General features: G+C 50.0%; 2 protein-coding genes across 18 annotated transcripts in view; both read right to left on the bottom strand.

The window, feature by feature from the left end:
- The window catches only part of DNMT3A (DNA methyltransferase 3 alpha), a 107481-nt gene extending 661 nt beyond the window's left edge, over positions 1–106820 (bottom strand). Inside the window, 23 exon segments of the mRNA XM_084901426.1 lie at positions 258–376; positions 1107–1176; positions 2898–2983; positions 3961–4109; positions 4278–4368; positions 5081–5226; positions 7164–7248; positions 7503–7686; positions 7827–7939; positions 8387–8466; positions 9448–9492; positions 9603–9752; positions 10060–10216; positions 10468–10575; positions 10970–11128; positions 11405–11620; positions 34953–35099; positions 35532–35575; positions 42534–42569; positions 42572–42803; positions 57990–58094; positions 66474–66736; positions 106671–106820. Coding sequence (XP_084757552.1) covers positions 258–376; positions 1107–1176; positions 2898–2983; positions 3961–4109; positions 4278–4368; positions 5081–5226; positions 7164–7248; positions 7503–7686; positions 7827–7939; positions 8387–8466; positions 9448–9492; positions 9603–9752; positions 10060–10216; positions 10468–10575; positions 10970–11128; positions 11405–11620; positions 34953–35099; positions 35532–35575; positions 42534–42569; positions 42572–42803; positions 57990–58094; positions 66474–66536 — 2585 coding nt within the window. The 5' untranslated portion in view covers positions 66537–66736; positions 106671–106820.
- A 10773-nt stretch (positions 106821–117593) lies between these two features.
- DTNB (dystrobrevin beta) lies at positions 117594–261664 on the bottom strand. 17 transcript variants are annotated; one of them, XM_084901429.1, is made up of 21 exons: positions 261502–261664; positions 245661–245728; positions 243903–243983; positions 239166–239379; positions 234811–234896; positions 228857–229011; positions 216837–216942; positions 210814–210980; positions 195875–195999; positions 172377–172454; positions 164915–165004; positions 161423–161510; positions 152590–152675; positions 151697–151810; positions 149719–149815; positions 144161–144181; positions 127373–127532; positions 126280–126369; positions 122877–122930; positions 119677–119709; positions 117595–117905 (listed from the first exon to the last, which is right to left on the bottom strand). In XM_084901429.1, the coding sequence occupies exons 2-20, from the start codon at positions 245725–245727 to the stop codon at positions 119705–119707; spliced, it is 1884 nt and encodes a 627-aa protein (XP_084757555.1). In that variant the 5' UTR covers position 245728; positions 261502–261664; the 3' UTR covers positions 117595–117905; positions 119677–119704. The 17 variants fall into 17 exon arrangements, with proteins under 17 accessions (XP_084757561.1, XP_084757555.1, XP_084757557.1 ...); XM_084901438.1 differs by having other exon boundaries at positions 117766–118023; positions 119678–119709; positions 261502–261646; XM_084901443.1 differs by lacking the exon at positions 122877–122930 and having other exon boundaries at positions 117599–117905; positions 261502–261646.
- Between the last annotated feature and the right edge of the window lie 26694 nt (positions 261665–288358).

Genomic DNA, 288358 nt, shown 5'->3' with positions numbered 1-288358 from the left:
GAGCAGCAGGAGATAAGATGCTCCTGAGCTGCCGTGTTTCCTGGAGCTCGGCAGGACCCCCAGGACCCAAGGATCCGCGGACTGACCCCCCTAGATGCCTCGCTGTGGGACCATCCCCAGAAATTGGCCACGTCAGGAGATGCCTGCGTACCCACTGCTCACGTGGCATCTGTGCAAGATGCCAGCCTGGCCAGGAGACAGGGACCCCTCCCGCAAGGACGGCCCCGAGGCCCGGCCCCGCGACCCCAGCCCGGTACCTTTCCATTTCAGTGCACCATAAGATGTCCTCTTTCTCATTCATGAAGACGGGGAAATGCTGATCTTTGCCCTGCTTTATGGAGTTCGACCTCGTGGTGATGGTCCTCACTTTGCTGAACTGGAAGAGGAGGAAAAGAGGGGCGAGCGCTCACTCGCGGGTCACGCGTCTGCCACGTGCTTGCCAGGGACCGGCCATGCGGGCCTCTGCAGACCCCACCGCCTTGCTCTTCCTCCTGCTCTGCGGTCGCCCACCATCCTCGGTCCAATCCTGATGGCTAAGGGACTGAGATACGGCAGCTGGAGCCGCTGTCCTTCCTAAGTCCTCCAAGAATGGCTCCTATCGTTAAGTGTAGTGGCTTGCAGGCAAAAAGATGCCAAATTACTCCGGCTCAAGATAGAACATTGCGGGCCTCTGCTCTCGGGAACCACTCGGGGCGATTATTACAGAGAGAAATGGAGCTTCCACATCACAGGAGAATCTCTGCTGTGGAAACCCCCGCGATAGGTCCTGGCCCCAAAAATGGAAGCACCGTTGCAGAACTAGGGACCATGGCAAAGGCTCCTTCGCGTCTGCCTCCCCTGGGGCACCAAGCAATGCTTAACGAGGGAGGGCAGAAGGCCAGCAATGACTTCAGATCTCTCTCTCTCTGCCTTCTAGACCTTCCTCTAGATCCTCCCCTCAGGCCAACTACATGAATGACCCCGTATTACCCCTAAATCACACCCCCCCATGCTAGCCGCACCCAAAGCCCCAGAGGGCAGGCTCACAGCCCTGATGGCTGCTCTACTGCCTTCCGCCCTCTGCCCTTCTCCCCAGCGGCCAGCAGAGGGCTCTGATGCGGGCTAACCTTGGCTATTCTGCCATGCTCCAGACACTCCTGCAGCTCCAGCTTATCATTCACAGTGGATGCCAACGGCCTAGGAAGCAGAAAGGAGAAGGTGACAACGCGATCCGGGAGGTGGGCAGGGACACGCCCGGCAGTGCTGACCCAGCGGCCATCTGGCTCCCACAGGTGAGCAAAAGGGGGGTCCTGTCTCCCACCGTGCTGTAAGCCCTTCAACCGCCTCTCCCCCAGAAAACACACATACACGGCAGCCACCCACGGACACAGGTCCACCAGGTATTAACCCCGAAAAGGTCAATTCAAAAGTGGTCTCCAGCTACAAATAAGCAGGTCACACCTGCCCAGAAAGGCAGAAACCCAAATGTTTTTATTTTTATGTCAGTCATTTTAACTGAGTTTTAAAGGTACCCAACCAAGCAAGTCTGGGGGTGACGGAATGCTGGGCATCTCGGCTATAGTGACAGTTATGACATCTTAATTATGGTGCAAACTGGATGGAATTCATTAAACTGTGCACCTTAAATGTAAATTAAAAAGCCAAGTTCTGCACAGTCCCCTGAAGACTTCCTGACTTCAACCTTTCAACTACCTTCAACCATCACCAGACCATGGAACACCGCTGCCAGCACAGGCCTTTCCTGACGTTTAGAAATCCTCAATGAGGGCTTCACTGGGGTCACCATCTCCGCGTAGGAACCACGGGACCCGCATCCAACCGCGTCTCCAGGCTCCTCTCAGTTAACGCGTGCACACGTACATGCACACACACGCTCACACGTATGCGCGTCTCTACCTGGTCCCACCTGGTCTCCCTGCTCCTCCTGGAAGCTCCGAGTTCTAGAATTTTGGAGTTGGAAGAAGCAGATGGGAATAATCCCCTAGGATCGAGGTGTGTGGCTTCATGGAAATGCTAGACTGTACAGTCTGTCCATTTTCCCAATGCACACATCCATCTTGGGAAGTTTAGGGGGACACTCAAGAGTTTTCAGATCAGCGGCCTCCCTGGCCCATATCCTCCCCATCCACAAACCCTTGCAAAAGACAGCAGCCTTGCTGAACAGGGATGGGACCGAGGAAGTTCCTACAACTTCATGCCAATGACAGAGAGGGAGGTTACACAGCTGAGGCCAGATCAAATGATGTTTCCAATTTTCAAGCAAGTACTCTCCGGGAGGCTTAAAATCCACACTCAGAACATTCTGGAAAACACTTCCCTCCGTCATAGATGTCCGGAGTGGGTGGGCCTCATGCCGCTTTTCAACTGCCTTCAACCAGAATTCCTCTCCTCACAGGCCATTTTTGTAGTGCAATTATCACACAGAAGAAATGAAATTTTCTTCATTCCTGGTTATTAAAACCTATCTGGGTGACCTGATGCAGAGCCTCCTTCCAGCAAAAGACCTGAAGCCAACCGAGTGCGGACAAGTGAGGTGGGGCTTCAACCCTGCACGGAGCTGCTTCCAGATCCCCTCCCTGGACATGGCTGGGTGTGGGCACCTCCTTCCCATCCCCAACCCCTTTCTCCACAACCTGACCTCAGACCAAGGGCCAGCTGACTCTAAAGACATCACCACAGGAGAACCAGCACTCCACTCGACAGCCCGCTGGTTCTCCCTGTGCAAAAGGGGGTGTACTTTCAAAGGCCCCATTTCCCACCGCTCGGTGTTGGTTTCTCAGGCAAGTACGTTCCCTCCCCTGACTCCCCTCCCTCCAGAGCAGGCCCCCTCTCCGGGCTGTCCTGCCTGCAGACACCAACCCGCAGCCGCCCTGGGCCCGGGCGCTGCTCTCACCAACCTGTTCATCCCAGGAAGGTTCCCCCAGAAGTAGCGGGCCCTGTGTGCAGCGGACACTTCTTTGGCATCGATCATCACAGGGTTGGACTGTGAAACAGGAGAGAGAGCACGGTGAGTGAGAGAGGACTAGGACAGTGCCGGGGCTGTGTGCGAGCCCGGAAGCTCGAAGGCTCGGCCTTCTCTCCGAGGAGGCCGCACACGGGGCAGCCTGAAGCCAGCAGGAAAGCCAGAACGAGACATAGCCACGTCCCACCGGCTCTTACCGGGACCTCCGAGACCAGCACGCCCAGCAGGACACTCTGTGACGGTGACAGGGTCCTCCGTGTGCACTGCTCACCAGCAGTCCCTCCCTCCCCTCCCGCCGCGGTGGCTAAGGAGCAGCCCCTGACGTGAGGGGAGTGTGACTGAGGGGCTTTAAAGTGTAGGCGTCACAGGTGGCCAATGGGGCTCTGAGAGAAAGCTCCAGCAGTGGTGCCGGGGTTTGCTGGACACCCTGACTGCGAGCCAACAGACAACTTGCAGGGACAGGCCAGCGTCCCGAGGCCAGGAGCGTGGGCTTGAGCTCCTGGGCCGCCCGCCCCCGAGGCTGCCTCCGGGCCGAAGCCCTGGGTGCATGGCTCACACCGGGCTCAGTGCCGGCCGGACCCACGCTATGAAACAGGTCCCGTGTCCTTCCCAGGCGCATAGAGCGTCCATCACGCTGCTGAGGAGCGAGGCTGAACCATTGATTGATTTTGGCATCTCCTAGGTTCCCCCCCGTGAAACACCACACAGAACCCAACCCCTGAGTGGACCCTCCCACCCTCTTTACACTCCGGTCCTTCAAGTCCTAAGCCGTATACCTCCCAGGAGAGAGAGAGAGAGACCCGGAGTTCTTTCGGGGTGGGCCTCTCACGATGCTTCCTCCCCATCTCCCGGGGAACCCCCAAGCTTCCCAAACGGAAGTCCCTCCGCAAAGCACAAGTCCCCAGCCCCCGGCTGCATGATGCAGAGGAGACGGACAAAGCGGCCGTCCGAGGCGGAAGCCACGAGTGAGCGGGCCAGACCAAGGGTGCCGGCTATACCTCGAGAAATCGTGAGATGTCCCTCTTGTCACTAACGCCCATGGCCACCACATTCTCAAAGAGCCAGAAGAAGGGGCGGTCATCTCCCTCCTTGGGCCGCGCGTCATGCAGGAGGCGGTAGAACTCAAAGAAGAGCCGGCCAGTGCCCTCTGGGAGGCGGGAGAGAAAGCCGTCAGCGGGGCTGGCTGCAGAGACAGCGGCGTGGCTGGGCGCGGGGCGGGGGAGGCAGGGCAGGGCCGTGGGGAGTGGCCGTCCCAGGGCAGAGATGACCGGGTGGGAAGCCCACGTGCAGAAGCACCGGCCGGGGAGGCACCCACCGTAGAGGCCCTTGCGGGCAGGGTTGACAATGGAGAGGTCGTTGCACGGGCTGCCCCCGATCACCAGGTCGAACGGGCCCCACTCCTGGATCTGAGCGGACAAAGGGAACGGAATGGGCTTACTGCCCAGAGACGGAGGCAGAGAGGAAGAGGGAGACTGTCTGTGGACTTGACATGGGGAGAAGAGACCCTGCTTTGTACACTCACAGCCTACACACATTCACACATGTGTACCACGCACACGCACACATACTCCGTGCAGCCCTGGGCCAGTCGCCGAGGCCCTCCGGCCCCGTTTCCTCCACAAGGAAGTGAAGGGGCGGAACCGGACCACCCGAGGCCGGCAGGGTGGCCAGTGCTCCCGGCAGGAGAGGCAGCTGCTGGCGAGAAGGCCGAGCGTGGAGGCACCCTGCGCTCTGCATGCCCTTCGGGATTCCAGCGGGCCCACAGCCTCAGGGGCAGACACAGACACCAGAGGGGCAGAGGGGAACTCAGGCAGGACCCCGCGGACACCCTGAGAGCCGGAGGCTGGCAAAGCTGCCGCCCGAAGTGTGAGGACCGGCACCTCCCCCCATCCTAAGGGCTCAACTGAAAAGGGAGCCAGAGAGCAGCCTGAGCCCCAAGTCCCCATCTCGCTCTGCCCACCAGCCTCACGACAGGGAGGAACACGGGAGAGGGACGGGGAGAGAGGCTGGGGGAGACATGAAAAGGAAAATAAACGAACAGAACGAAAGGGGGCTGGTGCCGAGTGTGAGATGCAGAGAAGGTGGGACGGGATGGGAGCCCAGCACGGACTGACATACATGCTTCTGCGTGACGCTGCGGACGTCGCCGACGTACATGATCTTCCCCTGGTGCCGCACCATGCCCACCGTGATGGAGTCCTCGCACACCTCCGAGGCGATGTAGCGGTCCACCTGGATGCCCAGGTCCTTCAGCACCAGGAGCCCTGCGCCGGCCGGGGAGAGCTCGGTCACCAGCCGCCTCTGGCAGCAGGTCTGTGCCGGGAGCCCTCCGGCCAGCCCTCGGGGCACACGGTCAGCGATGGCCTGAGCCCTGCCCTGCCCTCCCCAGGAAGCTGCCTGAAATCCCCCGAACCAACTGGACATCCACGGCAAAGACACCGAGGCTGCTTCACGTCTAAGCTCGATCTCCTTCAAAGGCAGTCAAGGCCAAGGCCAGGACAGACCACCCGGACGGGAGCCGGCTTCAGGATCTGGGGGGAACAGCAGCAGAGTTGCGGTGGCCTCCTCCTCGCTGCCTCTCCATCTTCCACACACTGGTCCCTCCTTATCGCTCCCTTCCCCAAAACAGCACATCCTGCTGCAACTCCCCCCCCCCCCCCCCCCCCCGTCCTTCAAAACCCAACGTGAGTGCTACCTGCTCTGAAAACGGTTTACCAACACCCTCCCCTCCTCCGTAAGCCCCCAGCACGCTGCGTCCCTCTCCACCTCCTTGGAGCAGTGAGGATTCCTAACTCAGCTTTTCTCTTGGGCTACAAGTGTCTCTAAAAAGACAGAGTAAGAGTATGAGGTCTGCCGAAACCGGTGTGGCTCAGTGGATAGAGCGTCAGCCTGCGGACTGAAAGGTCCCGGGTTTGATTCTGGCATGTACCTGGTTGCGGGCACATCCCCAGTAGGAGGTGTGCAGGAGGCAGCTGATCGATGTTTCTAACTCTCTATCCCTCCCTCTCCCTTCCTCTCTGTAAAAAAAAAAATCAATAAAATATATTAAAAAAAAAAAAAAAAAGAGTATGAGGTCTCATCCAAGCGTTTCCTCCTGAACTCACTGCAGGTACATCCTTACCACCCCCGTTCCCCCCGGTGTTGCTGAATTAAGCCAAGGAAACAATGAGAACAGACCCCGCCGCTCCAGGAGAAAGGGGCTACTGTGTGGCCCTTCCTTCCCTGAGGGGCTCTGACAGCCCCGTGAGGTGCCACAGGGTCTGAGGCGGCCTCGGGGGTCCAGCCTGCAAAGCCACAGCTGCACATGAGCCTGTGTAGGTTCACAGAACATCAGCACGGAGATGAGAACGTCAGACAGACGTCTGGCCCTGTGCTATCCCTACACCGGCCCTCTGGCCAAGGCCCCGGGGCGGGGACCGTCCGTCTCCCTCGGGGCACGTGAAGGCAGGTTCCGAGGAGAGGGATGGAGCCCAGCCCGGGAGCAGCCCCGAGGGGGAGGGCGTCAGCGCCCCCTTCTGGCAAGGTCCAGAACCGCGTGAAGAAGACAGTACCTGCACAGGGGCCCAGCGCCCCCTAACAGAAGCCTCACTAAACCACCACCTGAACAGGGTGCACAGGGAGGCCCCTGTCACAGCACAGGATTAAAGGATCATGTGCTTTCACGCAACAGCATCCTACGCGGCTCTAACAAATAAAGAAAGTGGTCCTACGCTGATTGACATGAGAAAGTCATCCTAACGTCATGAGTGAAAAGGCACGTTACCTTTCACCGTCCCTTTGTTTTATCTACGTGTGATTATATAAACACACTCACAGAAACCTGAAACCACGTTCACCAAAACACTCATCATAGGCTTATGGGCCTTCTAAACGGTCTCTGCTCTCACTCACCGAGTTTGTGTCTTTACTGCGACTTAAAGTGAAAACACACAAGTGCCGTGTTTTTGTTTTGGTCGCCGTCTCATGAAAACCATCTCAATCATCTCTCAGTCACTCCGTCCTCGGCTGGGAAGCTCCCTGGTTCAGACAAGCCCCCCGGGGCATGCTGCTCTGCCCCCTTATTTTACTTCCCACGGAACGTGTCCCTCCGGGGCGATGCTCACTGACTGCAGTTTGGTCCGAGCTCAATACCCGCATTCCCAAACAGCCTGCCCGCCCCCAGAGGGGGGTGCAGCCCCGCTCGGACCCGTGCCGCTCTCACCTGTAGCGATTCCGTCAAACAGAGACAGCACCCGGATGGGCTTCCTCTTCTCGGCCGGGACAGGTGGGTAAACCTTCGGAGGGTCCTAGGCAGGGAGCACAACAGGCCAGGTGAGCAGCCGGGCGTGCCCTCCAGCCCCGCACGCCCTCCCGGCCCACGGTGGGCGCCATCGGTCGGCTTTCTGACCCCGCACAGCCAGCGCCCCGTGGCTCGGGCACCCCCTGCTCATCATCGCCCGGCCCCACGACCCACGGAGGCAGCATGGCGGGCCCGCCCTCCAGCCCCGGCGGTGGGGGGGGCGCGCGGGGTCCCGGAGCAGGCCCAGCCGGCGGCACTCACAAACTCCTGGTCGTGGTTGTTGGCGAAGAACATCTGCAGCCGCGAGGGCCAGTCGTCCCGCCTCCGCAGCAGCCCGTAGGTGCCCTTGTGCCCGCACATGTAGCAGTTCCAGGGGTCTTCTTTAATGGCGGCCTGGGCGGCGCCGGGCCCCACCAGGAGGTCCACGCACTCCACGCAGAAGCACCTGAGGAGGCCAGGGTGGCGGTGGGACGCCCAGCCCCGGCCGGTCCCGGTGGAGCAGGGCCGGGCAAGTGGGCGGGCGGGCGGCGGCGGGAGCCCCGTGCCCACCCCGGAGGGCGGGCGGGCCCGGGCGGGGCCCCTCACCTGCAGCAGTTGTTGTTCCCGCACATGAGCACCTCGCGCCCCCCGCAGCAGATGGTGCAGTAGGACTGGTAGCCGTCGTCGTCGTACTGGTACGCGCACTCCAGGAAGCAGTTCTGGAGAGCAGGGGGCAGTCAGGCCCTCCCTCCGCAAACCCGGGACCCCCGGCTCGGCCCTGGAGACACGCCCCTGCCACCCATCCCTGCCACCCATCCGGCCAGGGTCCGGCCTAAACCACTGAGCAGGGAGTGAGGGGCCGGCAGGTCCCCTGACCCCAGCCGCGGACAGCAGCCAGGAGGCCTGGGCGAGGGCTGGGGAGGGAGCGGGGCAACCCTTTGCCCCTAGCTCCTCCCCTGGGCCCTGAGGTGCAGCAACCCACCCGCAGGTCCGCTGTGTCCTCCCCTGGGGACTGAAAGGGGTTGTACGGAGGGGGAGGGGGGGGGAGGAACTTCCAGGAGGAAGACGAATGGCAAGTCAAACACTTGAAGCCAAAGGTCTGCTTTATCCGAACATGCTGCATGGGGGGGTCAGAGGTCAGGAGGTGGCACCCTCGACAGCCCCACCTTGCAGTTTTGGCACATTCCTCCGATGAAGAGAGGGTGTTCCAGCGTGACGTTGAGGCTCCCACAAGAGATGCAGATGTCTGGAAAGCAGAGAAAGCCGAGTGAGTGGCACTGCGGGGGCCCCCTCTTGCCTTGGACCAAAGTCCGTTCCAGAAAAGCTACAAAGAGCCGAAGCAGGTTTGGCTCAGTGGTAGAGAGTTGGTCTGCGGACTGAAAGGTCCCAGGTTTGATTCCAGTCAAGGGCATGTACATTGGTTGCGGGCACATCCCCAAGTGGGGGATGTGCAAGAGGCAGCTGGTTGATGTTTCTCTCTCATCGGCGTTTCTAGCTCTCTATCTCTCTCCCTTCCTCTTCTCCGTGAAATATCAATAAAAAATATTTTAAAAATATATTAAAAAAAAAAAAAAAAAAGCTACAAAGAGGGGATGTGCTGGAGCCGCCTCAGGCTACAGGGAAGGCCCTGTGGCCCCAATCTCAGAAGCCCTGTCCTCTCTCGGAGCATCGATGCCACCATCCAGGAGTGGCAATCTGACAGAGACAGGAACCCACCCAGGAGAACAGGGCCCTGCCGTCCCTGGGTCTGGAGGTGGTCCTTGGCAAGAGCCTTAAGCCCTGGGCCCCTGTCCCCATCCTCTCCCCCAGGCCTGAGGGCCCTGAGCTTGACACACCATTACTGGGCCAAGGGAGACAGGCTGGGGATGCTAATGACCACTGGCTGAGAGAAGGTGACGAGAGATGTGAGGCCCAAGGGTGAGGTTTGGGCAAATTTAATCAAATGCAAGAGGGGCTCCCCTCGGGGACCCACTGGGGTGTCACCGATCCCAATGCCGGCCGACACCACGGACAGGTCAGCCGGATTATGGCAGCCGAAGGCAGATGTGTATGCGCTGCCGGCCGGCCGGAGGTGCTGACACAGTCAGGCTGACCCCGTGACTGCGTGCTGATGTTCCACGCCGTTCACACCTTTCTCAGGAGCCACGCTCTGCCCCAGGCAGCCCCCTGCGAGCCGGCCCACCTGCCCGTCCCAGGGAGCCGGCGCCCGGTGCCCCGTTGGACTCACCCTCGATGTTCCGGCACTTCTGCCGCACCTCGTACACCAGCCGCTCTGCGGAGGGAGGGAGGGAGGCCCAGCATCAGAGGCGGCGAGGGGGCCTCCCCCACCTCCTCTGAGTGCCAGCCTCGCCACGCCACTCTCTCCAGAGCCGGGCTAACTACCTCTTGTGCGTTCGTCGATAATCTCCTTGACCTTGGGCTTCTCGGTGGTGCTCTTCCGGGGCTTTTTGGCTGGTGGGGGCGGAGCGTAGGCAGCTGCCTCGGGTTCCACCCACATGTCTGTGTAAACTTCTTTGTAGGGGTTCTTCTCCTCTGGATGGCAGAAGCAGGGAAGAAGGTCACCGTGTCCAACCGACAAGGGAGTCCCAGCTCCCTCTCCTCCCCCGTTCATCATGGGGTGCAGCCTGGTCCCCGACATGGTCCGTGCTCCCCACTCTCTGGAGCCAGCAGGCCAATGGGGAGCGAGGTATTCCGAGTCCCAGAGCAGGACAGCCCTACCCGGCCCCAGGGGAGGGAGACCGTGGCCCATGGATGGAGGCCTAAGCAGCCCGCCCTCAGCATGGCTTTCCCAGGCCTGGCTGGCAGGGGTCCAGGAGGCCAGGCTGGGCCCCCGCGTTACCTTCTGGTGGTTCCAGGCCCTTGGGGCCAGAGGGCTGGAACCCTCCCAGGGCCCATTCGATCATCTGCTTGTTCTGCACCTCCACGGCCTTGGCGGTGTCGCTCTCATCGCTGTCATGGCACGCTGGGAACAGCTTCCCGGCTCGGCTGCTGGCCACCTGGGGGGTATCAGGCAGGGGGGGTTAGAGGGGCAGGCCGGGGGGCAGACTCCCAGTAGCGAAGGTGGGAGAAGGTGCAAGGAAGGGGAGGACTGGAGGAGAACACGCCTGAAGAGTGTAGGAAGGAAGCGAGTGAGACGGGGGGGGGGGAAGGAGTCCATAGGCCTGGCAGGCGGACCCTCTGCCCAGGCCCAGCATCGACGTTTCGGCTTCTATGCCGCTGGCGGTCCGGACCCATGACAGGCGCTCACCTGCAGCACTTCGTAGATGGCTTTGCGGTACATGGGCTGCTTGTTGTAGGTGGCCTGGTGGAAGGCGCTGCAGAAGGAGCTCAGCGGCATCAGCTTTTCCACGCACACCTGGGGGGACGACCACGGCCCTCGTTGTCCCTCCCACACTCACCACGCCCCACCCGGTGCCTAGCAACAGGCCAGGAGGCACCAGGACTGGCCCCTGTCCCTGAGAGGACCAGACGCCTCACTAAACAAACGCCTGATGCAAAGGACCTGACGGCCAGTGGGAGGGCTGCTGGAGAAAGGGTTCCCGGAAGGCAAACACTCGGCAGGCATCCCAGCTGTGAGGCACCAGTGCAGCCGCCTGGCCTCCTGGGCTTCTATGGCCACACACACAGCGCGGGGGCCAGCAGAGCCCGCTTCTACCACCCAACCCCACTCGAGGCCCCGGCCAAAACTGAAGGCCTGGGGACCGAGACCCCATCCCCCCGCAGACTAACCGCCAAACCCCGAAACTCACCACCGAGAACTTGCCGTCTCCGAACCACATGACCCAGCGGGTGCCTTCCGCCGCTCGACTCCGGCCGGTCATCCACCAGGACACGATGCGGCCGGGCCACCAGGAGAAGCCCCGCAGTTTCCCCCACACCAGCTCCCCAATGCCAAAGCCCCGGCCGTCCTGGATCCCCGAGGAGCACAAGTCATTACAGGGCAGTCACGAGGCCCTGCCTCCCTCATTGCCCCCGCTCCCCACGGCCACCCCAGCCCTGGGCATCTGAGGGTCAGGACAGCCGGGAGGGAGCTCCATCCGAATGGACCGAAACGGAGCAAACAGTGGGGGTGCGGAGAGGCCCCCAGGGATCAGGTGGAGAGCGGAGAGCAGGATGGGAGGAGCCGGCAGTGGAAGGACCCGGGCCAAAGCTGGACGAGGCAGCGGACGAAGCAAGCCGCTCACCTCGTACTCCGGCTCGTCATCGGCCGCTTTGGTGGCGTTCTTGTCCCCCGTGTCGGCCCCCACGGGCTCGGGGGTGGTGGCCACGGTGGGGGACGCGGGGTCGGTGGGCTGCTGCACGGCGGGAGGGCTGGCCTCCTCCACCTTCTGAGACTCGCCGGAGCCCTGGTTTTCTTCCACGGCGTTCATCACGGCGATCACCTTGGCTTTCTTCTCAGCCTGGGGACACAGGGAGCAAGCGGTTACCGGGCCTCTCCAGGCATCGGCAAGGCCTCCTCACACCTAGGGAGCTCCTCTCAGCCTCTTTCTGGCCTGGAGACCGTGGTGGGAGGCCAAGGGCTGGAGAGAATTCTCCCCTCATCCACTCAACTGGCCTGCCGTGGGAAACAGAGAGATGCGAAGTTTGAGAGGCAAACGCCAACCATCTGGCTCAACTCCAGCCTTCTCCCCTGCCTCTTCGGAAATCCCCCTTCCTGGGCTGATCTCTCCCGGTCTATCACCATTATCATTCGCCCACCCTCTGACGTGAAAAGGTTCATTCTATTCAGATACGAGACGTGCACCTTCATTCAGGCTCCCTCCTCTCCTATCGTATTTCTAAGTCAGAACTAGACTTCTCATCCTTTTCCCCACAAGTTCCCTGGGCAGCCAGGGTGGCTCCTAGACCACGATGCTGGTTCTGGGGTCAGGTTTGCTATGAGAAAAATCACTGCTGTGTTTCCTTCCCCACCTGCTTGAGAACCATGAGAAGCCCCATACGAGCTTGCCTGCTTCCGTGCTGGAGTTCTTAGGATTAAATCCACTGCACATTCTGTTACCAGATTCACCCCTCCCTTCGCTGTGTCCCTTTCAGACCCATATAGAAATACACTTATTCTTCCAACACTTACTTCCTGAGCACAGGCCTCCTCCTCTCTGCCATCCCACCGGCAAACTCAACCAAACCCAATCCCTGTCCCCGTTGGACAGCCTCCATCCTCTCATTTCAAACTTCACTGTTCAGACTCTGCCCCGTTCCTTCTCACAACCTGCTCCAGGCTTCCCTCTGCCCTACAGAGGACCATGGAATCCTTGAGACACGCTCTGAGGGCTGGCCAACCTCACCTCACCCCAGCGACCGAATCTACAACACGTGGCCCTCACACGCAAGGCTCCGCACCCATTTCCGCCACGCCAGATCCAGAGAAAGGAAATCCCATCCATATGCCTTTCCATAGGAAGCTCCTCCCCAGAGCTTATGAAAAAGGGAAAAACCTCAGGAAGCAACACGGAGTCCCAGAGCTCTAAGCTGGAAGGCAGAGCATCGACCTCTCTTTCTTAGCCTCCAACTCATTCACAGCAGACTCTGAAGCAGCCCCTTCTCTTCTGGGCCGCTCCAACCTAAAAAGGCGCTAGATGGAAGGGTTTCGGTTACCCTTTTCTGGCTATCAAGAATTCCAGGGGTGCGCCAAAGCCCGTTAATGAGCCCCCCAGATCCCGGGGTTCCAGGTTAAGAACCTTGGGTCTTAAAGGCAATGGTCTACGCTCGGCGATTCGTTTCATTCAATCTTCAAGTCTCCGGGCCGATCGGCTTCCTGTAACGACTCCTAAAACACCAGCGGTGGAAGTCCTAGTTCTTTCTCCGACTCAACAAACTCTGAAACGGGACCATTTATCCTTTGCCCCCAGCCCACAAACAGCTGGGAGAACGAGGCGGGAGAATGCCAGTCATTGCTCACACCATCCTAGCCCCGCTCCCACCTGGCACCTGGTGGAACTCGGCCCCTCCTTCCTGCTACCAATTACCCACACCGCCTCCCCACAAGGTGTGACTAGGGAGGCACTCAGCCCCAGGCGGCAGGACTCTCTCCTCTAGAAGCGTCAGCTGGGGCCGCCTACCCCGGAACCAGGCCCCTTTCGGATGAGCAACAGGGCGGTAGCTGTTTCTGCTCCCTCCCCTCTTCCTCCCCCAGCTTCAGTCACGTTGGCTGACCTAGACCAGGGTGCCACCCGGGATGACCCAGAGACCCCGTGCACGGGGGTGACAAGGCCCCTCGGCCAGAACAAGGCGTGTAGGTCGCAGAGGGCGGGAGGGAGGGCGGGAGGAAGGGAGGGAGGGAGGGGCCTTCTGAGGGAAGGAGCTGAAGTCACTTCCACAGCGAGCAGCTGGGCTCCCCAGTCTAGACTCGAGGTGAGCAGAGAAAGGGTGAGTAGAGTCGTGCCTGATGCCACCCTTCGTCCTCCCCCACAGCGCCTTTGTCTCTCTTCTCCATCCCTCCACAGCCGGTTCCTGAACACGCTTCTTCCCCCACAACTTCCCCCGGCGTGTCAGCTGCTGCTGGTGACGCCTAGGAAGCGCCCCCAGCCCACTAGGTGCAAGAGAACATGCACCCCTCAGTTTCTCGGCAGGCGGAGGAGGAGGAGGAGGAAGGGGCCTCCATCGAGGCACCGCCGGCGGGGGCAGGGGAAGGAAGAGGGGGTGGGTCGCAGCAGGAGGCGAGAGAAAAGGGGAAGAAGGGCCGGTCGGTGGCTGGGTGGGGGAGGGGCCTCATTAGCGGAGTCTGCCCAAGGTAGTGAGGGAACGAATGCCTGTTTCCCCACGTTCACTCAAACCCATCTCCCCCGGGGCAAACAATAGGAGAAAGAAGGGTTAACTCAACCTTGGCATTGGGGCCAAAGGCTCCTGCCCTCAGCTCAGAAGACCCCACTCCAGGTGGCCTAGAGATTGGGCATGATCAGAGAGACACTACACACTCCCACCACCACCACCACCACCACCACCACCACCACCACCACCCACCACCACCAATGTGGCTCAAGGAAGCCACTTTGCCTGGAGTTTTGTCCAGCCTGGAAAGCCACTGCTAACTGCACTCTGGGGGAGCCGGGCCTCCTCCGGATCCAGATCTCTCTCCTCCGGCAGCTGTCCCACTTCCACCCTCCTCCGGGCGGCTGCTTCCTGTTCCAAAGGTCAGAGGTCTGGGCGCCCATGCGGACACCCTGCTGCTGCTGCTGCTGGTGCAGCAGACCCTGGGCTGTCCCAGGAGCCTCGCAGGCCCGAGCCAGGCTGATCCCCGGGTCCAGGCTGCACCGCTCCCTCCATCCCAGCACCACTTCTCCCTGGCAGCCTGCCCGGCGGCTCCCAGGGACACGCAGGAGAGGAAACTATCCCTTCTCAAGAGGCTGCGAGGTTGGCAAGGCCGGAGGACAGCACGGCCCGCCGGCCAGGAGCACACAGGTCAGCAAGGCAATGCCAGCAACCCATCTGCCAGCCGATTCAGCAGATGCGTGGCTCCCAGCCCGACCCCTAGGCTCCCTGCGCCTCGGGCGGCCAGGGCCTGCTCCCCCGCAATCACAGCCGCTGCCCCCGGCTCTTCCCGGCCCCTGAGCCCCAGCCAGGTCCCCCGTGTGCAGCGAGGAGCGGGGCTGGGGCTCCGGAGGAGGGAGTGGGTGGGACGCAGGAACTTAGCATCTCAGCACTCGGGCCAGGCAGGGGAGCCAGCCAGCTCGCGCGGGCCAGGGACGCAGCACACTTGACTCTTCCCAGCCCAGCCTGCAGCGGGGCCCGGGATCCTCCCCCCGGCCGCCCGCCCCCGGCCTCCGTCCAGGAACCTACCCATAGGGCCAGGTGCAGCCCCTCCGCGGTCCGGCTCAGGTGTGAGCCCCGGCCCGCAGCTCCGTAAGTAGCCGCCCGCCCGGGGGGAGGGGAGGGGGCGCCGGGGCCGGGGCGGAGGGGGCCGGAGGGAGGGGGAGGGGGCAGGTGGGGGGGAGGGAGGGCTCGAACATTTTCTTTGTCTACAACTCCGGGTCACGTGGGCCCCGCTGGAGTGCTTGGTTGGCTGCGAGCGGGCCGGGGGAGGGGGCCGGCCCTGCGACGCTGGCGGCGGGCCAGCCCCTCTGCTCCCGGCCGGGGGGCGCGGGGGCCCGGGGCGCGGCGGGGCCTCGGCGGGTTCCCAGGGCCGGCCCAGCCGGTGGAGGCGGGCCCGCCCCTTCCTCCCGCGGCCCGCCCCGCCCCGCCCCCCAACCCAACTCCGCGGGAGCTCCGATCGCGGCTGGGGGGGGTAAAGGGGGGGGTCGGAGGCGGGGAGCCCCCGGGCAGCGCTGCAAGGGGAGGAGGGCAGCCGGGGGGTCAGGTGGGAGCGCAGGGGAGAGGAGGGAGGGGGTTCCGGACCGTCTGAGAACCAGGAGAAAGTTGTTAAAAGTGAGTCTCAGAAGCACAGCAACAAAAAAAAAAAAAAAAAAAGAAAAAAAAGAAAGGAAGGGAAAGGAAAGGAAAAAAAAAGCTTACAGATGAGCGAAGCAGCCCAGGAAGTTGTAGGGAAACTCCAGGCGCACAGAGGTGGACGGAAGGCGCCCGCACGGGGTGGGGTGGGCTGGGGGCTCCCTCACACTGCAGGTGGATGGAGGGGGGCGCCCTAAACAGCTGACAGCAATGCAGGCTTTGAAAGCCTCTTCCTGACCAAGGCACTGGGTCCCCTCGGTCACTCTGGGTTTGCCTTGAATTCCTCCCTTTCTTGTTTGCAAGGTGGGGGGGGGGGGGTGCTGGTTCTAAAGTAGAATAGGCCCCCCCCCCTTTATGGGAGTTGCGGAACTTTGTCCAAGAGGAAACCTCCACCCCCCACCCCCATTGGTGCCTGAAACCTTGGATGGTACCCAACTATATATACTGCTTTTTTCCTATACGCACATACCCACGATGAAGTTATAAATTAGGCACAGTAAGGCATTAACAACTAATAAAATAGAGTAATTATAGCAACAGACTTGTGAATGGTCACTGCAAAGATCACTGGCCCAGCCGGCGTGGCTCAGTGGTTGAGCCTTGACCTATGAAGGAGGTCACGGTTCCATTCCCCATCAAGACACGTGCCGGGTTGAGGGCTTGATCCCCAATAGGGGGCATGCAGGAGGCAGCCAATCAGTGATTTACTCTCCTTATTGATGTTTCTCTCTCTCTCTCTCTCTCTCTCTCTGAAATCAATAAAAACCTAATTTTTAAAAGCAATATCACTGTATGCACCCTTTTCCTTGTGATGTAGATGATAACATGCCTCCATAATGAAATGAGGTGAGGCGTGGTGACTTAGTGGTAGGCCACTACTGACCTTCTGACCGTAACTATGTCAGAACGGGCATCATCTGCTTTGGGTAATCCCGGATCATGGAGCCATGGCAATGTGGACAGTTGGGGAAATGTATTATTTTTGGACTGTGGCTGACCTTGGGTAACTGAAACATAGAAAACCAAACCCCAGATAAAGGGGAGAACTACTGTACAGCAATTCCTCCCTTCTCACACATCTGCAGCCCAAGACCACATTCCTCTTCTCCGGGAGCCTCTAGCTGGAGCCTCACGGCACAGCCTGAGCCATTTCCAGCTCCCCCCTCCTCAGCAGAGGCCCCAGGAGGGCAGACACGCAGGAGGTATGGACAGATTCGGCTAGACTTGGAGAGACAGGAGGAAGCCATTGAAAAGCAAGCACCCGTGAAGATGGCTATCATCGGTACCAAGCTCCACAGGCCAGGACAGCTTGGAAGCCAGCGGACACTGGGTAGTAGGGATGGTCAGTGAGATGAGAGAGGTCGGTGCAGAGCACAAATGGGATCTGAAGGAGGAGCCAGATTTGGAATGAGCTAGGATAGGCGGAGAATAAGAGATGTTAGTGGAAGGGGGAGAGAGGGACTTGTTTACCTTCCCCTCCAACCCAACTAAAGCTGAAAGGTGCAGAGAAAGGCCAATGGTTAGATCCCACAGCCGTGAGGAATCACGGCAGCTTTTCTGACAAGAGGAGATGAATGGGAAGTCTGGGAAGGAGGTCAGCAGGGGGTGAGGTGGGTCCGTTGGCAAGACAAATCCGAAAGAGCAGAGGAGCCGAAGGTGCATGCTCCCAGGGGGAAAGCTGTCTGGCCAGTGGCCCCTGTCAGAAGGTCTGGTCTTGGGATATGGTTCCATCATCAGGACCTCAAACAAGCCAGGTAACCCCAAGAAGTCTGCTTTCCTATTTGCAAATTAGGAGTGATGACACCTGCCCTCCCAGGGCCTGGGATAACAGCAGCTCTTAAAGAACACCAGCATCTCTTAAGGATCACCGAATTCCCCGGGATGCCTGGCTTCCAGCCACAGTCAGCTGGCACGTTCCAGCTGGAACCGGTGCTAGTAGGATGAAGTCAAGAGACCTGCTGTGAAGGAGAGCCCTCCATCTCCTGGGGCTCAGCACCGTTCTGAGCAAGCATGCAGCTCTGAACAGGGAGGAGGACTCCGAGTGCGAGTGCCTTCTCCAAGTAATTCTTGGGGAGCACAGACTTCCCTCTCCCAGCCCCGCTGAGACCCATACGGCAGGGAGGAGCCATTACAAAACACAGATCTTTCTCTGCTCCAACGCATCCTTCAACCGAGTCAGAGTATCTACATCATACACTGTCCCAGGAGGGTCCCCAAGCAGAGATGAGCAGCCCCGAATTTAAGCCTCTTGCCTGCTCCCATCCTTTCTGGGATGGAATATGACTTGGTTATTAGCTGCTTCTCTCACAGCTGCCTCCTCAGCACTCAGGCCACTTCAGACCTCACCCTAGGCCTCCGCTCAGCATGAAGTCTGTATTCCGGCGTGGCCGGCTCTCGTGAATAACACTGCCTCCTCTATGGCAGCTCCTTTTCCATTAGCACAAGGCGAAACACCGGAGCTTCTACACTCTGTGGGTCCTGGGACCGCTTCACCCCGGGCGCAAAGTGCCAGCCCAGACCACAGCCATCAGTTTCGCTTTCTCTTGGCGGACTTAAAAAGTAGCCTCCCTCCCGCGGCCAAACTTCCTCCTCCTCCTCCTTTAAAACGAAGCTCGCCTCTCACGTCTACGGCACAGCTCCCATCTTCAGCAAAGGGAAGCCCAAACTCAAAGGTGTCCCCTCTCCTGTAGCTATCGGGCAGGAAAGGTTACCCTTTTCTATTTTTGTTAAATATATTCTATTAATTTTTTTTACAGAGAGAAAGGGAAAGGGATAGAGAGTTAAAAACATCTATCAGCTGCCTCCTGCACACTCCCCACTGGGTATATGCACGAAAGCAAAGTACGTGCCCTTAACCGGAATCGAACCTGGGACCCTTGAGTCCGCAGGCCGACGCTCTATCCACCGAGCCAAACCGGTTAGGGCTACCCTTTTCTATTCTATCAGAGACGTGTGCCTCTGTGCTCAGCGGGCAGAGACAGACCCTGAAGCAGGAAAGATGCCAAGATCTAGGGCAAGGGGAACGTTAGTAAAAGGTCAGGAAAAACCCAGGGCAGCCTGCAAGGACCTTTAGGTCACATTTGTCCTCAACCTCCCAGTGTCACCCTCCCAGGCTGACTGAGATAAAGATAGTCAACCTAAAAAAAAGCAGGGCCGTGTAAAACAGCCAAGTTCTTGAAAATGCCATAAAAAGTATACCGAAAGGAGGAACTCGTGGAGGAAAAGAGGATCTGGTGGATGTCAAGAGCCTAAAAGAGGTGCTGGAGAGGAAGCACCAGCGTGGTCCCAGAGAGGGTGACCGAGGGAGAGGGCACGTTTCCTGTTTGGCAGGCAGGGAGCAGTGACTCAACAGGCCGGCTAAAAATGCCTCTGAAGGACACCTGACTCTTCGCCCTGAGCCTGTATTCATCAAGCAAACTTCTCATTTTAATTACATTTTCCAGTGACTCTGATACCAGTGAGTTGCCAGAAACGGCAGGACAAAAACAAACAAACAAAAAACAATACAGCAGGACGAGTACGGGGATCTGTGTGGCAAGGACACGTCCTGCCCATTTAACATTCTGGTGTATCTGGTATACCTCCCGCCTCTCTGAAGAGCGTGATGGTGATAAGTGCCGTTGATCTGACTTCCCAGCTCTCAGAACTGAGGTGCTACACGGCCATGGTCCCCCACCAAAGGGCAGTCATTTCCCCCGGCTCCCCATTCCCCAGGTGGGAATGCCACGACTGCCTGACTGGTTTTAACTCCAAGTTCAGCGTTCAGCGTTCAGCGTTCAGCTCACGCTCTGTCGTGAAATCCCGGGGTTCACAGGATGTGGGCAGGTTACCGTATCTGACTTCCATCAAACCGGGCATTCACCAGCTGGCTCCCTTTACTCAAAACCAGAGAAGCCACAATCCCTACGAAGCCATCTGCAAAGCCACACACGTTGGGAAGACGCTGTGTGTCTTCTGCCCCACAGACATTCATACTGACCTCAAGGCCAGGGGCCCTTATCCAGACAGAAGACCATGAGATAACTAGGGATGTCTATTCTGATCCTGTCCTCCCACCGACAGCTGGACAGCCTCAAAGCTACACACTAGGCCTCTGACTACCTCCTGGTTACGTCAACAGTCTGCACGGCATCCCTGGCCCCCACAGCCCACAGCACTTACGTCATGCATCACACTCCCCACACTCTGTCTGCCTACTTGCTCTCCCCCAAATATGTGGGGGTTCTGTGCCTTTGCTTCCCCCACCCCCTCAACTCCCATCAGCCCAAATCCTACCTATCCTTCTGGCCCACTTTACCATTACCTCCACCATGAATAGTTCTCTAGACCTGAACTGTCCAATAAGGTAAAAATAATTCAGTTCCTCCTCTGTGCCAGCCACATCCCCAAGTATCCAGAGCCCCTTGGGGACGGGGGCTCCTGTAGGGATGGCATAGGTTTCAGAACATTTCTATCACTGCAACCAATTCCTCCAGACAGTGCTGCTCTGGTCCTCCCCGTCATCCTCCCCTGCTGGAAATGATCCAGGCCCTCCTCCTCCTCCGTGCACCCACAGCACTTTGTAATGCCCTCTTTGCACCTGCCAATCTTTGCCCGTGCTAAGGTGACTGTGTACTCATCTTTCTCCTCCACTCGATTAAAAACCCCTGGAGGGCAGGGACTGGGTCTTGTTCAACTGCGTGAGGAAGCGGTGTGAACCAGCACTCCTTGCACACTTAGGGCAGCGGTCGCCAACTGGTGGTCCATGGACGAGGTCCAAAAGGTTGGCAAGCCCTAGCAGGTTTGGCTCAGTGGATACTGAAGGGTCCCGGGTTCGATTCCAGTTAAGGGCTCATCCCAAGTTGTGGTCTCAATCCCAAGTAGGGGAGTATGCAGGGGCCAGCCGATCAATGATTCTCTCTTATCATTGATGTTTCTATCTCTCTCCCTCTTCTCTGAAATCAATAAAAAATATTTTTTTAAAAAAGGTTGGTGCCTGCTGCTGCAGAGGCTAAATCAGTGTGTGCCGATGAAACCAACCTTGTCTCATCCAGAACCCATCGTGCAAGTTCCTGCCGGGGGACAGACACTTTCCACAGTGAAATGCTAAAGGGGCTAAGAGGTCCGGCCTAGGGCTCCCCAAGGGGAGGGAACCTTTGTTTTCCTATTCCCCTGCAGTCCACATGGAGGTTGCAAGCAAATGACCAGGACTGAGCTGCTCCTGGTGAAGCTAAAAATAGCCACGGAGCCAACAAGGAGTTAGCAGGACTTGTTGCTAAGGAGACCGGTGGCAGAGAGAGCCACCAGGGAGGAAGTATCAGACCTGCACCCAGAGAACAGCGGCCATGGGAGGGGGGTTAGGAGGGGGCACTCCAAGTTGACAGGGGCCCAAGGCTCCCACCTAGAGATGGCCTGACTCCTGGCAGCTCCTGACGAATGCTCTAAGTGGGGCAAATGTTTCCTCTGTCCCTCAGTAACCCATCTCCATGGAAACCACCATGACTGGGGTGAAGTACCAGCCCCTGGAAGGAAGGCCTCTGCCTAGAGCTGGTTGTTATGGCAACACCCCCCCTTTCCGTCACTCTTTCTCCGCTGGCTTCCCCTGTGGGGGAAAGGTGGGGCCTGGCCTGGGCTCAGCCAGCATGACCGGGGACACCTGCTTTCTGGCAAGAGCAAACTGCGAGGGGCCCTTCAGAAGCTCCCAGGAACGCAGAGAGGCGGGTCAGTCCTCAGCTCAGGGCAGAGCTCCCTTCTCTTCCCACGGGGCTTCACGGAGCCTCTTGCCAGGAGAATACCAAACTCACTCAGGTTTAAAGGTATCAGGATCACCCCAGGAGGTTTGCAAAAACACGGATTTCCTGGTGGGCAGGCTTGGGTAGGGCCTCGGGATCTCTTAGAACCGCCCTTAGGGAATCCTGATACTGGCCAGGTGTGGAAACCACTAAAGGCCTGGCTGTCTCTGTCACAATGAGGAAACTGAGGCCCAGGGGGGTTGAGCCCACCCCAAGGGGCAGAGCCATTTATTGAAGAGGGCGTGGTCTGGGGAGAGGGGGTGTGGGCAGGGGGGATGCAGAGGGAAGCTCCTTCTGTGCCTGAGCCCAAGGTGAGGCCCCATCTCCTGGGCCTTTTCCTCCTGCTTCCCCTTCAAGCCAGGACATGCTGCTGCCCTGATACCGGGTTGTGATTTAAAACCGGGCCTTTTGACAAGCTGTCCCCTATGGCAGCGGGTGGAAGGTAGAGAGAGGGGCTGGGCGGGCAGTCTGGTTCCCAGAGTGTATAGAATGGTGGCAGCCCAGGCAGATGATTTGGGCTGAAAGAGAAATCCATCCTCTTTTTGAAGGGAAAGCAAAAGGGTCACCATGGCAACCTGCAGTGGGCTAGCCTGGCTGGGCTCCTTGCCATCACCCAGGAGAGGTGCAGCCTTTAGGCAAACACCACGGGGCAGGGGGGCCCCACCCACCTTGCCAGTGGCGTTTTAGAACCCAAAGGGGCCATGCTCTACCTTGGAGGGCACCTCTGAGCCCGCCTGAGACACCTCAGCTCCAGGATCCCGGAGCACGAGGCAGCAGGAGCACCTGGAACAGCCAGGCTGGGGGCGGGCACTGAGGAGGTGGGGGACAGGGTGGGGGAGACGGGCCTCCACCTTTCTGTTACTCAGCCTCGCTGTGTGCCCAAGACCCATCCCACATGGAACCAGCCCTCATTCGAGACAGCGTGCAATTAGGCAGTAAATTATGCGTTCTCCCAGTGCGGAAGGAGAGCTGGGGAGGCCAGGATCAGCAAAGGCAGGGAGACCCAAGGGAGGGAGCCGGTAAACGAGGGATGGTGCAACCTCCCCGGGCTCTCGGACAGGAATGGCGTATCTGCAATTGCATCTGCTTCCCGGAGGATAAGAACACAGGCCTGCTCCACCCAGGGGAGGCCTCTCTGCAAACCCCACTCTGCCCGCAGTCACTCCCCCTGCCCCCAGCCTGGAGCTGCTGGGCGTGCACTGTCCCCCTGTGAGTGAGGAGGTGCAGGCTGGGCAGGGAGTGGGGTAGGGGAGAGGGTGAGGTGCTGCAGGTCCCCAGGCCTCACTTGCTTCTAACCAGGAAAATCAACAGAAGCGGTGGCTGTGAGGTCCCAGGCTGCTCAGGGTATGGCAGCTGGTGACAAAACCTTCACTAAGGGCCTAGCCTCTTTGGATCGGCTAATGGGACCACAAATATCTGCTGAGTATCACAGATAAGACCAAAGGAAGTCAGCGAGAGGTGGAAAGAACCTTATGACGAGTTTGCCTGAGGACACGTCTCCAGGGGAGAAGTGATCATTTCACACCTTCAGGGGAGGGGAGATGCCAGTCCAAAAGAACCCTGTAAAACCCCAATGGCCCCAGGCTGCTCTCCCCTCCCCCCCTCCACCCCGTCGCCTGGCTCCGAGGGTCAAAGGGAGGGGCTCAGGGACCACCATTCAGATGCAGGCCTGCCGACACTCTCAGGTTTCAGGGTCCAAAGAGAAGACTCCGGAGGCGCTCGGCCCACGAGCATTGTGGCAAAGGAGGCTGAGAACAGCGGGAACGCCCGCAGATCATCTCCATCCCAAAGGAAACATTTGAATTCCTGCACCTGGTCTTTTCCGGCCTTCTGCCCCACCCAGGTTGGGACCGGTCCCCCAGGTCTGCCTGCCTCCCTCCACTCAGCACCCAACCTCAGATTCCATCTGGAGGAACACCTGGGCCAGGGCCCTTCACTAAGCTCCAGACCTGAGGACTGGAGAGCAGGGCCCAGGCCGCGGCAATGACAAACCCCCCGGAGGATGCCGGTGTGCAGGGAGAGCTTCACTGTGGGTGACCGTCATGGCATCTTTGGGGGACTCTCTTCTGTGCCAGATCTGGCGCACTTCAAATCACCCAAAGCTTAAGTGTTCTCAAACTTTCACAAGAATCGTCTGCATGGGGCAGAGCTACCTTTCCTGGCTACAAAATCAGCTTTCTCAGGACCCACCCCCAGATTCTGGCCCCACTGGTGCGGCCTGGGGCTGGGAGGGCGCCTTTCAGTGCACTGCCCAGAGCGATGGAGCAAGACACAAACACCCCTCCCCTAAGAAGCACGGGATTCTGGGGGACCTTCGGTATGTGTGAGACATGTCAACTCCATTTCAGATTTGTTGATCTTTTTTTTCTTCGCCCCACAAAGTTGCCTTGTAAACAAGCGTCTAGATTCAAACATAGAAGCGACTGAACGGCTTTATTCCTATTTTTACTTAATCCATCTGAGTTGGAAGTGAAAATATGTATACTGCCCACCATTCATGGACTAAAGGTGAATGGGGCCAAGAGTCATATATGCATGTGTGGAGGATATGAAAGAATGGCAAGTGGGAAAAGGGGTAAAACTCACGTGCGCACACACTGTTGGCCGGGGGGGGGGGGGAGAGGGGGGTAATAAATTGAGCGGGGAGGGGGTAGAAAGGGCTCCACCGATAGGTGAAAAGGGGGAGCTTTCGTTCAGGAACTCCTGTTGGAGTCTCTCCTGATCACCAGCTGCTCCCAGACACCCAAGCCTCTGTCCTCCTGTCCTGCCCCTCCCCATGCGGGCCGCTCTCCTGGCTTCAGCAGGCCCCTCCCTGCACGCAAGCCTGCACTTGCCCTCCGCGTCCATGACTCCTTTTGAGCTGCCTGGGCACCCTCTCCCCGAGGACAGCCGACCCGCTGGCTTCTCGAAAGCAGCTTGTCCAAAACCCAGCTCCAAGCCCTCCTCCTTCTAAGAGGACATCTTCATGATGTTGAGGTAGGCAGGGAATTCTTAGAGATACACACACACACACACACACACACACACACACACTAACCAACAAAAGGGGGGGGAAGGGTAAATTGGATTTTACTAAAATTAAAACCTTTGGCTCATCAAAATACATCCTTAAGAGAATGAAACGTCCATGTCACCTTCCTGTCCCAAGCCTGCTTTTCCCCCACGATTCTCTAGTTCAGGTCATGATACCCTCTCCCACTCCACAAATACCAGGCAGGTTTCCCCCTTTCCTTCAACCGGAGACAAGATCTACCCTTTCTAGCAAGCCTGATTCCCATGACCTGGGCCCTGCGAGCCAGAGCAATGCCCTCCTCACTGGTCCTCCTTCCACACGTTGCCTCTCTGGGCCCCCACCGCGCTGCCAGGCTGTCCTCCTGCTACACACACTCAGTGCTCGCACACTCCAGCTGCCTGCTGCACAGCGAGGCCTAACTTTCTCACTAGGACAATCTGACCGAACATCTTCCTTTGTAGTGTTAGCTCTTCTTATACTTCCTCCCCAACGCCCACACCCTTGTTACCAGATCTCTTGCTGTTCCTAAACAACCCAGAAGTCTCATGCCTCCTCCTATGAGTCCTCAGTGGTTCCTTTCCCTGAAATGCCTTCCTTATTTATCCCTATTGGAATTCCCAAAGGACACCTCCTCCAGGAAGCTTTCCAGGAGTTCCCCGTAAGTTCTCTGGCCCTCTGACAGTGCGGCTCATGGTGAACACTCCCACCTCCTCCACTAGGCAATGTGTGCCTCTCGCACAGCGTCCAGCGCCAGCACCGTGCTGTGTGTATTTAGTGAGTACTGAATTCAGGTCTGTTAAATCCTTCATCTCGTGTCCTGGCTCCTCACAGAGTCAGAGGCCAGCCTCCCACCCAATGCATGAACACCCCAGGGACCTCCTTGACAAATGCTCAGGTTTTGAAAGCAGAGAAAGCATTACCATTGAATCTTTTCCGTTGTCTGCCTCCTAGAAAGCGCCATGAGAATGCTTCTAAAAGCTGAACTAGCCCAGTAGTTAGAGTGTAGGCCTGTAGACTGAAGGGTCCCGGGTTCGATTCTGGCCAAGGGCACCTGCCTGGGTTTCGGGCTAGGTCCCCAGTGGGATGAGTACCATTCGATAATTCTCTCTCTCAAACATCTCATTGATGTTTCTATCTCTCTCTCCTTCTCCCTTTCTCTCTGAAATCAATTAAATACACACACACACACACACACACACATATATATATATATATATATATATATTATATAAAAGCTGAACTACATATGCAAGAAATCTGAAGGTGCTCTAGGCTCCAAACTCCTAGACAATTTCTTGAACCACCTAACCTTAGGGTCCCCTCAATGCCCCTCCCCACAGTCCCTCTCAGGCATGATGTCCCTTCTCTGGCAAGCTTCCCCAAGGTCCTAGGCAGGGCTGGTCAGTAGCTCCCAGGGCCCCATTCCTCCCAGTCCTATAACAGCTCTTTCTGGGTTTCAGCAGCATCATTTACTCCCCCACCTGGCACCCCAGGGTGGGGTTCTGAGTTCCCTTTACATTTGTTTCACTGCACAGGAGAGACCCAGACACTGGGTTATCTTGAAGCCCGAGCACACAGGTTTGCTCAGTTAGGGTTCAAGAACTCTTTGAAAGAAGGAACGAATGATGGTGATTAATGAGAAGAAACCTGGCAGGAAGGAGCAGATCCAGGCAGATCTTTCCTGACCAGAGCCGGAGGCAGGGCTGCGGATTCCGGAGCCAGGGGAACGCCACGGGAAGCTGTGTGTGCAGGAGGATGGGCGTACGTTGCATCGCCTTTTCAGTGATAAATTCGAGCCTTTCCCTCAGGCCTAGGCCTAGTGACTAAAGGTGAGCACCATGTTCACCTTTCTGGCCCAGGCACAAAATGACAGGAAATGGGAACAGTAGTGAAGAGGAAAGGAACGCTAGGTTCTAGCAGCGAACGTGAATTTTATGAACTCCCCCTCCCCAAAGAATCCTTATAAGGATGCTTTATGCATGTGCCTCTAGAAGAGGCATTTAGGAGAGGTCTGAGATTGCACTTAAATATTTAACTAAGAATTTATGGACAAGATAGTGAAGGAGACAAGGGGAGCCACGGGCCAGGATTCCAGTCCTCTCCCCTCAAATTAGGAAATTCTAGCATCTCTGGGGTCTTCTAGCCTATTTCTGTCACATTACTAGTGAGAAAACTAAAGTGCAGAGGGACTCCCTCCGATCGATCAGGGGCAGAAGCTGAGACCAGCACCCAGGCCTCCTGAACGTCATTCTGATACTCGTAACCCAATCTCACAACGTCAAACATACACTCGCATGAGAAATCAGCAGTTCCACCCCCAGGGCTCGGGACCAAACAAGTGGGGCAGGGGGACTGTGCCGAGAGCTTTTCAGGACCCAAAGCTGGCCCCGAGGGAGCCGCAGGAATACCTGCAGCCGAAGAGGAGGCGCCTGGTGGGAGGGAAGGCCAGCTCCACCCTCTTCCAACCTCCTACCTCAGCTTCTGCAGAAGCGGAGGCTGCACGCCAGAAAGATTTGGTTCTCGTCGAGGATTTGGGTGCAAAACAGAAGCAGCACGAGACCTGGAGCCCAGTTCTGCCCTCGAGACCTCTCCACAAGGACCTCCCTGTGGCTCTTACCTACTTGCCTCGGGGGAATCGTAGTTTCCTGAGAGTAAGGTTAGGGAGAAATGAAGTTCTTAGGGTCATTCTGGATCATCTGTCAAATGACAAAATTATGCAACCTAAAGATGCGTTTGACGGCAAGGGAGAACAATCACGAATGTGGGGGGAGGACAGGGCCTCCCCAGCAGTGGAACCTTCTTCCTGAGAGGTTTTGGGGGCGCTAGCTGAGGCAGTGGGGAACCGGCTCAGGGCTGGCTGGGAAGTCGGGATTTCCTTATACGGCCAGCAGGCCTTACAGTAAGGTGAGCTGGCTCACGCTGAGCTGGAGGGTTGTGATTGGTGTATGTTCGGTCTCCTTGTCAGGTGTTCCCCGTAAGTGACTGTGAGGTGGGCCGGCCTCCGTTTCGTGGGTCCCCCAAATATGAATTAGCTTGCTCACAGTTTGGGATGCTGGTGAAGGCGGTGCTCCCGGCACAGTGCCCGCCACGCGCGAGGCCTCCCCCTGCGGCCCCGTGCAGGCTCCGCTGGGGCCAGCGGCCGCATCCTCCTCCGTGAGTTACTGCCACCCTCCCCGCCCGCCGCTTGTTTACTCACCACCCAAACGTGGGGGTTGTTCTAAGAGCTTTTCTCTGAGATGAAGTGATCACTCTGGTGTGCAAACAGCCCGTCCACTTAAGAGACAATGGGGCGCCTCTCTTCCCCGGCGATCCCGATCCGAAGGGCCGGCAGCCCTGCAGGCACCGCTGATTACAGGCCATCACCGGGGCGCCCTGACACGCATGCGGCCTTCTGGGGAAGGGCACCGTGCTGTCCTGCCTGCCCCAAACGGCGCCGTCTCTATGGAGGCTGGTGCTGTTTTCTGAGGCCGCCTGATACTAACTAGTTCAGGTTTTCACTAGTTTACATGTGGCGAGTGGGGGGAAAAAGGCCTGCCCGTCAGAAAACCCTAACGCTGCTACTTTACATATTTTGCCGATAATCTGGTTTTAGTCCTTCATGGTCTGCTTTGTGCTGCCATGTCTCGCGCCTCCGTATACGAAAGCCCAGGATATCACACTTAATTCATCTATTCCTGAAGGCCCCCTCCTCCCCCCACACACAATGCCCCCTCCGCAGCCGGGGGTGGCGAGGGCTTATTAAATGGGATATGGCGCAGCAGGGGACGACCCGCTGGACCTTCCCAGGCTGGCTCTTCCCAGGGCCGACAGGAAGCACGGTCTGTGGAGACTCCAGGGCCATAAAGCGAGAGGAAGCAACATCTGCTCAGCTCGCAGAAGCAACAGCGCAAATGGCCAATAAACATATGAAAAGATGTCTAGCCTCCCTTATTATCTGGGAAATGCCAATTAAAATCATAACAAGATGCCATTTCCCACCCATTAGATTAGCAAAATATTGATGCTGGCCAAGGTGGGAGTCTTCTCGCACCCGGTTTATGGGAGCGTGAATTGGCGCTGCCCCTCTGGGAGGGCAATTTGGCGGGTTTCATAAAGAGCAGGACGCACGCTCCCTGGGACCCCGCACCTCCCTTCCCGGAGAAACGCAGGTGCACGGAGGCTCGGTTGCAACGGTTACGTAGTAAAATACTGTCAACAGCACAAACGCCCAGGCAGAGAATGGTTAAATAAAATCATGGTAGTCCATATGGTGGGAGAGAACGGTAATTACGTGGCTAGATTGCCCAGACGCATTGTAAGTGAAAAAAAACGACGAAGCTGTAAAATGAAACTACGGTGTGGTACCACAAAAAAAAAAAAAAAAAAAAAAAAAAAGGGAAAACAACAACTGTGAGCAAAATTATATATTTACACACACAAACATACACACACACACGGATGGATTAAAAAAAAACATGTCATATGTACACCACACTGATGGCATCAGGTACCAGTGATGGAGGAATTAAAACGGGAGGGATTTTTACACTTAGGAATGTATCTGTGTAAAACTTACAAAATTTAAAATTATTTTTAGAAAAAAGTATCAAGCGGCTATGACATGCTAGTCCTGTGCTAGGAGCTTTAAATGCTAGGTATTACATCTTATGAACCCACATCACTCTGAGATTACCTCTTCAGTCAGCACCTCTTTACCCAGTCCCTCCCAGCGCCAGCCCAGCGCCAGCCCCGGGGCGGAGGGGTGCAGGTGCAGCACAGAACAAGCTCGGGCTGGGGAGGGGCAGGGGACAAACAGTGAGCGCGCTCCCCGCAGGGGGAGACGTGCCTGGGAGAGCAGAGGACAGCCAAGCCTAGCCACGGCGGCTCAGTGAGGCCTCTGGCCCCACAGCTGGGAGGAGACCAGTCCGCATTGGAACTCGCTTCCAAACGCCCTCTTCCCTTCCGGACTGTGAAAGCTCACTCCCCGCTGGGCGGGAGGAAAGGGGAGGTTGGGTCTGAGTGTTGGGGGAGGGGAGGGGAGAAGAGACGACATTTGGGTCACGTAGTATTTGTTATCATCACTGCTGAATTTGTGTTAAGCATCTAATATGTGTAAGGATGCATGAGTTCCTCCCTCCAGGGTGGGAGCTAGGAAAGAGACCGGTTCCTAGATCTGCAGGACATGGGATCTTGCCTTGAAATAATTCAGAATCAATCGTGTTGGGGTGCAGACATCGCTGAGAGAGCCGTACCGTCACCGGGCTTCAGCTGAGTCCTAAATCCCTGAGTGGACAAATGGAGTCCACAGCCCCTCCCGCTGGCTGGATGGCTGGTCCGGCTGCTCGGCTAGGCCTCTGCTCGCAGTCTGAGGACCAATGAAGGAATACGGGCGAGAAGCCCTTCCGAAGCCCTGAGCACTCCCGTGGGTCCTTTTGTGCTGATAATTAGCAGGAAGGGGATCCTAGGACTTGCCTTCCTTCGGGAGGAGGTACTGCCTCACCTCTGCCCTCCCTGCTGCTGGGGTCTGGCCAGTTGTCCCAGTCCAGGGAAGGCTCTCCCGGCTCAGGCCCAGCAAAGGCCCCGTGGGGACAGCAGGAGCGTAGGGTGAAGAGTGGAGGCACCGCCTCACCTGTGGGACCTGCCCACACAGTTCCCCGGCCCCATGCTATTCTCTGGTCCAGCACCTCTGGAAACCAAGGGCTGAGCTCCCTGCCTGAGAAGGTGTCCCACATTCACCAACCTCCCAGCTGCTTAGCAACCAGTAAGTATTCGTTGAGCCTATTCTCTGCCCAGTACCAGGCTGGGTACAATGGGATAATAAGACATGATGAACACATTTTAAAAAATGGTGCAAAGCTACTCTATGAAACTGTATTATCAGTGAGGGCTACAGGGCTGCAGAGAGGGGAAGAGGTCACTGTAGACTAGAGAAATCCCGGAGAGCTTCCTGGAGAAGGCAGCAGCTTTTCAACTCAACCCCGAAGGATGGATAGGAAAGCACAGTATGAAGAAAGGCAAGGAGGAGGGAAGGAGCATGGCCAATATAAAGGGGAGGCTGGTCTCTCAGAGAATGGTGGTGAAGTGGGGTGGGTTGTGGGGATCACAGTAAGGAAGCCTAGAGGAATACCCAGAGGATTTCTGACGTGAAAGGGGAGACAATAGGAAGCCACTGTGTCTTCTATAGCAGGGCCTGATCATGATTAAAACAGTTTGATCCTTAGAAGAATGAGCAAAGAGGTGCAAAGAATAAGAGCTGGGACAGACAGAAGACAGACAATAGCTTCCCTGCCCCAACAAGAACTCCCTCTGCAGCCTCAGGGAAGGAAGAAGTGCCCCGTTTTCCTCGCCCACTTATTTTAAACTTCATTCATTTTATGATACTCCATGCTTTCTTATTAAAATATATATATATTTTTTTTTTTGAGGGGGGGAGCAGGAGAGTCTGGGGAGGTAGGTAACCTTAAGTGGGCAGAAAAGTAAAGAGTAGCCCTCACCTAATAATTGTGGACTAACTGACAAGGGTGCTCACTGGAAAAGGAAACTGAGCAGAGGAAGACCCCAAGGGGAAGGGGCGGGTGCAGGCCAGAGTCTGGTGGGAGCCCCAGAGCAGGGCACACAAGCCCCGGCCCCAGCCCCCATTCCCTGTGTCCCACCATCGCCACCTTCCTTTCTTGTGTCTCAGATCCTGCAAGCTGTACACCTCTTGCTGCAATGCCCGCCCTCCCCTCCCCACCCCTCCCCTAAATCCCAGCACATCCCTCAAAAGCCAAAAGCCACCTCTTGCTGATGTACGATGACCCCAGGCAGAGTAAGTCTAAGTCTCTTGGGGCGTTGCTCTTCTGCCTACCCCGAACCCTCATCCTATCCTGGGACAACTAAGAGTCCTCTAGGCATCGAGCAGCCCTGGTATCTGGCACAGCACTCGGATGTGGGGGCCTCTGGGAGGCCGCTCAAAACTGTGCTCTGAAGGCTTTAAAGAGCAGGTGTCTCGTTCCGAGGAGGAAATGCTGGCTGGACCTGCCAGGGACACTGCCTGGGGAACAGCAGGAGGAGAGGTCTTCTGGGGGGAAGAGGGAAGTCAAAGCCTCTATGAGAGCACAGGAGCAGTAAGGGGCTCAAGACAGGCAGCAGCTGGGGCAGAGATGGGGGGGGGGGCAGAGGTCTGGGGGTGCCACGGCGGAGGGACAGAGGAGGACCCTGAGGAGAGGCCGCTGAGGAACTGGGGAAGAACCTCAGGGTCAAGGGCAGGAAGGCCCTTGGAGGCAGTTTCGGAAGAAAGGGTCAGATGTCAAAGAGCCACCAGAGACGGGGGAGGGAGGAAGGATTCACCCTCGGTAAGTAAGCCACTTCGGAAACGGGACCGATGGGGACAGTGACTACCCTTTAGTCTGAGGGGAACCTGGGAATCTTGAAAGCTACCTGTGTCCCCCCAGCATCCTTGTTACCTGCAGCTAGTCCTCCCCCAGCCCCTGGCAGAGCCCCAGAGGGTAAGTGTGGTCTTCCACCCCGCCCCCCCCCCCCCAATTTGGCAGTAGGAAGCCTGAATTCTAATCCCATCCCGTCCCATCCTATCCCCCGTGTGCTGCATGAGCTTGTGGCCAGCGTGCAGCTCCCCACCCCGGACTCCTGGCCTGAAAATGAGGGGATATCAGTTCCGACGCTTGTGTGAGAACTCATGCAATTGTTTACAGACACCTCTGGGTATAGCCTATGAATAGAACAATTTTACTAGCAGAAATGTAGTTTGTAGATCTCTATATCGCAAGTCGAACATACCTAAAACATTTTAAATTAAATCAACTTTTGGAGGTTTTTTTCCTTTTTTTTTTTTTTTTTTTTTTTTTTTTTTTTTTTTTTCCTGTTAATACTCATTGGTTACCTATACTGGCTGGGTTTAAGATTTTCTAGAAAAGCTTCTGATGACCGTTGAAGCTGGGTGATATAGGCTCATGGGGGATCATTATACAATACTACTCTCTCCACTTCTGCGGGGGGTCAGAACAGGTTCGTGATAAACAAGTCTTTAAATTTTAGTAGAAAAAAATTTTTTAGTAGAAAACTTAAAATTGAGAAAAATGTATCTATTATTTTTCCAGCAAATTGAGAAAAGACCTTTTTCTTTTTTTTTTTTTTATTGCAATGGAGGGCCTTCCAGATAGCACAGTTTGAGGACTGGAGAATTTCTAGAAGCTTTCTTAGGTCTAAAAATGATTAGGTCCTGGCTTCCAGCCCCAAGGCTAAGGAAGGCAGAAAAATCACCAAGCATACATAACAAGGGGTTGGAACGCAAAGCCCCACCCCTGGGCCCAGGGGGCCGGGAGGGGGCCATTGACCAGACAGGTAGAATAGCCGGTCCCCAATTTCCATCCCAAAGATCGCACTTAAGGCTCGGGGGCAAGCCCCTCTCTCCCCCAGACTGGGACTGGCTGCCCTTTCTAGGCTCTTCCGGGGAAAGTAATCTCTTCCTTCCTGGATCCTGAAAGAACTGGGAACAATCGAGTGTCGCCAAACCCCCCACCCTGTTGTGACTTTCTCTAGAGCAAACCCTGGAACAATGCGCTGAGGACAGTGCCTTCCGCGGTAGGCCCCGGGGTCAAGGCAGTGAGAGTGAAGGTGAGATGCCCCAGGAGGTGAGGCCCCAGGGTCAAGGCAGTGAGAGTAAAGGTGAGATGCCCCAGGAGGTGAGGCCCCGGGGTCAAGGCAGTGAGAGTGAAGGTGAGATGCCCCAGGAGGTGAGGCCCCGGGGTCAAGGCAGTGAGAGTGAAGGTGAGATGCCCCAGGAGGTGAGGCCCCGGGGCCTAGGCAGTGAGAGTGAAGGTGAGATGCCCCAGGAGGTGAGGCCCCAGGGTCAAGGCAGTGAGAATAAAGGTGAGATGCCCCGGGAGGTGAGGCCCCGGGGCCTAGGCAGTGAGAGTGAAGGTGAGCTGCCCCGGGAGGTGAGGCCCCGGGGTCAAGGCAGTGAGAGTGAAGGTGAGATGCCCCGGGAGGTGAGGCCCCGGGGTCAAGGCAGTGAGAGTGAAGGTGAGATGCCCCGGGAGGTGAGGCCCCGGGGTCAAGGCAGTGAGAGTGAAGGTGAGATGCCCCGGGAGGTGGCGATTCACCGCCTCTCAAGTTTCCACGCCTTCCTCTGCCAATCAAACCCGCGGAGAACAGCCTGGCCAACTGCGCTTCCCTGGGTCTCTCCCTCTCCACCGCCTCCCCGCTGCTCGCTGCTGCAGCCCTCCGCGGCTGGCTCCCACCGCCACCTGACCCCCACCGAAGCTTCTCTCAGCCACCTCAGTCCCCAGCCACCTCCAGTTCGTCAGGTGCAAGGGGCACGAATCAACAAATTCAGCTTCTGAAGGGCAGGTGGCCACTCTCCCCGGAAAACCTTCTCTCTGAGACCCACACTCTCCCCTTGGCTTCCTCCCAGGCCCCTGCTCTGGCCCCACCCGCCACCCTCTCCAGAGGACCAGAAATGCAGGGGTTCCTGCGGCCAGACCTTCCTCTGCCCAGGCCCCAGGCCCCTCAGAATCGCAGCAGGAACTCTTGATTCCCAAACCTGTTCCTCCCTAGTCTTCCCCGTGCAACCATCACGGCATTCATTGAGGCCGGACCCCTGGGGGCTGTCCTCGAGTCCTTCCATCCCCTCCTGCTCCCACCCACCCATCGGCACACGCTGGTCCCATCTCCAGCATCCAGCCCGGATCTGTCCTCGGTATCCACTGCTGCCCTGAACCCACTTCACCTCTCTCCTCTGCACAGAGACCGTCAGTGGCATCCCAGTGTGCTCAGGACTCAGCAGCTTTCGGAGGTGCTGATGATTGGACCCCCGGTCATCTCTCAGCCTCAGCTGGCCCCACTTTCTCCTCTGCTCATTTCACTCTGGTCTTTCATTTGGCCAAACAAGTCAGGGCCTTCCTTGCCTGTGCTGTTTATCTGCCTAGAACTGTGGTTGGCAAACTGCGGCTCTTGAGCCACATGTGGCTCTTTGGCCCCTAGAGTGTGGCTCTTCCACAAAATATCTGCCTGGGCGGGTCTATTTCGAAGAAGTGGCGTTAGAAGAAGCTTTAAAAATTTTGGCTCTCAAAAGAAATGTCAATCGTTGTACTGTTGATATTTGGCTCTGTTTGGCCAACGAGTTTGCCGACCACTGGGCTAGAACATCCTCTCCCACCCAGATCCTCACAGAGCCAGCGCTTCCGTTCCTTTCGGTCTCCACTTAAAGGTCACTTCCTCCAAGAAGCCTCTCCTGGTTACCCCACCCACCCAGAGCAGCCCCCCGTGATCCTCTACGTCAGCCTGTTGACTTCTTTTCTGTCCGTCTCCCCCGTCAGAATGTCAACTCCATGAGGACAGGAAGTGCATATGCACAGAGCCTAGTACACTGCTTGACACCGGGTAAGCGATCCACACACATTGTGGAGAGAACAGAGGAACCAGTGACCACCTAAGGAGCACGCAGTTCCCTGCAAGCACCAGAGATGGACCCGAAGGGGACACGGAGGCTCAGCCAGGGCCTGACCACAGCCTCAGCGGGCGGCTGACTGACGTCCCGTTTCCCGATGACGTGGGGCCAGTCGGGGCACAGACCAGAGGGCTCCTCACCTCCCTTTTCCAGCGTGCCAGCCACTCGTCCCGCTTGCGCTTGCTGATGTAGTAGGGGTCCCCCGCCTGGAAGGTGAGCCGCGGCATGGGCCGCTGGCGGAGGCTGGACTCCCAGCCCAGGCCCCCCCGGAGCCGGCCCCGGGAGCCCTAGGACAGAGAGAGAGAGACAGACTGGCATTAAGATGGGCACTGACAGCCCCTCTGCAGCGTTGGTTCCGGGGAGGGGATGCTGAGGAGGCACTCGCCTCCAACAGAACACAGGAGCTCTGGCTTCTGGACGGAGATGCCACCCTGCCAGTGCTGGGCAAGCCCTGGGTGGGCTGGAGACGGAGGGACTGGGGGGTCGGGGGGAGACTCATGGGCATAAGCCAGGAGGGCAGGGGGACTAGATGGCTGCCTTGAGGGACTTCCAACCTCCACGCCCACTTCCTCTCCTGCTCACAGAGGGATGGGTAAAGGAGGGGCCGCGGCCGCCTCAGGCTCCCCTCACGCACACACGCACGCTCGCTCGCCCCGATTGGCTTTCTCCTCCTGGGATCGGGCTCCGCAGAGCCCCCGGGGGCTGAGGAAAACACTTGCCTCCATTTTCATAGACTCGATGTTGGTCTCCTTCTGCTCTTTGCCTGTGGAGAGGGAAGAACAAAGGGGCTGTCGGCAGAGTTACGGGAGAGGCTCCCAGGCCCCGCCTTGCGCCTGGGCACCTGCTCTGGGGACAGGAGCCCTCCGGCCGCTGAGCTGTTCCAGGGTCCAGCCTGAGGCCCTTGAGGTGCCTGGCACCGTGCCGGGCCTGAGGACGCGGAGCATGGCCAGAGCGGGAAGGGCCTGGGCCAGACAACAAGGGCCGGCCGGGGCTGTGGCTTCCAGCCCAGGGGCCGTCCGTCCCAGGCACACCAAAGGGGCCACCTAGAAACCGCCCCACAGTTCCTCCCGGGAGGAGGGGGCAGACGGCACGGCCCCCCTTGGCCCTGGAATGGAGCTGCTTCTGTGCGTGTGTTTGGGGGCGGGGGGGGGGGGAGAGGAGAGGAGGAGGGAGACGGCAGGGGAGCAGTGGGGTGGTGCAAGGCGGTGGTGGAGCAAGTTCGTTTCTGTGAGACCCGGTTTCCTCGTCTGGAATGGAAAGCTGCCGGAGGTGATTTCTAAGGTCTGCCCGCAGTTCCAGGGACGATGGTTCTGTTATTCATAGATGCCCCCGTACCCCATTCCCCTCCCCATTCCAGGTTCCTGAGCTCAGCCTTTATCCGGGGGGATCTCTGCCACCTCTCCCAGCCTGCTTCCTCACTGAAGGGAGGTAGATGACTAAGGTGACCAGACATCCCGATTTGGGGACAAATTGTTAAAAAATTGTCAAAAGTGGGACGTCTTGCCGAGACCGGTTTGGCTTAATGGATAGAGCATCGGCTTGGGGACTGAAGGGTCCCGGGTTCGATTCCGGTCAAGGGCATGTACCTTGGTTGCGGGCATATCCCCAGTGGGGGGTGTGCAAGAGGCAGCTGATAGATGACTCTCTCTCATCGATGTTTCTAGCTCTATCTCTCTCCCTTCCTCTCTGTACAAAATCAATAAAATATATATTTTTTTAAAAAGTGGGACGTCTGGTCACCTTATAGATAACCTTTCTAAAATCTTTAGGTTCCTGGGAATGTTAAATGTCTAGAGCAGGGCTCGGCATACAGTAGGTGCTCAATAAAAGCTAGCTTTGCTCCCCTTCCCTAAGGCAGAAGTTCCCCGTCATTCCTCAGCTGGATCCTGAGGCCACTGGCTGGAGGAAGGCTCCCTGGGGGTAGGAGCCCAGCAGGGCTGTCTGTGGGAGAGCCCTATCCTCTCCCTGCCCTGCTCCCGGCCCCAAGCAGAATAGCCCTGCCCAGCTCCCCTGGTCCTCCCGGGGTCCTCCCCGCCCAGGTGCCACGTCCCAGCCCAGCCCCACCGGCAGCGGCCCTGGCTGTGGCGTTGGGTTAGCTATGCCTTCCTGAGCTTCCGGCAGGAGGAGGGCAGGGGGAGTAGCTGGGCCCAGAACGCCTGTCTCTGAAGCCAAGAGCGCTGAGTGCGGCCCGGAGGCAGGAAGGTCACTCGGGCTGGTTCCTGGTGGCTGGGGGGCGGGGATGGGGGCGGGCAGCGGCGGAGGGGGACACAGCCCAAAGCGGAAAAAACAGCCCCGACTGCAGCTCCGGGCTCCGCTCCGAGGCGGAAACCAGCCACAGCTCTGCAGGCCCGAGTCCTCAGCCCCCGGAGGAGGCTCTGTCCCCCGCCTCTCCCCTGAGAAGACCTGGGATATGTGTCTGCGTCTGCCCCAGGCAGGGGCCGGCCGGGCAGCTCTGGGTTCCAGGGACCCAGGGCCCTGGGGGAGGGGGAGGGGAGGCGGGGCCCGCACCTGCAGGAATGGGAGTGGGGGAGGACAGCCCGCAAGCACGGACACCCGGGAGCACCGCGGGCCGCTGCACCCGCAGGGCTGGCTGCGGGGGGCGGGGGGCGGGGGGCCGGGGGGAGGAGGCGCGCAGCCTGCGGCGGGGGGCGCGCGGCGGGGCGCGCACATCCTCGCTTTGCACGCGGCGGGCCTCGGGAGGCTTTTCTCACCCGGACTGTCTCTCTCCTCCAACGTGGTTCCTTCTGGCCCTCCGGTCTCACCACTGCCCGCTCCCCAACATTCCCGAGGGGCCCCCCATCCCGCCAGCCGCTGGCCCTCCTCCCCTCAAGTCCCTCCTCCCTGAAGTCCTCCCTCCGCCCTCTCCGACCTGCACAGTGTTTGCCCGGCGAGGCTTGGCGCTGCCGGAAGGGGGCGCCCGCCCTCGGAGCGGATGCACCCTTAGGACCTCAAACAAACGTTTCCTACCCGGGACCCTCCGGGACACTGGATCTACGGAAAATCGTTTGTGCATGCAAATGAAAGGAAACCGGCCGCTGAAAGACAAGTAATGTGAGGATAATGGAGTCAAGCTCCCGGCCCCTAGGTTTGGTTTGGCCGCTGGGGAAACAGGCCTGGGGAGTGGGCTACGAAGACAGCCAGCCCACACACTGCACCATCTTTCCAGATGTTCCCTCTCCCGTAACCCCCGGCCCCATGGGCCCCATGCTCCCCAAACACAATGATTCTTCCGTACATAAGTTGCTAACTTCCTTCTTTCTGGAATTTTTCTCCCTGGCGGCCTCTGCGCATGCCCAGCTGAGTGATATCACACACACACACTTGAGCCCGCAGAACAACACCCTGGGCCGCCTCAGAATGCTGCACTTGTCCCGAGTCAAGAAGGGGGAGCGGCTCCCTCAGCACTCCGCCTCGGCGTCCGTCTGCTCCTGGCCCAGACCCAGGCCCCAGGCCGCGCCAGGTGGCCCTGTGCCTTCCCGGGTGGCCCTGGCAGGCCTGGAGGCCAGGGTGCTCCTAACACTCCTCTGTTGGCCTGGGACTGTACTCGGCAGGGGGCCACCCCAAATTCCCTTTCCAATGAACCTAGGTCTCAATCATAGAGGGCAGTCGCTAGCCTGGCACGGAGGAGGGAGGAGCTCTGTGCCCACCCTAAGCTGGTCCTTCACGAGTTGTATCCTCTTGGGTAGGTAACTGAACTCTCCGAACCCTCAGTCTCCCCATCTGAAAAGTGGGGATAGCCTGGCTGGGTGGCCCAGCTGGTGGGGGCATCATCCAGTGCACCAAAAGGCGGTGGGTTCGATTCCGGTCAGGGCACACCCCCAGATTGTGGTTAAATGTCCAGTCGGAGTGCATAAGATCAATGCTTCTCTCTCACATTGATGCTTGTTGTTATTTTTTTTTTCTCTCTCTCTCTCTCCCTCTCCCTTCCTCTCTTTTCAAACAAACAAACATATCCTCGGGTGAGGATTTAAAAAAACAATGGTGGGCCGAAACCGGTTTGGCTCAGTGGATAGACCACTGCCCTGCGGACTTAAAGGTCCCAGGTTAGATTCCGGTTAAGGGCATGTACATTGGTTGTGGGCACATCCCCAGTAGGGGGTGTGCAGGAGGCAGCTGATCGATGATTCTCTCTCATCGATGTTTCTAACTCTCTATCCGTCTCTCTTCCTCTCAGTGGGTCTAGGGTGGGGCCTGCGAGTCTTCATCCCTCACGTCTCAAGTGATGCCAGGGGATGGATGGACCAGTGGGGAGGAGTGAGGTTACAGCACACTCGACACAGTGAATCACAGAAAGCCAAGCTGGCACGGTTCCTGTTAGCACCATGGCGTTCGCGCCGGGCGGGCAGGCGCCTTCTGAAGGCCACCACCTGTGTGTCCAGGTGGCTCTTGTCCTGATGACGCATCCTCTCCCCGGTCCCTCCTCCTCTCTCCTGGCTGTGCTCTCAGGAGCTGGGCTCCTGCGGTGCATCCTGGAGGGGGCCCAGGCCGGAGGAACTCTGCGTGAGAGCCTTCCGTTTCTCCTGTATGGGGCCTCAGGAGAGGGGTTCCAGGACAGACAGATGGGGTCCCCTGAAGGGAGACCTAGCATGAGGGGAACTGAAAGAAGACCACAGCCCAGTTCCTTCCTTGCTGGGGCCTTAGTCTCCTTTCTCCTCAGAACCAAGCAACTAAGTACGTATTCTGTGTGGCTGAGGCAGGAGCAGTGGCCAAGCCCCAAGGAGGCCACTGCCCACCCCTCTAGGTAACTCCCCACCAGGCTCAGCATCAGGCAATGCCCAGTGCCCTTCAAGGATCCTACCAGCTGTAGCCCCTGCTGCCAGCACCTCCCTTGCCCGGGCTGCTGCAGCCTCACAGGAGTGCTCTGAGGCCAGACTCTGGAGATCAAGGAAACCAGCGTCTTGCTCACCATGCTCAACACAAAGCTTCCGAAAAGATCTGACTGCCGAAGTCACCCCTGAGCATCTGCCCCCTTTTTTCTCACGTTCCTGGCACGTGTCTGCCTCTATTCAGTTCTGCTACCTCCTCCTCACTCATCAGAGCCCCGCGCCTCCCCTCTCTGTCTGTAGCATCTGCAGTGACTCCTAGGCCTCATCCTGCCTCTGGCCCCTCTGTTCATTCCGTTCCAGGATCCAGATGGCAAACTGATCTTTCCACAGTGTGCAGCACAGTATGTCAGGGTGGCCCTGCCTGCTCTCTCCTCACCCCACGCCAGCCTGTGGGTTCCTGTCAGGTCCCCAGGGGCCCTGTTCCCTCCCACCTGAGGGCCCTATTCCTGTTCTCCCTCCCTCCCTGCACACCCCTCACCTGGTGACCTTCCCCTTTAGGTGGGACAGCCAAGGCTCCTCTGTTACAGTTCCTCATGGAACCATGTTCGTTTTCCCCTAGAGAACTTAACTGTGTTTAATCACACCCTCTTCAGTGCGGATTTCTCATGAATGTCTGTCTCTTCAGAGGACTGGGAGGTCCTTAAGGGCAAGAGCCAGGTTTTTGTTCATGAGGATTTTCCCAGATCCTGGCACAGACCAGAGGGGTGTTTAATAAATACCTGTTGACTGACTGAGGAAGGAGCTCCTGGAAACAGATAGAAAGGGAGGCAGGGAGATCCCAAACCAAAGCAAACCTCAAGGTGAAAAGCAGCCCGAAAGGACGGCCGGGGCCCGGGGCAGCAGCTGGGTGCCATGATGGCGGGGTCCCAGGAACCGGGGAACCAGCCAAGACCCGCCCTGGGGACCAGCTCACGTGGTGGGAACGGCTGACGGGTTCCGTTCTGCACACCTGGCCTTTCTGACAGGAGGATGGGAGCTACGCCCTCCCCTCCTTTGTTTTACTCCACGTGGGCCCCTTGAACACTCCCACCGAGTGTCAGGACCCAGCCCAGGAGGCACTGGGGTGAGGCTAGGGGCCCTGGGCAGGTCAGGGTGCAAGCCTCCCAGCCGCCCTGCAGAAGACAGGGGAGAGTGGACGGGCACCCCGACTCTGAAGCCAGAGACTAGGACAGGCTAGATCCTGGACCTGCCACGTACAGGTTTGGTGCTTCTGAGCAAGTCACCTCTTCTTGGCAAGCCTCAATCTTTTCCACCTTAAATTGGGGACAGTGATTCCTCGTGAAGGAGACTGTTTGGAGTAGGACACTGGACACGGAGACCCCCAGAAAACGCTTTGCGCATAGTGGGAGCACCGTAGACATCAGCTGAGTCCTAAACGCCCTAAGGATTCTTCAGTGAATCTGGAGATCTCTTCTGGAGATGCTCTCCGCCCGGCATGAATATGAGGTTTGGATCCGCGCAGAATGAGTGATGCCAGTTAATCAATTTACTCATTCCATCACACACACACTTGGAGGGGAGGCTTTTTAAAATTGAAATGCACATATGCAAAGCAACCTGGCAGGGCCCTGGGAGGATCAAATGTGATAATGTATGAGAAAGCGCCTTGTAAACTGTGAGGCCCTGTACAAATGCTAGTTGTGCTCATTACTAACGTGTTTACAGCTCGGTTGGCCCCGAAATCGCTGGCTTAACCTGAAAGAGAAAAGTGGGCGGCTCTCCAGGACTCCCGGGCCAGGCCAAGAAGTCCTCGGAGGAAGAAGAGGCCTGGACCCGGCAGTGCTCCAGCCACCTGCCCCTCCCCCGCCTGTCACAACCACAGCGCCGTCCAGTCATCTAAACTCTGGCGGGCTCAGGACATCTGTGCTGGGAAGGCTCCCTGGCTTTTCATGCCCACAGGGCATCTGCTGCCCTTGGGCACCCATGCCAGGGGGGCTACAAACACAGCCATCCCCAGGAACTGAGGCCTCACGGGCGAGCAAGTAGGCCAGGTGGGGCTGAGGGAAACAGGTGCACAACCAGCCTGATTGGGGGTGAGGGGGTGTGCACAAAAAAGGGGGACAGCCATCAAATGTTGGCATTCTGTAACCCACTTGGTCTAGCTGTTTTATTTTCTCACAAGAAGCCAAAACTCCAGATTTTGATGTGAAATGTCTCGAGTTTAAATATTGGCAACTAATTTCTTTAAAAAAAAATGTTTAAGCTTCACAGTTGGCAAATCTGGATTACAAAAGAAAGAGTGAGACACACTCATTAATGTAATCTAGAGAAATTTTCCTCCGTGGCAAAGTCAAATGCTAGTACTAAAAAGAAAGCATTATTTAGGACTTACTTATTAGTCCCTCGACCAGAATAGTTGAAGTAATAATGGTTCATTTTAATGTTTACCAGATGAAATGTGCATTTCTAAAATCAAATGTCATTACTTACTGACTTCTTAAGGAGTGATATTTAAACGAATGTCATAAATCCAATAGAATATGCATTAGAACTATACAAACACTAATTGCATTAGTACATTATTTATGTGTCTTTAGAGGTATGGTCACTTTAATAGTTCTCACTGTTATTTTCAAAAACCACATAGTAATAAAATGTCTCATAAATAAGAAGTGAGGCTACATATGTGATGGTACAAGGTGTTATCTTGAAATTAGCTTGTGAAAGTTAATGGTCAATAAAACTTTTTTCATTCTAAAAAAAAAAAAAAAAAAAAAAATGTTTAAAATACGACACGGGCCAAATAAAACCTGCGGGTAGGCTGCATCCGGCCAGTAGCCTGCAGGGCACACCTGGGCAAGGAGACCTTCAGCTACCACGTCCAGCCCCCGCCTCCAGAGACCCGTGGGGCCCCGAGTCTCCAGCATTCAGGGGGGCCCCAAAGAGGGGACTCACCTTCTTCTGCGGGGGCTCCTCGGCCGTCCTTGGGGTGCAGCAGCCGTTCTCCACTGCGCGGGAGGCCTCAGGCGGGGTCTCGGCGGCACCCTCTCCCTCTGCCGGGGCCCCGCCCTTCTGCCCTCCGGCAGGGCTCCCCTCCTCTGGCTGGGGCTCACTCCGCTTCTCCAGGTCCCCATTGGGTAACAGCTCGGAGGGGCCCGAGTCCTGGGCCATGGATGGGGACTTGGAGGTCACCGCAGGGTCCTTCGGCGTGTCACTGCTCTCCACCTGGTCATGGACAGACACGGAGAGGGTTAGACCAGGGGAACTCTGGTGGAAACGCTCTGTCCGGATTAATTTTGTTCACATAAATGCTCATGAGGTTTTGCATGACCTTCATGCATTCGCAATTTTGCTCCGTTTCAAGGGGTTTACGGACTTTATCTCCTGAAGTCAAGGGATCTATGGACTCCAGCTGAAGAAACTCCACAGCCCAAGCTGCACCCCCCACACACACACTCACTCACTGGGGTGACATAGGGCCCCTCCCCCAGCCTTGTGCAGCCTCACCACATCCCTCCTTCGGAGCAGGACCAGCCTGGGCTGATCCGATTTCCGTGCCACAGCCTGCCCAGCTTTCCCCTGGGTCTGTAAGCCCAGTGATGAGCTGCCGGAGGGTCAAACACCCGCCCTCTCCAAAGAAGCATTCCTCTGAGCCCCAGGGTCCAGCACATTCTTTCCCTCAGCTTTGGCCCCCACGGGTCTCCCAGGCGCTCAGACGCCAGGACAGCCAAGGCCCCACCAAGCAATTCTCAGTTCATACAGCACACCCTCCCAAATGCAATGCTTTGTTCCCAAGCATCCGAGAACTCCCTACAGGTAAACTATTAACCGTTCGGCAGGTACCTGTCCTAGACTTTTCCCCTATGTCTCTACCATCACGTGTAAGTTACACGTTTATACATATGGACGCACACACGGGTCCAGAATTGTTTTTTCTAAAGGAGATCATGCTCTCATCCTGTTCTGCACCTTGCATCTTCACTTAACAAAGCAGGGTGGGCGTCTCTCCCTCCCTGGGCACATGGTGGGCCTTTGGGCCGATTTGATTTTTATTTTTTTAATATATTTTATTGATTTTTTTTACAGAGAGGAAGAGAGAGGGACAGAGAGTTAGAAACATGGATGAGAGAGAAACACCGATCAGCTGCCCCTTGCACACCTCCCACTGGGGATGTGCCTTGCAACCAAGGTACATGCCCTTAACCGGAATCGAACCTGGGACCCTTGAGTCTGCAGGCCGACGTTCTATCCACTGAGCCTGACAGGTTTCGGCCGATTTGATTTTTTTTTTTTTAACATATATTTTTATTGGTTTCAGAGAGGAAGGGGGAGGGAGAGAGAGAAACATCAATGAGGAGAGAGAATTATCGATCAGCTGCCTCCTGCACACCTCACACTGGAGACTGAGCCGGAAACCCAGGCATGTGACCTGACCGGAAATCGAGCTGTGACCTCCTGGTTCAGAGGTCAAAGCTTCACCACGGAGCCACGTCGGTCGGGCCCGATTTGCTTTCTGCTGAGGTGAACGCTTGCCCTGAGAGCTCGGTGCATCTGCGGATTCCTGCAGGCCGGAGTCCCAGAAGTGGGCTGGCTGGGGCGAGGGCGGGCCGGTCTTGGCGTGAGTGGAAACGCCCAGCCCTCCCATGTGCTGCTCCACTCCAGCGCACCCAGAAAGCCTCGGAGAGCCCCGGTTCCCCAGGCCCGCCCCCCCTTCCCCTTTCCCAGTCCTGCAACCTCCAACGTGGCTTCTGCTCTTAGGGTCTCTGATCTGAGCCTGCTATTCTTTGGTGACAAACCCCCTCGGGTGGCAGATAGAGCCTGGGGCCTTGGGAAAAACAATAAAAATAAAGACAAAAAGCAGGACTACACCAGAGTCCTCCCTGGACGAGCCTGGGGCCTTGGGAAAAACAATAAAAATAAAGACAAAAAGCAGGACTACACCAGAGTCCTCCCTGGACGAGCCTGCAGACACAGGGAGCAGCGTGAGCGAGCGAGCGAGAGAGAGAGAGAGAGAGAGAGAGAGAGAGAGAGAGAGAGAGAGAGAGAGAATGCGAGCAAGCGGAGGGAACTCCAGGCCCCCTGCCAAGCCGTTCTCCTGGCCGTGTGGCAGCCGGCGGGCGGGCCTCCAGGAGGAGCACCTCCCATGGAAAGCTGCAAATGCGCGGGGGCGGGGAGGCTGCAGCCAGGGGGAGAGGAGGCCTTCGGCGGAAGCGGAAGCTAGAAGTCCACCGCGAGGTTTGGGCACTGAGGGCCAAAGCCAGCAGAGCCCCGAGGTCAAATGCGGGAATCCGAGTGGAGCAAGAGGCCCTGTCTCTCTCCTCAGCTGCCGTCCCACGTGTAGAGACCCACACGCTCTCTGCAGGGCTCAGACAGATTGTCCCACCTCCCAGCTCAAACCTACGGGGCCCCCTGAGGAGGCCCCTCCCTGCTGGGAGTCCTCTTCCCCCAGGGCTTTCTAGTGGGCAAGGAAGTCAGGGGGCCCAGCAGCTGGAGAGGGGGGCACGCCTGGGCCCCCACAGCCACCCGGGTCTGGCTGTGCCAGGCACCACCGCGCTCCAAGCGGGGCACTCCAGGGAGGTGGGCGTGGGATCCCGCAGGCCCACTGTGTAGGTCACAGCCCATTCCTCAGCATGGCGGTGTTCTTCTTTCCTAAGCCTCTTGCTGCCCCACAGCCCTGGCCCCCAAAACTGCTCAGGACAACCCCCGCTGCTGTTTACTTCCTGCCTGGGAACCACGCGGCTCCTTCCCACCCTGGGACTCACTTCCTGTTGACAGTCAGGAGCACCTGCTCCCAGACCTCACCCACCCAGGCTCCTGCCCGCCCCCTGAGCAAGCTCCCCTCCCAGGCAGCCCTGCAGGACCCCGTCCGAGGCAGTGCAGACATACCATCCCCTCAGAGGCAGGCGGAGGAGGCGGAGGAGGCGGAGGAGGCGGAAGGGGGAGGGGGTGCTCTGCACAGCTCCAGCCCCAGGGTTAACGCTTCCCTTCCCACTCGTCCCCACTGGGCCATTCCCCATGCCTGCGCACCCTGGTCCTCGGTGAGCCTGCATCACCCAAAGCTCTGGGATTGAGGGGAGCTCCTGAGTCCGGCTGTGGACCCCTCGATCCACCGTATGCATTGAGAACCCACCCTGAGCCCCTCACCGCCCTCTCTGTGGGGCCCAAGGTCACTGGGCAGATCACCAAGAGGGAGGAAGGAGGTCCACAGGCAACTGGACTGAAGCAGTTCTTCCAGTCTCCGGGGGAGGAGCTGGGTGCTCCCTACAAGGGGCATCTCAGGCGAGAAGAAAGCATAACCCACACCTGGAAGCTCCTGAGACAGGCCATCCCAGCCAGGCCCGCACAGTCCTGCCCCCACCTCCACGCCTTCCTCGCCGCTGCCTCCTCTGCTCTCCTCCCCTCTCCCCTGTCGCCATTAGCTCGTGCCTCTCGGAGGCAGGACCTTTGTCTGGTTAGACTCAGCGTGGAGCGGGCACCTGGCAGGTGCTCAGGATTCACAGTGGCTTCCTTGCCGCCGGAGGCCGGGTGCGGAGTGAGAGCAGCCTGCTCCCACCCAGAGGGAGCCTCGGCTTTGCTGCACGCCCTGCCTGACTGTTGGAGGCTCAGCATTTGTTTGCTTTCATTTGCCTTGAAAGGGGACACAGCACACCCCGAGGCACTCGTTGTTCCCACGGGGAGAGGGGGAGAGGAGGAAGGAGCGGCTGCAGCCCCTGGCCCCTTTGGAAGGCGCCGCCCACCGGCAGCTGGAGGTGACAAGTTCATCTTCCTTTGCTTCTCACCTTGGGGCTGGGGCCGGGGAGGGGCATGGCAGCCGTGAGCACACTCACTCCTCTCTTGGGTGAGTGGGGGCCACAGGTTTGAGACAAGCTTGAACTTGTCACCCATTGTGCACCTGCCCATGCCCATTAGGCCTCACTCTGGATCTTGTTTTGTTTTTGTTTTTTAATATTTTATTGATTTATTATTATTATTATTATTATTATTATTATTATTATTTTACAGAGAGGAAGGGAGAGGGATAGTAAGAAACATCAATGAGAGCAAAACACCCATCAGCTGCTTCCTGCATACCTCTGACCGGGGATGTACCCACAACCAAGGTACATGCCCTTGACTGGAATTGAACCCGGGACCTTTCAGTCCGCAGGCCGACGCTCTATCCACTGAGCCAAACCGGCTAGGGTGTCACTCTGGATCTTCAAACCCTGCCCACCACCTCCTGGGGGTCCTCAGGATTTGTTGACTTTTGCCTTCCCGGCAAGACCCCTTCACCCTGGGACCACTGCCTCCTGCTTCTCTACCCGCTCCTCGAGCTTCCTCTGCGAGCAGCTTATTCCAAGCTGGTGAAGGCAGTGGTTCTTAACGGGGGTTCTTTTGCCCCAGAGAGCATGTGGCAAGGTGTCTGAGACATTGTTGATGGCCACACGGGGCTGAGGCAGATGGCTGGCTTCCTGTGTGTAGGGGCCAGGGGAGCTGCTAAACACTCTGTACGATACAGGATAGCAACAAAGAATCATTTATTCAGGTCAAAATGGCAACGTCAAAACGTGCTGTTGTTGAAAAGCCCTGGTCTGAAGGGAGGGGCACTGACCAGGGGCGGCCTCTTCTCTAAGGACCATTTGAAAAACAACTTTAGCCCCGTCTGAGTGGCTCAGTTGGTTAAGCTTCCTGCACCGAAAGGTTGCCGGTTCGATTCCTGGGCAGGGCTCATACCTGGGTTGTGGGTGTGATCCTCAGTCGAGGAGCATACAGATAGCAACCCTTCCATGTATTTCTCTCACATCGATGTTGATGTTTTTCTCTCTCCCTCTTCCTCCCTCCCTCTCAACATGTCCTTGGGTGAGGACTTGTTTAAAAAAAAAAAGTTAAAAAAAATTTTTAAAGAAAATACCGTGGTAGCCAAAACCAGTTTGGCTCAGTGGATAGAGCGTCAGCCTGTGGACTGAAAGGTCCCAGGTTCGATTCCGGTCAAGGGCATGTACATTGGTTGCTTGGTTGCGGGCACATCCCCAGTCGGGGGTGTGCAGGAGGCAGCTAGTCGATGTTTCTCTCTCATTGATGTTTCTAGCTCTCTATCCCTCTTCCTTCCTCTCTGTAAAAAAAAATCAATAAAATATATATTTTTTAAAAATACCGTGGTAAAATATATATAACCTAAACTTTACCATTTTAACCACGTTCAAACGTACAATTAATCCAGTGGCACCAAGTCCATCCACACTGTTGAACAACCATCACCACCACCATTCACCCATCTTCAGAACTTTTCATCATCCCAAACAGAAACTATGTACTACCCATTGAACAATTCCCCACACCCCTGCCCCTAGTCCCTGGCAACCACTGTTGTACCCTGTTTCCCCGAAAATAAGACAGTGTCTTATATTAATTTTTTCCCCCAAAGTTGTGCTAGGTCTTACTTTCAGGGGATGTCTTATTTTCGGGGAAACACAGGTACTTTCTGTCTCCCAAGGAACATTTTAAAGCCACCTGCCTGTCTGCCTCCCTCTCACACGCACAGGGGAGGGCTCTGTGCTAGGCCCTGGGCTTCCGGGGCCTCAGCCTCCAACTCGCACAGCCCCAGGGGGCTGGCAGGCAGGCTGCTGGTCCCAGCCCGGCCCCAAGGAGAGGGGTTAAAGTCCAGTGTTCCCTGCTCCCAGCCCCCTGCAGCCTCGTGTTTACAGAGCACATCCTATCTCACTAGAGCACTCCCCACACCGCTCCTGATTGTTTGTTTACCGTGTGTCTCTCCCCTAGACAGCGAGCTTTGCCTCATCTATCTTCTCATTTCTCTCCTTTCCAGCCATGCTACCTACGGCTCACAGTACGGAGCGCAGGACCCAGCATAAATACGCTTACACGATTAGTAGATTTAATGACCACAGTTCTCCTGGTGGGGAGTGTCCGGCTCCCTTCCCCCAGGACACGGGCTCCGGGCTTACCTCCGGTCACACACCTGCTCGGCGGGGCACGTCCAGACGGACCCTGGGCCGGGAGAGGCCTCGGGAAGCCGGCCCTTGCTCTGGGCCGGGTCTCCGGAAAAGCCGGACCTCAAATCCCCAGGGCTCCCGGAGGAAAGGAGGCTCTGACGGGCCTGAGGGGGCCGGGGAAGGCCGCCGGCTGTTTTCCTGGCAGCGGCCACGGGGAGGCGAAGCCAGCGGCCAGGCGAGCGGGAGCCTTCCGCGCTGAACCTGCCCGGCCGAACCGAGCCCCCAGCCACCCCTGTGCTGCCAGTCTGGTCTGAACCCCCAGGCCCCCACCCGCCCCTCGCAGGTGAGGCGTTGTCTCCCCACAAGGTGGGCAGAACGCGAAGGTTCCAGACAGGGAAGTGACTTTTGAGAGGCCCTTCACTATGGTTATCTTTACACATAAACCATGACAGCCTGGCAAACAAGAGGTGAGGGGGACGATACACGGGGAACGGAGGCCAGGCATTTGGGGGTCACCTGGGTCCCATTGTAGACGGGGAGGCCCGGAGCCCCTGCAGGCAGAAGCCAGGGTCCTGGGTTGGTTCTGGGCCCCTGGTGCCCCTTTGACCTCGGTGATGGGGGGCTATGGCCGAAAGGGGTCTTCTTCCTTTGACCCCCAGGGGCCAGCAGACGCAGGGATGGCCCTTCGCCTGCCCATCCTCGGCCTCCCCTCCCCCACCCCCACGATGCTGCCACTGTGCCTTTAAAGCCCTCGGCGGTGCTCAGCTCTGTGCCAGCCGGGAACCCTGGCGCCAGGCCAGCATCGGCCCTCTTGATTAAAGCCACACACACACACACACACACACACACACACACACACGTGGTGCACCATCGCCCAGAGGTACCCGCCCACCCCACAGGACCAAGAAGCCACAGAGGGATGTCAACACAATCACAGTCCGCTTCCACTGATCCCAGTTCCTTGCCTCCTGCAGGCCCACCGGCTCCCCTCTCCCCCCCGCCCACCACCAAACCCTGGGTTTCCCCAGGTTGAGTCCAGTTTCAGGAAACAGCCATGCAGCCCCGGAAGCAGAGCGGCCCTGCCCCACAAGTGCTGGTGCTGGGCCCCAGCTACCCACTCTGCCCCGGGCCTTCCCGCGGCCCGGCCCCGGCAGCCCTCTGATCTGACCGGCCAGAGGGACAGGGAGAGCCAGAGAGGTCCACCCACGGCTCCTTCCAAGAGAGGCCCCAGAGGCCTCCCCGCTCAGCCTCCGGGAGCAGATGGAGCCAGGCCCCAGCACTCTGGGACGAGGTGTCTGACCCCTCCAACGTCCTTCTCCCTGTGGAGCAGCTCAAAGGGCCACCAGGGGGTCAAGGCACCAGGGACCACAGAGCAGAGACTGAAGGGAGCCAGCCCTGGAGAAGGTGGCCACAGCAGGGCACCTCCAGGTTCCACTTCCTTCACCATTGAGCCTGGGGGCTGCCTTCCCACCTGCCCCGGAGCTCTCTCCACCGTGCTCCATCATGCACGCGTATGCCTGTGTGTGTGTGTGTGTGTGTGTGTGCCTGTGTGTGTGTGTGCCTGTGTGCGCGTATGCCTGTGTGTGTGCCTGTGTGCGCGTATGCCTGTGTGCGTGTGTGCGTGTGTGCGTGCACGTGTGCCTGTGTGTGTGTGTGTGTGTGTGTGTGTGACTCACGTTCAGAACCTCAGGGCCCAGCAAAGCTTTCGAAGCCGCCACCCAGCCCGTGCCCCTGCGGGCCGCAGCGAGAAGGCACATGCCTAGCGAGTGGCCGGCCCGCTGGGGGTTCCGCTTCCGGCGGGGACACCTGTCCGCCTGGAACGGGGCCTGGCTGTGCTCTTTGAAATCAGCCTCCAAGGGTTTCGGGGTGCACTGAAGGCTCCCTTGCAAAAGCCATTGTGTAGGGAAGATGCACGCATTTAAGTGAATCTCGTTTGAAATTCCCATTTCCGGCCTCTACTATCCATGCCCAGGCGGCCGGGGTGGTCAGCAGGGCACGCACAGGGGAGGCGGCACTTCCCTCTCTGTGCTTCGTGGGCCTTTCTGAAGGTTCTCCTGGCGCATGCCTCCCCCGACCCCCCACCCCACCCCCACCCCCACCCCAGCTCATCCCGCCCGCCCCGGGGACATGACTTCATGGCTGCAATCACCCTCCTCGGCCTTTGTCTCTGCAGACTCCAGAGTCCTAATCTCTCTCGTCTGTCCTCGCTTGGCAGCCTTGCTCCCCCTTGATCAATTTAGCTGCCCTCCTCTGGAGCTCTTCCAGCCTGGTTACATCTTCCTTAAGGTGGCAGAACGAAACACACAATTCCCTGGGTGAGGATGATGAAAGGACCCGTGTCAACAGCCCTGCCAGAGGCGTGTGCTGGCGAGTACCTGCCGCAGCAGGAGGTGCAGGTGCAGCTGCTCCAGAGCAGCCCGGAGGCTGGGACCTGGGGGGAGGCCGGGGCCTGGGGGGAGGCCGGGACCTGAGGGGGAGACTGGGGCCTGAGGGGGAGGCTGGGGCCTGGGTGGGAGGCTGGGACCTGAGGGGAGGCTAGGACCTGAGGGGAGGCTAGGACCTGAGGGGGAGGCTAGGACCTGGGGGGAGACTGGGGCCTGAGGGGGAGGCTAGGACCTGAGGGGAGGCTAGGACCTGAGGGGGAGGCTGGGACCTGAGGGGAGGCTGGGACCAGGGGGGAGGCTGGGACCTGGGGGGAGGCTGGGACCTGAGGGGGAGGCCGGGACCTGAGGGGAGGCTGGGACCTGAGGGGGAGGCTGGGACCTGAGGGGAGGCTGGGACCTGAGGGGGAGGCTGGGACCAGGGGGGAGGCTGGGACCTGAGGGGAGGCTGGGACCTGAGGGGAGGCTGGGACCTGAGGGGGAGGCTGGGACCTGAGGGGAGGCTGGGACCTGAGGGGGAGGCCAGGACCTGAGGGGGAGGCTGGGGCCTGGGTGGGAGGCTGGGGCCTGAGGGAATGACTGCCTTTAGCTGGAAGTGGCCCTGGAATGTGTGACTGGGGAAGGGGCCAGGGAGGGATGAAGAGATACAGGGATTTTTTGGAAACAATAAAACAGGGACTTGGGGATTTCACTGAGATGCCCCTCCCTCTGGCAGTCTGGAGTGGCCTTCGAAAGGGCCCCTGACGAATCTGCTCCCTTCCGACGTCTCGCTCCCTGACAATAGCCCTGGCGCCATGTCTGAGGTCTGCAAACATTTGTTCTCGCCCCTTCCTCTCCCTCCTCTGGAGCAGCCAATGCTGGCCCAGCGCCGCCGCCCCCAGCGGGCTCTGGGGGTGTTTCCTGGCATCAGCCCACCTCCCTGCATTCTTCTGCGTCAGCCGTCCTGCTCAGGGATGCCAGAGCCAGCTTCCCAGACATGCCGCCCCTCACTCAGCCCCCCCCCCCCCCAGGAACCTTCCAGCACGCTTTGCGGGGGATACAGCGTCAACCACCCGCTGCCTGCGGACTGCGTCTCTGGCCAAGATGGACACCACCATTCTGACAGGAAACCCTCCTCCACTCAGCCTTCGGGCCTCCCCATGGGCTCACCCCCCTGCACACGTCCCTCGGGAAGGCCCTGAGGTAGGAAAGCCTCCCCCTTTCCCACGGACGCCTAAGGTTTCCCCCTGCGAAGGCCAAGTCCGCATGTCTCCGCACTTGACACCCAGCCCACGGGCCAGGAGCTGCGGTGCTGGAAGCCATCAGTGGCTGCGGATCTGCCTGATCGGGTGGGGAACGGGCGGGTGAATCTGCAGGGAACAAGTCTCTTTTCCGGTGGGAAAGACAGCCCCGTTTTCTCCACACCTCCAGAAACATGGCAACGGCAGCGGGCAGCTGGAGCTGACGCAGGCTCACGGGGTGTGTGTGTGTGTGTGTGTGTGTGTGTGTGTGCGCTTAAGGTTTATGAAGGAAATGCAAGTTAACATATCAGCACCAGCCGAAACTGGTTTGGCTCAGTGGATAGAGCGTCGGCCTGCAGACTGAAAGGTCCCAGGTTCGATTCCGGTCAAGGGCATGTACCTTGGTTGCGGGGCACATCCCCGGTGGGGGGGTGTGCAAGGGGCAGCTGATCGGGTGATTCTCTCTCATCGATGCTTCTAACTCTATCCCTCTCTCTTCCTCTCTGTAGAAAATCAATAAAAATATATTTTAAAAAATAAAATAAAAAAAAACAAAAACAAACAAACAAAAACATATCAGCACCAATACCTGCAGGCAGAACTCACTGGGCTCCGTTTTCACTTCACAGACTGCCTCACACAGGTATTTGTCGGGTGGAAAGTCACCATCTTGTGCCTGACACTGTGCTCTGACTCACATTTCTTCAGATGCCCCCCCGGGCGCTGCCCAAGGCGCGGAGCGAATGTGCGGTCACCCCTGCACGGGGGCCGCGGTAACCCCTCCCGCATCCCCCTCGGGTCAGTGTGCGCGCGCGCGGGGCCGGACGAGCACGCTTCCGGGAAGTTTTACAGATAAAAACGCGGGGGCACCACGTCCCCGGGCCAGGGCTCCGGGGAGAGCGAGGAGCTGCTCTCACCCGGACACAGAGGGGACCGAGCTCCGTCCTAACTGGGAGACGGATCGAAAGGTCATGTCAGGCCATGCAGACTCCCCGCCGCTGAGCTGCCCGGTCCCCGGCCGCTTCTCCCCTTCCAGAGGAGGGTCCCTGCCTTCCCACCGTCCGCACCCCGGTCCCTGGCTCTGCGGCGGGGCAGCTTTGGCCCCTGGAACTCACTCCAACTCACTCCCTCGAGCGTCACGCTGGAGGCTCGGAGGGGAGTGAGTAACCGCTGGCTCTGGGCCGGCCTGGCTGAGCTCGGCGCCTGCTCCCAGCCCCTCCCGCCCCTCCTCCCCGCCCCCGCCCTCCCTTTCTGGGTTATTCTTAGCAAGAGGTGACCTCAGGGTGCTCCCACTGAGCAAAATTAACCCTGGAGGGAGTTGGTGGGTATAAATCTTCAGTGAATAAATACACACAGAGCTGGTAAAGAGGCCCCGGAGCCCGGAGGGCCGGCCATCCCCCTGGGCCTGGCGGCCAGGGCGGGCACCCTCCCTCCCGGTGCCCCGGCCCTGAGCAGCGCCGGGGACAAAGGCGGCGCGGGGCTTGTCTGGGCTTGTGACCAGGCAGGAACCTGCTTCGGACATCTTCCCTGCTGACTCCGGGACGTCCCTGGGAGCTGGCGGACAGGAAAATGCCTCTTCCGGCCGCCCCCGCCGCTCACACCCACACGCGGGCTCCCGCTCCCGGCCAGCAGAGACCAGCCCGGCATGCCACCGTCCCCTCCTCCCCATCACAGGCACCGCCAGCCCGCAGGCCCCGCGTCCAGGTGCCAGCTCCCTCCCGAAGCCCCGCCCCGCCCGGCAGCGGCTTCCTGTTTCCTGTTGCCGGCTCTGATCAAGAGCATCTTGGCTCTGAGGCCAGTGGTGCAGCCGCCGCCAGGCCCGGTCTTAGCAGGCCCGCCTCTCACGCCTCAGACCACCACCGCCTTACCCGCGGCCTCACGGGCTCCCTGGTGTGTGGGTCAATCACCCCCCCTCCGTTACATTTCCTCTGTATGCTTCTTGGACCAGATCTACATACGTTTTCAAACAGCCCTGCCTTCACACATTAACGAAAATGCTGGAGGCCCCGTTTTCGGGATCGTGTGAGCAGAGGGGGTGAGGAGGGACAGGCACGGTGGGCTCTGCAGTTGGGAGGTGTGAGCCTCAGCCTCCTCCTCTGAGCGAGGAAGGCAGTAACAGCGGTCCCCACCTGCCCCTCCCGGGTCTGCTGTCAGGGTCACACGCGTCACTGTTGGGAAGGCCTTTGTAGGCATCGCGTGTGGCACAGCGCTGGGCATTTATTCACGCTCCCTGTCCTCAGGGAGGTGGGCACACAGTGCCAGAGGCTCAGCTCAGGGACCACCATGCCATGCAGGTGGCACATCTCGTGGGAAGCCAGGCTCTTCCCACCTGCTTTTCCAGCTGTCGGGGACGGGGGGGGGGGGGGGGGGGGGGCGCCCTGAGAGGTTAGGTGGTTGCCTTTGCTTTTGTTGTTTTCATTCCCCATACATCAAGAAGTGTAACTTTTGCCTAAACCAGTTTGGCTCAGCGGATAGAGCGTCGGCCTGTGGACTGAAAGGTCCCGGGTTCGATTCCGGCCAAGGGCATGTATCTTGGTTGCGGGCACATCCCTGGTGGGGGGCGTGCAGGCTGATCGATGACTCTCTCTCATCGATGTTTCTAACTGTCTACTCTGTATCTCTCTCCCTTCCTCTCTGTAAAAAAATCAGTAAAATATATTTAAAAAAAAAAAAAAAGAAATGTAACTTTTGTGAAATACAAAATTATGCGCTTGGAGGTGGCCGTAGGATCAAACGGATATAAACGTTTCTAAACACTTATTCTGCGCATAAATTGGATCCAGACAGGGGACAGTTTTGCAGACCGGGGTGAGCACATGCCTTTAGCTTCTTGGTGTTCATTTTGGTAAATTTTACCAACAGTCCGACAGGGAGAGTCAGTGTGGTGCGTGATGGCGGAGCTGGGCTGCCTTTGCAAGCGAGGCTTCGATGGGCTGGGCTCTGGGGCAGGCAGAGGAAAGAGGAGGCTGTGACACGTGCTTGATGTGTTCAAGGAGCAGCAGGAAGAGAGGGTTCCTATGTGTCTGTGGCAAGAGGTGGCTACTGAGCACCAGGACAGGGGCCGGAGAGACCCCGTGGCAGGGGGCCAGGTGGAGCATTCCAGATCTTGTCCCCTAAGAATCCTGGGGATTCTTGAGCGGAGATGTGCCACGGGCTGTAGTAGGTGGAATTACGTGTGGTCTCCTTCCCAGCTTCCTAGGTTGAAAGCTAAGTCTTGTTGATCTGTGTGGCCTCCCCCACCCTGGGAGCTGCTTGGCAGGAATGAAGTATTTGTCCTGGGGGAGGAAGGGCTGGGGGTTGGGAAACCGTCCTGGGGTCAGGCCTGGGTGAGGGTGCAGCCAGGAGGCAGGTGCAGGCGCAGGAATGAGTGGAAGGCACCCAGCACAGATAGGCCTCGGGGGCAGAGATTTCCTAACCTCGGGGCCCGGAGGGATATCGAGGACACTAACAGATGTAGCTCAGGCGACCTTTGCACAGACAAAGAGCCCAGCCTGAAGCCAGGTTTTCCTCTCCTGCTTTCCAGCACGTCTCCTTCTGTTCCACCTGTTGGGACCGGAGCCCAGCTCCCTCCCCCTTCCAGTTTAGCTGGCTGACACACACTCAGCTGCTTAAAGCTCCCGGCCAGTGGTTCTCAGGGCCACAGCTGCACCAGGCCCCCAAGAAACCTTCCCTGCTGTGCTCCCCAGCTGGGGAGAGAGGAGGCCAGGTCAAGCACTTGCTCAAGCACGAGTGACCCGTATGGCCTCTAGGCCGGGCGACCATGGGTGGACTGGCCTCTCGCTGTAGCATGAATTTCCTCCTCTGCTACCCAGTCCCCTACCCCCGCCCCGGGGCCTGATGTCCAGGAAGGGCTGTGCTGGCTGCTCTCTTTGGGGTCTGTCTTTCTCCGCTTCCCCAATGTGCAAGGGGTCCTTTCACAGCAGCTGCCTCGGCCCCAGGCCTTCCAACCAGCCTTGCCTCCCCCATGTTCTCTCTCCTCTCTCCTGGGGCCTATCGTGAGGTGTCACCTGGAACCCGGCCTGCACGTTTGGACTCACTTTGCTGAGTGGCCAGGGCAGGTGTGACTGCTGGTCACATGGTACCAGTACGCAGAAGCTCAGGGTTGTGTCCGTAACGTGCTCAGGACCCCACAGCTGGGATACGATCAACCCAGGGCTGTTTCTTCTGCCAAACGGAGGTTGCTGTGGCCTCCTGAAGAGGAGAGGTTTGGCCAGCAAGGACAGGACTGACCTCTGCTGAGCACTAGCTCTTTGGTGGCGGAACCCATTGAGTTCTCACTGGGTCTGGGAGGGATGCATGCGTATCGTCTCTCTTTTTTTGGAAGGGGGGCCCAAGGTTCCTGGTTACACAGGTGGTGAGCGGTGGAGCCGGATTTAAACCAGGTCTGCCGGACTCCAAACACAGAGCTGTTCCTCCCACACTGGGCCCTGCTCCAGGCTGGGAGCCTATGACACGCACTGCCCCTTCCCCCACTCAGCCGTGCCCCTCTCGCCTCACACGCACATCTCCGGACACGTTTCCACACGCCTCCCTCTTGCCCCCGGGGCTGCACCCCACCTCTCAGCGATGGACCCTCCCGCTGGTTCCAGGGGCTCACAGGAGGGTTGCAAGGTCTTTATTTGCTATTGGTGGGGGCTCTTATCCCCAGCACCCAGTTCGGGGACGGTGGGTCATGGGCACACGTGCAGGTGTGCAATCACCAGTGGTCTCTGACTCAGCCTGCCTCCCCACCCACTCCAGCTGGCACTGTGCCCCTGCCCCCTTCTCCCACAAGGTGCCCTAGGGGTGGAGGTGGACGGAGGGGCACGCTGAGAAGGCACCCCAGGATGCAGCCTGCAGTCTGCTGCAAGGTGGGCATTCCTTTAAAGTCCCCTGCTTTGTCTTTCAACTTCATGTGAATTTTTCATTCCAGGCCATAAAAGACTCATGTTTGCGTTAATATTAAAATGCCTAACATTAACAAATAAATGCCCGCTCCCATCCCCTTCCCCTCCAAATCTTCAAGCAGAATTGGGGGTGGTGCCCTCCAGTACCCGGCAGGTTCCCAAACCCCGGGCTCAGGGAACCACCCAGGCCCAGCTGTTGCGGCCCTCCCTCCCTCCCTCCCTCAGCTGTCTCCTTTCACTCCAGCCCTGCACCCTGGCGCTGCCCAAGGGGTAGGGGGGATCTGCCCTGCTGAGAGCATTTCCTTGAAGGGCAGTTACAAATCCGAGCTCTGGCTCCTCTCCTTACCTTCCTGCCTCAAGTTTCCCATTCTCAGCTGGAAGGGGCTAAAAGAAAGGAACCAGCTGTCTTCGGTGCTGGCGGAAAATCACTGCTCTGTCTCAGTTTAAGGCACAGGGAGGCAGGCTATGCCCACAGGCCTTGCCCTCCAGAGCACTCCTCCTCTGGGCAACCCGAGCCCTCCTAGACTCAGGGGCAGCAGCACCTAGCTGCCCGGAGGGGCTTGCGGGCAGCCTGTAGCCTACACTTCCATGGGACTCAACCAGAACCCAGTTCTCCCCCTCCCTTACAAAGGGCCTTCTTAGCCGGCATGCCTTCCCTACTCATTCTGATCAGACCCCTTTATCTCAGTTCCCTTCCTCAGGTCCTCCGGGTGGGTGTGTGGATGGGCAGGGCGGGGCCGGTGCAGGCAGGTTAGGCAGAAGCAAATGCTGCGCTGTCAGGGTTCTTGCTGCCCTTTCAGAAGGAAGGCAGGAGTCAGGGGCCCTGTTCGAGTCCCTGCTCTGCCCAAACCCACAGTTCCGTGTAGAAAAGGGACATCCTGGGAGTGGCTGAGGGGCTCAAAGAACGGGGAAGCGAACACATTCACAGGGCCCGCAGAGACCCCCATCACGGCCTGTGTGTGCGTGTGTGCTGTGGGGTTGCCACGACACTCACCAGCGGGTGCTTGCGCTTCCTCCCGGGCCGCCCCACCTTCCGGGCCGTGGTGCTGGGCTCCTGCCGCTCCTCCTTGCCGCGCGCCTCCTCCTGCTCCTCTCCCTCCTGCGGGCACAGACACAGCCAGTGAGGCCACGGCTGGATCCCACCGGCCTCCTCCCCGCCCCACCCCCGCCCCAGCCACCCTCCCGGCCAGCGCCATGTGGTCCCCCCATGGCAGGGATGCACTTCATTTACCCCCTTCGGCCTGGAAAAGCTTGAGCCACCCTGGGCGGGCGCCTCGGGGGACTCAGGGGCAGACCCAGATACACCCCACGCAAACACACAGCCCTCCCTCCTGGCGGCCACATTTCTGAACTGCAGAATCACCACCCGCACCGACCAAGATGGTGTTTTTTTGGACGTGAGTTTATTTATATGGAAGAAAGTCTTATACAGCACAAAATGAAGTTAGACGTCTATTTAACGAATCATCTTTATTGAAAAGAATAACATCACAAGGAAAGAAGTAGTAAATTTAGTAATGAATATTGGCAGTGCGTGCGACACTTGGAATGAGGGCTGGTGGGCAGGGGATGTACATGTAAAATATATCCTGAAGGGTCTGCCATGCGGTGCTAGCATCGCATATGCCTGTCACCTCCCAGGAGCATCTCAGGGTCGATGCCTTGGTTCACCTTGACCCCCCTCAGCTATTATGATGAGGTCCACTAGGTGGCCAAGGGAAGAATGACTGAGATCAGAAAGAGCCGGGGCCCTGGGGGGCCGTGTGGAAGGAAGCATGAGCATTTGCCGTGATTCCAGTGCCACCGGGTGCAATGTGGCTGTTCACACCATCAGCCTTTGCCCTCCCTACCCCTCGTCTAGCAGCACACCTGCTGCTCACCTCTCTGCAGGCCCCGCCTGGGCAGGCCGTGCATGTGAGCATGTGTGCGTGAGAGTGTGTATGCATGTATGTGAGTGGGTGTTTGTGAGAGTGTGTGTGCGTGTGCTGTGCGGGGCCCTGTGGCTGTGGCTCTGCAGACCTGGTCCTCGGGCGGTCCTGGCCGGTGAAGCCAATCGGTTTCACTGAGTTTCACAATCACAGGCAGGCCCTGGGAGGCCGGCCAGCCAGCTGGCCAAGGCTGTGCATGCTTCTTGTCCCAGGGGGCCCGGGCAAGTGTCTGGCTAGATCCGTCAAGTTCATCCCCTCTACTCAATCCCCAACTTGAGACATCTGCTCAGCGGATGTTGGGTCGGTAGCATCCGGTGTACGTTCTGAAGGAGCACGTACGTCTGGCTGGCTGGCTCTGGGGGAGGGCTCGGTGGGATGCATCTCTCTTGGCGAGATGGGCACCGTGTCTAGGGGTGAGGCTCCTGGGACAGCTGTGTGTGGACGTGTGCACGTGGGGTGTACCTTTACCGTGGTTTGCCTGCATGCTTATAATTTCACTGTGTGTGTGTGTGTGCACACTCGCTCACACATGTGTCAGCAGCACACTGCACAGTAGGGTATGTAGTGGAGAGACCCATAGGCTGGAAATCAAAATATTTAAATTTTTATTCTAAAGTCCTCACTTCCTGGCTCTCCGCCGGTTAGGTAACCTCTCTGAGCTTCAGATTTCCCGCCTGCCTAATGGAAAAAGAACAATACCATCCCTGCTCTCTGTAAAGTGTAAAAGAATAAAAATGAAATAACGTATGTGAAAATGCTTCGCTAATTACCATGGACCACACATTTGAGAGATCATTATCGCCGCAGGCCAGCTTATCAGAACGAGAAGTTGTATGTGACTTAAAATAATCCACCTAGTGAGCAGTGAGTTAAAATGTAGGTCAAGGCGTAGCCTCAGACGTTGAGAGGGGCTAGTGGTAGCTACCTAATCTAACAAGCCACCGAACGTGGAGGTGCTTTGAAAGCCGTAAAAGAGTTACAGGTGTAAATGTAAAGTGACATGCTTATATGTAAGCCTGGAGAGTGCATTGGAGTCCTAATGATCAGAGTGGCACAGGGGCCTCAAGCATGGCTGTACTTGTGCAGGTTGGTGGACTGGCCTGTGTGCCTCTGTGTGAATGGACTCACTTACTGAGCACCTACCATGTGACAGTCACACCCCAAGTACTGCTGAGTGCCTTCCCTATGTCAGGTGCATCGACCTAGGCACAAGGTGAACAAGACACAGTCCCTTACCTCAAGGAGCTGGTGGCCTGGCTAGGACAGTAGCTGCCAGTTGCAGTGCTGGATGGTGGGCGCTAAAAGAGAAGGGCCTATGAGTCCATTCTACATGGGGGGATGGGAGGAGGAGGCCCAGGAGAAGGGAATCCAGGAAGCAAGCTGGAAAATTAAAGGTCTGCTGGCCAGCCCGAGGGAAAGGTGGCTGGGACAGAAGGAAGGGTCCATGGCAAGGCGCGGGGGAGGGAAGTAGCCCGCTTTCACACCTGGTGCGGTCTGTTTGCACTCGGGTGGGAGGAAGGCAGTGGAGAGAGGGGGCCCAGGCTGCCGGGCAGATCCTGAGGGGCCTTCCCTCACACGGGCTAAGGAGCTTGGCTTGATCCTGGGGGCTCCTGGGAGCCCTTCGGCAGGGGCTTAAGCTCTGCGAGGGACGTAATCAGCTTTGCACTTTGGAAAGATGGAGGAGCTCCAGGATCCCTGAGAATCTCCCTGCAGCAGTCCCAGCCAGAGGCTGGGTGTGTCTGTCGCCGTGAGTGATGGCTGTGTGTGCGGGCCCTGAGCTGGGATCTGCACGGGGCAGGAGGGAGGGAGGACGGGGAAAGGAAGGGGGCGAGGCCCTTTTTGAGAATAATTCTGGTGAGGATGTGCTGTGGGAGCGGAGGAGGTTAGCGATTCGTGATTGAGTATCACATGTCAACTTCCCATGTCTATTACCTCATTCGATTGTAACGTGGCTGCGAGACAGCTATTCTTAGCCCCATTTTGTAGGTGAGAAAAGCGAGGCCCGGAGCGGTTACAAACATTCTTGAAGTTGTTTGTGGTCAAGAGCAGAGCCAGGAGTCCAGCCCGCGTCTGCCCTCCCCAAGCCCACCTAAGTAGGCGCTCAGCCCCTCCTGCCACTTCCCAGTGGGAGGATTGACTAATTAGTTCCCTTACTTGACAGATGAGGAAACCAGCCTGGGCTCTCAGATCTGTTCCTTACTGGTTTCCAGCTGCTCCGAGGCCCTTGTGGATCAGATTCTCCCCTCTCAGAGTATTAGCGACGCTTCCTAATTCGGCGCTACTTGCAGATTTGATAAGCATATTTTAAATTCCTTTGCTCAGCAAAGATATTGAGGGAAACGGGTCCCGTGACAGATTCGAGAATGAACCCCTTGCTACGCCTCGCCTCCTTGAGGGACGCGGCCCCGAGCCACCTGCTCACCCTCCTCAGGGGGTCAGCCCCGAACCGGCCGGCCGTGTGAACTCAGCCAGGCCCGGAGCACCAGGGGCCGCTTTCTTCCCTCCTGGCCCTGTGACTCATGACTGCATCGGGGAAGAATGGTATGTTGACCGAGAACAACATGCTTTTCACAAAGCTGTGCCTCGGGGCCTGATGGGAAGGGCCTGGCGTCACTCAGACCCGGGTGCGAGTCCTAACCCAGGCTCTCTGGGACCTTTGGTTCCTTAAGCACAGCCCTGGGGAGCCCGAGGCCTGAATGCTGGACCAGGCATGAAGCACCCTGCCCTGCAGGGGCCCGAGGCTCAGGCTCAGCACACGGCAGCCTCCCTGGCGAGCCCCACATTCTCTCAACCAGGGCAGGCCCTGCACAGGCGGGTGGCATCAGGGCACTCCACTCCTTTCTCCTGGGCTGAATGTGGCCGAGAGCACATGTGGCCCCAGGTGAGGAATAACAGGGAGGCACATGGCACAGGGCCCCCCCAAAGGCTTTCTCCACATGCCAACATGGAAGCTGGGGCTTTGCCAGTCCTGAAATGTCAAGGGTCTTCGTTGGGGGTCATTTCTGTATGGTAATCGTAGTTCCTTCTTGCTGATCAGATTTTTAAAAAATATATATTTTAATGATTTTTTACAGAGAGGAAGAGAGAGGAATAGAGAGTTAGAAACATCCGTGAGAGAGAATCATCGATCAGCTGCCTCCTGCACACCCCCTACTGGGGATGTGCCCGCAACCGAGGTACATGCCCTTGACCGGAATCGAACCTGGGACCTTTCAGTCCGCAGACCGAAGCTCTACCCACTGAGCCAAACCGGTTTCGGCTCGCTGATCAGATTAAGTGGTAAAAATAATAGTGCCTAATTTATAGAGCAATTATAAGAATGAAACAAGAGAATGCAAGCACAGAGCTTAAAAGAGCACCTGGCAGATCATCAGCACCGAATGCGTCTTGGCCAAAAGGGATTGGGAAGCAGCAAGACCGGGACCCGGCCCAGGGCCTTGGATTCCTGGCCAGGCACTGATTCATAATATGGGTATCTGAGGAGGTCCTTCCAGCCCTAAGGCTTGGAATGCTCTTGGTCCTCTTTCCTGTTGCCTCTGCCCCTCTCTCTCCCCTCCACACAGGTGCCCTCCCTCCCTAATCCTCTCTAAGCCAGGACAAAGACTCCTGGCCTCCCTGACGCTCACCTCCACCATCTCCCCTACGGCTAGCTCCCCTCCCTCTGCTGTGGCCCACATGTACTCAACTGACCCACCTTGGCCAGAGCCTAGGAGCTCAGACCCCCAAAGCTTGCATACTCCCAGCTTCCCCAAGAAGCCCCCCATATGGCTTGGAGGCTGCAGGGAGAAGGGGTGCTGGGCAGGTGCCAGGAGGGTACCACATACACAGACCTCTCTGTGCATGCCCAGCCACGGGGTGGCCACCTCAGCCCATCACCCACCGCTCTGCAGCCCACCTCCTGATCCTGGGCTCTGGGATTATTCTCCTGGGAAGGGCCCTTACCCACTCTCATTTTCTTTTCTATCTTACCCACAAAGTATTTCCCGAGCGCCTATTCTGTGCCAGTGAGGCCCGGGGGCCCTGCCCTCCACGGGCAGCAGTGGGGATGGCTATTATCCACACCAGTATGTCTCAAACCCCCTACAGAGCCGGTTACAACATAGAGATGGCTGGGCCTCTCTCTCCCCGGAGTTTCTGAGTCAGCAGGTCCGGGGTGGGGCCCAAGCTTCTGCATTTCTAACCTTTCCAGGTGCTGGTTCGGCTGGCTTAGGAATCACATTTTTTAAATCTATAATAATAAAAGTGTAATATGCTAAATTAGACTGGATGTCCTTCCAGAAGATCTTCCAGACAAAGCAGGGGCTGTGAGGAAAGCCCGGTCCCGGGTGCCAGAGGGAAGGAAAGCTGGTGCCGGCAGCCAGGGGAGGAAGGCCTACTCTGGCATGAATTCCGTGCATTGGGCCTCTAGATATTATATACGTTTCAGTGCACATTATAATACAGCATCTGTGTACATTACAAAACGATCACCCCCAAACGTCTAGTTGCTACGCATCACCATATAATTGACCTCCCCCTCCCCCCTCTTTCCCTGTTGCCTAACCCTCAACCTTTTTATCCTCTGGGAACCACCAATCTGTTCTCTGAGTTTGTTTTTGTTTCATTTCGTTTGTTCACTTTCTTTTAAGATTCCACACGTGAGTGAAGTCCTATAGTTTTGTCTTCCCCTTTCTGACTTATTTCACTTAACATTATGCCCCTAGTTCATTGCGGCATTATGTACAACAGCCAAAAGACAACCTAAGCGTCCATCGATGGGCGCATGGGTAAGAACCACGTTCTGAGAACCACTGGTTTACAACAAGCTATAATTCAAGGCCGATGAAAGCGAGGGTTTTGATCAGAGGAAATTAGGAGAAGGGCACTGCAGGCAGAGGAAACGGCATAAACAAAGGCCTGGCAGCTCCAGGAAGTACAGGAGTGAAAGGTGCCTGGGGGTGTGGCCAGGAGAGCAGCTGGAAGGGCACGTGGGGCCAGGCGGCGAAGGGGCCAGCGGGTGGCCACACCCCTTCCCTCTGGCTCCCAAGCAGTTGCTTTGTGCCAGGTACCCCTGGCAACTCTGCCAGGCTCCTCGGGCTCCATGCCCATCCTCCCCCTCTGCAGCAACCGGGCAGCCCTGCCTACGGCCTGGCTTTCACAGGCTGCTGGGGCGGCTGTCAGCGTCTCTACCCGCCCTCCCCGGGCAACTTCCTGGAGCTTCGGGAGCCAGCCCGGAGGTGCCAGGGAGGTGTGCCAGGCGGGCCGGCATGCGTGTTGTGGGCGTGCTCCAACCCCAGTCTACCAGCTCGCTCTATCTGCACCGGGATCTGGGGCTGGGTATGTGTTTGATGCCGCTGGAGCCAGAGCAGTCACTCTGGGTAGATAATAATAGCAATCCTAATCCCTCATAATTGGACCAGACTTTGCTGTCTGCAGGGCACTTCCATGCCCGTGACCTCATCTGACTTCCACAACACCCTGCAGAACAGGCACAGCTAGAGTTACCATCCCCGTTCCACAGCTGAGCAAGCGCAAGCCCAGATGGCCTCAAGTCACATCTCCAGGAAGGCAGACTCGGGGCCGGGACCTGGGCCTGCTGACGCCTCCCCCGGTGAAACCTCTCTCTGTTCTGAACTCTCTTCACCGAGCGCCCACCTGCTGCTCTCCCCAGAAGGACCAGCGGCTCTGCTGCCCAGGGCAGCCTGGTCCAGTACCGGGAGGAGTTGGGCCCAGCTGTCCCCACCATCCCCACCTGGGGGGGCAGCTGACCATCAGCTGCAAGTACATGGACACAAGCTGTGCCAGCACCAGTCAGGACATCAGACCCGGGGAGGAGGGCCAGGGCCCCCTCATCCACCAGAGAGGCAGAGCCAGGCTCAGGGAGGACAGGGAATTACGGCCACAGTTGCCACTCAAGAGCACAGGTGGCCACAGGTGGCCGACCCTACAGTGGCCGGTCTGGGCCTGCTGCTGCCTGAGTGCCGTGGGTAACCTGGACCACCTGTCCTTCTTCCGTGGGGACAGCAGGATGGGAATGACCTGCAGCCCCGAGGAGCCTTGCCCGGTGGGCCGCATGGGCACTTTCTCTCCAGCTTGTTGGGGATGCGCTCCTCCATGGCACGCAGCAGGCTTCCAGGCTGGGAGGACAGGTGTCTGGGCTTCATGTTCCCTGCATGTGTGTGCACGTGTGTGCGTGTTTGTGTGTGTGTGTGTGTGCATGCGCGCGCGTGCGTGCCTGTGTGTGTGACCACACCAGGACCCACGCAGGCAGGGCTCTGTGGGAAAGGCTCTGATCCAGGAGGAGGGAGGGCAGGCTCCCATCTGGACCCACCACTGAGCTGGGCTCAGCTTCCTCATCTGTAAACTAGGGCCATCTGTCCTTGCCCCACTTGTTCAAGGTTGTCCCTAAAGGACCAAATAGATGGAAACCACCCAGAAAACAGAAACACCCTATAAAACGAGCGAGCCCAGGAAGGAGGGGGGCAGGGAGCAGGGGGCAGGGAGCAGAGCTGCCCCGACAGGGCTGGCAGAGCGGGGCCACCCCTGAGTGCTCAGGGCCCACACCAGCGCCAGGTGTCCACACTAATTCCAGAAAGATGCCTGTGCTCCATGAATGTCCCGGAGACCGCCAAGAACCACCATCCCTCACCCCTGCGCAGGGAAAGAGGGGCAGGCAGAGGGAACTGTGGGGACCACGGCATTTCAGATAGGGCACCCCAGGAGGGCCCGTGGCTGAGACCACTTTCCCAGAAGGGTGGTGGCGGGGTTTACTATTCCACTGATGCCGCCGGGGGGGGGGGGGGAGGGGGGAGGAGAGAAGGGAAGGGGGGGTTGCCTGTGGGTGACACAGCTTGGCGAGGTCCCAGGCAGCCTGTCGGGACCCAGCAGGGCCTCCCACCAGTTTGCTGGGAGCCCCTTGATCTGACTGAGGCCCATCCTCGAGTTTGGCAGGAGGGTGAAGAGGTCACCCCTCGTGGAGCTCTGAAAACAAGGAAGCCACCAGCTCCATGGGCAGAGGTGCCACTTGCTCAGAGCCTGGGGCCAGGGAGGGGGACAGGAAATCACCATCTCCATGACAACCAGTGTCACTCCAGCATGTGCACACCGCCGCCCTGTGCCTGACTGCCTGTGCCGGAGAGAGCCCTCCCACGGTGTCACATCTCCCAAGGCCCTGACCTTGGCTTTGGCCTTCGGGAAGCTAGGGGTCACCCTGGGGAAACAGGTAAAGTGACCCACCTGAGGACATAGCTAGTAAAAAGCCAACCCCAAAAGGAATCCGGATCTGAGGCCTCTGCCAGGCAAACCCAACAAAGACACAGACCTGGGATTTGAACCTCCGCTCACATGCCACGGGCCGGGGGCAGAGGGGGCGGGCTGGTCCTGGATCCTGACTACCCAGCTCCAAGCCCCACTCTGCCCCCAGGACCCGGCCTCTGCGGGCTACCAGTCCTCAGCCAGGCCCCGGGCTGCGTGGCGCGGTCCAGCGCCCAGCACGCCTGAGCCCTTGTGACTCGGAGGCGGGCCCTCCCCGACCTGGGCTGGAAGGTTCCCGGGCGGAGCCCGCTGCTCACCTTGCGGTCCTCCTCCCGCTCCAGGGCGGAGCTGCTGGTGTCCCCGGGGCCGCTGGCGGGCATGGCGGGCAGCTGGGCGGCGGGAGGCAGGCTGGGGCTGCGCGGGGCTGGGCGGCGGCTCGGCTGCGGGGAAGAGGTGATCGTGTAGTCTTTGAGAGCGAGGGTTAAAACTCAGACATAGATCCGGGCGGGCTCCGAGGGGAACAGTCGGTGGAGTCTCTGCCTCAGGCTGCCGGTGGGTTTGGGAGTTGCGATGGCTCCACCTGTTGGGGAAGAGAAGAGGGGTCAGTGGGGCAGGGCACCCCAAGCCGAGCCCCTCTGGTCCCACCCCCTCCCTCCTCGAGGCTGGGCCCCGGGCCCAGATGCTGGCCTGCGAGGACTGGTCCTCCCAACCTCACTCCCCTCCCCGGCTCACCAGCGGCTCCGGCACCGAGCCCCACAGAGAAGGGGAAACGGAGGCACAGGCCGGGCGCTGCCTGGCTCCCGTCGGTCGGGCCCCTCCTGCCTCGGAGGCGGCACCAGCCCCCGGGTGTCCACGCCGCCGCGGCAGCACAGGGGGAGTCGCTTCTGGGACTTCCAGCTGCCTCCCGCCTCCTCCCTACGCTTCATTCACGACTGTTCTTTCCTTTGAACGCTTCCCACACCCCTCCCGCCCCAGCCAGCCGCCCCCTGGGAAATCCCAGAGGTCCCCAGCCCAGCTACATTTTCCTTCTCTTCATCGGTCCTCCCAGCAGCCACCCCCACACCGCTCCCACTCCACGTGGAGGAAGTGAGCGGCCGTCACAGGATGTAGCGAGATGAATGTCACCTTTCGGGAGGGCCGGGCGCGGGCCTGCAGAGAAAGCCGAGGCTGATGCGGGCTGCGGGCCGGAGGCCTAGGCCTGCGGTGCTCGGGGCCGGGACACGGGGCGGGGAGAGGAGCTGCCCGCAGCCCATGGCCACGCGGAGGGGGGCTGGGAGACCCCTTTCTCTGGGCCCCCCATCTGCCTTTCAGACGCCGGCGGCCTGGAGGGGGGCCCTCCGAACCCACACTGCTGAATTTTAGGGGATTTTCATCCTCCCTGTCTCAGGTGTGGGCCTCAAGCCAGTGAAGTAACAAAGCCGCAGGCCTCGGCCGGGGGTGGAGGTGCCACAGGCTTCAAGCCTCCTCGCTCGCTCGCTCGCTCAGACGGGGTTTGCCTGCTCCCCACCCACCAGAAGGCGACGTGGGCCAAGCCCCTGCTCCAGAGCCAGCCGGGCTGGGGAGGGGATTGGCAGGAGGACAGGGGAGGCAGGCGGGATCTGGGCCCACCCACACCCTTCCCCTTCCAGTTCCTGCTCTGCCGTGCTGGGCTCCCCCTCCCTCTAGGGCTTCTCCTCCCTCCCCCTCCAGCCAGGCTCCCTGCCTGGAAAAAAACCAGGAAGCAGAGAAAGCACAGGCTTGGGTCTCTCTCCAGGGCACAGCCCCTTCCCCAGGGACAAACACCTGGCTGGGAGGTGGGGGCCCAGTCTTGGCTCGGCCCAGGGTGTGGAGGGGAAGCTGGAGCTGGAGGGGGGGCCTCTTAGGACCAGGACAGGAGGGTCCCTGTACGTTACAGGTGAGCCCAGGAGCCCGAGGTGTAATGCGCATGTCCAAGCTCAGCCCAGAGCTGGCGCAGTGAATGTCTGCTGCCCTGGCCCAGAGGGTGCCGATGGCGACAGTGAGAACAACTCCATGCCGAGCACTGACAGCCATTCCTCCCTTGGGCAGCTGCTGGTATTATTACTGTCCCTCCATTACAGTTGAATTGAGGCTCGAAAAGGTTAGGACCTGTTCGTATGCAGGGTCAGAGCAGAAGCTGGAGCCCAGCCCTCTCTTTAGAGCAGCTCCGTCCCCCAACTTACAGCACCCACGAAACGGCTCGAGTCCAACCCAGAACTCGATGAGACTTCCCTCCATGATCAGCCAGCCAGTCCCCTCACACCCACTCGGCTTATTAGCGTAAACATCCCCCGTCGCCCCCCATCAAACCCTTCCAGAGCGTGAGGACGCTGAGAGAGGCAGCGTCTGGTGAGAAAGAGCACAGAACCTGGAGTCGGCAGGTGTGCGTTCCGGTCCTGACTCAGTTTCTCCGGCCTGTCACCGACCTCACCCCTAAGCTTGGGCAGCTGGACTGGATCTACAGGCCTCTACTGCAGCCCTGCCCAGGGGAGCCCCGAGAGCCCCAGAGTGGGGTCCACGGGGTACGAGGCACATCGTGCCCCCGAGGCCTAGAAGCATCCGAGGGGCTTCTGCGAGAGCAGCACCTGCAGTGGACCTCTGGCCGCCTGTGAGAAGAGGAGGGACGGCGGGAAAAGCAGGGCATGGCCAGGTGTGGACCCCGACCATGGGGGGCGCTGGGAAGGAAAGGGATGCTCTTCCCTCCTCCCCCCCCCCCCCCCCGGCCTCCCATCTGAGCTGCATGCACTGTCCTCGGGCCAATCTTTAGGTTCCTCTGGGCTACTCACTGGGGCAGACCTGTCAGTCCGGGTCCGGCATAATCACCCAGCACCATCTAAAAGCGTCCAGCATGTGGCCAGGCAGCAGGCACTGCCCCCCTCTTCAGGGCCGCCCGCTGGGGTGGCCTGGGTCCCGGCCTGGACACGGTCCTTCCCGCGTGGCCTGAGGAGCTCCCCTTTTTCTCTCACCCCTGCCAAGGGGAGGGACCCGCTCCTGGACCCACGGTCCCTACACGGCGGCCTGTGTCCGCCATGACAGCTCTTCGCCAGGCACGGCCCTGCGGCTCCTGGCGCCGAGGCCCCCTCCACACCCACGCCCAAGGCTGCACCACAAAAACGCCACCAAGGAAACAACCTTGCCAAGACCCTACTACCAGGAGAGGCCACTTTTGTTTTCTCGCTCATGCCTCTCACGTGCAGAGTGGCCATGAATGATGCTTATGACAACAACAAATTTTTTAAGGAATCCTATCATGAATATATCTTGGTATCACTCTCATCGCTGGTTCAACCCTAAAACTCCTGTGGAAAAAGAAGTGGGATTTTGACTCTACACACCCAACGTAGTGGAAAGGGTTTTTTTAAGAATATATTTTATTGAGTTTTTACAGAGAGGAAGGGAGAGGGATAGAGAGTTAGAAACATCGATGAGAGAGAAACATTGACCAGCTGCCTCTTGCACACCCCCTACTGGGGATGTGCCCGCAACCAAGGTACATGCCCTTGACCGGAATCGAACCTGGGACCTTGCAGCCCGCAGGCCAATGCTCTATCCACTGAGCCAAATCGGTTTTGGCTGGAAAGGGTTTTTAATAAGAGGTAAAGTCACAGCGTGGGCTGAGCAGAGGGGAGACACCACCAACGGAACTCCGGAGTCTGGAAAGCAGACGCGCGGCGGCCAAATCTCAGGCAGCCCATGCAAACTGACTTATACCCGAGTCCGTGAAAGACACCTGGTGTGACAGCACCGGTACCTCGGGGACCGGGGTGAAGAGGATGTGTGTGTGTGTGTGTGTGTGTGAGAGAGAGAAAATAAAGAAGATGGAATAAAAGAAGTGGAACCCACCTCCCCCAGACCTCTGAAGGGTCATTCCCTGTAGAACACAAAACAGAGGGTCTTGGCACAAAATGCCAACCAGCCAGGTGAGAGTAAAGGCAATGGACCCAAACCAAGGAGAGGAAGGTTAGAAATGGGATGCTGTGTCCTGCCCGCTGCTCCCCCACGGGGCTCCTAGAACCCGGCAGCAAAACCCGTACCTTCTTTTCAGCCCCAGCGGGAAGGCACCCTGGACCCTCCCGACGAACCTCTTTTCAACCCGACAGGTGTCGCTCGCTGTCCGTGCGTGGCTACCTGGACACAGGGCCTGGGTGGGTTTGGACACGACAGATGTCTGTCCTGGGTGATGTGCCCCAAATGAGGAAGCAAACCAAACAAGAGGAAGACACGGGATCCAGAAAACGGGAACTCCAGCCAGAAGGAGGGCAAAGGGAATGGTCAGGATGACCACAAAAGGAAGTCACCAAACAGCAGTGACAACGTGCAGAGAGCAAGAGAGTGGGTAACCAACGAATGGAACTGAAATATTGATATATAGTACTTGACACGTGTGTGTGTATTATACAAACTTGACACGTGTGTGTGTATTATCCAGTACGTGTGTGTATTATACAAATACAAATATAGCACATGTGTGTGTATGTATGTAGGTGATACTACATAGTATATTAATTTTCTATTTGCTTCTGTTACCAATTAGCACAAAATTAATGGCTTAAAACAACACAAATTTGTTATCCTTGCACTTCTGGAAGCCACAAGTCCAAAATATTTCTCATCACTGGAGACTCGGGGAAATCCACTTTCTTGATTCTTTCAGCTTCCATTGGCTACTCACACTCCTTGGCTCATGGCCCCTTCCCACCCTCACAGCCACGATGGCCCTCTTCCTTCTCTGCACTGCTCTGACCCTGCTTCCCTTCCATTCCTTTCACTGCCTCTCCTGCCCCTGTCTTCCACGTCTAAGGGTCCCTGTGACTGCACTGGGTCCACCCAGATAATCCAGGATAATCTCCCATCTCAAGATCTTTAATTTAATCACACCTGCAAATATAAGGGAACACATTCACAGGTTCAGGGGATTAGGCTGTGGCTGTCTTTGGCGGGGAGGGGCTATCTCCTGCATGCTTACCTATATATTAATACACGCATAAAACATATTCAAAAGAACACTGCCAGGTGCCTGTGAATAGTATGCCTAGGAGAACTACGTAGGAGGATGGCTGGAGAGCGGAAAGGGTGGCCATGTAAGAGAACTAAATTCTTATTTACTAAATAGGAAATGGGTGAAAAGTATCTAAAATGGAAGCGTCAAAAGATAGACACATTACTCTGCAATGTAAGCGCAAAACTGCTAGAAGAAATAGTTAAAAGGAGTTGCCTCAGAAGCGGACGAGTGTGGGAGTAGGCAACGAACAACTGCATTTGGTGAAGAGGTGTCGGTACTACCTGACTTCTCAAATTATGCGCATGGACTACTGTGAGGAAATAAAAATGGTTTTCAAAAAGAGAGGATGGGGCCGAAACCGGTTTGGCTCAGCGGTAGAGCGTCGGTCTGGGGACTGAAAGGTCCCAGGTTCGATTCCGGTCAAGGACATGAACCTTGGTTGCGGGCACATCCCCGGTAGAGGGTGTTCAAGAGGCAGCTGGTTGATGTTTCTCTCTCATCGACGTTTCTAGCTCTCTATCTCTCTCCCTTCCTCTCTGTAAAAAATCAATAAAATATATTTAAAAAAAAAAAAAAAAAAAAGAGAGAGGATGGGGATGGGAACGAGGGCTCACACCCAACTGCAGTCATTGGGCGCGGCCTCCAGCCTCCATGAGAGTGCAGCTCAGGCCCTGCCATCTATGAAACCATCACATCCCACAGAATAACCATCATCAGCGCCTCACACCCACACAGAGTTCCGTCACCAGCTATAAAAGTGGTACCTCCTTCCCCACCCGCCCCGCCTCCCCCTTCACGAAATATTTAATTCTTGCAATACGTCATTTCCCCTCAGTCCAGCCCCTGCACAGCGTGATGTGCCTCCCTCACATCCCTCCCAAACTGCACCTGTGCCTGGCATGGCTGCCTACATCCCTCACCATGACCGACCGTGACTCACTCCTTAGCCCACCTCAGACCAAAGGCCCACACAATTCAGCCATCTCCTGGGGCCTCCAGACAACCCCTGCCATACCAGCTTCCCCGACACTGTCCTTTCATAGTCCCACCTTCCTCACCAACACCGACCCCATCAGCACCCCCCAAGCGGATCACCCTAAGTCTCAACTGCAAGCATACTCCATCCAGCAACAACTCGATTGGCACCCCACCGTCTTACCTCAACAAGGGCTTGCAGAGAATTATCTTCTTCCAGAAACAAGAACCGTCATTGCCCACAAACTTGAGTCCTTGCTCCATCAAAAGCAGTCCTAATGTTATTACCATAAGAGCCTCTTCCACGCCATCTCAAGTCCTCTATCTCAACTGCTGAAAAACGCTGACCATCGCTTAGCAGGCCCCTCTTCTTTCCTTTATCCGAAGTCCACTTTTCTCACAGCGGACTTGGCTTGTTTAAGTCTATCTGGTCACCTTCCCCGCCTTCCCATGGGGGTGTTGGTTTGTTTGTGCTGACCCCAACCCCACTTCAGTCAGAGGGAGCATGCGACCAGGCAGGGCCAATCAGAGGCCTCCCAGGGAGACTTTGGCACAATGGAAAGATGCTAATATGGCAGGATGTGAGTCAGGAGCTGCTGGCTTACCTGAGAACAAAGGGATGAAGACAGAGGGGTGGAAAACTCAAGTCACTGTCAGGTCCCTACAGCTAGCTGTACCTGGGAGGCAGGGCATCTGCCAACCTCTCGCGAAGTGAGTGAATCTGTGTCTTGCGGCTGACAGTCCTGACTCATATGCTAATCTCAACCTCCAAAAATCCTTCCTGGGAGGCCCACTCTGTGGCTTCAAGTCCTGGCTGTTGTGTGATTAGTTATTATCGGCGTGACCGGAGACAAAACTGTGCCTCCGTTTTCTCAGCTGTAAAATGGGGGAAATAAGAGGAGCCACTTCATAGGACTGCTGCGAGAATGAAAATGAAACGCATGGAAACTGCTTACAAGAGAACCTGACCAATAACATACTGCATACATTTGAGCAATCAGTAGTTCCTGACTGACCAGCCCGCAGCGTTCCCTTCTTTCTTGAAACCACCGGAGCACCACGCGTGCACACTGCTCCACCAGGAGTGTCTATCGCGCTCCGCGGACATGCCGGGTCCTGTGAGGAGCGTCACAATCTCAACATCTCGCTCACGCTCATGCCAATCCTCTGAAGTGGGTGCTATTTTTATCCCTGTTTTCCAGATGAGAAACTAATGAGGTACAGAGAGGTTAACGAAGCTGCCTAAGGTCACCCAGTGAGTAAGTGATAGAGCCAGGTACAACACCAGGTCCGTCCCTCCCCAGAGCCCAGTTTCCCCTCCACCATGATCTCCTACAACTAGCATGGGATGGTTGCAGCCATATTAACTTGCATGGATTGGTCAGAAAACAAAATTTTCAGTTAGTCTCTCCCTTTCCTGGTTAGGTCTGCCATGGGGGCAAGAGCAGGGCGGTGATAGGCACACAACCTTACCATCAGTGCCCAGCCCAAGGTCGGAATCATCCATTTTTTTACTCATCTGCCCACTTACGGAGCGCCTACCAGGTGCCAGGCCCTGTGCTAAAGGGCATGCTTTGTCCTATTTCATCCTCACAATCCTAGGATGAGGCAGGTTCTATTGTTATTTCATGGGAGACAATGAGGCTTGAAGAGATGTATTACCTCTCCAAGGTAGTCCCGGTAGGGAAGTCCCATGCAGGAGAAGGAATCCAGGTCTGCCTGACGCTGGAGCCTTTACACACGTGTCAACACTCATCCATGGGTAAGCATGCTAAGCACAGACCCCAGCCCGCAGATAACAGCCTCCGGGCTGAATTTCCCATTGAGCTTGGCAGGAGTTACCAATGAGACCTGTGGGTGACAGAGGCAGGAGAGTATCTGGTGCCCATGTCACCCAATCATCTGCCAAAGCCTGGTGAGTGGGAGCCAGCAGAAAGCTGAGGGGAGACCTCAGGGCCTCTTAGACAGAGATGCCTATCTGCCACAGCCTCTCGGTCACAAGACGGGGGCTGGATAAGGAGGAGGAAGAAGTCTCAGAGACACTTTCCGACAGCTCATTCTCTCTCAACACGAGTGAGAGGCTCATCATCATACCATCACTCTGACTCCCAGAAACATCCCTTCTACCCAAACCACCAGCTGCCCATACACCAAAGCCAGCCCAACCATCCTGCCATCCTCTGCCCACTTCAAAGCCCATCTGTCTGGCTCCGGAGTCACAGTAGGATGACGTGTGGTTCTCCCACCCCCCTCGAGGGCAGGGCACTGCCAGAGTGAGTATTTTTGGTCACACCAAACCTGCTGCCGCGATGCTGGCCGCACTGGCAGAGACGAGTTGAATCAGACTCTTCCGCTCACACTAAAGGTTACCGTGACGCAGCCCCAAAACAGGAGAGGGGGGAAAGATGTTTAAATCCAAAATAGATGCCGGTGAGGAGCTGACGCTGTTCCTTTGCGCAGAGGAGCATGTGCTGTTTCTGAGGGTGGCGGGTCAGGAGAAGTCCTGCCATGTGTTCTGTGGCAGTCAGATGGGCTTCCCACGCCCTGGGGATCAGGGGCACAGGGTGGCCAAGTGGGCAGCCATGTGAGAATCAGCCTTGTGGACCCTGGTGGGGCCTGCTGTCCGAGGCAGCCCATGGTCTACCCCTGTGCGTTTCTCTGCTTTTCCAGCATTCTTTAAAGAATGGTCCACCCCCGCCAGCTGCAGAGCCTCTTACCCTCCCCTTGATCCCTACCCGACCCTATATCTCTGAACCCTCTAGGGGCACTGAATGTTGTAATCCCCAAAGGAGATACCACATTCACTTGGCTTTCTGGCCCTCTAATGCCACTGAACCAACAGACAAAAACAGGAGTTATGCCACCGGCTGGAGTGATTGATCCTGGTTCTCGAGGAGAATTGGGTTGCTGTACACACGAGAAGCAGAGAAGATGGTCTGGAACCAGGGGACTCTCTCAGCTCCCTCTTAGAACGTCCATGCCCAAAAGTAACACTGGAAAATGGAAAACTACAGAAGCAAATAAAATAAAATAAAATAAAATAAAAATAAGGAGGGGGGGGGGGACAACTAAAGATTCAGATCCTTTGAGAATCAAGGTTTGGTCACTCCACCAGGTAAAAAAAGCTAACCTGCTGAGGTCCTGGCTGAGCACAGAGGAAAACAGAATGGGTAATAGGACAGGGAAGCCCGATACTGAATGTGGCCTTATGAACAAAAACAGAAATGAGAACTGTAGTAGTTTTGCATGTTTTCTATTTACTTGATATACACTGAGTGGCCAGATTATTATGATCTCTGAACGCACAATAATCTGGCCACTCAGTGTATATCTTACATAATAAAAGGCCAATATGCAAATTGTCCCCTCGGCCAGGAGTTCTACCAGCAGGCAGGCCGGCCAACCGCCCATGTTCCCTTCCCTCTGGCCAGGCCCCATCCATGCAGGAATTCATGCACTGGGCCTCTAACACACACACACACACACACACACACACACACACACACTTAGTGGCCAGATTATTATGCATTCAGCAATCATAATAATCTGGCCACTCAGTGTATATGTGTGTGTTTATTTATACATGGTAACTGTTTTCATTTTCCTCCTTCTTCCCATTATTTTATAAATGTTGTTGGAAGTTAAGTCTATAATTGGGTCTAGGTAGAATATTCAGTGGGGCTGTGGCTGAATCTGAGAAGTTATTCATGTAGACAGAGATTGACATAATGATTGGTGAGACTCCTCATTTAGGGAAAAGGAAGTCAGAGTGTCCTTAAATAAGAATAGCTGTGTCTTGACAGGTAGAAATATAGCTGTTTTGCAGTTACAGGGGTGCTCACATGTGTGCAAAATGGTGCTGCGGAAGCTGTGTGCCAAAGCAGGCTGTACCAGTTATTCATTCACCCTTCGTTGCCTGCTCCGTGAACACAGACAGGCCCTGTGCAGATTTCTCCTCTGCCAGCTGGCACATGAAATGGGCAGCACAGGGAACTTTATCCAGATCCAGTGTGCTCTCTTGGAGGGCTCCTTCACTGTATACAGCCTCTCCTGGAGCCAGATTCTGCTGCCTCGGTGGCTTCCCCAGTGCCCTGGCCTGTCCTGTCGCAGTTTCTCCAGCACCGGGTTCCTGCACCATGCAACTCCCAGTGCCCAGCTTCTGCAGTGAGGGTGCTTCTCCAGCACCAGGCTCCCGTGTCACACACGGCTTCTCCAGGGCCAGGCTCCTGTGTCACACGGCTTCTCCAGCGCCAGGCTCCCGTGTCACACGGCTTCTCCAGCGCCAGGCTCTTACATGTGACAGCAGAGGCTGGCATGTCACCCAACCACCTGCCTTGGAAGCGACATACTTCCTCATGAACAACTTTCCTTGGGACCCAAAAGGGTGGATTTCCAGTGTGTTCCAGAGGACAGGTTTCCAGTAAGTTCTGCCAACATGGCACCACAGTGCCTTCCCTGTCATGCAGGCAGCCATGGCCATGTCCTCCCCATTAAGGTCAGGATCTCGGGCCGGGGGAAGGGCCTCTTCCTAGGGCACTCCATGGCAACGCTGGGGGTAGGGGCTGTTCTCATATGTGCCGCTTCCATATTCTTTGCCACTCTTTTTACTTACCAGCCGATCGCTCATACACCAACTGCCTGTTACAATTAAGACCCTGTTTCCCTGAAAACAAGACAGTGTCTTATATTAATTTTTGCTCCCAAAGATGTGCTAGGTCTTATTTTCAGGGGATGTCTTATTTTTCCATGAAGAAGAATATGGTACACATTTATTGTTAAATGAAAATAAAGGAAATTTATTACCTGTATACGGTACGGTAGTATGGTAGTTGTCAACACAAACCAGACAAACTGGGAATCCTACAGAATCAAGAATTTACTCATTTACTCAATGACAATCATGTCATCATCTTCTGGAACATCATCATAACAATCCAATTTCTGAATTTCCTGGTGAATTTCTTGTGACTCCATTTCTTTCAGAATCAGTGGACCAAATCTCTCATGTTTAGCCTAAGGGGGGGGGCTTATTTTGGGGGGGATGCCTTATATTTCACTCAGAAGGAAACCTGTAAGTAGGTCTTATTTTCGGAGGATGTCTTATTTTCGGGGAAACACAGTAAGTCTTTATATTAAACTTTTCCTGTTCAGATCGCCATGTGGTTTCCGTCTCCTGAATGCACCCGGGCGGATACAGTCACCCACGGCTTCAAATGGCCTTTTTCCGTCCGCAAGGTCCTTGAGCTCAATTCAGCATCCTTGCCAGATAATCACAGCCCGCTTCAAGCACGCCCTCAGCCATCACGCATGGCGTGCCGCTGCGGAGCCGGGCGCGGGGCGGAGAGACCCCGCTCCCGGAGCTCACAGCACGCCGAGTCCCTGGGAGTCCCTGGCTCTCTCCCGCTGGGACTCCGTTTGGCCCCATGCTGTTGGTTCTCTCCTCCTGTCGGGCTCCTCTGCTCCGTCTTCTGGGCTGGCTTCGCTCTTGCTCCCGCGACTGCACAGTGGGTGCCCCTCACAGGTCACACTCTGCCTCCAGCTGTACCCTAAATTCTCCTCTGCTGAGTCATGTGGGCTGACATTCATGCAGTCCTCCTTCTGCAACACCTCCGTCTGTATTTCTGGACATCTCCAGCTGGGCGACCTGCAGTCACCGAAAATCCTCTCTCCTAGAACCGGATGCCTCAAGTTTCTGCTGGCTTCTCTCTACGTGGAAGTGGTATCACCCTCCCCTCAGCTGCCAAAGCCCCGAACTCTAGAGAGAACCAAGGTCCCACCTACCCTCATCCCCTCCTCCATCGGACACCTGGTCCTCCGGCCTCTGTCCTGCCCCTCCCGCAGGCCCTGAGCGCTGCAGGTCTAGAGCTGGCAGTTATTCTGCCTCTGGAGCCTCCACCTGCACCCAAGCCTCTCAGCAAGCTCTCCTGCACACAGCTTCCTCAGTCCGAACCCAGGATGCCCGGTGAAGTGTTCTCATCGATTGTGGTGGTGGTTACACAACTCCGTGAAGGTGCTACAAACAATCGAATTGCACACTTTACACGAGTGGATTGTATGGCATGTAAATTATATTTCAATAAAACCTTCGTTTTTAAAAGAAGAGGGGGGAACTACGGTGCAAAAGATGTTCAAACACGGTAAAATCTAAACTCTGGCCTGGCCCCGCACCCCTGTCCCAATGGCCTCAGCAGACCGCTCAGACCTTGTCCCACACCTCTCCCAGATGACCCCGTCATTCCGGGCCAGTCACAGTCCCCAGCTTCCATCCCTTCTTTCTACGCTTGTGTCTACATTCACACCATCCTCTCCTCCAGAGGGCTCACCAGTCCCCTCCGGCCCCTTCCTTTAGCCACCCCAACCCCCTCCATCATTTCTCCTCATTGCCCACTGTCCTCCCCCCGCCCCCTAGGGCTCTTTAATCCACTCAGTCCTGTGGTCATTTAGCTTCTCATTTGTATGTAGATGTGTCTGTTTCCCCACACAGATGAGATCAGAGTTCACGTCTCACACCTTGCTGCCTCTGAAAGCTCAGTGCTTCTCCCCCGCCTGCCCTGTCCTGGGTGACCCTGGAGGCAGAGGGGACTGTGTGAAATCACTCCCAGGCAGCTGCAACAACCCAGCACAGTGCTGCGGTGCCCAGAGTGACTGCCCACAGCCCCCGTTCTAGGGGTCGCCTGGTAGAGTTCCCCAGGCGGCACTGTGCCAACGGAAAGGCCCTGGGCCAGGCTGTCCACCTGCTGTGGGGTGTGCAGGGAGTCCGAGCAGGAAGGGGGTCATGAGGGTCCTAGGTCAGGTGCCAGTGGATCAGAGGAAGCAAGGGGGCTGGCCTCCCCCTCAGGCCTTTCGGGGCTGAGTCCCTGACCAGCCTGTGGCCACTCTCTCCCCACACCATCCCCGCATCTGCTCCCCCGACCTGCACCTTCTCACCCTCTTCCCTGACCCAGTGACCACCCGCTGACCCACTCCCAGGCCAGGACGAGGAGCTTCCCCAAAGGGTGTCCAGGACCCGGGAGTCGCTGTGGGAGCACAGCCCTGCCCTGCCCTGCCCACGGAGGCAGGAAAGAGTCTGCTGCCCTCAGAATTACCCCTGGCTGCCTTCCTCCTCACCCTCTGCCCCAACACAACCAACCAAACCAAACCCAACCAAACCAAACCAAACCCAACCCAACCCAACCAAACCAAACCAAACCCAACCCAACCCAACCCAACCAAACCCAACCCAACCCAACCCAACCCAACCCAACCAAACCCAACCCAACAAAACCAAACCAACCAAACCAAACCAAACCCAACCCAACCAAACCAAACCAAACCAAACCAAACCAACCAAACCAAACCCAACCCAACCAAACCCAACCAAACCAAACCCAACCCAACCACACCAAACCCAACCAAACCAAACCAAACCAAACCAAACCGCTGTGGAGGGGTCAGGGGAGGAAGAGCCCCCGGGGACTGGGCAGCACTTCCCAGAGTCAGAGCCCCTGGCCCGGCAGCCCTGGTGCCGTTCTCCTACCCCTTCTGCCCTAAGGAGGCTCAGCTGGACCCCACCTCAAGCCCTGGCTCCTCCGCTCAGAGATGCGGGCCTTGCTTTCCCAATCTGTACAATGGGGTGAGTGGGTCCCAGTCTGTACAATGGGGTAAGCACCCAACTCAGACAGAAGTCTGTCAGAAGTCTGTCTGAGTTGGGTGCTTAGCACAGTGCCTGGCACATCTAAACATCAGGTTTTCGTTTTTTGTTTTTTGGTTTTTTTTTAATATTATGTGATTAATCAGGGCAGAAGGCCAGTCAAGTGTCCTCAGGGAACCTAGACTCCAGCTCAGACCGCATCCAGGAGTGGCTCTCGCTCGCTCCTGGGAACAGCTGCTGTGGCCTGACCCGGAGTCCCCTCTCTTAGCGAATGCCCAGAGCCTCCTCCTCTGACGCCCCAGCCCGAGGCCCCTCGCCACCAGAATGGGCAACCTCTTCAGCAGAGCCCTTAACCTGCCATCATGGCCGCTAGGGGCTCTCAGAGCCACAGACACACACACACACACACACACACACACACACACTCCTCCCCTCCGCTCCTGCTCAGGCTCAGGCTCCAGGGAAGGATCCCAGGCAGGGCCTCCCGCACATGCACCGCACATCCCACCTCCGGCATGGGCCAGAGAGGCAGTTGGAAGCCAGCTTGGGAACCTCATAACCATTCATAACATTGTTCTGAGGGAAAACACAAAACATCCCCTTCTAAACAAAACATTTGCAATAGAATTCCTCCAAGACGAGGCATCGCCTGGGCTAGGAAACTACCGGAGCAGGAAGAGGAGAACCACATAAACTCCGTTTGCCTTTGCAAAATTTAATACTCATTACAAAAAACATTTATGTGAACTGCTTACCATTTACACTTAATTACCATGCAACACAATTATGTATACCATCAGGGTACGCCAGATTAATTAAGCTGTGCATTTTGTTTGATGATACCCCCACGCCCTTGGTCCATATACGCCCAACTTCCAGAGGGCTGGCCCTGTCACGGGTATGTGGGCGGGTCTGTGCAAACCGGAGAAATGGTTTCCACACTCAAATCGACAGTGGTCCCCACCACCCCGCACCCACCCACCCAGAGGCGGCCTGACGCGGGCCCAGGCCTTCTTGCCAGCATCACCACCACAAGCGCCCTGGTGGGAAGCCAGCTTCCCCCCAGCCTCCTCTGGAAGGCAGAGACACTTCAAAGGTCTCCCCAGGGGTGTGGCTCCATGTGGCAGGGGCCACCCTACAACCCAATAGCCACCACATGTGCCCACTCACAGAGGAAGCTGGCTTCACTGTTCAGACCAAGGTAGACCCCAAGCTCATTTCTGAGACCCCTCAAGGGCCCTGTACCCCGTTCTCCAGTCCCTGGCCCCATCTTTACCTGCCCCATTCCTCTTCCTTGATGCCCTTGATGCCAGCTATGGGGCAAGGTACCAGCTGTGGTCCACCCAGGCTTACGGGTTCAGGGCCTCCTCACCTCTCCCTCAGCTCTCCACACTGCCATAGATGGGCAGCTCTGCAAACACCACCCCCTTTGTTAAAAAAAGGAAATGATCCCCCCATAATTCCCATTTAGCTTAGCAGATGCTATTCAAATACACAGAGGTTATCCAGGTTCGGGGAACAAGAGTCAATGCCAACACGACAAATGGACCTTCCCAGGAAGGAGTCGCTCACTGACTGAGGGCCAGGCAGGCCAGGCCTCCCGGGAGGCAAAGCAGGCAGCAGCTCAGGGAGAGAAAGAAGGGGTGTGTGGGTGTGCGCCTCCTCCGTGCCAGACGGGGAGCATGCATGGCTGAACTGTAATCCGCAAACACCTGTGAGGCCAACTGCACCAGGATTCTTTTAAACGAGTGACATAAAGCATCCAGGGTTAGCGCAAGAGGCAGTGTTTGAAACAAGCACACGAGCAAAAACACCAGCCTGGGAGGTTGCCTCCACTTTGCAGATGGCAAAACTGAGGCTGAGAGAGGCTAAGCGGTCTGCCCAAGGATACGGCTGGGAGGGGCCAGGGCTGAGAGGCCATGCTGTCTCTGGTTCCAGTGATGCTGACCTGGCTCAAGCCATTTTTCTAGAAATTCTTTCAAAACTGCCTTTCCTGCGACGCTCAAGAGACTCATTTCTATTTTAGGGAAACGGTCTTGTTTATTCCTTTTCCGTTTGCTTACCCAACCTGCTGCCCTCAGCGCCATGCCCACCTATCTCAGTGGGCCTGCCTATCCATGGGAGGTGGACGTCCGTGGTCATTCCCATACCATTCTCGGAGGGTGACAGGACGTGCCCCAGGCCATGCAGGTGGGGGTCCAGGCCTTGCTCCTCATTGCGGGGAGCCAGCTCAGGGCCCCAAATGCTCAGCCCCTCTCCTGCCCGTGGGACAAACACCTGCTTAAGTCACTTCCCTGCTCAGAAACCTCCACAGGCGGCTTCCAGTCAGAGAACAAAATGTGCCTGTCTTTCTCAGCCATCACGCTGGCTCCTGCCCCTCCCTGGCCTCCACCTCCAGGCCTGGGGACAGGCTCTCTCCTCCTGCCAGCCTGGCCAAACCCAGGCTCCACGGGCCAGCCTGACTGCCCGCAAGTCTTCACCCCACGCCTTCCTCCCAGTGTGAAGCACGCCCAGGTTCTCGAGACTTACCCCATCTTGTACCCTCACCGTGGATGGCATCTCCACCCAAAAGCTGGTGAGCCGCAAACCAGGCCCCATGGGCAAACCCTCACTGCCTTCAAGTCCACACTCCACTCCCCCCGACTCACTGTACCCCCACTCCACCCCCCCAGCTGTTCCTACAGCTCTGCTTCCTATACGCCTCACAGCACACCCCTCCTCCATCCCACACTGTCGCTCCCTGGACTTCCTGCTCCAGCCTTCTGCCTGGGTTCCAGGCCCCACCTTTACCTGCCCCATTCCTCTTCCTTGATGCCCCAGGATGACCTCTCTAAGTTATAAACATGAGCATGTTTCTCCAAGCCCGACACCTCTCAATGGGTAACATCCCAGCCTTCCATAGTCCAGCTCTGGCCCAGCCCCCCAGCCTCACATCCCATCATTCCTCAAATGCCATCACTCCAGCCACATGAGGCCAGAAAATGCCCTTGGCCACCTGGCTGACTGCTCCCCACCCTTCAAGACTCCACTGAAGCGCCCCCTCCTTTAGAAAGCCTTTCCGGATCTCCCTTCGCCCTGAATGAGATGGCCCTTCTCAGAGTCCCCACCCCCCCATCCCTCCCCTCCCACGTGCTACCGGATCTCTCCACCCACCAATGATGTAATGGCTGCCCTCTCCAGGCTCTCGCCTCTGCTGTGGGCTCCTTGAGGATCAGCTAGTCCCTTTCACCTTTGTAGCCAGTGCCTGGCCTAAAGATGAACTTTAGCCGAAACCGGTTCGGCTCAGTGGATGGAGCGTCGGTCTGCAGACTGAAGGGTCCCAGGTTCAATTCCGGTCAAGGGCATGTACATTGGCTGCAGGCACATCCCTATTGGGGGTGTGCAGGAGGCAGCTGTTCGATGTCTCTCACTCATCGATGTTTCTAGCTCTCTATCCCTCTCCCTTCCTCTCCGTAAAAAAAAAAAATCAATAAAATATATTTTTTTTAAAAAGATGAACTTTATTTGTGGGTTTGAAGCAAGGGATGCGAAGGGAAAACCCGAGGGCTGCCAGGCCTGCCACCTCACTAGCGGAGTCCAGGCTGCGTGGAGGGTGTTGACAGGAGAAAATGCAGAGGAACTGCCCAGTCCCACTGGGCTTCCCAGTGGAGCTTCCAGTCCCAGGCAGGCCCTCAGGCCACCCGGCGAGGCTGGGACCCCCGGCCTGAGAGGACGGCAGCAAGCACCACACTGCTCTGGAAACAAAGCTATCGGGAACCCGTGCCGTGTGGCCAGCTGCCCGCTGTGGTCTGGACCCTCCCATGCCTCTAGGCCAGGGGGCAGGGCCGGCCCTGCCAGCAGGCCCAGAACCAGAGGAGAAGCCACTGTTGGCTCCAGGCCCAAAGAGATCAGAGGGCAGGGAGGGAGAGGGCTTGGGGCTTGGGAGACCTGCTGGGTCCCCAGTGAGAGGCTGAGGAAGCACATCAGGATCAAAGGCCCGAGATCAGATGGCCAGGGCTGGGGACTGTGATCAGCCAGCCAAACCCTGGCTTCACGGAGGCGGGAATGGCGGCTCCGGGGCTCCTAACGAGGGAGGAAAAGGACAGGCGACATTTGTAGGCTCTTACAGTGCACAGGGGCCTTCACACGTGGTCCCTAAAGTCACATGAGACTGAACAAAAACTGTGCGCCTATGCATGAGGACAATGCGGGGTGGGGAAAGGGCAGAGGGTGGGGTGGGAACCTGGTGGAGGGGAGCAATGGAGGGGGGGGGGGAAGAGGAACATTTGTAATAATCTGAATAAAGATTTATTTTTTAAAAGTAAGTCCTGTCATGTCCCCATTGAAAGAAAAGGAACCCAAACTGCCCGAACACCTACTATGTGCCAGGCAGAGCGCTGGCTGTTTTACTAACATATTTCATGTGACCCAGGTAAGATGTGGATGCTCTTCTTATCCTCGATGGAAAACCTGCAGCTCAACGATGTTTGTCTCCACGTGATTAGTAGTGGGGAGGTCCACAGAGAGGCCAGCTCTGTGCTTGCTTCCATGCTCCTGTCCTTTTATTGACTTTCCTACCTTATGCCAGGGCAGGACCAAATAATGATACACACCCTTCCTCATGTCATATTTGACAGGGGCAGCCTCAGAGGGGAAAGCAAGCTCCCAGAGAGTACTCTCGGGTGGGGACTGGGCTGGGGGAGAGGATTGTGGATGGGGAGGTGGATCAACAGGCAGAGGAATTACCCTCTGTCCCTCCTCACCTCTCCACCCTGTCACCTGGGTCTCTACCACCTGCTCGTGGCTCCAGATCACCGAGCCGGGTACAGCTTGAGCCCACACGCCCGAGAGTTCCCCGGCCTCCCTTCCACTCCCGGGCGGAGCCTCCTGAGACCCCATTTGGTCCCCCATCCGTCAGCCTATGCTCCGCACCTGGCCCGGGCCCTGGTCACACCTTCAGTCCCCAGGGAGCCACAGATTGAAGCCTTTTGGGAAGATCCTCCATGATGTGTTTCCTACCCTGGATCAGAACTGGGAGTTTCAAGTCACCGTCCTATAAAACTAACTTGGTCCGCCGCCCTGGTATGTACCCAGGTGGAGCCAGCTGCCTGCTGGCCACTCTCGCCCGGTCCCTCCCAGCTCAGGCCTCCGCCTGGAGGCCTCAGTGTCTGCAGTGCTTCTCCCTGCAGCCTTCCCAGAGAAGACAAGCGCCTGAGGAACCCTGCCCTTGGCTGTCAGTCTCCAAGCCAGGTTTTTATCCGTCATAGACAGAATCCGTCCTTCCAGCCCTAGGGTGCCTCACATTCCTTTCACGTTCTTATCCAGAAGCTTTTATTTTTTATTTTATTTTATTTTATTTAAAAAATATATTTTATTGATTTTTTACAGAGAGGAAGGGAGAGAGACAGAGAGCTAGAAACGTCGATGAGAGAGAAACACCGACCAGCTGCCTCTTGCACACCCCCCACCGGGGATGTGCCCGCAACCAAGGTACATGCCCCTGACTGGAATCGAACCTGGGACCTTTCAGTCCGCAGACCGACGCTCTACCACTGAGCCAAACCCGTTTCGGCCTTATCCAGAAGCTTTTAAAAAAAAATGTGACTTTATTTTTGTTATTGTCATTAACAGAGTGACACGTGTGCATGTACAGTTTTTCAAAGGTTACAAAGCATATGAAGTACACAACGTGAAAAGGCAAAGCCTTTGCTGACAGGTTCGCTGTGTCCCCCTCGCCATGACTGTTTCTGTGTATGTACAGCCTACAAAGGTATGGGTTTGTATATACTTAAAGATCTACGGAAACAAGATCATACGCTGCATATAGTTTTTTGGGGCAATCCAACCCCATATCGTGGTCATCTTCACGTCAGAACAGACATGCTCACTCCCCCATTTCAAAGGCTTTGGGGAATCTAAACAGATCCCCTTTGTCCATAAACGTATTTCCCCTTTCGGAGTCTGTCATTCTAATCACACAGGCCAGTCCTTCAAGGGCCCCTTCCCAACAGGCTCTGATTGCCGGGCCGCTGGAGGACCCCGCCCCTGGCACCGGCCGAGCATCCTCACCTGCTCCTCCCTGGGGCCTCGGGGAGCCTCTGCGGGGAAGCCTGTCGCCAGGTCCCCCAGCAGGGGGCGTTCCCCGACGGTCACTATGCCTGGGCCCACAGGCAACCCACGGTTCAATAACCCCCAGAGCTGACCTACCACCCCATAATATCCCTCCTAAGCATCTGTTAACCTTTTCAAGTGAGGACACGGGAACCCTGGGATCTAGCTGATCCATTAGGTCTAGAATAGGGGTGTCGAACTCAATCAGAGAAGGGGCCAAAATCTAAAATCCAGCCTAAATCGCGGGCCGAATGGTTTACTGAACAGTCATAAACTGACAATGTCATAAACTGACAGCGGAGTGCAGTGATGACAGCGCGGTGCGGGCCACATTGCAAGGCCTGGCGGGCTGGATTTGGCCCGCGGGCCTTGTGTTTGACACACGTGGTCTAGAATATCTTCGGCACCGACCTCCCCCGACCCGCGTACCCAGTAACACTACGGTAAGAGCACAGGAGTCAGGACGCCCGAGTTCCAGCTCTCCCGTTACTGGTTGTTTGAGATGGTCCTCTATCCCCTCTGAGCACCCAGACAGGACAGCTAACAGCCGGCTCAGAATTAAAAATGACCTTGACATTTGAAGCAGAGAGGGAAGATCGATAGGGATGACAATGAGCAGGGCCATGACCGCAAGGAGAAAATAGGAAGCTGGTAATAGATGCAAATAGGCTGGGAGGCAGGAGGGGTCAGAGGGGACCGCAGCAGGATGGGGATGGGCGATGCTCGTTTACGGTTTTGAAAAAATTCCACTCCCCGCTGGGATTTGGCTAGGAAAGCCCCAGGCCGCCGCACCTCCTCCCCCGGCCGCTCGCTGTCCTCCAGACAGGCCTGCGATGTGACCAGCAAGGGAGATGTGGCCTGTCGGGCCCTGACCACTGGCTGTCCTTGCTCTGGGCTGCCAGGCACCTGAGCCACACCTGGGGGCTCAGTTCTGCTGTGCATGAAGGAAGGAGTGGGGGGGGGCAGGGCGGAGTCAGACTCTGCACCCCCACTCACAACCCCTTGCAGGAATATTCTGGAAGCTGGGGCACCTCAACCTGGGGGAGGGGGTGTAAGTGGGCCATGGACACCATGATGCAATCCCTGGCTCGCAGACCTTACCCTGGCTGGTGTTCCCCTTAATCACAACCCCCGGGGGTTGGTGTAATTTAAACCCGGCTCTGTTTCTCTCCAACTCTGAGCTCTTACGCTCCAGTCTACAGACTATAAAGAAAGCACCAAGATTCTAGACCAAGAGCTCTTGGCCCCTTCCCCTCTCTCCCTTTCCTCCCTCTATCTTGTCCCCCTCCTTTCCCCCCCCTCCCCCCCCCAAGCCACCACAAGCAGATCCGTTCAGGGTGATTCTTCACAGGCTACAAAGGAGTAACAGAGCACAGGGCCCACTCGCCCCAAATCAATACAGGGCCTCAGACTGGCTCCCAGCACACCCGAGGCTCTGCCTCCCCAGTGGCTCCCCCATACTCCAGCCACCCCAGCCACCCCAGCCACCTAGCTTCACCCTCTCAGCCTGGAAGCCCTACCTCGTGCGTTGAAGCCTATCTCACATGCCACCTCCTCCAAGGAGTCCTCTCAGATCCCCTCGGTTGGCTGTGACCTGTCCTTTATTTCTCTCTGTCCCGTGACCTTGCTCGGTGGTCATTAGCTGGGCACATCTGAGACTCACTCTGTGTCCCCTCAAAGCCTCGCCCACAGCCTAGCCCACGGGAAATGCGTAGTTAAGTCTCTGGAAACAAATGTACTGCTGCTCAGAACAGAACCAGAGTCAAGAGCTGAACCGGCGGGGTGAGGGATTGAAGGTGAACACAAAGACAACCTGTTGACAATGCGACTTGTTAAAATCGGGAGCAGATTGCTAAGTGGCTCTGAGGAGCCGCCCGCCTCCGAGGATTTTTCAATCAGAAGCAGCGTCTTTTTGTCACCCGTCCAAGGTTTTGCAAAAGAGGCAGGAAGGCGGACAAGACTTCTCGGGGCACTTCCTGCCGTGCCAGTTCGCCTACGCTGCCCACACGACGAAAGTCATCACGGCCAGCTCACACCGCGCACGCCCACTCCGCACAGTGTCCGCTCAGTCCTCCCCATCTCCGCGGACAGCCGGGCCTTCTTTCCCGGGGACAGGTGAGGGAGCGGAGCTGAGGTGCGTGGCCCCCGACCCCGCAGCCGGGAAGTGTCAGAACGCAGCTTCCTCTGACTCCCTGGCCCTCCCTTCGGGGGCCTTGAAACAGGCTTATGTCTACCCAAGTCGGATCTGTGCGCACCCGGCTGCACACAGCGCACACGGAAAGGTGTGTGCACAGAAACATGCTCGGGGGCCACGTGCACCGCGCCCTGTCCGGCCCACACACACATCCCCCACCCCGCAAGGGCCTCAGGTTTTGCAGTTTTAGGGAATACGTCAGTCAAAGGCAGAAATGACGGAAAAGGAGCCCCCAGGTTCTGAGGGGAGAGGAATCTGGCACCTTCCTGGTGGTTTGCTACTGGCGCCCTGCACAACAGCAACGCGCCTCACACAGGCCCAGAGACGCCCGCCCGGTCTCAAAGGGCAAGCAGGCTCCAGACAGGCCCCGCTGCCTGTCACACACCGGAAGGGAAGTGGGGAGAATGGATTCTGCAGCCAGGCCTTGGCCCTAACTATTGCCCGTTCCCCAGCCAGAGGCCGGCGATGCCCTCCCCATCACTGGGGCACGGGGTGGGAGAGGGCACATGGGCACCAGGTCGGGGACCCCACGCCCACACAGGGAGAAGGGAGCAGGAAGTGCGGAGGGAAAGGAGCATGTGACAGGCTCACAATGGCCTTCCGGCCTCAGGCTCAGGGTTGCACTTGGAAGAAAGGCGGCCTAATCTCACGTGCAAACAGCCCCCCACCCAGCTCCAAGGACTCTCAGGGCTCAAAGTTCTCTTTCAACCCTAAATGCCAAGGCTTCGATTCTGATGGTAAGATTTCAGGCCCAACGATGGGGAGAGGGTGGTCTATTTTTCACCCCATTAGAGAACCAACAAAACTGCTCTCAGGGTCGCCTTTTTTTTGCCCCCCCCCCAACCCCCCAAAAAAGGAGCCTTGCATATACTTGAGCCTAAGGAACTAGCCTAAAGTAGGCGATGGCCATTTGGGGAAGGCGGAGCCACAGCAAGCAGAAGAGAGCACGGCCCCAAACCCTCTGCCACTAAGGACAGGACAGGGACTAACAACAGGTGTGCAGCAGGCTTCCCGCCACTCAGCAGACACCCACGGAGGCTCCAGTGGGGCAATGGAGAGGCAGCCGAGGCAAGGGCCCTGTCCCACGGACACCACAAACTGGTAAGAGAGAAGACAGGCATAGCGGCAGCCCAGGAGAGCGGGTGCAAGGCACCGGCCCAGCTCCCCCTTCTTCCTGGCCAGGTCACCCTGGGCCAGTGTTTTCCCGCTTGTCCTGTCTTCCTGCCAGGCATTTACAGAAAACCAGTGGCACCCATGTGTGTGTGACTGTGATAGCAAAACATTCCTAAGAGACACAAGTGCTTGCTCTAAATTGGACCTGGGAAGACAGCTCAGAAATTATGCACACACACAGAATTACACATCACCCACGGAAGGACACACACGTCTGCAATCTTAACTGGAAGCTGAACGTCTGCGCCGCGAGTCTGCCATGCTTGTGGAGTCAGATGTGACAAGCCTGTATCCTGCTGGGTGCCCGACCCTCGTACCACCTCTGCTTTCAGAGGTCCATCCCCAAGGGGGGGGGGGGGCTGTCCTCTCACAGACCTCTTCCTGGGGAGCCTTCCATTTTTTTTATTAATATATTTTATTGATTTTTTTACAGAGAGGAAGAGAGAGGGATAGAGAGTTAGAAACATCGATGAGAGAGAATCATCCATCAGCTGCCTCTTGCACACCCCCTACTGGGGATGTGCCCACCACCAAGGTACGTGCCCTTGACCGGAATTGAACCTGGGACCTTTCAGTCCACAGGCCGACGCTCTATCCACTGAGCCAAACCGGTTTCGGCTGGGGAGCCTTTCTTGATTACCATTGTGTAGTGGGGGGAAAAAAGGGGGTGGGGGTGGGGGAGACCACCCTTCCCCCTTCCCTGGGTCTGAAATTCCACCATGAGAACCAGAGCTATAGAATTTAAAAGTTGGAATGGACCTGTACGCTCCAGCCCAACCTCTACCCCGCAGAGGAATCCCGTCCATAGACACCCTGACAGATGGCCAGCCGTCCTCTCCTATGCTTCTCCGGTGCCGGGGGAGTGGTCCTGGCCCCGGGGACTTACTGCTGGAGTCTAGAAGAAATTCACCTTTCCTAAGGCTGGCCTCCTCTGGCAGGCCCAGGTGCCGGGGAAGGAGAGCGAGGAGAGCGAGGAGAGCGAGGAGAGCCTCCGTGGGCCTGAGCCTGGAGCTCTGCCTCTGATACCGTAGCTGAAGGCAAGCACCCAGGAGCCGGACAAGAGGCCAGAGAGGGAGCCAGGGCCCAAAGAATGGGGCCCCTGAAGGGAGGCAGGCAGGCAGGTTTGCCTGGGGCCCCTGCTGGGTGCAGCACATACACACACACACAGGCTCACACTGCCACAGAGCGGCCTGTCAAACAGCCCAACCAGGCTCTCAGCGTGACCTGGGGGCCGAGGGGGACCACCTTGCCGCAGAGACCAAAGCTTCCAAGCTCAGGCAGCTGCTGCAAACCTCCAGGAGATGGCCGCGCCGCCAACGGAGGGGGGCAGCCCAACGAGGGCCCGCCTGACAGCTGGGCTCCCCCAGATCCCACAGGCCAGCCCTCACACTTCAGCTGAGCTTAAGGAGAAAGAGCTTCCCTGGCTGCAGGGAAGGCTGCAGCTGTCACATCTGCCAGGGCGGGAGGGAGGGAGGAGGCACCACTGCGGCGCTCCGCTCGCAGCACCTGATCCCAGGATCCCTTCGCAGCCGCCAGCCCAGGAGGCCGGTTCAGCCGCTGGCAGCCCGGGGTGAAACCTGAAGACCGACCAGTCCCCCAGGGATGCTGATGGCAGCCTCTGGGCGAGGCGGCCGGGGGCAAGCTGGGTCACAGGGCAGAGGGCGCTTCTCCGCGGGCGGCTCCGGTGCCCGCCGTTTGCGGGGAGGAGGGCCGGGCCCAGTGGTGCAGTTCTGGGCCAGGGCCTCCCTCCGGCCTGCGCAGCCCGAGCTGCCCAGCGGGTTCCAGGGCGCCATCTTAGGTCAAGGTGCAGTCACGGGGGGCTCCCCTGGGGAGGGGGGGGCTGGGAAGGGAGCCCCTGAGAACCGATGGGCCCCACTCCCCACCTAAGGCGCCACCACCTTCTCCGCAGGCTTTGCAGAGGAGGCGCGGCGGGAGGACGGACGGAGGGGCTGAAGCGAGGAGCGGGGGGAACGGAGGTGGGGTGGGAAGGGAGTGGGTTCCCCAAGAAGGGAGGGAGGGAGGCTCCAGGAAAGCCGAACGAAGTTTGGCAGCCGGAGGACGGCGGGCCCCAGCGAAGAGGGGCTGGGGGAGACGGGGAGGGCCCTGGACCCACGCCAGCTCGGTCCGCGCCGAGGAGGAGGAGGAGGAGGAGGAGGAGGAGGAGGAGGAGGAGGAGGAGGAGGAGGAGGGTGGGCAGGGCGGCCTGGGGGAGGGGAGGGGAGCGGGGTGAGGGCGGGACACGGACTAGGGCCGCCTGGGCTCCGGAGCTCCGGACTCCCCGGGGCGTGGGGGGGGGGTGACTCGGGCCGGAGACCCCGATCTGCAGCGGCGGCGGCGGCGAGGCCTCGTCCTTCACGGTGCAGATGCGAAGCTTTCAAGGACACGTCTGCACGGCCCGGCGGCGGGGGTGCGTGTGCATGAGTGTGTCCGCGTTCGTGTGTCCGTGCGTGCGGAGCGGGTGCTCCTGCTGCCGGGGGCGACCCCGGGCGCCTCCCCACGCGCGGCTCCGGTCCACCCCGGAGCCTCCACCGCCCGCTTTCCGGCCCCCCCCATCCCGGCCCCCCCCCCCAGGCCCGGGATCTGCGCCCGCCCCCGCCCCGCCCCCACACTGCGGCGCCGCCGCCGCCACCGCCGCTGCCACCGCCGCCGCCCCGGCTCCCACGGCCCGGCGGGGGCAGGGAGGAGCCAGGCACGGCGTGCGCCCCTCCCGCGCCCTGGCCAGCCTTCCACAGGGAGGTGTGCCCCCCCCAAGTGGCACACGCTCCCCACCCCCGATGCCCCTCCCAGCTCCGCTGGCAACCCGCACCCCCAGCCACAGGTGGCCGGAGGAGGATCGCTGCGCAGCGTTCCGCGGCTCGGCCCCCCTGATTACCCCTCCAACCGCCCCCATCCTCCCGGGGGGCCTCCCGGGTCCCCACCCCGCGGGGCCGAGGAGGGCCGCGAACCGGGGGGAGGGGCGGGGGGCCGGGTCGTGCCAGGCTGCCATTTTCTGCCGCCGCGGCGGAGCCTGCGCGGGGCCGGCCCCCGCCCCCTTCCTCCGCTCCCTGCGGGCGGGCCGAGGCGGGAGCCGATCGTCATTCCGGGTCCCGGGGTCCGCGCCCTCCGGCGCCCCGGCCGCAGGCCCCAGGCGGGGCTCCGGGGCTGGGGCCGGGCCGGAAGGCGGGGGTGGCCGGTGCCGAGACCCTGCGGCAGCGCAGAGCGGGGCGCCGCGGCGGAGGCCGGCGGTGGGGGAGCCCCCCCCCCCCCCGCGGGCGGCATTGTATGGACTTGAACTTGAGCCCGGAGCGCAGCGGGGGCGGGGAGGGGGCTCCGCGCCGGGAGCAGGCGGGACGGGAGGGGGCGCCTGCCGAGTCCGCGGTGACATAAACAAACCCTCCGACGCCCCGCACCGCCCCGAGCCCGCCCGGCCCGCCGCCTCCGCCCGCAGCCCGAGCCCCGCGGAGCGCCCGGCGCCCGCCGAGTTGCCGGGGTCCGTCCGGGAGCGCGCCCCGAGCGGGCAGTGCCCGCCGCCGCCGTGCCCGCAGCCCGGCCTGCCCTCCTCCCCGCCCGCCTCCGGCCGGCCGGCCGCCGGGACCGCCGGCAGCGGCGCCCATTACCGTGTGGCCGGAGGGGTCAGGCCGGCCCGGCTGCGCGCCCTGGAGCCGCGGCGCCGCGTCCCGGTTCGTCCTCTGGTCCTGACGCCGCCGCCGCCGCCGCCCGCGCGCCCTTCCTCCCTCCCGGCCCGCCCGCCCGCCCGCCTGCCTCCTCGCCCCCTCCCTCCGCTCGCTGTCGCGTTCCTTCTCTCCGCCTCCTCCGCCGGGTCCCCCCCCACCCCGCCTCCCACCACTTCTCTCCGCCTTCCTCCTTCCCTGCCTCCGGCCGCCCGCGGGCCCAGGCCTCCGCCCGCCGCTCGCCCCCCGCGGCCGCGCTGGCCCGGGCCCCGGCGCTGCGGAGCCGGCCCGGGAGGCAGCGCCGGCTGGGGGGCCCGGGGCGCCGCGGCGGGAGCCGCCCGGGCGCGCGGCCGGTCCTAGCGCCCTCGGTCCGACTTCCTGGCCTCTGCGGCGCCCCGCGGGGGGTCCCCCGCACGCTGCTAGGCAAGAGGGCTGGACCCTCAGCGCCCCGACCCTGCTTGGCCTGAGCACCGCGCCTCCGTCGGGCTCCGCGGGGCCACTCCTCCACCGGGCCCCGCACTGCAGCCGCCACCCACCCACCCACCACCCACCGACCCACCCCCGCGGGGCGCTCTGCTACCTGGCGCAGCCTCAGCGCTGGGTCCCCGCATCCAGCACTGGCCGCAGGGACAGCGGCCCCTCCTCTCCCTGGCCGTGTCAAGTGCCTGCCTCCCTCCCCGCAGTCCGCGGAGCCCCCGGCAGCCTTCGCCCTGCAGTTCTCCCGGCCTCCGCCAGAGCCCACTGCTCTCCGCCCGCCTCAGCACTGGGGCCGGGGACAGCAGCGCCAGCCCCGCGGCGCCGCCGCAACTCCCACCCCGCCCGCCCGCCACCCCGCCCGCCAGGTGCCGCGGGCCAGGGGAGGCCACGCACTCCACGGGGCCAAGGTCGGGGCGCCAGGCCTCTCTAGAGGATGAGCCCTCCTGAGCGCAGTGAGCTCCCTGTACCTTGAGGTGTCCAAGGAGTGCCCTCGGTTGGGCAGAGGAAGGCTGGAAGATTTCACGGGAGTTGGGAGGTTGAACGAAATGACATTGACGATCCCTTCCGGGTCTCATCAGATTCTGTGCGCACCTACACTCAATCTCAACCTTTCCCCGTGGCCGCGGAGGTTGTTTCTATTTCCCACAGAGTTTCTCAGGACGCCGTGTTTCTGATTTGGGGCATCTCTGTCTACTACTACAGCACAGTCCCCTTCTGTTCAACCCTCTCTCAACTGCCACTTTGGGGGCTTGGGCCCTGGCCCCCCACCCCTACCCCCGACCCGGCACCCCTGGTCTGGCTTCTGCTTTCATCGCCACCAGCCATCTCCCACTGGGCACCCCCATTCCACCCAGCACTTCAGCTACATGGAAGTGCCCTGAGCTTCCTGACCCAGGACATGGTGTGCTCCCTCCTCCAGGCACCCACCACCCCACTTGTGGGCAGGGGCGACTGCAGAGAGCACCTAGGACATTGCTGCTGAGAACAGTGCTATTTTCCCTCCCTGCCCCTACCCCCACCAGCTCCACCCCTGCGAGGGCCACAGGAACAGAGTTACCAAACTCTTTGGGACATGGAGCTGACCTTTCATCCAAGAGGCTGTCCTTCCGGAAGCCCATGCATGCTTCCAGGTCCTTTATTCTGTCCCACTTCCTGAACCTCAAGATCACAGGCCACTCAGCACACAGGCTCCTGGCTTTTTTCAGTGTCACCTGCACTCACGTGGTCGCCCTATGCCACTGACGTTTAGCCCTGCTACCCATGATCTCCGTCTATCCAGTTCCGGAGATTCACCTTGTTCTTTCCATGAGGACCTCCCCTGCCAGCCCTACAGCCTAGCCCTCAGCACATATTGGGCTCTCAAGAAATCTTGGTTAAAATGAATATGAGCTCTGCAGGCCCTTGCCACCTTGTTGTTGATGTCAAGATGGGCATCCACAAACACTGTAAAGCCTGGCTACGGGGACGATCATGTTTAGAAAGATGGCTGCTGTTCCTCTCCCTTCCCCCAGGGCTTATGTAACACTGCCTCCAAACAGCAGCGGCTGTGCAGCGAGTCTCTCCTCTGTGACAGGCACCTGAGGCGGCATTTCCCCAGTAGGCCTTCCCATCCCTCCCAGGTAGTTTGTATTATCCTCGCTCTACAAGATAAAGAAACGAAGGCTTAGTCAGAGCCACACCACTTGGAAGTGGTAGAGCCAGGATTCGAAATGGGTGATGCAAGTTTCTGTTCGGCAGAACTATTAGTGATGAAATCACGGGGGCCCAGGATGCGAGTGACCACGGATATCTGTGTTGCTGGAGTCAAGCAGTCCAAACTGGCCATGTTAAGGCATCTGTGTAAGAAGTAACCATGTGGCTACAGGGCTGGCTCCAGAGCCTGGCCCTGATGAGGCTGGCATGAGAAGGACCCTCCAGGCGGTCCTGAGAAAAGGCATATCAGTGCTGGCTACCCCTCGTGGGCCTTCCTCACCACACATCACACTGGGTCCAGCCTAGGCTGGTTTAGTCTTTGGGCTCCTCTATACCTCCCTTATTTGTGTCTGCCCCACTGCAGCCTGACCAGAATCAACCAGGATTCTAGACCATCTGGGATAGGGGCAGGACAGGCTAAGGTTATCCAATGGTGACACACAACCCTAGGTCTTGGTGACAAAAACCTACAAAGGTTCTGTGGAAAACAGTATGGGAGTCCCTCATAGAAAAGTAACCATGTAATTACCATGTGACCCAGCAATTCCACTTCCAGGTGGGAGAACTGAAATCAGAGACTTGGATAGACACTTGTGCACCGGTATTCATAACAACACTATTCACAACAGCCAAAGGGTAAAGACAACCCAAATGCTCCTCGACTGCTAAGAAGGATCCATACAGTGTGCCGTATACACAACCCTGGAATGTCATTCAGCCTTAAAAAGGAAGAAAACTCCGACACATCCTACAAAATGGATGAGGTTTGAAAACATGCTAAGTGAAGTCAGACACAAAAGGACAAATATTGAATGTGGTATCTAAAGAAGTCAAGTTCATAGAGACAAAGGAGAAAACAGTGGCTACCAAGGACGGGGGAGGGAGTAGTAGGGAGTTAGTGTTCAGTGGGTACAGAGTTTTAGTTTGGGAAGATGAAAAAGTTCTGGAGATGACGAGTGGTGATGGCTCACCACATGTGAATGTATTTAATGCCTCTAAACACTTAAGAATGGTTAAAACGGTATATTTTATATTATATATGTTTTACCATAATATTGTAAAATAAAGCATAGTACAATTGTAAAATAAATGTATTAAATATATTGTTAAAAACATGAAGTTTATTTTCTTGCTCCTGTTACCTATCTGTGGCAGTCTGCAGAGGGGTTGAGCTCATCGAATTTTCTGGGACTCTAGCTGACAGAAGAGCCACCACCTCAAGTAGGGTATCACATTGACAACAGCAATTTGCCACTCACTGGCTGGAACCAGTCAGACAGCTCCATTCAACTACAAGGATTCAGGAAGTAAATGCTACAACGGCCCTCAAAGTGGGGAAAACCAGACATACGTAGTAACCAGCACTCATGACTAGCACAGGGGTCCTTCCAACTCCTCCCCCAACAACATGTTCCTACTAGAGGCCTGATGCATGAAAATTCATGCACCGGAGGGGACTGTCCCTCAGCCCAGCCTGCCCCCTCTCACAGTCCAGGAGCCTTCAAGGGCAGGAGGCAACTTGGCAATCAGGGGAAGGCAACTCCCCATCACACCTCTGCTGCTGCCACTGCTGGCAGCTCAAGCCTTGGCCGGCCCTGGTTACCTGAGCCGCAGGCCGGCCCAGGGCAGCTAGGGGGGCTGAGAGGACTGGGGGACTCTGGAGGTGGACCTGGGGGCGGGCCCGGCCATTCCATGCACCTGTAGTGTCGGTGGGCTGAGGGGACTGGGTGCCACCATCTTGTGGCTGTGGGTGCCGCCATCTTTGAGGGTGTGATGGTCAATTAGCATATTCCCTTTTTATTACGTAGATAGGATGACAGCCTCCACCCAGAGACTCTAGCAGAAGACTCAGTCCCCACACTTCTGACTGATATGCCCTTTGGCCTCAACACCCTGCTAGACCTCATGTCCTCTCCATCAGTCAGCTTCTGAACCACTCCACTTGCCTCTGCCACCCCTCCTCTCTGACTTCCAGGCCTGGCTCACCTACCACCCTGCTCAGGGACTTCAACCCTGCGGTGACTCACCACCCACCATCTTAGGCACTGCATGTCTCACCCACTGGGAGAGCTACATCTGGACCACTGTCCATGTAGGTTCTCCATCTCTACCAAATGGGGATACTTTCTTATGTTTCAGGTGCAGTGGTTCTTTTAGTGAAGACTCAGTTGCAAGTGACAGAATCCCAGTCTAAACTAGCTTAAACAAACAGAGGGATCCAGTAGTTTAGAGTTTAGACAATAGGGCTGGGGGTTCAGGAATGAATCGATCCGGAACTTGCTCTCCGTCGCCCTCCTCTGTTTTCCCTCCTACTTCAAAAAAACTACAGGATGGCAGCCCGCAATTTAAGGCTTACAGTCTCCTAGTTTAGAATGCCAGTGGAAAAACACCATTTCCCTTTTCTCAGGAAACCCTCTAATGCTTCCAGGACATGGAGCTCTGTGTCCTTAACAACACCACTGCCCCCACCCCCCACCCCCAACCCTGAGCCTCAAGGCCCGAGACACATAACTGTCCTGTTTTGTCTTTCAATGTCATCCTCACTCAAGGGGCCATGCCCAGCAGAAAGGCCCTGAGGATGACTTCAACTGTTCTGGCTTTGATCACAGACCCACCCTGAGCCAGGTTTGACAGCCAATGGGATAGCGTGGATCACAGGCCCAACCCCATACCTGGGTGCAGGAGGTGGCCCTGGGACTGACGTGAGTAGGGGCAGGTTTGATCCCCAAAACAAAGGGTGCCGGACCCATACATGACATTCCCCCTGACGGCACCCAGCATCCATGTGTACACTCTTTCCCTGTGTGTGCACTTTCAAAATGCAGACCCTTTGGGATTAGGATGAGTGCCCGTATGAAAAAGAGCAGAGAGCATGTGGGGACACAGAGGAAAGAGGACTACCTCTGAACCAAGACGCCCTTACCAAACATGATTTTGAACTTTCCAGCCCCAAACTGTGAGAAATGAATATATGTTGCTTATAAACCACCCGGTCTGGTACTTTGTTATAGAGGCCCACATGGACAGGATTTGTCTGATGTCTCCTCAAGATCAACTTCAGGTGACGCATCTTTGGCTGGAACATCTCGGAAAGGATGCTGTGCTGTTCTCGCTGCATCCTGTGAGGCGGTGCACCGTGTCCATTTGACCCAATACTCATGATGTTAACCTCGATCCTTTGAGCAAAGGGATGTATGCCAGGCATTTCCATGGTCAAGTCCTTCTCTTTTCCTTTTTAGTTAGCAACTATTTTATGGGGAGCTACTTTGAGATTAAGTAAATAACCCAATTCCTCAATAAAGTTGCAAATAAATAAGGATTCACCGTATTTATTTAATTAATCTATGTGGACTCATAGATTCCTGTTTTATTCAGTGGGTTATATCCTGCTGGTATCATTATTTATTTTAGTGATCAAATGTTCCCATATTTTGCTAGTAGGAGTCCCTTCTGAATCCCACCATTCTTTGAGCACTTCCTTTGAAATGTGACATATTCTGGACTCTAGTTCCTTGCTTGACCCAACACTGGAATCTGCTGTTTTCCCAAAGAAGCTCCAGTTCCTTTTAGTAAATAATGGCATTTAGAAACCAAGATTTGGGAACAGGGTGTATTCATTGCTACTGAGGTTTCATTCCTGGTCGGTGGTCTCAGTAGACAGAAAAGGGGAATATATAGGATGTCTCCCCAAAATGTATAATAGTACACACACTTTGCATAATTATAAAGGCATTGTTTATTTAAATAATTTAATCTTCAAAATTGAGCTATCAGCTGTTATAGTGTGTAAACATTTTTAGAACACTTTGTATGTTCATACATATAGACGTGTGTGTATATGTATATATATACACACACACACACGTGTATATATATATATATGTACATACTTTTTACATCAATATTTATTTCCACATCTGTTAATATACAGGGTGAGGCTCAGGCTGGAGTGAGAGGCAGAGGCTGGGGTATCTCCTGGGGATAGGGGTTGAACCAGCATCTAGAAATGGGGTTAGTTTATGGCAGTTGCTGTGGGAAATCCAACAAGAGGGTAAAAAAAGAAAAAAAAGAAGAAAAAAAAAGGAATTGAATAAAAGAACTATGTTCTGGCCCACAGAAAACTATACAGAATAAGTTTTGTGTCTTTCTGATTTTCTCTGTGAATGAGGATCGTTACATTTCATGGGTTACAAAGCACTTTCATATCCACTTGGCCTTAATGCTCACAACTTCTGTGGTGGGCACACAGAGCATACACCCAGCAGCTTTGGGTCTTGGTGAAGCGAGGTAGTTACTGGCCCACGGAGTTCTCAGGAAGTGAGCTGACGGGCGGCTGGCTGAGGTTTTAAGAACTCCTGGGTCCGGGAGTCGCCATCCCCAGAGCCAGGGATTACTCAGCCTCTGAAGGAATTCCCAGGAAGCCATGACCATATCAACATGGGGCTGGCCTTCCCCAAAGAGAACTTCTTCCCTGCAGGCCGTCAGGCACAGCCACAGAGGACAGCGAATTATTAGAGATTCTCCCGAAGCCAGCCCAGGACCTGGCTCCCAGGCCAGCGGCACGTGGGGTGGGCCGTGGACTGGTGACCCCTGAGTGCTCTTTCTCCTCTCCCCTCTTCCAAACTCAGTCTTCAATGTGGATAATCTAATTTTTCTCCGCTATCATAGATCTGGTATTTTGGGGACTGATTAGATTTACAATCCAGCCACCATTACTATCCATTAGTGTGGATAGTAAGAAGCCACTCTGAGAGACATGCACATCACTCAGACATCCCGAGTTTAGAACTTGTCATGACTTGGATCATCTTCCTTTGGGAAGAAGAGTGACTGCATTTTTAGTTGTAGATGACGTGGGTTCTTTATTTTAGCAGGAACATTTAAAAATATCTTCTTCATTGAGGTGAAATGCACTGAGGTGAAAAGACCGTTTCAAAATGTACAATTCAGTGGCCTTTAGCACATCTGCAATGTGTGCAACCAGCACCTCTATCAGGTAGCAAGGCATTTTGAAAATGCCTACCTGGGAAAGAAGGCACGCATGGATGCACACCGCATTCCTTGGGGTGCTGGCTGGATAGACCCAATGCCACCTCCTACACCCAGCTGGACATGTGATCCATGCTGTCCCACTGGCTGTAGAACCTGGTGCAGGGTGGGCTTGTGGTCAAAGTCAGAACAATTTAAGTGATCCTCACCTGTTGAAGGACATCTGGAGTGTTTCCAGTTGTTGTTGTTGTTTTTTAATATATATTTTATTGATTTCTTTTTAATATATAGAGAGAGAAAGGGAGAGGGATAGAGAGCTAGAAACATCAATGAGAGAGAAACATCAATCAGCTGCCTCCTGCACACCTCCTACTGGGGATGTGCCCGCAACCAAGGTACATGCCCTTGACCAGAATCGAACCTGGGACCCTTGAGTCTGCAGGCTGACGCTCTATCCACGGAGCCAAGCTGGTTAGGTCTGTTTCCAGTTTTTAACCTCAGTTAGGAACCTGAGGTCAGGGACCGGGTGTGAACCAACTGGCGCCAGGGTACACAGGCAGCAAAGAATAAAACTGGCATTCAAACCCTGGTCTGTTTGCTATAGTCATGTGGGGCTACTGGTGGGAAACACCCCCAGGTCCAATGGCAAATATGGAGACTTGAGAGTCGCCGATGGTCTGACATTTTGAGAGTCGCGTTTAAAGAAGGTGAGTCTGAAGCAGAGCGAGGCAGCTCAGCGGTGAGCAGGTTTGTGCTGAGCTCCAGCAGAGTGTTTAGGGAAGCGATGAGCTGCCTTCCAAAGGGAACATCTATTGCTGACTGAAAACAGGAATGACGAGGAGAAACATTCGCTGATTTAGGTTGTTATAGTAACACCCAGATAAAATATATATTCAGGGGCTGGAGGAGAAGAGGAACTGCACACAAATGAGCTGGTGGAATGGGGGAAATGACTGGAAAGATGTCACCACAGACAGGGTTCTGACTGCTTCTCTAAACCATGAATGATGCGCTCTCTCTCTCTCTCTCTCTCTCTCTCTCTCTCTCAGAGACCAGAGATGCGGGGGTGGACCACAGTTTGGGGTGGGCAGAGGTGATGGCAGAGCAGAGAGAAGGAGGTTGAGGAATCCGTGTCAGGAACCTGTGGGTGGCCTAGGAAGGTTCTCTGGCTCAGGGCCTTGCACAGGCTGCAGGCCAGGTGTCTGGCTGCAGTCGTGTCAAGGTCTGAGGGGGGAGGGCCATTTCCAAGCTCACTCACACGGTGGCTGTGGACAGGGCTCAGTTCCTCACGGGATGTTGGACCAGGGCTTCCGTTCAATGCTGGCTGTTGGCCGGACGCTGCCCTCAGTCCCTCGGCATGGGGGCCTCTCCATACGGCAGCTCACAGCTTCCTCCGAGGGAGGAGCAAGCAGGAGGTGGCAAAAGAGTGTCAGGGAAAGGTGGGAGACGCAGACTTATAACCAAACCTGAAAAGCCTTCGCCTTAGTCTCTTTGTGAAAAGTCACTAGGGCCAGCCTGCATGCGAGGGGAGAGGATGATTACCTAAGGTTCTGAAGCCCTCTCAGAAGCTGCCTACCGCACGGTGCAAAGACAGGGCGGTCTGGGAGTGAAAACTTGTCAAGAGGGTGCAAGAGGCAGAAGACGGAGCAGAGGGAAACAGTGGTGGTGCCCAAATCTTAGCTGCCCAGCACTTCAGGGAGACATGGGCAAACTCAGGGCCTGCACCCCACAGTTCACGGAGATCCCAGCTCAGGCATCTGCCTGGGCCTGCTCCCTCCACTCACCGCTCACCCCCAGCAGAGCAAAGCCACCTGAGCAAGCAGTGCCTGGCTCACCACCTCCATGTCACCCACTAACACTTGTCGTCAAGGCACAGGAGGCTTTTCAGGACTTGGGAGGACAGGAATCCATTCCCTGGCCCTCCCCACACGCCAGGACCAGCAGCAACCAGCTCCCGGTCCCCTCTGGAGAGCAATCCCCCTTCCCCTGGTGAGCTTGGCCAGCAACCTGAGCCGTTTCCCTGTCCCCACTCCAGCGTGGGGCTGCCTGGCTCAGAGGTGATGGGTCCACTTGGGAAAGGGACACAGAGAGGTGCTGAGAAGGTGGGCACCAGGGAGGCGGGAAACGGAGTGAAAGGGAAACCCTCCAAGGATAAGGCTGAGGCTGAACTCAGACTTTTGGGACAGAGTGGCAGATGTATATATATAGCTCAACCCACATGTCGGATGCGCAGGAGATGTCACTGTTTTTAAAAGACCCATTTGGGACAAGGGGCATGTGGCAGGCAGAATAATGGCCCCCAACGATGTCCACATCCTAATCCTTGAACGTGTGAATGTGTTAGGTCACACGGCAAGGGGAATAAAGGTTGCAGATGGAATTAAGGTCATTCATCAGCCGACCTAAAGATGGACAGGCTCCCTGGGGTGAGTCCAATGTAATCACAAGGGTCTTTAGAACTGGAGGAGGGAGACAGAACAGTCAGTGCAAGAGTCATGCAATGTGAGAAGGACTCGACCCACTGTCATTGGCTTTGAATAGGGAGGAAGGGGCCACGAGCCAAGGAATGTGGGCAGCAGCCTCTGCGTGTTGGCAAAGGCAAGAAAACGGACTCTCCCGTAGGACTTTCCGAAAGAGCCACAGTCCTATGGATGCGCCCCTTTGCCCGTTCTTTCCCCAACTGTTCTACCGTGAGGCCTGAGCCCAGGGATCTGAGAGCAGCCTGGTCTAAGGGTCGTGAGATCCGGATTCCAACCCCAGCTCTGCCTCTAACTTGCTCTTTGACCCAGAGGAGTCATTTGACCGCATTTGACCTCAGCTTTATGCAACATGGGCTTGGTAACAGGCTCCCTGCCACCCTCAGACCACATGCAGGGATGCTTAAAGGCCGAGAAAATCCTGAGGCCCACTCCAGGCCTGACTCCCTTTTGTACTTAAAAAAAAAAAAAAAAAAAATCTATTTTTCATTGATTTTAGAGAGGAAGGGAGAGGGAGAGAGAGATAGAAAGATCAATTATGAGAGAGAATCATTGAGCAGCTTCTTCCTGCATGCCCCCTACTGGGAATGAACCCTGTAACCCAGTCATGTGCCCCGGGACCCTTCAGTCCGCAGCCAGAGTCAAACCAGCGAGGGCCCTTTTGCACTCCCGCGCCCCCCCCCCCCCCAAACCAACATAAGACCAGGGCCAGGCAGATAGAAATGACCAAGGATCTGGCAGGGGGCTGGGAAAGCAAAACCTCTTGAAAAAGAAGAGACAGAGGACCAGAGAAGTTAAGTAAAAGTTGCTCAAACAGTGAGCTGGATGAAGACTTCCAACTGAGGCATTTCCCTTGGAAACGTTAGTCCCTGGATGGTGTGGGGTGCAGGGCAGCATGTTTGTTCCAGGCAGATACGGATCTGAGTGCCGGCCTGGCCCCTCACCAGGGGCTGTAAGCTCGGGAGTACCGGCATGGAGAGTGGTGATCCTGCCTGCTCCATGCAGCTGTTGGGAGAACTGAGTGAAACAATGCTGAGTGCCTGGGGAGCAGAGCCTGACATGTAGTACGGATTGCTCACACGTCAGCTCACAGTACCTTTAGTAACTGCCTCTCACTTCTCTCTATCCCAGGTCTCATAAGAGGAGAGGAGAGGGAGAAAAATTCCCTTAGTACAGTGGTTCTCAACCTTTCTAATGCTGCAACCCTTTCATACAGCTCCTCATGTGGTGGTGACCCCCAGCCATAACATTATCTTCGTTGCTACTCCATAACTGTAATTTTGCTACTGTTAATGAATCATAATGTAAATATCTGTGTTTTCCAATGGTCTTACGCGACCCTGCTAGCAGTCTCAACCTGAGGGTCGCCAAAGACCATCGGAAAACACAGATATTTACATCACAATTCATTAACAGTAGCAAGATTACAGTTATGGAGTAGCAATGAAAGTAATGTTATGGCTGGGGGTCACCACCACAGGAGGAGCTGTATGGAAGGGTCGAGGCATCAGGAAGGTTGGGAACCACGGCCTTAGTAGGACATAATGCTCCAAAGGGCTTCCAGGTTGAGCTCTCAGGAGGGCCTAATCACAAACCTCGAAGGCACAAAGGCCAGCAACTATTGTGCCCATTTTAAGGTCTCTTGGCAGGTCAGGGGCCGAGTCAGACCAGGTCAGACCAGACCTGGACTCCCAGCTCCACTCGGTGCCCACACGGAGCTTCCCAGAGGCACCAGGGTTGAGATGGCTGAGCAGCGGGCCCAGGCGTGCTCTCGATGTGTGAGACTCTGGGCTCACAGCCCTGCCCCTGGGCAGACCTCACCCGAGCCCTGTCTTTGCAGTCTCCTCCCTCCATAGTACCCCAGGTTCCCAGCATCCAAGAGCATTTAGAAACCCACCTACCCCCTTTATGTAGAGACCAAGCCTTTTATTCCACAACTAGAGGCCCGGTGCACGAAATTCTTGCACAGGTAGGGTCCCTAGGCCTGGTTGGCCATCAGGGCCGATCGGGGCCTTCCAGCTGCCTGCCAGGGCCTTCCTTCCCCCAGCTGTTGGCCGCCATCTGGGGCCTTCCTTCGTGCCTTGCCACCCCTGGTGGTCAGCACACATCATAGTGAGCGGTCGAACTCCCCGTTGGTCGAACTCCCGAAGGGACAATTTGCATAGTAGCCTTTTATTATATAGGACTAATGAGTTCCCGGGAGCTGAATGTGACCTGTAGCCCTGGGGATATTGGGGCCATGAACAGGGCAGGAGAGCAGTGGAGAGAGAAAGACAGACAGGCTAGGAACAGGTCGGGTGGGGCGGGAGGAGTGGGCAGTGGGAGAATTTTTTCTTACCAATACTGGGCTGGGGACAAGGGAGCTAGGGGTAAATTGGAGCTAGGAGGGGAAATAGAGGCCAGGTGCTCAGCTATACAGAGAGGGAAAGGATATGCCTCAGTTTACCTCCAGCCCAGGCTACTTTATTTCGACACTCAGGGGGTCCCAGGGTTTGGGGCCTCTCGCTCGGGGAGTGGCAGGACGAGCGTGTCCTCAGTGTCTGGGCGGCTGCTGGCTCTGCCAGGGCCAATGAGGGCGCCTGAGAAGCAGGTCCTCTCTCTCTCACCACCATGGCGGTCTGGGACCACGTGGCTCCCCCGGCCGCTGGAGCCATGACTCAGCAGATGGTCTGAACTGGTGGCTGCCCCAGACCTTCCCGTCCCGGTAACCAGCCGGGCCCAGGGCCCAGGGCCCATGGAGTGGCCCCGTCCATTCCCCGCCTCCACGGGGCACATGATCTCGGAGCTTCCAGGGCTAGTTTTTCAGAAATCTCCAGCTTTTTTCCTCACCCACCAGCGAGAGGCCTGGACCCGTATTTCCAGTTCTCACAGTTCCTCTGGGGCTAATCAGACCAGCACCTCTTGTCCCTTCTCAGTGATTTTGGTGTCCAACCTCGGCCTTTCTGTTCTGTACCTATGACTTCCGGTTTTGTTTTGTTTGTTTTTTTGGACACAGACAAGAGAAACAGGGCCAAGGGGTAGAAAACGAACCTAAAGGGATAGTCTCCTCTGTCTAAAGTTAACGTGACATCCACGTGAGATATACATATATTTTTATTAATTTATTTTAAAATATTTTTTTAAAATTTTGTACAGAGAGGAAGGGAGAGATAGTTAGAAACATCGATGAGAGAGAGTCATCGATCAGCTGCCTCTTGCACATCCCCTACTGGGGATATGCCCACAACCAAGGTACATGCCCTTGACCGGAATCAAACCCGGGACCTTTCAACCCCAAGCCAACGCTCTATCCATTGAGCCAAACCGGCCTCAGCTATACACATATTTTTAAAGCCCTATTCCTGGGCCTTTGTGAGGGCGGTGCTTCCTGGTCAGGAATTTAACATGAGCACATAGTAGGTGCTCAATCACATAAAAAATGTCTCTCCCCCACAATCCCCACTTGGGAGTGCTGAGAGCACCTCCCCTGCCACCAAGCCTGACTGAAACCCCATTCTTCCTCCCGAAACCCCAATGCTGAGGGGGGAGGGCAGGCGTGTGCTGGGCCTGGGCCGGGGCCACCAAGTGGCACAGAATAACCCTCCCTCCTGGAGCCCAGTAGGTCTGCAGCGTCTCCAGAGGGGATGCTCCCCAGACCTGCTTTCCGAGTAGGAATGGGGACCATGAAATGCATGCTTATCTCAGGTCCGTGCCCTGGCCAGCGAGGAAGGGCAGGGCTGCTGGCCACCAGGCAGACCTTGGCGGTCTCCTCCAGGCACCTCCGGGCCAGTAGGTGGAGGCGGGGCAGCCCCTGCACCCCAGTCCCAATGCCTGGGGACCAGGGAAGGGAGCCACCCCTCTCTCCATCCACCTGCTCCGTGGGCCCCAAAGACATGGTTTGAGCCACTGGTTTCCTCATCAAACCCATCCTTCTGGCCCAGGGGTCGGCAAACTCATTCGTCCACAGAGCCAAATTATCAGCTGTACAGCGATGGACATTTCTTTGGAGAGCCACATTTTTAAAACTTAAACTTACTTCTAAGGCCACTTCTTCAACATAGACGCGCCCAGGCCGTGGTATTCTGTGGAAGAGCCACCCTCCAGGGGCCAAAGAGCCGCAGTTTGCCGACCACCGCGAACAGGGATCACCGAGGACAGAAAAGGGGGGAAAGTTGTAGGGGAAACTCACTTGAGTCAACAGGTTGAAATCGCCTTCGGCAGCTCCTCGGCGGCTCCGCCCTGCGCGACCCCGCGGCGGCCCCTGCGCGGTCTGAGCTGCGGGCGGCGGCCGCATCCCCGGCCCCAGCGCCTCCGGGGTGAGCCGCTCCGCCCGCGGGGACGCTCCCGGCGGCGGCGCCCGCGCTCCGCACCTCCGGGTGGCGCCGGGCTGGGGGCGGGGCGTGCCGTCTGTCACCCGCGGGGGCGTGGCTTGAGGAATGCTGTCTCCTGATTGGTTGGGCTCTGTCTGGCTCCACCCCCCGCATGCAGAGCAGGTCTTGGGGAAGGCTCCCAGTGGGGTGGTTGAGTTCCTGGAGAGTGAGCTTGTGTAGCGGGTGAAGGCGTGGGGGCAGGGGGTGGTGGTGCTGTTATTTTTTAAAATTTACAATTAAAATTGAGTTTCCATTTAAAAATATATATACTTTATTGATTTTTTACAGAGAGGAAGGGAGAGGGGTAGAGAGTTAGAAACATCCATGAGAGAGAAACATCGATTAGCTGCCTCCTGCGCGCGCGCGCGCGCGCGCGCGCGCACACACACACACACACACACACACACACACACCCTTACTGGGGATGTGCCCGCAACCATGGTTCATGCCTTTGACAGGAATCGAACTCTGGGACCTTTCAGTCCGCAGGCCAACGCTCTATCCACTCAGCCAAACCGGTTTCGGCTGAGTTTCCATTTTAAAAAATATATATTTTATTGATTTTTTTACAGAGAGGAAGAGAGAGGGATAGAGAGTTAGAAACATTGATCAGCTGCCTCTTGCACACACACACACACACACACACACACCCACTGGGGATGTGCCTGCAACCGTTTTTGAACCCAGGACCTTTCAGTCTACAGGCCAATGGCTCTATCCACTGAGCAAAACCGGTTTCGGCTGAGTTTCCATTCTTTAAAAATAATTTTGTAAGACGCCTCACAAGTGAACACACCAGGAAAATAAAGAATCCTTGGTCAGATAGATTGTTTAGAGCTGGTGTGGATGTGGTGGAGGGTTGATAAACTTCGTCCCTAAAGGAAATGGCCAGAGAAGGGCGGGCAAAACCAAAAACAAGCAAACAAAAGCGCACCAGTCTGGGAACCAAGGCCTGGAGTCCGGGACACCGGTGGACTGCAGAGGGAAGAAGGAGAAGGAAAGAAAGGTGCTAGTTGGAGGCTGGATTAGCTGCTGGGGGAGTCTGGCCTGGGTGGCCCCCAGCCCAGTGACATGACCTAGAGGGTCACAAACTGCTAAGACAAAAAAAAAAAAAAAAAAAAAAAAAGCCACCAGAGAGACTTCCTGCTGCAGATAATTGTGTGTTTTTCCTTTGTTCGCCTAAAAAGTTTCCAGTGAAGAGCTCACCCAGGCCCTCATCCCCATGATTCACTCTCTAAACCTTCCCCAGACTCCCTCCTCCCCCCGGCTGTTACACAATCATTTTATCGTGTGTCTCCTGCACTGAGATGTCACATCCCTGAAGGCAGGCACCTGGTTCTTCTTTGCAGTATCCTCAGGGTCTAGCACAGTGGTCGGCAAACTGCGGCTCGAGAGCCACAGGCGGCTCTTTGGCCCCTTGAGTGCGGCTCTTCCACAAAATACCACACACCCTAATCAAGTTAATAACAACGTACCTACCTATATAGTTTAAGTTTAAAAAAATGTGGCTCTCAAAAGAGATTTCAATTGTTGTAACTGTTGATAATTGGCTCTGTAGACCACTGGTCTAGCATCTGTCTGACACATGGGCGGTGCTCTCCAAAGACTTGTTCAGCGAATGAATGGAGCAGATTCTTGGTCTGGAGAGAAACCTCCCTCAGCCTAAAGGTAGACGGTGCACAACCCTCTCCAGTCTGGGGCCAACAGCCTCTTTGTCCCGAGAAACGGTGGGGGGGGACCCTGGAATTTCAGAGGTTTTCGTCCATAAGCACTCATTTGTGTCACCAGGAATGTTGGGAAACATTATACTACATGTTGTAAGGAGGCCTAAAGACATATGTGGCCAGCCCTGCCCTCAGGCAGCTGGTAGAACGTGTTAAAAAGTCCCAAAGCTCAGGGTCCTCTGGGTTAAGTGAAAGGTGACACGGAACATAAACATGCTAAGGCAGGGGCGTGTCCGGGCTCCGTGGATGTTCACTTCATGACTGTGACAGCGCCGAAGGGTCCCTCGAACCCTCCCTCCCCTGTGTGGTCTCCTCACACCACCTCTGCCCTCCTGCCCCAGCCCAGGGTGTTTCCTGGACGGTCATGACCACGGCCGTCACCATGACGTGGCCCGAGATCACACCCTAGGAACGGCGCCGTTTGCATTTGCCTAGGCAAATTGTGCATTGACCGCTGCTGAGCAAAAATAGGCCCCTCTGCTTACAGACGGGGCTACGGGCTTTTGCCGCTGGAGTTCCCCTGCGCTGAGTGATGGAGGCAGAAAGCAGGTGCTGGGAGCAGCTGACTAGGCCAAGGGGACTGTCTTGGACTCGGCACTGAGGCCCCTCTGGCTCTGCACAGAAGCAGCACGGTAAAGGGGGTGGACAAGGTGGGTGTGGATGCTTCTCCCCAAGTCTGTGCTCCCAAATCCAGTCGTGTCAGTTCTCAGTAAAAGGGTTTGTCCTGGCCGGGTTGGCTCAGTGGATAGCGTGTCGGCCTGCAGACTGAAGGGTCCTGGGTTTAATTCCAGCAAAGGCACCTGTCCAGGTTGCAGGCTTGTTCCCCAGTAAGGGGCGTGCGGGAGGCAGCTGATCAAAGATTCTCTCTCATCATTGATGTTTCTATCACTCTGACCCTCTCCCTTCCTCTCTGAAAACAATAAAAAAAAATTTTTTTTAAGGGTTTGTTTTCCTTAGAGTCAGAGGGAGGCCCTCCGCGGGCGGTTTGAGAACAGCCAGCTGCGGGGTTCTCTGGCTGGGGCTCCCCAGGATGCAAGGACACCCCCGGGAGCAGGAAAGAGCCCAATAGTTCCCCGCCCCAGCGGACGGCCCCCAGCGGATGCTCCAGAATGCTCGGGCCTGGGCCGTGAGAGACGAGGCGAGAGCTTCAGAGGGCCTTTAGCCGATGTGTTGCCATGGGAAACTGTGGGGCCAGGTTAGCCAGATATCCTAACGTCTCCAGAGAAGCCATACATGCGGATCTTTATGAGATCTTCTGAAATCTCACAACCCCTGAAATTATTTTTGAAACGCTTCCCGGATCAAAGGCAATACATACCAATTTAGACCCAAACAGCAAGCAGAGTGTCTGCCTCCTCAGTTCCAGGGGGCAATGTTGGCAAAGGAAACTGGGCCAGGGGAAAGACCAGTGTCTGCGCAGGGTGCCCGCTAGCCGCTACCCCGTGAGGTCTCAGCCTGTGGGAGGCTGAGCACCGCCCTTCTCTGCCTCTGGGCACACAGGGTCCGGGCCAGACACCCTTCCTGGCCTGGCACCTGCAGTGGCGAGAGGAGGCAGCAGGTGAGGGAGAGGCTTTCTCATTAGCTCCCCCCCTTCCTGGGCCCCATCTTATCACCCTGTGGCCAGGACACTGGCTAATGCTGCCATTTCTCTGACCCCTGTTGCAGGGAGAGGGGGGGGGGGGCAGGATAGATCCCCTCCCTCCCAGCAGCTCTGCGGGCCCTCTGCATCTTGCCTTGCCCTTCTCATTTTAAAGGTAAATCTACAAACACACGGACTCATTTCCTTTGTATGCGTTTTAGGGGACTTGGTGTTGTTAGGACAGGTTGCTTCAAAATGAGATTGACCCTTTAGGAAATCAACGTGTGAGAGCTGTTTGCTCAGCTTCTGCTGGAGGGGTTTAATGAAAAACACCCCAGCCTCCAGACAGAGAGAGACCTGGGGTTGGGGGTGGGAGGCGCTGGCTCCGAGGGCCTGTGCAGCTCCAAAAGCAAGAGCCAGCCAAAACTGGTTTGGCTCAGTGGATAGAGCGTCGGCCTGAGGACTGAAAGGTTCCAGGTTCGATTCTGGTCAAGGGCATATACCTCGGTTGCGGGCACATCTCCAGTAGGGGGTGTGCAAGAGGCAGCTGATCGATGTTTCTCTCAACGATGTTTCTAACTCTCTATCCCTCTCTCTTCCTCTCTGTAAAAAATCAATAAAATATATTTAAAAACAAAACAAAACAAAAAAAAAACAAAAGCAAGAGCCAATGAGGGGAGAGTTTATCTCAGGAGGAAGGCTTTGCTTCAAAAATAGTGTTTAGCTGAAACCGGTTTGGCTCAGTGGATAGAGCGTCGGCCTGCGGACTGAAGGGTCCCAGGTTCGATTCTGGTCAAGGGCACATCCCCGGTAGGGGTTGACATCGATGTTTCTAGCTCTCTATCCCTCTCCCTTTCTCTCTGTAAAAAAAAACAACAACAAAAAAAATATATCTTTAAAAAAAAAAAATAGTGTTTAGTGTGTGATTCTAAAAAACGAAGACGCCAAAGCTGCTGACCAGCATATCTGAAAGCCTTCGGCGCGTGGGAAACAGGAACAGACCCTCTGGATCGCTGTCTGGAGGCGGCCCTGGGCAGGCTGTGTGAGCACTGAGGGAGGCCGGGAGTAAGAGGCCCTATGTTTGCTGTTACCTCCTATCGGTGTCACTTCACTCACCTGTGAATCTTCTTCCTCCCGGCTCCCCAGCCCTTTTCCGCCCGCTGTTCGCTGACGCACACGCACGGCTTTGTGAATAAAATCGCTCCTGCCTTGGGCTGCAGGCTCTGGAGGGCATGGCAGCCTTTCCCCGCGGGACCGCGTGAGGGTGGCCGACGGGACACTCTGCGTCCTCTAAGTCTGCAGGGGCCTCGCAGCCAGGAGGGGGCCTCCTGCCAGGTTCGTTCAGGCCCGTCCCCGATGACAGGGCTCCCGGCGGACCTCCCTCTGGCGGGTGAACGCGGGGTGTGGCGGGGACTGTCCACCCCGGGGCTGGTGATGAGACAGAAGCATCGTGACGGCGAGGATGCTCTGCCGGGTGGCTTAGGCAGGGAGAGTGGGCTGGATGCCCCTAAGCCTAGCGCCGAAGTCTGAAGTGAAGCATAGTGACCTCATAGTGTCTCACGGGGGAGTGTCCCTGCCACCCTGTCTCAGGGTCAGGACGATCCTCAGCAGCGGGACAGGTCCCCCGGATGCACATTAACAGAAGGAAGCCTGAGGACCCGGCACATCCCTCCGGGGGCCCCTCCACCCCCTCCCGTATGCCCTTGCCCAGAACCATTGGATGCCCTTGGCCTCAGCTTCACACTCCGGAGCTCTCTGCATCGCCCTAACCCTGGAAGAGCAGCGGGGCTCCTTACGTTCCTGTTGGTGCCCCTCTCCCCCCAGATCTCTTGGGGGGGGGTAGGATTCTGCCACCCAGGGCTGTTGGTGGAGCACCTATACATGTCTTTATGCCGGGGGTCGGCAAACTGTGGCTCTTTGGCCCCTTGAGTGTGGCTCTTCCACAGAATACCACGGCCTGGGCGAGTCTATTTTGAAGAAGTTTAAGTTTAAAAAAATGTGGCTCTCAAAAGAAATTTCAATCATTGGGTCCTGTGGATATTTGGCTCTGTGGACCAATGAGTTTGCGGCCCCCTGCGTTAGTGTGAGGCCTGGTCAGGACTGAATGCAACAGGTGGCACAGGGGGTCTCCCCAAACCTGCCCTGCGATGCCAGGGTGGAGGCCGCGGAGCCCCAGACGCTAACCCTGTCCGCCGGAATGCAGCGGCCTCGTGAGGGACCACACGCCCCAGGCAGAGGCTGGCCTCGCTGCCTCTCCTCTCCCACGAGAGGGAGATGATCGGGGCGGGCACAGCAGCGCCAGGCCCGGCCGTCTTTATCAATGTCTGCTGGCCGCGGAGGCAGACAGGTCAGTGGTCAGGAGATGCCTTGGAGACGGTGTGTCCGAGAGCAGGTCCCTGCAACGGGCCTTCTGTGTCCCCGGGCAAAATACTTCTGCTGTTCCCGCTGCCTCCTCCGTCCACAGGCATGACGGGGCTAGTAGATCCTTTTAGGGAACGTTGTGGGATGAAGTCCTTGTGTTTAGAACGGTGCCTGCACGTGTGAGTGTGAGTGTGTGTGTGTGTGTGTGTGAACACACGCGCGCGCCATTCATGTGCGGGCTCACACTAGTGATCCTACCTTCTCTCCTTGCTGGGTTTGCTGTCATGGAGCCTATATTTTGGGGGAAATTGACTTAAGTGTCTATGACAGGAATAGGAGCCATTAGGAATTAGACACTCTCTCGGTTGTTTTAAGATTTAAAAAAAAAAAAAAAAAGTCCGTAGATCTGGGCGGTCACTTCTCCAGGGTGGTCATTTCTGAAGCAGGCAAACCAATCACTCAACACTCCGCTTCCCTCCATGAGCCTTGTCTCCAAACTTGGAATGTTCTCCTTTTCCCTTGAAAGTTTGCCCAAGTCCTGCCGGGTCAGGGGTCTCCCAGGGGGAAGGAGTTGCATCCCATTGAAACAGAGAGGTGCCTTCTCACTCCCTGCGTGTGTGACCTCTCAGAGCCTGTTTTACTTTTTTCTTTTCTTTTAAAAAATATTTATTTATGGATTTCAGAGAGGAAGGGATAAGGAGAGAGAGGGAAATATCAATGCTGTGAGAGAATCATTGGTCGGCCGCCTCCTGCACGCCCCCTACTGGGGATCGAGCCCGCAACCCAGGCATGTGCCCTTAGATGGAATCAAACCTGGGACCCTTCAGTCCACGGACTGACACTCTATCCACTGAGCCAAGCCGGCTATGGCTCAGAGCCTGTTTTTCTGTGACTCAGTAGCACCCACACCCCAGCTTTGTTGATTGCATGACACTCAATGAGGTCACATACGTAAACACACCTGGCACATAGTAGGCACTTGGCATCCTCCTTCCTTTCCCTTCACAGCAAAGCTGTCGTGAAGGAGCCCGCCCGGTTCCCATCACCCAGTGATGTCAGCAAGCCCAACGCCCGTGAATCTCAGAGCAGCTAGGTATGCGCGTGATCTCCTGGCTGGTTTTCTGTCCTAGTGTCTCCCTCATGCAGTCCCTCCCAGAGGTCTTCAAGCAGCCCTGTTGGCTGGCTTCTCTTTCCCTTCCTCGTACCGCTCCACGGGGCCTGCGCGGCGCCCTGCACACCCTGGGCAGCGGGCTGGCTGTGGCTTCTGAGTTCCGGCCGGCCGCCCGGCTGGAAGTGAATTCCCGGCTTGGGTGTGCCTCGGTGTGCTGAGTTAAAGGGCCTTTCTGAGGTTCTGTGTGCACAGTACAGTGAGAGGGTGACCTTGTGCAGGGGCTGTCTCCCTTGAAAGAATGTGTAGGGGAAGAAAGGCCCGACCCCCATCATAAAATGGGAGCGGGAAAAGCCCAGCGAGGAACTGGGCGAGGTGGGCCGAGGGCAGGTCGGCTGGGTAGGGGCCTCAGCAAACAGAAATGTTAAACAAGAGCCTCTCCCAGCTCCACCCCAGCCCTAAACCCCACCGTGTGCAGCAGAGTCTGGCTCCAGAGGCCTTCCAATGACCCCGGTCTAATTCCCCTCCCCAGCAATGGCCAGAGGCAAGAAGATAAGCTACTCCTGGAACCAGACGACCCCAGGGGAAATTCCATCAGCCCCTTTGTGGCTGTAGCTGAGCTCCAGAAACCTGGCTGGTCCTGCCGGGCTGTGGAGGGGAGGGAGAGGTGGAGAGATAAAGGCCTCCACCTTCTGGGCCTAGGCCTGCGCCTGGGCAGGGGCCAAGAAAGGGGTTAGGGATTCCAGTGGAAGGTTGAGAAGGTTGTGCAAGCACGGCCCCCAGCCTAGCTAGAGGCGGGAAGCCAATGGGGATGTCATTAGGGTAAAACCTGGGCCTTGTGAGCTGTGGCCACCACGGGACAAAGGGATGAGGACCCTAAGGGTAGGGCTGAGGAATGAGGAGAGTCCACTGACCCAGCCTTCACCCTGCTGCTCCGTCGTCCTCCGTCCTTGTTCTCCCCTCCTCCGAGTGGGCTCCCAGGGTGAGGTGGGTAGCAAATGGCGAACGGAGACGGTTGCCTAGGCAATGAGGAAAGTAGGACAAACACCCGACCAGCAGCCAAGGGAAGAGGGGGACCCACCGAGGCTTCAAGCCTGGAGGCCTCCTTCCTCACGCGCCCCTGTCCAACCTGACTCCCACCCCGAGGAGCTGGTCCTGGGGAAGACAGCTCAGGCTGACTCCCTCACAGTCAGCCTCTGCTGGCTCCTCCCTGGCCAGAGCTGCTCCTCGGCACCCATCCAGGGGGATGTCTTTGTTATGGGCTGTTGGGAACCAAAGAGAAACGGTGTAGGATCAGCACCAGCACTCGCCCCTCAGGACCCCGGCGGAGCCCCTGCCCCCTTCCTTCCTCCCTTCCTCTGGAACAGGCAGCTGTCTTTCTCTCCGGCTGGCCATGGCTCCTTGCCCCGGTGTGGATGCTTTTCTCCGCTTCCTAAAGGGTGCAGTGGCCCTGCCAGGGTGGTCTGGGCCCACAGCAGCCCCACCACACCCCGGGGCCTGTCCCAACTGCAAACTGGCTGGCTCCACCCCAGCTACCGAGTGAGAAACGCTTGGGCGGGGACCCAGGTGTCCACATGGAAACCAGCCCTCAGGGGATCCTAAGGTTCCTTGTGTGTGACCGAAGGGCCCCAGGTAGGAAGCCTGCCTCCCTCGGTTTTCTGACCCCCGCACGGAGGACCTGCCTGGCGGCTTGCGCCGATGGAGAGCACCTTCCCGGGAAGACGGGCCACCTCCAGCCCTCACTTCCGGCCCCCGGCGGAGGAGAGGCCAGGGAAGGCGAGATTTGGAATCCACCGAATAGCTCCTCGCAAGCCCTTTTCTTGCAGAAGGTGCAGCAGGAATTCAGATGGCTCTAGGCATTGCCATAGCAACTGCACCTTCCGGAAGCTGTCACGCCACGGGAGCAGGGTGGGAGCGATGCAGAAGAGGGGGAGTCTGCCCATGGGGAAGGCCCACCCAGCAGACGAGGCTGCGGAAATGAGCGGCGCCTCAGCACGGCTGGGGTTTACGGGCCCAGCCTGGTGGGGCCTCGGGATCTCTCCAGGGGTCTTCACAGCCACACAACAGCCCCAGCCGGCCCTCAGGGGCCCGTGATGTTGACAGCACATGCCAGTTATCTCAAAAGAGCATCTACTTAGGTTCGTTTCCGGTCCTAAAGCTCACAGGCTAGGGAGGAAGTGCCCCCCTCTAGGATGGCGACTGGTTCTCAGTCAGGGGTGACGCATGGGACCCGGCTCTCAGCTTCTGATATCCATCGGGTGCTGAGAAGTCAGAAGGCACGGCGGGGGCCTTAGAGAACGGTGGGTATTCTAGCCTCACAGAAACCGAATGTCAGCACGACTTTCTGTGAAAAAGGAACTCCCCACGCACCGTCATGCAGGCCCCTGGGTCCATCCCCGTGGCTCTCCAGCACCCCCTTTCCTGCAGGTGCTCGGGGACAGTGTGGGGCTGGCAGTTCCGGCCTCTCCTCTGCAGAGGCAAGCACCCCGCGGGAGCCTGCAGGGTGGCACTCAGCCTTGCCAGCCGGGCAGCCTCCCAGGTGCAGAGGGGCAGGCACCGCCCGGGGCCCACATGCACCTCTCTGGCCCGAGCACCGGCAGCTCTGGCACTTGCTCCTGTCAAGGACATGGCGGAGGTGGGATCCGGGTACAAAGTGTGAGAAGTCAGAGCTGCGGGGGAAGCACGATCACCCAATGGTGTCATCTTTGAGGTTGAGTCACAGCCCCCCTCCCCCCAATACCGAACCCCCCTTGTTTGGCACTGTCCCCAGAACTTTCCCTGCGGGCACACTCCTCCTTGCCCTTTCTGGTCCTGCAGGCAGGCCGCATCCCTGCCTCTGGGTGAGGGGCACATTTCACCCTTGGCTCTCTCCTGCCAGGGCCCCTGCTGGCTGGCTCTCCAGGGCCCCTCTGCTGGTCACTGTGAACAGAGGGAGCACCCGAGAGCTGCTGTGTGTGTGTGTGTGTGTGTGTGTGAACCCTCCACCAGGTGTGGGGCTCCTTCTGAGGCTTGGAGGGGACGAGACCTTACACCCAGGGCCCCCCTTCCTCCTCGCTGTCATCAGCGGGCGCAGGCTCCCTGGCACCTGGCCCTCCTCCCAGCACTTAGACGCCGGGAGGAGGGAGGTGGGCCTCGAGGGCGCGGCTCTCCCACACACAAGCCGTGCCTCCTCCGGGAAGAGTCATCGAGGGAGCAGAGACCGGGGAGGGGGAGGACGAACCCCGCCCCGTCGCCCCCGGCTGCTCGCTGCTCACGAGGCTCCCATGTGACTGGCTCCGCGCAGACCCCCGCGGGCAGCGGGCAGCGGGCAGGGGTCTGCAGAGGCGCGTGCTGGGGGGGCGGGGATGCGAGAGCCAGCTGCGGGGCCTCTCACTTCATTCCAGTCGCTGCCCTTTATAAATATTTATAGAAGTTCTTCTACTAAAAATAACATCCTGGAGCCCAGGGAGGAGAAAAAAAATAAACGCCGAGCACCGAGCACCGGGGCTTGGGATGAAGATCAAGTGTGGCGGCGCAGGATGGAGCCCCGAGCGGAGCTGAGCGGGAGGACGGGCTGCGTGTGCGCCGCACCCGGGCGGGGCGCCCCCTGGCGGCCACGAGTCGGGCGCCTGGCGACCGGCCACCAGCATTGCTCACAGCACCTCTGGCTGCCGGAGGAGGCACGGGGGCCGCACCGGGGCTGCACCGCAGAGCTCTGCTCCCCCTTCCCGCCCCGGCTGCTCTGCAGCGGCATCAAACGGGGCGGCGGAAGCCTACCCGAGGGAGGGAGAGGAAGGAGGCTATTTTTAGCGCTGTGGCCGGGGCGTGAAAGTCTCTTTGCACGACAGAGGGGAGAAAACCTGTTTGTTTTTAAAGGTCAAAGGTAGGGAGGAAACTTGTGCCCCCGCCCGGGGGGAGGGAGGGGAGCACCCTAGATGCTGGCCAGAGGCCAGCAAGAACTCCAGGCCACACACACACACACACACACACACAGGCGGCTTGTGCTGTTTCTTTTCTCTTTCAACACCCCCATAGGTTCCCCGGGCAGCCAGGAGACCCTGCCCGAGGGGAGAGTGAAGATGCGAGTTCATGCAGGACTGGGCGAGGGGCCGCCCGCCGGCCGGGCACCAGGCGGCCTCGCACTCCCCACTGGCTCCGGGCTCCCCTCTCCCGGGCGGTGACATCTGGCAGCCCGCAGGCCGGATCCAGGTGTGCAGTGGAAAGACGGACAGGAATGCGCCTCCGGGGCAGGGCTCCGCCTTCCTCGGGTCCATGCCAGCTCGCTCCGCGGCTCCTCCGGGGCCTGCGCAGGGCAGATGCGCTGTTACTGCCGGGCACTGCGAGAACCTCGGAGCAAAGGCGGCCAACATCTGCTGGGATGAGACTTGGTGCAGGGGCGGGCCCAGGGTGTTTCCTTCGCCCGGGAAGGAAGGGTGCAGAGGGCTGACAGTACTCTCATACCCCCCACCCCTTTCCCAGGGGCACCTAGACTCTGTGGAGTCCCGCTTGGGTCACTGGGTTGGCAAATATTTCCCGGGCAGAAAACAAATCCTGGGTTGGCAGTGCCGGGTTTGGAATGTGACTGAGCAGAAGGGCAGGGAGGTCAGAGACATGCCCGTGACACGGAGTGGGAGGGAGCGGACCTTAGCGTCTATGCAGTGCAGCCACCTGCAGCGTTGGGGATAAGTTTCTCCTAATGTCTGACAGGGTCGGCGAACAGGGCCAGGGGCAGAGGACCCGGCTCTGATTCTATTTCTGGCACCAAGTTTGGGGTGGTGGGCCCCCGTGTCCTCTCTGCAGGAACAGGGGGTGAGCCAGATGGCCCTGACCCCCGCTCCGTCTCCCAGGTCCAGTGCCGCAGGGAGGGGGCTCTGGCAGCTCCTGAAGGGCAAGTCGGCTCCTGACTCCCTGGCTAGCTGGGCGGCCTGGGGCTGCTGCCGGGAAGGGCCTCGCCTGAGTGTGCAGTGAGTGTAGGTAAAAGCCTGCCCAGGCCCCCGAGGCCCTGTGATTTTCAGGGCAGCCAGCGAATTTCTGCAGCTTGGGCGCCTGCAGGATCCCTGAGTCAGTGCAGGCCTCAGGGCCGGCAGGCAGGTGTGTGGGGGACAGAGCCCCTCAGGGCCTGGTGCGGACGGTGGGTGTGTGTGTGTGTGTGTGTGTGTGTGTGTGTGTGTGTGTGGAGAGTCAGGAAAAGGGCCTGGAGGCTGCTCCAGGGGGAGACTGCTCAGAAGGGCCTGGGAAGGCTCCTCTTCCAAATCACGGGCCCGCAGCCCTGGCTCTTCTGCCGGAAAGATCTGTAACTGAGCAAGATGGCCTATCGCGTACACACGGTGGGGGAGGGGAGGGAAGAAGAGACTGAAAAACAAAGAGATCTCTCCTGGCTATACCAGAGGCATCTTCCTTGAAAGAAATCATTTTCCGAGCATGCCCGGTAGCTGCAATGTCTTGTCACTCAGCTAGGTAAGAATTAAGGCCCTACGACAAAACAGGGGAAGGCTGATTCCTGAAGGCCATGGGCATTTGCCCGAGGGCCGCCTGCACTTTTGTTTCTTTAGGGAAGCGAGAAGGTGTGGCGTGGGGGGCACCAGGGGACTGGCTCCATCGGCTAACGGAGGCAGCGGGATCCTGCGGTGAGACAGGTGTCTGTGGGGGGAACCGCGGCAGGTGACAGCTCCGGGGGCCGGGGTCTGTGGTTGGGTCCCCAGGGAGGAATGACAGTGGCCGGGGGGAAACAGGAGCAAGGAGGCAGAGGCTACCCCAGGACGCAGGCGGCTCAGCCGACCTCTGAGGGCGCAACCAGGTCAGCCAGCTGCATCCTGACACAGATGTGGCCAAGCCCCGTCACAGCCCAGCCCAGGCCCAGAGGGGCCAGGACAGGGACACAAGCCCAGTGGGTGGGCTGGTGGGGTTTGGCAAAGGGAAGAGGTGCAGTCCTGCTCCGTAAGGAAGACCCTACTTTGGGTCTCCACTGTTGGGTCTGGCTTGGGAGGTGTGGCTGAAGAAGGGGAGGAGGGAAAGGCAGACCATGACCTTGAAGGGAAGGGCTGTGGGGAGAGCAGAACAGGCTCTGTACTCACCGCTTCCTCTCTGTCCCCGGCTCCTCCGTTAACCTGTGCAGCACGAACACAAACAACACACCGAGGTCACCACCAGGGTCTTCTCACCCCTGGACCTTTCCCCAGGGGCCCCCAGACCCCTGCACCCATGGGCCTCTGGCCTGGCCTCTCCCTCTACTCACACCACCTACAGCCAGCGGCGGCCACGGCCATCAAAGCCGGAGACCAGGCCTCCCGGGAAGGCACGTGAATACTGGAGTGGGAAGGAAGCCACTCGCAATCTAGGGAGTGGTCCCGTCAGGGGGTACAGGCCCTGCTGTCCTGAATGTGAACTTGGTGAGAGTGAGCTCCACTCAGTGGGGCAGCGTTTCCGTCCTGCGGGCGTATCCGCTCGGGGATGTGAGGCCATCCTCGCGCTCGCCCGCCCTGGGCTGGCGACCACTGCCTGGCCCTCGCTGTCTTTCCTCAGGGAGGCCAGCGCCGGTCTCCAGACCCGCCCAGTGTCCTCTGCGCGTGCATGCTGCCCTTACAGCTCTCAACACCGGGCGTGGCAGGTCCTGGGAGAGGGATTCTGAGGAGTCCAGGGGCACGAATGAGACCCGGGAGCAGCCGAGACAAATTTAGGCTCTGGAGCAACATGGGGACGTGCTGCCCGTCTGTGCCATGTGTGTGGTCTTGGTTAAAAGTGATCACCATTCAAGGGGAGGAGGGGGGGATGCCAAGTGGGAAGGGCACCCTAACAGAGCAGAAGCATTCCTCAGGATGCAGCCGGACAGAGAGCCAGGGCGGGGCAGGGCGCGGCCTGAGGGGGGATGTGGTCAGGTGCGAATTCTTCGTGAGTGTCCACTTGACTCTCAAGTGTTTGCACTGAGACTACGTTCGCCTGAGAAGCCATGTTTATATTTTGTCAGCATGATCCCAACCCCAAAGAAGTATCTCTCTCTCTCTCTCTCTCTCTCTGGCTGAGAGTTCCTGCTCCCCAATGCCTAGGGGACAGTAGCTGCTGCAAAGCCTACAGCAAAAACTCACGCCCAGGTCCCAGCAGAGAATCAGGAGGTCTACCCACAAACACACTTGGTTTTAGAATCACAGCCACGTAACAGCTTCACTGTAGCGACAAGGGCATACATGTCCGAGGACCTGACAAGCGTGGTCCTTACAAGCATGTCAAACCCGCAGCCGCCGGGCCGCACATTTGACATGCTTGCTTACAATGTTGGAAGGCAAACGTTTTTCTGAAACTCTATCCATCTCTAACCCCAACTCCCATCACTCTTCCACCAGGGATGGCCCCCAGAAGCCACAGCAATAGAAAGGCAAGCGTTCTCACAAAAAGATTTCACAACATAAACGTTGGTATAGGCACCGAGAGACACAGGAGCAGACACGGAGAGCGAGAGGGACAGGAAGAGCCGCTGTGATAGGGCCACACTGGTGTCCAGACAGAAACCCTGAAGCCGGGAGACCCCGGGCCAGGGGACCATCCCCAGTCCACATGTGAGGTGCAGCCTACGTCCAGCCTAGAACCAGGACTTCCGGCTACAGCCCACGGTCCAGGCGTGCCCCAGCGGCCAGGGCAGAGTGCTCTGGGCTCCGGGGACTGGAGGGAGGCTGAGGAGAGGCGATGGGAAAGGCGAACGGAGGAGTGGGGGAGAGGGTCTGTGGGAAGAGAGGCCAGAGCAGCAGCTGTTACGTCTTCAGCCAAGAACATTCCACACGGATGCTGGGATCTGGCTGGACTGTGTGCATGCGTGCGTGCTTGTTTGTGGAGCATGTGTTTACATAAGTGTAAACTTATCTTTGTGTGTCTGCTTTTCACCTCTAGTACTGCAACCCTGCTGCCTTCTTCCTAAGTCTCCTGTTGGCACAGGGACACCAGTCTTCCCTACATTCCTCTGTAGCATTTTTAGATGTTTCAACCACCACTGCCCTCCACTTCTGACCTCCAACATCAATCCAAACCTGCCATTCTCACCCACTCATCCCAGGGCGTGTCCACCTCCTCCCAGGCCTTGCTCTGGTCACTAGATGGTTTCAGCACCTGTCGGAGGTGTCCTCTGCCCCCGTTTCTTGCCCTGGCCAGTTTGGGTCGGTGGATAGAGTGTTGGCCTGCGGACTGAAGGGTCCTGGGCTTGATTCTAGTCAAGGGCACATGCCTGGCTTGTGGGCTTGAACAACCGATTAATGTGCAGGAGGCAGCCGGTCAATGATTCTCTCTCATCATTGGTGTTTCTATTTCTCTTTCTCCCTCTCCCTTCCTCTCTGAAATCAATAAAAATATTTAAAAAAAACAAACAAACAGCTCTTACATGTCCCAAGAGAATTTTGTTGTCTGTTCAGTGAAATAGAGAAGCATGAAGATTAAGAACATGGAGTTGGGAGTCAGAAGGACCCAGGTCAAAGCCAGTATCTGCCACTTAATAGCTACACGGTCCAAGTTCCTCTGAGCCTCTTTTCTCATCAGTAGAATGGGACTGTAGTCTCTGTCTCACGGGGCTGGTAAGGATTAAGTGAGGCTGTGTGTGGAAGTCACTTGCACATCTGTTCACACCTGAGTATTAAGTAGCTTTTACATTACAGGCACACCTCCTTTTACTGCTATCCCCTCTGCTGTGCTTCCCAGATGCTGTTTTTTACAAATGGAAGGCAAGAGTCTCCACCTGTAGTACGATGACTGGCTTTATGACGACACTGCTTCACTGCGCTGGTCTGGAACTGATCCCGCAGCATCTCTGAGGTGTGCCTGCACGGACCTCTGCTGATGCCTCGATTGCTTTTCTGCCCACAGTCCTCTCTCCCTTTTCAGAAACCTTCCCTGTACGTATAATCATACACTCAAGGTTTGATGATTAACTTTTCCTGGCACTTCATTTTGCCTCCTGTTTATTTTGCATCTTGCTTTTCTAACTAAATGAAAAACTCCTTGAGGTGAGGGGTCGTGTTTTGCTTCGCTGTTTGTCTAACTTCCTGTATCCCAACCACCTGTCACTGCACCAGAAACCAGGACGCTTTGCTTTGCTGATCCACGGACACTACCGCTTCTAGGGAGACACTCAGCGATCAGCGGGGACAGGTAGGCAGAAGGAGCTGAGGGTCTGGAAGCTCTGGGGAAAGGTGGCAGCAGGAAGAAGAGCAGAAACAGAAGGGAGGGGGAGTGTGTTCAGGGGCTACATACACGGCTCTGACTTCCATTCAAACTAGGGGCCCTGAGCTGCCTTTACCTCTGTCTTTCCCACTCTGCTTCTTCTCTTCTTCGTCCTCTGCACCTTCCTCTGCTGTGAAAACAAGTCCGAGGAGGCCCGTGAGCCTTGAGCACAGGACAAGCATAGAAGGGGGTGAAGGGAGTGACATGAAGGCTTGGGATGAAACCCTAGCTAACGGCTCATGGCTGCAGCCTCCACGCCTCACTTAGTCTGCACCCTGTGGGGTCCAGTTCCCCCGCAGTGTTTCCTAGGATCTACTCAGAGCCCACAGAAGCACCCTGAGCAGGCTGATGTCCCCTACACGGCTGCTGACTTCCTGGTGACCGAGGTGGGGTGGCTGGTCTCCTCTGGGCCCCTTTTCCTTAAGGCGATGACACCTACTCGGGACATACCTAATAGCTTGCATTCAGGTTAAAGAAAGCAACCATACAAGTGCATGCTGGGGAAGACTTAGCTCTACCCTGGCTTTCATGAAAACAAACACACAACTAGCGGTTTTAGCTGACAACCATCTTAGAATGACTGAACAGCGCAGTTGGCTGCGAGAAAAAAACGAGCGGCACCTAAGGTTGCTTCTGCAGGGGTCTGCTGGGGAGGTCACAGTTCGCTGAGCTCTGCAGGGAGAAGACCCCACCGACCAGGGACGCGGAGAAGTGTGCTCAGCCCGGGAACTCACTCTGAACCGGGGCCCGGGAGCCCTCGGCCACGGCCCCGCGTGGGCACGCAGGAGGGTCACGTGACAACGGCACCGCGTTAGGAGGGGCTGAAGGAACCCCGGGCAGCTGCCTACAGAGGAACAAGGCTTAGGGCGAGCCTTGTACCTGCTGCCAGATACTGGAAAGGCAGCATGAGGAGGAGGAGCTGAACGGACCCTGGGTAGCTTCAGAGGGCCGAGGGGGGACCAGTGGGTTACAGGAAGGCGGACTCTGGCTCCCTGATGAGGAGGAACTTCCCAGGGATGAGCTGGCCCTGAATGAGCTCAATGGAAACATTCAGACAGACGACGTTTGTATCGGGAGGCAAACTGGAGCAAATGACTTCTAAGACCCAGGCCAACTTGGAGATTCCATTATTTGTGAAAATATTTAAAAAATAAAAATTAAAATGAGGAGGGCCAGCTAGGGGTGTAAACAGTAGGTCCACGCTGTCTAGGACATACGAAAGGGTAACCTGGACATCTGCCCCCATCCTGCCCCCAGCTCCACGGTGACAGTGGGAACGGCCGGGCGTGGGGGCGGCCCTTCCGTCCACTGAGACCCTGGCAGCCTTGCGTGCTGAAACGTTTATTCCTGCGTTTTATGGAGATGCTCGGTCCACATCGACTTGTGGACTTCAGTGTTGAGCGAGCAGCGCATCAGTGAGGGGCCCTCGTGCGGCTGCGGGTTTGACGTTCTGCCCCGTGTGGGATAAGGGGCAGTGGGATGGGCACCGACTTAGGTCCTGAAGCCCTCAGTTCCAGGGCCAGCTCTGCCCCTTCACGCTGCCCGACTGTAGGCAAATCACCTTCTGAGAACTACTCGCAGCATTTTTAAAGTAAGTGATCTCCAAGGTGCCTTCCAGACACAGGACACAATTTCTGTGGACACGGCCTTTCCTGCTGTGAGAAGCCGCCCAGCTCCTCCCAAACCAGCGTTCGCCAACCTTTTGGACCTCGCGGACCAGCAGTGTCCACGAGCCACCGGCTGGCGACCGCTGTCCTACACGTGTAGTTTCCGTGAAGCTGCTCGGCCTGCATGTGCTTTGTGTTTAACGATGTCCGGTTACCCGTCATCCAGTGTGATGAGCTCATGGGCCACTTATTCTGCGTAAGAGGCACACACGTGGCTAATTTCCTGGGCCTGAAATCCCTTAAGAAAGTCCCTTTAAAAGTGGTGTTTCAGCCGAAACTGGTTTGGCTCAGTGGATAGAGTGTCGGCCTGTGGACTGAAAGGTCCCAGGTTCGATTCCGGTCAAGGGCGTGTACCTTGGTTGCGGGCACACCCCTGGTTGGGGGTGTGCAAGAGGCAGCTGGTCGATGTTTCTCTCTCATCGATGTTTCTAACTCTCTATCCCTCTCCCTTCCTCTCTGTAAAAAAATCAATAAAATATGTTTTTTAAAAAAGTGGGGTTTCTGAAACCCGCAGGCAGCTCTAACAGGAAGGCACTTTCTAATCACGTGTGAGGTCCTCTCAGACGCAGTCACTGCTTCTGTCTATGGGTGCATGGAGCTGGTGCTCTGGAAGGGACTGAGAAGTCGCACCAGAATTGGACGGTGCTCCCATAATGCTCCCTGCACAGGAGGTCAGGATCTTAACTGTTCGGGAAAAACCAGCCCAAGCCACACGTGTATCCTCCTCTGAAAGACAGCAGGCAGGTTCGGGGGCGAAGCCATGGCCGGACCCTGGCTGGTCCCTGACACCAAAGACATGGCACCAGCAGGCCGGCCTTCCTTAAGAGCACGGCCGATGGTTTCCATGTCTGCGTTTGAACAGTCGGTGGAGAAACTGCTTTGCATTTCTAACGAATAGCCTAAGCTACTTCAAGGCATGTAAAGCATCACATTAGGTCATAAGAAACAAAAGAGCCATATAGATGAGCGGCCTACAGCCTTTCGGAAGGAAACCATTTGGTTAAGACACAGCGTGGGGATCTGACCGCCGAAAAGAACTTAGCAAATCTCTGGCAGCAACCGAACTGATGGAGTCTTAGGATTCTTAAAGATAGGACGGTATGGGAACGGCCTTTTATTTTCTCTCTCTTTCCTGGTTATCTTTTTGTAAGGGAAAAAAAAAATGCCAAGAGGAAAGGGTCTTTGGAAAATCAATGAAACAGCCAAGGGACAGGGAGACTGAGAGCGAAGTCACAGTTGACACTGAACTTGAGGAGGGGAGGAGGCGACAGACCCAGGTCACGAACTTCAAGTGGAATCAGAGCCTAGTCATGGACAAAAGGAGAGAATAGGGTTTCAGAACCAAATCAAAGAGCGGGAGCAGAAAGGCAGCTGGGAGCGAGTCCAGAGGTTGTGTGGCTGGTGCGGCGCCAGCCCTCCAGGAAAGCTGCAGAAAGAGCCGGGGTCAGGGCCTAGGAGAGAGCTGGCGGGGGGAGGGTTGGGAGGGGTGGAGGGAAGAGAGGGCGGAAGGGAGACACACTCAGGGAGGAGGCGCCTCGCTGGACTCAGAGGCCTGAATGTCTTAAATTCTGCACTGTGTGTGCCCCTCTCGGTGCACGCGTAAGAGAAACCCGTGTGTAACTGTCTCTCTGTGATCACGTGTGGAAGGGAGACTCCCGGGGAGAAGGCGTCCGGTGTGTCCCTAGAAGGCAAAGGATGGGGTGGTGACAGGAGGCGGCCTGTGCCCCCTGATGCCGCTTTACCACGTGGTGAGGAAGTGGGAGGGGAGGCGTGGGGCCTGGGGTGGGGGCGGGTGGGAGCTCTGGGTGTCACCTGCGTGGAGCTCCTTCACCAGGGATGACATGGTGTTGGTGATGGAGTCGGCGGCCACCAGCAGGTCATTGCGGAGGTTTCTCCTCGTACCTGCGGGGAGTCAGAGCAGACGGCGAGGCCGGGCGGGTGGGCGTGGGTACGAGAGCGCGGAGCCAGTGACTCGGGCCCGGGGACGGCGCGGAGTGCCCAAGGGGCCGTGGGCCGTGGCCGCTGCCCTGCACCTTCTCCGCCCGCTCCTCCTCCACCCGAAGAGCAGGGCCTGTCCGCGCCACGCTCCGTGGCCGCGATCGACAGAGCTGGGCTCCAGAACGAACAACGTCACTCCAAGGTGCTCCTCGGTCCCGGGCAGGGCCTTCCTCTCCTGTGCGCCACCTCCCTGTGTCTGCCTCCACTAAGGTGACCAGACGTCCCGCTTTTGGCGGGACATTTTTTTTTTTAACAATCTGTCCTGAGTCCCGCGGCGTTTTAAAAAAGTCCCGATTTTTGGAAAGATTCTTTCCAAATGTCCCGCGTCCTGTTAAAAAAAAGTCCCGATTCTTTCCAAAAATCGGGACTTTTTTTAAAACGCGGCGGGACGCGGGACAGATTGTTAGGAATCGGGACTGACCCGCCAAAAGCGGGACGTCTGGTCACCTTAGTCTCCGCCCCAACAGGACTCCTTAGCCGCTCCTCTTCCCCCCCAACTCCGGACACGCCGGCTGCCGGCTCCTCAGACGACTGGCGATCCGGCACTGAATGCCCTCAGCAGGCCCCGTGGAGAGGGCCGCCCTCCCTCCTCTGGCTCGCTCTAAAGGCTTCCAGCGCAAGCGCGTGACTCTGGGACCTATTCCAGCCAGCTGCTCTGGAGGAAGCAGAGTCCAGGGGACAGGGCGCTTCTCGCAGCCCCGCAGAGAGCACAGAGACCCAGGGAGAGCCCGCAGCCCGCAGCCCGCCCCCTGGAGCCCAGCCCAGCGGCTGGCTTATTCGCACTGTATGTGAAGACCCGTCACTGAGGCCAAGCACACCGCAGAGCGACACTGGAGAAATCTCAGTGAGCGCCTGTTCCCACACCCGCGTGGCCCCCGGCGGTCACGCTCCTGCTCCCGGGACTGACCTTGTGCGAAGGCCTCCTGCATGTCGCCCCCGCCTCCGCCCAGGGGCTCCTGCGGGCAGTGGGTGGGCGTGGAGCCGGCCGAGGTCGAGCGGACGGGCATGGGCATCGGGCGGCTGCCTCCGTGCGTGGGCGACGTGTGGGGCGATCCTGTGGCCTGGGCCTGGGAGGACCGGAGAGATGAAATGTTATCGCGGGCATCTTACCTCTTGGAGGGAGCGGGACGCCCTTCTCCCGGGCAACCTGAGCCAGCCTGCGGGGCCCTTTGTTCCGGGGGCAACGCAGGGCACGGGCACATTGGCCAGGAAGGAGTCTGGGCGCCTCCGGGGCTGGAGAGAGGAAGAAAAAGAAAGAAAGAAAGGAAGAAAGGAAGGAAGAAAGGAAGAAAGGAAGGAAGGAAGAAAGGAAGGAAGGAAGAAAGAAAGGAAGAAAGGAAAGAAGGAAGAAAGGAAGGAAGGAAGGAAGGAAGGAAGGAAGGAAGGAAGAAAGAAAGAAAGGAAGAAAGGAAAGAAGGAAGAAAGGAAAGAAGGAAGAAAGGAAGGAAGGAAGGAAGGAAGGAAGGAAGGAAGGAAGGAAGGAAGAAAGGAAGGAAGGAAGGAAGAAAGAAAGAAGGAAGGAAAGGGAGAGGGGGAGAAACAAGAAGGGAGGAGGAGAAGAGGGAGAGAAACACGGGAAGAATGGGGGAAAATAGGAGGGAGAGCGAGGCTAGCACAGAGTGGTGGGCAGGCAGAGCAGAGCAGCTGTGGAGGGTCTGAGAGCGGCTCAGGTCACAGCTGGGAACTAGTACACAATAGTCTTTCTTTTTTCTTTGCAAACACATTCATGGATATTACCTCATTCCGCCCTCACACCACCTTGTGAGTAGGAAGCACGTATGTTTTTGTATCCATTTTACAGAAGAAGAACAAGGGTGAAACGGGAAGAGCTTTCAGTGGGAGATGTGGGGATAAACCCTTCCACTCCGAGGGCAATCCTGCAATGATGATGATGATGCGTCCGACCTCTGCGGCTCCCAGACTGCACGCAGCCGGCGTCCGAGCTGGTGCGGCAGGAGCCCAGCAGCTGCTGCTTCCCGGAGCAGGGCCGTGCGGCCGGTCACACGGCACGTGTCGAGCACGCCTGCTGGGGTCTGTGAGGCCGTGCTGCAGGGACGCGGCGGGAACGCACGCATGTCCAGTGGAACCTGAGCTTTGCTCGGGAAGGGTCTGGTGCAGCTCTGGGGAAGCCTGGAGCAGCGGGATACGATAAAGACTCTACAGGGCGCTCACTGAGGTCTGGGCTCTGTGCCCTCCGGGGCAAGGGAACCTGCACGTGGCAGGTGGACCAGGGTTTTCTGCAGAGGCAAAACTGGAGCAACATGAGCCGAAGTGCGCTAATGAGTTCAAATGAAAATGACGATTATTCTGAGATCTAGCTTTACCCCTAACTCCCCAACGGAATCTGCCGCGCAGGCTGACGGATCCTCTGCACAAAGCCTCACCTCAATGCTGCCACCAGTGAGGGCGCTGGATCAAACAGACCAGCTGGTTCTCCATGGTCCTGCTTTGATCCGCGCGCGTGTGTGTGTGTGTGTGTGTGTGTGTGTGTGTATACACATGTAGAAAAACGTAAAATATAGAGGAAGCTAAAAAGTATAACATAATATACTACCCAAATTAATACCTATTGACATGGTATCAAAATTATTTCAGCTTAAAAATACTGCCGATAAATCTGAAGACCCCTTTCATCATCAATTCTTTCCAATCCCAGTCCCTGCATCTTATTCTTTCATAGGCAACCATTACCAAAAATTCTGGTGTGAGAAGTTTTACCTGTGTGTATATTAGTCTATGCAACTATGAGTAATATATGACAGTTCATGATTTTAAGTTTTGTATAAATGGTGTCATGCTGCACATATCATTGTGCAATCTGCTTTTATCACCGAGGCCACTTTTTGAGATTTTTTCCATGATACAAATAAATGTGAACTTAGACTCTTTACCTCATATTACCCTGTTTCCCCGAAAATAAGACAGTGGCTTATATTAATTTTTTCTTCCAAAGTTGCGCTAGGTCTTATTTTCAGGAGATGTCTTATCTTTCCATGCACTAGGTCTTATTTTCGGAGGATGTCTTATTTTCAGGGAAACACAGTATATATAAAAACTCCCCAAAGGGGTCAGACTAAATACAAGAACTAAAACTATAAAACTCTAAGAGGAAAAGATTAGGCAATGACTTTTTAGATATGACAAAAAGTATAGCTACAAAAGAAAAAAATAAACTTCATCAAAATTAAAAACTTTTCTTCAAAGGACTCCTTTAAGAAAGTGAAAGGACAACTCAGAATAAAAAAATTTTTGCAAATCATATATCTGACTGGTGACTTGTATCTAGAATATGTAAAGAGCTCTTACATTCAATAATAAAAGGACAAGTAACCAAATTTAAAAGTGGGCAAAGGATCTGAATAGACAATCTTCAAAGATATACAAATGTCCAATAAGCACATGAAAAGATGCTCAAGATCATTAGCTATTAGGGAAATGCAAATCAAAACTATAAGAAGATAGAAAGTCACACCCATAAGGATGGCTATAATAAAAAAGACAGACAATAACAAGTGTTGACAAGGATGCGGAGAAATTGGAATTTTCTCATGAACTGCTGGTAAGAATCTAAAACAGTGCAGCTGCTTTAGAAAACAGTCTGACACTTCTTCAAAAGGTAAAACATTAGGTACCACATGACCCAGAAATTCCACTTCTATCTGTATATATCTGCGCAAAAAAATTGTACACAGGTGTTCATAGCAGCATTATACCTAATACCCCTAAGTGGAAACAATCAAAATATCCATCAACTGATGAATGATTTAAATAAAATTACTTGACAATAAAAAGAAACAAAGTACTGATACATGTTACAAAATGAAGAGATCTTGAAAATATGGAAAGTAAAAGAAGCCAGTTACAAATGACCACACACTGTTTGATTCCATTGATATAAAATGTCCAGACTAGGCAGTCCCATAGAGATAAAAAGTAGATTAGTGTTTGTCTGGGGCTGGGGTTTTGGAAGGAATGAGAAATAGAGTGCTAAGGGGCATGAGATGCTCTGTGTGTGTGTGTGTGTGTGTGTGTGTGTGTGTGAGAGAGAGAGAGAGAGAGAGAGAGAGAGAGAGAGAGAGAGAGAGATAAATTGTTCTAAATTTGGTTGTCATGATAGTTGCACAACTCTGGATATATTAACACTGAAAAAGGGTGAGTTGTATGTTATATACATTCCATTTAAATAAAACTATTATAAAAAAGACCTTAATTAAGAAAAACAAAAAGATAAGCCATATACTGAGGAAAATATTTGCAAATTATATGTGATAAGGAACTTGTGGGTGTTAGCAATAATTTTTTTTTTTTGATCTGACACCAAAAGCAAAGGCAACGAGAGCAAAAATAAACAAGTGGGACATAAACTAAAAAGCTCTACCCAGCAAAGGGAACCATCAACAAAATGGAAAGGCAACTTGAATTCGAGAAAATAATTGCAAACCATATACTATATATGATAATGAGTTGATATTGAAAAAAATATAAAGAACTCATACAACTTAACAGCAAAAAAACAAACAAACAATCTGATTAAAAAAGGGCAGAGCAACTCGACAGACCTTTCCCAAAGAAGACACATAAATACCTGGCCAACAGGTACATGAGAAGGTGTGCAACATCACAATCACCAGGGAAATACAAACCAAAGCCACAGTGAGCTGTCACCTCACACCCATTAGAAATTATCACCAAAATGGCGAGAGATAGTGTCGGTGAGGACACGGAGAAAAGGGAGCCCTTGGGCACTGTTGGTGGGAATGCAACTTGGTGCAGCCACTGTGGACAACAGTGTGGAGGTTCCTAAAAGCAACTACCCTTCTGGGTAGATAGGCAAAGAAAGTAAAAATGGGATCTTGAAGAGGAATCAGTACCCCGTATTCACGGCAGCATTCGTCACAATAGCTAAGACATGGAAACAACCTAAATGGAGAGAGATGGTGTGGTGTGCATGTACAAGGGGATCTTATTTGGCCCCGAGAAGGAGGAAATCCCGCTGTGTGTGGTAACAGGGGTGGGCCTCGAGCACATTATGCACAGCAAGTGGAACGGGTCAGACAGAACACAGCGGATACTGCACGTTATCACTTATACGTGGAATCGGAAATACATCTCATTCATAGAAACGGAGGAGGAAAGTGGTTGCCAGGGGCTGACGGGTATGGAAAATAGGGAGAGGTTGGTAAAAGGGTACAGACTTTCAGCTATTAGGTAAGTAAGGTTGGAAGATCGAATGTATAATGTGGAGACTATAGTTGATAACATGGGATTATACAACAGAAATCTGCTAAGAGAGTAGAACTTACATTTCATACACACATGCCAAGATATATATGTGAGGTGACAGGTCCTTTAATTAAGCATGATGTATATCAAATGACCACCACGTACACAATTGTAAGTATCTTATACTTTTATGTCAATTGTACTTACATAAAGTTGAAATAAAAAATATAAACAAACAAACAAACAAAAACAACACCCCTGTATTCAGGACACATAATGAACTCTTACAACTGAATCAGAAGACAAACCACCCGATTACAAAATGAAGACTTGAACAGACACTTCACCAGAGACGATGTACAAATGGGCTAACCATCCGCGTGAAAAACACTCCACACGAGGAGTGATGAGGGAAATGAGAACCGAAATCACAGCGAGACACCCCTCACCCACGAAAAGAGCGGCCAGAAAAGGGACGAGCGGGCGGCGGGGAACTGGAACCCGCGCACCCCGCAGCCGGGACTGGGAAAGGGTACCGCTGCCGCCTCGGAAAACACTCCGGCAGTTTCTTAAAGTGCTCAACATACACGTACCATATGTCCCAGCCATTTCACTCCTGAGCATATACCCAAGAGAAACGAAAACATATGTCGCCCAAGATCGTGTATACAAATGTTCATTAGCAACAGTTTAACAGGCCTAAAGTGGAAATGATCCAAAAGTCCACTAACTGGCGACTGGGTTAACAAAGTGTGGCTTATCCAAATAGAATAGGACCAGGGGATTGATAATTCTCAGGGGGAAAGGGGTGTCTGTGCGGGGGTACGGGAAGAGACTGGATAAAAATCATATACCTATGGATGAGGACAGCAGGGGTGGGGGTGTGGGGAGGTAAGGGCAGAGGGTGGAGTGGGGACCAGGTGGAGGGGAGCTATGGTGGGGGGGGGGGGGAGAGGAAAGGAGAAATAATTGTAATAATCTGAACAATAAAGATTTTTAAAAAAATACACAAATAGAATGGAATACTACAAAATCTCTTTTTGCTCTTTTTACCACTGCTTAACTTTCATAATTTTCTAATGACAAGTAAACATGTTCTATCTTGCCGAAACTGGTTTGGCTCAGTGGATAGAGCATCGGCCTGCGGACTGAAAGGTCCCGGGTTCGATTCCAGTCAAGGGCATGTACCTTGGTTGCGGGCACATCCCCAGTAGAGGGTGTGCAAGAGGCAGCTGATGGATGTTTCTCTCTCTATCCCTCTCTCTTCCTTTCTGTAAAAAATCAATAAAATATCTTAAAAAAAACAACATGTTCTATCTTGTGAAATATTCTATTTTTTTTTTAAATCAGTGTTTGTAAAACATTTATTATTCTTTACTTTTCAGGGTATATATATATCTTTTAATACTAGTTTAAACACACCTTAGGAATACTGTTTTGGCTAGATAACATTATCATCTTTTAATCGCTGTCTTTTGTGGCACCACCTCTACCTTTTCCCCTATAATTACCATCACCCTCTGTTCTTTGGCCACCTTTATGGGAGCAGGGGGAAATAAAGCATAAAACCCACTCTACTCTGGGAAGGGCTTATGAACAGCCAGATCTGGTGTCAGCCCCAACCCAAATTAGACAAGGGAGCTGGGAGAGAAGCTGCAGGCGAGGAAAGGAAGTCACTGGCGCGGGAAGACCTGTGAGCCTGCACAGTTTGGGATGCGGGAGGTCCCAGACATGGTGGGCACTGGCAAGGCGGGCTTTCCTGGGCCTCCGAGGGTTGAGGGGACCAGAATAAAGGTCGATGCCCAGGTTGCTTGGGCAGCCTCAAGAAAGGTCCCCATGCACCGAGTTAATAAATATTAAATAAATATTTATTAACTCAGCCAGGAATCCAGGTGCTCCTTAGCTGGGCCCTCCCAAGCTGAGGGGCGGGACCTCTCCCAAGACTGGCATCACCTCCAGGCTCAACAACCTGCACTGTCGTTGGCAGGGCTCCTCCCGGGTTGACGGTCCAGTGCGGCTGGTGGTTGGTTGGAAGCCACCCTGAGCTCCCCCCCATGTGGGCTTCCCCCAGGGCAGCTCGTGAGATGACAGCTGGCTTCCCCAGAGGGAAAACCCGGAGAGCGCGAGAGAGGCGGGGTGGGGGAGGCAAGCAAAACCGAAGTCACAGTCTTTTATAACCGAGTCTCGGAAGTAGCCTTCCATTCCCCTGATGCGTTAGAAGCAGCCACTGTGCCCAGCCCATGTTCAAGGGGAGAGGATCACGCGGGGTGAGAGTTAGAGGGCAAGGGGTCACTGATGCCCTCTCTGAGGTCTGCCCCCCCCCCCCCCCACACACACATACATGTGCTTATCTGGTCAAAGCATTTCACAAGCAGCTCCATTGATGACCAAGCATATAAACCCAGGAGATTATTGCTTGCTCTGCCTCCTTAGTTAAAGAAGCTCCGAGTTAATAAATATTTGTTCTTCTAAGCCATTAGGCTTTGGGGTAAGTTATTATGCAGTGATAGGTGACCCACAGGGTATGGCTGATCTCTGTCTTTATGCAATATTCCATCAGTCCCCTCTGAGGACTCCTGATTGAGAGAGGGCTGAGGGGAGAATTTGGGGGCATACGAAACCAGACCGAGAGGCTGTCATGAGAGGCCAGGAAAGAGGCCAGGGATGGGGTGAGAAGAAAGGTAAGGCTTACGACCAAGAAAGCCTTTTCGGATCTGACTGTGCCTGAGTTCCGGAGTATTCGTTTGTCCTGACACCGGAAGTCTCAACCTTCTAACTTTGTCAATAGTTACAGGACCTGCGGAACATCCTCAGCTGCGAATCCAGTGACTCAGAAGAAGAGGGAACGTGGCAGGCGCTGAGCCTGCACCTGGCTCTCACCGCGGGGAGAGCGTTTAGGGGGGCAGCGTGATGCCGTGGGAGGGGCCCCGAAGTCAGGGGGTCCCCGGTTCTCCTTCTGACTAGCACACGCGCTGAGATTCTTATGGGGCTCAGTCTTCTCGTTTATAGACTGAGAGGCATCAATGCGCTGGTCTCTGAAGTACTTTTCAGACATAAAATCCTACGATTGTATGATTTCGCCAAGTTACCGAATCTCAGAAACGCCAAGTAATCGTGGCTTTGCTTCGGTCATGACGACAGGACGGTGATGGATCCTCCTCTGAGGGTTTCGGCAGCCGCCTCAGGGGCACAGAGGTGGTGTTTTCTATATTAAATTACCTTCTTCTCACAAGTGGAGTCAACGACAGAGAGGAAGCCTGTGAGCTGGCGGTACAGGGAGAGGCTACTGTGCAGGTTGGCGCTATTTCAGGAGAGACAGAGTCTGAAATAAGGTCCTTCCCAGGACCCAGGACCCCTGACTTCTAAGCCATGCCCCTCCCACTGGACCACACTGCCCCCTTCAACGTACAAACACGTGTGAAGCGCCTGTGCTCGAGCCAGTGCTTGAGGGCAGAGCCATGCCCTCCGCAGGCTGAGAACCTCCGATGAGCCGCGCTGCGTTTGCTCGGTCTTTGCCCTCTTGCTGGGTCAGGGCCAGAGGGGCACACCGACAGTCAGGCTGGGGCACTGCTGTGGCATCGCACCTCGTTGCAAAAGCACAGGTGGGCTTTCCGTTCAGAGGGGCAGGCCCTCCCCACGGGGACGGCCAGGCCCTGCCCTCCATGCAAACCAACTGAGACGAAGTGGCACGGAGGAGGCTGGGGAGCATCACAGCCGGGACCTTGAGATTATGGGGAACCTGAGAACCACACAGACGTTGGCGAAGGTGGAGGGACTAGTCAGGTGGCTCTGGGATGGGAATCAGCTCACCAACTGATCAGAGGCTATCAACCACTGTGTGCCTCCAGGTTTCGGCTGCCAGGAGCCGGGCAGTTAGCCTGGGAAGCAAGGAAAGCCTTGCAACATGCTACTTGGTGTGTCAAGGTTTCCTGATGCAGGGACAGTGGGATCGTAACGAAATACAACCTGCAACAAAGGCCTGAGTGCAGCACAGGCCTCCTCCCCTCCCCCACGTGTCTAACCAATAACTACACACAACAAACGCCCTGTAACTCAGGTTCCCTGAACACAGAGGTCCCTTGTAGTTGGAAACAATTCTGCTGAAAACACAGAGCTAGAGACATGTTATAATCTGAGGAGTTCTTTAGTCTGCTGGCTCTTCACTTCTGAATCAGCAAAAAAAATGAGAACTGGAGAACGCCATGCATCTAAGAAAATAGCTCAGAAATTATGCTTATAACTTCAGAGGGTTCGTGACCCCAGGAACACAGCCTGTGGTGTAGCCCACCCTTCATTTTTATATTTGAGGAGGCCGAGGCCTGCCGAGGCCATAAGGTCACAAGAGGATTAGAAGAAAGGCTAGGACAGGTGCCAGGGCCCGCGAATCGCCTCACACTGCCGGGAGGAGCCCAGGCAGGCAGGGAGCACCGTGCAGTGTGTCCCTGAGCCGAAGGGACACGGATCAGTCCAGGCGTCTCACGGCTGAAGCTCTCCCTGAGCTGCAGCAGGAGAGCCCATTTCCAATAAGAGTGAGGAATGTGAGAAACTGAATTACGCCTTGGCTTCTCGTCTAGAACACAAGCCTCACGCTGGAGCCAAACAGGGCCCGACAACGCCAGAGAAGGTGACCTGAGGACACGGATCCTTCCCCACAGCTGGCACCGGGGCGGAGACAGGGACTCACAGGCGGAGGCAGAGAGAGAGAGAGAGAGAGAGAGAGAGAGAGAGAGAGAGGCGCCGTCTCAGCGGGAGGCGGCACGCACTGTCCTGGGCCGTGTTCAGGATCCCCGGCGTGCTGCCTGACTCACGGGAGGGCTGCATCCCCTTCTTTTTCCTTACGGAGCGGGAATGAATTTTTTGAAAATCTCTTTGGTGCCCAGGACGGTCAGGCAATCAAGCCCAGAGAGGCTGTGGCACAGCCTGGTTCTGAGACGACGCCCTGGTGAGCCAAAACGAACGGCACGGCCCCCTCCAACCACTCCCCAGCCACAACTCCGAGCCGAGCGGTGATCATGGCAACGGGAGGAGACCCGGAGTCTCCACTTCTCTCTTCGACTCGTGGACACCTGCCAGGTAGCAGATGGCCCGTGCGGACAATTACCCTCACTTTGCTGCGGTGTAGGTAAATCCAACAGGGGCCGCTTTGCCGCCCATCGTCAGAGGCCCTCTCAGAAAAACAAAAACAAAACAAAAAAAACAACCAAAAACAGGCCTGGGGAGAAGGAGCTATAAGCCCGAAATCGAAGCGAGGCAACACTAAAGGTAAAGAGAACTGGGAGGTATAAGGAATGGACTTTGCACATTTTTCTTTTTCGAGAAAAGGTGAAGAACAAAACCACCCACGTACTATTTCGAGCTGGTGCTGGCTGGCTCTGCGGGGAAAACGCAGCCGTCTCCTCGAACACACAAGTACCGGGAGAGAGAGAGGCTGATCTGCTGCTGCGTCGGCTGTCCTGCCGCAAGATGTGAAAATAACTGCCTGACTCGACGGGAGTTAGGAGTCAGGGCCAGGGGTGGAAGCCAGCGGATGGTGGAGAGCAGGGTGCAGGAGGTGAGGCAATTGCACGGCAGTGAGCAACGCAGCAGGCCATGGTTCACTCTGGGATGAATTAAAACAGGTAAAGGCCTGGCCAGTGTGGCTCAATGGTTCAGTGCTGACCTATGAACCAGGAGGTCATGGTTCAATTCCCGGTCAGAAACATGCCCAGGTTGCAGGCTCAACCCCTAGTATGGGGTGTGCAGAAGGTAGCCTAAAATGATGTCTCTCTCTCTCTCTCTCTCTCTCTTCCTGAGATCAATAAAAACGTATTTAAAAAAAACACAGGTAAAGAACATGTCTGGAGACCTTCCTGCCTTAGCGAAGGGGCCCGCCTGCAGGCTTGGGTGCAGCGCACATTTAAAGGTAAGCCTGGCTCTGAACCCCGGGAGAAGGGCTGCAGAGTCTTACGATGCCTCTCTTCTCGTCATCCCCGTTGATACGCATTTATCTATTGTGGCTGTTGAAAAGTTTGGCACCAAAGAGTGTGCCCTGAGGTCCTTCCGCAGAGCGCTGACACCTATGTGTTCCCACACCACTTCAGGAAACTGGGTGCTAGCACACAGCCTGTGCCTCCCTGTGGCGGCTTGTGGGGAAGGCGGCTGCAGACAGGAAATAGCCATGGCAGGGCCGCTGGGAGGTCAGTGATCACACTGTTGGCAGCCAGTGGCAGTTATGGTCCTCTGTCTTCATGATTCTGTCCCTACTGAAGTCAGACTGCCAGTCAGTTAGACAGAAGACAAGGCTTACTCCGAGGCTTACGGGGTGCGGCAGGGTGTCTGGTTATCTCTCTAAGTGGTAGAGATATTAAGCTCTTGAGACAAAGAACAAGCTATTAAAACTCACCATAAACCCAAAGATCAAAGGAAAGTTGAAATGTTAACTTTCAGATAGGGAAGCTCATAAAGTCCAAGGCCAGAATTACCCTCGTTCTGTTTGTCTCTCCGAGTTTGTCCCGCTCTGTTGGAAAATGGTGTCCCATTAGTTCTCATTGCAGGATTTCAAAGCCAGTTCTCAGCAAAATGATTAGGAACTTCATTACAGGGAAAACCCCTACAAAGCGAACACCAGACACCCCGACTGCATACTGGAAACAAGAAAACAGGCTCCCGAGAGAGCGTGGTCCTTATTCAGATAGCTAAATCAATGATCCTGTACGCAGCCGGAACCTATCAGTGATATTATAAAATTCAATGAGACACGTTTATTTATTTAATCCTCACTCGAAAATATTTTTTCATTGATTTTTTAGAGAAAGTGGAAGAGAGAGGGAAAAACAGAGAGAAACATCAATATGAGAGAAACACATCGAATGGTTGCCTCCTGCACACACCCTAACCAGGGCCAACACTGGGGAGGTGCCTGCAATGCCCTTGATCAGAATCGAACCTGGGATCCTTTGGTCCACAGCCGATGCTCTAACCACTGAGCCAAACCGACTAGGGCTCACTCAAACAAATTTAAATGCCTTTTTTTTTTTTAATATATTTTATTGATTTTTCATAGAGAGGACGGGAGAGGGATAGAGAGCTAGAAACATCGATGAGAGAGATACATCGACCAGTTGCCTCCTGCACACCCCCCACCGGGGATGTGCCCGCAACCAATGTACATGCCCTTGACCGGAATCAAACCTGGGACCTTTCAGTCCGCAGACCGACGCTCTACCACTGAGCCAAACCGGTTTCGGCTAAATGCCTTTTTATTTAAATTTGGAAGGCCGAACCTGTGTGGTGTGGTATGGCACCCTTTCCCAACACTACCATTCTGCTGAGTCCCTGGTTATACATAATGTCGTGGCAGAGCCCAGGCTCTGCAGGTGGTTATCTGAGTTGGATTCCAGCTCTGCCATTTACTGGCTGCGTGACCTTGGGCAACTTAACCTCTCTGGCACCTCAGATTCTTCCTGTGTAAAATGGAGAGATATTGGTCTTTTAACCTGCTGGTGGGGAAGAGCATTCAATGCTTCACCCACCTGCTCACAGAGGACCATCTGCCCTTATTCTATTCTGCAAGGTGCTGGGGGCGAGGAAGGGGCAGTGTCTCTGCTAGGCAGGCTCAGGAGCTCCGGGGCAGTTGGCATGTATGCAGGCAGCGTACACGGAAGGAGGAGACCTGTACCTATCTGGAGGGACAGAGGAAAGGCAGCATGGGCACGAGAGGGTTTAACCCTGGCCTCCTGGAACAGGGTCAAGTTTCCTGAGGTGGCACCTGAGAGTACCTGAGGGCTATAATTTCAACAGGCGGACAAGGCGCAGGGAGGGCGATCCAGGTGAGGCAAGAGCATGAGTGAAGGTGCGTGGGCTGAGAGGGGGCTGTGCCTGGGGGAGGAGTAGTGTGGGGAGCACGAAGCCATGTGGTGGGAAAGAGAAGTGGGGGCCACAATCACGCAGAGCTGTAAATAAATGGTCCTCACGTTTATTCACTACACCACAGAACGGGCAAACTATGGCCCTTGGCCAAACCCAGCTCACCACCTGTTTCTTTGTAGTTCTTAAGAAAGAATGCCTTTACTTTAAAATAAAATTAATATATATATATATATATATATATATATATATATATATATATATATATATATATATTATTGATTTCAGAGGGAGAAAGAGCTAGAAATATCAATGAGAGAAACATGCATTGGTTGCTTCCTACATGCCCTCTACCGGGAATCAAGCCCGCAACATGGACATGTGCCCTGACCAGGAATTGAACCGGTGACCTCCTGGGTAGACACTCAACCAGCTGAGCCATACCAGCCGGGCTGGCTTTCCATTTTGAAATGGGTGTGAGTGGTTATATAAGTACTTATATAATAGCTCTGGTTTTGGCTTACAAAGCCTAAAATATTTACTATCTAGTCCTTTAAGCGAAAGCTCGCTGACCTGCTCAGGCAGCGGCAGAGGGAATGATGCGGACAGCGTGCTCTGTCCTCAGGAATCTGCACAATGTGAAGGAGGGATGGGAGGCAAGAGACAGGGGACAAGGCTTATGACCAGGTGACAGATGATGGAGGCTGGAATGAGGAGTGGTGATGGGAACTGAGAGGAGAGAGAGATAAGCAGGCATTTTGAGAAAACACTGACTGGACCGGACAGCTGCGTAGGAAGAGCAGAGCCTGGAAGAGCGCGTGCATGGAGGGAGTGTTGGCAGGGACCCCAACACAGCGGGAGATGTGCAGAGATGCTTCCTGTGGGGGAAGGTGCCTGGGGATCTTTTGTCATCCATCCCACCTCAGAACAAGGGATTCTGGGAGTGCCTGGGGGCTCACAGTGGTGTCATAGAGAAAGGTTCTCTGGGCTCAAGGCAGTGCTTAATTGGTAACTTTATTTTATTATTATTATTTTTTAAAATATGTATTTTATTGATTTATTACAGAGAGGAAGGAAGAGGGACAGAGAATTAGAAACATTGATGAGAGAGAAACATCGATCAGCTGCCTCCTGCACACTCCCCACTGGGGATGTGCCTGCAACCAAGGTACATGCCCTTGACCAGACTCAAACCTGGGACACTTGAGTCCGCAGGCTGACGCTCTATCCACTGAGCCAAACCGGTTAGGGCTTAATTGGTAACTTTAGGTGCTAGGGACATGGGGGTGGGGGTAGCTAGGACTAGAATTTAGGAGGCAGAGGTCAAGGATGCTTCTGAATATCCTACAATGCAGAAAAAGCCCCTTTGCCCCACACAAAGCTATCTGGCTCCATACGTCCATAGTGCCGAGGATAAGAAACCTGCCCTGAGGGTGATTCAGGGTCACGAGGTCCTACAGAGGTGGCCTGTCCAGGGCTACTCTTCCCAGGTGGTGAGCTGCTGTGCACGGAAGGGCGGGCCACCAGTAGCCTAAAGACCAGGTTAGAACTTCCAAGGGCCCAAGAATCAACCGGTCCCTTCTGCACATTTGGGAGATGTCCCGGAGGGCAGCTACGGGCCCGAGGGGCTCCTAGATTCTCTCTTGATTTCCTGAGGTTTGAGCTGGTTAAACATAGGAGTTGAAATATGAATCGTGAAAGCAATGGATAACTAGCGAATGTTATACATTTTGAAGTTAAAAAGAATATATAATAATAAAAGCACCAAAGGATTTGTGGTTAGCCAGCTTCGTAGAGCAGTGGTGAGCTGGTATGGATTCTTATTAAAGGGTACCACTTTAGCTGCAGTAAACTGTCTCTGCATTGCCTCTAATTTTAGAAAACATGCCTCTCCCTCCGTCCCTCCCTCCATCTCGCTTTCGTTCTTTTTTTAAGCATTGGGACATCTATACTACAGCTCCAAATGAGAGTAACTCTACTTGCCAAATTATGATTAACAGAAAATGAAGATGAGTGGAAAATAATCCATCGTACCCTTTGTCACATGCTTCTTTCAGCTGGAAGTAAGCAGATGTCCATTTCCGTTAAGGACGCTAGGCTCCCTACCTTATTCTTGGTGCTAATACTGAACATCAGAACCAGCCTGAGGTCCAGCTACAAAACTCTCGTCATCGGTACAGCACCAGGATTTGAGGAAATGCCTACGGACACTCTCAAAGTGTAGGGTTAGAGGTCCAAACCCATGCCAAGACAGGATGGTAGACTGAGGTCTATCAGAAAGACAGCACCAGGAATTCCTGTCCTCCCAGAGATAAGCCACAGGGGTGGGCTTCATGGAAGCAGCCAGCGCCCTTCTCATAGGGTGCATTCGTTTTTCTGGAAAAGTGGGAGGCAGATGATTGGCGTGAGTACACCCTGGGGAAGGAGATGGTTGCTGGAAGAAAGTGCAGGCAGTGAAGTGAGGACTAGAGGGTTTCAAAGTCGCCAAAGGACACGCCAGTCCTTGGAGACTGTGAGGACTAGACCTGGAACTCAGGACCGTGGCCATGGAGGACTCCCAAGGCGTTCACACAGGAGTCTGGGTCCAGCTTGTCATTGTGCCAACTTCAAGGGGAGGATGTTCTTACATGGAACCAAAGGTCGCTGAAATCAACGTGTGATTTAATCCCTCATCTGCCCAAGGTCAGCTTTAAATTGACCTTAGAAATGATACAACAGTAGTATTGATTTCTGGTTCTTGGATTACACAGTAATGCATACAATTTAAAAAAAATGAAATGTCTGTTGGAGGTTCTACCGCTACCATTAAAATAAATACCCATAATGCCTGCCCTTCTGAGAGAGAGTTATCAGGAAGGTACAGGGTGCTCCCAAGAATGTGCTGCTCTCTGAGCTGGCACGTTTAGAAAGAGTGAGTCTGGGTGCATTGCTGGCACATTCCCAGCAAGTGGTTTTAACGGTGTAGACGGATGAGGAGAAAGAGGGGAACACTGGTGGTCAGCAACCACAGGTGAGGCAATCCCCCTTGTCAACAGGAAGGGTACAGTCATAAACAGCAAGGGGATGAGACTGCCAGGGAGGGAGTGGAGAAGGGAGCAGGAAGCATAGACCCTCCTCTCTGCTTCTGCTAAGCAAACTGGAGGTCATGTGACTTGCTTTGGCCAATGAGATGGAGTGGAGATGATGTGTGTCACGTCCAGGTAGATGTGTTAAATTGATGCACTTGACCTACCTTCCTGGCCTTCTCCTGCCATGCCCAGGTCAGTGTATCTATTCTATGAAAGTGCCACAGACCAGCAGGAAAAGGCGTCAATGAAGAAAAACAAACCCGCTACAGCTTTACATGAAAGCCACTGGGATTTCTGTATCCTTTCCTGTTCTGCCCTCTTTCTCACGGTCTCACTCTGGCACTCCTTTCTTATCCTTTCCTTCCTTTCCTCTCCTCTTTATTCTATATGTCCGCTGCTCTCCGACTGGAAAAAATAAAAAACATGATGTTTTATATTCCCATTCTTTTTTTTTTTTTAAATATATTTTATTGATTTTATACAGAGAGGAAGGGAGAGAGATAGAGTTAGAAACATCGATGAGAGAGAGTCATCGATCAGCTGCCTCTTGCACACCCCGTACTGGGGATATGCCCGCAACCAAGGTACATGCCCTTGACCGGAATCGAACCCGGGATCCTTCAGTCCCCAAGCCGACGCTCTATCCATTGAGCCAAACCGGTCCCGGCTATATTCCCATTCTTGATCTGAAACATGGGTAGATTTGTTTTTTGAAGAAAGAAATAATTAACATTTCTGAATTAAACATTTCATATTTCTCTCTTAAAAAAAAAAAAAAAAAGCCCCGAGGTAAATTAAAAATCAGCTTTAGCTTATGTAAAAGATAGATGCTTTGAAAACCTTACTACATTATATAAACATATGGTGCTACTATTGCAAACAGGCTCTCAATGGAGTTTCCTGTGTGGGTTCGTGGCTATCAGGATAAATAAAAACAGACATAAACCTCCCCTGAACACTGCCACAGCCGCCCGCGGAGAAACCACAGCTCCCTCTGGAGTGGGCCCTGAACGGAAGGGGACGCATGGCGTCATCAGCCCCTCCCTCCCTCCTCATTGGTAACTTTGTTAAGAGGCGACTGGAGCTGCAGCGCCCAGAAGCCTGTGCGAGACGAGAGCACATCTGAAGTCATCACCAGAACTGATTTCCATGCAGTCACTCAGGACACAGTGCTCAGACCTGAGCTCACCCCCACCACTCCACGTGCTGTTTCAAGCAATTAAAGTCACTCCAGACAGGAAGCAGCAGAGAAAGCAAGAGCAGGAAAATGCAATTGCGGCCTGGAGAATCATGCATACTCAAACAGGGCAGATGTGTACAATCTGAAAAACTACTCAACAAGCTCTGGTTTCAAACAAGAACATGCTCTACTGGGAAAACGTGATGGATGGGGACTTTCAGGCCGCTGTACAACACCATGGAGAGCACTCGAAGGCTCGACACACAATCAGATGACCTTGGGCAGGGAGGAGAGGGGGACGTCTACGCCAGTTACGCGAGGAGAAGGAGAACATGCAAAAGGAGCAAGAACCAGACGGAGAATTATGAAGTTCACTTACTGCCTGCTTTTGCTCTTCCTCCTAGAAGTGGTGAAAACAAACAAAACAGGTAGAGGAAAAAGGAGGGAGATTAATGCCCATCACCACAAACACCTGGAAGAAATGACAGAACAGGGCCCATCAGGCCAGGCCCCTGGGTTCGGAGATCAGAGCCCTGACCACCACAGCACATCATGAGCTGATAGAGCCAAGGGGGGGACTCGGCCCCATCCGGCTGATTCAATGGAAATGTCTAGAGTTTCAAAGAAAGAACCTCAAAAACCATCCAGTCCAACTTATTCATGGTATGCATCAAAAAGACTCAGAGAGCTTGACTTGCCCAACATTTTTTTTTTTTTAGGGTTAGAGTTAGGGCTAGGATTAGGGTTAGGATTAGGGCTAGGGCTAGGGTTAAGATTAGGGTTAGGGTTAGGGTTAAAGTTAGGGTTAGGGTTCTTGCCCAACATTTAACTATTTAGGGTAAACCAAAAGCAGCAGCCCAACCATGACTCAAAAGCCCAATCACCCATTTCACCCTTCACAGTATTCATGTGTTTAGGCACATTGATCCCAGTGGCGGGCCTCAAAGTGTGGGATACAGACCAGCAGCAGCAGCAGCAGAACCTGAAAAACTGTCAGAGATGCAGATTTTGGACCCCACCCCAAACAAACTGGCTCAGAACTCTTGGGGTGGGGCACGATAGGTATTTAATGAGCACACTGATTCGATGATTGCTCGTTTGAGAACCACGGCTCTAAGGGGTTCCATATATCCATGAGTTCATCTCCAGAGTAGTCCCCTCCCCTCCACTCGCTTTTGGACTGCTTTGTTTTTTTTTCAAAGATGCACACGCACCTCCAACCCCGCAGGACCCTGGGAACTGCTTCAGGGCCCTGGGAGACCTCACTGTCTCATTAACTCAATGCGGGTTCACTTAGTACTTCCTACGCATGAGGCTCTGGATCACGAGATGGTCTCTTTTACAGGCTTGCAGCGAGGGTGCACGGAGCAGACACCTGTTAACGACCCAATCTGAGCGCACCACCAGGCGCTACAGGAAGATGCACGGTGAAGAGAGAGACACACTTCCACCTTCCTCTCTCCGCAGCCCATTGCTCCTCAGCCACTCTGTCTTCTAAGGGCTGTCTTTGCTTCCTTCCTGTGCCCCGTCGTGGGGAACTGTGGTCAGGGAGCCTCTGCTCTTTGGCCCAAGGATTCACATCCATAAGCTGTTGCACTGGTTCTATTTAAACTGGATCCATCCGGGCAGCCTTTTTAAAAATATATATTTTATTGATTTTTTTTACAGAGAGGAAGGGAGAGGGATAGAGAGTTAGAAACACTGATCAGCTGCCTCCTGCACACCTCCCACTGGGCATGTGCCTGCAACCAAGGTACGTACCCTTGACCGGAATCGAACCTGGGACCTTTCAGTTTGCAGGCTGATACTCTACCCACTGAGCCAAACTGGTTAGGGCCATGCAGTCTTTTTAAAAATATATACATTTGTTATTGATTTCAGAGAGGAAGGGAGAGAGAGATAGAAACATCAATGATGAGAGAGAATCATTGATTGGCTGCCTCCTGCATGCCCCCTACTGCGGGATTGAGCCCGAAACCCGGGCATGTGCTCTGACCAGCAATGAACCATGACTTCCTGGTTCACAGGTCAATGCTCAACCACGGAGGCACACCGGTCGGGCCAGGCAGACTTGACTAAACACACGGAGGAAGCCTCAGGAAAGGAGGAGGGCTGCTCAGTGTGTAGATCTGGGTGCAATGGTTTCGGTAAAGACAAGAAATTACAAAAGGGAGAGAGGAAGTAAACATTTGGAGAAAATAATTTTAATCCTGCAAGGGAAAAACGTGGACTAGAAATTAAACGGGCACCAAAAACTTTCCAACTCGGCCCAGGAAGATGTTCTCATAATCGAAGCCAGCTGCGAGATGCCGGGCCAAACCCAGACCTCCGGGAGCCAGGCAGAGTGGGCCAGAGCACAGCCGAGTCGGCCTGCGAGGCTGGGGTCTTGAAGCTTTTACGGCGACATTCGTGGCTCTAGCTAGGAGGGGCTCCAGTTCTGCAAGTAGGAAGCCGGCTCCCTTCCTAGCCAGGCTTCCTGGGGGGCTGGGGTGAGGCAAAGAGCCCTAGGAGAGTTAGGAAACAATTGTAAAATGTAGGGTTTTTGCTGGCATTAGTGTTCAATGGAAACTGAGATGGTGAGGGAGGGATGGCGCAAAACCTTAGAGACTGACATGGCATCTGAGGGCAAAAGACCAGCCTGTAATTTCTTAGAACTGTTTCTAAGTCACCTCCCTATTCTCGCAGTTTCTCCAGGTCTGGGATTGGGGAAAACATTGCTTTGCTTCAGCAGAACAGGGAAGTCTCACAAAGCAATGCTTCACTTTGGCGACGGTTGTGTGCAGTTTGTCCAAAGACATGAAACCATTAATACCCATCAGGTGAGGATGGGGAGGTGGACAGGGCGGTGTGTTGAGGACCGAGAGGCCCGCCCATGAGCACGGGGGTCGGGAGAAGTGGACTTTGGCCAAATCTGTTACTTAGGACAGCGCTGTATGATTTGAACTCACAAAAGTCCTTCAGATAATGCCTTGAAGGCTCTGTCAACACGGAAAACAGGCCAGATATAAGGTCTTAGAAAGTTTCTGTTAACGATTGGTCATTAGTGTCGGTAAACACTGGCCGATGACAAGGCCTAGAAGCCAACTTGATTTAAAGGGGCAATAACACCTTCATTATAGAGCGGACATGTAGAGCTGTTGTGTCACCTAAAACATGGGAGACTCTTTCACACAGGGAGAGTCTGGCTGGGGGGCCAGTGAAATGCCACTGTCGTCATCTGTAGAAAAATTTATATTCAAAACCTCACTTCCAAATTCAAAACTGCAGAATTCACCTGGTACACCCGTTTCAAAAGCAATAATGGAAAATGAGGTAGAAAATTACTGGGAGCATGGTTTTTGAAATGGGAACATCAACACACAACCATTTCTAGATTACAGAAGCTGTATAAGGCAGAGGTTATCGATATCCTCATTAATTGGGGTGGAGGGAATGTAAGGGAAAGATACATTCTGAAACCTGGGTACCTGAGTGTCACCTGCATTATGTCATTAAAATACCAAGACAATAAGAAGGTCCCTGATACTCCTTGGTGACCGGAATTGAGTCTTATTCATCATTAATGCCAAATACCTAAACACTAGGATTTCAATTCCTTTTTAAGATTAAAAAAAATATGATTAATTTTTACCCAGCCTTGTTTCTCCCCCCCCCCCTTCTCCCCCCAAAGAAATAAAAGGATTTAAGATTTTTGTTAAATGAATTCATATACTGGGGTGATGCTTCTTATGCATGCTTCTTTCCAAGTACAGAATATTTTAGGAAAGGGGAGGAAAGAACTCCCTGTGAGCTGGGAGCATGCGTGGTGGGTTTTCACTGATGAGTACCCCAGAGCACGGGGCTTGACTGTCCGTTTGACTAAACGCTTACAGCTGTTTTATGAGAGAATTAAATGCTAGCAGGCTGAACGTCAACAAAAGCTGGATGGTCCTTTGAAATTAAAATGAGAACGGTAAAGGGCACTTCTATTACGCACTGGTGAATATGTATTTTTTTAATAGTAGGAAAACATCTTTGAAATTTTAATGGAAGCCAGTGATTCCTAGGTATGACCTTTTGGGAGTGTACATACTGCGCAAATTAAGACTGCCATCCTTCTAGGGAGCTGGACCATTAAAGGAATGAGATTTCAACTGTGAATGCTAATCAGTGGGCACCAAGACAACATCCCTGGTGTGTCTGCAAATTCCTCCTCCCCGTCTGAGTGGCTCAGCTTGTCAGGTGGGTAAAGGACAAGGTGTTTAAGAACCTGACAGGGGATCCTACAAAACGGGCAGCAGGGTCCCGCTTGTTTTACTGAAATTGTAACCGGAAGCCAACAGCGAGAAATACAAGGGACCCGAGTTCCAGGCATCAGCACATTCTGCTTAGCTCCCGAATACAAGCGTCAGAGCCGAACTCAAGGTCACAGCAATGCACGCGAGGCTCTGTGCCAGGAACCCTAAGTGAGGAACCCTGAGGGCAGCCAGCTGACGGGAAAGTGCACAGTGGTACTTAGCGGAAATTCATCCCCACTTCCCTTAGCTTGCATAAACCTTTCACCTTTTTTCAAAAAAAGGTCAGCCTGGGGTACCTCCCCATCTGCCTGTCTGGGAGCATCTTTCTGAAAGGGAGGCTTGACACACAGAAAGAGGGGAGGGGGGCGGGTTATCTCCTGACCTACTGGTGGACTAACCTCCCAGAGGCAGGGCTCCCAACGCCCCCAGGGCCACAGACATTCCACAGACCAACGAGTCTAGGACATCTCTGCCGTGTTGAGTGGCTGATGGGTTGCTTAGCTGCATACTTGACAATTACTGCAGGGATCCGGGCCAGGTTTTATGCATAAGGCGTTCTTTAAACGAGACCCGCTTAGGACTTCAAACGTTTCGCAGGAGAAGTCCTGTCAACGGGGATAATGTAGAAACACGTCTAGGCAAAAACAACCCCAACACCCAGGATCAAAGCGAGAAGCACACTGAGCTCAAGACCAAAAGAAGTGCCTGAGCAAGCCAAACGCATCTTCCCGAGTCGCTAACACCGCTGGCTTCCTCTCAAGGACGGGTTCAGAACGGAGGAGCTGAGGAAGAGCTGGCATCTCCCCAGGTGGTTTCCCAGGGCCACCGCCTGGCCTGGACCCTGGTCACTTCCAACCTGGGTGAGCTCACCAGTCTCCTGTTGTCCTTCAGTTCCTCCCCTTTCTCACCCATTCTGCACAGGTTCCTATTTTTTTTCAAAACCTTCAGAGATTCCCTTATCCCAGGATGAAATCCACCCCCCAGGCTGCTCTGAGGTCCTCCGCATTTTGCTGTTTCCACGCCGGCTGCTAACTTTGTCTCCCACAAAACACCGCGGTTCCAGGGCGCAGACCTTGAGAATGAGCAGCATGAACGGATGTGTCTGGCGCCTCTGCTGCACAGCTGGGCAAACACTCCTTTCAGTGCCAAGAACACTTCCCCGGGTGGGGACACTCCCATGCCAGGCTGCCTTTCTCTGCTCTGGGGTGTAGGTGTGGTAATATATTCTTCAACAAAAATAGATAGCGAGGCCTGATTATTCCAGATTTAGTCAAGCCCCAATTCACCAACCCTAGAGCTAACATGCTATTTTATTCCTCCCAGTATAGTGATCGATTAGAGTTTGGTTGATGATTGGTGTGCTTCTGCGATACTTACTAAAAAAGGAATTTGTAGGTGGAATCTCTGAATATTTGTCTTAAAAGAAACTTTAAACAGTTGGGAAATAAGTCACTTATCCATAGCTAATATGCTATTTGTAAACATTCATAAAAGCAGCTATTCCTGGACATTACTCTGGCTCCAGCTATCGACTTTTCCTTTGACAGTCAGGCTTTCCGCTGACGTCGGTGCCTGTTACACGGAAGCTGACTGCCGCCGAGGAGGTGTACCTGGAAACTGGACGAGGCAGCAGCAGGTAAGCCCGAGAGCAGGCTCTTACCTTCAGTAGCTTCATGAGCCCCTCCAGCTGAACCATCAGCTCCCGCCTGCTCTCCTGCAGAGCCGACATCCGCTGCTCCAGCTCATCCTTCCGTTGCCTGGCCGAGAGGAGAGGCCCATCAGGAACGAAACTCAGGGAAAAGGGCCAAAGGCCAGGGAGCATCACTTTTGGACCCGGTTCTGCTACTTACGAGGGTATGAGACGCTGAGCAAGCCATTTAACCTCTGATGCCTTATGCATAAAGGAATGATGGATCTATTTTGCCTACTTTACGGCTGTGAGAATAGCATGTAAACATGCCCTGGAAAGTATACATGGCCATAGAGAGGAAAAGTACAATATAATTATGAAAATAACTGAAAAAATTCATCAGGAAGTCGAATACTTCATTTAGAGAAATACACAGAACCAGTCCAAATTTAAATGAATGGTGGAGGAAAGGTATAAAAACTGCGCAGGGAAGACGGGGTTCAGTAGGCGGGGCTGCCAGCACCAGACAGCAGGTGCTAGAAGCGTGACAGACTCAGGAAGGCTGTGCCTACGAGAACTCTGCTCCCTGAGGACAGTTTCATGTCAACTCCAGCTCAGTGTGTCCAAAACGAAACTAAGACTTTCCTCCTCCGATGGTTCTTTTTCCCAACTTCCTGGTCTCTCACTTTTTCATTCCAGTTGTCAGAGCTGAAAAACTCCGTCCTCTTTGATACTTTCCTGTTTCTATACTATTGTATATTCAATTAAGCCACCCAATTCAGATAATTCTTTTCTAGAAATGTATGTGTCTATCTTTCTATCCTCACTTCTTCCACTTTCTCCAAGTGCTCCTCACACACACACTTGTTTCTTAGCCTGATTAACCCTGATTTCATCTATGATGGTGAGGCCTACTTAATAGGCAGCCTTGATCATGCCACTTAACTTGTCTGAGCCTCAATTTTCTGTTCTGTATAATGGGACTAATAATCAGTAACATTAATCCTTTGCACTCTGCTGTCCCCTCTCAGGGGACATCGGAATTCTAACATATCACTCGGATGTCCCCTCTCAGGGGACATTGCAGTTTATTAGTGATTACGGGGAATTGAGTTATTTCAACGCACGTTTCCGCCGCAAAGTAGCGTCGAGTATCTGGTAGCCAATGTCCAGAATGGTTCGGAGTGCAAAGGGTTAATATTTTGAGGAACACTTAAGATAATGACTATGAAAGTGTTTTTTGAAGTTTGCAATCCTACTCAAAGGAAAGCTGTATTCATTTCATCATCTGATGCCACAACCTCAATAGAATGACTAGCATCACTGAGTCTTGCCCTGCACAATCTAGACCTTGGCTCTCCAATATGGTAGCCAGGAGCCACACGTGCCTACTCAGCACTTGAAACATGGCTAGTCTGCACTGATGCACTGCATGTGTAACACACACACACACACACACACACACACACACACACATTGGATTCAAATTTTTCGTGTGGACAAAAGAAAGTAAAATATTTCATTACTATTTTTTTCAGTATCGATTCAATGTGGAAATGACAATATTTGGCTATATCAGGTCAAGTAAAAGATAGTATTAAAATTAATGACTTCTATTTCCTTTTAGCTTTTCCCTGGGGCTGTTAGAAAAGTTGTAATTACACATGTGCGTCACTGTATTTCCATTGGAGAGCACGGCCCCAGACCCACCTTCAATCCTATCGTTAGCACCCCGCCTCCTAGTCCCGCTGAGGTCTGGACCTCCAGGTGGTTTACTTTTCCCTAAACAGACCACAAACATTTAGGACTCGGAGCTATCTAACCCCCTTCCAAATACTGTTCCCTCCTACATGTCCCAGCATCTGAAGCAGCCACAGAGCGCGGACTGCACCGGTGTCCGCTCTAACATGACTAACTGTTCTGATAAACGGACTCTCTCACTCACTTGGTTCCCAGAGACATAAACCCCGACCGAGGCAGACTGTAACTCCATGCAGATCACACTCACCTCAGCAGCCGTAGCTCGGCCAGCAGCGTGGGGTTCTGCTGGGCCTTCTCGGGGGTGGGCTGGGAGGCCTGCTCGTGCTCCAGGCGGAGGCGCTGGATCTCCTGCAGGATCTCTCTGCAGGGGATGCAAGAAAGGCAGATGCCACACCCGCCTCCACACCCTCTCGCTTCCTTCTGGGAGTTCTCACTCCAGTGGTGCAGCCTCTGCCAGTCTTACTCTGATGGCTTCCAATGACCAAGCTGTGACACGGACACCCTCCTAATTCTGTGCCCCTTATTCAAGGAAACCTCTGCCACAAAAATACTCAAGAACGTGAAGAAATCTCCACGGAAGGAACATGACAACCAAGGTATCCTGCTCCTCTCTAAGGAAAGGACCGGAGTTCTGTGCTAACTCCCAAGTCTTCCCCTGACCTTCGAGAGATGGACAGCTACTTCTATCAATTCCCATTTCATTATGTCCAACCCGTCATTATGCACTGACAGGCCTGGTTTCTACCTGTCAGTGCATGATGGTGTGCTGTCGGTCTCCAAGCCTTTAAATGACCAGTCACATGCAGCCTTATCAGCCAGAACGGATGACGAGGTAGAGGAAGAGACTGCTGGGAGTGAAGGAGGAAACCGTGTGAGGGGAGCACAGCTATGAAGGGGAGAAGGCCCTGGGAAAGAGTCTCCCTGAGGCTGGCGAGCAGGCTGTGGGACCAGCACAAGGGATGCCCTGCAGATACGCAATGTAGTGTCTGGGGGATTTTCTGGACTTGGGTCGGCCTATATTCCCTGAGGAGGGAACTTCCTTTGTGGTCAGAAGCCACCTGGTCTGCAAGGAAAATGAGAACTAGACACTCCCGTGATGATCTTGGACTTCAGAGCCTGGCTCGGCCTCTCCTTGCTCACCTGTTTTTGTTTTCCAGTTCTGCAATAAGCTGTCTTTGCTGCTTGTTGGCATCGAAGTTAAAGCTCAAGTCAGTGGGAGGACGGGTCTACAGTGAGGAGAAAGAAAGGTTTGTTGGTGTGTGTGTGTTTTTTTAGAATCCTAGACAGACTGTTGATATTTAAAAAAACAACAGATTTTGAGGTAAAAATTACCTACCATAGAATCCACCCATTAAAAGTGTACAATGAATTCAATGAGTCTTAGTAAACTTAAATAGTTGTGGAACCAATCACTATAGCCCAGTTTTGGAACATTTTCTATCAACACACACACACACACACACACACACACACAAAAATCCCCTTGTTTGTGATCAACTGCCATTCCCTCCCATCCCCACTGCAGGCAACCACTGGTCTGCTGCCTAGCTTTGCCTTTCCCAGAAACTTCACACACATGGAATCATAGAACACGTCATTGGCTTCTAGCTTCCACTTAGCATGTTTCTGAGTTCCATTCACATTGTTCCATGAATTAGGAGTTCCCTCCTTTTCATTGACTCAGCTTTGGGCCATTAAATGAAGTGGCTTTGTGTTGATGTACGTTTTCATTTCTCTTGGGCTAGCACCTAAATGTGGAACTCCTTAGTTATATGGTCTAAGTCTATATTTAACCTTTGGAGGAACTGTCAAATTGTTTCCCCAAGTGGCAATGCCACTTTAGAATTCCACCAACAACGAATCAGGGTTTGATTTTCTTTTCTTTTAAAAAAAAATATATTTTATTGATTTTTTGCAGAGAGGAAGGGAGAGAGCTAGAGAGCTAGAAATGTAGATGAGAGAGAAACATCGACCAGCTCCTCCTGCACACCCCCCACCAGGGATGTGCCCGCAACCAATGTACATGCCCTTGACTGGAATCGAACCCGGGACCTTTCAGTCCGCAGACGGATGCTCTACCACTGAGCCAAACCAACTTTGGCCAGGGTTTGGTTTTCAACATCTTGTCAATACTTGTCACTGTCTTTTTGGTCTTAATCATCCTGGTGGGTGTGAAGTATCTAACTGTGGATTTTAAAAAAATGGATATATAATTTACATGCCATAAAATCTAACCCTTGAAAGTGTGCAATTCAGTAGTTTCAAGTATATGTATGAGATTATTAAGCCATAATCACTAATTGCAGAATATTTTCATCACCCCACAAGGAAACCCCATACTCATTAGCAGTCACTTCCCCTTGTCCCCTCCCCAACTCTGACTACTACTAAGCTAGTTTGTCTCTGTAGACTTGCCGATTCTGAATATTTCATACAAATGGAATTATATAATATGTGATCTTTTATGTCTGGCTTCTTTCACTTAGCAAAATATTTTCAAGGCTCATCCAGGTTGTAGCATGTATCAGTATCTCATTCTTGTTTTTACAGCCAAATAATATTCCATTATGTGGATATACCACATCTTGTTTACTCCACAGTTGATGGATATTTGGGCTGTTCCCATTTTTTTTGGCTAATTTGAATAATGTTGCTATCGACATTTGTGGACAAGTTTTTGCGTAGAGACATACTTTCATTTCTCTTGGGCATCTTTCTAGAAAAGGAATTGCTGGGTCATACAGTAACTGCAGTTTGAAAAATTGCCAAACTTGTTTCCTAAGTGGCTGCACTATTTGACATTCCCACTATCAACATACGAGGATCCCACTTTTTCTCATGTCCTTGTCAACACTTGATATTGCCCTTCTTTTTAATATTTTTTTCTTGATTTCATAGAGAAAGGGAGAGGGAGAGAGAGACAGAAGCATCAATGATGAGAGAGAATCATGAATCGGCTGCCTCCTGCACGTCCCCTCCTGGGGATCGAGCCCACAACCTGGGCATGTACCCTTGGCTAGAATCGAACCTGGAACCCTTTAGTCTGTAGGCTGACGCCCTACCACTGAGCCTAACAAGTGGGGGCTTGGCCCCCCCCCTTTTTTTTTTATCACAATCATCCTAGCGGGTATGAAGTGCTATCTCATTGTGGATTCAATTTACGTCTCCCTAATGACTAATATGCTGGGCATACTTTTACGTTTTATTGGCCATTTACATATTATCTTTGGAGAAATCATTGTAGTCTTGATTTTGCAAAGTCCACCGATGTTTCTAGGGCTATTACCCCTTTAAGAATATGGAAGCGAATCAACACAAGCGCGGAATATGGATGAATAGGTGATGCTTCCCCTTTATTGATTGACCAGGAGGAAAGCTCTCCGGAAGGCACTTCGATGGCTACGCTTCACTCTGCACATTCTTAAGGTCTGTCCAAAGCATGACCTACGATGACACAGAAACCATGTTTCCTCCCTGAAGCATGAAGATACGGTAAGTACAATAAGAACATCTTTTCACGTGGCACTTCCTAAATAAACAGGGCAAAGCAGCATAGAAAATCTGGGTGGGAGACTTTTTAACCAAACTACAAATGTTTTTCTTCTTAGAGAAAAACAAGGTGATTTTTCTTCCTCCAGAGAAGAGCGAACCAGCAGCTAATTCAGCAAATTTTCTGTATTTTATTAAGTCTTGTGAGAGCCAGAGTTGAACCTGGGGAAAATGGCTTGCCTGAGATGGAACCTGCTATGAAAAACAGGTTTACAATTTCTGAAAACTGGAGTTACAACTAACGGCTCCTTATTAGAGTGGGGCCAGGGAGAATGATGGATGAGGAATGATCTCTGAAAGGAATTTGCTTCATCTGATAGAAAAAAACAAACAAACAAAAACCCCACAGTATTCCACTGGAAACCTCTGAAGGAGCTTTTCAGTTTTGAGTGTCTGAAGGAGGTTAATACAGCAATCAAAAGTTACCATCCATAGTGACTCCTGATCGGCAGGCATCTTTGGCACCAAGTGCTACTCAAATACAGAGACAGAGGGCTGAGGGGGGGAGGAAGGTTCAGATCCCGAGGCAGCGGTTCCTCCTGGGGGGCGTGCAGGGAGACGCACTGGGAGAGCCTGGTGCTGAGTGTCCTCTGCTGGCTTATCTCACCAGTCAGGCTGTATACACAGTCAAGTGCACTGATTAACAGATGCACTTAGAATTTTATTTATTTACTATTATAAACACCATGCTGCTCCTTTAAAATATAAAAGGGTGGGGGAATGGGAGATATCTATAATACTATCCACAATAAAAATATATTTTTTTAAATATTTAAAAGCTAGGTTATCCTTTTTCCTAAAATGCCTCCAGGACAGTGAAGAGAAAAAGCCAGAAAGGGAATTATTAGATCATAAAGACATAGACTACTTAGGCAAGAAGAGATCTCAGGATGATTTCCTTCAAATATTAAATATTTCATTCTTTTATTCAACCAATATTTCCTGAGCATCCACAATGTGCTAGATACTGTTCTAGAAACTGGGGATGTGTTAGGGGATAAAAAAAGAAAGAACCCAAATATGTATGGCCTGTTGTGATAAATGTGATGAAGAAATACAGGGTAATGAAACAGTGAGCTGAGACAGAGACTCTTTTTAAATGAGGTGGTTGTGAAACTGCTCTCAGACTCAATGAGATGGGGAAGCAAGCCACAGGAAGGTCAGAGGGACCAGGGGAAGGTCAGAGGGACCAGGGGGAGGTTAGAGTGACCAGGGGGAGGTCAGAGTGACCAGGGGGAGGTCAGAGGGACACAGGGGGAGGTCAGAGAGACACAGGGGGAGGTCAGAGGGACCAGGGGGAGGTCAGAGTGACCAGGGGGAGGTCAGAGGGACCAGGGGGAGGTCAGAGGCACCAGGGGGGAGGTCAGAGGCACCAGGGGGCGAGCTACTGGGCAGAAAGAAGGGCAAAGGCGGAGGCTTGCTGCTGCTCCCGCATGGTTTTCTGAATCCACCATAGGACTCTAAACAGAAAAATATACCAATTCCAAGTAATGCATGAACATACCCTACGCTCAAGGAGGTGAGCCTAACTCCTGTGGGGCCTGTCCATAGTGACTTCCTTTCGAAGAGAACAGGTGGGAAAGAGGGAAAGAGAAACTTGATGTTGGAAAATGCTGACGAACGCTTCCTCCGCCAGATGAGCAATGTCAACATCGGCGGTGATCGATAATTTTAAATACTACGTGCCCTCGATGTGATGTTAGAAAAAGGGCACTCATCTCTTCTTCCTCAAACCTACAGTCCCAGTCTAATCAGGAGAAAGACATCAGACCAATCCCAATTAAGGGCCCTTCTACAATACTTGACTAGCACTCTTCAAAAAACGGTCAAGGTCATCAGAAAACAAGGGAAGCCAGAGAAACTGTCACAGCCAGAGGAACCCAAGGAGGCATGACAACTAAGCACAAAGTCATGTCCTGGATGAGACCCTGGAACAGGCATTAGGTAAAAAACTGACAGGGCCTACACAAAGTACGGCCTTTCGTCAATAATAACAGATCACTACTGGCTCAGTAATTACAACCAACATTCCAGACTAAGGTGAGATGTTAGTAACGGGGAAACTGAGTGTAGGCTATAGGGAAACCCTCAGGACTAGCTTCACAATTTTCCTGTAAATCTAAACCTGTTCTATAATAAAAGTTTATGACAGACAACACTGCTTTGGCTACCAGATGGAGAATTTACGGAAGTGGGGGAAGAATGGAAGTAGGCAGACTAAGTTAGGAATCCTAGGTTTTGCTACTTCCTTGCCATGCACACCCTGAGCTATTTTGTTTGACTATACCATATTTTCCTGTCTATAAAGTGGGAGTATTTACAAAAAAAGACAGCGAAGAGGATCACTTGCTTTGTTACACTAGCTTTCTCTTAGGTTTAGGTCATCTCCCAGAGCTCCACCATCTTTAATGAGATGGAGAAACCTCTGGAAACACACAGGATCAGAAACAAGACGCCTGTGACTAAAACCGGACAAACGTTATACAACCAAGGCAGGCCGACAGTCAGCAAACTGCAATCTGGTGACATGCGTGTCTGCAGCTCCTAAAAATAAGACGGGCCAGGCTGAGTCCCAAAGAGATGCGCCTGCTATTAACCAGACTTCCTGTATCCCAGGGGAGGTCCTGCCATCGTCCCAACCCCACTTAGACTGACTGGAGGGATGTGGATTATTAATCTCTCTCTTGTCTCTCAAAAACCCAATAACGCTTTTTAGGGTAGTGGTGACAAAGCTAGCTGTGAATAAGAAGATGGGAAATTTTTTTCTTTTTCTTTTTCTTTTTAAAATATATTTTATTGATTTTTCACAGAGAGGAAGGGAGAGATATAGAGAGGCAGAAACGTCGATGAGAGAGAAACATCGACCAGCTGCCTCTTGCACACCCCCTACTGGGAATGTGCCCGCAACCAATGTACATGCCCTTGACCAGAATCGAACCTGGGACCTTTCAGTCCGCAGACCGACGCTCTACCACTGAGCCAAACCGGTTTCGGGTCTTTTTCTTTTTTTTAACATACAAATCAAGAGATCCCCCAAACCCAGAGATTCTGATTCAGTAGGTCTGTGGCAAAGTCAAGGATCTATATATTTTTTAATGCTTTACACAATTATAATATGTAGCCAGGCTTTACAACTATTTTTTATGGGGCATTTTGAGTCATTAAATATGTGCAAGATACCACATGGATACCATGGGTCTTTCACTCTGAGCAGCTGTGGGGAGACTTCCGGCATGGCGCATGCCGACACATGATGAGGCTGTAAGGGCCAGAATGGGTCATCTGAAAAAAAAACTTCTCAAAAACGTGTTCAAGTTTGGTGGCATGAAACTACGCTATTTCCCCTTCCTTTCACCGTTCTCCCAAGTGCTCCTTTATGAGTGTTTCATTTTTTCATAAAGAAAAATGACTTTCAAAGCAAACCCAAAACACCTCATTATATCTAACGCTGATGACATTTGTGATAAAACGTTAAGAATGTGCAGTTATTGCTGAAACTGGTTTGGCTCAGTGGACAGAGCGTTGGTCTGCAGACTGAAAGGTCCCAGGTTTGATTCCGATCAAGGGCATGTACATTGGTTGTGGGCACATCCCTGGTGGGGTGGGTGCAGGAGGCAGCCGGTCAATGTGGCTCTCTCATCGGGGTTTCTAGCTCTCTATCCCTCTCCCTTCCTCTCTGTGAAAAATCAATAAAAATATTTAAAAAAAAGAATGTGCCGTTATTATTATTATGATTTACCACACACCGTAGTTTTGTTTTTTAAAGGTGTTTAGGCACTTCAGAAACATAAATTAGTTCTCCTGGCTGGTCTAAGGGAGCTAGCATTTCTTTATTCCAGGGCGAGCATGAAGAGGTGTCAGTGGCCAGGTGAGCCACCCGGGGAGCCAGGAGGGCTCGATGCTGAGGCACTCCCGGGGTGTAATGCCGACTGCTCACATGATATAATGGTCTTTCTTTATGGAAGAAGGTTTTTGAAGAAAACAAAACAAAACAAAACAAAGTCAATACAAAGCCTATCTGGCAGGCTATAAATAAATTCTTCTGAGCGCTACACCCACTTTATGCAAAGCACCTGTATCAGGGGGAGATTAGCAGATTAGGAGTCTATTTAACAGAAGTCTAGTCAAGAAGAATCCTGGCTGAGAGTCCAATATTTGTAAGACAGCTACCCTTTGAAAAACACACTGAAGATGAAAGGGACCCTATCAGTATTTCGTCTCAAGCCCATTCGAACAATCCTCATTTTCACACGAGTGAGGACTGGTATCAGAAACTGTCAGGTGCAAACAGACTTATCTTGTTTGCACTGAAGGAGAACTGCAATCTCCTTGTGAGGGTCAAATGGCTTCGGAGTTTTAATTTACAGCATAAAAAAAAAAAAATACTATGTAAAGTCAACCAGACGATAGAATGGCATTAAATAGACTTAATTTTAAAAATTCAACCAGAACTGCTCTCCCTCTCAACAAATTCAATTGATTTTATGTATAAATTTTAATTGCTAAAATAGCTTGGAAAGTTGTGACTGATTGAGTGTATGCGTAAGGTTTAACCGATGAAACAGAATTTTGCTTTTTTCCCTATTCTGTTCTATTTCACTAACCTTTAGAGCTGTAATGTTAAGAGTCTGAGGCAGTACCTAATATCAGATTTTTCAAAGAAAATATTTTGAATTTTAAACAAACCCAAAGGAATAAGTTACTTTTTGAGGAGGAAAAACAAAGCAAAACTCTCCATTGGCAACTTTCATAACTCTACCTTCTTAGGCAAGGTAAATATAAGTTGGTACACATTTCTGTAATTAATATACTGTGTTTCCAGAATACGGTTCTGGGAGAGCTGGCCTGCCTGCCCAGCCTAATTTCACTCCAGTATTGTTCTCTGTGAAGTCTCTAACCTCAAGGCCTTTACACATGTTGAGACACTCCGTATGCATACATTGCATTTCCTGTACGTGGACAATGCTTACATAGTCTGTCATTTTGGCTTCAGATCATTCCTTCCTCCTTTCATCTCACTCTTGGCTTGTATTTGATGTTCTTTAATGTTATAGTAAATGATCTTTTTCCTAAATCAAATTGTCTAAATGTTCACTGCAAGTAGATAGAAATAATCAACATTTTTATATTGACTTTGTATATCTTGCAACATTGCTATAAAGTCACAATTTATTCTAGTATTGTTTTTGTAGATTCCTTAGAACTTTCTATATAGTCATGTCATCTGCAAATAATAACGGTTTTACTTCTTCCTTTCTGGTATTTCTGCCCTTTTCTTGTGATGTTGCACTGGCTAGGCCCTCTGGTATGACTCTCAATAGGGGTGGTGAAAGCGGACATCTTTGTTTTGTTCTGAGTATTAGGTAGGGAACATATTCCAAAATTTAACCTTTAAGTGTAATATTAGCTGTGTATTTTTTTTGTAGATATTCTTTATCAGATTGAGAAAGTTTCTTCTATTTCTTGTGTACTGAGTCTTAGCATAAATGGGTATTATATTTTGTTACATGCTTTTTATGCATCTATTGAATGTAACCTTATAATTTTCTAATATAGTTGCCTTTGTATATTAAATACATTAGTATTCCTAAAACAAATCTCACTTGATCATGGAGTATTATCCTGTTTGCATATTGCTGGATTCAATTTGCTAATATTTTGTTAAGGATTTATTTTATCCATGTTCATAATTGAATATGATCATCAATTTTCTTTGCTTGTGATTACCTTGTATTCTTTTGGTATCAGTTTATAGGGGCCTGATGAAATGACTTGGAAGTGTTCCTTTTCCCCCTATTTCTATTAGAAAATAGGGTTCTCATGTAGTATGCCAGCTTTATGTCAGATTGCTAGAATTTCTTCTTTAAAAATATGATAATATTTAACAGTTAAGCCATTGGAGCTTAAAGTTTTCCTTATGAGAAGTCAGTTATCAATACAATTTCTTTAACAGGTTTAAGAATATCTAGATTTTCTATTTATTTTTATGTCAGTTTTGTTAATTTATCTTTCAAGGATTTTGCCTATTTCACCTAGGCTATCAAATTCATTGGCAAAAAGTTGCTCATAATATTCCTTTAGCATCCTATAATGGCTGTAGGATCTGCAGTGATGTCTCTTTTACATTTGTGATATTGGTAATTTGTGTTTTTTTTTCTCTCGATGATTTTTAGGGATTTATTAATTTTATTGATCTTTTTAAGAACCATATCGACACTTTGATTTTCTGTTCTCAATTCATTTTTTTAAAGAAATGGAATATTATAGATAAAATTAGAGTCACTGTAATTCCCTCTCTAAACCCATTCCTCTCCTGTCCCTGAGATTCTTGCTCTCCCGAGTTTCATGTTTACTGTCCCCCCACCACTTGTATATTAAAGCAATGCTAACTTTTGCTATCTACGGGAATCCTCTGATCACTCACCACGTTCCCTGCCTCTGCAGCCAGCCGGGCAGCATAGCGAGCTATTAGCCGGTGTTCCTCATCCAGTCGGCCGGGACTGTCCAGGACACTGCCAAGGAGATAAAAATTCAACAAGTGTCTATTAAACATCCCCTATACTTACTCCTCTTAGAAAGACAGATGGGAGATAAGCTTATAAAAAAGAAAAAAAGAAGAAAAGAAAAAAAGAATGGTAACAAAAGAAACAGAGGCCTGGGCCATAGATACCATTGGTCTTTTGACACCAAGGGGATTTAGAGAAATAAGGCCACATGTGTCATTTCTCTTCAGCAGCACATCCAACCAACCCTCTTACACCACCAGAAGGGATGCCTTTTTTAATACAAGGCCTGAGAAAAGACAGGGCATTTCAAAAGTCTGAGAGGGGGGTTTCTAATCAAAATGTTTTAAGAACTCATGACTTTTAGACATAGGTCTTGAATTAAAAATGACCAAGCATCATGAAAAACAGGGCCTAGAAAAATTAAAACTAATATTGGCTTGGGCAGGCCCAGTTTACAGTAAATGTGGAGATCACATGGTATCAAACATATTCTTTCAATGCCTCTTTTTCTTTTTACCAAGCTTGTCCCACAAATATAGCCCCATCTTAGAGTGAAGTAATTTAGTTCCATTATTCTTTAACAAGAGTTCCAGCACGATAAAAATTTAAAGACCCACTTAGGTGGGATATCAGGTAATGCTACACCTGGATAAAGAAGGGTTCTTGTGTAGGACGCCAGCTCTATGTGATGCAATGGACTTTAGATGAACTAGTGCCTCCATTACTCAGCATGTGACATCCACTGTCCTTTGTTCATAGCAGGGCACTCCTAGATTAATAAGGACCGTGGCTATAGAATGCTCTTTAAGTCTGACAAAACATGGAAGACAGCAGAGATGATGATGACCGACCAGAGATGGCCGTTGTGGCTTGCTTTTACTTTGGCCCTAGGTTCGTGGAGTTCTGAAAGCCCTTGGTTGGAATTAAGCAATATGGTAAGGAATATGAAAAAATTTAAAGACATGAGTTTAACACTCATCAAATCTTGTTATAGTTATCGAGAGGAATCTGGAAAAGGTGAAATTAAATTAACAAAGATCCATCTGGCCTTTTCACATACACAATCAGCTATATTTTTCCTAGATTTTTTTCCTTCACTTTTCTATATTTCTATCTCTGTGGCTAATCCTTTAAGTTTAGTCTTTCCCTCTAGAATGAATATTTTTTAAATGTGCCTATGACACTTCTGAACACTTTATAATTTTAGGTGTGCAAATGTCAGTTTCCAGCACATGTAATCATCCTCTCAAGAGATGATCTTATAATAAGAACATGCTACCACCAGTTGACATTAATAGGTTACTGTCAAGGCTGCAAAGTCTGGGCTGAAATATATTTGTGCCTTAAAGGTGTATGTCTGAAGAAAAAAAAAAGAAAGAAAGAAAAAAAGAACTATCTTTATCTTAAAAACACACACAAAAAACCAGAAATGAACATTTAACAGTAAAGTAGATAATATTATGGAGGGACTGGCAGCCTAAGAAGTCTGGCAGAGGACACAATAGGTTCCTCTGTGCAAAAGAGTTCCTTCTCCGTTCCTTTCCATCTCCCAGGGAAGGCTAAACTGGTTAGTCATTTATCCCCAAGTGCAGACCACATGGTTGCTTTCATTAGCTTTGTTTTCCAACCAGAAACTAGAACGTTGCATTAATGAGAGGCTTTAAGGTCAAGAAAAACTAGAAAGATTCCCTATTCTTCTGCTTGAACTGACTTTCATTTTCAGAACTAGCCACGGAATTTCTCATTTCTTCATGGAAGTAGGAAGCTCAGTTCCTCAGACTGGAAGTCAAGAAGAGATGTAATACTCACCCAATCTTCATGTTCTCCCAGAGTTCCCGGCCACCAATTCTTGAGCAGGGAGGGAGCCTTATCGCTAAGCCAAAGACTTGAGGACCTTGACTACACCTACCATAAAACTTCTCGGGCTGGGATATCAGGTGGCAGACGCTGTCCAACATGCTGTTGCTACTTGCACCATGGAAACGTTTAATCACCGGCCCTGACTGGCTTCCAGTGAGCTATCCTGCCATGGTGAGACAACTCGATTCCTACAGACCCAGGGGCTGGGACAGAGCACACAGGAATCCTCTGTGGGATGAGAAGACTCTGGGATACAATGCTCACAGGTCAGGCCTTCCTTCTCTCCCCTAGGACAAGTCTATCACACATAATGGGAAGCAGGAGAACCCTACAGTCTCTTTAAGGCTTTAGAGACAGTAAATGCCAAAGATAGCAATGCCATTTAGTCATACAGAAAAAACTATGGGGAATAGTATAAAGTATAATGGGTATAAAGTATAATAATATAATATTAAAAGGAGTCCTTTTAACATGTTTTTCTCATTATTGTTAGGTTTCTGTTATCATGGGAAATAAAAATGACCTTCCCCTGGAACCATGGCATGCTATAGGCAAAACGAAGATCAAAAGGTAAGGTCCAGCCTCTCTCAAGTGTTTAGTTTTTAACTCATGGGTTTTATTTTCTCTGAGAATAAAAATCTCGAGTTGTCTGGCACAGAGGCTCCTCTTTGCTGCCACGTAGAGTGGCTAGAATGGCTTTAGGTTATTTCCATTTGTCCTGCATTCTCATTGCAGCGTGCTGGTGGGTGTGGGCATGGGTCGGGTCTGCCTGAATGTGACAGCACTTTATTTGCTATTAATTCTTTCAAAAGGTGAACTCTGCTGTAGTCAGTGGCTATCCAACGTTCTTCCATCCTAACCCTGAATCTGGAGGGATAGTCCTATTTCCGAATTAACACAGGGTCACTACCAGAGTAGTTTTCAGGGAAAGGGGTAGGTGGAGCTACTATAGTATAAATAATTATTATGATATGAGGAGACATTTGAATAAAGTCCCTTAGGCGTCAATGACCTAATACCACTGTTGAAAACCAGTGGTTTAAATAATCAACAATGATAGATCTTGGGGAAGAGGTGACGACGTAACATGTAAAGCTGTAACAGGGTGATGGTATGAAAGATTAGACAACGTGAGATGTCTGGGGGATGATCAACCCTACACTTTGAATATCAACAGAAAGATCTCATTGTCTAGACGAGAATGAACAGAAAGAGGTTGCATCCAACACCCCTGTGAGTGTACACCTTGGGTCTGCCCATCTCTGAGGTTCATACACTCTCTACGTATAATAGAACCTGAAGGAGGTGAGTTGCACTTTCAAGGGGAATTTCTGACTCTACGGCTAGGTAGGTACCTACGCGTGGCAAGGCTCCCTCTTCTTTCAAAGAAGGCTTTGGAAATTACCTAAACTCTGCCCTACATAGCTGGCAGCTTCTCCAGAAAACCCCCACTCGCAGAGCTTTTTTCTCGCTGACGACCCCAGGTTCCACAGCTCTCCCTCCCTTTGCTCAGCCCGTGGACACCCGCCTGCTGCCGCCCTACCACTGACCGTGCACAGTGCTGAAGACGGGCCACATAGGAGGCTATCAGCGCATGCTCATCGGCCAAGGGGCTGGGTGTGTCCTGGCTATACTGTAACCTGGGAACAACGGGGCAAAGACAGCAAGCGCGACACAAACACAGACACAGCGAGAAACGAAAATGAATTAAAATGGGCAAACGTCAAAGAAATCTAGAAAAATAATAAATCAAGATAAGGAAAATAAAAAATTGCAATGCATAATGGAATATGGTGTTAGAACTTGGGACTATATCTACACAGATCCTTTGAACAAAAGCAGTCCCTCAGGAGACAGCTTTGGCCAATGGACACTACAGCCCCTGAGAAAAGAAACCAAGGAGGGTCTCCCAGGAGCCCGGGGCACCGTCTTGTCCAGGTTCTGGGCACGATGGATGCACCTTAAGGGGAATGCCCGCTACCAGGAAAACAGGCACAGTGGGTCTACTTAACACTACCTAGTGGCCCCGAATGCTTTTATAGCTTTTGTCTACCTGTAAGTTTTCAATGTTACCTAATGATCCCAGTTAAACCTTTTTATTTCTATAAGGATAGTGTCTTTAGCATCATTCTGTTTTCTCCCATATAACTGGTACTTAAACCAACTTGTTAGAATTGTATCTCATTGTAAGACTACACTATACATTCTGAGTGAGGCCCTATCTTGTAGATACATGCAAGGTCTTTGAACATCCTTTCTTAAAAACAAACAAACAAACAAACAAACAATACTTTTTATTATGGAAATGTTTAAGTATGTGTAAAACAGAGTATTCTAATGACTATACTTCGTGTACTCATCACTAAACTTCAACAAAAATCAGCACTTTCCTACTTATTTGATCTATTTTTTCTTCCCCTAATATATATATATATATACACAATATTTATATTTGCAGGAAGAAATGGTTATAGCAAATCCCAGACAATTTATTTTTTTGGAAATAATTTACATAACCTCAATGTCATATCATACCTGAAAAATTAACAAAAATGTTGTAATAACTCAGTTCATCTGAAAATTACCTCAATCTTTTTTTTTTTAAAAAATCATTTTTTTTTTTTTTAAATCAAGATCCAAACAAAGTCCACAAATCTTGCATTTGGTTGGTTTCTGTTTTTAAGCTTTCCCCTTCTGCCATGTCATTTATTTGTGAGAAAAACAGGTTATCTTGTAGCATACCCTCCTGTGATCACAATCACAGGATTTAACTGATTGTTTCCCGTAGGGTCGTTTAATTTGTTTCTTTATAGCCGTTAGTTAGATCTAAATGCTTGATTAAAGTTTTTGCTTTTGCATTGTTCTTTGAAAAGGGGCTAGAATCCATCATAGGTAACACAGTATATGTATACATCAAATAGGAGACACTTAACGGATTATAAGTACTGATCAGTGGACACAGATGTTATTGGTTATATCTTTCCATTACAAAGTCCCACATCAACTTTTCACCTAATGGTTTTAGCATTTACTGATGTTCTTGACTAGATTCATTATTTTTATATGAATCTAGTCATATAAAAATAATGAATTTATGGTACAACTTTCTGCATTTACAGTACAACTTTCCTCTATTTGTTTGACTTGAAATACTGTTCATTCAGGAAAGGTATAACAAATGGTTGGTATTTTTTTCTAATAAATCTTTATTGTTCATATTTTTACAGTTGTTCCTCTTCCCCCACCCCCTCTCTCCCCCATAGCTCGCCTCCACCCAGTTCCCATTCCCCCTTCCCTTAATCCCCCACCACTGTCTTCATCCATAGGCATATGATTTTTGTCCAGTCTCTTCCCACACCCTTTTCACCCTGAGAACTGTCAGTTTACTCCCTTTCTATGCTCCTGATTCTATTATATTCACCAGTTTGTTTTGTTCATCAGACTTTTTATTCACTTGATTTTTAGATTCACTTGTTGATATGTTGTATTTGTTGTTGCTTTGTCGTTCATAACTTTTGTCTTGACCTTTTTTCTTCTTCCTCTTCTTAAAGAACACCCTTCAGCATTTCATATAATATTGGTTTGGTGGTGATGAACTCCTTTAGCTTTTTCTTATATGTGAAGTTCTTTATCTGATCTTTAATTCTGAATGATAGCCTTGCTGGGTAGAGTAATCTTGGTTGTAGGTTTTTGCTATTCATCACTTTGAATATTTCTTGCCACTTCCATCTGGCCTGCATAGTTTCTGTTGAGAAAGCAGCTGACAATCATATGGGTACTCCCTTGTAGGTAACTGTTTTTCTCTTGTTGCTTTTAATATTCTCTCTTTGTCTTTTGCTCTTGGCATTTTAATTATGTTGTGTCTTGGAATAATCCTCTTTGGATTCCTTTTGTTTGAAGTTTTGTGCACTTTCTGGACTTGTAAGTCTATTTCTTTCACCAGGTAGGGGAAGTTTTCTGTCTTTATTTCTTCAAATAGATTTTCAATATCTTGCTCTCTCTCTTCCTCTGGCACCCCCATAATTCTGATGTTGGTACGCTTGAAGTTGTCCCAAAGGCTTCTTACACTATTTTTTGGATTCTTTTTTCCTTTTGCTTTTCCGATTGAGTGTTTTTTGCTTCTTTGTATTTCAAATCTTTGACTTGATTCTCGCGATCCTCTAGTCTGCTGTTGGATCTCTGTATATTATTCTTTATTTCAGTCAGCTCTGCTTGCACCCTGCACTGGAGCTGGGCAAATACCTCTCAGCTGGAGGCCTGGACAATCACAGCGATCTCATTTGCTTCTCATCCCTCAGAGATCAGCCCTGCTTTATTATTTACTGTCTAATTTCTGAAAAACGTTGTTATGTTCAGACCTGTTTTCAGTGGAAGTTTACAGTGGAAGAGTCAAACTGATCATATCTCGCCTTTTCTTAAGATTCATAGCAATTGGTAACGATTCAGAGTTAGTGACTCTAATATTTACCTGTTCCCACCCAAAGATGGTATCATGTCCCAACACAATGCACCTAGCTTCTGGCTCCACCATGACCCGAGTGGAAGTTCTCTTTGTAGTAACTCATTTGTAATTGGTCTACTTAAAACTATTTGAATTCAAACTCTTTTCTTTTTTAATAAAATATTAAAATACACACACACACACACACACACACACACACATATATACACTGTATGTATAATATAGATGTGTATATGCACAAGGTTTTTGTTTGTACTAACCCGAGTTAGAACTGCTGAAGGATTTACCTTAAATGCTTGAATGGAAATGGAATTTAATCTCAACCCTGAGCAGTTAAAAATTGGAGGCATGCCCGGGCTATCAGATGGGCTTTGGAAATCTGCCAGCACTGAGGACCCTGCAGGTCCATAAGATTATGTGTTAATTTTCAATTACTCTGCCTTTCTGTCTTTCAAAAAAAAAGACTGAGGAAAACAATGCCTGTGTTGCCCTGGAGAGAATTTCACAAATTCATACAAGCTAGCTGTTTCATGACCAGGCTGAACCCTCGTGACTGTGCTTTTTCAACCAAACTCTGCTTCCTGATTTCACAGGAAGGAAGAGAATCAGCGGCCTGACTCCACAAATGGCCAGCTTCTGGCTCGACTGATTTTGTTTTGCCCCCTTTCTCGGCTTCCCCGGCACCTCTTTTGTTCTCAGCCTAAAAATACCGCAGATTGTGGCTTCTGTCACGTTACAGTATTCACAGATAACAAGATAAACTCTTTACCTGGCACCCAGTCAGAAAGCCGTTTTAATACGATTACAGCGCAACTCAGCTCTTAATTTGGTCATGTTTCTACAGCTTAGAAGTAATATTTTTTTACTGTGAGATCTTCTGGCCTTTAAAAACTGCTTTTCCTTCTTGTAAAGAATGTAAGTAGAAAAAAAGCTCTAACTGATAATATCTCGCCTTTTCTTAAGATTCAAAGCAATTGGTAACTATTCAGAGTTAGAGACTCTAATATTTACCTGTTCCCACCCAAAGATGGTATCATGTCCCAATGCAATACATCTTCATAAACCAAACGGAATAGAAAGCATGACTTAACCCTTGAGAGAAATGGCAATGAGGTGGGGGAAAAAAGGGTCTCTTGACTTAAGCCTGTGCAAACGGAGATATGATATGACATAATATACTGACACATACACTTTCCCCCCCAGAAATGATTAAAAAAAGAAGCCTACAGCTATGTGCCTCAGTACATCTACCTTCCCCAGGGGACAGCAGACTCCTTCTTTTGGAGAACTGACCCCCACCGATTCTGGAAAACCCTTGGGTAGGTAACATGATCCAAGACGGACCACACTGAACTTTCCTTGAGAGTTTTGAATTTGGAATAACTACCATCCCTAGGATCCTGGGACTTAGTTCTTGTGCCTCTTACAACTAGAGTTCCCGAGGAACTCTACTCTAGGGTGTAGCAGTGATCTCCTTAAGTCTTCAGTGTGATGTTGCAAGGGCGAGAGGTTGTCTGAAAGTCTACTGCCTCAGCCCACCAAGGGGGGGCTAATTAAGACATCGAGGGTTTTTATGGGAGTCGCACTGTTCCAGAAACTCCAAACATAAACCTCAACGCTTTGGCAGGGTGGTGTGGGGTGGCTGCCCCGTCATGGAGACAACCTGAGGCTCTGAGACAAACAACCAGCCGGCCCTCTCGTCCCCTCTTGGAGCCTAATCCCCAGAATGCACTCTTCCGGGCTCCCCTCATCGTCCGCTCAGGCTTTCGATTTTTCCAGTTTGTAAAATCGGTGACCACTCGGCCATCTGCTTCTCTGGTTCCAAAATGTAGCTGCGATAGTCTCCTCATTTGTTTGTTCTTTGTTCTTGTGGGTTTTTGCTTTAAAGAGTCTTGGCTGTCATTTCGGTGGCATTCCAAGAAGAAACACAGGCAACTGTGTGGCTTAACGTGCTATTTCTGTTGATTCCACTTCCCCTCTTCTTTAAATTACAATTATCCTATTTTCAGATTTCCACTTTTGTACAGTGGAGGTTTGGGTGCTTAGAATGTACCATTCAATCCACGGTTAGGAAAGGTTAATGAATCAAAGGAAGACACACCTAGACCTGATCTGGACGCGCGGACATAGCCCAGGTTTCTGGGTCCCTGCTGTCTACAGGAGGCGCTAAGATCCCGGGGAAAGGCGTGCGCGCTTTTGCAGATGTACATGGAAAGCTCTATTATGTGAAGAGGGAAAACTCCAGAAATAGGAGTGTGGATGTGGGTATGTGGCATGGATACACTTTTGCACACACCTGTGTGCTGGGTAGCAAAACAGTGGTCTGCCAACAACCGCTATTATTTCTCCTTCCCAGGATTACTGTCATCTGTTCTTAATGTTGTAACCCATCACATACACACAGGATGGGCTGTCATACAATCCTTGGAGTTTTCTCATCCACGGGGGACACACAGCCCTACAGGTGACAATGCTATGGAGGTGTGTGTGTGAAGCGTCGGCAGTATTGAGAAGTAGCTGCCGCAGGAGGAGCAAAGGAAGATCGAGATAGGCAAGAGGTGTAGGGCAAGAGGTGGTGGCGTTCCAGTGGCTTTTGTGACCCCTGGACACGTCCTCCCGCCCCTTGTTGCCTTGTGGGTTTGTGTCTTTCTTTTCCTTGTTACTGGAGTAGGAACACATAATACGAGATCTATCCTCTTACATGTCTGAGGATACAGTAATGTTAACTATTAACAGTGATATAAAGGAAATCATTAGAACTCTTTCATCCATCTTGCTGAGAAGGGAGGGAGGGAAGGAGGGAGAGAGGGGGGGGGGGAGGGAGAGAGAGAGAGAGAGAGAGAGAGAATGTCCAGAACACTGTACCATTCAACTTTGCCCAAAGGAAGTGGTTTGGCTATTCCCCTGCTAGAAGTATTTCAGCAAGACTGTGGGCAAGCACTCTCACCTGGTCTTGAGTCTCCAAGAGAATAACTCTGTGTTATCAGGTCACTGTGATTATTAAATCCCTAAATCCTCTATTCCTGGGTAGTCATTGGGCTTCCTACTTAGCTTCTCCCTAAGGCTATTTTCCAAACTTCCCTGATGAAAGAATAACCTGGAATACTTGTTACAAGTGTAGCTTCTCGGGATCTCAGGATTCTTTGGTCCAGAGGTCCTGAGACGTAGTCCCAGATAGTTGTGTTTTTAATAAGGGACCCAGGTGATTCTTCACAACAGATGTGGGAAAGCTTGCTCTAGGTAGGAGTTGTGGCCAACGGGAACAAACGTAGCTGATCGTAAGTGTTATACAGCCAATCCTTAACGTGCGGTTCTCGCAACTGTGGGGAAACGATGCACAATGAAACCAATCTTACTGTAGGCTGGCGGATATAAACAAGACAAGTTCCTACAGCATTTCATCCATGTTATGAGGAAATGACATTGAATGAAATGATGCTATTCGAGGACTTGCTGCATATTATTAAGTCTAAGTATTATTAACCAGATGACATTTCTATAGCTGAATTACTCCAAAGCAATCAGGACATGTGGTTTTCTCCGGGAGGGAGTGGAGTGAGTCGGAATGCCTTTGTTGTTGTTGTTTCCTTTCTGCGTGATGCCGGTTAGAAAGAATTCTTTAATGGCTAGGCCCCTGAGGGAGTTTCTGCCTTGCTCAGGTCAAGGAACAGCTTACATCAAAAAGAAAGCAAGCATTTTATATTCTTTTCAGTGCTGTCTAAGAGAATTCTGGAGAAAATTAAGAAGAAGAGAGGAGACACACAGTTCTAGTTCCTTGACGGTCCCTAAAGGAAATCGCTTGTATGATTAAGAGAGGGACTCGTGCGTTTCAAGTCAAATGTTTTTGTGTGTGTTTTTTAATTCACTGAAGGTGGTGTTTTGTTTTTTTTGTTTATATGTATTTTTTTTATTGATTTTATATAGAGAGGCAGGGAGATGGTTAGAGAGTTAGAAACATTGATGAGAGAGAAACATCCATCAGCTGCCTCCTGCATACCTCCTACTGGGGATGTGCCTGCAAACAAAGCACATGCCCTTGACCGGAATCGAACCTGGGACCCTTCCGTCTGCAGGCCAGAGCTCTATCCACTGAGCCAAACCGGTTAGGGCTCAACTTAAATGCTTATGAATCATATACAGAATGACTTAGGAGAAAAATAAGGGATTAATTTAATTTACACAGTCTAATCAGGACACAGAATGCCTGACACTCAACTCAAGTGCAAAAGTGTTGAAATTCATGATTATCAAAATGTTGTTTCATGTTTAAAACAAAATATCTCAAACATGCCTCCTTTGTTTTGACACTATGTTCGCTGCTTGTCACAAATGCAGAGTTTCCACCTCAAGGCACCATTCAAAGCAGACTCCTTCAGCTGCTATATGTATGAGTTAGTAGGGAAATAAGTAAAATGTAAAAAATAATATTAAAAGACCGGGAAAGGAGGAGAAAGCAAGCCAGTCCTCTCTGCCCCGTGGAATCCTCCGCTTCCAGGCCAGAGCCTGTCCCCAGTCTGAGTGGCGACAGAAGCGCAAGCCGTGGCACATACCTCTTGGTGGGAGTGGGCGCTCCGGAGGACATGTGGCTGACCATGGTGTCATTCATGTTGGACAGGGGGCGAGGAGGGCTGAAAGAAAGGACATTTACATTATATTAGTAATTGCCAACATGACTGGGAGGAACAAGCGATAGAATGATGAGGGCAAGCCGAAACCGGTTTGGCTCAGCGGTAGAGCGTCGGTCTGCAGACTGAAAGGTCCCAGGTTCGATTCCGGTCAAGGGCATGTACCTTGGTTGCGGGCACATCCCCGGTAGGGGGTGTGCAAGAGGCAGCTGGTCGATGTTTCTCTCTCATGACGTTTCTAGCTCTCTATCTCTCTCCTTTCCTCTCTGTAAAAAATCAATAAAATATATTAAAAAAAAAAAAAAGGAATGATAAGGGCGAGAGAACGGACTACCATTCCTGATACGCTCAGTGGGACCCACGGGCATGGGGCAGAAACAAACCAACACCCCAGCCTGCAGCACATTCCCCCCGGAGGTTCCCGCAGAGCAGCCAGAGGACACGGGGCCGCGAGGCACCGGGGAGCTCCGCCCCGCCAGGTGCAGCCACAAAGGGCTTCTTGCCTTTGGAGCCACGGCTACTGCTAATTATTCCTCGTGGGAAATCTCTTACTTCCTCTCTGAAATGGAAAGAAGTTCTTTTAGAGAAATTGGTCCATCAGAAACAGGAAAGTGAAGCAGCAAAATCCTTCTCTTATATTTACGTATTTTGGTACCTATACCTCGTTTCTCCTACCTTTAAGAGCTGAGTTAACTGTGTAAAATGTTTTTTGTAGAGGTTACACTTAGCAAGTCTTGGTAAATATGAAGGGACCAGAACCTTTATTATTTTACAGATTTGACAGTACTTTTATACATACATGTATCAGAGAGGAAGGGAGAGGGGGAGATAGAAACATCAATGATGACAGAGAATCATTGATCAGCTGCCTCCTGCACACCCCCACAGGGGATTGAGCCCATAGCCTGGGCATGTGCTCTTGGCTGGTCTTGAACCTGGGACCCTTCAGTCCACAGGCTGATGCTTTATCCAATGAGCCAAGCTGGCTAGGGCTCACAGTACTTTCTAATAAAGGCTCCAGGGACATTTTTTCAGGTAGAGCTAAAGAACCGAGAGGAAAGGTTAAGAGGAATGGATGGGTAGATCTCTGCATCTGTCTACCTATCCACTTCATTTTTTAAAAACCAATCTCATTTCTGGGTAGGGAAACCTTTTTAATAATTTCCCATTTAATGAAGAGGATCCAAGATAGAAAGTAATTTGCAGGGAACAGATTTAGGCCTCTTGATTTTTAAGCCACAGCACTATGCTCACTGTTACACGTTCTTGCCTGAGTATGACAGGGCCATCAGTCAGACATGCAGAATTAAAGCATGCCTTTATAGGCTAGACTTCACGTCCACATTACTTATCTCACTACCTGTCTTCCAAACAGATATCCCCTTCTGTCCCCACGCTTTCAAGTCTATGAACACTATTGGCTTTGCTGAGTTATAATAAATCAATTGTTTTAGGTTAAGAATGGAAATGAACACAGAGATTGGGTTGATTTTAGCCCTAAATTTACTTTTTTTTTTTTTTTTTTTTTGCCAGTGGTTCTCTTAAATCAATTGTCCAAATGGAACAAGGAGATAATTCCCATGAAAGAAACAAATCCAGCATCATAGCTTTTCATTCTTGAGGGCACCAGAGGCATTCTGGTCCTTGGAAATAGAATGGACTTTGCTTCTCTGATATACTATTATTAGCAACCCATTTCCAAACTAAGATAAGGATATGTTCATGTTGCTTTCAAAACTAATGCAGTTACCTAGTGCGTGCCAGTATTGAAGATACTGTATTCAATTTCCTTTCTGACATTCTCAGAGAAAAAAATGACAATAGAAAAAAATTTAATTCCTTATACAGGGATCCATGTGATAAAATATCATGATCTGTAGCATTTTGTTTGATCTGATGTCTCCAAAGTCTTTAATGATCATCTCTATCTCTTGGCAAATATCATGTCCAATTATTAATGATAGCACACATATGAAAGCCTCTTTCCTAATATTCAAAACCAGACAATAATGTAAGCTGTGAGCTATTTGCTAACTGCCCCAAATTTCATACTCCTTTTGAACTTCTAGCATATTTGATAAGGAAATGGGTATGTGTTTGCAGCCCAAGATGAAAGAGGCATTTGAAAACATAAAAGGCACCTTTACTACAATATCTACCACTAGAACCATAATTCACTGTGAAGGTCCGCAGCTCAGATGCTGTCTAAGGGAATTAATACACCAAAATGACTTATGCTTTAAGAGTCTTCACAGTTCCTGTAAGGCGTCGCTGAAAACAATGCTTCTAGGTGTGAAGACAGAAACTTACAAAGCAGAACTGACACCACTCATCGGATCGGTCTTGTTGATCTTCTTTGACACCCAAAACCTGTTTAAAAACTTCCATGTGTCGCCAGATGTTCAATATTTGCCTTTGGTGAAGGTCCACTTTTATCTGGTTCCAAAGCTACTGAACAGATCGAGTCCACAGACTCACCGTCCTAACCCCGGCATCTCTATTATCCAAAACTTTCAGATTGGAGTTTTCAGGGAAGAGTAAATTCTCAAGTTGGAGAACCATTGCCCACTTTAGAACGAGTCTAAGTTGAACTAGCCTGGGGGAGGGGAGGGATTCACTTGGTGTAAATTCATGACTAAGCTTTGAGAGAGGTGAGGCGCAGTGGGCTCCCAGGCCCCTGGACTGTCGCTAGGACATGGACGTTGGCTGTTATTTTTGCTGAGATCTCATTCTGAGTCCGGGTCTATACAGATCTCACAGCTTTATACGCTTAGCGAGAAACAGCTCCTGCCTCTCACACCGCAGCTTCACCGTTGCAGGAAAAACCTCTTCCTCGTTCCAGCCTGAAGTTGCCAGAAAACAGACACTCAGGTCTGCCTGGAGTCATCGGCCCTGGCCCTCTCGGGTAGACTGAGGTTGCTCCTGTGGTTGGCAATCCTCTTAGCAAAACATGGTCAGGGCGGAGGCAGGAGCAAGTCTCCAAAGAAGAGGCTACTGTTCCCAGGAGAAAGGCTGCAGAGAGCGACTGGGACCCGGGCCCTGCCGGGCCTCTGGATGACCAGCCCGGTGCACACAGCCTTAGAACAAAGGTTTCTCTCTTCAGCGCGGCTTCTCTTCCTACTCACTTCCCTCCCAGATGAGCAGCGCATAAACCCGGTCACAGATGCCGACACTGGCACTCTACACGATCTGATCAGAAAGCCGGCTTATCTAACAATGCCATTACGATGAAGACGCACGGGATGGGGACGGATCTGTGATCACAGCCCACTGCAGCTCTGGTGAAGTATCTCGGAGGGCAGGTTCTGAGTTCCCTTTCATCTACATAATTCTATCAGTCCCTCCAAAGACACCCGCCTCCTCTGGACAAGAGGTACGACAACAGCGGACCATTTTTATCCTCCTCACGTCGTGTGATGCTCCGCTCTTTATTTATCCCGGTGTACCAGACCAACCACCTCCTATCCCTCCATCAGGTTCATGGTTATCGGACAAAGCCAAAAAGTTAAACAAACAGGCAAACAAAACTGCCTTCTGGAAAACCGTAAGGTTAAAAAAAAAAAATAACAAAATAGTACTGTAAATGTAGATCAACACCATGTTACATATTGACGATGAGGTTTCTCAGACTGCCAAGGAAGTACATTTTACGTTATTGGCCATTTACAATGAATTAATCAACAGAAGAGATTTAAAAATTCCAAAAGGAACTACTAATCATGTGGCAATTAACTAGTTAATGTAAAAAAGACCTATTGATAGGCAGACATGTCTCACTTCCTGTTTCTTGCAGTTTAGGAGAGCCATTTGTGGTGTAAGACTTATAATGAACTATGTCTCTGGAAGGAAAAGGTTGACCACAATCGAATTCTTATGCAGAAGATCCACCATAAAACAGCACCTAGAGACACTCAGAGGAACCCAGGTTTCTCACTCTAGCTCTAAAAAAGGATAGAATTGTAAAGTGAGACGATTATTTGCAAATTATTTAGTAGCACCACTCAGTGTAATATTATAATATTGAAAAAAAAAATAGGCACAGGGCCTTACAAAACAGAGAAAAGTCAACAGGAATGTACTCTTTTATTTTAAAAGCCTGTCCACAATGAATAATCCCTTTGTTCTCCTTGCTCGTTAAACAGAGAGAGGAAGTTGTCAATACTTTATATGGACACCGACTCTTGTGTTTCTAGAAAGATGAGAGAAGATGACAACATAAATATTTCAATAAGTCACTGCTCAGGGAGAGGTCAATGAAATGAATGAAGGAAGGTCGTTTTCTGACCCCTTTATATGTACTGAAACTCCTTTTTTTTTAAAAATGGAAACAAACACATTATTACAGAAAACAAGCTGACTCTTACGTTTCATACCATTAGCCATACAGAAAAAGATACAGCGGAATTTTTTAAAATAATTGTCTGAGGAATTCCAGAGGCTCTAGAATCCTACCCAAAAAAATAAATAAATAAACACAACCATCATTAGCCCAGCAGCTCATAAAACATAAAGACATGAAAAGCTACCAAACCTTTACATTCTGTAGCAAGTGCTGCTTCTTTCTCTACGTATCTGGCCTCTAATGCATTACGCTGCTGTTGTCTCTAAGGAAACAGAACAATCACATGACGGAGAGTCTTCTCTCCAAGGTAGTTTATCCCACAGAGCATTTGGGGCAAGAGCAGGTCTGAGGGAACAACTGATTGGAAGGAAGCACACGTCTGCACCCTGTCAGCCAGTCCATCAAGAGGTCCAAGGCAGCCAATTACAGGGAGGCAGATGCAGCAAGCCGAGCAGGTACCACTCCTCAGAAGCTTAAACATGAAGCACACCCTCCTGCAGCAGAATCCAGTGGCCCAATTCACTGGGACAGCAATTCCATTCTGGTGGGGACTTCAGGGAGCACCCCCCCCCCCCTCCTCTCCCAGGGCCTCTCCTAATTGCCAGCTGCTGGATAAGAAAGCACCTGCACTACTGTCTGCCAGGTAGGGAGCGACTGGGACGTATGCTGGGAGGGGTAGTAAGGGTTGATTTTTTGTTGTTGAAGAGGAGTTCACGGAAATGCAAGCAGAATGAAGAAGAAAATAGGACAGTGGTGGGTGCCTACCCTTTGATGCAAAAAGCTCCTTCATTCATAAAAGCAGTTCACCAAGGGGCAGCTGAAACAGACAGCCAGACAGTGTGCACTGCTGAGTGAGAGTTCAGGGACCTCTTGCAGGGCATCCACAGGATGAGAATGCCCCTGACACTCAGAGTCATCCTGTGGCCTCTTATCATCCTGAGGCCCAGTGCACCAATCCGTGCACCGGTGGGGGTCCCTCGGCCTGACCTGCGGGATAGGACTGAACCCGGATCTCTGACATCTCCTAAGGTACATGTGTCAAACACAAGGCCCGCGGGCCAAATCCAGCCCGCCAAGCCTTGCAATGTGGCCCGCACCGCGCTGTCATCACTGCACTCCGCTGTCAGTTTATGACATTGTCAGTTTATGACTGTTCAGTAAACCATTCGGCCCACGATTTAGGCTGGATTTTAGATTTTGGCCCCTTCTCTGATTGAGTTCGACACCCCTATCCTAAGGGGTCCTGGATTGTGAAAGGGCACAGACCAGGCTGAGAGATCTCACCGGTTGGCCAGCCAGGGAGGAATCATGGGAGGGCTCTAGGGCATGTCTGGCCTGTTTCACTCAGTTCCTATCGGCCGGAACCCAGCAGTAAGCTAACCTACCAATCAGAGCGTCTGCCTCCTGGTGGTCAGTGCATGTCAGAGCCACTGGTTGACCAGTTGACTGTCTGCCCCCTGGTGGTCAGTGCATGTCATAGCAAGCGGTTGACTGGCCTTAGCATATCATTAGCATATTACGCTTTGATTGGTTGATTGGCCCTCTGGACAATGGAACACTTAGCATATTAGGCTTTTATTATATAGGATCTACATCAGTAGCTCTTAAATCTATCTGCTCCTGGTCTCCAGCTCCACTGCCATCAGCACATGTCAATCTGCCTTCTAGTGTAGCCAATAATTCAAGTTTTCGACTAGTCCACTGTCCATAAAACCTTTCCATTGTCACTGGTCTGATTTCTTATGGCCACAATTGCTTTCCTAAACTTGGCTCTCATGTCACCATTGTGCCCCATACCATCAATTCTCTACCAGTCTCCCAAATTAAGACTAACATCTTCCTCTCTGTGGCCACTACCTAAACACTGCAGCCTCAGCTTCCCACTCTGTCCTAATGTTCACTGCTTCCTTATACTTTCTGAGTGTCCTGGGCAAATATGCAACTCTGTTCAAACACAGGCCCTTGGACTTTTATGCCACAGTAAAACAAAACAAAACAAAAATGGCAAAGGATATCTAAATATTTACACTAAAAACAGGGGAAGTCTAAATGAAACCCAGACTAACAACCCAAGGGTCTGCAAAAGAATTCCACCATTTGCTTAGTTAAGTGAGAGGCAAAAAAGACAACCCAACCCACCGGACAGCTAAGTAGTTAATATAAACACACTGACATCCATGATAAAAAGCTACAGAATAAAACACTAGATGCAGGTGTTAGGATGCTTGGCAGAAAAATGAAAGTATAGGTTTATATGACATTGTGAAAACAAAACAGCGGTGGGATAATATCTTTCAAGGCGACACACTCGAAGGCTATTGAGGGTGGGGGGGAGAGCAGAGCACAGAACGTGAAGGGCAACGTAAACAATAACAGGCAAACAATTTCATGAAGAAAAGACCCTACGGGACACTTGAGAGTGAAATACCTCCCCTTTGGAATAAAACACACACCAAAGGGGACGAAGAGGCCGCGGAGAGGCGAGAGAACACCATGGGAAGAATCGGGTCCTGTTCCCACCCGGTGCTCGGCAGATTCGGCGGCCTGGACAGAGCGGCCCTTTGTGCCACGCGGAGCGGACCTGGAGAGGAAGAGGGCTGGTTCTAGAACAGTGGTTTTCACAGGTTGTTCCCCGGGCATCAAAGGATTCCACGGATTGCTTCAGTGACCACAGAGGAGAGCAGCTCCCCGTCTGATCCGCACACAGCTTCGCAAAGCGCAGTGCTCCGCTGCGGCTCTGACTCGGCGTTCCCCCCCCACCCCCGCGCCGTTGGTCCCCACGGCCTTTACATTAGCAGCCTCGGCCACTCTGACCCATCGTGCCTGGCTCTTCTCTTTCGTGTACTTATATTTTCTTTTGTACTTATATTTATCCTTTCACAGTTTGCAGTTACATAGAATCAGTGTTTGCTTTTTAACTGGTCTCACTCAAGAGGCTGTGAGCTTCCTGAAGGCAGAGCCCAGGGGTTTGTCCCACCGCTGTGTTCACACGTGTACCTACATCCAAAGGCACGCAGTGGGTGCTCAGCAATTACTGATTCGGTGATGACATTTTATGAATTTACTTCCCATTCCAATCTATATAAAAGTGCAAACTGGGGAAGGCCTCACCTGAGCTGAATTTTAAATGGAAAAGATGTTCTGGCAAGGAATTCTAAGGGAGATGGCTAACAAGCTAAAATTCTTGAGTGGGAGGGTAATGATGGCTGAATAGCTGAATAATATTCTCAGGAAGACACCTGAGCACATGACAGCAACGGTACTTCTCAGATGGGCCAAATGCATCAGGCCGACTCTGTCTGTAAAATCAGTCTTGGTATTTCATTTCTGGACCAAAAGAATCTAAAAGAAATTTTAAACGTCCTAACACATTTAGGAAGTTTGCCAAGGGAATAAAAAAAACCCCACACACCATCTCACTGAATGTCTATCCAAGTCTCTGTGTAAAAGGCTCACAGAGACCCTCGGAGACGGTGCTATGACAGTGAATTTTAAATAGGTTGGAGAAGCTGTTGAGGAACTTCTGGTTCAAGAGCTCACCCTCCTGTGCAAAGAAAAATGGTTTAAAGTTATAAAAATAAGTTAAGACATGCATAGCGAGAATTAAAACAAAAAGGCCTAACTCCCTTTACGCCTAATAAAATAAAGCAGCATTTATTCCCACACCCCAAGGAAGAAAATCAACAGGAAGCCACCGTGGTGTCCAGGCTGCCATGAACCAAGCCCCAGGGCCGCCTTTGGGGAGGCTGGGACTTAACGCCCCCCCCCCGCCCCCCCCAAACACCCAGAGAAAACAACATCTAAAAACTCTTTACAATGAGTATACTGAATATCCTCAGACACCTAAAGGGCAGACTAGCAACCATAAAATGTTCTGAAAAATAAACTAGGGATTGAAAAGTGAAAATTATAATTATTGAGATTTTAAAAACTTACAGATATGCTGAATATAAGACTAAGTACAACTGAAGATTGACAGTACATTTTGTTTTAGTTAAGACACGTGAGAGCTAAACTGTGTTCTAAAGTTTATGTCTCAGAGTTCCAGAGAGACCAGAAGGGTTGGAGAAAAGGCAATGGCATCTGAAACAGACAATGGCTGAGAATGTTCCAGAACTGATGAATGACATGAGCCTACAGAGGAAGAATCTTCTCAATATTAAAACAAAATAAACAGAACAACAACAAAAAAAAGCTCACATCCTGTAAATATAGTAAAGCTTCAGATTACCTGTGCTATAAAGAAAATCCTAAAAGTTACCAACAAAATATGAGAAATTCAACAGAAAGAAGGGAGAATCAGGTTGTTATTAGCAAATTGGTTACAAGATAATAGAAGAATAATATCTCCAAAGAATGAAGGGAAAACAACTTTTGCTAGACTTTAAATCCAGCCCAATTACCATTCAGTAGTGAGGGTGGATAACTATTAGGCAAGCAAAGGAAATAAAAGACATCCAAAACAATCTTCAAAAAGAACAAAGATGGAGGATACATACTTCCTGATTTCAGACTTACTATTGTACAAACCTTTCAAAGGAGTCTAGCTTGCTTTGTGTTACGTAAAAGGTCGGAGCTATTCATAAATACTCTCTCTTGTTACACAGAAATCCCTAATTAATATCTGAAATTAGTGGCTCTGAAAGTTTCTCAATCTAAACACTGTGCAAGAATTGATCAATAGATTCTTTTTAAAAAATATATATTTTTACTAATTTTTTTTTTTTTAACAGAGAGGAAGGGAGAGAGATAGAGAGTTAGAAACATCAATGAGAGACATCGATCAGCTGCCTCTTGCACACCTCCCACTGGGGGTGTGCCCGCAAGCAAGGTGCATGCCTTTGACCGGAATCGAACCTGGGACCCTTCAGTCTGCAGGCCGACGCTCCATCCACTGAGTCAAACCAGTTAGGGCATAATCAATAGATTCTAAAGGCTTTCACAGCAACTATCTAACTGGTGTTCCTGCCCTGCCTGGAGCTCCATTCCACAGCCATGCCTCCGTGTTCATTGCAGCGCTGGAATGCCCAGAGTAGAGGTACAGCTGACAGTGGTCCTCTCTCCGCTTCTCCACTCTTCACTGTCCTCCTGTCCCCATAGAAAGCTGGGTGAAATGACAAATGGACACAGTCCCAGAAAGCTAACGGATGCTGCTGTGAACTGTACAAAGCGACTTTGATGATGTATCAGAAGGGGTCTACAGTATTTTTTTATGTCAAAGATGGTAAACTCTTGGATCCACTAGTACTTTTTCATTTAACTTACCCCAGTGCACCTACATCTGAATTGCTTCATTTACGTTGACATGATCAAGTTCATTTTTGGAGACCCTTTCTTGGGGAAAAAAATCACCTTATATTTGGGGTTGCTTCCCCTAGTTTTAAATAGGAAAGAATATATAAAAGCTTGCGGCCATTTGTACTTATATTTATCCCATTTCTCTCCTTCCTTCGTTGCTACTTATAACATTTAAGATCACAACAAGTCAGGGGTTTAAGGCCCACGAAATCATTTGGTCTGGCCCGGCCGAGTTAATTAAACGTTTGATCAAATATCGCAGGCTAATTTTTAAGTTGATAACTTTGTATGGCTCACAATCATGTTCTAAATATCCCAATGGCCCTTGGTAGAAAATGGGTTCCCCACCCCTGCAATAAATTAAAAATACAATGTTTTTCATTTTCATGACTCAGTGTCATCCAAACTCTTTAAATGCATCTTTGTCATCACTGTTGTTGATGTAACTAAAGGTTCTCTAAGTCATCACACAGTCCTCCAGAGGGAGTGATGGTCATTTCTTCCCAAACTACTTCCAAACAGTGACTCTGTAGCTGGTATCTCAATGGGAAATTTACCACAAACTTCTCCTGTTCTACGAAGGCAGCTGGCATTTTCATCTGTGATCACATAATGCCTTTTTATTTTTAAAATTGAATTTAACCCTTTCTACACACATAATTAATAAGCTTGATCTAATGAGGATATGGGGAACACTGCACTCAATAATCTGAGAATCTTTTTAAACATACAGAGAATGTTTAGAAAAATTGTTCAGACGCTAGGGCAGAAAAAGAAATCTCAGCTCTATCAGGATATTCAATATAACCCCTGAAAGTCTTATGTGAATATTAGGGAAACAACTGAAATCAGTTAACTGAACAATCATTTAAAGAAGTAAGACACTAAGTAACAGGGTTCGATCCTTACATGTTTTCTCTATCTAAACATCATCTCTAAGTTGCCAATATTTCCAAGCTGCACATGTCCCATGAACACCTTCCAGATTTATATTTGAGCATAAAAAATAAAACAAAACAAACAAACAAACAAAAAAACTCAATAGGTCCAAAATGAAGCTCTCATTCTATCCAAACTATAGATTTCCCCATCTCTATCGTTCCAGCCATTCAGGCTCAACTGACTTCTCTTTTTCTCTAATATTCCACATCCAATCTGCCAGCAAGATTTTTATCCTTCCATTTTATACCAGTTTTATATTTTTAAGCTCTCAGAGGGCTGAGCTCACACAGACAACATCCATCACAGTTTAATCAATTTCCCAAAACGAAGAGGTTAAATATTCATCTCAAGAAATTCTATGGAGAAGCTCTTAATAAGAACGCTTTTCTCCCTGGCCAGTGTGGCTCAGTGGTTGAGTGTTGGCCTATGAACCAGGAGGTCACTGTTTCCTGGTCAAGGCACATGCTTGCATTGTGGGCTTGATCTCCAGTGTGGGCATGCAGGAGGTGGCAGATCGATGATTCCCTCTCAACATTGATGTTTCAATCTCTCTTTCCCTCTCCCTGCCTCTCTGAAATAATTTTTTTTTAAAAAATAATGTTTTTCTTATAATAAACTGGACACTGGAAATAAGTGAAAGATAACAGTAGGGCTTATAGAGAATTAAACATGAGTTGGTGACAACTTGGAAGAAATGACTAAAGAGAATAAAGAAGTCATTTAAATTCCAAAAAGAATTCTGCTAAAAAAGTGAAAAACTAAAAAGGAAGATTATTCGATACAATTTAGCAGAATATTTCCTTGAATTCATGCTTGGAGGCAAGGTATTCCGTTTTATCCATAAGATGGTCCCATTAACATTATCCAAAAGGGGAAAAATAAGTAAGACAAAGGGAAGGGATACTTTACCAAAGGAGAAGATAGCCGATTTTGACCTCATCTTGAGCTCTAGAGTATTTTTCAGTTGTAACATAAGAATTTTGCCCCAAAAGCTCATTTTGAAAAAATACAGTTTTTACAATGTGAATGACTTCTCTTTGATTGCCTTCCAAAGCTTTAGTAAGATCAGCAACGTCATATCAAATAAACAAGCAAGGCCCTATACTGTGACCTTGAAAAGAGGGGACTACCTGAAAATCGCCAAATTTAATGTCATTCAACTAGAATTTACCGCTGTGCTCCATGCTCTGGAAGCACCGGTCAGTAGAGTTAGTCCCACAAATACCTAGAATATGCCAGCCACTGAGAACACACAGCCCCAGGCCTCAGGAAACTGATGTTGCGAAGGACATCTTCAGGATGTCCAGGTCCAATACGGACTTAAGAAGTCCTTACAGAAGGAGACGGCCTTTCTTTTTTTTTTTTTAATTTTTATTTATTTATTTATTTTAATCAATCTTTATTGTTCATACTATTACAAAGGTTCCTCATTTCTTCCCCCCTCCACCAGGTTCCCACTCCACCCTCCGCCCCCTCCCCTTCCCCCATTGTCCTCATCCATAGATGCACAGTTTATGTTCAGTCTCTTCCTCCCTCCCTTTCCCCGACAGTAAATCCCCTTTCAGATAGTAAATCAGTTACTTAGCATTTTCTCATATCAATAATACCTCCACATGCCCAATGATACACTTCACACAAAAGACATTTCCAAATAGGTCAACCAGCCTCATCCAGGCCCCACCCAAGGCACTCACAGATCAACACCCCAGCGCTATACTAACTCAACACATCCAGATCTAAGCCTTCATCACTTGATTCAGCAGACCCTCAAGTTCCCGCAAAAGTTTCCAGCCATGTCCAAGAGGCAGCTGTGGGGAGGGGCAGGCAAGGAGCGAGCTGCTCCGGGCCTGGCTGCTCCGGGCCTGGCCTCTGTTGCTCTGGTTCGCTCTACAACCAGCTGCTCTGGGCCTGGTCACTGCCGCTCCCGACCTAGTTGCTCTGGACCTGGCTGCCACTGCTCCGGGCCTGGCCGCTCCAGGCCTGGTCACTCCCAGCCTGGCAGCTGCTGCTCCGGGCCTGGCCACACCCGACCCGGCTGCTCCAGGCCTGGCCGCTCCCAGCCTGGCAGCCGCTGCTCCGGGCCTGGCCACACCAGACCCGGCTGCTCCGGGCCTGGCCGCTCCCAGCCTGGCAGCCGCTACTCCTGGCCTGGCCGCTCCCAGCCTGGCAGCCGCTGCTCCAGGCCTGGCCACACCCGACCCGGCTGCTCTGGGCCCGGCTTCCCCGGGCCCGGCCGAGGAGACGGCCTTTCACTGGGTGCCCAAGTGACGGACAAACCAACCAGAGCTAAAGGAATTTAGGGAAGGAAAGACAAGATCCATAGGAGTTAGCTGCTTCTAGGTTTCTAAGGCTTTATGGATAGGACAGAATGGGAGTCTAAAAGAGGCATGAAGGGCATTCAGGAAAAGGGATAGTTGGGCTAGGACTGTGGTCGGCAAACTGTGGCTCGAGAACCACATGCGGCTCTTGGGCCCCTTGAGTGTGGTTCTTCCACAAAATACCATGGCCTGGGTGAGTCTATTTTGAAGAAGTGGCATTAGAAGAAGTTTAAAAAATTTGGCTCTCAAAAGAAATTTCAATCATTGTACTGTTGATATTTGGCCCTGTTGACTAATGAGTTTGCCGACCACTGGGCTAGGACATCATGAGCTAGCTCAGAGGGGCAGGCAGGGATATAAGAGTTTTAAAGGGGAGAAAGAAGGCAGGTCTAACCAGAGCCGAGGCTTTGTACCACATAAATTTAGCAGCAGAAAATATGATTTAAAAGGCAAGGTGGTTCCAGATACACAAGGCCTTGAGTTCCAGCAAGAGGAGTGCCTCCTTAATTCTATAGGCAGTGAAGTGTTGTGGAGTTTTGAACAGGGAAGTAATATGACAAAGGCAGTGATTCAAGAAGATTAATTTGGTAGAAATATGTAGACAGATTTGATATTTAAGAATAAAAGGACAAATTCGGTAGGTGGGAAACTCAGCTGGGCAATATAAAACCTGTAAGGGTACTAAGAAATATTCAGATTATTCTTAATTGGACCGAGATTACAGGATACTCATCTTATTAAGAAATTCCACTCAATGAATATAATTCTGAGGTTCAATGTCCACATGAAATTACATTATAGGTATACCCTAGGTTTGACTAGGGAAGAAATAAGGCTTAAGAAAAAAAGCAGATTTCTCCATTATTAAGAATTACTTTTAAAAAATACATTTTTAATGAACTGGAGTACTAAGACTTCCAATTCCCCATTTTTTTCACTTTAAAAAAATAATTGAGATAAAATTGGTATGTAACATTATATAAGTTTCAGGTGTACAACATTATAATTCAATGTCTGTGTACACTACACTGATCACCAAAAGTCTAGTTTCCATTCTTCACCATACAACTGAACCCCTTAATTCATTTCACCCAACCGCCAACCCTCTTCCCCTCTGGTAACTACCAATCTGTTATTTGTATCTAGTTTATTTTTGTTTTGCTTATTTGTGGGGTTTATTTTAAAGATCGCATCTATATATATAAAAGCCTAAGCGACCGTCCAACCATCTGACCATCTGACCAGTAGCTATGACATGCAATGACTACCAGGGGGCAGACGATCTGACTAATAGCTATGATGCACACTGACCACCAGAGGGCAGACGCTCAATGCAGGAGCTGCCCAGCCGCAGTGACTTGGCAGCTGCGGTTCTCAGGTGATGCACCTTGAACCAGAGAGGAGGGAGCCTGATTCTGGGGTGTGTCACCCGAGAACCGCCCTCTCGAAATCCGGGACCCCTCGGGGGATGTCAGAGAGCTGGTTTTGGCCTAATCCCTGCAGGCCAGGCCGAGGGACCCCCACCAGTGCACAAATCACTGCACCAGACCTCTAGTACATTATTAATAAATAAAATCATACAGTACTGGTCTTTTTTCACCTGACTTATTTCACTTAGGGTAATACTAATAAAATCCCAGTAAAATATGGAATTCAGCTAATTATAATATCAATGCTGGTTCTCTCACACTCTCCCTAAAAACCAATTGAAACATCTTCTCGGTTGAGGATTAAAAAATAAAAAAAAATAAAAGCAGAGTGCTCTAACATGGTAAACAGAGAGAGAAAAATCCCCAAGGGAAGGGTGAAGCGGACCAAAGCCACAGCCACTTGTAAACAATTACCCTCCTAGGACTAAGCCTTGACTTCTGTTGAATTACATAACACTGTTTCTCCTCACTGCATCATAATCAATCATATGACACATGACATATAAAAGGCCGCTCAATGACACTAGCCATAAGAGAAATGCAAACTAAGCCACAACGGGCGCCCTGGCTGGTGCGGCTCCCGGGCCCCATGCACTAGAAGGTCACAGATTTGTTTCCACCAGGGCACACGCCTGGGTTGTGGGTTCCATCCCAGACTGGGCGTGTGTGTGTGTGTGCGTGGCGTGGGGTGGGGGGGCCTGATTGATGTTTTTTTCTCTCTCTAAAATCAATTAAAAAGAAAACCAATGACATCACATCACACCTGTCAGAATGGCTCTCATCAATAAATCAACAAACAACAAGCATTGGCCAGGATGTGGCGAAAAGGGAGCCCTCATGCAATGGTGGTGGGAATGCAGACTGGTACAGCCACTGTGGAAAGTGGTATGCAGTTACCTCAAACAATTAAAAATGGAACTGCCTTCTGACCCACTCACTCCAAGGAAATCCGAAACACGAATTTAAAATAATATATGCACCCCTATGTTCATCGCAGTGTCATTTACAACAGCCAAGATTTAGAAGCAGCCCTAGTGTCCATCAGGAGGTGAGTGGAGGAAATTACACAACAGAATGCTACTCAGCTGTAAAAAAGAAGGGAATCTTATAGTATTATGGTAAGTGAAATAGTCCAGTCAGAGAAAGACAAGTACCATATGATTTCACTTACACATGGAATCTAATGAACAAAACAAAGTGACCAAGTAGAGACAGACTTGAGGATACAGAGAACAGACTGACAGCTGTCAGAGGGGAGGGAGCTGGTGGTTGGATAAAGAGGGTGAAGGGATTAAGCAAAGAAAAGAAGACTCAAGAGCACAGATAACAGCATGTGATTGCCAGAGGGAGGAGGGGGGTGGAGGGAAGTATGAGAGGGTAAGTGGGGGATAAATGGCGGTTTAAGGAGACTTGACTTGTGGTGGTAAACACACAATACAACATGCGGATGGCGTGTTGTAGAATTGTATATCTGAAGCCTATGTAATTTTATTAACCAAGGTCACCCAATAATTTCAATAAAGAAAGAAAGGTAATGGTGATTAACCACTAATTAAATAAATGAGGTATAAGGACTATGTGGTTAGATAATTAGATCTTAAGCAACAGCAAATTGCTTGAAATTAGGTTAGCAGAGAGTCTATCAGAGACATCAAGAGCTGGAAGTTTTATAAACATATTTTGAACAAAAGAAAAACTAATTTCTTCCAGAGACTTAGAAGCAGGGAAAGTTGCTCGAGTGTTGATGATAGCTACACTGGTTTTGTCTGAGATTTATTTGACAAACCTTGTTTACTTAATATTCTCAACTCGCCATGAAAATAGCGCAACAAACTAATCAAGGAAATATGCCTGACATCTAGTGGAAGCTTTAGGTACTGTAGGTATGTGACTGACTGTCTGAAGAAACCTAAAAGGGTGGGTGGGTGGGTGGGCTATATGGCTGTTTATGACTGCATATAAATCACAATTAGTGACATTCATTCATTCAATGTATTTTAGTGTCTACCATGCACCAGGCACTAGTCTAGGCACCGGGAATTCGGTGAAGAACAAGACAGAGTCTCGGCTTTTGTGATATGATTTACTTTATCCCAAGGGAAAGACTTCAAAAGTCTAGAACACAGTGTTTATGGCACCCTAACCTCTTAAAGCATCTTCAGACACATTATCCTTAACAATATCCTGAGATAATTAAAATAAATTTTATTATCACCAGTTTCACAGAAAAGCAAACTGATGTCTGTTGATATATAGTGTGTGTGTATATATATTTTTTTATCTATTTTTTCTTCTATCATTTCACATTGTGTTCCTTCTATTTTTCAACCACCAAAATTATAGTCATTCAATGTTCTCTCTCGATTGTAAAACTATCCACAGAGTGCAAACAATGGTTCCATTACTGTATGTTTCCATAATAACGATTTTTCAGCATGTTTGGAAACTGAGGTGCATGGGTTAGAGTTATACACTCTAGTCCCAACCTCGATATATGATCTCACTAATGCTGTTCCCTGCTCTGTTACAGATTCGTGACACTTATACGGCAAAGGCTGCTGCGAAGGCTGCTGCGAAGGTTAAGAAAAAGGTGAGCAAAGGACTCAAAACACTCTGGCTGACCCATAACTATAACGAACTCTTGAATCTCAAATCCATGAGGCTCTGAATAAATCTCTGTGTCAAAAATGAAATGTGAGCAGTTAATACTGCAATATACTCTACCCCTGAGGTTCAATTCCTTTGCCAAATTTTCATTTAGGTTTTAATTTTGTTTCTGGGTATGCAATAATGGTAAGACCTATAATTTTTTTATTTTTTTTTAATTTTTATTTATTTTTTTTTTTTACGTTACAGCCTTCTCTCCATCTCCATTCCCACCATGATCATTCAGGCCACTCTCACCTCTCACTTGGCCAATGGGGAAAAAACAAACAAAACCCTAGGAGGCTCATATTTTTCACCCTTGTCCCACTGCCTATTTCCACACCATAGGCAATAATTTTTCTTAAATACAACATTCAACCTGTCCCTCTCCTATCTAAAACCCTTCAGTTTGGCATAATGTCCAAAATCTCTGGTGACCTTCACCTCGTTCGCAGCCTTCCTGTTGCCCTGGGTCCTAGTTCCCCCCTCTGCCCTCCACCTGCCTAACCCTATTCATCTTTTAAGCTTCACCCTAAATGTTATTTATCACAGAAGCCTTTCTTAAACTGCCAATAAGATTTAAAAAAAAAAAAAGACATAAGGTAAAGACTTCTTGTTAGAAAATTACACAGAGAGGATTTATATAATTTCTCAGAGCTTCCAGGTGAGTATCAATTGCTAAAAGGAAGGCAAAATTAAAAATGCAACAAAGTCATCAGGAAAATAATGGAGCAGGGACAAATGGCTACCCATTAAAAAAATAAAAGTAAATTCTATCTCATATCTGACAACAATAATAAAAGGGGGAAACAGAAATGAGAACTTTTTTATAGGCAGATATTTTTATTACCTTGAGGTGAGGACATTATTTCAAATATGAAAGGGAAGCCACAAACCATGAAGAAAAACTTTTAACAAATTTGACCTTTAAATTAAAAATTTGATTAAGAAAAAGTTGAGGCATTTACAAATTCAGATAAATTTTGCAGCATGTATTCTAATAATACTGAATGTAAACTGTAATTAAGAAATATATTTTTTTTTAAATCCAGCTTACAATTTTCAAGAAGCATACTTGAAAACCCAAGGACATAGAAAGGTTGAAAGTAAAAGGATGGCACATACCTAGCAAAAGATATTAAAAGACATTACTAGCAGATAAAATAGACTTGAGAATAGAATTATCAGAATAAAGAGAGTTACTACATTAAACTAAATTTTCCATTTTCTAGTGAAATGTATAATTTGAAAAAAATAAATAAGGCTATAGAAGATTTGAATAATGTAATTAACAAAGCTGACTTCATAGATATATAGTTGTTTACTACAAATTCTGCACCCAACAAGCACAGAATAAGTGCTATTTTCAAATTTACTTGGAACAGGATAAAAACTAGATTATATGTTAGATAATAAGTATGTGTCAACAAATTTAAAATAATAATGTAGACCAAAATGAAATTAAACTAAAAATTAATAACAAAAAGAGAACTAGAGAATCCCCATATATTTGGAAAATAAGGAAGTATACTTCTCAAAGAAGAAATCATAACAGATCTTAGAAATATTTAGGACTAAACAAAAAAATTATATAACAAACCTTGGGACACCAGTCAGATAGTGCTTAAAGAAATTAATAGCCTTAAATGTGTATATCAGAAAAAATAGCTTGAAATGTCTTTAAAGAAGTTAGAAAAAGCCTAAACCGGTTTGGCTCAGTGGATAGAGTGTCGGTCTGAGGACTGAAAGGTCCCGGGTTCGATTCCAGTCAAGGGCATGTACCTTGGTTGTAGGCACATCCCCAGTGGGGGGTGTGCAAAAGGCAGCTGATCGATGATTCTCTCACGTCGATGTTTCTAACTCTCTATCCCTCTCTGTAAAAAATCAATAAAATATATATTTTTAAAAATCTTCCCACAAAGAAGGCTAAAGGGTAAATAACTCCAATCTTAAACAAGCTCTTCTAAAAGATATAAACAGAGAGAATGCTCCTCAAGTTTTTGGAGAAAGCCAACTTTGTCCTAAAGAAAGAAACAAATAAACAACAACAAAAACAAGGGAAATTACAGAACAACTGAACCCATAAACGCAGGAAAAAACTAAATAGAATATTAACAAATGAAATCAAGTAGTGCATTAAAAGGAGAGTCAATTTATATTTATTCCAGGGTTGTCTAAAAAACAGCAATGTAATTCATTACGTTAATAGAATAAAGAACCTCATATGATCATCTCAATTAATGTAGGAAAAGTAATAAAATTTGAAATCCATTCAGGACAAACAGAAAGCAGTCTTAGTGAACTGGTAATGAAAGGAAACCTCCTTTACCTGATAAACAGTTTATACAAAGACTGCATCACACAGCATTCTGGAAGCATTCTCGTTGGGATTAGCAATAACACAAGAATGCCTATTAAAGTGCTTCTGTTCAATACTGCCCTGGAGGTTCCAGCCAGCGTTCTAAGACCAAAAGGGGGGCTGGGGGGTGGGGGGAGAGTATGATTAATGCTTAGAAGTATAAGGAGTGGGAAAGAGGAAACAAAGCTGTCACTGTTTGCAGGTGATATAATTATTTAGTGAAAACCCAAAAGAATCTGAATACAAATTACTAGAACTAATGAGCAGGTTAAGCAAGATGACTGCATAGTGGATTAAAATACAAAACCAATTTGCAGTTCCACACACCAGAAACAAATAGTTAGGGCACATAGTTTCAAAAAGGGTACCATTGGCACGACCATATACATTTGCCAAAACTCAGAGCATGGTACACTTAACGTGGATGTATTTTATTGCATGTAAATTATATCTTTAAAAAACTGTAGGAAAAGCATTATGCTAAGCAAAATAAGTCAGTTGGAGAAAGATAAATATCACATGATCTCAGTCATTTGTGGAATATAATGAACAACATAAACTGATGAACAAAAACAGATCCAGAGACAGACAAGCATCGATCAGACCGTCAGAGAGAAGGCAGGGGCGGGTTGGGGGAAGGAGGAGAGATCAACCAAAGGACTTGTATGCATGCATATAAGCCTAACCAATGGCCACGGACACTAGGGGGGTGAGGGCATGAGTGGGGGGGCAGTGGGGAGAGAAGGACACATATGTAATACCTTAATAAAAAAAAATTTTTTTTAAACTGTAGGAAAAAAGGTACCATTTGCAACAGCAAGTGTAAAGTATACAACAATTAATCTAACATATATAAGGCCTATCTGGGGAAAATTATAAAGTTTTATTGAACTCTAGCTGGTTTGGCTCAGTGGATAGAACATTGGCCTGGCAGATCCCAGGTTCGATTCTGTTAAAGGGCATGTACCTCGGTAGCAGACTCAATTCCTGGCCCTCGGAGGGCAAACCAATTGGTGTGTCTCTCTCATATCGATGCTTCTCTCTCGGTCTCTCCCCCTACCTTCCACTCTCTCTAAAAGAAAATCAATGGAAAAATATCATTGGGTGAGGATTAACAAAAATAAAAATTAAAAAATAAAGCTTTGCCGAAACCAGTTTGGCTCAGTGGTAGAGCGTCGGTCTGCGGACTGAAAGGTCCCAGGTTCGATTCCGGTCAGGGACATGTACATTGTTTGCGGGCACATCCCCAGTGGGAGGTGTGCAAGAGGCAGCTGGTCGATGTTTCTCTCTCATCGACGTTTCTAGCTCTCTATCTCTCTCCCTTCCTCTCTGTGGAAAATCAATAAAATATATATTTTTTAAAATAATTAAAAATAAAGCTTTATTGAAAGACATAAAGGGATGTGTTTAATGGAAAGACATAACATATCCATGGAATGAAATATTTAATACTCTAAGAGGTCAATTTCCCCAAGTTGATCTTTAGATTCAATTAATAGCTGATCAAAATCCAACAAAATTTTATGAGGAACTCATTAAATTGATTCTAAACTTTATATGAAAGAGCAAAGGACAGACACGACACTCTTTAAAAAAGATTACTGCCCTGACCAATTTGGCTCAGTGAATAGAGCATCGGCCTGCGGATTGAAGGGTCCTAGGTTTGATTCCAGTCAAGGGCATATACCTTGGTTGGAGGCACATCCCTAGTAGGGGGTGTGCAGGAGGCAGCTGGTAGATGTTTCTCTCTCATCGATGTTTCTAACTCTCTATACTTCTCCCTTCCTCTCTGTAAAGAAATCAATATATTTTTAAAAATTAATAAATAAAATAAAAGAGATTACTAAACTTCCTTATAGTAATTAAGATAGTGAGATACTGGCATAGGGATAAACAATTTAACCGAAGGAACACAAGAAAGAGCCCAGACACCACACCGTGTATATTTGGAAATTTAATTTATGGAGGTGGTGGCACTGTGAGTGAGTGGGGAAATGATGGGTTATCCAATAAATGGGTCTGAGACGAGTTATTACTCAAAAGCAGATAAAGAGACAAAGAGAATTACATATTCTAATTACACTATACATAAAAATCCACTTCGATGAAATAAAGACATCAATGGATAGGGACCGTCTCAAAACTTAAAAAGGAAAAAAAGAGAGAGAGAAAACAACACCACATTACAATGTTGGGATAGATAAGGACTTTTTAAAATATAAATAATGCAATATAAAAAGAATATTGACCAAAAAGGGGAAAATTTAACCCCCAAAATGGATTAAAGCAGTAAGTAAAATTCATTGTGGAACACAGTGGTAAGGGAGGAGAGCATTTTTCCCCCAGCGAGAAGAAGCAAGCAAAGGGAAAGTGGAGGAAAAACAAGACAGAAAGTCAATGCAATCATGAAGTCAGTAGGCATGTTCTGAGCCATCAGTGTGTAAGAGAGAAGCTCCCATTGAACTCTGAAGAGAGAACAAGTGCACACATCATAAAACTGGAACTGCACAAAAGAACATACAGAATCACAGCTCACTGTCTGACTTTGTAATAATGGCATTAACTGTGAGTGCTGTAATCTGGTGTTTAACTTTGGGTTTAACCCTTACTAAATCTCTGAAGATTGATACAGACGGGAAACGGACATAGAAATAGCACCAGTTTTGACAATAAAAGTAAAGGCAAAAGAAGATGGGAGAAATAGAAGCTATTAATTTCCTCTTTTTTACAGAGAGAAGTTATAAAAAAATAGAGGTTTAAGAATATTATTTAAAATTATAAAGTTGACCAACTTAAAAAAATGGCACTATAATTATTAAAAACTGGAGTGGGTTGATATATACAGTTATAAATAAGGTTGGTTCCTTATACCACAGAAGGGGTTCAGTAATGTCCCAAACTGGTAAGTTAAGAAATGATGCTCTACTGAAACCGGTTTGGCTCAGTGGATAGAGAGTCGGCCTGCAGACTGAAAGGTCCCAGGTTCAATTCCAGTCAAGGGCATGTACCTTGGTTGCAGGCACATCCCCAGTGCAAGAGGCAACTGATCGCTGATTCTCTTTCATTGATGTTTCTAACTATCTCTCTCTCTTCCTCTCTGTAAAAAAAATCAATAAAATATGTTTTTTTTAAAAAAGAAAAAAAGAAAAAGAAATGGTGTTTTACATGTATTTATTATTTAGAGATATGGAGGTAACCACTTGTAGATCTAAAAGCCAAACAAAAGTCAGTGAAGTGGGGGGGATGTGCTGAGTTTCATTTTAAGCTCTTCTGTATCACTGCATTTTCAAACCACGTGCTTGTATTAGTCTACCATCAGGGAGGTAAAATAAAATAAACGTCTACTCCAACAGAAAAACTTCTAACACCTGATAAAGACTCATGACCAAAAAGCCTACCAACTTTATCCAACTCAGTAAACTTAATATCCTTATTCAATTCAGAATGAAGAGATCATAATAGATCATATATGAGATCATAATAGAGATCATAATAGAACTTATATAAGATCATAATAGAGATCATAAGAATAATCTTATTCTTTGTTTCTTCTCCTCCTTACTTGTATTTTTGGTCCCTTTAGCTTTCTAGCATGAATAATCAATTAAAAACATACATACACACACACACACACACACACACACACGTTTTGTTTATAAAACATAGCCTTGTGTTTCCTCATTTTCTCTCAACACAGAAAGAGTAAATCAGATTTTATTTCCATGTAGTCTACAGTTAAACTAAGTTTTAAAACCTGTGGGCATTGCCGCTGTAGAGAAGACATTACCTCACCCACTGATTTACCAATAACCCAAGACAACCTTGCTAAACCCAGCCCAGTAACTACCCTTCCCTGTGCTCATCTTTCTGTTGGAGACTGCTATACGTTTCTTAGAGTTTAGGACTCAGGAGCTAGGTTTCCACGTAGACATGTATGGCGATGTAAAGAGATGAAAGCTTGGAGTCTAAGTTCCCCCAAACCAGAAGGTTAAATGTTTATGTTAGGTGATATTTAATTTTGATCCAAGAGAATTTAGCAAGGTCTCCAGTTCAGTCTCATCCGCATCCATACCCACGTCTGTACTTACACTATATTTGCAAGGTCAAGTGGTTTCTCGGGTTGCTCAGGAAAAACAGGATGCGGGGGTTCTCTGGTGGGTACACACCCCAAAGATTTACTAATTGCATGGCTCAGCTTCTTTGCAGGGGATTTCTGTGTCAAAGCAGAAAATAAGGAAATAAGGAATTAAAGAAATAAGGAATTAAATCTTCAAAGGCATGAGAAAGAATTTCAAAAGAAATGGAGACAAGAGCTATAGGGGGGAAAAAAGCTTTTCAAACACGAACTACGCCTCATTATAACCAACATCAATGGGTTCTGCAGAAAGGAATCTACTGTTGTCGCAAGATCACCTGTGGCCCTTCCCGTCTGTGCTTCCTTTCTCATCTCTACAAGCAGACATACTGCCAATTTAATCTTAACTTTCCTTTTGAACAGCCCTATGCACCTTTTGCATGAAATCCCTCTTTTTGGTACGATGTTCAATTCCTTCACTGGAGTCAGAAGTTATTTTTTGCCTAAAATGCTGAGAGCTCGTGGCTTTTTAATAGTAGCAAATTAGCTGACCAACCACACGGCAAAATGTGCCTATGAAGAGACTGTTCCCAAAATAAATGTGAGGCAGAAAACTTGGTGTTAAGGGTACGGCTGTGAGTACAGACACAAATGAGTACCCTCACAGGCAGGCAGTGCACGTCAGACCTGTGACCGCATTACAAGATGATGAGGTATGACAATAAGTTGGTGAACTGATATATTTCTGTGGAACATAGATCAATACTCGCCAAAGCCAAAAAACGATCAAGTCTAAGATTTAATAGTAAATATGCACCAGGTAAGCAGTAGGCCACAATTACGTTTTCATTACTTATCAGAGGCTTTTTATAGGATACTGATTTTGTTGTCCACCCAATTCCCTTTAAATAACACTGTTGTCTGAGATTTTCTTGGCAGGATGTTAACTGCAGAGAAGTTTAAACACGTCATCCTACTGCCTCTGCAGTGTATGACTGTATGCACCACCTTGACTGGAATATGGAGCTTGCTTGCAGCTGCAGACCTCATCCATACCACGTCTCCATTTAACTTTGAGACGCTGCTTGAGTGTATTTTAACACAAAAATAAGCAAAAACCTGTTTGCCTTTAAGCAAAGTTAGGTGAAGTTGGTTAATACATTTGTTTAAAAAAAAAGATGGGATTAATATCAATTTCTTCAGAAATTTCATATATTGACTCCAAATCACCTACCACTATCCCTTTAAACCATTAGATTCTGGGGAAAGTCTAAAGGCAATCTAATTTACTGAAAATCACACAAAGCTAAAAAAGCAGAAGTTCTGAAAATGCCCCTCCCCTCCCCGCAACGGCTGTCCACTGGCCCTGAGCCCAGTGACTAACGGCAATGTGACTGATTGCTCCTCCTCGAACCCATCACCCACACTGCCCAGACGTGTCAGTCTTCTGCTCAAAATCGTTCGAGGCTGACAATCATGTATAGAATAAGATCTAAATCAATGCCATCATAGTTACAGCTTTCGTACCTGGCTCCTGCCTCACTCCGCACCCTTCACCTCGCACCAGCATGAATGACAAGTCCTCCTAGCTCTCGGCATCATGGCCCCTGTCCTCCTGAGGGCTGCCTTCCCGGCCTGCTTCTCTGTCAAAGTTCTGCTCAGCTCTCACGGCTGCTTGGGGGTGCCTCTTCCTCTGTGAAGACTTTCCTCGCTGCTCCACAGGTCAGCGCCCACCTTTCCGAGCCACCCAAGGACCGTGGGCGGATTCCCACTGGTGCACTTCCGTGCTCTAGCGCACTCTTTCACATACATGCCTACCTCTGTTAGACTGGTGCTCTGGAAGGACAGGCTCTATGTTTTAGTCACTTGTGTATTTCTAGAATCTGCTCTCTAACAAAATATGTTATTTGAACAAATCATTTGCCTCGATGAATTTTCTATTTTGCGTTTTTTCCTGAGCAAAACACATATGCTTTACTTTTTTGAGTTACGATACAAGGAGGAGACAATCAGAGAACATCAGAGAAGATCTAAATTCCCCTCTACAACTAAACACCACATCTGTAAGCCATGTATTAATTTCATGACTTTGTGCTCTATCTGGGAGCCACCTGGGCCATTATTCATGCAGACTGTGAGATGGATTAGCATATAGACTGCTTTAGCCGCATCCTGAGTAATCACAGCCATGAAATCCCAGGTTCCACACATACATTTTACAATAAACATTAAAATAACTACATGACTGTTAAAATAAAAAATGGTTCCCTTTGCCCCACCTCATACTCTCCAGCAGGATGCTTGTGTGCTTTTGGAAATGCTGCTTCAAGGCAAGGTTTAAGAATAGATCCAATCTCAAGTCTCAAAAATATAGATAGAAAGGTAAAAATCAACATAGTACAGTCAATTCTAAATTATTAGAATACTTCAAGAGAGGCCTGATATGTAGGTAAGGAAAAAATTAGAAATAAATATATATAGGAATTAGAATATTAACTGTGGGCTAGCACCAAAACAAAAAAAGGTGTTACCCTGAAAACTTCAAAGATGCGCATTCAATTAGGTTGTCTAAACCTATATATATAAAAAGCCTGAGCGACCATTACAACTGGTCAACCAAACAACCAGTCACTATGATGCACACTGACCACCAGGGGGCAGATGCTCAACATAGGAGCTGCCCCCTGGTGATCAGTGCACTCCCACAGCCAACCTCCTGTGGCCAGCCAACCTCCCGTGGTCCCACCCCAAAGCCTGCCCCAATCAGCCCCAATCGCTGGCCAGGGAAAGGGACCCCACCGGTGCATGAATTTGTGCACCGGGCCTCCAGTAGACAAATAAATGATTTCCTTATGAAGATCTCAAAGATGGGATTCTGATATAGACCTGAAGTGAATTTCACGGTGGAGTGCAGTTAAGAGGCTAAGAGTAATGAAGCCCATCGCAAGGTTCGAAAACTGCTGCAATGGCAGGATGGGGCCATCGCCTCACCTGCTCCTTGGTCCCTAGTAGAACACCCGCACTTGGTAGCCAGTCACTGAATATTTACGGCTCTGAAGGAGGGAGGCAGGAGGAAAACAGCCAGGCCGAGGGACTGGGGTCTCCCACACCTCTTTTGTGCTCCTTTGCCTCCTCCTCACTCAGACTCTAAAACTGATATAGGAAGAAGCCTTACCCTAGGAAACCAAACCTCCTCCAAACTCTTTCAGGCAATGATTTTCAACTTTTGTGCATTCTCAATACCCTAATCTACTTCACTTAATTTCAAAACAAGGCCCACCATCTCTTAAATTTTTAGACTATATGTTTTTACAATTAAAAATATATCAGAGTGTATAAAACATACACGTACAGTTTTAAAAGTTATAAAACATATGTTCATCTACCCACTATTCTTCCCGAGAAATAGAACATTCTAGTCAGTTTGGAGCCTCGCTATGGGTCCTTACCTATCGGCCCACTCCCACCGCCGGCTCCTCTCCTGATAATCAGAGTCCTGAATTTTGTACTAATCGTTTCCCTCATTGTATTCTTTTAGCAATGATGTGTAAATAATATGATTCATTTATTACATGTTTAAAACCTATATAGGCTTACATTTTTTTCCTGCAACTTGCTTCTTTCACTCAGAATTATGCTACCATTCATCCATACTGACATATGTAACTATAATTCCTTTTTTTTTTTTCAGTTTGATTGTACTTCATTACTTAATTACAGCCTAATTTATATATTCATTCTACTGCCAATGGACATTTGGGTAGTTTCCACTTTCCCCCTAGTTCATAACGCTGCCATAAACTTTCTTATCCGTGACTCCCGGTGGCCACATGTGAGGCTTTCCTAACAGTGGGATTACTGGGTCATGAGTTATGCACATTCAGTTCCACGAGGCACTGCCAACTCGTGCGCACGAAGTGGCTGCAGCGACTTCCGCTCCCCTCCGCCGCGGGAGAGACCTCCCGCCTCTCCACATTCTGGCCAACCCTGGTTCCTGTCAGACATTTTAATATTTGCCAATCTGGTGGGTGATAAACAGTATGTGGTTTCAATTTGTAATTCCTTGATCACTAAGAGACTGAGAAACTAATGGGCCATTTGTGTTTCTTCGTCTGAAATTCCTGACCCTGTCTCTGGCACCGCGCCTTGCTGGGCTGCCTCTCTCTCAGTGATCTGTGAGAGCTCTTTATGTCTTCTGTGTGTTCACGCAATGAAAGTTATGACTTGTAAACAACTACTTTAAGGCTTGTTTTTCACTCTGTTCTTTATGAAGTCATCTTTTTTAATTATAATTTTTAAATAAATCTTTATTGTTCAGATTATTGCCACTGATAGCTTAGTTAATTTTCATTCGTTTTCAGGTTTAACTGATTTGAAATAATGGGGGAAGCCAGACTAAGCTTTGAAGAAAGAAAAAGTATCCTAAAGTGTCACTAGACTTTTTTTTTTTTATGGGGATAAATGATAAAGTTTACAGTATAAAACCAGCAACAGTCAACAAACTGAGGGCGCACAAAATGATTGATGTTGGCGATTCCATTACTTCATGTTATCAGCAGTGTCTGGACCAGAAGGGTCATCAGTTTGAAAACAGGCATTGACAAAAAAGGTATTCATTTCTGTAGATCCTTTTAAATTTTGAAAATGAACTGAATGTTAATGACTTTATAATCAAAGTGTGTATGCATTTTTGGGGGACACCCTAGATTTTGTACTTTTGTATTTTAAGAAATATTTCCCCCCCTAAGATTAGAAAGTCAGTGTTCCACACTGTCTTCTGAAGTTTTGTAGTTTTTATATTTCATATTTAAGTTTCAATCTACTTAGAAATGCTTTATTTTATAGATAGGAGGAAAGAGTCCAACTTTATCCCATATGGATAATCAATTGCCTCAAGATCATTAAATAACTACTCCATTATTTTCCAACTACATACTCTATTTCTATCCCTGTACTAGTGTCAGATGATTTAGTTTCATTTTTTTTTTTCCATTTTAATTTACTTTTTGGGGCAACCATAGCCTTTAGTTGACTCTCCCATTTCCACCCCCCTCTGAAATGAATGTTTATTAAGAAATTATTGTCAGGCCCTGGCCGATGTTGCTTAGGGTTAGAGCATCAACTGGCGCACTGAAGCATTGTGGGCTCGATTCTCAGTCAAGGGCACATACCTGGGTGGCTGGTTCAATCCCGCGCTTCATCAGGATGCATTTGGGAGGCAACCAATTGATGTCTCTCTCACATAGATGTTTCTCTCTCTCTCTCTCTCTCTCTCTCTCTCTCTCTCTATATATATATATATATATATATATATATATATATATATATATATATATATATATATATTGGTTAATCCCCACCCAAGGATATTTTTTCCATTGATTTATATATATATATATATATATATATAAATCAATGGAAAAAATATCCTTGGGTGGGGATTAACCAAAAAATAAAAATAAAAGGAATTAGTGTCAGGCACCCAGTAGGTGCTTTGCACACATACATAGGCTCATTTAACCCTCCAATAGTCTCATAAATTCTATGTTAATGGTCTCAGTTTTATGCGTGTGAAAACTGACAATCATATAAATAGGCCCATTTGACTCCTCTCGTGGTACAACAGGCCCTCAGCATGTAAAATTACTCAGAGCAAGAGCTCAGAGGCTACACAGAAGTTGGGAGAGACAGCCTGAGACAGTGAGGTATTCTTGCAAGGAGTCAGAAATAGACGAGCGACACCAGAACCACGATGGGAGTCATACAGGGGAAACTGGGCTGAGTTGGGTGTGGGGACACAGAGTTTCCAACTGAGGGGCAGACTCCAAGGTGGAGGGCGGGAGGTGACTCATGCTGTAACCGCTGCAGTGTGTTCCTGCGCCAGGGCTGAAACTTGTTTTCCTCGCATTACCGTGGGCCAGGCACTGAGACACTCTGAAATAGAAAGTTTGTTTGAGCTCAGATGACTGTATTTTCAATCAGCCTCGAGCCAGTTCCTTGCCAAGCACAGTCTTCAGCCCAGGGAACATGCTGGCAGGCCCTGACACTCGGGAGCACAACAGCCAAATGGAAAAAACTCGGGATCGGTGCCATTCCTGCCATGTTCACTTCAAATCACTCTCTCTGAGTGCATCATCCTGAGCACCAAGCCGCCATCTGAGGGGATCGGGTAGAAACATAGGACTATGAAGTCCTCAGACAAGTCGGGAACCTCCTTGTACTATTTTAATATGAACACTGACCACAATATTAATCAGCATCTGTAACTTAAAATCCTATAGCTCTAATCATGCCTCAACTATGTTCATGTCATAGTCGGTGAGTACTTCAGTTGCATCTTATTTTAAGCCCAACAACATTAGTCGTTATTTTTTTTATACAGGATGCTTAGTACTTAAATTTATTCACATTTACCAATTCCACTGTGTCTCATTTCTTCCTGTATCTCCTTTCTGCCTCATTAATTTCCCCTCCAAAGTACATCCTTTATTAGCTCCTTCAGCAATGCTCTATTGGTAGCAAACCCACTGAGACTTTTTCTGAAACTATTATATATCTTTATTTTTCCTTTGCTCTTGAACAGATGAGCTAGGTACAGAATTCTAGGTTGATCTTTTTCATTTTATTCTTCAAACCCTTTAATCATCTTTCACATTTTCCCTTTCCCTATATCTGTGTTCAATATTCTCTACCCCAGTTAATTCCTTCAGATCTATTTTCCATTCCATAATTTTTGCTGAAGCTGTCTTTAATTTGCTATTTAACCCCTCGACCGAGCTTAACCTTAGTATTTTTATTTCTAAAAGCTCAATTTGGTCCTTTCTTCATATTGGCTTGCTCCTTTTTTTAAAATGTCACTCTTCTAAACTTAATTCTATTCAATACTGCACTGGAGTTCTAGCCAGCATTAAGACCAAAAGAGGGAAAACGTATGATTAGTATTTAAAAGTACAAGGAGTGGGAAGGAGGAAACAAAGAAAGCTGTCATTATTTGCAGGTGACATAATTAGTATAGGAAATCCAAAAGAATATGAGTACAAATTACCAGAATTAATGAGCAAGTTACAAAAGATGACTCTCCAGTGGATTAAAATGCAGAAATAATTTGCATTTCTTATACCAGCAACAAACTGTTAAAAAACATATTTCAACAAACTGTTAAGATACATATTTCAAAGAAGATAGCATTTGCATGACTATACACATTTGCCTAAACTCACTGAATTACATGCTTAAAGTGGGTGCATTTTATTGCATGCTAAGTCACATCTAAGAAACTACAGGAGGAAGGCACCCTTAGCAACAGCAACAACAATGCCAAGTACGTAAGAATTAACCGAACCTATACGAGACCTTTCTGGTAAAAATTATAAAACCGTGCTGAAGCCCGGAAGCAGCAGCTGAGTCTCAGAGGCTGCACAGAAGTCGGGAAGGGGAAACAACAGCTTCAAAGGCATGGAAGTAAGAAGACGGGGTGAGACAAGCAACTGCAAATAGTTCCATATTGTCACAGTGCTGCCTGTGAGGGAGAGAGAAATGAAAACCCCAGACCAAAGGTGTAACTGTAAAAGCTTGCAGAACATTACTCCTCAGGAGTAACAGTCAGGGTGTTAGACATCATCTCTGACTGAGAAGCTGCTTCTAGCACTCACGGAGAGGTGGTCTCTGGCTCATGTGAAGTAACAGTCTGCAGAGCAGGACGGAATGAGAGAGAAGTGTGACCAATAAATCTGTCAGGAGCTGGCAAACACAGGGTCTCATCAGCCACCAGCGAAAGGAGCAGAGCCCAGGTGCACCATGGGAGTATGTTCACGGGCAGCCAGAGGCCCAGGAGAGGCTGGAGGCTGGGGAGAGCCTGAAGGCTGCAAAGTCAAGACCTGCAGCTCTCTGCCTGACCCGAAACATAAGAGGCAGCAGACATGTCTCCTGAGGGAACACAGTGCAGGAAGCTCCTTGCCTGGTGTAGACTGACCGCCATCTGACCACCCCTGGGTACACAGGGATCCAGTGCCTGTTGCAAATACTGCCACAGGTCAAGACAGACACAGAGCCATGGTCAATGTCACACATGATACAGATACACCGGCCGGGAACCAAAAGCAGCCACAGAGATTACCAGCACTGCTCTGAAACGGGGCTTCCCCAACTCGCCTGAAGACAAAAAAATTCCTGCGGTGCTTGTTTAAAAAACAAAGCCAAACAGAGCAGCTTCTTTTGCCTCAGCCCAGACCTACAAGTTATACTTCCCAGGAGAAGAGGCCTGGTGCTTGATGTATTTAAGAAGCTGCCGGGATGACTCTTCTCAGGCCATTTTTGGAAGCACTTCTCTAAAAGTTCCTGCCAACACAAAGAGGTTTTAAAAAATAAAAATAAAAAAATAAAAAAAAGGTATAGCTGAAACCGGTTTGGCTCAGTGGACAGAGTGTCGGCTTGCAGACTGAAAGATCCCAGGTTCGATTCCGGTCAAAGGCATGTACCTTGGTTGCGGGCACATCCCCAGTAGGGGGTGTACAAGAGGCAGCTAATCGACGAATCTTTCTCATTGATGTTTCTGGCTTTCTATCCCTCTCCCTTCCTCTCTGTAAAAACTCAATAAAATATATTTTAAAAAATAAATAAATAAAATAAAAAGGTACAAAGACTAGAAAATGACTAAGCTATCTCCTATAGAGGATGTAATTATCTACCTAAACCCCCCCACCCCCAAAAAAAACCAAAAAACAAAACAGACTGAAAATGTATTAGAACAATGTATTGCAGAAAAGCCAGTAAAATTTCCAGACAGAAATGTCCCTAAGACCACTGGATATAGGCGTCTCCACCTAGACGGAAAGCCTGGCTGGCATTTAAAATGGCAGAGATTTACTGGCACCCAGAGGGTCATCGCCAACCTGGAAGTGCGCGGAAGCACTCCGGGAGGGGGCACTACCGACAGGAAGAGAGCCCTGGAGAGAAGGTGGGAGCGGAGCATCTGCTGTATCGGAGGTAATCAAAAGGTTTAATGAATAAACAACACAGGAACGCTGCATAATTGGACATTTTGCAGTCACTAAGTGGAGATAAAATTTAATGAGTATACAATGCACATATATTAAGTTTACCTAGAGAAACAGTTCTCCCCTGAACCTGTACCTAAAGGTCTCACCAAGTTCTAGGTCACCAGGTAATCGTCACTGAGGTATCCGAGTTAACACAGAAACAGACATGCAGCCCTCACCAGTTTGGCTCAATGGATAGAGCGTCAGCCTGTGGACTGAAGGGTCCTGGGGTTCAATTCTGATCAAGGGCACAGGCTTGATCCCCAGTAGGGGGCGTGCAGGAGGCAGCAGATCAATGATGCTCTCTCATCATTGATGTTTCTCTCCCTCTCCCTTCCTCTTAATAAAAAAAAAAAAAAAAAAAAAAAATTAGTAAGAAAAAATATTTTTAAAAACAAAAGAAACATTAATAAAAAGAAACTAACAGTTCCCAGTGCCAAATCACAGGGAGCCCCAGCCCTCCCACACATGGGAGAGGATACACACGATCCATCCAGGGCGACTCTGGCGGCCACCTGCAGGCATCGGAAAAGATCTGAAGCTGGAGAAAGGGCTGTGGCTAAGTGACAAATGCTGGAGGAAATGGCTCAGTGGAAGAGCTGCTTGGTTTGGGTGAAGCAGTCATATATTTCCCTGCGATGGAAAACTTCCTTGTCATCTCTCCGCTCTAAGAATAATCAGAGGACAGTTGGAAAAGATGCCTCACTGCTTCAGAAGCCACACACCACTGCTGTCTCTGGAAAGCATCCATCTTTTTAAGCAGCTGGGTCCGGTTCAAACGGTCTGCCTTCTAACTCAGCACTTGTGCAGCTGTAAATGGGCTCAAGAATCAATAGTGCATCCAAATACCACCGTCAAATGGGGCCAACGCTCAGATGCTAAAACGAGCAATATTTAAAACCTCCCCCTCAGCCTACTGACGAGGACGACAGATGCTGTCGGGACACCTCTAGCCTGACCCTGGAAGGTCCGTGATTGTCCGGGGCCAATCCCAGCACCGCCTTCAGCAGGGGTTGCCTTCAGGGAGGAGTGAGAGATAAAAACATCAACTAGGAGAGAGAATCACTGATTGGCTGATTGGCTGCCTCCTGCACACCATGCAACCCGGGCATGTGCCCTGACCGGGAAGCTAAGTGTGACCTTCTGGTTCATAGGTCGATGTTCAACCACAGAGCCATGCTGGACAGACATGTTAAAGATCTTGAGAGCAAAATTTTTCCCTGGATTATCTTAGAGGGCCCAAAACACAATCACATGCGTTGTTGTGAGAGAGACACCCAGAGAACAGAAAGAGGAGGAAGAGGCAATGTGACCAATGAGGCAGAGCCTGAAGTGAGGTGGCCACAAGTCAGGGAATGCCAACAGCCACCAGGAGCTGGGCAAGGCCAAGGACGGTATGAGGGCTAATGTAACTGTCAACGTGCCCGGACTGTGGGGTACCTAGATATCGGGTCAAACAGTATTCTGAATGTTCCTACAAGGGTGTTTCTGGTTGAGACTCAGATATAAATCGGTAGAATAAAGCAGACTTCTTTCCCTAATATAGGTGGGCCTCGTCCCATCAGTGGAAAGCCGGAATAGAACAAAACGGCTGGCCCTCCCCTAAGCAAGACAGATTACCTACTGCCTGCCTTCAAACTGGGCCGCTGGCTTTTTCCTGCCTTCGGACATAAGAGTGGACACACTGTCTCTTCCTGGGTCTCAAGCTGGCTGGTCTCGGGACCAAAACCACATGATCAGTTCTCCGGTCGAAGGCCTTCAGACTTGGCCTGGATCTACACCATCAGCTGCCCGGGGTTCCCAGCTTCCCACCTCAGCCTGCCGATCTGGAGACTTATCAGCCTGCACAGTCACGCGTGCCAATTCCTTATAATAAATAACTCTGTATTCATACATCTCCTCGTGGTTCTGTATCTCTGGAGATCACGGCTGCCCTAAGACATCTTGGTTTCAAACTTGGGGCATCCAGAACTGTGAGAGGATAAATCTGCTTTAAGCCCCCCAGTTTCTGGTAATTTCCATGGCAGCCCTAGAAAACGTGCACACCGGTGTTCACTGAACTCCTCTCCCTCAGCAACCCTTCCCCCGCTCCACCCGGGCTGCACTTCCCAGGCACATCGCAGAACATTCTACTGTCACACCATCGAAAAGCACAACTCTGGACATCCCACTCTCATACCAACGTCGAGCGTCCTCGTCCTCGCTGCCTCCGAGCACCTGGCCTCCAGCCACAGAGGCACCGCTACTCCCCTGAGCGCTGCCTTTAGCCCACCCCTGGTCTCCTTCATTCTAAACAACCCACCTTCTTTGTATTTTACTCATTTCCCTGTATTTTACATTCCCACCAGCAGTGCATTAGGGTTCCTGTTTCTTCACATTCTTGTCAGCACTTGTCATTGTCAGTCTTCTTTTTTTTCCCCTTTAATCCTCACCCAAGGACATTTTCATGTATTTTTAGAGAGGTATGTGCCCTGGCCAGAAATCAAATCCAAGGATTTTCAGTGAGAGGGATGGTACTCTTCTCCACTTAGCCACAGTAGCCAGGAAAATGTCAGTTGTTGTTTTGTTGTTGTTGTTGTTTTGATTTTAGTCATCTTTGTGGGTGTGAATGTCACTGCACTGTGGTTTTGACCAGACATTTCCCTAATGACGACTTCTGTTGAGCATCTTCTCATGTGCTTATTGGCCATTTGTGCATCTTGTTTGGAAAATGTCTGTTTAGAACATTTGCCCATTTTCCCTCCAGTTCATTTACTTTTTTTTGTGTGCGTGTGGTAAAAAATTCATGACATAAAATTGATCATCTTAACCGTTTTATTATTTATTTATTTTTATTGTTGTTAATGTTCACTCAAGGATATTTTTGACTTTTCTTTCTTTTTTTAAATTATATTTTATTTATTTAATTTTTTACAAAGAGGAAGGGAGAGGGATAGAGAGTTAGAAACATCAATGAGAGAGAAACATCGATTCAGCTGCCTCCTGAACACCTACTTAGGGCTGTGCCCGCAACCAAGGTACATGCCCTTGACCAGAATCGAACCTGGAACCTTTTGGCCCGAAGGCCGGCACTCTATCCACTGAACCAAACCGGTTAGGGCTTTCTATTGATTTTTAGAGAGAGTGGAAGAGGGAGGGAAAGACACATTAATTGGTTGCCTCCTGCAGGAGTGCGGACCAGGGCCCCAGTAGGAGAGGAGCCGGCAAGCAAGGTACTTGCTCTTAACCAGAATTGAATCGAACCAGGGACCCTTTGGTCCACAGGCCGATGGTCTATCCACTGAGCAATACCAGCTAAAGCTTATCCATTTTATTTTAATCCTCATCCAAAGATATGTTTTTTAAAAATTTGTTTTGGAGAGGGAGAGAGAGGCATCGAAGTGAGAGAAGCACTGATTGGCTGCCTCCTGCATGTGCCCACGTTAAGTTCATTCGCACTGTTGTGAAACCCATCTCCTGAACTTTGTCATCTTGTAAATCTGAAACTTTACACCGATTAAAAAACAACTCTTTCTCTCCCCCTCGCCCCAGCTCCTGGTAACCACCATTCCACTGGGCCTCTGCCCATGTTTACTTGGTGTGTGGTGTTTTTTGCTCTTTTTGAGTTGTAAGGGTTCCTTATAATTCTGGACGCGTCCCTCATCAGATATGTGATTTGCAAATAGTTTCTCCTTTTCCATGGGTTGTCTTTTTACATTCATGACAGTAGCTTTTGATCATCAACAGCTTTAATTTTGATGAAGTTTAATGTATCTGTTTTTCTGTTATTGCTTGTGCTTATAGTATCATGTCTAGGAAGGTGCTATACACTCCAAGGTGACAAAGATGTTCTGTCCTAAAACTCTTCTGACAAAAAAAAACACACACAAGTCAACAATCCTGACTGTTCCAGGTCTATAACACCACGATTTGTTCCGATTTCTTAAAGGAAATGGTTTAATATCACTAATGCCCAAACAGCTACCGTGGACACTTATTAAAAAGAAGAAAAATAATAACAGATTGTTCAATAAATCCAAACACTTCCTTGTATATAGTAGACTTGGAGAAAAGGAGAAGCAGCTTGTTCAAAGGTGAAGCCTGCCCTCTGCTGGGGAAAAGGGGACATTGTCACAGCACCCAGAGTTCTAGAACTACCTCCAGGAGGCCATCTACCAGCAGCCTGTGCCTGTGCTCTTCACGTCACCAGTTCCTCTCTGTGTCTCTCGCTCTCTTTCTCTGCCACAGAGTGACCAAGGGGAATTCAGTCAAAGTTCTCTGGGTAAAGTGAAGATGGAGTAAGCAGAGTCGGCATGTGAGGCACCGGGTCAGAGAACGGGAACAGGTTTATTTCCAGCCTCTTTGTGTATCAAGAAAGGGTGAAGAGTCATGTCTATTTTACCATAATTACCAGGAAGGAAGGAAGGGAAGTGGGATTAACTGGGTCACCTTCTCTGTAGGACTCCACCAGGCTGCCCTCTGCCCTCCTTCCCTCTTCTCCGGCTCCCTCCTCTCCCAATCAGAGGGGTTGTGTTTAGAGAAGCAGTGACCATGGCTGGCTCAGCCCCTTCCCCTCCCGGGCTCCCTGGGAGCTACAGACTCCATGGGGCACACCTCCCCACTCCCAGGGCCTTCAGGGCCGAGGCTCTGCTCCCTGCTGGGAAGGCCCACATTGGGTGGGCGTATATCCAACTCAGGGGCTACCAGCAAGTCCAATTGTTGCCTCACAATCAATTTAAAAAATTTTAAATAACTCCTCAGAAAAATATTAGCATTTACAATGTAACAAGGCTCAGAATAGGATATTCTATTTAATAAATTTTATGGTTAACTGTAACTGAAAAACTAATAAAAAAATTTTTTTATTTCTAACACATCATCAGATGTAGGAAATAAAGTATAAACTTGGGTTGCAGTCTGTTCTTTTTTAAAAAACAAAACAAAACAAAAACACCACTAATCTCTGATATAAACTTACTTGCTTTTTCTTGGTTAAGTTTTATGAAAGCTAACCAAAACAAAACAAAACAAAACAAAACAAAAACAACAACAAAAAAACCACACACACTACTCTTTTTGTTCCTTAATACTTAACGTTCAGTAGAATGACCAGGCTTAACAAGCCTGATCTTGAATTATACTAATAGCCAGGTGTCTCAGAAAATGTATATAGACTTTAACATCTGATAGTTCAATTTTGAAAATGAAATGTATTTTAATACTCTGCCTTTAATATTATTCAAAGTGTGTGTATATACTTTTGAAAGACATCCTATATTTTTCTACCCTTTAACCAACCAACCAACCAACCAACCAACAAATGAAAAAGGTAAAAACTCTGGGAATAAATTGAAAGGGAAGAAAATGTATTGGTACTAAGCTTGTTACATGATTTATAAACACAACACAAATATCAGACATCAGCCTCCACCTACATAGTGAATGTCAAAGACTACTTCTGAAGTAAGGACACCAATGTGGTAGTTGTGAAATACAGTATTTTCCCAACCTTAGAGAAGCAAAATGTGACTCCTTTATATGGTGCAGCTTTCTCTGCAACATTTAAATTAAATTTGCCAAAAGGAAGAACTTTAAATCTTGTTTAAAGCTCATAGCATAAGGATTGAGAGGGATACCTTCTAGAATTTTAAAATAAGAAGAAACTCACTTTTTCACTTCGGGAAGGGGGCATTGTAACATTCCATTTTACTGACTTATTTCAAGTGTAATAACATCTCCATCTCCTAGAACTTTTAAAATTCTGCTTTTAAAAATTGAATACGACATATTTGCAAACCCAGTCCTGAATGTCAGTATTAAGATCTTATGACACCGAATCCTCATTTATAGGCATCTGACCCGAAATAGGCCCACGTGCTGCTACTGATGAGACAGACGAACAGTGGGGGACACAGACTGAAAATAAAGCAATTACCCAAGAGGAATGCTCCTTCATCTGGTGCTGGTTGCTGTGAGGACCACTGGCATGGCCACGCCAAAAGCAGTTCTGGCAGAGCTGGTAGCTGTGGCACTGCTGGCATCGGTACCGGAAGCCCATCATGCTCTCACAGTGGCAATACGAGCACTCCACGGGGTGGAAGACTTGTGGAGGGCGGGAAGGCGGGGACAGGAGAAGGGCAGAGGACGAGGAATGGGATAAAAGGGAGAGAAAAAAAATCATTTTCATTTGGGGAATAAAGTGAACACAGTAGAAAACCTCATCTAACATTAAAAAAAAAGAAGAAGAAAACAAAATTAGAACTGAAGACTCCAGGTTGTCTCCTAGTTCGTTTAACCAGCCATTTACTAGAAAAAAAAAGGGAAAGACATTAAATAAGAAAATAAAATTTTCAACCACCTTAGAAAACAGCCAATTTCTTTCTTTAAAATGAAACATGGGTTTCTCAAGGGGAAGAGATCAACCAAAGGACTTGTGTGCATACATATGGGCCTAGCCAGTGGCCATGGTCAACGGGGGTTGGAGGAGGGGCATATCTAGGGAGGGATTTGGATGGGATGGGGGAATAAGGACAATTATGTGAGACCACAATCAATAAAATAAAATTAAAATTAAAAAAAAAAAAGGAAACTCGGGTTTCTCAAAATTTAGATAAATATAGAAGTGAGGAGGAAATCGGAACCTTCACTCCAAAGTTTCTTTTCCAAACCTCCTGGTGTTTGAAGATATATATCACTGCTGGTTGTATGCAGGTTTTTCCTTCACTAACATCAAATCCGTGAGAGCCAGGGCACATATTATATGTCACTGTTATCTGCAAATGGTATTTCACATAGTACCTTGGGCTGAAGACCTGCGAATGTTCGCTGAATTAAATACTACTACATAGTTGGACACAAACGGTGACTGGTAATAATGCTAGACATGTTAAAACAGCAGTTTTAGCTAAGAGCTCTAAGTAGCAGCAACGAACTAAAGTCCTCTAGATCAGTGGTCGGCAAACTCATTAGTCAACAGAGCCAAATATCAACAGTACAACGATTGAAATTTCTTTTGAGAGCCAAATTTTTTAAATTTAAACTTCTTCTAATGCCACTTCTTCAAAATAGACTCGCCCAGGCCGTAGTATTTTGTGGAAGAGCCACACTCAAGGGGCCAAAGAGCCTCATGTGGCTTGTGAGCCTCAGTTTGAAGACCACGGCTCTAGACCACTGAAGGGACAGTGATTGGAGGGAGGGAAGCTCAGTGATCTGCGGCTCCTCTCTCCACCTCACTGGGCTTCTCACCGGTGAAAACTGCCAGGTGGTGTTCAGGACGCCTAGAGATTACTGGGTTCTCTTATAGCCTGAAAGTCCGGTTCACTGAGTGGGATGTGGACCATGCATAGCTGTGTGTTCTAGATTGCTAGTCATACTTTTATTTATTTTTAATTAAACTTATTGGGTGACACTGGTTAATAGGATCATAGAGGTGTCAAGTGTACATTTGTATGTTATAATATCACTATATTGATTGCACTATGAGCCACCACCCAAAGTCAAACCATCTTTTGCCACCATGTAATAGGCCACTCCTAACCCGCACTATTTATATTTTTACTAATCAATGTTGGTAGCATATTCGCTCCCTCTGGCAAATCAATTCTGAATGGAAGAAATGAAAGTCAACAGGAAAGAGGGATACAGTATTCAAATCTTCATCTGAACGACTCTTTCTAGCACTGTATATCCAAAGCCAATCTTGTTTCAATTTTAAGAATTTTTAGTTCTGCTTCCAAAAATATATATTAACACATTGTGGATCAGTAGTTTTATTGCTAGTTTTACCCAGGGGCCATATAAGTTTCTATTAAACAAATACAAAAAAATTTTACATAAATGTTAAAGGCACGCTTTAAAGTTAAATGCCCATTGCATTTTGAAGTTATTTATTACATGTTCTTACAAGCTAATTCCTTTTTATAGAATTCTCATGATTGGCCACAAGCCTTAGAACAGAAAACACGAGAATTCTTAGTGATCCGTCCGCAATGTGTTAACTAGGGTACCAAGGGTCAAAAAATAAATAAATTGAGCACTAGGTTAAAAAAAAACACAATATAATAAGATCACTAAAGACCAGCCTAGCCGGTTTGTTCAGTGGATAAAGCGCTGGCCTGTAGACTGAAAGATCCTAGGTTCAATTCCGGTCAAGGGCACACGCCCTGGTTGTGAGCTCGGTCTGCAGTAGAGGGTGTACAGGAGGCAATCAATGATTCTCTCTCATCATTGATGTTTCTTTCTCTTTCTCACTCTCCCTTCTCTGAAATCAATAAAAATATATTTAAAAAATAAAAATGAATAATTTTTTTAAAAAGATCACTAAAGACCAAAAGAAAAGCAAAATACAAATGAGCGATACAAAGGACAAACTTCCTCTAAAAAATTCAAGCTTTGGACATCAAATAATTTCTAAGGAATCATGAAAATGCTGAGTCGGTGTTCCAAATTAAAACTACACAACGTAGCAGAGTTCTGCCAGACAACACCCTCCCAAATCAATCTAGAGCTCACATCAGTGCAGTCAACACATGCGCAGCCAATGTTCATAACTCCATACGCTTCAGGGTCAATATTAAAGGACATAAGTACATCATATCAAATTAGCAGATATATTCCGATAATTCTATCATATCATATGATGGACATATGTACATCATATCAAATTAGCAGATATATTCCGATAATTCTGATTGAACATGTATGTCTATGTGATTTTTCCTCCCGTACAAACCAGTCGAGAGCCAGCCATTGCTTAGTCAGTGGACTAGGTCAGTGGTCGGCAAACTCATTAGTCAACAGAGTCAAATATCAACAGTACAACGACTGAAATTTCTTTTAAGAGCTGAAAACCCACTTTTGCACATGGGTCATGAAGTTTCAATCGCACTGTACATGTATGCCCACACATGGTATTTTGTGGAAGAGCCACACTCAAGGGGCCAAAGAGCCGCATGTGGCTCGCGAGCGACAGTTTGTCGAACACTGGACTAGGTGACCAGGTGGAAAATGCTGAAAACCAGAATGAGGAAAGAACCAACATGTGCTAGGTCCATAATAAATAAGATTAGGTTTTGGTAAAGTATTCTTTTTTGGAAGAATGCATCATGTGATAGTTATCTTCTGATACACGACACACTTGAGTTAGTAAGCCAGTATAAAAAGTGCAACTTTTGCTTAAGCAAATAAATATCTGTCCTCATGAATAGAACTTCAATACAATTTGAGTAATAAATTTCAAGAGAAGGAAAAGGCCCAACAACAAAACACTAAAAATAGCATAATTTAATTTATTTCTCACCATAAATATTAAGATATGTAGCTAAATGTTAGTGTGATAGGTAATGTTTTATTTTCTATGTATTCCAATAATTTCATATTTCTCGGTCTCTAAAAATATCAATAACCACATAAGAATGTAATCAATAAATAATATGAAGTTGCAATAAAATGTTCATATGAATAATAATACGTCAGACAAATCTACTATTCATATGATTTTATGAAAATGAACTGGCTATGAAACTAGTAAAACACTTAAAGGCTCGAAAAGTAATGCCTCTAAAAGAACCAATAGTACTGTAATAATTAGTAGTATAAATCTCTATCCAAAAACCTTATTAAAAATGTTAGCTGTTTTGCCATGGCTGGTGGTTAGAGTGTCAGCCCATGCACCAAAGGATCACAGGTTGGATTCCTGGTCAAGGGCTTATACCTAGATTGCAGGTTCAATCCCTGGCCCCAGTAGGGGCGCATGGGGAAGGCAACCAATCGATGTGTCTCACACTGTTATTTCTCTCTCTTTCCCTCCCTCCCTTTCACTTGCTAAAAAAATCAATGGAAAAAGTATCTTTGGGTGAGGATTAACAAACAAACACACACACAAAAAGAGAGTTCTTTTGCTCCAGTCAAGAGATTCTGGATCTTTAAAAAAAATAATCCTGAATCTAAGGTACTTATAAACTAAAGCCACGGTTAAAAAAATAAAAAGTGCCTGGCCTATGTGACTCAGTGATTAAGTGTCAACCTATGAACCAAGAGGTCATGGTTCGATTCCCAGTCAGGGCATATACCCGGGTTGCAGGCTCGATCCCCAGTGTGGGATATGGAGGAGGCAGCTGATCAATGATTCTCTCTCATCACTGATGTTTCTATATATATATATATATATATATATATATATATATATATATATATATCTCCCTTCCTCCCTGAAATCAATTAAAAATATATATTTTTTAAGTATGGGTAGCAGAGAAGTCGCAATAAAATGTAGATGTGTGTTTCATTCTTAGGAAGGGGAAAAAGAGGCCTCTGCTTTTTAGTGCCTTTCAGCTGCTGCCGTTCTCTGTGAGGAATGAGGAGACAGGAAGAGCCTTGAGGGGAGGTTACGCAGAAAAACCACAGCCTTCCCTCTAATAAACTCAAACAACCTACATGAGGAGATAAACTGATAGCAGCAGCAGAAAAAATTGAGATGTTACTAAGAGATAAGTGCCATTGCAATGCCAAGTGGAACAAAGATTTAAACCAAATTACTAGAAAGAATACTGAGAGTAACTCAAGGTAAAATAAAAATTAAAGGAAAAAATGGAAGATGTGTGAAACCCCAGTACTAAATTCTATCTTAGCTACTTTCCTTCAAATCATTAAAAAGTAGTTTTAGTTTTAGTGGTTGGTATTGAATAAATCCAATGTTTGACCTATCAGTTTTAAAAATTAAAGAAAAAAGGAAGCATGGCTAAGCCAGGTGGACTCAAGCCAGAAACAACCCCCTGGAATCTCAGGGGAAAAGCCTGGAGTTTGAACCACAAACTCTTACGACCTGACTAGAGGCCCAGTGCACGAGATTCGTGCACTTGGGGGACGGGCAGCCCAGCCTGCACCCTCTCCCAGTCCAGGAGCCCTTGGGGGATGTCCGACTAACAGGGAGTGGGCCTAAGCTGGCAGTTAGACATTCTTAGCCACTGCCGCTGCACTCACCAGCTGTGAGCCCTGTGGAAGTGCACTGACCACCAGGGGGCAGCTCTGGTGTTAAATGTCTGCCCCCTGGAGGTCAGTGTGCATCATATCAACTGGTTGTTCAACCGTTGGGTCAATTTGCATATTACCCTTTTATTATATAGGATACTAAAGGTCAGGTGCATGAAATTCATACAGGGGGGCGGTCCCCCTCAACCCAGCCTGCACCCTCTCCAATCCGGGATCCTTCAGGGCCTAAACCAGAAGTCAGACATTACCCTTTTATTATATAGGATACTAGAGGCCAGGTGCATGAAATTCATGCAAGCGTGGGGGTGGGGGGGTACCCCCTCAGCCCAGCCTACACCCTCTCACAATCCAGGACCGCTAAATCCTAACTGCTTGCTGCCTGATCATCCCTATACTGGCCTGGTCACTCCTAACTGTCCTCCCCTCCCCCCCGTCAGCCTAATGACCCCTTACTATAATATATCCCTGCCAGCCTAGTTGCCCCAACTGCCCCCTCTGCCAGCCTGGTCATCCATAACTGCATCCCCCGCCAACCTAGTTGCCCCTTACTGCCCCTTCCCTGCCAGCCTGGTCATCCCTAACTGCCCCCCTGCCAGCCTGGTCACTCCCAACTCCCCCACCCCCTTCCCGCCAGCCTGGTGATCCCCAACTGCCCCCACCCCTTGCTGACCTGGTTGCCCCACACAGCCTGCTGTTCGGTTGTCTGTCTGGTCATTTAGGTCGTGACAGCCTCTGGCTTTTTATATATTAGGATTAATACCTCTTGGTATTCTATCTAAATAATAAGCCCCCCTCTACTTCTTTATTTAAGAAACAGACATTCTTTTGAAAGCTAAAATCACAAATTCAAATAATAGAGTACCAGCAAATGTCAAATACAATTTCAATCACAGTAGCTGAGGACATTATAAATACTCAGTTCACATACTTCCTTATAGCATAGGAACGAACAGGACAAGTTCTGCTTACCATTCTCGACATGAGCAAGCCTGTGCATGAGAGGCAGCCAGACAAGGCACTGGGGAGGAGGATCGGCCATCATTGTGTCTAAGAACGTATTTAACATGATCTTTTTCTGTGGAGAGAAGAAAAACAGATATACTTTATATTTTCAAATACCTCTGAACTCCAAGATTGTTAACCTGGGGCTTTCCCAACCAAGTTAATGAATTACATGTGGAATTTAATTGCAAAGTAAAATATTTTACATTACTACAGACACTGCTACACATTACAGCACACTACTCCTGTCTTCAAATACATTTCCACATACATTATTTTATCCGAGTCTTAAAACTACTGTAGAAGTTAAATGGGTTAGATATTACTATCTTCATTTTACAGGTGAGACAATGAAAGAACCAAACATTTAAACACAGGCAGTCCTCGGGTTACGTCGGACTCAATGTACATCGTTTCATGGATACGTCGCCATCTCCCATTTATTTATATAAAAAACAAAAGTTCTGTCATTTCAACATATGTATATATGTGCTTTATGTTTACTATTTATTTACCACACGTAAAGGTCAGGAATTGTTATCTTTCTTTTCAATTTTTTTACTGTTTCACTTCATTACTGCTGTGCTCCATGTGAGTGACATAGGTGCTTATGTAGGAGGGTTCTGACTTACGGTGAAAATTGTGACTTATGACGATCCATAGGAATGGATCTCCGACGTAACCCAAGGACCTCCTGTACCTTGTAAAGGCCCTGCCCAAATCGGACGCGGAGCAGGACTAGAACTCAGATATCCTGCCTGTAAGTACTAATTGCAGCAAGCAGAGTGGAAGCACCCCTCCCGCACCCAACTATAAGGCATCAATGGGAACAGGAACTGTGGCTGAGGGGCTGTCTACCATGTTTCCAGCATTCACAACAGAGCCAAGCACACAGCAAGCATTAATAAGTAATTGTTGAGTAAATAGCAATGTGAGGGGCAAACACTCAGACACATCATCTAACAACCTTCTCATTTGCGTAAGAGAAAACTGAAGCTCCGAGTAGTGAAGTGATGGAACCAAACCGCAGAAACAGATAGGAGGAGGATGACATCAGAACCTAATATTCAAATGCCCATCACAGCACACCCTCCATTGTCCCATCTCCTTGGCTGGGTTGCATTTTTTTTTTTTTGGTCTTATCTTTGTTCCTCTCTTTTAAACAAATATATTGTAAGCTTCCACTGTGTGGGAGACACTGATAAAATAATGTCCCATGTGGACATAGAAAATTATTAGACAGCCTAGAAAAGAAGTCAGGTGATGTAGATAAAACAAGTTCTCCACAATATTTCTAATTAACGAAACTCCTCTTTATTTTCTCTAACCCACAGAGCACCTTTCCCAGCTCTAGAAAGGGAAGAGGAGGAGAGGGCAGTGCCACACGACCGGTGTAAAAGTCTGTAATTGTGAACTGGACACCGAGGCGCCCACTTCAAACTTTATTCCAAATGAAGAGCAATGACAAGAGGGCAAATACAGGAGAAGCGGAGGTGCACAGCCCAGGAGACAGGCCCTTTCCAAGCCCTGGCCTCACAATTCTAAGTCTGAGGGGTTGGGGAGACACTGAGTATTAGGGGTGACGCTGAAAGGCACCCAGATATCACCTTCCTCTCCCGAGTAACTGCGTTCTCAGTGCCCCCACTTTACTTGAAGTGAAAAACGGGATAGAAAAAACATGGTGTCTCCCCAAAAAACTTTAAAACAGTTTTAATTTCAGAAAGGAAAGTAGAAAGATAAAAGTGGTCAGAGCTGACAAATACTATGCCAGAGGACTACAAAATAACAGACTTTGACCACTAATACGTTCAGCACAGGGAAGCACAGAGTACGGGCAGTTCGTCAGGAAGACGGGCCTCCGTTTTCCCATCTGACCCACCACGATACAATGGTCCCATCACGCAAACATGTGTGACCACACACACTGAAGTCTGGGTATCTTTTTGGCAACTATGAGAATCTTGACTCCATTATAGGTAAATTAGAAGTCATTCTTATTGAAAACAACCTTTCAAAGAAGAAACTGATATACAGGGGAGAGAAGAAACAACAAAAAAAAAGGTACAGTAGGTGGCAGAGCAAGAAAGAAGCTTTTGCAATAAAAACCTGAGAAATATAAAGGGGAGTCTCAGACCAGCACCGAGCCTGAAGGCCAGCACTGCCTGGGAGGGAAAGGTTCTGAGATCCAGGCAAGAGGGTGAGAAGAGTATGAGGTCATCAGCTGAAGGCCCTCTCTGTATAGCTGTGCCCTGGCAGTGAGGTGTGAGAAATAGCTACTAAAAATAAGCCAAAGATTCCCAAAGTGTTTTCCATATCAGGCATCCAAGTCCCTAATTTCCAAGGCCTCTGGGAGAAGGAGTGAACAACGTTAAAGACAAAACCAGAAAGCCACCGAACTTCTGAAACGAAGTCCAGACGTGGAAAACGCCTGATGGTAAAGAGGTAAATAACTGCTACAAACCAAGATGAAATTAAGAATGCTTCTTCAAATTACCGACAAGGAAGATGCTAGGAAGCTTTTTTTTAGCTCCTAAGAGGTGGTAAACAAATTAAGCTATCATGTCATTTATTAAAAATATGCTTAATATTTTTATATCTTCTATTTGTTAAAAATTATATATTTACAAATCCACTTATAATCCTAATGCTACTTTCTCTGAAACAGTTTTGGCTTGCCTATCATGGAGTTTAATTTTTTTTTTCATCTTCAAGATAAAAAGGAACAATCGGTTTTGCTATCTCAGAAGACCCTCAGGGTCAGTTTGCCAAAGCTGTCCTGAGGGAGGTCATGCTGTCACTCGAAGCCCTCTGCGAGTGAGAGGAAGGAAACCAGACTGGGTCCCTGGTCTGTCTTCCAGTAACCATGTGATGTGGGGGGAAATCACTTAACACTGGTTTTAGTTTTCCTCTCTCCAGGGCAGTGGTTCTCAGAGTACTGTGAGAGGCTCTCCTGGGAGGTCCAGGAAACATTTTTAGGAAGTCCATGACGCCAAACTACTTTCATAATAATGCAGACATTATTATCTCTGTATGAGTATACAGTGGGCTGTTCCTGAGGCAATGAGGCATATCCACAATTATCTGAAAAAGCTATTACAATACTCCTCCCCAGACCCGGCCTGCGTGGGTGTCGACCTATGGACCAGGAGGTCATGGTTTGATTCCCGGTAAAGGGCACATGCCCAGATTGTGTGCTCAATACCCAGTGTGGGGCATGCAGGAGGCAACTGATCAATAATTCTCTCATCATTGATGTTTCTCTCTCTCTCCCTTCCTCTCTGAAATTTAAAAAGGAAAAAAAAAGTATTTAAAAAATATATTCCTCCCCTTTCCAACTACATATCTGTGTGAGGCCAGATTTTCTTTCTATACTTTAACCAAAACATCATATCATAACAGACTGAATGGGTAAGCAGATATGAGACACCAGCTGTCTTCAACTGAGCAAATCTGAGATTTGCAAAAATATAAAACGACATTCTCATTAAATGTTATGGTTTTAGTATAGCTATTTTTTCATTAAAATACATTATTTTAATACTAATACTAATGTAATAGGTTTATCACGGTTATTTTCAAAGACTTAAAAGTACTTTTTATAATATGAAAATGCTGATATTTGTAAATCACATAAATAAAAGCTCGATGGGGTCCTCAATACTTTCATTGTAACGAGGTCCTGAGATTAAAAAAGTTTGAGAACTTTTGGGATAGAATTCCAGCTCCAATCTGTGAGTTACTAAATAACTATGTGAAAGATAGGCCGGCTCATTTTTCTCCCTTTTTGTTTTATTTTCTCTTGAGTTAAACATTCATTGCATTTCTCATTTTTTGTTTTTAAACATTTTATTTTGAAATAACTTTAGATTATAAGTTGCAAAGAGGGTTCTGGAATGCCCTTCTCTCAGCTTCCCCTACTTTTTTTTTTTTTTTTTCAATCTTTATTGTTGCGAGTATCACAGATGTCCCCCCTTTTACCACCATTGCCCACCTCCATCCTGTTTCTACCCCACCCCATGCCTTCACCACCTCCTGTCTGTGTCCACAGGTAAGATATCTGGTTAATATCTTCAAGCCCCTCTCCCCTCTTCCCTCTTCGATTTGCCGGTTTGTTCCATGCTTCCATGCCTCTGATTCTGTTTTATTCACCAGTTTATTTTGTTCATTAGGTTTCTTGTTTATTCTGATTTTACATTCCGTTGTTGATAGCTATGTATTTGTTGCCATTTTATTGTTCATACTAAAGGCCCAGTGCACGAAACTCATGCACTCATGTGTGTGTGTGTGGGGGGGGATCCCTCAGCCCAACCTGCATCCTCTTGCAGTCCAGGAGCCCTCGGGGTATGTCTGACTGTCGCCTTAGGCCTTAGCGCTGCCATGGAAGAGGCTCCCACCATTGCCACTGAGCTCGCCAGCAGTGAGCCCGGCTTCTGGCTGAGTGGCGCTCCTCCTGCATTGAGCATCTGCCCCCTGGTGTTCAATGCACATCATAATGACCGTCATTCTGCCACTCGGTCAATTTCCAAATTAGCCTTCTATTATACAGGATTTTTTCCTCCTCCTCCTCCTTAAAAAATCTAAGATCCTTGAAAATCTCACTAAATCCCTCGAAGCTCTCATGCATTTCCTTAAGTAACATTATAACCATGGTTTTGAACTCTGTATCCAGTAGTTTGCTTGATTCCATTTCTTGCATTTGTGACATTTCTTTATTTCCACATTTTGACTGCTTCCCTGTGCTTGTTTCTATGTATTAGGTAGAGCTCCTATGTCTCCTAGAATTGGATGAGTGGCCTTGAGTAGTAGGTGTCCTGTAGGGCCTAGTGGCTCAACCATCTGAACATTCTCTCCTAATTTTTTATAGCACAATAACATTTATGACAAAAACTATAACAAATTGTAAATTATGGAAATTTCTCCCCACAATTCTCATTTTTCTGTATTTCCCTCCAAGTGTATAAATGTTTTTATGTAATTATGTGTAGAATGTAGTTAAAATATATAAGCTGTTTTTTCACTTAACATTTTATTAAATATTGTTTTCCTACAAGGTCTTTATTTCTAATCATTTTAACAGCTGCGTGATCCACTGAGCAAAAACACCATGATTTGTTTATGTCTTCCTCAATGAAACACTGAGAATGTTTCTCTCTTTGTCCGCATTCTCATCTTTTTCCTTAGAAAGGAATGGTTCTGTTTGTCACCTACATCACCACCCTCTGTCATTCTGAATCTCAGTATTGACAATTTCTTACCCTAAATGCCATTCTCACTTTCCTCCCTACAACCTTGGCTAAATCTTGGCTGTTTTAAAAGGAGAGTGGAATCATCTCTTAAAAATGAGAAATCCAGTATTCCATGAGGAAACAAGTAAAATAATTTAGCATTAGGTCATTATAGCTGCAATTTCCAATCTCATCATTTCCGTTAAAAATTCTTGCGTGGCTGGTGAGGTTCAATGGTTGCATGTCGACCTATGAACCAGAAGGTCATGGTTTGATTCCTGGTTAGAACACATTCCCGGGTTGCAGGCTTGATCCCCTGTGTGGGGCATGCAGGAGGCAGCCAATAGATTATTATTATTGATATTTCTATCTCTCTCTCCCTCTCCCTTCCTCTCTGAAATCAATAAAAAATATTTTAAAAACATAATTCCTCAATAAGTCACAATTTGGAAAGACAACAACTCTATTTCCTTATGGGCAACAGGTAAATACTTCTTATCCAGTGCCTTATTACTTACTTAGTAATCAGTTCAAGTATGACATCTAGTTCAAACTTGAAAACACCACTTTAAAAAACTTTTAAATTAAAATGTTTTTTATCTACCTTTGTGTAGAGTTAATAGAAACATTTTACCTGACAAGGACAAGCATGCTGGTTATATTAAAAAACAAAACAAAACAAAACAAAAACTAGTTATAGGACTAGTGCTATGGGTGAGCCTTTCTATTTATTAGACAATGAATTTGTCCATATCCACAGATTTATTTTGGACTTTGAAAATTAGAGTAATTTGCAATGACACAATAATGTAATGTTGCTGCACTTTTTATCAGAACTATTTTATTTATTATAGCTAAAAGGATATTTGGAAAAACTTCATCTTCCTCTCTGCAAAGATTGCTTCACTTGAGAAAATCACGGAATAATATCAGGGAAAACAAGGTTGTAAGTATATCCATGAGCTTTAAGCTTTCTATTAGAATTCAAGCCAAAGACCCTGTCTCAGACCTATTTGATTTAAAATCTACTCGATCAATCCCACAAGTACCCAGTAAGCACTGATCGTTTCCCAGACCCTGTTGTCATGGCGATGTAAAGTTGGAGACCAAGGTGCATCCCTCCAGGGCAGGCGTGGGCTGGATGGAACATGCCCCGGGCTGCAGGAGAGCAGCAGCTAATCCCACATGAAAGACCCAGAGCATCAAAGGGGGGATGTGTTAGCTGGGATTTGGAACACGAGGCCTTTGTTGGAGAAGGGGGTTCAGGGTTACTGGCATTTCAGCTAATAGCATAAACTAAGACAAGAACTGTGTTAGTTTAAGATTCACTCAAAATGCACGTTATGCAACACAATTTAAAAAAGGTAACATTTTTCACCTATCAGATGGGCAGAAACTCCTAAGTGTCAGAACATGCGCTGTTGGCAAGGCTGGAGGGTCAAGGGATGCAGCTCCTGGGGCCTCAGCAATGTCGGAAAGAGCCCAGGGCACAGGAGCAGCGTGGAATGCAGGTGAAAGCGAGGCTGGGTTAAGAGTGATGAGCACCATGGTGCCATGATAAGAATCTCATCCAGCCTGGCCAGTGTGCCTCAGTGGTTGAGCACCGGCCTATGAGCCAGGAGGTCACATTTGATTCCTGGTCAGAGCACATGCCTGGGTTGTGGGCTAGATCCCCAATAGGAGGCGTACAGGATACAGCGAGTAAATGATTCTCTCTCATCATTGATGTTTCAGCCTCTCTCTCCCTCTTCTTTCTTTTCTGAAATCAATGGGGGGGAAATTTTTTTATTTTTTTTTTTAAACCTCATCAAGTCCTAACTGGTTTGGGTCAGTGGATAGAACATCAGCCTGCAGACTGAAGAGTCCAGAGTTTGGTTCCCATCAGGGGCATGTAGTTTGGTTGCGGGCACAAAGGGAGTGTGCAGGAGGCAGCTGAATCGATGTTTCTCTCTCATCGATGTTTCTTACTTTCTTTTTTCTTTAATATACTTTATTGATTTTTACAGAGAGGAAGGGAGAGGGATAGAGAGCTAGAAACATCGATAAGAGAGAAACATCGACCAGCTGCCTCCTGCACACCCCGTACTGAGGATGTGTCCGCAACCAATGTACATGCCCTTGACCGGAATCGAACCTGGGACCTTTCAATCTGCAGACTGACACTCTATCCACTGAACCAAACCGGTTACTTTCTATCCCTCTACCTCTCCTTTCCACTATGTGAAAAATCAATAAAATATATTAAAACAAACAAAAACCTCATCAAGTAGGAAATAGGAGTTAGTCATGTGTGTTTTTTTAAGCAAAATCAGGACATCAACTGAACTGTATTTTAAAATGATGACTCAAATCTGCTTACGATTAAAAGAAATAATCAAACAAGCTGTATCTGAGGAGGCATCATCCTCTTCTTTAAACTGCCATTAGGCCACTAAGTAAAGTGACTAGACCAGGGTCCTCCAGTTTTCTGGTGAAGAACTGTTCTGCTTTGCCTGAAGACCGGTGAGCCACACGGCTCTAGGGTAGGAGGGGACTTGGAGTGAATAGCATACTATGCTTATCATCCAGCTTCAACAGCTGTCACCAGAGGGCTAATTTGTTTTCATTTACACCTTCTCTCTCCCTGCAACCCGGATTATCTTAAAGCAAATTCCAGAAGTATTCCCTCTTGAATTAAATTTACTCCAATATTTTATTATGTGGACACCTCGCATGCGTCTGAGGCTTAGAGCATTCTTATAAGAGTCTTTTTGTGGACATACCTTTTTACATCACATGGAGAAAGTCTGTTTAGGTTTAAAACAAACCTCCAGGGCTTCTTCCAAAGGGGCTTGTGAGAGTTCCGGCTGCTCCAAATCTTTGCCATGATTTGGTGTCGGTCACTGAATTTTAGCTATTCCAGTAGATGGGTTCTGTTGAATTAACTTATAAATTTTGGTTGTTGTTGTGTTTTTAAAACTATTAAACTATATGAAAATATAGCCCTTACTTGACTTAGTTTGTGAAAAGCAGGCAAGTTATTTTTATAAAAAGTATCTGATGGAGTATGAGCTAACTCACATTAAAAAAACAAACAAGCCGAGACCGGTTTGGCTCAATGGATAGAGCGTCGGCTTGGGGACTGAAGGGACCCGGGTTCGATTCCGGTCAAGGGCATGTACCTTGGTTGCGGGCATATCCCCAGTAGGGGGTGTGCAAGAGGCAGCTGATCGATGACTCTCTCTCATCGATATTTCTAGCTCTCTATCTCTATCCCTTCCTCTCTGTACAAAATCAATAAAATATATTAAATAAATAAATAAATAAAATTTAAAAAATAAATAAATAACCGCCTATGGGGGAACAAACCATATGGGAAAACAACATTTTAAAAAGAAACCCCAAACGCACTGAATTTAACTGCTGCTGCATGAAACTCTGTCCCAAGTCTCGTTTTGTTGTTGTTGTTGTTATATTCATAGTCCAAACACAATTCAACTTTCCTGAGGATGAAGATAAGCCTTTTTGAATTTTCCAAACCTGCCATGTATAAAACCAGACTGAGTTTTTTTGTTTTGTTTTGTTTTCATAGGAATCTGAAGCAAGTAAAAAGCAACCATTAGGTTGTGAGTTCAAAGGCCTGACAATCATGACATATGTAATTTGCAGAATCCTAGATGGCATTCTTAGAATTAACAATTAGAATTTTAAAAATATTCCTCAACATTTTAAACCATTATTCCAATACTAGAGGCCCAGTGCATGAAATTTGTGCACTTGGGAGGGGACTGTCTCCCAGCCCGGCCTGGGACCCCTTGGCAGACATCCCTCTGGCAGTCCAGGGCTCTCGCAGTCCAGGACCCCTTGCTCCTTACCACCCGTCTGCAGTGGAGGTGGGAGAGGGTCCTGCCACCGCCATTGCACTCGCCAGCTATGAGCCCGGCTTCTGGCTGAGCAGCACTCCCCCTGTGGGAGTGCAATGTTGAGCGGCTGTCCCCTGGTGGTCAGTGTGTGTTATAGCGACCAGTTGTTCTGTCATTCAATCGATTTGCATATTAGGGTTTTATTATATAGTATTAGCTTCTCATTATAATATTCACATTATAAGTAAATCGAAGATTACTTTAGATAGTACCCTACAAAACTGTCAACCATTGGTCAAACGTTGCTCTTCAATGGTACTTCTTTGTAGAAAGTCTCCTTCCCATTACTTTACTTACCAGGAACATTCCATAACCTGATCGGTTTTTAGCCTGACCTCCAGGAAGCACCTGTGTAAAGAGCTACATGGACATCAGATACAAGAGTACCTCCCCCCAGCATGGTGGTGTCTTCTCCTCGTCACCTCAGTTACAGTTTTGGAGGGTGTTTTAATGCCTGCAGGACACTTAACGCCAGGATATGTCTGGGCAGCCTCGTGTTATTTGAAAATGCATATTCAGGGGGGAAATGCAAACTGTGCTTTATTAGAATAAATTGAAGCACAGTGATAGTCTTAACACACTCAAAGCTGATGTTGCTATTTATGCTGAGAGAAAAAAATGCCGTATGGAGGCTAACTTCCACAAACACAATGAGCCAGGTGTGCACGAACTGGGAAGAACACCTCCTCAGAAGCTACTAAAAATAAACTCTTCTATATTATGGGTGCAATTTCAACGCTGAAGCTGAGAAGCTCTACACAAACCACAAAAGACTGCTAGAGAGATGAATACAGATACGAATGAACTCTGAACTTTCAATGTAAAAGCAGGTGTGTGGGTGCTTGTTTTTGGTTCTTCTGTGAATGAAAGTGTCACAGGTCAGGAGGGTCTGTTCCTTTTATATTTTGACCTTTCGTTTAAATCATTTCAGAATTACAGAAAGGTTACAAAGGACTATTTTAAAAATTTTATTTGTCATCAAACTAGATTCCTCAAATGTTAATACTGCAGTACAGATACTGTCTACCCTTATATATTTATTTGTATTTATTTATTGTATTTAAATTTTTTTAAATGTTTTTTGTTGTTTTAGTGTCACAGATATCTCCCACTGTTACCATCCCCACCCCTCCTCCCAGCCACACTGTATTTCTTAAAAACCAGGGTATCCTCTTAATTCAAATAGCAAAATCAGGAAATTACCATTCATTGACAGAATACCACTGTCTGGTCTACAAGCTTTCTTCAAATTTTCCAACTGTCCCCTCATGTCCTTTATCAGAAGGACAACCCTGGCTCACAGGCTGGATTCAGCTTTCATGTCTCTTTGAAGCCTGCGGTCGAGACAGCTCCTGTCATTTTTTTTACCTTTCGTGACCCTGACATTTTTAAAGCTACAGGCCAGTCATGTTTCAGAAATCCCTGCCACCGGGAGGTGAGACTCGGGTGTGCTTCCCTGGCAGGAGGACCAGGGGATACTGGGAACTTCCCAGAGAACCTTACCCGGAGGCAGCGACTGGGATTTCGTCACTTGGTTCAAGTCGTACCTGACATGTTTCTCTGTGGAGAGCGGCTACAGCGTTCGGACAGGTTCAAGCCTCGGACTAATGAGAGGGCATGGTCCTCTCGTGGAAAAGCCATGTGCAAGTCCCAGCAAGCCTTCCCAGCACAATGATAGCCAAAAGCTATAGTTGTAAGCTTGGCCTTCTGGCCCAAACCTGTGGTCCCAGGTGGCTAAGTGAGGTAAGCTGAGGGAGGTGCAGCAACTGCTGCCAAAACAAAGCTTGATAGAGTTCAGGTGCTTGTAACCGAGTAAATTCAAAACCTGCGAGAACATGGTAAACATCTTGACCACGCCCTTACTTTGCCTCGTGGAATCTGACTATAAAATAGACTTGGCTTGCAGGCTGTGGCGCTGTCTCTCCATCAGAGAGCAGCGTCCACCTAGCCCCAGCTTTATTCTCTCGTCTGTCTTCTTTAACCCTTCACCGCCCTCCCTCGGTTCACCCCTGGCCGTGCTGAGCACGGCACATTTCTCCACTGCGGAGTCGTTATGTTTCCTTTGCAATTAATAAATATCTTATGGGGAGACACTTTCAAACTATGTCACTAGCCTTTTTCCATTAATTTTTCACCCATTGGTTTTAACATGGATTTTTTCCCCCGAATTCCCTGCTTTCCAAAACTTTCCAAGTGCAGCCTGAAGTTCCTTTTATCTCATTGCTACCTGAAAAAAACAATGGATGCTATAGCCAGCGTCCACTCTGCTCCGAGTCCTTTGAGGCCCAGTTAATGTCTTAGGAATACGCTCCCATCGCCTCTAGGGGACGGCCACAGAGGGACCCCACAAATAAAGAGGAAACCAAATCTATCTTTCTTGCCTATGAAATGGCCGTGTACCCGGAGGGACCGTGGGCGGCAGCTGAGAGCGGTGCAGCTCTGCTTGTCCTCGGTGTTCCGGAAACAGCGACCGAGCACCTGCAGAGCTGCATATCCAAGCTCCTGTGCTTCCGCTCAAAGAACTCGTTGCGGAGAGTGGTGTATGTTCAGTAGCAATAATATAGGCACCTCATCATGAATGTTTTCTTTAAACTTTTACTTAAAATACGTCATATGTTATTTCTTCAGAAAAGACTCTCCTCCTCCTCTTTCTCTATCTCAAAAAAAAAAAAAAAAAAAAAAGTTCTCAGGTGAATTTTTTATCCCCCCCTTCCACCCTCCCAACCTCCCCACCCTGGACATAAACCTCTGTTTCTTCCCTGCCCAGAACCTATATCCTTATGCTGAAGCAACCTGGGGAATCCTGAGAAAACGAGGTGGGGTGAAGGCCCCTCAGTCCTCGGCTGTGACCCGCCCTTACCTGCTGTGGGAAACAGGTGCGGACTGAGTGCTCGGTGTAACCGAACAATGGCCCCTCAAAGACCGCTGTCGGGAGCTTCAGCACTTCCTTCAGAAACTGGTCAAACTTGCTGAATACCATTAAGCCATTGGAATCTGACATCTGGGAGAAAACATCTATGAGAACAAAACCAAATAAAGTCAAACTATCAAGAAACATCCACTTTTGATAAATGGTTCTATGTCATTTGTATCATTAGAAAGATCGTGAGGTATCATTAGGAAGTATCATGAAGTTAGCACAATTTGTACTCAACATGGATTCTCATTTTTTATTAACATTGCATGGGTACTCTGTGGATGAGGCCCACCTACTTAACATTCATACTAAACCTCAAACCCAGTAACCACTCAGGCATGTCCACCTACTCCTTTTCAGAGTACAGAACTAGATGATATATAATTTTTATTTTTTTATTAAATTCATATCAGCATTTCTTTATCTCTTAACATTTACACATGTATTTATATAAGACATATGCATGTTTGAGTGTATGACTATATTAGCATATTGGTGATGAGGTGTGAAATAAATTGTATTGTATTTGTATGTTCATATACTAATGATGCAATGTATTCCCATGACAGAATAAATTGGAAGGAAGCACACAGCCATGTTAAAAATATTCCATCTAGTGAGTTCCAAAGTAGAATAAAGAGAACTCAGATAGCCTGACTGGCATGGCTCAGTGATTGAGCGTCAACCTATGTACCAGGAGGTCATGGTTCGATTCCCAGTCAGGGCACATGCCCAGGGTTGCAGACTCGATCCCCAATGGGGGGCATGTAAGAAGCATCCAATCAAAGATCCTCTCCCATCATTGATGCTTCTATCTCTCCCTCTCCCTTTCTCTCTGAAATCAATAAAAAACATTTTTTAACACATTAAGCACCCAGCCTGTTTTGTCTTCTGGATAGAAAGTATAGTGTCAGTCACCGGTGACTGACACGGCGCTGAATGTGTTAAAAATGTTTCAAATTAAAGGCACAAATATTGGTTAAGTCATTTTACAGGCTATCTTAACATTAAAACAAGAAAGAAAACAAAAGAATCAAAGAAAGAAGGAGAGTGGGCAAAATTATAGGAAAAAATATAAAAGAAAAGGTAAAAGCAGAAAGACCAAAATAAAAGGAAAGAAAAGCAGAAACACTAAGGCATATTCCATAAACTAGAAAACCTAACTTAAAGGAACATTAGCGGAGGTAACAGCAGCGAGCACCTTCAGAGGCAGGAAGATGGAGAAACTCAGAACAACAAAGACAACGGTGCCCAGGAAGCAGGTAGGAGAAAGTGAACAATCAGATATGACGGGATGTTACGAAGCGGTGTGACAGCTCACGTTCCTGTTACTCAGCCACCCCCACGAGGCAGAACACAGCGGGGACCAGAAAGCCAGGGGACAGGGATTCTCCCAACAGCCCAAACTGCCAGTCACACGACAAAAGCTCGAGAGCTTCTCTCATGATTCGGGTGCTCGGGATGTCCTTACTCTAAGAAGAATGCTGGGAAACGTGGCTACATTTCCTCTGTCCATAGTCGATCCAAAGCAAATCAGAAGCAGAGAGAGATTCATAGAGACTGGTACACTGAGAATACCATCAAATTTACCAGTGATAAAGGACAACCAGCATCGCCATGGCCACCAACAAGCACAGCAACAAACACTCAAGAAATGGAAAAACCACACACACACACACACACACACACACACACCTGAAAACATGAGATGGGACAAATAACCCAAGCCTCACAATTAGCCCTAAATGCACCTGAGAATGACATTGCTCAGAGATGAAGACTGTTTACATTATGATCAGAGAGCTCCATTTAATATGAGGGCCAGACCACATCTAAGGTGATCTCTGCCCTGAATGATTAAAATTGTAAAGAGTTGGAGGCAAGCTTTAATACCTGAATATTTTATTTATGTGACTCATCTCATTCTCTAGCTAAGATATTATGGTACAATAAGAATAATGGAACAGTGGCAGACGGTAAAGCAACTATAGTTTTGAACATGAAAGAGATAATCAAGCCATATTTTTAAATCTATCTGAATAATATAAACGTGGTAATGAGAAGCCTAGCATGGTGTGTAACTAACTCGTCAACCTATATACAGTGTGCAGTGGCCTGCCATTCAGAGCACACTTAACCTGCCACTCTTGCCTGGGCGTGCGTACTTTAGTGCTGCTGGAATACAGGTTAGTGTGCGCCTCCAAGAAGTGCAAAAGCCACATTAAAATAAAAAAAGACACTAAAAAAAAAAAAGACAAAAGAAAAACAACCAAAAACCTGTTATCACATAGGTACCTTCCAAATTTCTCTTACTGCTAAGATTTCTACCTTTTCACTAACAGATCCAACAGAGAATTTCAGTAATTCTGTACTCAACAATCTGTATCAGCAAAATCTTAGCACTTATTATGTGCCAGGTATCCGCTCTATTTAGAAGTAGCAGATGTAATCATAGAAACTTAATAATTCCAGAAACATCTAAATTGTGCATTTTTATATATAATCAACTTTCTAGTATCAACCAGTTTATTCAGTACTAATTAAATGGTGATTTATATTCACTGGTTAGCCACTTTAAAATATTTTATTTTTTCAATTACAGTCGACATGTAATATTATTTTATATTAGTTTCAGGTGTATAACATAGTGATTAGACATTTATATAATTTGCAAAGTGATCTGCCAATAAGTCTAGTACCGACCTGGCACCATACATAGGTATGGCAATATTACTGACTACAGTAATATTCCCTATACTGTAGTGTATATTATATCCCCATGACTATTTTGTAACTACCAATTGTACTTCTTACTCCCTTCACCTTTTTCACCCATGTTGATGTATATTCTTTACCTGGAATCATCATCATTAAAAACAAAATCCCAACTTTCTTTTTCTTTCTGTTTGAATAAAGAATAATTTCATCTATATTATATTATCTTGCCGGGACCAGTTTGGCTCAATGGATAGAGCGTCGGCCTGCGGACTGAAAGGTCCCGGGTTCAATTCCGGTCAAGAGCATGTACCTTGGTTGTGGGCACATCCCCAGTGGGGGGTGTGCAGGAGGCAGCTGGTTGATGTTTCTCTCTCATCGACGTTTCTAACTCTCTGTCCCTCTCAATTTCCTCTCTGTGTAAAATCAATAAAAATATTTTTTTTTAAAAAAATATTATATTATCTTCCTCAGGAAAAAGAAAATGCTAGAATTAAAAAAATTATTAAGAGCCTGGCCAGAATGGCTTAGTGGTTGAGCATTGACCTATGAACTAGGAGGTCCCGGTTTGATTCCCAGGTTGTGGGCTCCAGCTTCAGTAGGAGGCATGCAGGAGGTGGCCAATCAATGATTCTCTCTCTCCCTCTCCCTTCCTCTCTGAAATCAATACAAATATATCTTTTAAAAAAGAATTATTAAGGAATTTCAGTCCAAAAGAGTAATATTACCATGTTAAAAAAAAAAAAAAAAAAAACACTCAAAAGAGCACTTAAATAAAATGATACTTTCCACTACCAAGTATTTGTTTTACATGGCAACTGTTTCTGAAATGAAGACAAACTGAGTGACAGTTTGACCAAAAACATCTAAGACCTTTAGAATATCAAAATCCATATCTAGTGAGCCATCTAGTTTTCCAACTTTCAGTGTCATGGTAACAGGGAAGCATCGATCAGACTGTCAAACATCAGAGGGAAGGTAGGGGAGGGTGGGGGTAAGGGGGAGAGATCAACCAAAGGACTTATATGCATGCATATAAGCCTAACTAGTGGTCATGGACAACAGGGGAGTGGGGGCATGCGTGGGGAGGGGTTCGAGATGGGAATGGGGAGATGAGGACAAATATGTGATACCTAAATCAATAAAGAAGTTTTATTTATTTATTTTTTTTAAAGCACATGTTGGTGGGGGTGGGAGGATGGAGGAATTGAGCAAAAAATAAAAAAAAGAGAATTCATGGCCGAGACCGGTTTGGCTCAGTGGATAGAGCTCAGCTTGGGGACTGAGAGGTCCCGGGTTCGATTCCGGTCAAGGGCATGTACCTTGGTTGCGGGCATATCCCCAGTGGGGGGTGTGCAAGAGGCAGCTGATCGATGACTCTGTCTCATCGATGTTTCTAACTCTCTATCTCTCTCCCTTCCTCTCTGTACAAAATCAATAAAATATATTTTTTTAAAAAAGAGAATTCATGAACATGGACAATAATGTGCTGATTGTGGGGGGAGGTGGAAGAGGGCATAAAGGCGACAAATGGTAATGGAAAAATTTAATTAACTAACTAAAAATAAATTAAAATGAATAGAATGTTACCCCTGGCCAGGGAAGTATAGATTTCACTTTTGTGAAAGATAATCTAAGCACTGACTAAGAGCTTGTACTTGAATCTGAAGTTTCTATATATTTCAATTAAAACAAAAAAATGCAGGGCACAGAGGAACATCATGGGGTCAAAATCATCAAAATCCTGTCTATGAGAAATGCTACAAGACAAATGACCCATTTTCTTCAACAAATAGATTCACAGGGTATCTCAACATTTCATTAAACCCACAGCTTCTATCTTAACTCCCTGAAATCTGAGTTCCTCCCTCTATGGGTGCCTGTAGGATGGCGCTTTGATCCCGGTACAGAACCAGAATAGAGGAGCATAACCAAGTAGCTCAGAGCAGGACTCTGAAGCTAGACAGCCTACTCTGGACTCCCAGCCTCACCCCTTAGTTAACTCTTCTATAAAACGGAGAAAATACCACCTGCTGCTCAAAGACATTTTAAGGATTCAATGAGAAAATATATGTAAAGCGTCTGGCACAATGCTTGGCATATCTTAGGCCAGGGGTCCTCAAACTTTTTAAAGTGGGGGCCAGATCACGGTCCCTCAGAGAGCTGGAGGGCCGGACTATATGAACTACTAATCCCTACTGTAACACCTTGGCTGCGCTCACTGCCCAAAAAACCTGGCGGGCAGGATCAGACTCCCCTGGGGGCTGCATGTGGCCCGCGGGCCGTAGTTTGAAGACCCCTGTCTTAGGCAGTGAGTAACTATCTAGAGTGAATGAATGAAAACCATCAGCAGAAAGAAGTAAATAAGTGTGCATTTCACCTCCTCAGACTTCATCTAACCACCTTTCTCTAGTATCTAGTGAACACTAAAATGCCAAAATGGCCAATAGTAAGGGGGGAAAATAGGAAAGATAATTGGAAAAACATGCTGCCAATTTCTAAACAACTGAGTTTGACTCCAAGGTGCTCAGGAACGTTTACGCAGAAAATACAACCTGATGAAGATGGGAATTATTAAGAAAAGGACTGCCCCACCAGTGTGACTCAGTGGTTGAGCGTTGACCTATGAATCAGGAGATCATGGTTCGATTCCCAATCAGGGCACATGCTCAGATTGCAGGCTGCATCCCCAGCAGGGGGTGTGCAGGAGGTAGCTGACCAATGCTTCTCTCTCATCACTGATATTTCTATTTCTCTCTCCCTCTCCCTTCCTTTCTGAAATCAATAAAAATATACTTTTAAAAAAAAGAAAGGGTTGGCCTTGACCAAACCTGATAAAAACAATCAAATTTATTTTCTAATTAAAAGTAATCAACACAATCATCTTCAAACACAATTTTTTTTAAAATATGGAAAACATTTTTTAAAATGTCAACATTACTGCTCTGAATCTCAATTATCTTGCTTTAAACTAAAAAATGAATAGTATACACATTAATTCAACCAACTTTTCCATCTGAACATTAGGTGGCATATTTACTACATACTTTGAGTCAGGTAAAAAAAAAAAAATAACAATGTTCAATATAGAATCATCCAAAATTCTGAAAAACATTCATTTAAAACTGCTTAAAAGTTCTAATTTGAAAATAAAATATTTCAAATAATATGAAAATACTTACATCTCAATTTGTCCAGCATTTTTCCACCACACATAGTTGCTAGCATAGCTTTAACTGAAAATACCGTCATTTTGCCTCGGCCCTCACTGAAAAAGAAATTAATATTAAAAATAATTGTTATATGGAATCACAATAGCAATCAAATGTATTACTAAACATTGGGAAACCAGTAAATTGAACCTTACCCTTTTCTGCCATATTACTTTGGATAGCTAGAAATCTTGGATCTTTTTTTTTCCTTTGTAGAATTAAGGCTTCATCTCAGCTAAGTGAATAATGCTAGAAATTAACCCAAATTATTTAGGAACTAGAGGCCCAATGCACAAAATTCATGCAAGGGCCTTGGCCCCGGCCCCGGCCCCCGCCCGCCACCATGGTGGCTGGGTCCTCTGCTGCAGCCCTCACCGGCTGCAGTTGTCTGGAAGAAAGGACGTCCAGAAGGACGTCCGGAAGGATGTCCAGTCTAATTAGCATATTACAGATGAGTTCTATAAACATTCTGTAACGCAGTTTCTACTGGCTGTGTAGGCAGAAACCAACTGGGTGAACCAGAAGTAAATTTCTCATCAACTTAGCCCATTAAATTCACAGCTGCAATGTTTTTAAGTATTCAAAACTGAGGCACCGCTTGTTTTGAACACTAAGTCAGAAATGTGTCTGTCCATCAGGGCATTACAACAACAGTTCACTGCTGTGTAATAAACCAACAGGGTGCACACCGCTATAAAGATTTTATAGTACATTCATCTCTGTTTATTTTTACTGTAACAACCTTCATATTCCCATGTGTTTATTTTAAGAAGCTCAATCATACCTGTCTCAGGTCTTCCCATATCACAACTGTGACAAAAGTGAAGGAGAAGGGTCATTAATAATTCTTTTTAGGAATTGGAAAGATGGAATGGAGAATAACATGGATGAACTACCCAAAGTTCATCAAATGCTGCACAGCCCAACAGTATCAGCAAGGCCCCTGGCCCAGCAAGCGCCGGGCTCCATCCCATCAGCTACGCCCTGGCTCACAGCAGGTGAAAACCCCACCAGCCAGTTTTTAAAGTCATCATACGGAAGTAAACAAGGGCTATTGTGCTAGTTTTACACAGCTGTGCTCACCCGAGTGTCATAGCAACTTAGTAAAATAAACACCTTTGTAATGATGAGAACGATGTTATCTTAGTTTTATAAAGCAAGTGTCATCCTATTTATATTTACTAATGGCCCTATTACATTTACTATTTATATTTACTATGTGTCTCCCATTTTCCAAACCTTCTTTGTATACAGTAAGACTATATCTGAAAAAAAAAAAAAAAAAGGAAAATTATCTCTAAGGTTCTCAGCGAAAGCATCTCCATGAAATACAAATGTTAATCTGGTTTTTAACTATTACATCTAGTTAAGTTTATTCATAACATAAAAGAGAAATCCCTAGAACTCGTTAAAATTGGGATGGGGTGCCGAAACCAGTTTGGCTCAGTGGTAGAGCGTCAGTCTGCGGACTGAAGAGTCCCAGGTTCGATTCCGGTTGGGGGCATGTACGTTGGTTGCGGGCACATCCCCGGTAGGGGTTGTGCAAGAGGCAGCTGGTCGATGTTTCTCTCTCGGCGATGTTTCTAGCTCTCTATCTCTCTCCCTTCCTCTCTGTAAAAAATCAATAAAATATATATTTTAAAAAATTGGGAGGGGGAATTTTAAATATATAATTTATATCCCTGATGAACGTAGATGCTAAAATCCCCAACAAAATTCTAGCAAACAGGATCTAGCATTACATTAGAAAGATCATATACCATGACCAAGTGGGTCTTATTCCAGGGATGCAAGGCTGCTACAATGTCCAATAAATCAATAAACGTGATGAATCACATAAACAAATTGAGAGACAAAAATCACCTAATCATACAACTGATTTAGAAAAGGCATTTGACAAAATCCAACACCCTTTTCTGATAAAAACGCTCAGCAAAGCGGGAATAGAGGGATCATACCTCAACGTAATGAAGCCACAGATGACAACTCTACAGCCAACATCATACTCAATGGGCAAAAACTAAAACTATTTCCCCTAAGAACAGGAACAAGACGGGAGTACCCGCTTTCATCACTCCTGTTCGACATATTACTGTAAATGCTAGCCAGAGCCATCAGACAAGAAGAAGAAATAAAAGGCATCCAAATTGGAAAAGAAGAAGTAAAATTGTCATTATTCACAGATGACATGATACTATACATAGAAAACCCTAAAGACTCCATCAAAAAATGATTTACAAATACAGATGCTGCCGGGACCAGTTTGGCTCAGTGGATAGAGTGTCGGACTGCGGACTGAAAGGTCCCAGGTTCAATTCCGGTCAAGGGCATGTACCTTGGTTGTGGGCACATCCCCAGTGGGGGGTGTGCAAGAGGCAGCTGATCGATGATTCTCTCTCATCGATGTTTCTAACTCTCTATCCCTCTCTCTTCCTCTCTGTGAAAAATCAATAAAATATATATATTTTTTAAAAATAAATACAGATCCTGTGTTCCTGTCTCAGTACCTGGCGTACAGCACCTGGGAATGATAAGGAGTATCCCTATGTCAAATATCACTGCGTTGTATGAGCAACACCAGTGGCTGTAAAGAGCATCAATCCTGTTAAAATGCATGGGTTTCTAAGACTGATGGAGGCCTTTCACAGTGGACATTTCCTTTTGGTCACCAACACTCCGAATGCTGAGTCTACCTTGAAGCTGCCCCAGCCATGGCATATACCACCTCACCCACGGCCATGTTTCCAGTGATTCCAAGATAAAGTGCAGGTTCATACCGGAATCAATTCCCTTCAAACAAGATTTGGGAAAGATCTGGTTTCGTCAAAAAACATGGCTCACTTAATATTTGGCCTGTGACAGCTCAGAGCTGCTTAGTAGGCCAATATTTAAGATGTGACACAGTGAGCAGTGACGATGAACGCCACATGTAGACACTAAAATGAAAAGGTGAGCAGGTAATAGTTGCTGAGGATGACAGGAGGGACGAAGCTGGTTATTTTAACCCTGCCCAAACAGAAGCGCTCCGGGGAGCACTCTCCCTCCATAAAGAGAATGGTTTTCTTTCTCAGACATCTCTGCATGATTCATTTCCAGAGACCTATCATTTTACAGGCTCACAATAAACCGAGCACATGACTTCTAGAAAGGGTTCTTCTTATCCAAAACAGAAAACACAGTGATCACCTGGGGGCCAAGCTAAGCAGACAGTGAGTCACCCTGAACAAACACCTGTGTTTGAACACACGTAGGGACCTCGGCGGCCCCACAGCCCTCACCTGTGCCCTCTGCTTGGGAACTGCTCATTTCATTGTCACGTCTCAAAGGCAGCCTGCGTTTTCATATTTACACTCACCTCATCCAGGTGATGTTTACAGCTCTGCTCTATCTTATAATAAGAGAGCTTGTTATTCAAATTAATACTTTTGAAAAACAAGATTATTTTTTTTACTTAAGAAAACCAGCTGTTTTTACATCTTTAGCAAACCACCGTGGATGCTGCCAACTATAATTGAGTGCTTCTCTCATGAAAACACTTCTGTTTTAGAAACATCATTCCCAATTATCACGTGCGGCTCAAAGGAATGAGAGCATTTCTCTTTGATTTCCAAAACTCCTATTTTTCCAATTAATCCCAATTAACAAAACTTCCAGTGGATGGATTAGGCAATAATCAACTACCAATCAAGAATCCATTTGGCAAATATCAAATAGCTTCATCAAGTAAAATCAACAACAAAAAAAATGTTATTCCATTTTATCATCAGAATGCCTGATGATTTTTTTTTTTTACCTGCTAATTTTCATTCCAACTTTATAAATATTTATTAGGAATCCGGGGCTGCACTTGAGAAATCAAAGACATGCAAAATAGAATCTCTGCTCTCGAGGATTTTCCATTTTATCTGTACACGTAGGAAGCAGTTCAGAGCATGAGTCTTCAGAAAGGACTTACACTGAATAATTCCCCTCCCGACTGTGACTCTAAGTTGACAACCCGCAGCAAGAAAGTGTGGGAGAGGGGCAATTAAGAAACAAACACTCTTGCTGAAATCAGTTTGACTCAGTGCATAGAGTGTCGGCCTGCAAACTGAAAGGTCCCAGGTTCGATTCGGGTGAAGGGCATGTACCCTGGTTGCAGGCACATCCCCAGTAGGAGGTGTGCAAGAGGCAGCTGATTGATGATTCTCTCTCATTGATGTTTCTAACTCTCTATCCCTCTCTCTTTCTCTCTGTAAAAAAAAAATCAATAAAATGTTTAAAAACAAACAAACAAACAAACAAACACTCTTACTTAAGATTAAGCAAGCATGTAAGGTACTAGCCTGTCGTAGGCAGCCACCATGAAGTTGAGGAGGAGGCTGATGGACTGGTCCACGCTGATCTGGTGGGTAGAAGGCAGGCGCTTGTTCAGCTGGTAGTAGACGGATGAGATGACCGTTTCGAGGCGGGACACGCTCATCTCCGCGCTATGGTCCAGTGTGTTAAGGCCGTTGTCTCGGAAGGCTTCGATCATGTTCCAGATATCAACGAGATGGACTGACACACAAAGAAAACAAACCATTAACAACGTCAAGTTTTAACTAGTCAGAAAGACATACAGATTTTACATGTAACGGATCCGTGAAGGGTGGCAGAAGGTGCCGCCCCAAGATGCCACTTTGGCATAAGGATTCTTTTGAGAGACCTGAAAAACAGCCGTGCCAGAAAGGGCACTCGGTATGTGGATGCTCCTGTATGGGGTGCGTATATGTTTACCAGAGTTATTTCTTCCTGTTGGATTGCTCCCTGTAGTACTGTGAAGTGGCCTTCCTTGTCACTTGTTATGTCCTGCACTCTGAGACAAAAAGGGCCCTTGGACCCCCGCCTTTTCTTCCGGGCGGCCGGAAATAAAACCCCCGTGTGAAAGACGGCTTTCTTATTCCAAGGGGGGGGAAACATTCTAGTCACAGAGACAGAGGATTGGGGCCAAAATTAATCTGCATGACTTGTTAAAATAACTCCTATCTTCCCTTAGTCTCCTCATATACACATTTCAGTTACTTTTCCACAATTGCTGTCCTTTCTGCATCCTAGCATATTAGCACTTAGACCCGGTCACTTCTTTGAGTCTTCCTTTTCCTACGGGGCTCCCAGGCACATGTAAAAATGTGTATGTTTTTTTCTCCTGCTAATCCGCCCTGTGTCGATTTAATTCTCAGGCCCAACCAGAGATCCTGAGAGAGTAGTCGTGAATTACTGACTCCTCTACCATAGCCTCAAAAATATATGATGCAAAATCTAACTAAATGTCAAAGAGAAAAAGCCAACAAGCTTTGAGGGAAACATTAACACACCTCTCTTAGTGAGAGAGCAGACAGACAGAAAGTAAGTACAGATAGAAAATTAAACTTTACAACAACAGAGTAGCAGTAATGAACATTGTATGAAGCATTGTCCTGATGATTAAAAAACGTGCTTTATTTTCTAGAAAACACTAAAGGCAAGTATAGAAACTAACCTTATCCTGAGTCATAAAACTAATTTCAACAAACTTCAAAGGATATAAATCATGTTCTCTGACCAAAATAAAATTAAGTTAGAAATCATTACCAAAAAGACAGCTTTTTAAATTAATTTGATCTCTAGAAAAGAAGAAACACATCAAGGAACTTCCTTACTCTTATTAAGGGGATTTACCAAAAACCTGCATCAGACAGATTACTTGATAGTAAAATGCTGAGAGCCTTTCCTTTGATGTTGGGGATGAGAACAGAAATGCCCACTATTGCCCTGGTCGGTGTCACCCCATATATCAGAAGGTGGCAGGTTTGATTCCCGGTCAGGGAATTATGCGGGAGGCAACCAATCAATGTTTCTCTCTTACTATTAATGTTTGTCTTTTTTTTTTTTTTTTTTTCTTCTCCTTCTCTATCTCTCTTACGTCAATAAAAAAAACAACTTTAAATTAAAAAAATAAATAAATGCCCACTATCCTCATTTCTATTGTACTTCAGGTCCTAAGAATATAATGATGCAGTAATTATTGGTGTAAGTATTGGAAATAAAGAAATATAACTGTGATTATTCAGAAATGACTAAATTAGACACATAAAAAATAAAAACAATTCATGGATAAATTATTAAATTTCACATTTGAGTTCAGAACGATTGCTAGACATAGATCAAGACATAAAAGTCATTGTATTTCTAGGTATCAATAACAATGAAATTTTAGAAGTATCATAAGTCATCAAAGATTTGGAAATAAATCCAATGAAGAATGCGCAACATCTCTACAAAAAAGTCTATAAATACAATTGGCAGACATAAACACCTAAATAAATGGAGGAATATACTACGTTCACATGAGGAAATCTCAATATTTGAAATATGTCTACTCTCCCAACTTGATCTATAGATTCAATGCAATCCCAACAAAACCCCACAGGGCTGTACATTAAAAGGGTGAATTGTATTGTATGTTAATTATACTTTACAAAAAGGAAGAAGACAAAAATCCCAGCAAACTTCTTTGTTTTATTTTGTTTGTTCTTAACAGAGATTGACAAGCAGAGTTTAAAATATGTATGAAAATAAAATGTAAAAAGGCCAATCTTAAAAAGAAAAGCAGAACAAAGGAGGAATACCTGCTCTACCTGATATCAAGCCCTATTACTATAAAGTTGTAATAGTTACAACTAGACAAACAGACCAGTGGAACACAGGGTCCGGAAGCAGCCCTCACATACAGACACCGATATAAACGTTTTCATACCTTTCTCCAAAGAATGTGAGGAAAAGATGCTGAGCAGGAAGAAAAAGGGTGATCTTTCCAATAGACAGTATAGGGACAACAGAACACACATGTGGAAAAAACTGGAATTTTTTTCATGTAGGTTCAATAATCAAATGTTACAAAATAAAACTTCTAGAACAATGCATCTTTTACTTTACTAAGGCCACTAGCCTGGTTATGACTCTCAACACTTCACTTACAGACTACCATTTCCCAAGAATAATTACAGGAAGAATTACAAAAATGGTAGGTTCTTTAGAACAGTGGTTTCCAAAGTTTTTTTGTTTTTTTTAACCACAACCTACAAAATTATATTTAAATCATAACACACACACACCCTCCAGACATAAATTTACAAAAGTTTCACAAAATACTTATTAAATTTACAATATAAGCTGTGTTCTGATTTTTCTTTTTTTCTCTATCACATGCTTTAAATTCTGTCCAGTGTCACCAAAATGATTTCATAAGTCATTAATGGGTCACAATCCATAATTTGAAAAACAGTGCTTTGGTACACCAAAAAATAAACATGACTTCAGTCTAGGATGGAACAGTAAACTCTTCAGAAAGTATTTTAAGCTAGGATTTTTAAGTAAGATTTACAGTAGGGTAGAAGTATTTAGCTGTAAAAATGACTTTCCCAAGGCACGTGTTTATATTAAACTAATGACCTGGTGCAAGGATTTGTGCACATCAAAAGGAAATTAATTACAAGGTGGCCAGCAGGGTGGGACTGGGCACGATGGGCCAAACACGCCTCCCACGGTCCCTCCCGGGCGTCTGTGGAGTGAGTGGGGTCCCTCTGGCAGTTGGGGTCCTTCGTCCTGGCCTGTGGGGATCGGGCCAAAACCAGCTCTCCAACATTCCCCAAGGGGACCCAGAGTGCGAGAGGGCACTCTGCAAAGTTGCTGTCATACAGGGTGTGGAATGCAAACACAAGTGTGCAGTAAACCAGATTCAGTGCCGACGGTGCCCCAGCAACAGCATAACCCACAGCCGAAGGTGGAATCACGCGGCCCTGCGAGAAATCGGGTTCCCTCCTCCCTGGTTTCAGGGTGTGTCACCCAAGAACTGCCACTGCCAACTCACTGCAGCTCGGCAGCTCCTCCATTGAGTGTCTGCCCCCTGGTGGTCAGTACATATCATAGCGACCAGTCAGACAGGTGGAGGGACACTTAGCATATTTGCCTTTTATATATATAGATGGCAAAACCAGGATTAAAGCTGAGGTGCTTCCCCATTCTACGCCTACTGATCTTTCCGTTATACAAAACAGTTTTTTCATCAATACATACATACCTTTTATGAGAAAAGGACAATTATTCTGTCATAAGTTAATTCATCTTCATGGAAATTGAGAAGAAAGATTCTTATGCATGCCATGTGTATACATGCACATTTATAAGTAGCAATTGTGGTAGCAACTGCTTACGGAAAAGGCTGATTGTTATTATATTAAGTTTAATTCTTATTATATACTAGAGGCCCGATGCATAAAATTTGTGCAACAGTAGGCCTTCTTTCCCCTAGCTATCAGCACCAGCTTCCCTTCAGCACCCAGGTCCCAGGCTTCCCTCTGGACTCCAGGAGGCACCCGGGATCCAGGCTTCCCTCTCAGAGGGAGGCCCCGCCCACCCGCCAGAGCCTGCCAGTCAATGGCCTGGATCTCCCTCTATGGAGAGATCGTGGAGGGGGCCCCTCCTCGCAACCCCCCCCCCGCCCCCACCGGTTGATCGCCACACCAGCCTGTGACCTGGGCCTCCCTCTGAGGGGCGATTATGAGGCGATGGCTAAGCCCCCAACCAAGCACATTGCACCCGCCTTGGCTGGCCTGGCACCAGTGGGTGGCATAGTATGGTCCCGGATGGTCATCCGGAAGGTAGTCAGGATGGTCATTCTGCTGTTTTGACCATTCGGTTGATTTGCATATTATGCCTTTATTATATAGGATACTTTTATCAAAATATTAATGTTTTTCTTTTCCTCCAGAAGCTAATAAATTGCATTAATTCTGCACAAAATTTTTCATTAAAAAGTGACATGGAGAAATACATTTCCCCATTTGAAGAACATAAATAATATGCCAGCCTCAAAACTAGTTACATATTGAGTTTATTAAATATTTTGAGGGAGACACAGAGTAAAGTGCCAACTTCTTTCCATTACAAAGTTTACATTCTGATAAATACGACAAAATAACTCCATTAAAATTACAATAAGACTAAAAGGTATTAAAATATATTATTGAGAGTTCTATACAGATACTATAGAAATGACTTACGGTTGCATCGTTTTTGTACAAATCGTAATTTGCAAGCTGTTCTGTAAGTTGATAGTCTGATGACATCAAAGTTCTGAGCACCTGAAAGAAGGGCAAATGAAACACGTTAAGTGGACTTACTGGCTAATTTCTAAGTGCTGGGAAGAGACGCAATTCCATAGTGTTGGCATACTGAGTCTTCTGATAGGGCACAAAGGCAGGAGGAAGGGTTAGGGTGCACTTCCTGGGTGCCCCTCCACACCAGTAGTTCTGCCTACTTATCCCATCTGCTAGCCTAAGAAAGCTCTGAGGGAGGAACACTCATGATTTGCGTGAATTAACTCTATTTGTCAGGAAGTGGGTAAGGTGACACAGTAGGAAAGACCCTAGTGCAGAGTCAGAGATGTAGATTCCAGCCCTGGCCTCACTGCCACCCACAGAACATGGCCACAGCCACGTCACACCCCTCTCCTCAGGCTCAGTGTCCTCCTCTGTAAAATGAGGGAACTGGGCCCGCTGATCTCTGAGTTCCCCTTCCAGGTCTGTGGCTAACAGAATGTCCAGTGCACTGTCCCTCCCAATCAAGAACTAAAGATTCTTTCCCTCAACCTGCATCTGAGCAGGTGACTGTGACGGCCTGAGGAGTACTGTGGCAGACGTGACTGCGTGACTCTGGAGATGGGTGGTAAAGGGTGGTCAGCTTGCCCCTGCTGTCCCGCTCTCAGGATGCCCACCCTGGGAACCCAAACTGGCTTTCCCTCTGTGAGAAGACCTCAGGGGCCACCCCAGGCTGGGCTCCTGCTCCCCTCTCCAGCTTCAGCTGAGCAGCACCATTTTATAATAACAAAATGTTTATAAAAGATTTCACAATCACTGGCCCAGACCAGTAACCCTATTTCAGGCAGAAGAATTTGAAGACCTGCAAGTATGTGTGCCTTGGTCAAGGTCACTCAGTCAAGGTCACCTAGACAAGAAGTCATAAAACAAAACAACCCTTCAAATACTGTGGGCTGTCCGACTCCTCCCAGCCATCTTTTTTCTTCATTCAGTCTTATATAATAATGTAACTTTTAAAAAATATATCTTATTCATCTTTTACAGAGAGGAAGGGAGAGGGATATTTAGAAACATCGATGAGAGAGAAACGTCAATCAGCTGCCTCCTGCACACCCCCTACTGGGGATGTGCCCGCAACCAAGGTACATGCCCTTGACCGGGATCAAACCTGGGACCCTTCAATCCGCAGGCTCACGCTCTATCCACTGAGCCAAACCAGTTAGGGCAATACTGTAATTTTTAACAGAAGATTTAATACTGTATAGTAAAGTAATATATTGTACCAAAGTACACATTCATGCTATTAATTTCTCCTCTTGCTCTAAGTGTTGGCCTGTCAGTCTTCTCAACCTCCGAATTTGTATCTAGTGCAAGGTAATTTATATGACGTATTAATTATGCATCAGCACCGGCAAGCTCACAACGGAGTCACAGCAAGAGGTCTAAATTGACTGGCATGCCTTGATCTTACAGACATTCTAGGTAACATCTCTGGCTCATTCTTTATGGCGTGGCTTAAAGAAAGCAGTTCAAATCAGCTCAATTAAAATAATAAGGTCTGTCTTGAGGTCCTTCAACTCCACGATTCTTGAACTCACCTTCTTCCCTTTCTAAAGCCTGTAACTTAAAACTTCTGATGGAAGTTGTGACTGATCAGAAGGAGGGGAGGGGGAAGCATTCCCACACAGATTCACAGGGACGCCAGAAGCGCTCAGGACTCACGCATCTCTATGAACAGCTGCCGCTTCTCTGCCATCGTCTTCCGCTTATTCCCACTTTCCTCAATCATCCTAGAGACAAAGAAGGACACAATAAAGCACTGTGCAATTTGGCAATTCAACCAAGTGCTTATCATTCTATTGTGAAGAGAGCGCCTCAGGACATCAAGTTGCAAATGCACATACTCAGACAGTATCAGTGAAAGTAAAGTGGAACCTGATACCAAAAAAAGGTTAAATCCTTATTTCTTTATTTGATAATTTCCAAAATAATAAAAGTCAATACTTAACGGAGCTCACACATGCCTCCTGTGCTGAAAATTTGGGCTCTCTCTTAGTTCTGACTCTGATTATTTCCTCTGCAGAGTCCTCTATTGGGTGAGATACAGGTTCCCATATCCCTCCTGTTTTTCATGAACATGTTACTAAATATAATTTGGAAAATAATTATAATGAAAGGCTACAATAGAGAACATAAAAACAGTGAGCTTATACAATAAAACCTATTTTCATATATATATATATATATATATATATATATATATATATATATACACACACACACACATATAATAAAGAAATTCATCTCCACACTCAAAGAACTGCTAAAGGAACTTTTTATCACCTGGTAATAGTAGTTTACACTGACAGACTTAGGCTATGAAAGTGACTGTTAACTCTCTCCATGCGTTATCTCATTTAATACTCCCATCAATACTCAGTTACCTCATTATACCCCCTAGGTGCTAACAGTATAACTATCACATTATCCCCATTTTATTGATTAGGACATAGTTACCTAGAAAAGAACACTAACTTGCTCAAGGGCACACAACCCAGAGGTGGTAGAGTAGAACCTCATCCCCGTCATTAAACTTCTTACATAACTGCATCTTTTAGATCATATGTGTCAAACACAAGGCCCGCGGGCCAAATCCAGCCCGCCAGGCCTTGCAATGTGGCCCGCACCGCCGCTGTCATCACTGCACTCCGCTGTCAGTTTATGACATTGTCAGTTTATGACTGTTCAGTAAACCATTCGGCCCGCGATTTAGGCTGGATTTTAGATTTTGGCCCCTTCTCTGATTGAGTTCGACACCCCTATTTTAGATGGATCTTTTCAACATCTGGGCCTGAAGAGCTAGAACACAAACAGCCCATTGCATGGACCTATTGATGCAAAATTCGTGACAATTTTAGCTGAACTTTGCCTTATTCGATGAAGAAAAATATATAGACAAACAGCATAAGCCAAATGATTTCCCTAAGCAGATTACATTGTTGTAACTCATTCTCAAATATGTTAGAATCACAAATTAAATAAATGATGACCTCAGAAATTCCGTAGCCACTAAAGCAAAGTGACTGAAAAAAAAAGTTTAGCTGTAAATATATCCTAAAGAAAATTTAAAATGAAAATATATTCCTTAATATTTTGCCATTAATATTTTGACGATTAAGACTGGGTCTTTTCCAGATCACTGAAATGTTACCAAATAGGCTGCAAAACACGTGATGGTTTCTTAATAATTTGCTCCCAAGAGGAAGAAATTTTAAATAGAAAGAAAGTCAAAGAAAAAGCAACCAGAAACAGCAAAACAAAACAAAACACAAAACTAATGAAATCTTGGTCCTAGAGAAAAAACAGGAGTTGGTACCAGTGGCCTGCGATTACAAATAAAAATATATATATTCAAAAACCTGCTCCCTCCTCCCCAATCTAGGTCTCTCACTAAATAATACACACAGACTAACAGAAAATATCATAATGCCCTGTATAATACATCTCATTTATTATCTTCATTTTCTATTTCTGCTATTTCTTTACACCCCTTTTTCTCAAAATAGGGTCTAAGAAGTCCCTGAGGTCATGGCCATTTTTACAATATTGTCTCTACTTCCAGATTCATTTTGAAAAAGTTAATACAAACATATTGAGGGTCATCTAGATGGCCACCTAACTACAAGCACTGCCAGGCCATTTCGGGCACACACACCTGCATTTGGGGTTCCTGCAGCATTGGGAGCAGGAGACCCCCAAAAGTAGGGGAGACCAACTGGAGAAACCATACTACCCTCGGCCAGATCTAACCTGCCGCCTGTTTCTGCAAATACAGTTTTACTGGAACCCGGCCATACCTCTTCATTCATGTATCCTCTACAGCAGACAGATGAGGAGCTGCAACAGAGAGCTCCTGGCCTGCGAAGTCTAGCATAGTTACTCTCTGGCTCTTTAAGGAAAAGCATGTCAACCCCACCTAAAGCAACAGTAATTCATGCTGCATTACTGCACGTCTGGCTGCAATTAGACCAGCACGTCCCCCCTGTTAAAAGGACAATGACCATCCCAGAAGGGCTTGCGTTGCAGTTCCATTCCGCAAGTCTATCCTTGAGGAGGTGCCCTCGCCACTCTAAGGCTTACTCCTCATTGCTGAAACAGCCTGAAAATTATATATACTTCACGATGAACCAGTCACTGGACAAATACAAGCAGCTCTATGGGAGACACATCTAGATGAACTGGAAATACTGCAGTGAATGGAAGAGACGAGGTCCCCCACCTTTGTGTAGCTTCTTGAGTGACAGGGTCAAAGGCAGGTGTTCGTTTACAGTGCCTGGCCCAAAGTAAGCACAGGACAGATGGTAGCTGCTATTCCTATGATTACAATTATTATTATTACTACTACTGTGACACAGGTAGTTTATAAATCTAGTGGATTAATGACATCACTTGTAATTAATGATACTATGCTAGACATGAATGGCATGTATTTACTTTTAAGAAAATCCTTGGGCTTTTGAAGTGAATAAGGCACAAAGTAAACCTTTTAGAATTCGAATGATCTAAACTGACAACATGACGGTATCTTCATGTCCCACAGGCAGTTATTACAAACCTGAACCAACCAATCCCTGAAATCCTGCATCAGAACCATCCGAGACGACAAATGACAAGGTCGTCACGCGGATGAGCCAGTAAGAGATCTGTTTTATAAATCAGATTATTTTCATTATGTTATGGTTATTTAAGCTACCCAAGTTTTAAAAACACACAGTGGAATTGTAGCATGTTTACATTTGACTAACACAAACTCAACTGCATCAGAAAGAGACGTATTTAAACGCCAGGATCACCTGGGCTCGGTTCCCTCTGGCCTCTGCTGGGCCAGCCCCGCTTTCCTGTTTTCTAAAACACAATTCAACTAAAGAAAAAAGTAGCCAGTTCCAAGGAGAAGAAAAACTAGCTGCGCTAGACCTCCAGCTCCTTGCTACGTGGGCCCCCACCACAGCTCGTTCCTGGGGAAAATTCAAAAGGAATGTTTACCACCTTCAGGCACTCGCTGGTTTCAGAATCTAACTCCCAAGTAAAATTGGACTCGGGTGTATGAAAGATCATCAAGATCTGCCCAACTACAAGGATTTGATACAAATGTTTCAGAAATAATATTTCTAATGTTTCAATTGCTTTAGGAAATCATACTCATGTAACTACTTCCTTAAAAGTTCACAAAATTGTTCATACTACAGAAAAATCCTCAAGACGCAGAGCTATCGCATAAGGCTACCCACGACTATAAAATAATTATGAAACATAAGCAACATGTCTAGCTACATATGGTGCCAACAAAAATTAAAATATTATATTCATATTGCAGTACCAATTTAACCATCAGATATGCATATGACTAAAGATTAGAAATAAATTAAAAATGAAAATGTATTCATAAGATATGGATGTTTTTTCCCCCGAAAATTTTATTTTGTCACTGTATTGCCTGGCAGTTTTTAGAAAGTTGAATATGTTGGATGGATGTACTTAAAAGTGTTTTAAAATGTCTAAATATGTTTCCTGGGAGACAGACACTCTTAGTGGTGAATATATACTTACTGACAAGAGTATTGTGGATGGCAATTCCTACCAAAATTTTAATGTTGCTACCTTTGGCCTAGTAAAAATGTCTCCAAATTTGTTTAAAAAGGAGAGGAGAGGAGAGGGAAGGAGAGGAAAGGGGAAGGGGAGGAATGGAAGCAGAGAGCAGGCGGAAGGAAAGAAAGGGGGATAAACAGTGTAAAACGGCTTAAATAACTTGCAGCCCGGCCATCCTCTGAGGGCACAGTCCACAGAGGTTAAAAAGAACGAGGCAGGTAAGCGCAGTTTATGAAAAGAGGGCCAAATGCAGGTAAGGACACAGCATCACGATGCAGCAGACGCTGTTCGCCCTGCCAAGGCACCCTCACCGGCTGCCCGCCGCGCCCCGCTGTGCTCCTCGCTGAGAATGGCCTTCGGGGAGCACTGCGGCCGCAATGCCCGGGACTACTTCACCCGCGGCAGGGCCCCTGGCGACCGGCAGACACGTACGAAGCCCAGGCCCGGAAGTGCTGGACCCAAGTACAGTGGAGTGAGCACACGCCAGCCTCTCTCCCGCCGAATGCTAAGCCCGTACAGCGTGTGAGCTGGAGTCATCGGAGCTCCGGGAACATCAACAGCAGCAGGTGGACCGGGGAGAACACAGAACTCACAGAACTGCTGAACAGATGGCGCGTCTGCCCTTTATCCCCTCGCACATCACCTGGCTTCACCCCAACCCAGCGCCAACTCCCAACCTGGGAATGTGGTGCCCGCACAGGGAAAGCCCCAGAGCCCTCTCCTCTGGCTCACAGGAAAGCAAAACGGAAGCCCAGAGACAGCGAGAGACACTCCCCGGGTCTTCTTCTCCCTCCTTCCTTTTTCCTCATGTTCTCCCACCACGGCCGGCAGGCAATCCCACAGCAGAGGTGCCGCTGGCCTGGGTAACGGCAGAAATAAAAGATGTGGAGGAAAAGAACCCTCTGTTCGTCACTTGCTGCTCAGGACACACACACACACACACACACACACACACACACACACACACTGATTGATTCTCTCTCCTCTGTCATTGTGGTGCAACTGCAGGAGGGGCCGTGTGTGGCCGGAGGAGGGAAAGGGGAGTCCAGAGGAGCCACAGAGGACCAGGCACTCGGGGAGCAGCACAGGAAAGCAGCCCGCCCAGCTGTGTATGAAATACTGGGACCTTCTCCAGCCCGCACACCAGGGATCAGATGGCCACCAGCATGCCAACGAGCTCCGAAAATTAACCTCAGGGAGAGACCCCCACAGCAAGCGCGCTCTCTCTTCCTGCTCGGACCCCTGGCGCTCTGCCTGCTCTCGGCCTCCTCATCCGGAGATAACCAGGCCTCCTATCACTCCCTTCGCATACCGCTCTCACTGCGAGCCTGCACTTCCTTCCTCATAATCACTCTCATATCCACCCTTTCCCACTTCGACTGCCAAAATCTCTGTCCACGCGAACCAACAATCGAAACCCTCCGACGGGCGCCATGGCCTCAGGACTCTGCGCCCCTTCTTCCTGCCGGCCATCCTGCGGACACAGAGACACCCACGAGGTGGACTTATTCACACATGTTCAATCGCCGATGGATCCTAATCGCCCTGCTCAGAAGCTTCATTCCACACAATTAAAAAAAAATAAGAAGAATCAGAGCACGAAGTGAAATATTCCGGAGAAAGACAAACATTGTGGTCCCGCTCACAAGGGGAGTCTAAGGATACACAGAAAGAAAAAAGTCAAACCCATTCCGGAAGCGGAGCAGAAGGGTGGTAGCCAGGGGCTCAGGGGGCGGGGAAAATGGAGAGATGTGGGTCAAAGGATGCAAACCTTTAGTTATAAGATGGGAACTGAAAGTACAGCTTGTGATGACAGTGGATAATACCACTCCGTATACCTGAAATTTGCTAAGAGAATAGATCTTAAACATTCTCAATACACACACACACACACACACACACACACACACAAATTTGCTAAGAGAATAGATCTTAAACATTCTCAATACACACACACACACATACATACACACACATCACTATGTGATGCGATGGATGTGTGAATAAACAAAACAATAGAAATGGCAAAATGATCCCTGATCGACAGAGATTTAGGGGGAAGGGAAGAGGGGTGGACAGACGAAGCGCAGACCTTTGGGGTGGTGAAACTTCAGTACAGCGGTGGCTACATGACCCTATGCATCTGTCAAACCCAGAGACATTTACAACACCCAGTGAAAATGTGTGTAAACTTTCATTACATCCTTTAGGAAGTCAGAGGATCCAAGGATGCAATGCAGAATGTGACAAAACAATCTGGGTCACAAACGTCTGAAACAGCCTCACTGAAGGGGGTGGGGTGGGGTGGGGGGATGGAAGTGACTTTGGGAATGAATGGTGTCTGTGTGACTAAAAAGCAAAACAAAATATATCTAAGTCCTCTACTCCAGTTTCCCATCGGTCATATGGTACCAGTTCTAACATAACAATTACAGAGCGACGGCATTTGGTAGAGTGTGAGGTTACAGAGAAGCAAGATGAGAAGCTAGAATGATCCATGTGGTAATGGATTACAACCGCAGACATCGGTATAAGATCACGCTTCTCTTAATACAGATACAGATAGCTACATACAGAAGTAATTACAGATATGTGTGTATGCATGGGTTAGTATATACACAAATGTCCTTGCTGTCAACTGAGATGCAGAAACAACAACATCCCTAGCTGCCATGAGTATGCACCGAATGCCCCTATGTTGGTTTATGACACCTGAGCTATACGTAATGGACATACCTAGCCCAGAGGCTGGTTTATAATACCTTTCTTTCTCCAACAAAAGGAACCTGGAGAAATGAGTGAGACAGGAAATAATACAAGATGAGCCTCGAACATCTTGTAATTCAGGAAGTAAAGAAGTTGTGGGAGAAAAATAAACCATATGACAGGGGTATATAAAAGGCACTCAGAAGCCAACAGAAAGCTCCCAACAGCCAAAGTTGGAACAACCTCAGCGACAAAATAAATAAGGTAGTACTGCATATCCACCAGTCCACACTGACATAAACGAGTGACTATAACAATACACGAAGAACAAATACCCTGTGAAGAATTCCAAATAATTTATGTCGATACTCAGCCCTGAAGAAAGCGAAGCACAACTTCCATTCCTTCAGTGTGGGCTGCGCCCAGGGACTTCCTTACAAAGACACAGCATCGGCGGGGAGGTGGGGGGGAATGAGGGGGGGGGGGGCATGTGCAAAGTAACTGGATGGTGGAGAAACCTGGTCAGCACCACCTCAGACAGTGCAAGTTCCACATCGTAGGTAAGTCACGCTGACAGTACACATCCTTGACACGATGTGATGAAATGGCATTTTACCTCTATTGTCTTCCTCCCCCAAACCAATAAACCCAGTTTAATCATGAGAAAAACATCAGGCAAATATCAACTGGGGGATAATCTGCAAATACCTTACCGGTACTCCTCAGATTATGCATCAAAAACCAGATCAGAAAGGTCTGAGAAACTGACAAAGCCAAGAGACATCTAAGGAGACGTGACAGCTATGTGTAATGTGGTATCCAGGGTGAGACAATGGAACAAAGGCCATTAGGTGAACCCTCGGGAAATCTGAATAAAGTGTGGATTTTGGTAATAATGTACCATCAGCCCTAACCTGTTTGGCTCAGTGGATAGAGTGTCGGCCTGCGGACTCAAGGGTCCCAGGTTCTATTCCGGTCAAGGGCATGTACCTTAGTTGTGGGCACATTCCCAGTAGGGGGTGTTCAGGAGGCAGCTGATAGATGTTTCTCTCTCATCAATTTTTCTAACTCTCTCTCCCTCTCCCTTCCTCTCTGTAAAAAAAAAAGTCAATAAAATAATTTTTAAAAATAATGTACCATCATTGGTTCACTCGTTGTAACAAATGTACTAATGTATGAGGTTAATAACAGAACAGAGAATGGGTTGCTATTATTTTCCACTTTTCTGTAAGTTTAAAACCGTTGTAAAAAATAAAGTTTTAAATTTTTTTAAAGACAGTACAAACACATACTAGACAAATCCACACTTACACGTGGAGACGTCAACACTCCTCCATGATCAGCACAAGCAGAAAGTCAAGAAGAACGTGGAAGGGCTGAACGACACCCTCAGCCTATGAGACCTAATTGGTATTTATGTCAACCAACAGTGACAAAAATACAGGTTCTTCTCCAGTGCACACAGGCACGCACCACCCCATTCAGAAAGTGATGCCCCGTTGCACCTGCAGTCAGTGCTGGAGGCCTTGCTCGAACCCTCTGCTGGCGCCCGGCACCAGTCCCGATTGCTTGGCACCATCAGCGGGTGTGAGTGGCGGCTGCTGCCCCAATTGCCCCTTAGGAACAGGGGGAGATGGAGAAGCCCTCAGGGGCGATCAGGGCCAACAGCCACTGCTCACACCTGCTGATGGCACCTGCCCCAATCGCTCCGCACTGTCAGCGGGTGGGGTCAACTCGTGGGAGCGGGGCTGCCAACAGACAAGTGACCTGCCTGCGGTGGGAGGGGCTGGGGGTGTGGAGGATGGGCCGAGACCCGCCCCTGTGCCCACCACAGCCTCATGGCCCACAGTTCCTTTCAAGGAGCACGAATTCGTCTTCTGGGCCCCTAGTATATAAATAAATCCTTATAACAAATAGTATGTCTAACAACTTTAAGGTGTTGTTTTTACTGATTCCCCTTCAATCTCTTTAGATCATTATTGTTTTTGTACTTTGCAATTGACTGACAACAAGCCCATAATAGATACAGAAGTGTCGGCTCTGCTTTATCTTGCAGTTCATGTGTCCCGGCATTATTATTTCAATCCTCAATTGAATCTGAAACTTCAATCTGCAGTGTCTTTGTAGGAATCTTTTTAAACGCTTTGTCTATTGAACAAGGTTCATTTCATTCCAATCAGATAATAGAATCTGAAAGACCACTAAACCAAGCAGAGGGGAACTGCAATGTGTCTGCACAGAATGTGAGCAGATAAATATGGGAGCTCACATAGCAGCCGCTCCAGGCTGCGGTGTCCCCACTCCCTCCTCTCAGCTTACCTCGCTTACCAGACCTGCTGTGTATCATGAGACACACAGATGGGAGTCAAGGATCAACCTATGAATTAAATATTAGTAAAGTTAACTGCCCATCGTTTCTTGCTATAGCCTACCTACAGCGAGGTAGGCTATATAGCAAAAAAAGAGGATCATTTTTGCATGCCTCCCACTTTGAAAACCATTTATCCTAAATGAGAGAGAGAGAGAGAGAGAGAGAGAGAGAGAGAGAGAGAAAGGAGGAGGAAGAGGAGGAGGAGGAGGAGGAGGAGGGGGGGGGAGGAGGAGACGGCAGGGCTGTGCCTGGCTTGAGGAGAAAATGAGGAATATGGATGGTAGAATTATTTAAGTAAATTTAGAGCCTAAGTGGTTAGTTAATGTGGCCTAAGGTTACAAAGCTTGTGATTTATGGATTTAGGCAACCGATTTGACCCAGAAGTCCCCTCTCTTCCCACTGTGGCACATCGCCCCCTTCAGGACAAACACTAGGATTCCAGGGACTGTGGAGCTGGATCAGAACTTAATTCACAGTTAAACAGGGCCTGCAGCCTTGTTAGTCCCACCAAGGAAGCAGCGTGTTCCAGAGCTAGACTAAGTCTGCAGGCAGAAGGCGAGCAACTCCCCTGGTAGAAACAGAAGGAAAGAGACAGGCTCCAGAAAGGTCCCCAGCATGTCTCTTCCTGCCCCTGAGCGCCCAATCCCCTTCACTTCCCTGGAATCTTTCTGTTCCTGTCTCAACCCTTCCAGCTCTCCGTTACTTCAGAGCATCCAGCTATCAACGCTTCCTGTGCACGTTCACTGTGTCCCCGCAAAACTGCTGTCAGGTTTTCTCCGGATGCCCTGATGGTGATGAGGAAATCGTTCATTACTAAGTCCTAGTACTGAGCTGCAACTAGTCAAACGTCCCTGAAGGAGAACATCCTTGCTTATTACAGAAAAATTCTCCACTGTCCTTCCTCTAATACTTCTTCTTCTCTCTTCTCTTTCAGATTAAAAAAAAAAAGTACATGTTTTTAAGACCATAGAGATTTTCCATTTACAAATCTGAAAAACTTTCTAGGTTCCAATAAAAAAAAATTCAAATACATATTGCACTTCACAAGTACAAAGAGCTCTGAACAGCAAAAAGAACCACTTAGGGCTGAAGGAACAATTAAATAAATTATGTAAAGCTTTTAGTACAAAGCCTGGCACAAAATAAGAGCCTAATTTAAAAAAAAAAAAAAAAAAAAAAAGGGCCCGTGAAATGTGTTCCAACCTAAATCAAATTATTTGTATTTCTTTTCCACCACAAAAGCAAGGTGCAGCCTTCACATCTAAATCCTGAATATTAACAAGAATCCCTTTTCTGAATTCTCATAACTTTGAGTTAACACATTGGTAGTAATGATTAGGAGCTACAGAAACCACAAGCACAGCAAGAGAGGATCTCAATGTCAGGGCTCAGAAATAACCTATCCTGGACCCCACATTTTATACCAAATAAAGATCTTGGCCCAGCATTTAACTGAACTTCACCAGAAAGCAATGACTATAGAAACCCAGGACCGCTAGCTCCTTGTCCATTACAACAGCTTTCTGTACGCAGGCACCAGGATTATTTTTTTGTGCTCGTGATCTGTAGGGAAATTGTATAAACAATAAATTAAAACCATAAATGGATCAAAAGATCGTGTTTTTTGAATGTTTTAAAAGACAAGCCACATACTGGAAGAAGAGATCTAAGCGAAATATGAGAATCCAAACTGTAGTAAAGCCAGGCCAGCACAGCTCAGTGCCTGAGTGCCGACCTAGGAACCAGGAGGTCACAGTTCCATCCAGGCCAGGGCACATGCTGGGTTGCGGACAATCCCCAGTGTCAGGCTTTCTTTCAGGAGGCAGCCAATCTATGATTCTCTCTCATCATTGATGATTCTATCTCTCACCCTCTCTCTTCCACTCTGAAATATATGTGTGTGTTAAAGAGCATATTTTATTTTTTTAAATATAGTAAAATTAAAAACCAGCTGGTGTGGCTCAGTTAGTTAAGCATCATCCCAGGCACCAAAAGGCTGCTGGTTCGATTCCCATACAATGTATGTTTTGCTGGGTTATCAGGAACTCAGAAAGGTCTCTCCTACCATTAACATATTAAAGAGAAAATAATAATTTCAACAAATGCCCCCCCCCCCAAAAAAAAGCCCTTGATACAATTCAACACCCAATAAAAACACACATCAAGGACAGAAGAGAACGTCCTCAAGTTGACAACGACATCTAGCAGAAACCTTCAGGGAGCGTGCTGCCTCCCAGTGAAACCCTGGACGCGCTCCCGTTCGGGAAGAAGATAAAAGCGCCCATTATCACCGCTGCCATTCAGCTCCTGCTCGGAAGGGTCTCGGAGCTGCAGTAACAGAACACGAAAACAGCGGTGTGGAGTGTAGAACGAAGGCTGGCCAGTGAAGTCTTCATGTCAACGCAATTCAGTAAATAGACAGCTGGATGCATCCCTTCTCCTTCAGACACGCAGGGAAAAAATACGTTCAAATGGCTTAGGGAGGCTCAACAAGAACAGCCTTCATTTGGATCAGAAACAGAACAGACGCAAAACCGGGCGCAAAGCGGACGCTCCCGGCCTGCGGGACCCCGAGCCCCGGAGCAGGTGTCTGCTTCCTGCAGGGCGACGGGGACACAGAGCAGAAGACCCGCAGACACCGGAGACGTCGGCGCCAGCTCCCGGCTTAAAGCCCAGGATGAGGCCGGAGCGGAGAGGAAGCTGAAACGTGCTCACGCCAGTCTCTGCCTGGAACTGCAGTTTATGCCATGCTCTGGGCTTAAAAATGTGGGAAGATAAAAGCAGACGCGCGACCAGGAACTGAACCAGAACATTCACTTACTCTGCGAGTGGGTCTAAAAGAGCCCCAATTATCTCAAAATGCAGGACCCCCGACCCACCTCTATCGTATCTAGTTTATTAGGTTCCCGCAGATCAAGAAAAGCACCTAGAATATCACCACACAGAGAAGGGTGAGCACAGAAGTAAGAACAACATGAAAAGCACTAACACTCAAATGAATTTGTCCATCAACACTTCAAAATACACAAAGAAATATAAATGCTAAGAAAGACGGCCAACAAAAGCTACAGCTGGAATATGAATCCGTTCCGGGTGACGTTTCTAGCTCTCTACCTCTCTCCCTTCCTCTCTGTAAAAAAATCAATAAAGATATATTTTTTAAAAAAAAAAAAAGTAATAATAACCGTCTAATCATTTAAAAAAAAATGGGTATAATGGTGAATTTTATGTTATGTATATTTTGCCACAATAAAAAATTATGAGGAAAAGTGCTGAAAAACTGGTTATCACAATTGAAAAATAAATTATATCTCTTTATTATACCATCTAAAAAAAGCAAAACTTTTTTTTTTTTTAATCCTCACCGAGGATATGGTTTTTTAAGACCATTTTAGAGAGAGAGGAAGGGAGAGTGAAGGAGAGAGAGAAACACGGGGTTGTTTGCCTCCCATATGGGCTCTGAGCAGGGACCAAACCCAGGTAAGTGCCCGGTCAGGGCATCAAACTTGCAACCTTTTGGTGGATGGGATGACGCACAACCAACTACCTAGGCAAAAACCTACTTTTTTAATTTTAGAAGGACATACAAAAATATATAATTCAAACCCTGGGATAAAGAAAATGTACTTAGCAAGATGGCGCACACACAACTTTAATTTATGGGAATTTCTTTCACAAGTGTAACACAAACATTTAAAACGTGTATACAACGAAAGACACTGTGAACAAAGCGAAAAGGCAAGCCTCAGACTGGCAGGATGCATTCACAACACACAGGCCCATTAAAAAAAAAATTAGTATCCAGCGTCACCTAACCGTCCCCTGTGAGTGAAAGATACATCAACGGTCAGCTCAGCCCACCACTGAACACACTCCCGCAGTTAAAAATAAATGAACCAGATCCACAAGGAGCAGCGTGGTTAAATCTCCACCCATTTAACATTTTAAACCTGCTCCCTCTTGACCCAGCAAGTCTCCTTTTCATTCTCTGCAGCAATGTCTGCAACGACAGGACAACACACCCTTCGTGAGAGCGCGCATGGCCAGGAAGGGCCAGGTAGAACCATGTTTCACCACGGAAAGCTCTCTGACGCTCTGTTCCAAACAAGCCGCCGGTGTCAGAGCGCGGGGAGCCTGGGGAAAGCCTGCTTTTACCTGCATTGCTGTAGGAGGTGGAAACGCACAGGGAAGGGTCAGGAAGGGTCACAGCGAACGGATGACAGCTCTGGAGGAGAAGGGAGTGGGCCTAGGAGGCTTGTATTCCGCCTGTGCCGTCAGTGTTGTATCAGAGTGCGCACTCTGAGCTATTGGCACAGCTGCAGCTCCCGCCACCCGGACTGAGCAGGGCTGAGCACCGCACAACCCAGGAAGCTGGCATCCCCAGGGACTCTGTTACCAATGGCATCTCCCAAACCTGGGCCGCATGCATCCTGCTCAAGGAGACACCACAGCCCCGAAGCTTGTGTGACTAGAAGTAAGTTAAACAGGGGGGTGGAGTGAGCCCCAGCCAGGTGGCCCAGTCAGAGGGAGCGTTGTCTCCTGAACCAAAAGGTTCCTGTTTTGATTCCCAGTCAGCGCACGTACCTGGGTTTTGGGTTCCATCCTTGATAGGAGCAGGCAACCAATTCTCTCACATTGGTCTCTCTCTCTCTTTCTCTCTCTCCCCACTCCCTCTCCTACCTCTCTTATCTAAAATCAATGAGCATGTCTCCGGGAGGAGGTAAGCTTCTCTGTCCCCACTGGGATAGTGGCTGGACGAAGTAACGCACCTTTTTAAAACGCACCCACTCTAGCCAGGTACCTATGCATTTTATTATATGTAAACCACACATCGATGAAGTGGACGGTGAAATAAATATAAATTAAGTGCCTAAATAAAACACAAAGATCACTGGGAGAACCTGGAACAAAGCGCCCAAAGTTACCAGACCCAACACAAGAACCGGCAGGTACCTGCTGGGTGCACGCTGAAGCACACAGCAGTAACACCAAAGAGAAATTCTTTCTTCCAGGTGACCACACAATGCCAAACTTGGATTAGTATGGCCCTCATTGTTTATATGAGGAAACAAAGGCCCTGGGAGAGTTCTAGAAAGTGTCTAAAACAAAGGGCACCTTGCCATTCCACCGGTCAGCCGTCTGGTTTTCTAAGCAGAAATGTGTCTCTCACACTCTGCGGGCGCTCAAGAACCTTCTGCTTTCTGCTTTGGCTACACAACCCCCTTCAGAGGTGACTCCACATGCGTATGATAAAAACCCTCACAGAACTCATAAAAGGTCAAGTTTTGATTTGGCAGACAAAGTAACCCAACAGGCACGGCAACACCGGGGCCTGAAACGGCAGACCGGAGCGGGAGAGTCCAGAAACGTAAGCAAAGGCAGCCAGCAGGCAGAGTTCCAGCCCCCAGGGGCTCACCACAGACCTGCCGGCCACCGACCAGGACAAGAAGCAGAAAACACAAGAGTATGAAAGTGCTCTTCTTCCATGGGCAGCGAAGAGGAGATCTGAAGCCACGGCCCACGGAGCAAGTTCTAACAGCTAACCTGCGATAAAGCCCAGAAAGTGGCACAATGGCCACAGAAGGCCACTCCGTCATCTCAGCCACGGTTTTCAACGCTCACACCTATGGACCTCGGTTACCTTACATGGCGAACAAAAAAAAAGGGGGGGGGGGGCGGTGGAGGTCTTTAGAAACAAAGGAAGTCCATCAGCCACCCCTCCCGGCCAAGTGATTAACACTGCCCTGGGTAATATCCAGCAGAACCACGCTGGTTCATTCATTCACGCAATAAACATCGCTTGCAGGATTACTGTTCTCGTCAGTCACTGAGAAGTCAGCTGGCCGTGATCATGCTGCTTAATAACAGTTGGGAAGGAAGGAAACTTCTTTTCTCCTTTCCAGCTTTTTATTTTTCTCCCCCTTTAAACGTTATAAGAGCCTTCAAGACTCTCCTAAGTTGCTCCCACAAGCTCCCTTGACCCTCCTGCTTTATCCCCAAAACCAAGCCATGTACGGCTCTAACTTCCCAATCTTGGGAGGAGTGGGGGGTGGACAAGAGGCCTCAGGTGAATAAGGTGTGAGACAAAATGCAATGTTGCTTTGTCTTTCATGTTCATGGCTTCACAAACGAATGGTTAGCTCCTGCACAGTAAATGGTGGCTGTGTTTGACACTATTTTGTGGCCCCAGTGCTGACCCACGGAGGCTGGCTCATCAATAACGCCTGCGAAGCATGCTGGCGGTCTCCCTAATCCCGAGGCCTGGCCCAGGGACTGGACAGCAGGCACTGGTCAGTCAGCTGCATCCTCCCCTCCGGCACACTTTCCCTCCACGGTGACACGGCGCACAGGTTCACGGTTAGGCGCCTCGGGAAACGGTGTTTTGGGGCGATCTGAAAAGAATTCCATTCCCTCTGCCAGGGCCTGCCTGCCTCACCTGCCCTCTGCCAGGACCTGCCTCCCGTGCCCCCTTCAGCACCTAACGCAGAGCCCGCGCCCGGGGAACGGGGCTCCGGCGGCATCAGCCCGGCGCCCGCACCCGGCTCCGCACCGACGGCCGCGGCGCGCTCGGAACTCGGGAGACCCCCTCCCTGGCCCGGGGGGTCCCGAGCCCGGCGGCGCCGGCCCGGGCTGCGCTCCATCCCCTCCGCGCGCGCCCCCAGGGCCGTGAGCCGTGAGCGCGGAGCCGTCTCCCCTCGCAGCCGCGCGCGGTGCAGCGGCCCCGGCTCCCCGCCGCTCCGGCCCTGCGCCCCCGCGGGCTCCGGAGGTCCGGGCGCTCGGCTCCAGCACCGCGCACCTCTCCCGCAGGCGCCGCCGCCGCGGACCCCCCGCCTTACTCACTTCCCGGCGGGCGCAGGGAGCGTCTGGACGGTCTCCGCGGCCGCAGCCGCCCCCGCCAACCTCCGGCCCGGCGTCTGCGGCGCAGGCGGCGGCGGCAGCGGCGCCCGCTCAGGCCCTGGAGCCGCCCCCGCGACGAGCGTCCTCGACTCCCGGCTCGCGCCGCTCCCCCGCCCGGCACGCGCGGCGAGCCCGCCCCCGGCGCGAGGGCGCGAGGGCGCGAGGTCTCCGCGCTGGAGGCGGGCACGCGCCGCCGACGTGAGCGCGCGTCGGGGCGTGGCTTCCGCTCGATGAGGGGCGTGGCCAATTACCGGCCCCGCCCCGGCGGCCCGCCCACCAGTTCGCCCCCGCGTTCCCCGTCTGCATGCGGATGCAGCTCGGCCCCTCTCGGTCAACTCCCGACTCCCGACTCCCGCACCCTGATCGGGGCCCGCTGAGGTGCGTTTCAGCGCCGCACGCATTTGCCAGGCCAGCTGGAGGCTCCGCCCGACGTGACTCGGAGGTAAAGAATGCGAAGAACCACCCATGAATCATTCATCCGCGCCTCGAGCGAGCGCGGTCTCCTCCCCTGGATTGTTTGGCCAAATGAATTCCACTCCGGGAGCGTTTGCGGAGCTCTGACCGGGTACCCGGCACCGCGTGCGCCCACCTCCCCGGTCACGGTCACGGTCCCTGGCCGCAAGGAGCGCATAACTTAGTGCAAGGGCAGCCGCATCAACAGCCCTGGCCGCTGACCCGTGCAAAGCCAAGGGGAGGGCTTCCGGCCTGGGCCGTGGGGACAGGTTCCTGGAAGAGGTGGCATTTGTGTTCGGCCTTGACGGGAGAAAAAGAAAGAGGCTTTTAGGAGGAAAGGTCGAGGGCATCGAAGCCTAGGGAAACAGCTCGGGCAAAGGAAGAGGGAGGGTGGACCAAGGTCTCCCATCTCAGCATCCACTTTTTCCTTGGAACAGTATCCATTTTTAATAGAATCCTTTCCAAGCCATGTGAAACATAGGAGATTATCACAAATTAGGAACAGCTAAGCTTTTTTTTTTTTTTTAATGACTCAAAGAATCTTTTTTCTCTCTCTCTCTCTTAACGTTATTTAAGATTGAAAAAGCAGTATCCTTCAAGGGCTGTTGTATGTGAAGTATGTTACATCCCTAAGCGAAGAGATCCAAAGCCAGCGTTCTTGGATCTGGTTTTTCACTGCTTTTTGGCACCTTGTGTTAAGGCAGATCATGCCACCTCCTGCTGCCTGCCTGCCTTTAGAACATCCTCCTCCTCCTCTTCCTCCTCCTCCTCTTCCTCTCATCTTCCTATTTTAAAACTCCTACGATGAAGGAAATGCCGGCAACCCACTGTAAGCGAGAGTAAGCACCGCTCAGGAACAGGTGTCACCTTTCACACAGGAACTTCGCCACCATATTGCATGCCTGGAAGACTTTTTCACTTGCATGCAGGGCCTTGGCTGTGTTCTGAATATGTTAAGATACTCAGAACACAGGTAAGAGACGTCTTATGTGTTCATTGACCACCACATTGAGCACCAGCTGGAGGAGACATTGAAAGGGTCCTTTGGAGGAAAGATGTGTATTTGATGTAAAATAAATATGTAAATATTACTTTAAATATTCACTTCGTGTAAAATAAATACGTAAATATTACTTTGAATATGTAAATGTTTGCCCTATTGGTTGAACCCAAAATAATGTCAATATGTGGGCCAGACTGTTATGCACCATTCTGGGAACTGACTACTTACTGTACTTACACTCACATTAGCATCTCCCCATCTTTGTTCTGCATTTCATCCCCTCTCATATGCTCAGAGAACTTATTTCAATCATTCTCCTGTCCCCCCTTTACCAAAATCATCAACTCCTCTTACCTACTTGTCCTATTCCTTCACCTTCTATTCATGTTCAGGCTTTTCCTGTGCTAAAGAAAAAGGAAGAAACCCTCTGTCATTTCAGATAGTGCTGTAAATTCTCTTCCAAACACCTTAAAGCAGTTTATCTCTGCCAACTCAGCTGCTCCTCACTCCTCACCTCATGGCTCTGTAGCTTTTGCCCCCACCACGTCACTGCACTTCTCTCAGTCATGAATGTCTGTTCAATCCTCAATGCCTCCAGCCATTTCTGAGTTCTCCTTTTCCTAGAGTTCTCCATAGTGTTTGACAATACAAGGCATCCCACTCTTTTTGGGACACCCTTTGCCTTCACAACATGACTCCTCCGCTAACTCCTCTGGCCAGTCCTGTCTCCAGGATTCCGGAAGCCATGTGGAGCAGAAAACCACCCAGCCAAACCCCACCTGAATCCCTGACCCCAAAGATGGTGAAATAATAACTAAAATTGTTCTTAGTTTAAATCATTACTATTTAGGAGAGGTAGTTTGTTACGGAGTCTGTTGACCAAAATGTTTGGCATCAGACTTCTCAAGAGCAAACCAAGGCAGTAATGGTACGGCATTTTCTGAAGACTCAAGGAAAGAAGATGCAAGGTAAGGGTTTTATACCCACCCATCATGCTGTTTTTCAAACACCATAGGCTATAGAAAAAAGGCTTTTTAAAATGCAAAGAACTATGCATGTAAGCCCATCCTAAGTACTATAGCAGGGGTCAGCAAGTTTTTTTTCTAAAGCACCAAGATAGTAAATATTTTGCTTTGCAGGCCTAACTATTGTAGCACAAAAGCAGCCATAGGTAAAATGCCAGTAAGTGGGTGTGGCTATATCTCAAATACACTGAATTGACCAAAATAGGCACTAGACTAGATTTGGCCTGTGAATTGCAGTTTGCCACTTCTATGCTAGAGGAAATTATTTCTCTCCAAAAAAGCACAAAGTCCATATGACTTAAGAAACATATTCTGCCAGGACTGGTTTGGCTCAGTGGTAGAGCATCGGTCTGCAGACTGAAAGGTCCCGGGTTGGATTCCGATCAAGGGCATGTACCTTGGTTGCGGGCACATCCCCAGTGGGGGGTGTGCAAGAGGCAGCTGGTCAATGTTTCTCTCTCATCGACATTTCTAACTCTCTGTCCCTCTCAATTCCTCTCTGTGTAAAATCAATAAAATATATTTTTAAAAAAAAACAAAAAACAAACATATTCCATGACCAAGTGGGGTTTATGTATTTACTTGTTTGCTAGAACTAGCATAACAAAGTACCGCAGACCTGCCTAAAGAGCAGAAATTTATTTCCTCACAGAACTGGGGGCTGGAAGTGCAAGATCAAGCTGTTGAAGGCGTTGGCTTCTTCTGGGGCCTCTCTCTGTGGCTCATGGATGACCTTCTCCCTGTGTCTTCACGCGGTCTTACTTTGTGCTGTGCGCATCTGTGTGCTAATCCCCTCTTCCTATAAAGACACCAATTATATTGGAGCCAGGCCCACCCTAATGGCCTCCTTTTAATTTAATTATGTCTTTAAAGGCCCTATCTTCAAATACAGTCACGTTCTGCAATACTGGTTAGGGCTTCAACTATTTAAATGTAAAAGCTATAACAATAAAACGCTTAGAATGACACAGGACTTAAACATAAGCCGGGAAACCATAAAAATACTAGAAGCATCCACAGGCAGCAAAATCTGACAAATGCCAAAAGAACTTCTTCACTGATACTGCCCCTAGGGCAATGTAAGCTAAAGAGAAAATAAACAAATGGGACTACATCAAAATAAAAAGCTTTTTTTACAGCAAAAGAAACCATCAACAAAACAAGAAAGCCCACTGTGTGGGAGAACATATTTGCAAATAATACCACTGATAAAGGTTTAATCTCCAACATCTACAGTCAACTTATACAATTAAATAAAAGGAAGATGAATGATCCAATTAAAAAATGGGCAATGGACCTAAATAGAATATTCTCAAAAGAAGACAGAAGGAAGGCCAAAAGGCACATGAAAACATGCTCAAAGTCACTAATTATCTGAGAGATGCAAATCAAAAAAACAATGCAGGACCATCTCACACCTGTCAGAAAGGCCAACATCAACAAATCAACAAACGACAAGTGTTGGTGAGGTTGCGGAGAAAAAGAAACCCTCGTGCACTGCTTGTGGGAATGCAGACTGGTGCAACCACTGTGGAGAACAGTGTGGAGTTTCCTCAAAAAACTGAAAATGGAACTCCCATTTGACCCAGTAATCCCACTCCTAGGAATATATCCCAAGAAACTAGAAACACCAATCAGAAAGGATATATGCACCCCTATGTTCATAGCAGCACAATCTACAATAGCTAGAATTTGGAAACAGCCCAGGTGCCCGTCAGCAGATGATTGGATCAAAAAACTATGGTACATCTACACAATGGAATACTATTGTGTAGTATATAATAAAAAACTATGGTACATCTACACAATGGAATACTATTGTGTAGTGCTGCCATAAAAAAGAAGGAATTCTCATCATTTGCAGCAACCTGGATGGAATTGGAGAACATCATGCTGAGTGAAATAAGCCAGTCAGTGAAAGAGAAACACCACATGACCTCACTCATTTATGGATAATAAAGAACATTATAAAATGATGAACCAAAAGATAGATATAGAGACAGTAAAGCAACAAGAAGACTGTCAAATTGCAGCGGGGAGGGTAGGGAGATCTGGGAGAGATAATAGATCAACCGAAGGACTTGTATACATGCATATAAGTACAACCAATGGACACAAAACTCTGGGGAGGGAGGGTATGTATGGGAGGGGGCAATGTTAAAATATGTACACAGATAATAATTTAATAAAAAAGAAAAAAGAAAAATTACATTTCATAAAAAAAAAAACAATAAAACGCTTAGGGGAAAACATACATGTAAATCTTCACTGCCTTGGGTTTGTCAAAGCCTTCTTAGATAAAACATCACAAGCACAAATGACAGAAGAAAAGACAGACACATTGTGCTTCATCAAAAAGTTCAAACTTTCATGCACCAAAGGACACTATTTAAAAAGTGCGAAGGCAGCCTACAGAATGAGAGCAAATACTTTCAAATAATACATATGATAAGAAACTTATATCCAAAAAGAAAAAGAAAAAAAAGAAACTTATATCCAGAATATATAAACAGCACTTCAATTATAAAACAAATAACCCAATTGAAAATGGGGAAAGTATTTGAGCAGACATTCCTTCAAAGGAGATACATAGCTGGCCAATAAGCACATGGAAAGATGCTCAACATGATTAGCTATTAGTAGAATGTGAATCAAAAACACAAGGAGATACCACTCCATCCCCACTGGGATGGCTGTAATGAAAACCACAGGCAATGTGTTGGTGAGGAAGTGGAGAAATTAGGATATCGATACATCGCTGGTAGAAATGTAAAATGGCGCAGCTGCTCCAGAAAACAGCTGCAGTTCCTCAAAATGTTAAACATGAAGTTCTCATATGACCCAGTCATTCTATTTCGAGATGTATACACCCAAGAGACTTGAAAATACAAGCCCACACGAAAACCTATGCACAAATGTTCATCGTGTCTGCTTCATAATAGCCAAAAAATGAAAACAATCCAAAACTCCATCAACTGATGAATGGATAAACAAGATGTGATTAATCCATTCATACAATAGACTATTATTCGGCAATAAAAAGTAGTGGAGCACATGCTATAACATGGGTAAAACTTGAAAACAAAAGAATCCAATCACTGAAAACCACATATTGTACTGTTCAAGGTGGTACATGAAATGTCCAGAATAGGCAAATATTTAGAGACAGAATGTAGATGTGTGGTTGCAGGAGTTGGAGGGGTTGGAGAGATTGAAAAAGGACTACTAATAGGTATGAGGCTACTTTTCGAGTTGATGAAATTGTTCTGACGTTGATTGTGGTGATGGTTATACAACTCTGTGGTAGACTGAAAACCACCGAATTGTACACTTTTAAATAAAGGAAGTAAGAAGTATGTGAACTGTGTCTCAATCAATGTGGTTCTTTGAAAGAGGAAAACCATAAGACAATCCCGAAAGACACAAAAGCATACTTGAATAAGACATTTCTTGGTTTTGGCTAAAATAGCTTAACATTGTTAACACAGAGGTTCTCCTTATGGTCTTTAATAAAGTTAATGATTCCCCCCCCCAAAAAAAAAAAAATTTCTTCTGTAGCTAGATAAATGGGTACCAAAGTTTATATGGAAAAAAATAAACACTCAAAAATAGCTAGTAAAACACTGAAAAAGAAGAAATATGAGAGGTGACTAGCCCTAGCAAATACTAAAACATACGACAAAGCCGCTTGAATAAGAACACCATGGTGCGGGCACAGGAACAGGCAGAGCAATGGAAGGTGCAGGTATCAATCCAACTACATAAGCAAATCCACTATCTGCTAAGCAGTTCAATGGCTGAGGCAAAGAAGGACTTTTTAACAAATGGTACGGAGGCAAACTGGACAGCCACGCACAGCCTCTCTGTGTTGGTAAGGTTATAGGGGAACAAATAATTCTAAATGGAATGAAAAATATGCAACCTCCTGCCCTAACCGGTGTGGCTCAGTGGATAAAGCATCGGCCTGCGGACCGAAAGGTCCCAGGTTCTATTCTGGTTCAAGGGCATATACCTTGGTTGCAGACACATCCCCAGTAGGGGGTATGCAGGAGGCAGCTAATCGATGTTTCTCTCTCATCAATGTTTCTAACTCTCTATCTCTCTCCCTTCCTCTCTGTAAAAAATCAGTAAGATATGTTTTTTTGAAAAGAAGGAAAAGTATGCAACCCCTGTGGAGGAGGACTTGGCAATATCGAAGGAAACGATGCATACCTTTAACCTCTCAACCTAGCACTCCAACTAATAGGAATTTACCCCAAAGGCACCTCCAAAGATAATCTGTACTCTTACGTATGAAACCTCCTGCATTGTACCATGATTTGTATTTGCAGAATATTGGAAACCACCTAAATGCCCAAACATAGAAGACTAGTTGAATAAACTCTGATCCTTACACATATTTGACTGCTAGAGAACACTAAAAAGGAGCAATGATCTTTGTGGGTTGAGATTTACGTATTGGTAATTGTGAAACAGTCACAGGGATGTTACGTACTGCATAGAAATAGAGTCAGTACTATTGTAATGGCTCTGTATGGTGCCAGGTGCGTCCTGGAAATATCGGAGGGAACACTTGTAAAGTATATGAATGTCTAACCGCTATGCTGTGCACCTGCAACTAATACAAAATAATGTGGAGTATGAACTGTAATTGGAAAAAAAAAAAACTTTCAAAAAGAAAAAAAAGCCTGAAACTGGTTTGGCTCAGTGGATAGAGCGTCAGTCTGCGGACTGAAAGGTCCCAGGTTCAAGGGCATGTACATTGGTTGCGGGCACATCCCCGGTAGGGGGTGTGCAGGAGGCAGCTGGTCGATGTTTCTCTCTCATCGATGTTTCTAGCTCTCTATCCCTCTCCCTTCCTCTCTGTAAAAAATAAATAAATAAATAAATAAATAAATAAATAAAAATAATAAATAAAAATAAAAATAAATAAAAAGAAAAAAAAATAAAATCTTTTTGAACGGAGATACAGTAGTTTCCAGAGTATATTATTAAGCAAAATACAAAAGCAAACATATGTTACCTTTTGCTTATTTTAGTAAAGGAATCACCAGAACAATAAACCAGAAAACGATAAAACTATCGCCTTAAGGAAATGGGTGAGGGGACAGGATAGAAAGTTTAGGGGAGGAAGGGACAATTCTGAATATATCTTATCTTTTGGTGTAGTTTTAGCTTTTGGAAACATGTTAATGTTATACACATTCAAAAAAATAAATCAACACGCATAGGGAAAAGTTGAAAACCTGTAACTAAATACAAACAGAAACAAGTCCAATTGTATGTCAAACGAATGACAACCACAATGAAGGGAAAAGAAGTAAACCAAGTAGTAACACAGATGACACATAAATGTGTGAAATCCTCAATTTCACTAGTAAATGTATGCAGGTAAATGCAAGTTACTACTACAATATTATATACCTTCTTAGAAAGGCAAAAGTTTTAAAGTCTGATAATGTCAGATGCTGGACAGAAGATTAATCACCTGGGACTCTCTGCACTGATGCTAGGAATATAAATCGGAGCAATCATTCTGGCACTGGCTCTCCAAGTTGAGATTTCATACACTTTTTCCCCAGCCATTTCCCCCCAAAAGCAGCCAACAGAGGCACCCAGAGGCCTGGACAGGCACTGGTTATGATGGCCACCTACTGACAACAGTCAAAGGCCCAGCCAGAGAAGGAGTGGATAAATCGCGTCTGTCTCCGCAATGGAAATATCAAACAGCAGCAGAAACGAAAGAACCACCTCTACGTAACACAACCGGATAAAGGGAACCAATGTGTTTTTTGAGCTAGAAAAGCAAGAGGCATATGATCATAGAATGAAATCATTTTTTTAAATATATTTTTTATTGATTTTTTTTTTTTTTTTTTTTTTTTTTACAGAGAGGAAGAGAGAGGGATAGAGAGCCAGAAACATCAATGAGAGAGAATCATTGACCAACTGCCTCTCGCACACCCCCCACTGGGGATGTGCCCTCATCCAAGGTACATGCCCTTGACCGGAATCGAATCTGGGACCTTTCAGTCCACAGGCCAACAGCGCTCTATCCACTGAGCCAAACCGGTTTCGGCTAAAATCATTTTTGTAACGCTTAAAATCAAGTAAACCCAAACAGTCTGTAAAATTACTTTTATCAAGCAAGGGGAATAATACGACCCAACTTGGAGAAAACAGTCACCCTGTGCGAGGAAGTGGCGGGCTGGGGGAGCACTCACGTGACCATTATTGCCAGTCATTGCCTAATGTCTTATTTCTTGTTACATATCTTCTTCTTTTTTTAATATATTTTATTGGTTTTTTATAGAGGAAGGGAGAGAGTTAGAGAGTTAGAAACATCCATAAGAGAGAGTCATCTATCAGCTGCCTCTTGCACACCCCCTACTGGGGATGTGCCCGCAACCAAGGCACATGCCCTTGACCGGAATCGAACCCGGGATCCTTCAGTCCCCAAGCCAACGCTCTATCCATTGAGCCAAACCGGTTTCAGCTCTTGTTACATATCTTCTGTATCAAATACCATATTTTTTTAGTTTCCAGTTACAGTCAACATTCAATATTACATTAGTTTCAGGTGTACAGCAAAGTGGTTAGATATCAAATATCACATTATAAAACAATGAAGTGGAAGAGGGTGTGTGTGTGTGTGACACTCAAGCACTGAATAAAGAACTGGAAGAATATAAACCAGGGATTTATTCTGGGGGTATCTCTGGGTGGTAGGATTGAGAATGATTTTAATTTTCCTCGTATTTGTTTATATTTCCAAAATGTCTTAAATGAACAAGCACTTTTTTTTTCCAGAACAGGAAAAAAAATGCTTTTAAAAAAATCTATGCTAGAACCTGTCCCATTCTCACTCCGCAGCATGGACGTCCAGGTCTTCCTTTCCACGGTTTAAAATGGTCCGGGAAGGGAGCACCGTGAGTCCCCAAGGTCGCCTGTGACACCCGTTGGGCCAGGTAGTCGCTGCCAGCTGGACAGGACGGGTGCACAGAGCTGGTGGGAGGGCCGACATCTGCCCGCCAGGGGCCAGCTGAGCAGCAGGAAGGTTGGAACAGCTCAAGGAGAATAATCTCATGAAGCTGAAAACCCATCCCCTGAAGCCAGGAATCCACTGCCCTGGCCCCCGCCCCCACCCCCAAAACCCTAACACCAGGCGGGTAAGAATACTGGAAAGTAAATACCACGACTTCATCCTTTTAATCTCGGTAAGTGGACACCAGAATGTGTGTCACTCTGTCCTCTGGCACGTCCAGATGACACGATGGGACTGGAAAGGGTCCAACGGAGCCTCATGAACACGGAGGCAGGAAGGGTGTGCCCTGCAGGCTGACGAGCAAAGCGCAGACCTGGCCGTGGGAGGAAGAGGAGAGCTCAGACGTGAGTGCCAGCGGGTGTGCTGTCGGAACACAGAGGCGGTCACCACACCCGGCGAGGCCAGCAGCGAGGGGCAGCTGTCGGGTCTGGGGGGAAATCCCTGGGAACTGCTCTTTGGCACAGGGGGCAGCAGTGTGGAAAGCGCTCCCCCCCTCCCTCCAACCCCCCAAACCCCGCCAGGCTGGCTCGTTGGTTCTCAGTCTTGTCCGACATGGCAGGAAGGCAAGCAGCGAGGCTCTGGATGGGGGCGTGTGGCCAGGAAGAGAGGCGGAGCTGGGACAGGAGCATTCGGAGTCTCCGGAGCAGCTTGTGGGGAGGCCGTGACACATCGCATGGAGATGAAACTCTCTAGGATTCACATCGCGGACAGCCGTGGTGACCTTCCACGGAGCTGTCCTTGAGCGCCATGCTGGAGACGGCACTGCACAGGCGGCTGCGCTGGCCCGCTGCAGGAACGTGGGTGTGAGCGCCGTGTTTCCGTGCTGAGAGGAGCTCAGGAAGCCAGAGCTGAGGGCACCCCAAAAATCCTCCGGAATGACCCCCCCCCCCCCCCCCCCCCAGGCAGCCCAGAGGCGCAGTCTCCCAGGAAGGATACCTCCCAGGCGCTGCCGGGGCACCAAAGGCTGGTCACGTGGGTGGGTTTTTCAGACACCGCTAATGATCCCCAGGGTCTCTGTTGATGAAACTTGCTGCCCTGGGTCAAGATTAGTAACTCCGCCCGGACCGGTTTTGCTCAGTGGGTAGAGCATCGGCCTGCAGACTGAAAGGTCCCGGGTTCGATTCCGGTCAAGGGCATGTACCTTGGTTGCGGGAACATCCCCAGTGGGGGGTGTGCAAGAGGCAGCAGGTCGATGTTTCTAACTCTCTGTCCCTCTCAATTCCTCTCTGTGTAAAATCAATAAAATATATTAAAAAAAAAAAAAAAAAAAAAAAAAAAAAAAAAAAAACTCCAACTGTTCTCAGCCGGCGAAGATGAACTGGATTTTTTTAAAGCGCCCCGGTTGATATGGTGTGTGACCAAAGCGGAGAGCCACCGAGATCTCCATCTGTTCCAGTTAATGATTCGGAGAGCTGGCTGCAGGGCGGGGGCAAAGGGCATGGGCGCACCGGCTAGGGTGGAAGGAGGACAGCTCTGCCCGCTCCCCGGTGCCCACAAGCGCTCCCACGCTGTCCAGGCGGCTCTTGCAGGGGCGCTGGGGTGGGAGTGAGCTGCTTTCCATTCCAGAAGGTCACCAGACTTAGACGCTGGGAACAGAAGCCTCGCGGATCCCCGTGATGGTGCGAGGAAGGAGAGAGAAGAGAGCCATGCGTTCCCCTTCCTCTCTGGGCCCAGCCCTGGGCTCCCCTCTCGGACCTGAGAGAGGATGCGTGAGGCCAGCATCAGGAAAGCCCTCCCTCGTCACCAAAGCGGAGCTGTTCCTCCTGCGTTGGCTCCTCGGCGCTCACCGGCTCCCCTGTCCTGGGGTCGGCCTCTTCTGCCCCAGGTCTCAGCACACTGCGTCCTCAGAGCTCCGCCTGCAGCGGCCTTAGAGGTCCCTGCAGCCGTGCATGGGCCCCCGCGACACCATCCGCGGAGCCTCCCAGCTGACCTGCGGGACTGAGAAAATACTATTGCTTTAAGACTCAAAAAATTATGAGGGACAAATACATGTCTATCAACAAATAAATCTAATAAAAATCAAGTGACTAAAAAACCCGATGAACAGAATAAACTGGTGACTATAATAGAATCAGGGGCATAGAAAGGAAGCGGACCAACAATTCTCAGGGGAAAGGGGGTCGGAGGGGTGCGGGAAGAGATTGGACAAAAATCGTACAGCTATGGATGGAGACAGTGGCGAAGGGTAAGGACATGGGGTGGGGTGGGGAATCAGGTGGAGGGGAGCTATGGGGGGAGAAAGAGGAACATATGTAATAACCTGAACAATAAAGATTTATTTAAAAAATAAATTAAGCCGAAACCGGTTTGGCTCAGTGGTAGAGCGTCGGTCTGCGGACTGAAAGGTCCCAGGTTCAATTCCGGTCAAGGGCATGTGCATTGGTTGCGGACACATCCCCGGTGGGGGGTGTGCAAGAGGCAGCTGGTCGATGTTTCTCTCTCATCGATGTTTCTAGCTCTCTATCTCTCTCCCTTCTTCTCTGTAAAAAATCAATAAAATATATTTAAAAATTAATTAAGTAAGTAAGTAAGTAAGTAAATAAATAAATAAGACTCAAAACCTTGGGGTGGGTTGTTAGGCCACAACAGATCGTGCACAGAAATGGAGGCGATGCCACGACAAACATATAAACATGTAGCCTTGGCTTTGCATTGTGTGGCGAAAGGGGCACGATTGCAGCAGTGAAAGCAGAGCTGCCAAGCCGTCCCCTCCAGTCTGTCCGTCCGTCGGGAGGCAGAAAGCACACGTAATGAGCTCGGGGATCTGGCTCAGGACGGTCCCCAGCACCATGGTAAGTGTCGGTTGTCTTTTTTCGAAGTCCTGACCGGAAGGCACGGCGGGAGTGGCTGTTCCATGTGCAGCGGGATTTAGCAGGACGTGGCAGGTCGGCGATGCGCTGCGGGGTCCCAAAATGAAACGTGTCACCTCCCCAGTCTCTCTGACCCACCAAAGGCTCTCAGAGACGTGGCTTCGGAAGAAAGGTCAAACGAAGCCCACGGCTGTGGCTCTGTTAACACCAGGGAAGTTTAAACTGATGCAGGGCTGCCAGGACCGGTTTGGCTCAATGGATAGAGCATCGGCCTGCGGACTGAAAGGTCCCGGGTTCGATTCCGGTCAAGGGCATGTACCTTGGTTGTGGGCACATCCCCAGTAGGGGGTGTGCAAGAGGCAGCTGATCGATGATTCTCTCTCATCGATGTTTCTAGCTCTCTATCCCTCTCTCTTCCTCTCTGTGAAAAATCAATAAAATATATATGTAAACTGATGCAGGGAGACCCTTTCTGAGAGGAAAAGGAGCTTCTGAGAACCTTGGGCCATTGCCCCACGGCTCTGCGGCGTACTAGCCCTGCACACCCTACACGGAAGGAACGTCTTCAGGCCAAACCAGCAAGAGGAACCCCTCAGCCAATCCGCAGAATCTATGATGGGAAACGACAAATCATTGTTAGACTAAGTCAGTGGTCGGCAAACTCATTAGTCAACAGAGCCACATATCAACAGTACAACGATTGAAATTTCTTTGGAGAACCACATTTTTTAAATTTAAACTTCTTCTAATGCCACTTCTTCAAAATAGACTCGCCCGGGCCATGGTATTTTGTGGAAGAGCCACACTCCAGGGGCCAAAGAGCCGCGTGTGGCTCGCGAGCCACAGTTTGCCAACCATGGGTCTAAGTAAACATTTTTAGGATGGGTTAATAAGGCAGCAGTAGCTGAAGCAGGTTTGGCTCAATGGTAGAGCATTGGTCTGCGGACTGAAAGGTCCCGGGTTCGATTCCGGTCAAGGGCATGTACATTGGTTGCGGGCACATCCCCAGTAGGGGGTGTGCAGGAGGCAGCTGGTCGATGTTTCTCTCTCATAGATGTTTCTAACTCTCTCTCTCCCTTCCTCTCTGTAAAAAATCAATAAAATATATATTTTTTAAAAAACTATTGGAATTTAAAAAAAATAAATAAATATGGCAGCAGTAGATAAATCAGTGATTCCCAAAGTGGTCTATATCGACCCCCAGGGGTCTATGACAACCTGCAAGGGGTCTACGTCAGCGAAAAAAAAATTGGGGGGTCCATGAAATGAAAATGGGGGTCCACGATAGTAGATCTCAACATACACTGATAGTACCTATTTACTTACATCATATTATCTTATAATATAAAAACATATAAATTATTTATAAAAGTACCTATGAAGTAAAAAATTTATTATATATGTTTATAAAATTGTGTAAGTTGTAGGATAAAAACCTGCACATAATGATATACCAGTATCATCTTGTTACAAGCATACGCGCAGTAAACATTCTTGCCAATTTTTATCTCAAAGCTTCGCGAACTTGTACCGACTTGTTCAATTCGTCACTCTATAAATATGAATGTGAGAAAAATACGTTCATTCGTTTCCTGAATCTTGAATAAGAAAGTGCTGAGAAAATATTTTAAAAAATATAAACTGGTAGTTTATCATACAAATTATAGTGAATCAGTGTTATTTTGTTTGAGAATGCCGGAGAAAAGTAGGTACATTATTTTTTATTAAATTTTAACACTAAACTTCACTACAGTTAGAAATTTACAAAAAAATCAATATCAGGTAAGTAGGGGGTCTACCCAAAACCGAAAAACATGGCAAGGGGTCTACGGCACAAACAAGTTTGGGAACCTCTGAGATAAATGATCCACAGGAAGATGGGAAAAGCCTTCATGGAGGAGCTAATACTTTACGATCAGAGAGGGTGAGCCCCTAGAGGGCCAGGGAGAGGGCCTCGTGGCATTGCAAGAGAGGGTGGGCAAAGGCCCGGGGGGAGGGGGGGACGGGGCCTCCTGAGCCACGTCACGCCGAGCATGCCTCTGTCTGCAGGACCTCCTCCAAGGAGGGGGACAGGAGCCCCTTTCAGGAAACAGCACCAGGAAGCCTTTCACTGCTCCACAGAGGTCTTGGCTGAGCCAATGGGGGCTTAAAGGTCCAGGAGAGAACTTCTGCTGACCAAAAGTACCCCTGGAAGGGACTCTCGGGGTCGTGGTGGCCAGAAGATGAGTGTGCAGTGTCCTCTCTCAGCTGTGCCTTCACAGGGAGCGTGCAGGCACCCAACTGCCCCGGCTGGGCCCGGCAGACAACCCGGAGACGCGGGGTCCAGGGGCTCAGGTTTCCTCTGGACGTGCTTCTGTTTTCAGACGTGCAGCACGAGCCGGTACATAATTCCTCTGGGTCGCGTGTCTTCGTTTCTAAAATGAGCAGATGTCCTCCAACTCCGAAAGTCTGAAGCTCTAGGAAGGGATTTGAAAGCATAAGCAAATAGGAAAGTGCTTCCCACGTAATAAGCAGATGAATATGTGTAGAATCTGAGTAGGCACCCAGTAAAGTGGACTATGGTAGCACTGAAATATTACCTATATAAATAAAAGCCTCAGGGACCGGTCGACCGGTCACCATGACACACACTGACCACCAGGGAGCAGATGCTCAATGCAGGAGCTGCCCCCTGGTAGTCAGTGTGCTCCCACAGCCTGTGGACCCACCCCTTAGCCAGCCAGACCCAATCAGGACAGGGCAAGAGTGAGATGGCCCCCATCGGCCGCAATCACAGGTCAAGCTGAGGAACCCCACCTGTGCAGGAATTCGCACACTGGGCCTCTTGTTATCTATAAATTAGTACAACCCTTTTGGAAAGCAATATGGGAATAAGAATCAAGAGCCATAAAAATGCGTGGCCCTTGACTTGTAATTCCATTCTTGAAAATGTAACCTATGGAAATAATTAAATATAAGATAAAAACTATAATGCATTAATCTAATGTAAAAAAAAAAGTCAGAAACAATCTAAATTTCTTTTTTTTTAAAAAGGATAAATAAATAATTGGGCAACATTATATAGACATTACTAGGATTACTGTGAAAGCTGTAGAATCATAGGAAAGTGTTTATGGTTCCATAATTAGTGAAAACGGCAATATATAAGGTATCCCCCAAAATGTATACACAGCTTATAATTACAAAGGCAGTGTTTATTAAAATACACATCATTTCCAGAACAGAGCCCTCAGCTGTGAGAGTGTCTCCACATTTGGGGGCACTAGCTTGGATGCAGTGAGTCAAACACCAACGGCCACACCCAACCAGCAGCTGACCATTGGGCATACGCTTCCTAAGCTTCCTAGCTTTCCGTGGTCGGCAAACTGGGGCTCGAGAGTTGCATGCGGCTCTTTGGCCCCTTGAGTGTGGCTCTTCCACAGAATACCACGGCCTGGGCGAGTCTGTTTTGAAGATGTGGCGTTAGAAGATGTTTAAGTTTTAAAAATTGGCTCTCCAAAGAAATTTCAATCGTTGTCTTGTTGATATTTGGCTCTGCTGACGAATGAGTTTGCCGACCACGGTAGGCCGTTGGGGCTAGACTGGAGAGCTCGCATTAAAAGCCAGCCGGCGAGGGGGGAGTGTCTGGGGAGAGGACTGAAGGCTGAAACTCAGAGCAGGGTGTTCAGGTGACTGGGAGAAGCCAATGACAGAGAGTGGCACACCAGAGGGGGCAGAGGAGAAAGGGAGGAAGGCTTGGGTGAAGTGTCCCTGTTAGGGTGCGGGGCCGGGGTGTGTATGTGTGTGTGTATGTGTGTGTGTGTGTGTGTGTGTGTGTGGAGGTGGGCGTGCACAGGGGAGGCTCAGGCTAAGAGGTTAGGGGGACAGGAGCCAGACTATACGGAGCTGAGAGCCCAGTCACCAAGTGGGACACTCTCGGATAACATTGCCTTTGAGGGTGGTGAGGAGAGAGAGGGGATGGCCCCTGAACGGGTTAGCAGGGTCGAGGGGAGGTGTTTTATTTTATTTATTTATTTTTTTAAACATATTTTTATTGATTTCAGAGAGAGAGAGAGAGAGATAGAAATATCCAAGATAAGAGAGAATCACTGATAGGCTGCCTCCTGCACACCCCCTTCTGGGGATCAAGCCCACAACCCCGGTATGTGCCCTTGACCAGAATCGAACCCAGGACCCTTCAGTCCACAGGCTGACGCTCTATCCAATGAGCCAAACCTGCGAGGGTAGGGGAGGTGTTTTAGAGTGAGCGCCGTGGAGCAAATGCCGGTGAGAAGATGGTGGATGGAAGGACAATGGGACACGGCTGCCCTGGAGGAGAGGGGACGGGGCATGGCCATCAGCTCTGTCAGAAGAGAGATACTTGATGCTTCGAGGAAATGCTGTTTAAAAAAATACTGCTTTTAACAGAAACCTTCCTTCAGGATAGGCAAACCCTATTCAGAATCCCAGTGTGCACCATCATTGGTGCTGAGCTGGCCCAGGGAGGGGAGAGGGCCACTGAGAGGCCTGCTGGCCCCGAGCATCAGCTCCAGACAGCACAGAAAGGGGGGCCTGGAGGGTAGCTTAGTTAGTGAGAGCATCATCCAGACACACCAAGGCTGTGGGTTTGATCCCCAGTCAGGGCACATACAAGAATTAACTAATGAATGATGAATAAAGAAACAAAAAGGCCAATTGAAAGAAATAGAGACTACAGCAATACACACCATTAATCAATCTATAATGAAGCAATAAATAAAAATAAAGTGAATGATAAAAAAAAAAAGAATCAGGAAGGTGAGGGCATGTATGGGAGTGAGTGGGGGGAAAACAATGCTAAGATAGATACACATTCATTCCTTAATAAAAAAAATGAAAATTTTTTTTTAAATAAAGCTTATAAGCCACCCCGACCCCCCCCCCAAAAAAAAAAATCAACCAATGAATGCATGAAAAAGTGGAACAGCAAATGGATGTTTCTCTCACTCACTGTTCTCCCTCTCTCTAGAATCAGTCTTGAAAAGGGATGGGTGGAGACGAGATGGATAAGAACGTAATAAAGTTGGAAGGGAGATCCTTTCCTGTGGGCCTGGTGGCGATGTTGAAACACTGAAAGCATCTGGAAGAGTCACTGTGAAAAATGAGCCACAGCTCCAACTTGAGCTGGAAAACCTGGTGTTTCTGAGCAACACAGAGGTCCCTGTTGAGCTGGGAGCAGGCGGCGGGAGAGCAGCCAGCTGGCAGGCGCTGCTCCTGCCAGGCGGGCAGCCTCGGGCAGCGGCAGCCGCGCGGGCGGAGATTGCCCAGGTGGGGCTGACACAAGTCTAATGGGAGGTGGGGACGTGAGGGATTTCAGGAGCTTTCAAGGACATGCTGGAGAGAGCCGGCCCCATTCCGGGCTCCCCTCTTTGCCAAGCCAGACGGCCCGGCTTGTGCTCCGTCAGCTACTCTCAGGGGCAGACAATGCGGCCGTGGGTTATTTCCAGCGAAATATTTTTTTAAAACTTTAAACTGGGGTAGATTATACATAACAAAATGTGCCATTTTGACCCTTTTTTAAGTGAACGGTTCCGTAGCTTTAAATACATTCACATCGTGGTGCGATCACCACCACCGCCCATCTCCAGAACCCTTCCATCTTCCCCAGCGAAGCTGTGTCCCCAGGAAGCTAACTCTCGATTTCTCCCTCCACCCCGCCCTACCCCTGGCAGCCACTGTTCCACTTTCTACCTCTGTGGGTTTTATTATCCCGGGTACCTCATATAAGTGAAACCAGACGATGTTGGTCTTTTTGTGGACTGGCTTGTTTCCCTTAGTGCGATCTCTTCCAGGTTCATCCACGTTGTCAGATGTGTCGGGATTCCTTTTCCTCTTGAAGGCCGCATCGTATTCCACCCCACGGGTGCACATTCTGTTGGCCTAGGCATCGGTGAATGAACACTTGGGTCGCTTCCACCTTTTGGCTATTGTGACTGGTGATACTATGAACAGTGGTGCATAAATACCCACAAAATCCCTGTTTTCAATTATTTTCTTCATTTTCCCCTAGGATGGAATTGACCATGATATACATAACAGAATAAAAATAGATCAATATGACTTTGACCAAAATGGGTGGTGCCTGGACAGGGCTGACGGCAGCCCTGCTGCTCAGACCCATTTTCAGAGCCCTCGACTTTTAGGATTCAAGGCCTGGCTCTAGACAAACACGTGGCTATTTCAAAAGCACACACGTGGCTCTGTGAAGCAGGAGGACCACAAGCAGCTGTGGTTTGGGCACCGATGATAAGAACAGAACCGGTCACTGGTAAAAATAAATCCACGTTTGGGTTCAAAGCTCAGGCCTTGCAGTCAAGACAGCCTCTAGTGACATCTGCGCTCCACTAGTCTTCTCTCTGTCATACTTGGCAGGTCATTCTACCTCCTTGATTTCTCAGTTTCCCCGTCTGTACATTGGGTAGCGACCAGGATGAATGAGGTTTGTCGATGTAAGTGCTTAAGACAGAATCTAGCACCGAGCAGGCGCTCAGTGAATGCCGGCTTCCTTCTTTTCCCATCTCAGTGGCTTCCTTCACTGCCCTCCTCCGCTCTTAGAACTCGGGGTGCCTAGGACCCCTCTGCTGTCTGGCACCTTCCCAAGTAGTTTTAAGCTACCAGGAAAAGAAAAAGGGCAGAGACTCCACTCCTTTGCCTCCTCGTGGTGAAAGACGCCCCTTGGAGGTACATAAACACATTACAGGTTCACACTTTATTGAGTCAGTGGTCAGCTGTCATTTATAAATACATATCAGAGTCGTCAGCCATCTATCACTATAACTAGTGTCTAGTATGTACTATTATGCATGATTAAATTCTATCTAGCAGAATAATTACAAGGCGCCATTAAATATGTCCTGTAATTCTCAGGCCCCTGACCTACCATTCTGGGGGTGAGGACTAAGGCCTATCCTTTCGGTGCTCCACCCCAAGGCGACTCCTCTTCCTCAGCCTGTGGCCTCTCGCTCGGCCAGCAGCAGGAAGGCCCAGGTGCTTGGGCGGGGCCGGGTGGCTGCAGCTTTGGGGTGAAGGGCTCCGGGAGCAGAAAGTCCGTACACTACCCGCCTCACAACCTGGAGCAGAGCCGCCGGCGGCAGCCTTCTGGTCCTGGGGCCCACAGCAGCCTTACCCGGAGCGGAGCAGTGGGCTCTGGCTGTGGGACCCTCATAGGCCACCGCTCGATCCGTGTAGTACAAAAGGACGACACTTCCCTCAACATCTCTGTTTTCCTGGCATAAGGTTTTGTGGGTTTTGTTTGTTTGTTTTTCAAGGAAAAGCACGAATTGTCCATAGAGCCGGGGTTCGTGTCAGGTCAGGCAGGTGAGTGACTTGTGTTTGGCATCCTGCTCTCACCCGTCCTCAGGTGCCCATGGCCCTCACGTGTCCTGGGCACCAGAACCCCACTCTGTGGCACCCCTCGCGCCCACCTTGGGAAGCACTGCGTTCTCTGGCACCTTCTTCAGCTGTGTGGATTTCCTGTAAAAACCGAAATATCAACAAGCAAGGCATTAGGCAGTCCATGAAATCATCATAAAGGTTGCACAGGAACCTAGGAAACACTTATAAAAGAATATTATGTAAATGTTTTAGTAAGTGTAGAAAATGAAACATCGTTAGAGCTATACAAATATGGAAAACAAAACAGTATGCGGAAAATGGAATTGTGAGAGTAGTGACCATTTTTTGTTTCCTTAAGACTTTTTATTTTTTTACTTTTATTTTTTAAATATACTTTTATTGATTTCAGAGAGGAAGGAAGAGAGCTAGGGAGAGAGAGAAACATCAACGATGAGAGAGAATCATTGTTTGGCTGCCTCCTGCACATCCCCCACGGCGGGGCTCGGGGATGGGGGGGGAATCGAGCCCACAACCCAGGCTTGTGCCCTTGGCCGGAATCGAACCTGAAACCCTTTAGTCCGCAGGCCCACACTCTACCCACTGAGCCAAACCAACTAGGGCTTAAGACGTTTTAGAATGTGTTACCGTTATTAAAACCTGTTTCTTTTGTTATTGATTTTTTTTATTTTTTTAAATTGATCTCAGAGAGGGAGAAACATCCATGATGAGAGAGAATTATCGACTAGCTGCCTCCTGCACCCTCCCCACTGGGGGTCAAGCCCACAGCTGGGGCCTATGCCCTCACCGAGAATTGAACCGTGACCTCCTGGTTTACAGGTCGAGCCACACTGGCTGGCTTTCTACTGCCCCTTTGTCTCTGTGAATGACAGGATGACAAGCCATAGTCAGGACTGAGCCCTTCAGGAACCACTGAGCCGTCGCTAACCTTGAAAGGTCAAAAGCCCTCCCGGGTGAGGTGGCAGTAGCGGGGCTGGCGGCTCTGAGCACAGCCTGTTCTCAGCGCGGGAGCCGCGCTACCTGTTTAAGCAGCTGGTTACTGGCCTGGTGCTGCGGAGGCCAGCGGAGACGAGCAGCCCTGACAGCTGCGTGGGCCGCCGGTGGGGCGCTGCTGGGACAGATGGCACCGGGAACTCTGTGAAGCTTGGAATCGGCTCTTTATTGCACTGTGTCTGGTTGAGCTATCTATACTGTGAGTCGATGCATGCTTGGTCCCCTGCTCTGCTCCAGGCCCGGCCTCCGCCTGTGCATGGATGGAGGGAGAGGTGAGCTGGGAAGTGCGTCTTTCTTTCACAGCCTGCGAACTAGGCAGCTCAGAGAAGTAACTGGATTCGTACGAACTCTCAGACCTACGATATCAGGGTAGAGTCTGTTTGGGTGTTTACCCAACATCTGCCCCCCTCCCCATTTCTTCCTCAACAAACAGAGCCCCAGTGCTGCAGGGCCTACTTGTCAGAGAAGACAGCCCTACTCCCATCTCAGAGATGAGCCCCATTCGTCGAAGCCAGTCCAGGAACCCCATTCCTCTTGCCGATAACTGGGTCGGGGATGGGCAAGTGAGGGAAACTCTTGCCAATGGGTTTCTTGCCCTCCTTAGGAGGTTTCCACATTGTTACAGCTCACCCTCAAGCTGGGACCATCCCCGGCTCTGTGTGCTCGGGAGGAAGGCCGAGGTCAACGCTGAGATGCTGAGGATGGACAAGTGCACACGTAGGAACACCAGTTGGAGCAGTGGTCGGCAAACTGTGGCTCGCGAGCCACATGTGGCTCTTTAGCCCCTTGAGTGTGGCTCTTCCACAAAATACCACGGACTGGGCGAGTCTATTTTGAAGAAGTGGCGCTAGAAGTTTAAGTTGAAAACATTTGGCTCTCCAAAGAAATGTCAATCGTTGTACTTCTGATATGTGGCTCTGTTGACTAATGAGTTTGCCGACCACTGAGTTCGAGGCTTTGCAGGCGGAGGCGATGGGGTCTTGGCCAGACTGGTGGCCGTGGGGGTGGGGAGAAATGGCGGGGTGGTGGATGTGTTTTGAAGATCGTGCCCAAAGGATTTGGAGGCTGGAGGTAGAGCTCAGTCGTTCCCCTATCTATCCCTGCAGCATTAAGGGAGCAGCTGGTGCGAAGCTGAGTGAGCACCAAGAGGGACGTCCTGTTGGGCCGGTGTGTCTCCTCGGTGTCAGACGGCAGCTCTCCCTGTGTGTGGGGGTGTGAACTTCACCCCATGCCACCATCGCCCCGTCTGCCACCCCGACCTCTTCGTGTCCAGTAGGCGTGCTCCCTGTCCAGGAGGAGCCCAAACCCCCGATCATGTCTGAGGCGGGAGGAGGGCTGGCACCGCCTGCCCCTGTGGCCTGTGTTTCTGTCCTCCTTCCTTTCCTTCAGTTTCCGTCCCCCAAAGCAGACCAGGCCTCCTCCCCGCAGCGGGGTCCCCGGTCAGGAAGGTGGAGTCCCTGTGCCCGGGCTCCTCCCTGAATTAAGGCTGCAACCATCTCCGCTAGAAACATCCTGTGTTCAGCTTCTCTCACCGCCGGGCTCCCGGTCTGCACCGTCTGGTGTCCCTCACAGACGCACATCAATAACCACCCCGGTGACCACACAACTGCCCACAGCGTAACATTTTTTCAAGAACAAGAGAGCGCCAAGAAAGGATCTACCCCACCCTAACCGGTTTGGCTCAGTGGATAGAGTGTCGGCTTGTGGGCTCAGGGGTCTCAGGTTCGATTCCAGTCAAGGGCGTGTACCTTGGTTGTGGGCACATCCCCAGTGGGAGGTGTACAGGAGGCAGCTGATGGATGTTCCTCTCTCATTGATGTTTCTAACTCTCTCTCCCTCTCCCTTTCTCTCTGTAAAAATTCAATAAAATAAGAAAGGATCTACCCCTGTGCCAGCTAGCTCTCTTCCCCGCAGACATCCGCACACACGTGTAACTCACCACACATACTGCCCAGCATGGCAGGATGCCAGGCCTCCGGGCTCCGCTGACGCCAGGCCTCCTGCTCCGACCTCCTCAGCAGGCGGTGACCCGCAAGGCCCGGTCCACAGGAGTGCAGAGCGGGTTCCAGACCTGGGTCCTGCCTCACCTTGCTCAGTTCCGCGATCCATGCTGCGTGTTTGCCTCTGCCTGCTCTTCCCGGCCAGCCCGGTCCTGCCTGCTCCTCTCCCTGGCATGCCTGCTGCACGCCAGCCTGGCACAGCTTAGAGGCTGTTGGCTCCAAACCAGGCCCCGCTCACCGGCCCCTCCCCAGCCTGCACCACAGAGAACAGAACCCCCGCCCTGAGCCATTCCGGGAAATGGAATGCAGGGGACGCGGGCATGGCCTCACTGGCTCTCGCCGGAAGAGTAGGTGTGTCTGTCTGTATGTCCGGCAGAGCACGGAGTCAGCCCAACCTTGTAAGGTTCAAACCTCTGGTTCCCACAAAGCAAGCGGGCAGCCTCTCGGGGCCTCCGTATCCTCATCTGTACCATGGAGGTGACTCAGTGAACCCCTCCGCAGGGTGACGGGTGTGGTGAAAAGGGGTCCGCCTTGTGAAAAGCTAGGGCGCAGGTCAGAGAAGTTAATGGAACGGCTGGGACCTCCAGGGTTCTGGCTCTGGGAGTCAAATCCTTCCCAGTCTCAGCTGCGTTTGCTGCCACCTGGGCATTGTTTAATCTGGTTCACACGCTGATGGGAACAAGCAAGGGCCCGGCGCGGTGGCTGGCCAAGGCTCCTGGGACAGGAGCAGGCATCCCGGGAATCTCCTAGCTCCCTGACCCCCGTGGTGTCTCTTGGATCCAGGGAGGTTTGGCCGGAGAATTCCGAGGACACAGACACGCACGCTGCCTCCCCTTTCCCAGGGCAGCTGTGGCCCTCCCCCTCCGCTCGGTTAGAACTTCATCTCATCTGAGAGCAGCAGCTGGAGGAACAGGGAACAATGGGAAGCAGGAGGCAAATAACAATGAAGGGATACCTGAGTTTGCTTTTTTTTTTTTTTTTTTTTTACTTCAAAGCCTATGTTGTGAGAAATTGGGTTAATATATGACTAATAGAGGCCCAATACATGGGGGGCATCCCTCAGCCTGCCCTGCACCCTCTCCAATCCGGGACTCCTTGGGGAATATCCAACTGCCAGTTAAGGCCCAATCCCACAGGGGTTCGTCCTAATCTCTCTTGCAATCAGGGCCCGTTGGCTCCTAACTGCTCACCTGCCTGCCTGATCACCCCTAACCATTCTGCCTGCCTGTCTGCCTGGTCACCCCTAACTGCCTCTGCCTGCCAGCCTGATCGCCCCTAACTGCTCTCCCCTGCTGGCCTGACAGCCCCTAACCACTCTTCATGCCTGCCTGACTGCTCCTAACCATCTCTGCCTTGGCCCTGCCACTGTGGCTTTGTCTGAAAGGATGTCCGGAAGACGTCCCGTCTATCTGGTCTAATTAGCATATTACCCTTTTATGCTATCAGGGGAGTCTGATCCTGCCCGCCAGGTTTTTTGGGCAGTGAGCGCAGCCAAGGTGTTACAGTAGGGATTAGTAGTTCATATAGTCCGGCCCTCCAGCTCTCTGAGGGACCGTGATCTGGCCCCCACTTTAAAAAGTTTGAAGACCCCTGGTAGATATTAGTTATAGTGCTTGTCATGTAGTATTTGCTCATTAAATGAGGCATCACTCCACAAATGTTCATTAAGTACCTACTATGTCCCAAGCACTACACTAGTGCTGGGTCCGAGGACTATGACAGTAAATTGGATGCATATTGTTTCTGCCCTTATGACGCTGACAGGTTAGTAGGAATAGCAGCTTGGAGCAGTGCCTTGGAAGCTGTGAAGGTTAAGCTATCATTAAATTCTTTTCTAAAATATTATGTTTCCCTAAACGCTTTAAAACATTTAAGATCTTATGGGTACACTTTTGAATCAGAATATTTTATCCTCTTTTCTAAAAAGGGTCAGTTCTCAAAAGGGTCAGTTTTGCTGCCCAGGAGACATTTGGCAATTCCTGGAGACATGTTTTTGTTTTCATAACCGGAGGGCTGGGAGCGTGCTGCTGGGATCTACGGGCGAAGGACGGGGATGCTGCTGAACAGCCTGCAATGCACAGGACAGCACCACGACACAGGCTCACCTGGCCCAAGACGTTAACACGCCAAGGCCAGAAACTATATCCCAGAGGGGACCGGTTTGGTTCACAATCAGCAAAGGGAGAGAAACACACTCCACCCTTGTGAGTCTTGGAAAAGCTACGTGCTCCGTGCCACTCGCCTGTGTCCCAGGGGGCGCCGGGGAGGCTGTGGGGGCAGAGAGTGGACCTGGGCTTCGGCAGTCAGAGAACTGAGCGCTGTACCTGCATGTGGAGAGTGTTACATTTGGCTGGTTCTCTTACAGAAAGAAGTTTCCAAACAGAAGCTCCTGCAAAGGACCTTGTCTTTTTTACCCTTTGGAAACTCTACCGAGATAGGTCAAGGCCGCGAACCCAAGCTTTCGGTTCACCTGGTGGTCTTTCTTCCCGTTTAAAAGGTTTTAAAAGTTGTCGGGGCAGAGTTAGGCCGATTGGTCTCTGGGGCAGCCCAGACTTCCACAGCAACTGGCTTTGACCCGATAGTTTTCTCCTCTGTGTGCAACAGAGCAATAACGTTCTGGAGAAACCCCAGGATGAGGGAGAGTGAGGCAAAATAAAATGAAGCGAGAAGGAAATGGAGGAAAGGAGAGAGGAAGTGGGGGGAGGAAGAGGAGAGGGGATGGACAGACTAATAAGCACAGAAAGAATGAAATGGCCAGTTTTCACTTTCCCCACTTCAGGAGTCCAGGTTTCCAGCTCAACTTTCTTACCTCTTTGTCTCCTATACCCCTTCCCAAAGCCCTGCACACGGCCTCCTTCTCTCTCCTCCGGCTCCTGGGCAGCTTCTGCTGGTTGCCTTATAGTGTGATATTGAATAAGCTCCCCACATGCCTGGCACAGGGCGTGTGCTCAGTTAGTGTTTGTTAGGTGGGAGGACAAGGAGGGCTTTGCCAGGATGGGTTATCAACACATTCCGCAGCTGTCGGCTGCATATCCACTGAGGTCCTTTCCTTGTTCTCTGTCTCATTAGGCATTTCCAGGACTGAGGGATCCCTCACCAGGCCCGTCTCCCGCCAGCTCTGAAGAGGGCCATTGTGCTGGAGGTTGAAGCAGCATCCTCTTCACTGGAGCTTCTGGAAGCCCAGACATTCTTCGGTCAGCTGGTCAGCCTGCACGACTGCTCTCTGAGCATTTGCCTCCAGGCCCACAGGCCAGGCGGATTGCCTGGAAGCCCAGGCCAGTGAGAGGAATGGAAATGACAAATGACGGGGGCCTGGAAAGTCTTTGTTCCTCTGGTCGGTGATAGGATAATTAGTCCAAGTGAGATGCAGCCTCTCCCAGACTATACTTAGTCTAATTGCAGAGATTTCTTTCCCCCGAAGAAGGCTGGGGTTTCTCCCTAAAGGATGGTAAGTGCCAGAAGGGGAACAGAATCAAGCAGGCCATCCACAGCCATGCCAGAGCATGCCCCCCCCTTCCTCAGAAGGGAGGCAGTGGTTTGTGTGCAGGATTCAGGAAATGGGGTCCCACCCCCAACTCCACCACTAACTAGCTAGGTGACCGAGGATCCTTTATCGCAGGGGTCCTCAAACTTTTTAAAGTGGGGGCCAGATCACGGTCCCTCAGAGAGCTGGAGGGCCGGACTATATGAACTACTAATTCCTACTGTAACACCTTGGCTGCGCTCACTGCCCAAAAAACCTGGCGGGCAGGATCAGACTCCCGTGGGGGCTGCATGTGGCCCGCGGGCCGTAGTTTGAAGACCCCTGCTTTATCCCCTCTGAGCCTCAGCTTTTTATGCTAAACAAGCATGATGATCTCTGTCTCACAGGCACTAAAATTAATGAGTTTAGCAACATCAGTATAAACATATAAATTGAGCCCTGGCCAGGTAGCTCAGTTGGTTAAAGCATCATCCGACACATGAAGGTTGTGGGTTTGATCCCCACTCAGAGCGCATTCAAAAACCAGCCAAAGGATGCATAAATAAGTGAATATTTCTCTTGCTCCAAAATCAATAAAAATATATAAATTGGTTGTTTCTGGCCAATTAACACTCAG

Source organism: Pipistrellus hanaki (genome assembly GCF_964339955.1).
Source record: "Pipistrellus hanaki genome assembly, chromosome: 12".
Classification (NCBI taxonomy): domain Eukaryota; kingdom Metazoa; phylum Chordata; class Mammalia; order Chiroptera; family Vespertilionidae; genus Pipistrellus; species Pipistrellus hanaki.
This window is presented reverse-complemented; position numbering and strand designations above follow the sequence as displayed.

What these genes read in the sequence shown, in the direction of transcription:
- DTNB (XM_084901429.1), bottom strand. Translation starts at nt 245,727, where the DNA reads ATGATTGAGGAAAGTGGGAATAAGCGGAAGACGATGGCAGAGAAGCGG. An exon ending in GCTTGCTCATGTCGAGAATG is followed by an intron (nt 210,981 to 216,836) that starts GTAAGCAGAACT and finishes GCCCTCCACAAG; the next exon opens with TCTTCCACCCCGTGGAGTGC. An exon ending in GCCGAGCTACGGCTGCTGAG is followed by an intron (nt 149,816 to 151,696) that starts GTGAGTGTGATC and finishes CCTCTCGGCCAG; the next exon opens with GCAACGGAAGGATGAGCTGG.